Source organism: Narcine bancroftii, chromosome 8 (genome assembly GCF_036971445.1).
Source record: "Narcine bancroftii isolate sNarBan1 chromosome 8, sNarBan1.hap1, whole genome shotgun sequence".
Lineage (NCBI taxonomy): Eukaryota > Metazoa > Chordata > Chondrichthyes > Torpediniformes > Narcinidae > Narcine > Narcine bancroftii.
This window is the reverse complement of record NC_091476.1, coordinates 137,794,122-138,082,479: the sequence shown is the minus strand read 5'-3', so window position 1 is coordinate 138,082,479 and position 288,358 is coordinate 137,794,122. Positions and strand designations below refer to the sequence as shown.

General features: G+C 40.8%; 2 protein-coding genes, 2 long non-coding RNA genes and 1 other non-coding gene across 6 annotated transcripts; 2 read left to right on the top strand and 3 right to left on the bottom strand.

Annotated features, from left to right (window-relative positions):
• Nucleotides 1–133,991: 133,991 nt before the first annotated feature.
• Nucleotides 133,992–135,211, bottom strand: LOC138741857 (protein FAM200C-like). The gene has a single exon (XM_069896103.1). The coding sequence runs from the start codon at nucleotides 135,195–135,197 to the stop codon at nucleotides 134,172–134,174; it is 1,026 nt and encodes a 341-aa protein (XP_069752204.1). The 5' UTR covers nucleotides 135,198–135,211; the 3' UTR covers nucleotides 133,992–134,171.
• A 7,243-nt stretch (nucleotides 135,212–142,454) lies between these two features.
• LOC138741232 (NF-kappa-B inhibitor delta-like) lies at nucleotides 142,455–270,322 on the top strand. The gene is made up of 12 exons (XM_069894988.1): nucleotides 142,455–142,815; nucleotides 203,786–203,907; nucleotides 213,525–213,567; nucleotides 218,937–219,223; nucleotides 226,122–226,393; nucleotides 237,158–237,263; nucleotides 242,779–242,925; nucleotides 251,946–251,997; nucleotides 253,761–253,930; nucleotides 256,452–256,568; nucleotides 265,423–265,587; nucleotides 266,823–270,322. Exons 1-12 carry the CDS (start codon nucleotides 142,743–142,745, stop codon nucleotides 266,886–266,888), a joined length of 1,620 nt encoding a protein of 539 aa, XP_069751089.1. The 5' UTR covers nucleotides 142,455–142,742; the 3' UTR covers nucleotides 266,889–270,322.
• On the bottom strand, nucleotides 225,267–231,637 carry LOC138741234 (uncharacterized). Its single transcript, XR_011343418.1, has 2 exons — nucleotides 231,397–231,637; nucleotides 225,267–226,367 (listed from the first exon to the last, which is right to left on the bottom strand). It is a non-coding gene; the product is annotated as an uncharacterized lncRNA (long non-coding RNA).
• Nucleotides 229,874–229,947, top strand: trnat-ugu (transfer RNA threonine (anticodon UGU)). Its single transcript has one exon. It is a non-coding gene; the product is annotated as a tRNA-Thr (tRNA).
• On the bottom strand, nucleotides 248,172–271,116 carry LOC138741233 (uncharacterized). 2 transcript variants are annotated; one of them, XR_011343416.1, is made up of 5 exons: nucleotides 270,969–271,116; nucleotides 268,696–268,900; nucleotides 266,832–266,934; nucleotides 265,891–266,061; nucleotides 248,172–250,709 (listed from the first exon to the last, which is right to left on the bottom strand). It is a non-coding gene; the product is annotated as an uncharacterized lncRNA (long non-coding RNA). The 2 variants fall into 2 exon arrangements; XR_011343417.1 differs by having other exon boundaries at nucleotides 268,696–268,851.
• Between the last annotated feature and the right edge of the window lie 17,242 nt (nucleotides 271,117–288,358).

Sequence of the window (288,358 nt, the reverse complement as noted above, 5' to 3'; positions counted from 1 at the left end):
TCAACAAGGCACTAGTAAATCTTCCTGCACATGCACGAACATCCTCACTTTACCAGTGTACACTCATTCTAAATAAAAAAATTTATGTTGTTTACATTCCTAAAAGAAGTTGAGGGTACATGTTCACATCAGTCATGTTTGAGGACAAACACTGAACATGTTGATACTGAGATCTTCTCTACTTTTTTTCTTTAAGCTATCATTGTTAACCCATGAGGGAAGGTTGATGAGAAGTGAACAGCAATATATAAAGACAATATTTAATATGCATTATGAGTGTAACAATGGAAAATGAATTTCACTTTAGGTAACTGTGGTGACGTTCATATCAAAATCTATGCTAAGTTTGCAGAGAATGCTGTCGGAAAGATTAGAAATAGGAATGGAACAAGGAAATCTTCCCATTTCTTTATCTCTATCAGCAGCTCTTATTTTGAATAATATATTTTTAGCACATTCTCTGGAATCTTGGTGAATCATTTTATGTTTAATGGGAGTGGAGGAATGTTTAGGGGAGACATCAGGGTAAGTTTTTTACACAGAGAATGGTGTATGCCTGGTATGCCCCGCTGAGGTAGTGGTGGAGGCTGGTACAATATGGATATTCAAAAGACTCTTAGGCACACAGATATGAGAAACATAGAGGGTAATGGGTGTGAGGAGGGGAAAGGTTAGATTATTGTGGAGTAGGTTTATATAAGTTGGCATAACATTGTGGGCCACGGGGCCTGTACTGTGCTGTACTGTTCTATGCTTTATGTTTATTTTGGAGTCATTTACAATTCTGAAATCTGCAATTCTGCAATCTGCTTCTTCTAACTTTCACATGGTGTTTACAATTGTACTGCCAAAAAGTGACACTAGAGTAGGGGTCTCCTAAGTTGACCCTAGAGGTCCAAAGGGGGTTGATAACACTGGGGAGGGGGGTATGAGTCGATTTAAAATAGCACCTCCACACCCTACAGGGTGTACAGGTGGAGGAGGCTTTCCTTCCATGAACCTTCGTGCGCTACCGTCACGCTCCCCCCCATCGCGCATGCGGCAGCCAGCTGTGTATGGCCTGTGTATGACCCTAGGACGTTGTATTCAGCGGGTAAGTTCCCTTTCTGCCCTTAATGTGCACTCTATTTGGGGGTGTAGGGCCTATACCACCAAATGGAGGACAAATTAACATCTGGCTCGAGGTGGCACTGGACAAAGAACAAAGGGGTCATAAGCTGGACTGTCTGGCTTAAAACTGGATGTCTAGCCACCCTACTCAGCATTCCCCCCCGCCTCCCCCCCCCCCGCTTGCCAGGATTCTATGACTGGGGGTCAATGAGAGATAATGTAGTCCCTGAAGGGGTCGATGGCTTAAAAAGTTTGGAGACCCCTGCACTAGAGGGAATGCATATTTAATCAGAAAATTCTGATTTGATCATTCAGTGCAATAAAGTTCATATTCCCAGTGTAATTAAATATAAATGCAACAATGTCTACTTAATTTAAACAACTTTTTTACTGGAGAGAGAGGGCATCATCTTTCTTGCATTTATGTGCTTTTACCACAGTGTGACCTGTTGAGTTCCTCCAACATTTTTGTGTTTCTACTTTAAATGTTCTGAGATATTTCATTTGTGTGTTCATAGTTTCCTGCACATCCCCATCATTTCAGATAATTTCAACCTCTCCTCATGTTTCAGGCCATTTAAGTTAACTCTTTTTTGAATGTCAGACTGAGTCTTGTAATTTCTTTTTAAAACACAAACACATCTCCTATTCTGCTGGTTATATTTGAATATTTTATGGGTTCTCTTAAAAAATATGACACCACATATTTGATAGAGTACAACACAAGTAGCTTTGCTGATGAACCATATGGCTTTGAAATAACAAGCTTCAACTTGCAGTGAAATGCCATGGAGATGATAAGTGTCAACAATCATTTCATGTAAACCAAATACTTCCCATTAATGTTAGACCATTATACTTACATCCTTTTCACTTTTCCAACAGACAGTCATTCATTGTGTACTAATATTTCATTCTTTCTGGTTTGGGGGCACTGTCTTGGACATAGTTTGTCTTTGTAAGTTTTCATTAATAGAATTGTACTGCTCAGGAGGAAGCGATTTGGCCCTCCGCCAGTGAAAAGTCTTTGAAACAGAGCGTGTACAGATAGACCCCGACTTACAATGCTCTGACTTACAATATTAAAAAGTTATGATGGCTATGTTTTGAGTTTCAATGTATCTCCGCACTTTCGATGTTTTGGCCACCCGCACATACTAACTCCCAACACCATGGTTGCCCACACATCCAAGCTTCTGGCCGACCGCACATCCAAGCACCCGACACCCTGGCCACCAACGCATCTGTGTCCCCGACACCATGGCCACACCGGCTGCCTGCACATATTAACTCCCAATGCCCCAGCCATTTGCGAATCTGGGCTCCTGACACCATGGCCACCCATGCATAGGAGTTCCCAAAACCCTAGCCCCGCACATCCGAGGTCCTGAAGCCCTGGCTGCCCGGGCATCTGAGCTTCTGATGGCACGGTTTCAACATGAACATTTTGACTTACAATGTGAGTCCTGGAACTGAACCCCATCATAAGTCGGGATCTACCTGTATTAATTTCCAATTACAGCATTTGCAGACATTCTTGTTTCACTTTGATCCCAATGGTTCCATCCTTCTCTCCTTTATTGGCCTTCACTGCAAGTTGAAGCTTGTTATTTCAAAGCCATATGGTTCATCAGCAAAGCTGCTTGGTAATGGTCTACTTTCAAATGATAGAAATGGCAAGACCTATTCAGGTATGCCAACAGATGCTATTAACATGGACTTCTCCAGTTTCTGTTAGTGCCCCCACCCCCCAACCCACTTCTTTCAAAAGCCCTCTGTCTCCTTTCCTCTAGCTATGTATTCACAGAGCCACCTCCTCCCCCAACCTATTCTCACCTTTCCTCTCCTCTGACCCATGTCTGATTATCACCTTTTGTCTGTTGGTCTGTTCTCCTCCCCCTTCCCTTTCTTCCCTTCTCCCTAGCCTTTTAACTCAGGCGCCAGCCTGTTTTTAACTCATACCTTGAAGAAAAGCTCAGGCCCAAAATATTGGTGATATATCTTTACCTCATATGGATGCTGCAAGACCTCCAGCTCTTCATTGTTTTTACTAGGTATCACTGCTGCCAGATGAGGAGAGATTGACTGATTCTGTGATGTGCAACTATCAGCAGAAAGAGACTGTGAGGTTGAGATTGTGTATAACTCTGATCCTTTGATTATTGGAAGAGGGAAGGTTCTTCTATCTTAAGCCACACCTGTGCTTGATCTTCAATTCTCTACCACAGAGTTTCCTGTCTGTGACCTGGTTCCAATTGGTGTTCCTCACCAATTGCATTGCAGGAAATTCCACATTGAAAACACACTATAGGTGCTCCCTGGCATGTTCCTGTCTGTTCCATTCTGGATGACCAGTCGTATCTTGGTATGGACGTATGTCAGGGAATTGACCTACCTGTGATACTGAAGAGTAAAGCGATCGATTTCCTTTATCTTCAAATCTTCTCATTCTCTCTGTTGCTGTGGATGGTGAGCACTGTGCCGACTCTATTGACTTCTAAAATCTATCTGACTATCAGAATATTGAGCAACAGAATCAGAAGAAAACAGGACACAACGAGTTAAAATACAGTGAAATATCTCAAAGCAGCAGTCACCAAATCCAGCTCTCACAAGAGATTGGACACTAGACACATGGCAGCCACCATAGAGAGGTGCGATTTTCACTGTAATCACATAAGTTTCATATTTTTTTCTTTATTAAAAAAAAAATTGGTCACATGTGCAGATGGACACAAGTCGCATAGGTCACAAGTCAGGGAGTACCTGTCCAGCATTTCCCCGCATCAAGGTTCACTGCACACCTGAAATCCCTGCAAATGTTTCAAATATTTATCCACTTCCCTTTTGCAAGTTATTGCAAAAATTTGTTCCCATTGCCAAATGAGACAGTATATTCCAGATCCAAACTCCCATGCTCATTTCTAGTGAATATGATAGGTAAAGGACTCTAGAGAATCCTCATGATCTCAGCATTCTATTCCCACTCAGCACAGATTTTAATGTTTATCCTCATGGACATTGTCCGTAAATTAAGCTGTTTATAGATACAGCAAAAAACTTTGTTTTGTGTGCTATCCAGGTAAGTCAACGACAGTGGGCCATGCAATAATAAAACAAAAGTTCAGGGGATGACGTTTTACAGTAAGTCAAGAGTGCAGGATAGAGAAAAAAATACAGGTTAAAACAATGAAACTGCATCATCTTTTTTGCAATGGAAATTCATGTAAGGTTCTGATAACAGCAAGGACAGATACTGTCCTTGAATCTGGAATAGTGTTTTCAAGCTCGTGTATCTGCTGCCCAACAGCAGCAGGAGGTTCGGGGGTTATGAAAAGAGGCCAGGCTGGGATAAATTTTTTGATGTCTTGGCAACTTTCTTGAGTCAGTAGGGAGGTAGAGGTAATCACAAAATCACAAGATCAAAATATATAGGAGCAGAAGTAGGCCCATCAGTCCATCGAGTCTGCTCCACCATTCATCCTCCCATTCAGCTTCACTCCCTGGCCTTCTCCTTGTAACCATTGATGTCATGACTAATAAAATACCTGCCCAATCTCTGCCTTAAATACATCCAATGACCTCACTTCTAAAGCCACCTGTGGCAACAAATTCCACCGTCTCACGACCCTCTGGCTAAATAAATTTTTCTGCATCTCTGAATTTGTGTCCTCTTGTCCCAGACTCCCCTACCTTGGGAACAAATCTTACTAGATCAACAATCTTGCTACAGGTGGAGATGATGGAAGGCTTGGGTGCTTAAAATATGGTGTGGGCTGCGTTCACAAGTCTCTGCAGTTTTTTGTGGTCTTGGGTAAAACAGTTCCTGTACAATGTTGTAATGCATCTGAACAGGATACTTTCTGTAAAAATAGGTCTGAGACCTCAGGGACATGCTGAATCTTTCAGGTTTCAGAGAAAGTAGAACCCTTTGTGCACTTTTTTTGCTTGTAGCATCTACATGGTTGTACCAGGACAGGTCGCAGGTGATACTTCCTATTCAGAATCAAGCTGTCCATCACCTCCACCTCAGCCACATCGATGTACTGAGGGACATGCATAATGGCCACTTTGATGCTATTAGGGAGCTGCACTGCCATAGGACTATGGTCTAAGATAGGTATAATAGCCTGCAGATAGCCAATGGACTTCAGCTCAGTCAGGTCAATCAAATATAAATAGAAGGCCCAAAATGTTCTTTGAAATTCAACCAGAGTTTTTCTCAATTCACCTGAGGTGGGAGTTCACTTGAAGCCACAGAGGGCAGACACTCATATAATGGGAGTAAATAAAACTAGAGAGGCTGAATCGGACTCAGGATAGGGTCTGAATGATATCAAGACTACATCATTGTATATACACAAACATGCTGAGGAACTCAGCAGGTCATGCAATGTCCATAGAAGGTAAAGATAAATAACCAAAGTTTCAGGCCTGCATGACCTGCTGAGTTCTCCAGCATGTTTGTCCATTTACTACAATCACAGAACCTGACATGAGACTACATCAAATTTGGGAATGTTTTGATGGTCTGGAAAACAGGTGGGTATTTAGATCATGCAGGGAGTGGGTCCTGTTTATGGAGGGGAAACTCCCTGTGGCTTTGGAGAGGCTCCCAACATACAAAGAGAGTCCAATGGTGGTGGAAGAAATGGAGGTGGCAACCATTAGCTGTGCATTGTACATCCTGATCAACCAAGCAGCATTCTCCATCTCTCAGGGGAGGCAGGAGTGGGTGTTCCTCAAAAGCATATCCAGTGAAGACAGAGTGATCCAATCGTGGACATGGTGCAGAGTCAGTGGGAACTACATTGTGGTCTGGGAGTCATCTGGTATTTAGGTAAGGCCAGACAGACAGAATTTGAGTTTCAAGTTTGCTTTTGAGTAAAAAAGAGGAATTCTATCTTATTTGCCTTCAGTAGTTCCTGGTGAATCCAAGGGACTCTCTCTTGGTGTGGATGTTCCTCAGCATTTCCTGGTGTAATAACGCTGAAATGATTTTGATGCTGGAGGAATCGCCAGGGAATTCTGGGATTTACATCTTCAGCCTTCTATCTGCCTATTTTCCAGCCCCTACCTTTCACCAGTTACTCCAGTCTACAGGACAGGACTGAGGTCAGAGAGATGGAAGGACTCACTCTGTCCAGATGAGGAAGGGAACGGTTGTTTAATGCTCCTCAGCAGTCAGTTCCTCAGCTGATAATCAGAATCAGAATTTATTGCTATTAACATGTCACAAAATTCGTTGCTTTGCGGCTACATCAAGCAAATATTTATATAAACCACATGACAAAATAAATGAAAATAGTACAAGAAAAAGGAAAAGAGAAAATGTAATGCAGTTCATTGTTCATTCAGGAATCTGATGACAGAGGGAAAGAAGCTGTCCTTGTGCCGCTGAGTGCTCATCTTCAGACCCCAATACCTTTTTCCCGTTGGTAGCAGAGTGAAGGGGGTAATAGCCTGGGAGGTGAGCATCCTTGACGATAGGGTCTGCTTTCTTAAGACACTGCCTCTTGTAGATGTTATCGACGGAGTGAAGACTGATGCCTGTGATATTCCAATGTAAATTGGAATCAGGGATTTATCCATTCTGGTTCCAGCTTAAACTTCAATGGTGAGAAAACACGTATGACTGGCTTTGGCCATTTATTTTAAAAAAACCTATGTATTCTCAACAATGTGTATGTGAATGACATTTCAGCAGAAGCAATTTGAGACACAATACACTTCAAAAGCAAAAAACTCTTAAAGCCCTTAACAAAGAAGTACATTCTACAATTATTGTCTAAAAAGCTTAAGTCGATATCTCGCATTCTTCTGTTTTTTTTTTCTAAATATTATAGTATTTTTGCATATTTAAAATCTTTGTTTTGGACAGCTGCATGATGGAGGACATTTGTTTATGCACATAACCACATGAAATGACATGAGATGTTTAATCATCTGCTCCAACTATTAGAGGATGTGTGGCAACATTTTGCTGCACAAAGCACAATGGAGATCAAAGCAGAGTCGGTCATCTTTCTCCTGGCACTGTCTCCCTTACAAGTGTTCAGGAACAGACAAGTGTGTTTCAACAATGCAGGCTATAATTTAGTTTTTCAGACTTTATCTCTACCAAGAGTTATGCTTGTGTTCTAGTTTCTGTGGGATGACAGGCACATTCAGAGATTTCAAAATATCTCCCAAACTTGATAACAGCTCTGTTCCTTCATTTTAAGCACTTGATTGCAACTCTTGGTGTGTCTTGCAATACCACAGTGTTAAGCCATGGCATGGTCACTTCATATTGAGAGTGAAGCAATCAGATTCAAGATGAAGGCATGAGGTTGCAGGAACAAATGCGACTGCATTATTTATAGCCTTATTGCAGTAAACAACATTTGATACCACTGTGCACAAAGAGGTTGGGATTGCTAAAAGTAAGTGTTTAAGCTGTAGTTCAATGTATTCTGAAAGAAAAATATAGAGGTACATGGTCCAGACTGATTTAGTCCGAAAACCTTGCTTTTATTCTGTATTGTATTACTATTTTGTGGACTTTTGCTTTGTAATGTCATACTGTGGATTTCTGTTTAATTTTTGCACTTTCTGTTCCATGTCAATGTAACTTGACTTGCCTGGATAACACACAAATCAAAGTTTTTACTGGCATTCTGGCTACACATGACAATAAACAATTACATTTTGGGGAGGGGAGGGATGGGATGGTTTATTGTGAGACATGGATCAGTACCAACATGATCTGGCCTGTTAACTCTTTCTCTCTCAATAAGCTTCCTGCCTCTATCTGTGATTGTGTCAGGCTTCCAGGAATGATTTTGTTTTTAATTACAAAATGCTGCAGATGGCAACATTCCTTTGCAACTTCTTGAAATCATGAATTTGAGAGCTGATGCCAGCTTTTGATAGAGGGAATTCACTGCACCCACTGTTCACAAGTGATGGATAGGGCACCAGTAACTGGGTAGCTTGTCGACCCGCCATTCTCAACAGGGGCCATATATCCCCCTTGGGGACCACAGCACATTTAAAGGGGGCACAAACTGAAATCCTTAATAAGGGGACCCCAAGGTGTATCAGGGATAGAAGAGAATTTCAGAAAAAAACAACTAAACAACTGCATAACAGGGAAGGGGGCCAATAAACCTAAAGCAGAGTAAGGCCATAGCCAAAAAAAAGGTTGACAGATTTTGGCATTGCACTCATTTGGACAAGTGGGTACACATCCTGACTCTCATGGTTGAAGATCCTTTGGCTAAGATTGACCATGACATATGGAGTTTTGCTTTCAGTTTCCAAGAAGGAAATATAGGCTAAAACTAGTACCTTAGATCAGCCATTCTCAACTTTTTTTTGGCTATGACTATGGGCCTCTTAGGGCTCTACACAAAGTTTATTGGTCCCCTTCCCTGTGATGCAGTCAAGTTTAGTTGGTTTCTTCTCTACTCTTCTGCCGACTACATAAATAACATGAAAACATTTATGATTTCAGTCTATGCCTTAAATGTGCTGTGGCTTCGAGGTGGGAGTGGAGTGTGGTGGGGGTGGCATATGGCTCCTATTGTGAATGGCTAAATAAAAGGAATTACAATGGTATGAAAACAACATTGCCTAAAATGGATTGGGAAAAGAAATTAAAAGTTAAGACAACGGGTAAGTCATAGAAGATATTTAATGAAATATTTTATAATTCTCTTCAAAAGTATTGTCCATTGAGGAAATAAGGCCTGTCCAAGAAGAATTCATTCAACTAAGAATGGTAGGAAAAAAGATTTCTAATATTACAAAGGTTAGCAACAGACTAAATAATTGAAGGATATTAGAAACCCATCAAAAATAACTAAAAAGGTCAGCCAGCTGAAATAGATTGTGAGCATTGGCCAATAAAATGTATCATACAATTAGTATAACAATAGGTGTGTGACAGTCAGCATGTACATGGTGGGCCTGGGCTCTGCAGTGAAGTATGTGGTGAGATTTTCTATGTCTGTAAAAAGAGAGAAACTAATGTAAACATTGGTCTCCAGGATGAGGGGAGAGGAATTAGTAATAATAAATAAAGAAATGACAGTGACTTTAAACAAATATTTTTTTCGTGGTATAAAACATTGAAAGTATCCCACAAATTGAAATTGGGGTCAAAAGGGAGTGAGAAACAAAGCAATATTTCCAGTGTGACAGTCCAACAGTGGGGCAGCTAACAGAGTCTCAAAGCTCCAGACACCTTGGTTCATTCCTCAGCTTGGCTGCTGTCTGTGTTCCACTTACATCCTCCTCGTGACTGCTTGAGTTTCATATGTGGGTGCTCTGTTTTCTTCTCACCTTCCAAAGGTTAATTGATCTTCAATGCAAAGATGAACGGTGGAGTCTGCAGAGAGCAGGTTGGTAGGAATGTGGGGAGAACAAAATGGGTTAGGGTAGGATTAATCTAAAAATGGGTGTTTAATAGTTGGCATGTAGTTGGTGAACTTGAGTTCGGCACTGAAGGATGTACAACTAGCTTCAAAGATAATGGAAGCATTGATTGTGATTTTCCAAAAGGCCATGTATCCTGCAAAACACCCACCAGATTTGAAGGCCGCAAACATAAACCCCATTCGAGAAAGGTGGAGGGAAGGGGTGGGGTGAATCAGAAAGAAGATAAATACGGGATGGATCATTTAACATCTGTTAGCAAAAATCCATTGTTAAGGAAGTAACAGAAGGACATTTGGAAAATCATAACATGATAAAGAAGAGTCAATAGAGTGTATGAAAGGAATATCATGCTTAACCTATTTGTTAAAGTACTTTTGTGATGTTACAAGCAAAATAAACAAAAGGAAACTATGAGTGCATTTGGGTAGCCATTTGATCAGGTGCCACATAAAAGATTGCTACCGGAGGAAAATTTTAAGCCATGAGTGCAATATATAAGCACAAGCAAATAAATTGCTAGCAGATAAAACAAAGGAAGGCTAGACAGGTTATTTGAAGTTTGTCTGGCTGTAATTGTTAGGGTGCCAAATGCTTCAGTGTTTTGGTTCATTCATTTAGAATTTATATTAATGGGTTGGATGCAGCAACCAGGTGTGCTATAGCCAAATATGTTAACTTTTCTTTCATAGAATGTGAATGTCATTAATGTTACCGGCCCAGCGGACCCCAAAACCCAGCAGCAATAGAAATTCACCAAGACAAATGGTTACTTAAACAAAAGTTACTTTTAATTATCTTTAAACACGAAAACAGGATCAAACTTTAGCTTATTACTATTAACTTAAGCCCTTTTTCATTCTAAGTGCACATGTATGTAATGTGTATATAAGTTCAGAAAAGTTCTTCGATTCACAGTCCAATCTCATTTCTCACGCTTCCAAGTTCACTGGTATCAGACAATTCTCATACTGTGCACAGAACTTAACATTTATGAACCTTTGGTGATTGAAAGGTAAATGGTTACCGCTCAGGAAGGTTCTTGTTGATTTTCAGAGAGATTTGTTGCTCGTTGGGTACAAACTAATTCCGTCCAATCAGCCACTTCAGTGTCTTGCTGAAGAAACTTGTCCCATCAGGGTTCTCCAGATGATAACCTCTTTCTTTCAGGTCACCACAGAGTTCCTTTTCTGTTTCCCTTATTTCAAGTGAAACATTATACAGCCAGCCATCTCCTCTTGTATGGACCACAAGGGCATTGACCAGATGAAATTAAGAACTCACAACCCGTCTTCAAAATGTTTTTTTTACAAGCTTGTCCTGTTCCAGTCTCTCTCTCTCTCTCTCTCTCTCTCTCACACACTCGCATTCGTCAAAGTTTTTGCAAAGGGACTCAGAACCTGAACTGTCTGGCTTGAGCAGAGCTCCAGCATTTTAAATGAGATCTGTTTTGAAGTGTGTGTGTGTGTGTGTGTGTGTGTGTGTGTGTGTGTGTGTGTGTGTGTGTGTGTGTGTGTGTGTGTGTGTGTGTGTGTGTGTGTGTGTGTGTGTGTGTGTGTGTGTGTGTGTGTGTCCTAACTATAAACCCCACAATTTATCTTCCAAAAGCATATCTATATACAATATAAAATATAACATAATCTGTCACACTGACAATGTCTATCCCTTATCAATCCTGCATTGATGAAGCAATTAAGAATCAACCACATGGTAGTCACTGTAGACCACAACAATTGGGCAGAAAGATCTCCTTCTGCAGATGGCATTAGTGAATCCATGGATTTTTGCCACAATCTAATAGTTTGGGATTTTTTGTGGATATGGTGGGACTTGAGGCAATTTGAATTAAGTACCTTAAATATTTCTAGCTTTTTTTTTTATGTGTTGCAGCAAAATCACTGGTGTAAAAAGGAGGAATTTGAATGCCTTCGGTCTATTAAGTACCATAAACTAGTTTCTATTCCTTATGAACTTAACAAGTGAATTAATGGTCAAGCACAGAGAAAGACCAATAAATGTGACAAGATTTGTTATTCAGCTTTGAAAAATGTAAGGTTATAAATGATTAGTAATTAATTCTGAACTCAGGGGACACATCAATTGCTATTTGATCTATAATTCAGAAATTACCCAAGGGATTAATATGAACAGTTCCACCTAAAATGTGTCTGGGAATATTTCCAATTTCAAACAAAACCATGGATGGGGCAGGGCAGGTATACATATAAGAAAAATCATTAATTATACATAAACAAAGGGAAAGGAAGAGAAGAAATTGGACCTTTGAGCATTCATTGATATTGTGTCTTAGCCTCAATCTCAAATGGTGAAGTTGTTCCTCAACTTCTTCAAGTGAGCTTTGTGTCCCCACCTCCATGGCCAACATAATTTGGATTTAGATTTACATATTATTCCATCATGTTCTGAGACCCTTTTTCCAGCTGCCTGCTTTCCATCACTCACACCTTGACCTTAGGTCCTGACTCTGAAACCATTGGAATCCATGTGAACTTAGGGGAGGTCTAGTCTCCATTGATAATTTCTTAGCCAACCTATAGAAGTTTGTACGCAACAAGTTCCCACAAGTGACAGTTGAATGACAAGTAAGTTTTACCTTTGAAAGCTATCTTTTGCCGTCATGATCTTCAGAGATCACTTGCATCCACCTGAGAGGTTGATGGCTCCTCGGTTTAGCACTTCATCTGAAAGACACCAGGTAATTGTTGGCCAATCTTGCAAATAAGAGCAAAAGTGCATCTGTTTCTTGTATTTGTGTATATTACAATCATGAACGAGATATCGGCAGTCAAGGTTTCAGAGTGGAACTGAAACCCATGGTCTTTTTGCTATAGTAGTCCCTATTGGTATTAGGTCAAAGTCAATGTCCATACCTGCTCCTGGAGAATTGTATCTCATGTATGATTCCTTTTGTTGGAATACATCCAGGGTTTTTATTGCTGTCCTGACTATTATCATCTACATGTAGAGTCGAGTCATGGTCTAATCCAGTCTACCCCAACTGCACTGCTGTTTTTGGTGTGAGTTTTAACTAGGTAATCTCTTTTGGACTAATATACTATTCCAGATGAAACAAAACTAATTTTACAAAGCATGTGGTTGGGATTATAACTCACTGTCAGGAGAAATTGATTGAATTGGACTGCCTGACAGAAATCTGAAAGGAAAAGAAAGTGGTAAGTGCTTGGGAGAGGATGGGGGAAATAGGGAAATCTGAATCACTTCCATGCAAAGCTGAATGGTCCATTTTGTCAATCCATGTGTTCCATTCTCAGGCAGAGCTGCAAAGGATCAGAGGCACATTGCATCGAAGATATCCTTGATCCCAAGGAAGAGGTACCTGTTGTTGCCTCTCGTTGATAAGCTCCCCACTTCTTTTGGATCCACACACCTAGATGTTGCTCCCTGTATAGACAGGATATCATGTCCCATTGTTCAAGGAGATTACCTGAAGTGGTTCTAATGGAGGCTTAGTTGTCTTACATCTTCCAGTGAGGCTCCAGTTAACATATTTAAGGTCTCTTACTTTAACAGGTGATCAGCTGATAAGGTACATTGATTGCCCTTTCACCTGAATTATGTACCAAAGTCAAGACATTGTTTCAAATTGTAACTTCTGTTTCATGGGACCAATGAATATGCCTGAACCAAGTACAAACTACTCAAAGATATGGTGAGGGAGGTGGAGTCACCACCCAACGCAGTAGTTTGCCATTTTAAGGATCCTAAAAACCTGTAAAGATGTGGGGCTTTTGTGAAAGAGACATATGTAATTCTAACCAAAAATGCTCCTTATTTAAAGAGGATTCTTAAAATATCTTGATTCACATATAAATTTTATAAAGCTATTATATATGTTATCTTAATCCCCAGGACTGTAATGTTCTCAATACTTTATGCAAGGAACATCATAGGGTGCTACAGCATGGAAACAGGCCTATCTGCCCATCTTCTCTCTGCTGGACAAGCTAGTTCCATTTGCCTGCATTCAGCCCATATCCCTCCAAGCCTTTCCTACCCATGTACTTGTCTAAATGTCTTTTGAATGTCACAATTACATCTGCTCTCATCTTTCTCCTAACTCTATATACCCTCTACACTCTACGTGATGAACTGACCCTTAGATTCCTTTTAAATCTATTTGCTCTCACATTATCTATCCCCTTCTGATTTTATGTCTTTTAGTCTCCCCCTATGCTCCAGGAGAAATGTTGAAGTCTATCTAGTTTCTGTGTAGAATTCAACCCTACCAATCCAGGCATCATTCCCATGAATAATTTCTGCACCTTTTAAGCTTAATGAAAAATTTCCTATTGCTGGGTGACCAAAACTGAGCACAATTCTCCAGTGTCTTCTTCATCACTCGGTTGACCTGTGTCACCATTTTAATGGAACTACAACCAGATAAAACAAAAATGCAATATTACATAAAATTACCTTTAATCTGCCATAAAGCAGACAATTATTAGCCATTAGTATTGCCCAGCGCCCCTTACAGTCATAGAAAGAGAAGAAAATGAACGTCCCTTCAGAGTCACTTCATACATAAACTCTGAAGCATTCACATTCAATATTACAATGAGCTTAGTGGTTAGCTCTATACTATTATAGCACCAGCAGCCCAAGTTCAAACCCAGTGCTGTCTATAAGGAGTTTGTATGTTCTCCCGGTGTCTGCCTGGGTGCTCTGGACTCCTCTCACCAACCAAAATGTATAGAGTTGTAGGTTAATTAGGGTGAAATTGGGCAGCTTGTGCTTAGATGGTCAGAATCAGATTCTACTGTGCTACAAATAAAATTTAACAGCATTTAAGATATTTTTAGTGAGTTTAATTGAAAACCTATACATAATTGGTTCTTAAAGAACCAAGTACAAATTATATTTATATTGATTATCATATAGTACCTTGATGGTAGTACATGAAATCACAATCAAACCCATAATTATTTATTGCCCCAAGAAAAAAAAGAGAAAAAGAAAAAAAAAAAGACAAAAACGAACAGTTGGTTTAACCGCTCCTTCTAAACAAGGTTGAATTAATATTAGTAGCAGCCTTGGAATCGAGCAGCAACCTCTGGAGGTCCAGCAAATCATACCAATCTACCATATCCATGTACCTTAATTATTCAAATTGTGGTAATAAACCATAAATGGATCCTATATCTTATCAAAAATGACCTTAATTTTCCTGATATTATATGTAATTTTCTCTAGTTCAGAAAGGACATGGTATTCTGTAACTATTATAATCCATTTTGACAGGAGTTTTCTTCTGGTCAGCAATGAAGAAAATGCTCAAATTTGTCTTTGATTTGATGTTAAATTGATATTCTCATCCTTGGAGAAACCAAATATTGTTATTAACAGACAGGGTTCAAGATTGATCCTGAAGATAACTGAAAAGGTTTTAAAAATATCAGCCCAAAATTTATTTCCTTCGGGACATGACCAAAACATGTGTATCCAAGAGGCTTAAAATTTTTTACATTTATAACAGAATGGACTGATATTAGGATAAATTTGAGACAGTTGAACTTTAGAAAAGTGTTCTCTTTGTATAACTTTAAATTGAATCAAACTGTGTCGAGAACATAGAGAAAAATTATTGATAAGGCCTAGAATTGTGAACTTATCTTCCTCTGAAAAGGATAAATTAAGATCATTCTCCCATTCAGTTTTGATCTTAATTAAGGAAACTGTCTTTATATTCAATATTTCATAATATAAAGCAGATATTATACCTTTAGGTACAAAATGTAGTTCAAAAAGTTCATCAATAAAATTCAGAGTAGGAAGATGTGGAAATTCTGGAAGTTTAGATTGAATAAAATGCCTAATTTGATAATCGTCCTTATTCCAGAGGCCACCATCCTGCCTTCATGTTGCAAAATAGAACAAAAAAAAAAGAAATATTAATAGCAACTTTGTACCTGAATAACCCAAACAAAATCCTCCCTTCTAACCCTCCCATACTTGGTCACAAAACACATTTGTGATCAGCTGAATTAACATTCAAAATGTAATATTGTGTTACTAACATGCTTTTTATGATGATCTTTTATGTCAATGCCTGTTGTAACTCTAATGCCATTGTTTGTGAAAAATAGCCCCTACTATTTGTTGACTGGTCAAATATTACCAGTCTGTTTGACGTATAACCAAACTGTCAAGAAATGTTTGACTGTATCTGTCTGAGATGTGCATCACATTATGCTGATCGTATATTAGGTTAAATTGTCAACCAATTAATAAAGGCAAATTATATGCTAAGATTTCCCCCTTCTTCCCAATCTTAGGGAATGACACACAATCTTTGGTTTCCTCAGACAATAACATCATTATCCATGAAAGCAAAGAATGATTCTCCAAGCAACCAGTTGTGCATAGGGTAGAGATATCATTGAGTGAAATAGATTTGTAACCAGACAAACGAAAAGCAAGTTGAAATAAAAGCACTTTACAGCCAGTCAAATAACTTTTGAAGTGTTTTCATCATTTGGGAAACTTGGCAGTTAATTGGTGCATTGCAAAATTCTACAAGTAGTGAAATGAGAACAATGATACATTGATATTCACCAGGGCATGGGAATATCAACCCTCTCATTTCATTGTGGCTGTGAGATCTTTTGGTTCCTTCTGGTAGAGAAGAAATGGCATTGATTTGATTCCAGCATGATCCATGGCTATCATTCATGAAAATAGTATTAAAAATGAACAAACCTCATAAAAAACTGTTGGTGCCAATCACTTATCTCTTTAGCTCAGCTTTCTTTATTTTTTTACTCACTGGGCTAGTTTAACCCACAAAGTGTTGTTCCTAGCCAGCATCATTGTCTGAGGAATACAGCAACTTAGTTTGAAAGACAACATCTGTAAGAGTGTTGAACTCTGTCACCATAACCTCCTGTACATAAGGTCAGCCAGACATAAAGAATTACTAAGAGATACACAAAGATACACAAGCTCGTCACATTCCCAGATTATTTCTGTGCCTAGTGAGCAGATAAGTTTCTTACTTAATTTCTATGGCAAACTCTACAAGTTCTATGGGCGGCACTGTTAATGTAGTGGTTACCGCAGCACTGTTGCAGTGCCAGCGATTGGGGTTCAAATCCCATGCTGTCTGGATGGAATTTGTATGTTCTCCCCCTTTCTGTGTGTGTTTCCTCCAGGTGCTCTGGTTTCCTCACCCTCCAAAAAACATACAGAGTTGTAGAACAATTGGGTATAATTGGGCCACAAGTGCATGTGAGACAAAAGGCCTGTTCCTGTGCATCATGTCTAAATTAAAACAAAAATTAAAAATAATTATTTTGACCATTTAGGTTATATTTTGGAGGTTGCTGTCTGGTAATTAAATCTTCTTTTCAAGTTCTGCTGGTTTATAAGCAGCAGGCCACTGGCATTTTACATCATCAGGAAATACTAATGGGAAACAATCAAGTCAGAGCTGACAACAGAATTAGGTTTATTGTCATGAACGTATGTCAAGAAATTTGTGCAGATAAGGAGTGTCTGTGGTTTATTGTCCATTCAGAAATCTGATGGCAGAAGGGAAGAAGTTGTTTTTGTAACATTGGGTGTTTGTCTTCAGGCTCCTGTACCTCCTTCCTGATGGTCGCAGTGAGAACAGGGAATAGCCTGTGTGGTGAGGGTCTGTGATGACAGAAGCTACTTGCCTGCAACACCAGCTCTTATTGCCTGTCCTTGATGGAATGAAATCTGGTGCCATTGATGGCACTGGCTGAGTTCACAACTCTGTCGCCTTTTCCTGTCCTGTGCATGGGCACGTCCATTCCAGATGGTGAAACAACCAATCAGAATGTTCTCAATGTAGAAATTGCAAGAGTCTTTAGTGACAGACTAAATCTCCTCAAGCTCCTGACTAAATATAGCTGCTGGCGAGCCTTCTTCTTAACTGTTGACACCCAGGAATTTGATATTATTTACCCTCTCCATTTCTGACACCTTGATGAGGACTAGTTTGAGCAGTGGTTAGCCTGAAAAGTTTCCAAGCACTTTGGTTTGCGTTTTATACTCGCTGCTTATTGAACACTTTCAAAAGTGATCAAATAGAAATTCCTGCCTTTGATGTTGCCTTCGGTGCATCCCTGCTGACGGACAAAAAGAATTACATGACCATTATCCATTCTGTCATAATCAGTCCATGACAGCCTGAACAAATAATGAAGATCTAAGTTGAATTAATGTACAAGGTAGTTTCCAAATTTCAGCCACTTAAATATACAGCAGTGTTTTTCAAATTGCCCCCTAAACTCACATTCCACCTTAAACAATCCCTATGCCATCAGTGGTCTGTGAGGGATTGCTTAAGGTGATATGTGAGTGGAAAGGGAAGATTGAGAACCAATTTTTGGTTCTAGACCCAATTTTTGCTGAAATATTTTGCTTGAGAAAAATTGTCATTGGCCCATTTCCTTTGTAGTTATGAAACCATGCACATAATGAGTCAATTAGGTATGATTAAAACAATGGTTTTCAAACCTTTTTCTTTCTGCTCACATACCATCTTAAGCAATCCCTTACTAATTATAGAGCACTGATGGCATTGGAATTGCTTAAGGTGGAATGTGAGTTTAGGAATGTATGGCAACAAACCATAAAACAGAGAAGTTGGCAGCAAAATCAATTCCTCATTGCTGGTATATTTTGTCCTATTTCTTGTATGTAGTTCAGCAAAAAGGAATGATAGGAAACTCTTAGAATCCTTAAAACTTCATTCTTCATTTAATTTTAAAAAGTAATTTAACTCGGTATAATCTTTAAGATTCTTATTGAAACAAACAGTACTTGTGGCACAATTAATCTGCAGAGAATTTTTAAAAAGGAATAATTTTATTTTTTAACAGATCCTTCTGGCCCTTTAGCCCAGGCCACCCAACTACACCCAATTGACCTGAAACCCTGGTCTGTTTTGAAGGGTGAGAGGAAACAGGAGCACCCTGAGGAAACCCATGCCTACATGGGGAGAATGTACAAACTCCTTTCACACTGCACCGGATTAGAATTGGGTTGTCAATGTTGTAACAACATGGACCTCACCACTGCACTAACTCTGCCACCCTTCAGGGCCTTCTGTTTACCTTCGTGGCCAATGGCCAATTCTCCCTGAGATACAGAGAGGGAACACTGATTCAATTACAAACAATCTGCATTTTTGGATGATACGACCTCTCTTGCTAGGATGCTGACATGGTTGGATTGCAACACAAAATGCATGACTGAGTTAAAATAAAACTTTTACTTCGGTATTTGCACATCCTGATATTTGCACATCTGTCATCGTACATGTTATACACCTGAACTGGAGTGGAACCCATTTTTTGGCAGGGAGATTTAGTTGATTCATCCAGGAGCCTTTAAACTAGTCTGGCAGGGGATGTGGATCCAAGTTGGAGAGAGAGGGACTGAAAAGGTTAAGGAGAGCAAGGAAGGCAAAGGAAATGTGTTGAAACAAATCAAGATAATAGAAGACTTTGTGGTAACATAGCTAAACATTGTTGTGCTTATTGTCAAGCAAGAATCATGACTGGGAAATCAGATGAGCCTAGGGCGTAGAACAATGGGTTATTTTAGCAATAATGGAGATGTTGTGAAGGAGGACCTGGACTGTCAGCTCATTCTTCCAGAAAACCATATATACAGGTGTGATGGTAACTGTGGGAAGAGAGGTGGGTGGGGGAGGGGGGGTGAGGGGGGAGGGGGAGGGTTGCAATATTAGTCAAAGAAGATATCACAGTTATCAGTTCTTTTTTTGAGGGGATATTGCCAAAAAACTCTGATGTGAGGTAGTGTGGGTTGAAATCAGGAATCACAAAGGAGTAGTCACCTTGATGAGTGTGTACAATAGGCCACCAATAAGACATCAGGAACTGGAGGATCAAATATACAGTCACAATGTTGAGATCTGTAAAAATAGCAAGGCTCTTCATAAATGATTAATTGGGAATGCAAAGTGTGAAGGGTTTGGATGGAGTGAATTTTGTTAAGTGCACTCAGGAGAACATTCTACAGCAACTTGGGGAAAGGCTTTTGGGGAAGGGGCAATATTGGACCTTGTACTGGGGAAGAAAGATGGTCAGGTAAACGAGGTATCAGTAAGGGAACACTTTGGGATCAATGACCACAGTTCTATTAATTTTAAGATTGTTGTTGGAAAGGATAACACAGGCCATCAAGTTAGAATCCTAAAAAGTAAATTTCAACAACATTAGGCAGGAATTAACAATAGTTTTTTGGACACAGACGTTAGAGAGTAAGAACACGATAGTTAAATGGAAGGCATTTAAAAGGATGATAAGGTAGGCCCATGATGAACATTCCCTGTTGGGTCAAGGCCAGGAATGACAAAGTAAAGGAATTCCAGTTAATCAGAGATATAGAGATACATATCAAAAAGAAAGTACGATAGAGGATGATAGATTCAAAGCAATCCCTTGAGGGTCTAGGACATTTGGGGACCCACATTTTGGTGCTGGACATTTTGGCCCTCACAGATTGGTGTCCACAGTTTGGTGCTGGACATTTTGGCCCAACCGCCCTACTCACCGTCTGCTGGCTGACTCCGTCCCACCACACTGCTTGAACCCTCGGTGTTGCAATAACTCCCTCCCCTATGAGGACCTCTCCCCTGACAAACAAGGGCTTTTCATAGCTTATAGCAATATATTTAAATTATTAAAAACAGATGGGGAACAAGCAGAAATGAGGGCTTTTGGTAAATTATAATAAAATATATTTATTATATTTATTGGAATATATAATTAATTGAATATAAATTATAAAAAAATTTAAAACATTCATTAAAAACAATCCAGTTGTCTTAAAATTATTAATTAAATTATTAAAAATTGTTTATTTAAAAAACGAAGTCAACATTATGGTGCTCTGAGATGACTAAATTATGAATAAGCCCATTAATTTCACATATGTAACTGATTATTTGTATAATAGATGATCATTTGTAAAATAAGTGATTATTTATATAATAGGTTACTATTTGTATAATATGTATAGCTAAAATGTTTGCTGGGAGAGCAGTTTCCTGGGGGTGGGGGGGGGGAGGGAGTTTCTGAAATGCCAGGGGTGAGTGGGGTGGGGAGCTGGGCCAATGCCAAATTGTGGGTGCCAAAGTATTTTTGGGCCAAAATGTCCGTCACCAAAACGTGAGCATCAAAATATCTGGAGCCCAACTGCGGGCACCAAAATGTCCGATTCTCTTCCTTGAAGAGTATAAGGAATGTAGTTGTGAAGGGGGAAATAAGGAGGGTAAAAAAAAAAGGTTTAGAGATGGCTTTGGCAGAGAGTGTAAGGGAGAATCCAAAAATATTTTATATATTAAGAACAAAAGGGTCATGAGGGAAGGGATAGATCCAGTTTTTGGATGTGGGGGGCATCAATGTGTAGAGTCAGAGAAATGAAGACCTTAAATGAATATTTTATGAATGTGTTCACTGTGGAGCAGAATAAGCAGGAGTTGGACGTGAGGAAGGTAAATATAGATAGTCGGGGGATTGTCTGCATCAGTAGTGAAGAGGTGTTGGCAGTCTTAAATTGTATCAATATGGATAAATCTCCAGGTCTGGACCAGGTGGATCCAAGAAAATTGTGCATCTGAGGAAATTATTTAGGTCTTCACAACTCGATGTTGAAGACAGAAGTTCTTGAGGATTGGAAGATGCCAAATATGCTGTCGTTATTTAAGAATAATCTTGTAATTGCTGATCTGTTAGTCTGACACTAGTGTGAGAGAAATTTTGTTGGAGGGTATTCTGAGACATAGAATCTATCCACATTTGTATGGTCAGGGGAAAATTAAGGAGAACCAGCATAGATTTGTGTGTGGGAAGTCATGCCTCATGAATTTGATAAATTGTTTTGAAGAGGTTACAAAGAGAAAAGGTGAGACCAAGGCTGTTGATGTTATTAATATGTATTTTAATAAAGTGTTTGATCAGGTCCAAAATGATAGGTTTGTTTGGAAGTATGACAGGAAACATACTCGTGGGGCTAGAGCATTAGCTTATTGTCAGGAAACAGAGTCTGAATATAGGGATCATATTCTGGTTGGCTGGTATTCCGCAGGGGTCTGTATTTGGGCTGCTTATTTTTATGTTATATATTAATATTTTGATTATGGATTTATGGCCAAGTTTGCCGATGAAATGAAGGTAGATAGAGGAGCAGGTAGTGTTGTGGAAACATGGAGGGTGTAGAAGGATTTGGATAGATTATGAGAAAGGGCAGAGAAGTGGTAAATGAAATAAAATGTCGGAAAGTGTACAGTCACGCACTTTCATTGAAAGAATAACTGGGCAGACTATTTTTTAAATGGGGAGAAAATTGAAAATACCCAGATGCAAATGGACCTGGGAATCTCGTTCTTGTTGGAATTTAGGAGAATGAGGAGGGATCTCATTGAAACATTTTGAATGTTGAAAGACATGGACAGAGTAGATGTAGAAAGATTGTTCCCATGGTGGGAGAGACTACGACAAGAGGGCACAACTGCAAGATTAAAGGGTCTGGTAAATCTGTGGAATTTGTTGCCACAGGCGGTTGTAGAGGTCCGATCATTGGGTATCTATTTAAGGCAGAGATTAATAGGTTCTTAATTAGCCAGGACATAAAAGGTTATGGGGAGAGGTCTGGGCAGTGGGGCTGAGTGCAAAATATGGATCAGTTCATGATTAAATGGTGGGATAGACTTGATGGCTGAATAGCCTATTTCTGCTGATATCTTTTATAGTCTTATAAGGAAATGTGGTAGGAAGCCAACAGGAAAAAAAGATAGCTTAGTGATAGAAGTCAGAGAGTGGTTGTAAAAGGCAGTTTTTCTGTCTGGAGGACCTTAGGGTTTGGTGCTGGGATGATTTGAATAAGAATATTTGTGGCAAGGTAAGTTTGTGGATGATGCAAAATTATATGCTACAGTACAAAGTGAAGAAGGTTTACACCAGGATCTAGACCAGTTAGGGAACTGGGTTAAGGAATGGCAGATGCAATTCAGCTCAGAGAAGTGCAAGGTGCTGCTTTTGGTTAAATCAAACCAGGGCAGGATTTTCTCTGTTAACAACAGTGCCCTAAAGAGTATGTTTATAGGAAAGGGGCCACATTTTTTAACAAAACATCCCTTTTGGCAATATCAGATGCAAAAACTCACTGATCCACAGTGTTGAAGACAATTGAAATCAGACAGTTGTTGGGTATAAGTCCGCCCTCTGCTGCACATCATGACACCCACGTCATGATGTCACCCTTCCATATATATAACCCTGTGTGTCTAATAGGTTAGTCTAATAGAAGTAAAGGATGAGGAAGCATCACGTCTCCGAGTCTTAATTGTGTGAGTTGTAAGGTAAAACGTCATGAGATGGGAATGTGTAGGGAGTTACCCTGTACAGGGCAGTAACAAGAAGGGGAGGTGTCCTTGTACTCCTGTTAGGTAAAACATCATGAGATGGGACCGGAGAAGGAGTCACCCAGTACTAAGGAGTAACAGAATGCATCCTTGTACTTACAAGATAAGAGAGACATTGATGGATTGAGAGGCAGGAAGCTAGCAGGGAAAGGATAGCAACAGTTTTAGTCATTGGACAAGTAATGATATGATGATGTTCTAAGCATGTATCCAAGGGTATAAAAAATCACCATTTTGCTGATAACGGCAGAATGCATTCTCCGACTAACTTTGTTAGTCGCAAGTGTTACAATCCGGTAATAAAGAACAAAGAACCCTGATTTCGACTCAGCCTGGTGTTTGTCTCACTCATTCATGAACAAAGCAGACCTAACAGAGTGCATATACAACAGTGGCGACGAGGAACGAAACAAACCCTACACATACTCCATGCACTAACCGTGAAAATGTATACAACAAAAGGTAGAAAACAACAAACTAACAACCCTAACAAATTTTCGCAAAAAGATCAAGGTGAAAGTGCGGCAAGATGGCAGAGGGAAATTTTGGGGAATTCAACTAAGTAGAGAAAGTTGGGATAACTACGTAGAATATTTTAATTATAGCATAGCCCACAATATTGTGAACGGTCCAGTAAACTGCAGATGTGTCCTCTTCCTCAGTATACTGGGCAGCAAAACATTTGACTTCCTTAAGACCTTGCTGGACCTGGAGGATCCAGGGACAAAGACGTTCAACAAATTATGCACAGCTCTAAGGAACCATTTAAGTCCCAAACCTCCAGTTATGGCAGAAAGGCAACGATTCTATGAAAGGAGACAAGGACCAGGAGAAACAGTAAGTGAATACCTGGCATTGTTGCGCAAACTGGCAGAGCCCTGTCATTTTGAGCAGTTTCTAAATCAAGCTCTGTGAGATAGATTAGTGATGGGGCTGGCAAATCGCCAAGCAAGACAAAATTTATTAGGAATGGATGAAGACGTTACATTACAGATTGCATACAAAACTGCCTGCAGCTCTGAAATGGCAGATAAAAACTTGGATGTGGGCAACCAGACCTACTGGTCGAGGGGTCTTCCCACAAACAATGCTTCCGTTGTGGGAAATATAACAACCGACTAGAAAATTGTTTCTTCAAAAATTCTAAATGTAACCATTGCAAAACAGAAGGACATATCAAAGCTAAATATCCACTTCTAAAGTGCAGGTGGGCTGCAAATAAGCAGGCAGCTTAAGTCAACATAATTGCAGAGAGAGAAAGGAAACCTAGCAATGACGATGATAACAGCCCAACGGCTGACCTTCAAGCTCCTGAAATTTTGACTCCTGAGATATTACACATCCAAGGAATAAATGGAGGAAACTCAGCAATCTTTATACAACTAAAAATAAATGGACACCCCCTGAAGATGGAGTTAGACACGGGCAGAGGTCTCCCTAATGCCGTTACATGTAAAGGAACGCTTGCTACCACGCCTCCCGGTTCAAACCAACTGAAATAACTCTAAGATATGTTACAGGAGACAGAATCAAAGGGTCTAGAAAACGTACGGTCCAAGTACAATACAAATAACAGCGACCAAAAACACTTTCTCTCTCTACATCGTAGATACCCAGGGACCAGCACTCTTTGGAAGAAATTGGCTACAACACAGTCCCCTAGACTGGCTGGAAATCGGTTCAATACTAAATGTAAATGGACACTTCCCAGCCAGAACTCAACCAAATCCTCAACAACCACGCAGTGGTTTTCCAACAGGAATTGAGGAAAATCAAAGGTGTTCAAGCAAACTGCAATTAAAAGATAATGCAGGACCAAAATTCTTCAAAGCCAGAAGTGTCCCATTTGGTATGAAAGAAAAAATTGAGGCTGAATTAAACAGACTAAAACATGAAGGCATATTAGAACCAATACAATACCGCGATTTGGCAGCACCCATCGTACCCATACGAAAAGCAAATGGTGAAATTCCCATTCATGGTGATTACAAAATCACCATCAATCCATCACTCAAAATACCTGAACACCCCATGCCCAAGGCAGAAGAATTGTTCCAAGCACTAAACAAAGGGCAAAAATTCACAAAACTAGATTTGTCACAAGCATATTGACAAATAGAATTGGACAACAAATCAAGGAATTATTGACAATCAATACCCATCTAGGATTATTCACCTATACATGCACAGGCCTCACGGAGTTTCATCAGCACCTGCGACTTTTTTAAGCAACAATGGACAAATTACTACATGGACTCTCAGTTGGGTGTTACCTAAATGATATCATCACCATGGGCCGAAGCAACAGTGAACACTTACAAAACCTTGATTACAAAAGGACAAATGTGTCTTCATGCACCCCTCAGTAACATACCTTGGGTTTACAATTGACAATGAGGGGGTGCAAATGAATCCAGCAGGAACAGAAGCCGTTTGCAACCAACAAATCGGAATTACAGTCCTTCCTAGACTTGTTAATCACTACCGAAAAACATATCTCTAATATGTCTACACTATGCAGCTCACTGAACCAATTACTCAAGATCAAACATGATACTGGAACACAGAAACCAAAAACACAGTCGATCAACTAAAGAAAATACTAATGTCAACAAATAAGGTGCTGATCCACTACGACCCCAGTAAAGAAGTTACACTAGTCATAGATGCTTCACCAGTGGGACTAGGAGTGGTACTATCCCAAATCACAGAAAAAGATGAGCAACCAGTAGCGTATGCTTCACAAATATTAAACACAAGTGAACGCAATTACGCCAAACTAGAAAAAGAAGGATTGGCAAGAATTTTTGGTGTAAAAAATTCCACCCATATCTTTACAGAAAAAATTTCACCCTGATCACAGAAAACAATCCTCTTAGTTTAATCCTGGGGCCATACAAAGGTATACCAGTAATAACTGTGGCCAGAATTCAAAGATGGGCCATGCTTCTAGTGGTGTATAACTATGATATAAAACATAAACCAGGAACATGCAACAGCCATGCAGATGCCTTATCACGCATACCGAGACAGAGAACGAGAAGAAATTATTAAATGGACGGCAGAGGCAGCATCCATCGACCAAGAACAACTTCAACAACTGCCCATAACAACCCAGATGATCACAAAGGAAACCCAAAAAGAGGCAACATTAAGCAAGATCCTATACTTCACCCTTAATGGGTGGCCTGAATCTGGTCATCCCAGAAGATCTAAAACCTTACCACACACGCCGCCATGAACTATCAGTCAAAGAAGGATGTTTACTATGGGGTACCCTTACAATTATTCCAGCCAAATGGCAAACTACCATGTTATCAGAACTGCACCACAACCATCAGGGAATGGTACGAATGAAGGCACTGGCCCAAATGCATGTCTGGTCCCTCCATAGACAGAGCCATTGAAACAACAGTAAGAGAATGCAAAGTATGTCAGTCAATGCAGCCAAAAATGCCGCAAGCCATAGCTAACCCATGGAAATGGCCATCCAAACCCTGGCATCGTGTAGACTTCGCTGGTCCATTCATGGGTGAGACTTTCCAATTAGTGGATGCACACTCCAAATGGCCAGTAGTTTCACAGCTGAAAAACACCAAGGCAGATCCCATGATTGACAGTCTATGAGATATCTTTGCCACTTATGGATTGCCTCATGAATTAGTTATGAACAATTGGCCTCAATTTACATCAGAACATTTTTAAAAATGTATGAGCGTCAACTCATACAGAATTGGCTTTTTGCTAACATGGTTAGTGCTTCGTGTCCAACCCTATCTATGACTGAACTTACTTACTTGTCCTAAGTTCTCCAGCTGTTCAACCTACTGAGATTAATGATTAAAGGTTCAGAATTTTGACTGCTAGTTCAGTCATGCAATTAAGGGACTCTTATAGCCCAGTCATTGCCCAAGAGAGAGAAGTCTTGCTGAGGTCATGAGGTGTGTTTGCGAGACTACACCTGGAGAGCAATTTTGGTCTCCACATTAGTATATCAGGAACAATTCAATGCAGAATCACTCAATCTGGGGTATACAGTATATAGCCAGACCTCTTCAATGGGGGGAGAAAGGCATCCCACCCATTCTCATTGCCGACCCATCAAGTTCCTTCAATTGGGTCCTAATCAACAACAGTGGCTTTCTTATGATGTCACAGGGAGAATATACAAACTCCAAAAGAGGACAGGATTGAGCACGAATGAATGAATGAATGAAACAATTAATAAAGGAGGTAGATAGGTAGATAGAGAAAAAGCAACTCTGGACCATAACTTAGTTTGACTATCATTCAATTATGTAAAATACTGATCCATTCTTCAACTTCATTTATCATCCCTGATTCTTTCATTTGCTGAACAAAGTTCAATTGAATCAGATTCTCCAAAACACTTTATTAAAACTGATGCAAACTTTGGAGATTCACACTTCTTACACAACCCTCTCCTATGAAAATGAACAATTGTTTTATTCAGTGTTGCTATCATAACATATTGTTTAATTTTGAAGAAACAAGCACAGCCAGTTCCATACCAATGTATGAAATGGACCATGAAAGAACACGATGATCCTTTTCTGACATGGTGAAACTGTGTAATTGATGAAATTACAGGTTGATTTTAAAGACTTTCAACTAAAAATCATTCTTCTCTTTAAAAGAAGCTTTGGAAAATATAAATCAATTACTGGCATCCAGAAATGCCTCTGGAATGGAAGTAAGCCTGCCCAGTGTTAGTCAGACACCTTCTTTGTCTTTCAATTTGTTCTGTTTGGGACCCCCCCCCCCCCCCCCGGATTAGGTTAATGCACACTGCAGATCCATTCAGACCATCAAGTTCTATTGGAAGTTTTGAATGATCTAACAATCAAAGCCAAGGAAACAATTAACTCCAGATTTCTACCACATTTTATGATTATTCCAACCTTGAAATAAAGGCCAACTCTCCAAATGCCTTTGCAATTGCTTTTTTGTACCAATGATTTGCATACTAGAGTATTACATTCCCTTGTTTATCACCAATCCTCGTTCTTCACACTTAGAAACACATTTATTTGTCCACTATGTGCATAAATTCCATCAACCCATACAATTTGTCCACAACCTGTAAGTTTTCTGACTTCCATCTCCACTATTTATCATGATTCCTAAGCCATCATTTTCCATAAAGTTTCATCTATCCCTTTCCATAAGCCATTAATACATCTGGTAAAAAGTTGAAGTCCTTGTGCAAATCCCTGGGCCACATGGCATGTTACATCCCTCATTCAGAGACCCTTTGTTAAATCCCAGTTCTCTATCTCTAAGTTATGAACAATGTTACTAGTGATAATGAAGAAACAAGACCTTCAATGCTACTGAAGAAGCATTCCCCATTAAGGAAAGATTGTCATTGGTATAAATAGCCTCAAGACCCTCAAGAAATAAATTACACAGTATCAACACTGGCTTTTCAATTTTGCATTGCAGATCAGGGCAAGGTTCAACCTTTAAGAACATAAGAAATAGCAGTAGGAGTAGGCCATTCAGCCCATCAATCCTGCTCTGCCATTCAATAAGATTATGGCTGATCTGGTTAGGCTCATGTTCAGCAACTTGCCTTTTCCCCATATCTCTTAATTCCCCTTCTATGCAAAAATCTATTCAATCCTGTCTTAAGTATGTTTACTGAGGTAGCCTCCACTGCTTCCATGGGCAGAAAATTACTCTCTGAGAAAGCAGTTCATCCCCATCTCCATCTTAAATTTACTACCCTGCATCTTGAAGCTATGTCCCCAGTTCTCCTCTCACCTACCAGTGGAAAAAACATACCTACCTCAATCCTATCTATCCCTTCCATAATTTTATATGTTTCTATAAGTTCCCCTCTCCGTCTTCTGAATTCCAGCAAGTTCATTCCCAGATAATTCAATCTCTCCTCATAGACTAACCCCTTGATCTCTGGAATCAATCTATTGAACCTCCTCTGCATTACCTGCAAGGCCAGTATATCCTTCCTCAAGGAGGAATACCAGAACTGTACGCAGAACTCCAGATGGGGCCTCACAGTACAGTTGCAGCAAAACATCCTTGCTCCCAAACTCAATCCCTCAAGCAAAGTAAAGGACAACATTTACTTGCCTTCCTGGTAAGCTGCTGCACCAGCAAATTAAGCTTTTGTGATTCATGCACTTATTTAAGTTTTAAGGAAACACAAAATATAGGACTCAGTATAATAACAATAATACATTGAATATAAAATCATAGAAAAAGATTCATAGGGTCTGAAAAGAAATTAAAATGGAAGGAAGTCCCTCTTCTCCCATCGCCCTCTTCCCAGATTTGAAAGAAATGGGGACAGACAGTAGGGAATAGAGGGAGATAAAAATAAAGAAAATAGGAAAGAAAAAAACAACAGGAGCAAGGTTTGACATCTCAGAGTCACATTTTAAAAATATTAATTTCTAATAAGGTATATACTAATTGACAAATATCAAAATAAATTATAAAGTCTGGGCATTTAAGTAATCTAAATAAGGTTGCCAAATTTCAATGAACATACTATATCTATTTCTAAGACTATAAGTAATCTTCTCAAGGGGAAAACAACTTTGCACTTCCATGTTCCAACAATCAATGTGAAGTAAAAAACAGGTTTCCATGTTACTGCTATACATTTCTTGGCTATTAACAATGCAATTTTAATAAATGATTTATTTCTGGAGAAGTTAACTTTTATAACTGCCAAATTCTCCAGAAGAAACAATTCTGGGTCCAGAGGAAAGTTCACCTCCACAATTTTTGTCAACACTTCCCCCAATTCTATCCAAAAAGGTCTTAATTTCATGCATAACCAGGTGGAATGTAAAAAGGTACCTACATTAATACCACACCTAAAGCACTTATTAGAAAATTCTGGGTTTTTTTGTGTATCTTTTGAGGTATGAGATATAATTAGTGCAGAAAATTATAATGAATCAGTCTATATTTAGAATTAATTAAGTCATACTATCTACACATAGATCTGACCAACATTGGGGATTGATTACAATGCCCAAATCCAATTCCCATCTCCCAATCTATGTAGAGAAGCAATATCATTTTTTTATGTGCTCTATGATTTTGGAGGTGGTCATAATAATTGCACGTATGTGGTCCAAAGCTCACGCCAGGGTCAAATATGACACCAACATTGCAAACTGTCTGAATCAGGGATGGGTTCAATAGCATAGAAATAGACTCAGTGGTAGGGACTGAAGACAATGGCTTAAGTATTTAGATAAAAACTACATTCCACTCCTGTGGTGGTACACCACTGACCTACTGCAGGGGGAAACCTCTGTACCTGCAGGAGTGTAAGGGGACAGGACATCACCTGGCCGGCTGTCAATCAGTCGGCCTGAAGGGATCAAGCCCCACCCGGTCAGGTGTCAATCACCCTCCGGGATATAAGCCTGTGCTGGCCTCCCGAAGTCTCACTCATGGTTACTGCAGCTACAGCCAGCCTGGCTCTGTGGAAGTCTTTGTGGATTAAAGCCTGTTGTACAGTCTTTACCTTTATGTGTGTCTGATTCTGGCTAACAGCGCCCCACAGCTCCCCATGGATTTTGGTGCACAGCCAAGTGAGTAATTTTCCCTTGCAGCAGAACCAACAAGAAGTTTACTTAAAGCTTAAGAATCTGTTCAACATTACTTTGTACTTTGAAATGGCAAGTAGCAACTGATAGGAACTTGTTGAGAGCAATTAGCCATTTCAAAGCCAGAATTTTTTTAAAGCCGCATCACTCTGGATGTGTTGAATTGTTATGTGTACAGGCTCAATAAAAAGTTAGAATATTGCTATTAAGTAAATAGAAAAAAATGTTAACTTCCATCTGAGAAATAGTGAACATCTTTATCTGCTTTCTCTCCATACATCATACAGCTTAATTGACAGACACACACAGAGGACATTAACAATTTAAATGAGAATTTAGTTGGCACGGTCAATAAGTTTATAGATGACATTAAAACTGGTGGTCTGTGAAGAAAGTTATCAATGATTACTGCAGGATCTAACACAATTGGGAAAATGAGTCAAACAGCAGATAGAATTTAACTTGACCAAGTGTGGTGTTGCATTTTGGGAAGTTAAACTGTGGCAGAAGATACGCCGAAACTGACAGGGCCCTACGGAGCCCAGAGTGACTCAGGGGCACAAGTACATAGTCCCTTGAAAGTAGTAACGCAGATTGACAAGGTGAGCAAAAATGCATTTGGCATGTTTGCCTTCATTGGTCAGGGCAAGTATTAAGGGAGTAATTTTACAACAGTAAAATGTTATCGACTATGCGCTCCATCTCCTTCTGGAAAACAGAAGGTGACTTCAAAAGGGATGTGGAGGTAGTGTTAGAGGCAGCAGATTGCCTTGGAGGCAGTGTAAGGACTGTCCTCCAACTGGATTGGTAGCTGGTGGTAAGCTGACTTGAAGTCAATGATCGAGAAAACCCGGAACTAGGCGATCTCGTTTACCATGTCAGCAACGTGGCAAAGTGGGTAGGCATCTAGCAGGATGAAGCAGTTTATGGTCTGACTGTAGTCAATGACTGTAGAGCTCGTCGAAAGAACCAAAGACTTGTTGATCCAAACCAAGGCTTTTATTAGCAAAAGACCGGAGCTCTTCACAGGTGGCCGACCAGTCCGGAATGATCCGACCTGGCTAGGGACACAACCCTTTAAGGCCCAAACAATAGGTGTGGCTTAGCTCTCAGCCAATCGCTGTAAGCACAGTCTAGATACAGTAACTATATACACTATGTACATTGGTGATAGATCTGTACTATCACATTCACCCCTTCTTGGAGAATTGACCCGGGAAAAAAAAAAAAAACAAAAACGAGGGAGAGAATGAAAAGGAAGGGGTAGGTCAAGGACTGTAGCGGTCAGGGGGTCTGACCATCCGGCGTGACCGCCGTGGTGCCGGGATTGGGGTCGCTGGAGTGGTGTCACCAGCGGGCTCATCGGGTGCGACTGCTCCGTCACTCAATTCCCCAGTCGTTTTGTCGGCAGGGTGGCCCGAGTCATTGGGGTGCTGTTGGTCCTTCTGTTGCGGCACGGGGCCTGGAGCATAAGGAGTTGGGGGGTTTGCTGGGTCTACCGCGTCCTGAGCTAGGTCCCGCACCGAAACAGTGTCCTCCCGCCCGTCTGGGAACTCCACGTATGCGTAATGTGGGTTCGCGTGGAGTAGAGTCACTCGGTCGACCAAGGGGTCGTTCTTTGAGTGCCGGACGTGGCGTCGCAAAAGGACGGGGCCAGGGACGGTGAGCCATGCCGGTACAGTGGTTCCCGATTCGGATTTCCTCGGGAAAAGGAACATCCTTTCGTGGGGGGTGGCATTTGTTGCAGTACATAGGAGGGAGCGGATGGAGTGTAAGGCACTAGTGAGAACCTCCTGCCAGTGAGAGGTGGGGAGACCTTTAGACCGGAGAGCCAGTGTAACCGCTCTCCATATGGTGGCATTCTCCCTCTCGACCTGGCCATTACCGCGTGGGTTATAGCTCGTGGTCCTGCTTGAAGCAATACCACACTCCAGAAGGTACTGTTGCAGCTCTGCACTCATGAATGAGGACCCCCTATCACTGTGGATGGAATTGGGGTACCCGAAGATGGTGAAAATACTGTGAAGGGCCTGTATCACTGAGGTGGCAGTGGTGTCTGGGCAGGCCACAGCGAATGGGAAGCGGGAGTATTCGTCGATGGCCGTAAGGATGTAGGTATTACGGTTGGTCGACGGTAGGGGTCCCTTAAAGTCTACGCTAAGACGCTCGAAGGGGCGGGTGGCTTTGATGACGTGGGAGTTATCCGGACGGAAGAAGTGGGGCTTGCATTCGGCGCACACCGAACAGGCTCGGGTCATGGAGCGGATCTCCTCAACTGTGTAGGGTAAGTTGCGCGCCTTGACAAAGTGAGCAAACCTAGTGACCCCTGGATGACAGAGCGCCTCATGGAGTTTCCGTAGTCTGTCCATCTGTATGCTGGCGCACGTCCCCCTGGAGAGCGCGTCAGGCGGGTCATTGAGCTTACCAGGCCGGTACAGGATGTCATAGTTAAAGGTGGAGAGTTCGATTCTCCATCTGGCGATTTTGTCGTTTTTTATCTTACCACGCTGGGTGTTGCTGAACATGAAGGAGACCGCGCGTTGATCAGTCAACAGTGTAAAGCGCCTCCCAGCGAGGTAATGTCTCCAACGACGTACCGCTTCAACTATGGCCTGGGCCTCCTTCTCGATCGAGGAGTGTCTACTCTCCGGACCCTGGAGGGTTCTGGAGAAGAAGGCTACAGGCCGACCGGCCTGGTTCAAGGTGGCTGCCAGGGCGAAGTCGGATGCATCGCTCTCGACTTGAAACGGGACAGACTCATCGATCGCGTGCAGCGTCGCAGCAGCGATGTCAGATTTGATTCGATCGAAAGCCGCTGTGGCTTCGGTCGAGAGGGGAAAAGAGGTGGTCTTGATAAGAGGACGTGCCTTGTCGGCGTAGTTTGGAACCCATTGGGCGTAATAAGAGAAAAGGCCCAGGCAGCGTTTGAGAGCTTTCTGGGTATGTGGGGGGGGTAAGTCCATTAAGGGACGCATGCGGTCAGGATCTGGCATGACTATCCCGTTTTCCACCACACAACCTAGAATAGCGAGTCGTGTGGTCCGGAAAACACACTTGTCCAAATTGTAAGTCAGGTTTAGCTGACGGGCAGTTTGAAGAAATTTGTCTAGGTTGGCGTCATGGTCCTGCATGTCGTGGCCACAGATGGTGATATTGTCCAGATACGGGAAGGTAGCGGTTAGCCCGTTCTGGTCCACCATCCTGTCCATTTCCCGCTGGAAGACCGCGACACCATTTGTGACCCCGAATGGTACCCTGAGAAATTGATATAGCCGCCCATTCGCTTCAAAGGCCGTGAATGGTCGGTCCTCGCAGCGGATCGGGAGCTGGTGGTAGGCCGAACGTAGGTCAATAGTGGAGAAAATGCGGTACTGGGCGATCTGGTTCACCACATCCGTGATGCGTGGCAGGGGGTACGCATCCAGGAGTGTGAAGCGGTTAATGGTCTGGCTATAGTCGACCACCATCCGTAGTTTTTCCCCATTCTTGACAACCACCACCTGGGCTCTCCAGGGGCTTGAACTGGGTTCGATGATGCCCTCATCCAGCAATCTACGCACCTCACTCCTAATGAATTGCCTGTTTTCGTAACTATATTGCCTACTTTTGGTGGCCACAGGCTTCCAGCCAGGGGTGAGGTTTGCGAAGAGTGCTGGCGGGGCAATCCGGAGTGTGGAAAGGCCGCAGGATTGGCCCCGGGGCACGGGGGCGGGTTGCTCGGGTGCTTCGGGAGTGGGGCGATGGCAGACCGAGAGGGGGGCGTGGGGTCCCCCAAAGTGTAGGGACACCGTTTGGAACTGACACTGGAAGTCTAATCCCAGCAACACTGGGGCGCACAATTGGGGAAGGACGAATAATTTAAAGTGGGTGACCGTCACGCCCTGTACTTCCAGCGTGGCGATGCAATACCCCTTTATCCCAGTCGAGTGCGACCTCGTCGCTAATGAGATCCTCTGGGTAGTGGGGATAATGTCAAGTCCCCAACGGAGGGCCAGATCTGGCTGGATAAAACTGTCAGTTGACCCAGAGTCAAATAAGCAATTGGTGTAGTGTCCATGCACTTTAATCAGTTCCATTGCTCTGGTGAGGGGATGAGAGCATTGCTGGTTTAATGTTATTGAAGCAGTTGACAGGCGAGTTTTGCGCGATGACGTCACGCAACGGGATGACACCATAGACAGCAATGCTGTTAGACGCTGGTTATCCTCCTCTACCTGAATGAATCTCAGGAAGTTTTCAAAGTTCAGCAGCCAGAAGTTAAAGGCTTTGAAGGCTGTAGCTGACTGTGGGTCGATATCAAGTTTTTCTGGCCGAGTTAAACGCTCCATCCCTTTCAAAAAAAATTCTTTTTGCTAATAAAATTGTAGAGCTCGTCGAAAGAACCAAAGACTTGTTGATCCAAACCAAGGCTTTTATTAGCAAAAGACCGGAGCTCTTCACAGGTGGCCGACCAGTCCGGAATGATCCGACCTGGCTAGGGACACAACCCTTTAAGGCCCAAACAATAGGTGTGGCTTAGCTCTCAGCCAATCGCTGTAAGCACAGTCTAGATACAGTAACTATATACACTATGTACATTGGTGATAGATCTGTACTATCACAATGACCATGTGTTGTTTTTCTCTGCTCTATACCACCACTTCTTGGGCTCTCCATGGGCTGGTGCTGGGTTCTATGACTCCTTCCGTTAGGAGTCATTTGACCTCCATTTATTGAATGGTCTGTCCCCGGGGCTGTAACGTCTGCTCTTAGTGGCTACCAACTTGCAGTCGGGGGTAAGGTTCTTGAACTGGGGTAGTGGTGGGACCCGGAGAGTAGAGAGGCCACAGGTCATGTGCAGGGAGGTCAGCCCATTCATGTTGTAGACCGTGAGGGGCAGGTGGGAGCTGTTGAACTGCATGCAGATGCTCTGTAGCTGGCACTGGAAGTCCAGTCCTAGTATAACCAATGCACAGAGGTGTGGCATGATCAGGAGTTTAAAGTTCCTGTAGTCAGTACCCTGCACCGTCAGTGTCGTGGTCCAGCAGCTGCTGATCTCAGCCGCATGGGATTGGAAGGCCAAGGATACCTTACATTGTGTTACCAGGAGGGATATTGCTGTACAAATGGGGTTTCACCAGTGCCCCAGAGTGCCTCATTAACACCTCTCTACTCTTATACACTATTTCTCTTTGGCCAGTTGGTGAGGGCTGTCTTGGTTGAGGATGATAGAGGTAAATGTGTGGTCGCTGTCCGAGTCGCTACTGTGTTGGTTTGGGGATGTTCGCCAAGATAGCCACTCCTATGTTACTCATGCTGTTGTGTCCTGTGCCTCCAGAAGTGGAGCCGGAAGTGGTGCTGCCTGGCTTGTCGTCCTCAGGTCCCGTTGATCCATCCTTGGCCATCAGAAGTGAAGTCTGAGGTGGAGCCAAAAGAGGATGGTCCAAGATGGTGATGGCTGTTGACCGCATGCAGCACTACTGGGGAAAGGGTTGAAACCTACACACTTTCGCGTAGTACCCTTTCTTTCCGCAAGTGGAGCATGTGACACTTTGGAAAGGGCAGCTCTTCCAAGGGTACTACCCATGTCCACAGAAGTAGCTGTTCCAGTGCTCAATAGCAGCAGTGACGTAGGACTTTGAGTCTTAAGATGGCGAGTCCCGCGTCCCCATGCAGCGGCCACGTTACCTGAAGAGAATGCTTTGGTGCTTCATTGCGCTGTCTCCAGAGATTTAGCCAAGCCCACTACTTCCTGCAGACTCTGATCGCTCTTTTCTAGGAGCCTCTGTCTGATGTAGGCAGAACTAAACTCGGCCACACACGCATCCTGTATTAGGACTTCGAGGTGGGCAGCCACAGAGACTTCTGGGCAGTCGCACACTCGCCCAAGCTACCACAGTGCTCACAAATATACATCAATTGGCTCACCCATCGCTTGTTTTCAGCTGCCCAGGAGAAATCGTGTGTCTATGACATTTGTCGAGGCCTGGTACTGCTTCTGTAGGAACTCCATTGTTTCAGATTAAGTAGCAAATTCTCTTATTGCTTGGAAAACCCGGTGGCTGACTTGAACAAAGAGCACTTCCCTCTTGTCTTCTTCACTCCACACATCGTTGCGCCTCATGAATGTGTTGAGGCAGTGCACCCACTGGTCGAATTTAGTCAAGGCCTCTGGATCCTTGGGGTTGGTGCCTAATCTACCTACCTTGACCATGGATTAATATTAAGGTGATTAAATTGTACTACCAATCAACCATAATCAGACAGAGAATTGTGATTAATAGGCTTTAATCATCTTAAAGTTGCTGGCCTGGTTCAAAGGCAGGTACTGAGGGAGGGGTTTGGGCATAACAAGGGAGGTTCAGCGGGTGGGGAAGCTCATACAGTACATACATACATCTATATACATAATGGTAGCACCACAATCACTAAGCTGGAAAAGATTCACAAAATTGTTATAGCGATCAAAGGGCTTGGGTTAAAAGGAGAGATTTTATAGGCTGGATCAGAGGAGGCTGAAGGCTGACTTTACAGATTTTACATGTAAAATCATGTGGAGCAGAGATAAGGTGAATAATCACGGTTATTTTTCTAGGTGGAGTCTACAACTAGACGACATACTGTAGATTTAGAATGAGAGGGGAAAGATTTAAATTGGACCTGAGAGGCAAGATTTTCATGCAGAATGTGATGGGTATATGGAACAAGCTACTAGAGGATGTGGTAGAGTTTGGTACAAATGGGTAAATGTTTTGCCCCGATTACACGAGACAAAATTTTAAAGACATTTGGCCAGGAATTTTACATTTCATTTACATCACAGTAGAAGCCAATTCCACCCTTTTAGACTGGTGCTGCCCAATTACACCCAAATTAACGTATGTTTTTGGAGAGTGGGAGGAAACAGGAGCACAGGGGGAAAACCCATACAGATATACAAACTCCTTACAGACCAGCGCCGGATTTGAACCCGGGTCGTTGGTTCTGTAATAGCATGGTGCTAAGCGCTACCTATCTGAACCTCCCAACATGGATAGGAAAGGTTCAGAGGGATATGGGCCAAATGCAAACATTGCAAGTACGTTTGTTCAGTGATAGAGCTTACTGCACAGAAAATAACATTTATTCCAAGAGGATGCTTCTGGTCCCTGAACTCTCTACCCACATTATTTGTACTATCAGTTTTAAGTTTTATTCTTATCTCATAGGGCTTTACGGCATAGAAACATGTCCTTTCATCTAACTTGTCCATGCTGACATTTTTACCTGCATTCAGCGCATATCCAACTAAACATTTCCGACCCATGCATTGGTCTAAGTGACTTTCAAATGTTATATTTCCCCTTGAATTTAATTAAAGCTGCATAAGAGCGTAGTGCATGTGACTTAATTGCTAGTTAGTGGGATTTCTCAATGTATAATGCTGAGTCCTACTCTTGTACTTTATGTTACAATAATTTAATATGTTACATTATATTAGTTGTTGAGTGACTCAGTTTTAATAGACATTCAATAAGAATTATGTCTTTTTGCTGCATTTGAGGCTTGGCTGAGTTTAACTGACCTGGTTGTGTTCAGGTGATATGTATCAGGGAGGGCCACTAAAAGGAGCAAGAGGACATTTATTTACAGGCCTCTCACACCAATTATCTGTCCTTGGACATAACTGAAGGAATGTTGCATATTTTCATAACAAAAAATATCTCATGTGGGGAAGCAGCAGGTTAACAGGATCAAGAGTTTGGGAAGCAAGAAACCCCCAGGCCCAATAGCATGACTGCTCTATCCTCGGTAGTTTTCTTTCTCCCTCTCTTTCCCCTTCCCCTACAGGGAAGCAAAGTGTAGAAACAATACCTAAAGGCACACAATAATTGCACTGCTCCCTCTTTACAGATTGGAGGTTCAGATCAAGATCATGTATGGTGACACTTCTGAGTAATTGCAACCAAAACTACCATGCTATTTGCAACCACGTAAGATATTAAATTTTAAAAGAAAAGGCAGCCAAACCTGAAAAAATTCATCAAGCTGGTAGCTGTTGCAGAATAAGTTTCTTTTAAAAAAGGAGCATTACCAGTGAAAGTTTTCATATCAAATAGCAGTTGTTTATATTTAACACAAAAGTAATTTAATTATGTTGCATGTTCGGACTCAACGCGTTCCAGCATTCCCAGTCATGTTATCACCTGCTCCCCATGTGCCATCAAGGGTTGTAATTAAATACTTTGTATTGGATTCAGCAGATGCCTTTACTAATGTTTTCATCTTGGACGGAGATCCCAATTCTTTTGGGAGGCAGAGAGCATATAAATTACTACTGAACAATGAAGTATCAGGCTCCTGCTCAGGAACACCTTTCTTGCCCTAAGCCAACTTACCACCCGTGTAAACCCAAATGCGATGCGGCAATCAATGATCCTTCTTTCCAGAAGGAATTAAAATCAACAACTCCTTTGATGATGTCGGTCATAATCCAGTTTGCTTATTGCCAATTTCTTGATTGATCCAATAATGGATCCAGGCAGCAATTAAAATCCCCACCTACCATTATATTCTCATTTGACTGACTCAAATTTAAAAATGTATCAGTTACAAATTGTAGATCATCTTCATTCGGAGCATATAAATTCAATAAAGTCGATGTTTCAGAAAACAATTTACAATTCACCTTCAGAACTCTTCCAGCAATTTCAAAAACAGATTCCAACATAAAAACTATTCTCTTCTATATCAAAATCGCCACTCCTCTCGCTTTAGAATTAAAAGACGATGCCAATACACATCCAACACACTCTCTCTTCAATTTCAGATCTTCTTTTTCCGTCAAATGCTTCTCTTGCTAGAAAGCAATATCCACTTTCATCTTCTTAATGTAATCCAAAACTCGCTTCCTCTTTATTGAATGGTTCATCCCTTTAACATTAAAAGTTGCAAAATTCAATTCACTCATTTTATCTTAGAAAATAACTCTTAACAACCAACCCACTAACAGACTCAAGCTCCGGTTAAAAAAAAATACAAAAAAAAACCTCTCACCCCCCCCCCCCCCTTAAATCCCTCTAAAAATAAACCCTTCCCTCTAAAAAAACAAACAAAAGGAAAAAAACAACACACACAAGTGGTACCCTCTTTGATCAGGTGTGGTCTAAACCACTGGTGGAAGATGACTTCAGAAGTTTTAATGCCATCCACCCTCCCCAGCTGATATACATATCTCAGCTTTTCACTTTAACAATCAATCTCACTTCAATCTACCGCCCCTTCAACTCCACCACGTTGCTCCTGAGCATCAACCTTAGCAACAGATGAATCCTCCTCTGCCTTCCAATTCGAATGTTGATTCTGACCATTCTTCTTACTATTCCCGTTTGCAACACCATTACGTTTCAGAGAGACATTTACTTTTGATTTCTGTAACTCAGAACTCCAAGAATTTTTTGGCAAAGAACTAGCAAAAGATAAGGCATCAGCTTCATTATCAAAGAACTCAACTTGATAATCACCATGAAACACCTTCAACACAGTAGGATATCTGAAAGCAAACTGATAACCCTTCTTCCATAGCACAGCTTTTGCCAGATTGAATTTCTTCCAACAACGTATTACATCTTGTCTCAAATCTGGATAAAAAAGAACCCTACATCCCTGAACTATCATAGGTCCTTGATTCTGACGAGTTATGGATTGCCAGTCGCAAAATTAACTCATGGTCTTGATATCTTAAACAACGTATAAGAACTGCCCGTGGGGATTGATCAGGAAAAGGTTTTCTTCGTAACGCTCTATGTGCTCTATCCAATTCCAATCCCTCAGGAAAAGCATCTTTTCCCAGCACTTCCGGTATCCAATTCCGAAAAAACTTCACTGGATCCGTTCCTTCAATATCGTCTGGCAGGCCCACTATTTTAATATTGTTACGTCTGCTTTGATTTTCTAACGAGTCAATCTTCTACATAAACTCGCGCTTTTGAACCTTCCAGTCTGATAAACAATGTTCCAAATAATCAATTTGTTCAGTATATCGGTCAACAGAATCAGTGCAATCACGAAATGCTCGTTTAATATCCTTAAATTCTCCCTGAACCACATCCACTTCTCTTAAACATTTAACCACATCTTGCTTGATCGATGCCACTTCATCTCTTACTTTCTTGAAAACCTTGAGTAACCTGAACAACCATATTATCCATGCGTCGCATAAACTCTTCTGAAACAGAGAGGGTAGTATCCTCTTCCACCTGTACTATTTTAAAAGTCTGTAAAGTTGGAGCTTTACTTCTAGAAATTTTTTCAAATTTTTGAAGCATTTGAGGCCTACCTTTAATGAATCTAGCAGCTTTCAATATTAAATCTAACTCTTCCTCAGGAAAATCAGGGTAAACCTCCATCTCTTCCTCTTCTTCTTCCACCATTGATGAAACTGATGTCGATTTATATTGTGTTACCGCCACCACCCGGGCCAACCAACCCCGGGTTAACATCCCCTCCCACACTGACCCGACACGTTCGGGCCGTCGGGGGAGGGCCAATCCCACCGTCGGGGTTTGCTCCGGTACAGTGCACATGCGCGAATCCTCGCACATGCTCTGTCCCAACTGGGCCCCACAATTGAAGCCCGACAATTCCATCGCTAGGCTCGGCACGTCGAAAGTTAATCCGACGGGCTCGAGACCTCGGTCGGGCATCGGGCCCCCGCTCGCTGAGGCCTCCACGTCTCCAGGAGCGCACACTGGATCGTGAGCGGGCTTCTCATTGGATGAACGAGCAGCGGCAGCGCCATCTTGCATTGAAGGCGCTGGGGTCAACATTACCTTTGCCTGGGTAATCTTCGACGTCTTCAGGTGGTCCAAAAATCAATCTGTGGGGATCCTTCGACAAGGTAGGCCTCAGTTCTTCTGTATTTCCTACTCTTTTAAACCGTGCTTTTTTTGAAGTTTGAGATTTAATAACTCTCCTCATAACTGTCAGGACTCTTAAAAATCTTGTAAAGAGCACTTTTAATATTTTAACAGTTTAAAAAAAAAAAAAAAAAAAAAAAAAATCGGGTATTAAATACTCAACTGGGGAGATCTCACATCTACTCCCTACGCCATCTTGGCACGTGCCCCCCCCCCCCCCCCCCATTGCCAATTTATTTAAATAATTTAAGTCTTCTGTTTAACTTTTTGTTACATGGTGTCTATGGCTACATCAAACTTGATAGTTTAGTGAACAGAAATGATTCCTCAAAGGTAGCTCACTTGGTGATCATCAGTTTGTCGGTGCAATTGAGGCCCAATAGATATGTTTTCAAAAATTTAATTGTGAGATACAGCATGGTAACAGGCTCTTCCTGCCCATGAGCCCATGCTGCCAAAATACACCAATTAACCAATATACCCCAGGCATTTTTGGAGGGTGGGAGGAAACCCATGCAGACACAGGGAGAATGTACACAACCCATGCAGACACAGGGAGAATGTACACAACCCATGCAGACACAGGGATAATGTACACACTCCTAACAGAGAGCACCAGATTCAAACCCACTTTGCTGCAATATAAATTGTTGACATTACCTGTCATTTCACCTCTTCCCTATCCACTATCCATGGACCCAAACAATCTTTCCAAATGAAGCAGCAATACACTTCTACTTTCACATCCAATCTGGTGACCTGCGATTGATGTTCACAATGCACTTTCTGGACTTAATGTGGAATTCTTCAACTTCAGATAACTCATCTTTTCTTTCTTTCTGTATTGCAACTGGCCATTTCTGGCACAAGCAGTCTGAGATTTTGGCTCAGTTTTTCTCTCATCACCCAATCTTGCTAGATACCACAGCTCTGTATTCAGCAACATACCAAGACAAGAAACCAGAGCTCCCCCTAACTGGCTTTTTAAGCCATTTACCCCCAAAATAATTCTTTTCTGACATCCATTCACCTTTCAGTACCTTGTTTCCTTTCTTCCACAGAAGGATCTCAGACCTGAAAGTTTAACTCTTTTTCTCTCTCCACGGTGACACCTATTCTGCTGAATGTCTCCAGTATTTCAGATTTCTAGCCTCTTTAGCATTTTATTTATTCCATCTGCTAATGAAGCCACATGTAGCTGGCCTAACCAAACATCGTTTCATGGTATCATGGTTTTATTTGCTTCCCATCTTGACCCCTTGGTTCTGATAGACACGGCCCCCGAAGCCTGTTGCATACAGATTAATGTTCAGTCACAGAGTTTCTGTGGTAGCAAGATTTCTTGTGTCTCTTCAATGACAAAATATCGACCCCACCATCCTCAAAATTTCAGGCCACTCCCTTGAGTCAACACAACTATTTGCTGTTTAGGCTACTCACCACTGATAAAAATGGGCAGATAGTGGCTGGTCTGTCCACAAGCATACATGATAACTAAAGGTTGGGTATAGCATGGCTGCTGGAGATGTTCAGATACCTGCATCCAATTAGCAATAAGAATAACTTCACCAGCTTTAACAAGCTAAAAGATCACAAGGCATTTCATGGGGGTGTTGTAAACAAACATGCTGAAGAAACTCAGCAGGTCACACAACGTCCATTGGAAATAAAATGAAGTCGACATCTTGGACTAGGGCCCTTATTCAGGAATGCCAAAAATCAGACAGGTGCCTGACTAAAATGGTTGGGGGGGAACGACAAGTCTGAGGTTAACAAATAAGAGGTAGATACAGGTGGGAGGGTGGAAGAAGCTGAGAAATTATGTAGGTCAGAAGGATAAGAAAGATAGGACTCTGATAGGAGAAGGAAGGAAAGGGGGCGAGGAGATTGAGCAAGGGGAACAGAGGGATGAGGGAAAGAAAGTGACTGGGTGAGGGCAGTTAATGGAAATTGGAGAAGGTGAAGTTGTTGCTATCTGATTGGAGACTGCTGAGAGAGAATATAAGGTGTGTTCCTCTAATTTGTAGGTGGCCTCATTCAGCAGCGCAGGAGGCCATGGTCCCTGGGTGGTCTGAGCGAATGGGAATGGAATCACGCTGAGACACAGAAAGAGGTATTAGTTTGACCAAAGGGCTGGACATTGGATGGAGGGATCAAATTTCAGAGGCTGCCAAAGAAAATTAATTTGAACAAGAGACAATGAGTGCAGGGATCTCAGTGCATTGCAGATTGTCAACTCATATCTTGTAGAAGGGGTCAGACCAGAACTGTCGGCAACCTATCTTTTCTTCCTATGGGCGCTACAAGACCTGCTGAGTTCCTCCAGCATTTCAGAGCTTTCACTGCAATCACGGTGTCTGCAGACTTTTATGTGTCACTGCAGAGCAGATTGGAATGGGTTACAAAGAGGAAATATGGTAAAGTTGTGACAAAATTTCAAAACGAACAAGAATCTTAAATAGGAGCTGTCAGGGGACATCACAGATCAGAAAGCACAAAGCTGTTGTGAATAGGAGCCGGCTTAAATTTGCATCTGCACACCTCATTCAGAAGTTTCAAGTTTGCAAAGGCATGAAAAAGGAAGTCCTTTCAGGAGTGTGAATCTGGAGGAAATAAAGACTTGTCAGAAGTGAGCAGCGTCAGGTTAGCAGCAGATTTTACAGAGCTGGAAATACTCAGTCAGTAATAGCATGAATGCAGAGATCACAATCTCATTCCAGAGTCCAACAGAGCTACAAACCAGGTTTAACCTTAGAACGTTGTCAGGGGAGAGAGGAAGTCAGGACTAGGGAGCAAGTAGACAATGCCAGAATTTTTACATTTTTAGCTGTGATGATTACTTCCTCATCCAGTACTGCATGCAAAGATAGTTCAGAGTAGTGCAAGGGCTGAATGAAGTGGTATGAGCAAAAGCTTGGTCCTTTAACATTCCTGGGGAAACTCATACTGTGCCTTGTGTGAATGAGACCCAAGGGGCCAAGGATAAATCTTCAGAGAAATACCAGTGATAACTGTGCAGAAATAGGGATTTGAGGCAAATTTTACGTTCACAATGGATGACAATACCACCTGCAGTCTTCCAGCTAGATAATTAGAGGGATATTTGGGAGGAAAGTGAAATAACCATGCCAAAGACTGCAATGAGGTCGAGAAAGATGTAGGGCTAAGATAGCTTTTGTTACTCCAGATAATAATTGTAACTATGATAGCACTCCTTTTTCTGTAATGGCATGGATAGATAGAAAGGATTTAAAGAAGGATTTGGGGGAATGATGCGGGCATATTTGGAAGGACACAATGTATTCAAAGTGCAAAGGAAATATCTCTGATTGAAGTGACTTGTTCCTTTTCCCCCAGTGTTTGACTCATGCCAAAGACATCAGATTATAGTTTGTGTCTAACAAGAAAATAAGTGGTAGTTTCTTTAGGAAAAAATAACATTCAAAAAATAATTTCACACCATTGGCATTTCATGGAATTGCAGATTTATGGAATTATTCCAGCACAGGAGACCACCAGCCACTTAGTGCACGCTGCAATGTCAATTCAATTTCCTCATCTTTCACCGTCGTCCTGAATCCTTTCTCCCTCTAATACACTTCCAGCATTCTTTGGAAGACATTGGGTGAATCTGTTTCCACCATCCTATTTGACAATGACATTCAGATCAGAAAAATTAAACATTTCATTGGTATTCCCAGAGTACATTAAGAACAGGGTCAATAGGCATTGCACACCCTACAATTTCCAGAGGAGGTTCTTTAACTGCTGACTCGGTGTGGCAGTTCAGCCTCAATCAACTCACTAACATATCTTCATAGTACAGTACAACGTTCGATAAATATTGCTAAGTCATTGGAAGGAAGAAGAAGGAGGAATTAACGCTGAGGTCCAGGCACCATTTTCAAACAAAGTAATAGGTATAAAAACATAGCTCACAAAAATGCAAAAAAGGCATTGTGTCAAGGTATTACCGGGTTAAGTAAATTATGGTGTATGCAGCACCATGGTAAAATTCACTGCCTCCCAACTCAGAACAGGCAACAGAGCAAAAGCATGAAGTAACTCAATCCACCCTGGGGAAGCTATTGTTAAGTTGTTCAGAAGGGAAAGCTTAATAGAGATTATATCCAATATCACACAGATAAGATTTGCATGTAACACCAAAATAGGTCTGTCAGAGAACTGAGTAATAATAAGAGAAAAAACATATTAGCTTGTTTATGCACCATTTATACTTCTCTCTGGAGTTCAGCTGACCTCACTGAAGCATCAGGTTTTAAAGAAACTCAACAGCGAGAATGTGGAGAGGATAATCCCACTGGTGGAGATCTGGAAAGCGGGGACACAGACTCAGGTAAAGGGGCTAACTCATCCAAACCCTCAACGTCTCAATTATTTATTTATTTTCATAATTGGTATATACGTTTGTCTGTATATGTGTTAGCAGTGTTCTGCACTAAGGACGGAGAATGCTGTTTCATTGAGTGGCACTTGTACAAGCAGAAAATAAATAAACGTCAACTTGAACTTGGCTACTAGGATGAGACGAGAAGGAGCTGTTTTTCTTAGATGGTTAGGAATTCTTGGAATTCTCTTCTGCAGAGTGTTCCAGAGGTGGAGACATTGGCTTCTTAATCAAGTCAGACTTTTGGGCCTAAGAAGAGTCAAGGTCATGGATATCAGGAAGGAAACTAACTCAAAAGCTAAAAAATTATATCAGAAAGACCAAACAGGCTGAAAAGGTTGTATACATGAGAGAGTGCCCGGTGCTGGAACCTGGAGGAAAAAGCAACCTGATGGAAGAGCACAGTAGGGCAGGCATCATCAATGGGGGGAGAAAAGAATCGATGAAAGATTCCCACCCAAAATGTCAGCAATTATTTTTCTCCTGATGCTGCTTCACCCCTGAGCTCCTTCAATAGATTGTTGTTAGGCCCGATAGGCTGAATGGCTGACCCTTGTGCATGAATCTCAGGGTTGTAGGTGATGTCATGTATGTACTCTGAAAATAAATCTGAAATCTGTAATCTGTTCTTTCTTATAAAATAGTGTCAATTTCAAAATTTCTACCCAATTTTACAAATATATATTGGTCTTAACCATCCCGTTCTCCATGACCACTGCAGCCTCCACTGCACCCATCTCTAAAATGTGTGTTCTCTTCCACCACCCCCCCCCCCCCCCACCACCGGGAGCTCTAGTTCCTCCCACATTCCAAAGATGGTGTTGATAACAGTCTGCTATAAATCAGTGTAGGAGTGTGGCATAACAAATGATCTGGGGGATGGGATTGATAGGGTTGCTCTGAGAGCTGACATGGATTCAATGGACTGAATTATCTCTCTGTATGTTGTCAGATAACGTGAAATCTCTGTGCACTTTCACTCCGGGCCATGTGGTCATCCCAACTTTAATCTGCCAGTGCTGCTGGCTTTGCATTCCAATGCTGACACCTGAAACTTGGGAATTCCTCATCTCAACTGATCTGCCAGCTGCAATAAAATTTCCTCATCAACCAAGCATCTTGTCATTCCCTCACCTACCCCCAGTATGTCCTTACATGGCATTACTATGAAATATTTGGAGTGAATAACTACATTAAGAGTGCTCGATACATGCAAATTTTTGTTGATGTTGTCAATAGACCATTTAAAAATCTACTTGACATTTTGCAGGTGCCTCTAATTTCTGTTGATCCTGTGACAGCTGCGTAATTTGATATTTAATGCCTATTGACTTCTTGTGATGATTTGACATTTTATAAATGTCGACTATGCAGACCAGTGGTTTTCAAAACATTTTCTTTCCACTCACATACCACCTTAAGTAATCCCTATGCCATAGATGCTCTGTGATTAGTGATGGATTACTTAAGGTGGTATGTGAGTGGGAAAAAAAGACCCAAATGTTTCTAAAATATTTTGCTTGAGAAAAATTGTCATTGGCCCATTTCCTTTAGAGTTATGAAACCGTGCACATAACAAGTCAATTAGGTACAATTAAAACAGTAATTTTCAAACTTTTACTTTCCACTCACATACCAACTTAAATAATCCCTTACTAATAACAGAGCGCTTATGGCATAGGGAATACTTAAGGTGGTATGTGAGTGGAAAGAAAAGTTTTAAAACCACTGATCTAGAACCTAGACAAGCCGTTAAGGCTTTTATTGTCTTGAATTACACTCTCATGCGATTTTCTCCAATTAGTATTGTAATACTGAGTTCTTCCAAATTAAGTGATGACTTAAATATATGGCTAGGCCACTGCAATGCACCAAGAATGCGAGTCTTCACAGTAAAAACAAACAAGCTCCACTGATGAATTCAATTCACCCACTATTTCTTTTAAATGTCATGATGTACAATTTGTAGTGAACTTAACAAAAAACTGTTCGCGCAAAATTAAAATGTGGGATTTCATACCCTTACATTAGAAAAACAAAATTTTCAACTGCTAGTTTTATTTTTTGGCTCAAAAATATATTCCTGCTCTTTTGGCATTGTCTGTGGGAGCACTGAATGACAGTCACATTTGCTGAAATTGCAAATCTTATTTATGCAGTTTTCCAAACTGCAGGAAAGGTTCATTGATTGGTAAATCTGGGGGAATTATGGGATGGCATGATTCAGAGCTGGAAATAGAAAAGTCATTGGTCCTGATCATTCTTGTTTGCTGTTCACTGTTTCGCTTTCTTCGACCTGTAATTTGTGGTCAAACAGACTTCATAATAAAGGTCAGTTGGCAGTGAGACACATCTTGACTAACATTGCTGAACTCACTGTTGGATCCAACAGCGAGGCATTAGAGTTGAGGAGAAAGGATCTTGATTCACTGTGTCCAGCCTCACTGGAGAGGTCTGGACAACCTCCATACACTTAAAAGATATTTGTGGTTGATGCAGCTTCCATTGCTGGAAAACTACTGTTGTGGGATCAGTGTAAAATTTACACAGCATTATACTTTTATATTGCAGAACTTCTGCTGATCGAATTGTTCTGGACCTCATCTGACGATAATGTTATAGGTATTAGTTTACTAATATTAATATTTGCAATTTTAAACAATTTATATTTTTTTTAATATGATTGTTTTATGTATCTCTTGATTTTCCTTTAATTTATTTTACTTTCTATGTGCTTGTCTGATATTGTATCCAACAAATCTCTAATTGGAATAGAAACAGTGTGGTTGCATTCATATATGAGAATATTCATAACAAAGGATTAAACTGACAAAATGAAACTGGGTTATATCCTCCTTGGATGTGATATGTGAATGTCAAACGGCCTTGTAACTGGAGTTGCCCAAAAACCTGATGAACAGAGAGAAATGTATTTCAACATGTACAGTGCCTTAAGATTTCCTCAGGCTTTCTGAATCTCTTCCCAACTTATTAATTAACATCCAGTATGATAGATCCAAACACAAGATCTGATTTGCTTGCTGCACAATCCAACAAACTGAAAGTTAAGTGATTGACTAATTTATCTGTTTTACGCAGAGATGGTGATGCTGGAGGGACAAATGAGTGCCGAGCAAATTCTTGGTTCTTCCATTGTACACCAACACAGGATGATTGATCTGACTGCAGACAGACACATCTGAAAAGAACTGGGCAGATTGCTCAGAACAAGGCAGTGCCTCTCTCTCTGTACTCCCCCAGACACACTCAGCTCCTAGAGCAGATCCTTGTCAGCTCCATTTGAACCACTCAGAGTAAACTGTTGTCCAGTGACCCAACGTACTTTGTCAAAATGCCATCCAAAGCTCTTCAATACCCAGCCATAAATAGACCACTGGAAGAACTTAGGGGGTCAAGCTTCATCTGTGGGGCCAAATGAGTGCCGGGGCTTTTGGTTGAGGCCCTGCGTCAGGACTGAGAGTGTCGAGGGAAGATAGTCAATACATACTGTAGATGAGAGGGAAGGGTGAGATGGACTGGTAGTTAGTTAATGGGTGGAACCAGAGAAGGGAGAGATGATGCCCAATATCCTTTCCTTAACTGGTTCCACATATCACCTTGAAGAAGGGCTCAGGCCTGAAATGTCGATAATTTATCTTTACCTCCTATGAATGCTGCAAGACTGGCTGAGCTGCTCTTGGATCCCTGAGTTTAGATTACAATCACAGCATCTGCAGACTTCCATGTTTCTCTGGATATATCACCTACCAGCCCGTCTCACCTTCTCTCTCACATCTACATACCAACTACCTTCCCTGTCTTGATGCAAAGTCTCAGCCTAATACATTGATCATCCCTTTGCCTTCACAGATGCTGCTTGAATCACTGTAGTTTATGCTACAGATTCTAGCATTATCAGTCTCTTGTACATGCAGCAATGTACAGCATTGTGTTGTGGTCCTGAATTAGTAATCCAGAGACTTGGGGTAATAATCTGCAAAGACAGGTTCAAATCCACCAGATCATCAGGGGAATTTTATGGATATGGCCCCAATGTCATGTCATCAGTTGGATAATTGTTGAAATTCTTATGTCTGGATGCCAGTAGCAGAGCTACTGCCTCACTGCTCCAGAGCACCATTCAATCTTGACCTCAGTGTAACATTTTCCTGGGACCACCCTGGTTTTCTTCAGGTACACTGGTTTCTTAAAACTACAAAATAAAGCCATTTAGCTAATTGAGTCTGCCCTGCTATTCAGTCAGGGCTGATTTGTTTTCCCACTCAACCCCACTGCCTTTCCTTCTTCCCATAACCTTTGATGTCCTGGGTAATCAAGAACCTAATCAATATCTGTTTTAAATACACCCAAGGACTTGGCCTTCATAACCGCCTGTGGCAATAAATTCCACAAATTCCACAAATTCTACTCCAGTTAAAGAACTTCAAACACATCTCTGTTCTAAGTGGCACCCTTTAATCCTAAAATTGTGCCTTCATGTCCTAGACTCTCCCACTATGGCAAACAACCTTTCTATATCTACTATGTCCACACCTTTCAATGTTTGACATGTTTTAATAAGATCCCCCCTCATTCTCTGATATTCCCAAGAATACAAACCTTCCTCATACGATAACCTGTTCATTCACGGAATTATCCTTGTGAATCTCGAATAATCCAAAGATATGCAGTTAGTAGGTTAATTGAACTCTGTGCAGTGCCCTAAGTGGTAAGTGGAGTTGATGGGAATGTAAGAAGAACTCTGAGATGGCATGGAATTAATTGGGTGAATGGTCATCTTATGCCTAATGGTAATATGAAATGAATATTAACCATTTAGAAAGTTATTTATTGGGTGCAACATGATTCTAATTCCAAACAATGTCAAAAATAGTAATGATGTTTTAAAGCTGCAGGGATGAGAGAAAAAGAATGGCTGATTTAGCTGCGGACTCAGATTCACTTACCTGGTCTTTCCCCATTACAACTACTCCCAACTTGTAACCTATATGATTTACGTCCATCCACACAAGACCAAAATTTTTAAAAAGTAAAGAAAAAATATAAAACTTAGCGATTACTGTGAAAATCAATCCTATCTATGGTGGCCGCCATTTTGGATGGTAGTCATCCTTTCGCGAGAGCTGGTCTTGGTGGCCACCATTTTGGCTGGTGGCTAACCTTATGCGAGAACTGGTCTTGGGCACCATTTTAGCTGATGGCTAACCTTACATGAGAGCTGGCCTTGGAGGCTGCCATGTTAAGATTTTAAAAAATAATAATTTATTTAAAATCAACACATATGTAACAATTGACAAAAATCATGTATCACATTATTATAAAAATTAATTAATAAGGAAAAAGAAAAAAAGAGAAAAAAATGACAGAAAAAAAATCCCTATTTAAACCTCGATTAATCCCCTCCCTCCCAATCCACAACCCCTACTAAAAAACATCTAATTTACTAAAATACATAATAAACATCATTATATATTGAATTGGATTACTTCAGAAGATGCTCAAAGATCCAAAAAACATTTCACAAGACAACATTATTTATTTTCCAGGGAATATTTCTCCATTCCAGAGGATTCAAAGGAATTATTTATAATTTAAAACCCAATGTTCAAGCATACAGGCTCCAAATATTTACCTCTCAAATTATATGTAATTTTTTTCTAATGGAATGCAACTTTGAACCTCTGTTTGCCATCTTCCTAGTGCTAATGAAACATCTGATTTCCAAGTAACAGCAATACATTTCCTTGCTATCTCCAAAGCTAATATAACAAAGTTCAACTGTAAATCTGATAAAAGTAATTTAGGGGTTATATTTTCAAAATTTCCCATCAATAATAACTCAGGATTCAACAGAAAAATAACACCTGTAACTTGTAAAAACTTACCAATGGAAATAAAAAAAGATTTAACTTTTGAGCAAGAATAAAAGTTCCAATATCTTCACCACATCTAAAACATTGATCCAATATGTTCAATTTCCATCTATACAATTTCTGAGGGGTAAGGTAATATACAACTGATGTAAAAAATTATAATGAAATAATCTATCTTACATTAATGTATTAGACATAACCTCTTTACTTAAATTTTAACAAATTTGTTGGTCTATTGATATATTTAAATCTTGTTCCCATCTTTCTCTTGACTTAAATAAATCTAATTTAAGTGCTTTTTTCTTGTAACATCATATATGCTATTGAAATAAACTTTTTGACCATTCCATCAACAACTAACTGTTCTAAATCTGTAGGAACTTTAAAAACCATATCTGATCCTAATTTCACTCTTAATTGAAAATAATAAAAAAATATTATGTAGGATATTGTACATAATTGTTAACTAATCAAATTATATCAATCTACTATTTTCATAACTATCCCCCATTTTAGAAATTCCTTTAGTATACCAAATATTTAAAAAAGAATTATCTTTTGAAAAAGTTATGAAGATTAATTAATAGTGTTTTTAACAACAAAAGGCTTCCATCATCTTCTAACTTAACCTTATTCCAAACATTAATCAAATGTTTCAATAATGGAGCATCTCTGTCAGTAACCATTAACCTTGGTTCCCAATTATAAATAAATTCCTCAGGTATAGTTTTTCTAATCTTATTTAACTCAATGGTTTAATATTCCTAAATAAAGAAACCAAAAACCTTAATTGTGCTGCTTTATAACAAATCTTAAAATTAGGAAGCTGTAATCCACCTAATTAATATTTCCATGTTAATTTTTCTAGTGATATTCTTGCCATCTTACCTTTCCAAAGAAATTTCCTAATTTGTTTATTTAAATCCTGAATTTATTTTTGAGGTACAGATTGTAAAAAAATATTCATTTTAATACAATTAACCCTTCAAATTAAAGTTATAGGTAAATTCGTCTTTTTCTTTCAAATCTTCATTTATTTTCTTAAATAATGGAATATAATTTAATTATATATATATTTCAAATTATTGTCGATATGTATTCCTAAATATTTAATCCCAGTATCAGTCCACTTAAACTGAATATATTTTTGACATTGTGAATAATCACTCTGTACTAATTCCATTACCTCACTCTTATTCCAATTTATTTTATAACCTGAAACTCTTCCATAATCTATCAATTATTTATTATGTCTAGATAATGATAGAGTTAAGTATACCAATACATCATCTGCAAATAGACTAATCTTATGTTTGGTTTGATTTACCACAAAACCTTTCAATTGCTGAGCCATATGAATAATTTGTGCAAGAGGTTCTATAGCCAAAGCAAACAAAGCTGGAGATAAGGGGCATCCCTACCTACTTGATCTAGTCAAATTAAATGTTTGTGATATCTGTCCATTAGTTATTACCTTAGCTTTAGGATTTTTATAAAGAGCTCTAATCCAATTTACAAAATTAAGTCCAAAACCAAATTTACCAAAAACGTAACTAAAAAAAATCACACTCTAATCTAGCAAAAGCTTTTTCTGCATTCAATGCAATTGCAGCACTTAAATAATTTTTCTTTTGTGCTAATTACACTTAATAGCCTTATTACATTTTCAAACATTTGTCTATTTTTAATTCATTTGATCCATATTTATTAATTCAGGAAGACCATCATTAATTCTATTTGTAATATCTTTGTCACAATTTTATAATCAACATTTAACAATGAAATAGGTCTATATGAAACTGGTTTTTATGAGTCTCTATCTTTTTTAGGAATAACCGTAATTATCATTGTGGAAAATGTTTCTAAAAGAATACTCAATTTAAAATCTTGTTCTATTACCTGCATAAATAAAGGAATTATTAAATCTTTAAATTCTTTATAAAATTCAACTGGGAATCCATCCTCTCCAGGAGACTTATTATTTTGTAAACAATTAAGTGCTTCATAAACTACTTGCTCAGTGAAAGGTCTATCCAAATCATATTTATCTATCTCAGTTAATCTAGGTAATGTTATTTGTGGCAAATAATTATCTATGATAGTTTCATCCTGTAATGATTCTGATGTATATAATTTTTAATAAAATTCTCTAAAGGTTTCATTTATTTCTTGTGCTTTAAATGTCACTTTATTATTATCTTGTTGTATTACATTAATCATTCTTGAAGTCTGTTCCATTTTTAATTGCCAAGCTAAAACTTTATGGGATCTTTCTCCTAATTCATAATATTTCTGTTTAGAATCATTTTCCCTGTTCTATAAATTGACATTGTATTATATTGCAACTTATTATTAATTAAACACCTATGTTTATCCTCTGACAGTGATTTTTGAATATCTTTTTTCAATACTGTTATTTCTTTTTCTAATTTATCTACATCTTTCATATAGTCCTTTTTAATTTTTGAAGTAAAACTTATAATCTGTCCTCGTAAATAAGCTTTTAATGCATCCCAAATAATAAACTTATCCTCCATTGAATGTAAATAATTCAATATGTTGTCTTATAAAAATCTACTCTTTTTAATAACAAAGAATTTAATCTCCACCTATATACTGACTGCTGTTTTACAGTAAATTCCAATTCCATCAACAATGGAGAATGATCATATATTATTTTTGCTTTATAATCAATATTCAAAACTCTTGATTGATTTTGAGCTGAAGGTTAAAAAAATTTGATTCTAGAATATGTATCAAATCTGTTAGAATAAAAAAAGAATAATCTCTATCTCTAGGATGTTTCCTTCTCCATATAACGATTAAATTTAAATCCTTCATTTAATATAACATAGCTTTAACGGCCTTAGATTTAACTATTGTTCTTGATGATCTATCTAATAAAGGATCCAAACCAAAATTAAAATCACCTCCTACTAAAATATTTTAATAAGCATCTGCCAGAATCAAAAAAGTATAAGTTTTTCATTATCTCAATTCGGTGCATATATATCTAATAAAGTCCATTCCTCAGAAAATATTTGACAATTTACCATTATATATCTGCTGAATCCATAGTCACACTCTGAACTTTAATTGGTAATTTTTTCTTAAATAAAATCGCCACTCCCCTAGCTTTTTTTTTCAGTTAAATTAGTTTCTTGTAAAAAAGCAATATCTACTCCCAATTTCTTAATATAAGACAAAACTTTCTTTCTTTTTCTTTTCCCATTAATATTAAAATTCATAATCTTAATTGCTTTATTCATTTTCCCTATTTATAAAATCTTCTTTCCATCACTCTCATTCAGTATTTAGTAGGAGTTAATTTAGGTGTCTTTTTCTTAGGTGACATCTTCAATCTTCAGTTAGATAGTTTATATTAACTTTATAGTAATTTTTGTAAAAAATATATTTTCTAAATAAGTACTTTTTTTAAACTATTCCCACGGGAGTTGAAAGGTTGCGTGTTGCTCCTCATGGCATTACGTGACGTTCCCGCCCATGTTGAGATATTTCACCACTTTTTAACTCCTCGTGTCCCATTTTTTCTGATTCTGTTGCTCAATATTCTGACAGTCAGACAGATTTTAGAAGCCAGTAGAGTCCACAGGGCACTCAGGATCCACAACAACAGATAGAATGAGAAGGATTCAGAGATAGAGAATGCAAGGAAATTGATCTTTTTACTCTTCAGTATCACAGGTAGGGCAATTCTGACAAACATTCTATTCCGAGTTATGACCTGTTAACCAGAATGGAACACAGATGTATTTCGGGATGTACCTGTACCTTCACTTCCCCTCCTATGCAAAAATGTATCTCACTGTATCTTAAATGTATTACTGATACAACTCTATTGCTTTTCTGGGAAAAGAATTCCAGATTCACTAAACTACTGGACATACCATTCCTCCTCTTCTCTGACTTAAATCTACTCCCCGAATTTTGTCTCACATACCAGTAGATACAACTTTCCTGATTCTATTTTATCTATTGCTTTTAAAAGATTTCCTCTCTACAAAGTCCATTGCATATAGTCCCAGGTAACCTTTCCTCACCCTGTCATCTCCAGAATCTGTGAATCACTTCTGCACCATCTCCAAAGCTCGTACCATATATACTCATGTAATAGGTGAGGTTTTTGAATGAATTTCTTGGGTCAAATTTTGGGAGGTCAACTTTTACATGGGTCATACTCTGGAATGTGATGAAGTGGTTTCTATATGGGCTGATTCAGCATACTTCTCATTTCCTTGCCCTCATCCGTTGTCAAGACATGTCGTGATATCTGTTTTACCACCCGGTATCAGTGGGGGATGGGGTCCCAGTGGAAGTTCCTTTACATAGGAGTCCTCCCCCTTTACATCAGGGACCTAGACTGGAGAGTGCTGCACTAAGCCGTGCCGTGTAATTGCTTCCTGAGTCAATACCCAGGCTGCCTATCACTTCCGCAGCCGGGAGGAGATGCTTTGTCGAATGTGTGAGGTTGCAGCCCCTCTTCGCCTACCTGAAGGAGCTACTCCTCAAATTTGATTGGACTTTAACCCTTCACTCCTGATCTATGGCCGCCTGGTGTGGAAGGGGCGTTCAATGGATCTCCTTGTGGGGTTGCTGTTGGGGTTGGCAAAACTGGCCATTCATGGGTCGAGGTGGTGGGTGGTCAAGGGGGTGGGAAAGCTGATTGTCTCCCCATCTTTCAGGGTTACATCTGAGCCCATGTGGCATTGGAGCGGGAGCACACAGTGTCTGAGGGAATGGTGGCCGAGTTCAGGGAATGGTGGGCCTCCCAGGGGATTGTGTGTTTGGTTGATGATGAAAATTGTGTTTTCATTTGATGTGTAATGCTGTGTCACAATTACTGTTTCTCATGGTTTTGTTGCCACAAGTTATGGTGGTTTTTGGTTTTGGTTGCAGCTCTCTGTGTATTTTGTGTTTGTAATGTTGTAGTTTGAATAAAGTTTGTATGTATATTTAAAAAAATACCTGCGCCATTCAAGATGTTGGGAGCTCAGATAAGTGGATGGCTGGGGCCTAGAAAAGAGTCAGTGGTCATGGCACTGGGAGCTCTGGTGGGTGGGTGGCCAGGGTAAGGCTCCATAATCCAGATTTTGGGAACTCTGGCGGGTGGAAGGACATGGCGAGGATCTGCTTTCAGGGCGTGGTGAACTCTGGATGGTGGGCAGCTAGGGCGAGGATCAGCGGTTGGGTGTTTGGAGCTTGGATGGGCAGGTGATTGGAGCCAAAAATAGACAACCAACTTTTATATAGGTCATACAGAAACCACGCAATTTTTGGGCCAAAAAGGGGGGGGGGGTGGTTGTTGTCTATTATATGAGATACACAAGAATATACAGTATATCCTTTCTAAAGTTAGGAGAGCAGAACTGTACGCAATACTCCAAGTTTGGCCTCATCATTATCCTGCACAATTGCAGCAGAACTTCTTAAATTAAATTCCTCCACCAATAAAGGCCAACATCCCAATTGCCTCCTTGATTACCTGTTGCACCTTCAATCCAAACTTTAGTAATTAATGCACAAGCACACCAAGCCTCTCTGCACAACATCATGCTGTTCATCGACTATTTTTCTTTCCAAAGTGGATAATGTTACATTTGCCAATGTTGTACTCTTGTCAGACCTTCCCATGCACTTGACTATCTATATCTCTTTGCACTCAGTTTAGAACCATTAGTAAACTTACATAGGCTATCATCGATCCTTTCCTTCACATCATTTATGTAAACAGTTGCAGGCCCAACTCTTTACCATGAGCTGAGAGGTCCATTCAAGAGTCCGGTAAGAGCAAGAAAGAAACTGTCCCTGAATCTGGAGGTTTGTGTTTTCAAGCTTATGTATCTTCTACCTGGTGGAAGGAGGAGAGGGGAGGGGAGGGGAGGGGAGGAGAGAAAAGTGTGCGACCATGGTGGTTAGGTTCTTTAATATACTGGAAGCTTTCCTGAGGTAGTGGGAGTTGAAGTTAGAGTTGATGGAGGAGGAGGGCTTTGCAAAATAAATAGAGGGCTATTTATCCTAAGAAACAGAAACAGATATAGGCCTTCCAGACGCTTATTAAAAACTCCCAAAATATTTCACCTTGTATTTTTGAGAATTAAGTTCCATCTGCTTTTCTTACCAAATGTCCAATTTCATCCTGCAGATAAAACTCCCCTCCCCTCATCAGTAATTGATAAGAACATCTCCTCTACAATCTCCATCAGTACTGGAGCACCACAGAGCTGCATTCCTAGCCCCCTGCTCTACTCACTAGCATCTATGACCGTGTGATACGATACGACAATAACACTATCTAGAAATTTGCTGATGATGCGACGGTGGAGGGTTGTATAAAAATGGACACTGAGCCAGCATAGAGGAGGTAGAATGAAAACCTGGCTGAATAGTGCACCAACAACAACCTCACCCTCAACGTTACCAAAACCAAGGAACTGATTGTTGACTTACAGGAAGGGAAAAGCAGAGGTGTACAATCCAACGATCATTGGGGGATCAGAGGTGGAGAGGGTGAGCACATTTAAGTTCTTGGGGGTCATTATCTCGGAGGATCTTTCCTGGACCCAACACATAAATGGCATATGAAGAAAGCACCTCTACTTACTGAGGAGTCTGCAGAGGTTTAGTACGACATCGGAAACCCTAGCAAATTTCTACAGATGTGTGGTGGAAATAATGCTGACCAGCTGCATCACGGTCTGGTATGGGGAACACCAATACACCTGAGCGTAAAGCTCTGCAAAAGTAGTGGACCCAGCCCAGGACATCACGGGTAAACCACACCACCCCCACCATCAAGATTGCTGTCGTTGAAGAGCAAGAGGAATTATCAAGGATCCACACCACCCAGCACACACCGTGTTCCCTCTGCTACCATTAGGAAAGAGGTATACTGTAGGTGCCACAAGATTCGGACCACCAGGTTCAGGAACAGCTGCTGCCCACCCCCCCCCCCCCCCCAACCACCACCAGACTCCTCAACAACAAACTCAATCAGGGACTCTTACTTTTGCACTTTGATTTTTCTCTCTCTCTCTATATTGCACAGTTTGTTTACATTTATTTGTTTGTTTAGATATGTACATTGAGTCAGTTTTTTTTTTGCACTGCCAATGAGTGGTAATTATGCCTGGCCCGGAGGAAAAAGAATCTCATGGTTATATGTGATGTCATGTACTCTGACAATAAATCTGAAATCATCATTATTAATATTACCTGATCTCTTGCCTCAGTACCATTTTACTGCACTCATCTGTAACCCCTTCAATTGACAAAATTAACATCTGCTTTATATGTACCCAACCATTGAGCCTCTGTAGGCCACTAAAATAAAGAATGCCATTGATTCTTCACCCTCTGAGTCTTCTCATCTCTCTCCTGATTAGATTAACTATTTGAGAGTGTGACTGGAATGTAAAACATTCCAGTCCAGGAAAATATTATTGTAATTAAATTAGTTCAGAACCATTTATTTCTCTTGGTGCCATTAATCAATCCATATTTCAACTTTACTTACAATAGAGAACAAGGCCTTTTGGCTAATTTTCCATGTAATCTATTCTCTCCACATTCCCCTCAACTCTCCCCAATTTCTATCACTCACCTCATGCTGGGGACAATTTGCAGTGATCAATTAACTTTTCACCCTGCATGTTTTTGGATGCAGGACAGAAGAGTTCCCTGAGGAAGCGTACATATCAGAGGGAGAACGTGGCAACTCTATACACATGAGCACACATAGACACACGCGCACACTCATTCACACCCACCCGCACACGCACACGCACACACATATATGCAAGCAGGCATGCAGTCACGGACAATCACACACACACATCTTGAGGCGACAGCTTTACTTTCTGTGTCATTGTTCTACTCATTAAAAGACCTGATCAATTTTGATGAAGGAGTTTCAGTTTATTTTTCCCCCCTGCTCTGATTCTAATTGGAGTTATACTGTTCATTTAAATGAACCATCCCGGGCTGACAGAGTCTGATTAATAGACTCTGGCTTCCCAAACTCCTTCACCCAAAAGCTCCATAACTCGTGGGCATATTTTATGCAAATAGGAGCTGCTATCGTGTTCTCCCAATCACAAGCTTCAACATGTATAAGCAATTGACAGATGCAGTCCATGTTACAGTTTAGCCCACAGGTAAGAAAATACCTGTATTCATAAAGGTGAATTCCTGATGAACATTGAAAACTAAAATGAAAAACAGCAGCTGCTAGACAAACACAAATCTTCATCCTTATACTAATTGAAGCTCTGCATAGGTGCGTCACTTTGTTCTCTAGTTAACAATAACATAAATTCTATGCGCTGATAAGGGGCAGGGCATTATACAGCTAACGCATTTATTGTATGACAATCTTGAATCTTGTAAAGGCTCAATTCCTGACGACCCGGGATCTTTGCAGAGGTTTTAAGCTGAACGTTCAGAGTTTGATGGGGCTCTTTCCACTTGCTTGGTCAAATCAGCTGCAACAGAACCTCCATGAATCTCAAGACTGCCTTTCATGCAATAGGAATCCCAGTCATTACCCTAAACGCTGATTCCCTTCTCTGCTATGGTTGCACTCTGGCCATTGATGAGAGTCAGCTGATGAGAGAACTGAGAGAAGAAATAATGAAGTGGAAGGATTAGCAACAAGCAGAAAAGGAGGTTTTGTCAGCGTGAAGGTGAAGAGATGATGTGAAATCAGAAGACAGCTGATATTTGGAAAACTGCTTTGTGTCAGTGTGGGAAGGCAGCTACAGTATTAGGAGCTTTATAACTCTATGAATAATTTCACACAGTATCCCTGAACCTGAGGGAAAAAGTAGTTTTGAATACTGCGTAATAGTGTCAGTCTGACATCATGGTATGTCTAAGCTTTGCTAATTGCAGTACAGATAGCAAATGTAATTTTGAGAATTGTTAGGTCTGCTTTGTTCATGAATGAGTGAGACAAACACCAGGCTGAGTCGAAATCAGGGTTCTTTGTGGTGATTTTTTATACCCTTGGATATGTGCTTAGAACATCATCATATCATTACTTGTCCAATGACTAAAACTGTTGCTATCCTTTCCCTGCTAGCTTCCTGCCTCTCAATCCATCAATGTCTCTCTTATCTTGTAAGTACAAGGATGCATTCACATCTTGTTACAGCCCTGTACATTCCCATCTCATGATGTTTTACCTAACAGGAGTACAAGGACACCTCCCCTTCTTGTTACAGCCCTGTACAGGGTAACTCCCTACACATTCCCATCTCATGATGTTTTACCTTACAGATGTCATCAGAATTTTCCAAAAAAGAGCGATGTCTAATGCATGGCCATGTAGATAGCTGTAAAATTAAAGCAATATCCAAAAAATCTGAAGCAACTGTGTGAAAAGATGTTAAACAGGAAAATCTGCAGATGGTGGGGTTGTAGTGCAATAGACAAAAGTTCTGGAGAAACTCAGCCCATCTCATGGCATTTAAAAGAAATAAAGGGTAACCAATGTTTTGGGCCTGAGCCCTTTGTCAAGGTATGGACAAAAAAAACAGGCAGGTGCCTGAATAAAAAGGAGTGGGGTTGGGAGGTAGAGGAAGAGGGGAGAGTAGGGAGGAAGGGGCAGGGGAAGGAGCACAGCCTAACAGGTAAGAGGGAGAGGTGAATACGTTCCAGTTCAATTATTGTAGCAGCAGGTCTATGGCGGATGCCATCACACTGGATCTACACAAAACCCTGAAACACTTGAACAGAAAAGATGCATTCATCAGGATACTCTTTATTGACTACAGATCAGCATTTAACACCATCATCTCCTCAAAACTGAGCAGCAAACTCCAAGATCTGGGACTCAACTCATCACTGTGTAATTGGATCATGTACTTCTTCACCTTCAGACCACAATCAGTGAGGATTGGTAAGAAGTTCTCGGCAATGGCGGCATGGTTGGCGTAGGAGCTAGCGCAATGCCTTTACAGCTCTGTGATTGGCACTGGGGTTCGAATTCTGCGTTGTCTGCAAGGAATTTGTACGTTGTCCCCATGTCTGTAGGTTAATTTGGTGTAGATTGGGAACCATAGATTCATGGGCCAAAATGGCCTGTTACTGTGCTGTGTGCCTAAATTAAAAAAAAATTCCATCAGTACTGGAGCACCTGCTCTATTCACTCTACACCTATGACTGTGTGGCTTGGTATGACAATTACATGATCTACAAATTTGCCGATGATACCACAATAGTGGGTTGTATAAAGAAAAGTGATGAGTCAGCATACATATTGAAAACTTGCACCAACAACAACCTTGCACTCAATGGCACCAAAGCTAAGGAGCTGATTGTTGACTTTAGGAAAGGAAAGAGTGGCATACAATCCAGTGATCATTGGGGGATCGTTGGGGAGAAGGTGAGCAAATTTAAGTTCTTGGGAGTCACGGCCTCAGAGGATCTTTCCTGGACCCAACACAATAATGGCATCATGGAGAAAGCACGTCAGCCCCTCTTCTTCTTATGAGTTTGATATGACATCGCAAACCCCAGCAAGTTTCAACAGATGTATAGTGGAAAATGTGCTGAACAGATGCATCATGGTCTGGTATGGGGACACCAATGTCCTGGAGCATAAAGCCCTCCAAAAGTAGTGGACACAGCCCAGAACATCACAGGCAAAACCCTCCCCACTATCAAGAACATCTAAAGGGAACACTGCTGTCATAGAGCAACAACAATCATCAAGGATCCACAACACCCAGCATGCTCCGTTGTCACTGCTACCATCAGGAAAGAAGTATAAGTGCCAGAAGACTCACACCACCAGGTTCAGGAAGAGAGCTACCCCTCCACATCAGACTCCTCAACAACAAACTCAATCAAGGACTCATTTAAGGATTCTTAGTTGTGCTCTTTATTGAATTTTAAAAATTCTTTCTGTATTGCTCAGTCTGTTTACATTCGTTTACAGTTGATTTATTTGTTTACATGTATATGATGTGTACAGTCTTTTTTGCACTACCAATAAGTGGTCATTCTGCCACGACCGCAGAAAAAAGAATCTCAGGGTTGTATGTGATGTCATGTACGTACCCTGACCATAAATCTGAAATCTGAATTTGAAGTGGCAGGGGAGAAAGGAAAAAAAAGCTGAGAAGTGATTGGGGGAGAGAGTAGCTAACTGAATGGAAAAGGAAGAGGTGGGTGAGCTAGATGAAATAAGGCAGAGGGATTGGGGAAAATGTGCCTGATATGATAATCAAAGGTAATAACTTCAGAGAGCAAGTATGACGAAGAAGGCTTCAAGTCTTGCCTCAAAGACACTCGCTCCATTTGGACTTCGGGCTGGTTCAGCTGGAGCAGGTAATACCTAATTACAATAAATAGAATTTGGGGATTGTGAAACTAGGCAATTAAAGAGCCAAGCAATTTCTGTGTTAAAGAGTTTGTGCTATATATTATACCAATAAAGTGATATCATTAAAAGCCAAAGTTATTGTTTGATGTGGATTGTAGCGTGCTGCATCTAACTGGCATTTGAATTGGCAATGTGCCATCTGCATTTGTTGTAGGAACACTCCAAGAGCACTTCCTAAAGCACAACTGAACATGGGGAGAAAAAAATCAGCAGGAAACATGAAAATACTAGCCCCTGCAAATTCCCCTCACCGTCACACACCATCTCATCTTGGTGTTATGTCACGGTTCTTTGCTGCTTCACAATCATGGAACTCTCATCTAACTTTCTTCAAGGAAGGACCATAAGAAGAATGAAAATTCAAGGAAGTGACTTGTACAGGTACCAAAAAGTGGGTAATAAATATTGTGTGTGGCCTGAACATCAATATCCATATCACACTAATTAGTTCATATATTAAATGTTAAGGCTTAGGTAATGTAAATTATACAGTGTAGATCACTGAACAACAAAAACATTGACAGACCAAACAAATTATGCTCTAATACACAATGTCCACTCCTTAAACCTCGAGTATCAGGAACCCCTGCAGTTCTCGGTCAACTGGTGCCAGGGTCTGGTGTATTTTATTGCAAACTGCTCAAGGTTAGCATCACAAGGGGGAGCTCTTGGCCAATAGCTAGACAGAATGGCTGAGGAATAGTTGTTCATGATTCCAGATTTCTTTATTGACATATAATAATAGAGGATGTAATATTACATGAAATTTCCTACGCCTACTGTCCATGCAAACTGTGAATTGTTCAGAGTAATAGCGTAATAGCCAAGAATTCTGGATTAATTTTTTGAGTCAAATTTGGAGGGGGTCGACTTTTTCTTGTGATCACGGTAATTACCTGCATTGTTCATGGTGTTGGGAGCTTGGATGGCCAGGACCAGAAGGTAAGTCTGCCTTCGAGGCGTCGAGAGCTCAGATGGACAGGACTGAGTGGTAATTCCATGTTCAGGGCATTGGGAGCTTGGATGGGCAGGTGGCCTGGGCCTAGGACTGAGTCTGTGGCTGGGACATCGGGAGCTCTGGTAGACAGGAAGCTGTGGCAAAGTTCTGCATTAGGGTGTCGGGAGCTCCAGTGGGCAGGCAAGCAGATGGTGTGAGTGAGGATCCACAGTCGGGGTGTCGGGAGCTCCAGTGGGCGGGCGACTGGGGAGAGGATCTGCAGCCAGAAACTCTGGTGGGTAGGCAGGTGGCTGAGGTGAGGATCCGCTGTTGGGGAGTCGGGAGCTCAGATGGGCGGGTAGATGGCTGAGGTGAGGATCCACGGTCAGGACATTGGTACCTCTGATGAGCGGGTAGATGGCTGAGGTGAGGATCTATGGTCAGGACATTGGTACCTCTGATGGGCGGGTGATCAAGGTGCCGGGAGCTCAGATGGGTGGGCGGTTGTGGCCAAAATTAGGGTGAGGGATCATTGAAAAACACAGGTCCCATGGAAAACGTGATTTTGGGGCTAAAATTGGAGTGGTGGACTATAATGCTAGATTATCTATTACACGAGTATATATGGTAATGCCATTGATCTTCCATTGACTGGCCAGGTTGGTGTTCTTGATGGAAAAGGGTGGGGTTGCTGTGTGGAAAGGGTAGCTGGATACCGGCTCTTGGGAACCAGGTATCAGGAACAGGATCTATAAGAATGCCAATGTCAAGCAGAGCTCCAAAAGGGCCAAGGGTGTTGGCTCTTCCTGATCGTATCAGAGGTTTGGAACTGGGAGCTTAGGTTCTCTGCTGGAACAGACATGAGGCCACACAACTGCAGAGGATGTGGAAGTGCTGAAAAAGAATTCACGGACACTCGGTGTTTCGGAAGGGGCTCTCTTTTGCTTCTCTTTCCCTTATTGATGGGAGTGCTGAGCAAGGAAAAGTTGACAAATTTTGTGTACGATGTACATGACAATGAAGGAATCTTGTGAAACAGGAAAGTCTGCAAATGCTGTTATTGTAATGAAAATACAGAGATGCCCTACCCTCGTCAACCACATGCATACCTCCTCACAAAATTTAATCAACTTTGTAAGATTTGATCCTTCCCCCCTCCCCCCCCCCCCAACAAAGACATGCCGACTGTCTCTAGTAGGACCATGTCTTTCCAAATGTGTGTAAGTCCTATCCCTAAGTATTCCCCCAAATTGTTGACTAAGGAAAGTTGCCAAAAAATGAAAAGACATGTCCCACCCTAGACACACTCTCTTCTCCCCACTGCCGCCTGGCAGAGTTTGAAAACACAACCTTCCAGATTCATGGACACTTTATTTCCTGCTTTTGTTAGACTCTTGAATGAACTTCTAAAAGGACGATGCCCCTGCTCTGTGTAACTGTACTTTTCTCTATATCTTGCACTTTGTCTGAGTAACACCATACCCTGCACCTTTTGATTTGCATCACAATATCCTGCACTTTTTTTTATTATTGCAGTGTGTGCCCCACTTAAGTATGGGCTGATTTGCCTGGATAGCTCACCAACCAAAGATTTCACTGTATCTTGGTAGACATGACCGTGAACTATTCAATTCAATTATAATTTCGAATTGATGATCAGAAAAGAGGAGAGGAGAGATTGTAATCCTCCCCTTTGGCTGATTTTCCAATTTGCACACACGTGATCTGTTCAGATCAATGAAGAACACAGAAACACAAGGAAGTAGGAGTATCCCCCACCTCCCCAGACCTACTGTTTACAACTTACAGCTACTGGTCTATAGATTTGCTAAGCTCGGCCCACAGAAAAAGAATCTCAGGGTTGTATGCGATGTCATGTATGTACTCTGATAATAAATTTACCTTTGAACTCTGAACCTCTCAAACATGCCCCACCATTCAATATGATCACGCTTATCTCTTCTGGCCTCAACTCCTCTTCTGTGCCAGTTCCTTGATCTTTAAAAAAATTATCCTCCTCCACTTTAAATATATCAACAATCTCAGCTCCATGTCTTTTGGGGAGCAGAAACTTCCAGAGATTTACTGCCCTCTGAGAGAAGAAATTTCCAGGCACCTCACTTTTAAATAAACCAGCCCTGTTCCTCCATCCCATGAATACAAACATTTGTGAGTCTCTCCCTGCTGAAGGACCAATCTAAGTCAATGTGCTAGATCATCAAAAGCAAAAGAGAACGATAGAAGAGAAAAGAGTGCAATGAATTATAGTAAAGCATGAAACTCACTGCAACCAGGCAGCCAAAGAAATTAAAGATCAAAGTACATCACTGACAAAATAGCCATTTGCTTAATTCTACCATCAGTGTCTTGTGAACAGTGAAATATTGCTATCATAAAAGAAACCACAACCTGTGCTACTTGGAGATGACTCACAGGTGGTAATCTTTACCACCATACAAGTTAACTCTAACAATCTATCATCCTTTGGATATTTTGTGGCTTTATGTTCTAGAAGTAAAAGTGAGCGCCCAATATCCTCACCCAGCCATGTCAAATTTCTACTTTCTCTAAACATCAATTAGTCTGTCTGAAGTGAATTATACAGCTTGGAACAGTAATAGAAAAGCTATTTTACTCTCCAGTGCTCATAATAATCTAGGCTGGGCATAATTTCCTTTCAGGGCCTGCCCATTGCTGGAAAGGGCAGCATTAATTCCTCATTGCAAATTACCCTTTGAAAAGACAGTGAAGAGTTGTTCTTCACCTGCTCCAATCCCTCTGCTGGGTAGGTAGTTCCAGAAATCCAATCAAGCGACACTTAAGTACCAGCGATTCATTTTCAGCCAGGTCAATTTGACTTGGAGGAAGACTACAAATAATGGTGTTCTTGTCGATATACCATGCATGCAATCCACTGAAGAGGTACTGGGCTTCTCCTCCAGGAAAAACAAGGACTGGTTTGACGAAAACAGCCAGGAAATCCAGGAGCTGCTGGCAAAGAAGCGAGCTGCCCACCAGGCTCACCTTACAAAGCCGTCCTGTCCAGAGAAGAAACAAGCCTTCCGTCGCGCATGCAGCCATCTTCAGCGCAAACTCCGGGAGATCCAAAATGAGTGGTGGACTAGCCTCGCCAAACGAACACAGCTCAGCGCGGACATTGGCGACTTCAGGGGTTTCTACGAGGCTCTAAAGGCTGTGTACGGCCCCTCACCCCAAGTCCAAAGCCCGCTGCGCAGCTCAGACGGCAAAGTCCTCCTCAGCGACAAGATCTCCATCCTCAACCGATGGTCAGAACACTTTCAATCTCTTTTCAGTACCAACCGCTCAGTCCAAGATTCCGCCCTGCTCCAGCTCCCTCAACAGCCCCTAAGGCTAGAGCTGGATGAGGTTCCCACCCTGGATGAGACATATAAGGCAATCGAACAACTGAAAAGTGGCAAAGCAGCAGGTATGGATGGAATCCCCCCAGAAGTCTGGAAGGCTGGCGGCAAAACTCTGCATGCCAAACTGCATGAGTTTTTCAAGCTTTGTTGGGACCAAGGTAAACTGCCTCAGGATCTTCGTGATGCCACCATCATCACCCTGTACAAAAACAAAGGCGAGAAATCAGACTGCTCAAACTACAGGGGAATCACGTTGCTCTCCATTGCAGGCAAAATCTTCGCTAGGATTCTACTAAATAGAATAATACCTAGTGTCGCTGAGAATATTCTCCCAGAATCACAGTGCGGCTTTCGCGCTAACAGAGGAACCACTGACATGGTCTTTGCCCTCAGACAGCTCCAAGAAAAGTGTAGAGAACAAAACAAAGGACTCTACATCACCTTTGTTGACCTCACCAAAGCCTTCGACACCGTGAGCAGGAAAGGGCTTTGGCAAATACTAGAGCGCATCGGATGTCCCCCAAAGTTCCTCAACATGATTATCCAACTGCACGAAAACCAACAAGGTCGGGTCAGATACAGCAATGAGCTCTCTGAACCCTTCTCCATTAACAATGGCGTGAAGCAAGGCTGTGTTCTCGCACCAACCCTCTTTTCAATCTTCTTCAGCATGATGCTGAACCAAGCCATGAAAGACCCCAACAATGAAGACGCTGTTTACATCCGGTACCGCACGGATGGCAGTCTCTTCAATCTGAGGCGCCTGCAAGCTCACACCAAGACACAAGAGAAACTTGTCCGTGAACTACTCTTTGCAGATGATGCCGCTTTAGTTGCCCATTCAGAGCCAGCTCTTCAGCGCTTGACGTCCTGCTTTGCGGAAACTGCCAAAATGTTTGGCCTGGAAGTCAGCCTGAAGAAAACTGAGGTCCTCCATCAGCCAGCTCCCCACCATGACTACCAGCCCCCCCACATCTCCATCGGGCACACAAAACTCAAAACGGTCAACCAGTTTACCTATCTCGGCTGCACCATTTCATCAGATGCAAGGATCGACAATGAGATAGACAACAGACTCGCCAAGGCAAATAGCGCCTTTGGAAGACTACACAAAAGAGTCTGGAAAAACAACCAACTGAAAAACCTCACAAAGATAAGCGTATACAGAGCCGTTGTCATACCCACACTCCTGTTCGGCTCCGAATCATGGGTCCTCTACCGGCACCACCTACGGCTCCTAGAACGCTTCCACCAGCGTTGTCTCCGCTCCATCCTCAACATCCATTGGAGCGCTCACACCCCTAACGTCGAGGTACGCGAGATGGCAGAGGTCGACAGCATCGAGTCCACGCTGCTGAAGATCCAGCTGCGCTGGATGGGTCACGTCTCCAGAATGGAGGACCATCGCCTTCCCAAGATCGTATTATATGGCGAGCTCTCCACTGGCCACCGTGACAGAGGTGCACCAAAGAAAAGGTACAAGGACTGCCTAAAGAAATCTCTTGGTGCCTGCCACATTGACCACCGCCAGTGGGCTGATAACGCCTCAAACCGTGCATCTTGGCGCCTCACAGTTTGGCGGGCAGCAGCCTCCTTTGAAGAAGACCGCAGAGCCCACCTCACTGACAAAAGGCAAAGGAGGAAAAACCCAACACCCAACCCCAACCAACCAATTTTCCCTTGCAACCGCTGCAATCGTGTCTGCCTGTCCCGCATCGGACTGGTCAGCCACAAACGAGCCTGCAGCTGACGTGGACTTTTTACCCCCTCCATAAATCTTCGTCCGCGAAGCCAAGCCAAAGAGAAAGAGAAGACCATGCATGGTTGAAGTCATGGGTTTGAGAATTGCTGTTGAAGTCCACTTGAGTAGCGACCTATCATGGACGCACAACATCTTCTCCATTATCAAGAAGGCACAACGGCAACTGCACTTTCTGAGAAAATTGAGGCGGGCAAGGCACTAACCTATCAACTTTCTAAAGGAGCACTATCGAGAGTGTTCTGGCTGGCTATATCACAGTGTGGTCAATCCACATGACTATAATAGCGGCAGAGAGGATCACTGGGGTCACCCTTCCCACCCCTAACTCTCATCAACATGATCTACCAGGAACGTTGTCTGAAGAGGGCTCGCAAAATTGTTGAGGACCCCTATCACCCTGCACGCAGCATCTTCCTGCTAGTCCCATCAGGAAAGAGAAACAGAAGTATCAGAGCCAGAACCACCAGGCTGATAGCCGCTTTCAGGTGGAATTGCCTGGAGAATGCGGCTCCGGAGTGGCTGCGGGTGTCTGTGAAGGGACGTTCAGGTGGCAGCGCTGAAGGCGGTGTTCTGCCACCTGAAAGGTCTGAAGCGGGGAGAGGGGGTGCAGAGCAAATGCCGGATCCTGAGTCTGGGCAAGGGCAGCCTTCTGACAGCTCGTCTCCCCATTGCCTGACAGCTCACCTCCCTGCTGCCTGACAGCCCCCCGACACGGGACTGCAGGGCTGGGGTTGCCGGTGGGGGACTGCAGGGCTGGGACAGCCAGCAGGGGACTGCAGAGCTGGGGTGGCCGGTGGGGGACTGCAGGGCTGGGGTGGCCGGTGGGGGACTGCAGGGCTGGGGCGGCCAGTGTAGGACTACGGGGCTGGAGTGGCCGACGCGGGACTGCAGGACTGGAGCAGCTGACGTACGACTACGGGGCTGGGGTGGCCAGTGGGGACTATAGGGCTGGAGTGGCCGGCACAGGACTGCAGCCCCGTAGTCCCCTGCCAGCCGCTCCAGCCCCATAGTCTTGCTTTGGGGGACTGTCAGGCACCGGAGAGTTGGGTCGCCAGCTGATTGTCATCAGCCTGCCCCCTGCTAGGCACCTGAAAGCTGCTAGCAGCTTTGCCTGGTGCTGCTTTCAGGTGCAACGGGGGATTTGCAGGAGAAGGGTTAGGTAGGTAAACCACCTGGCCAGGTGGCCACCTGACAGCCGCATAGGAGTATAATAGGCGGCTTTACAGTCAGGTATTGTGGTCACCTGAAAGTGGCTATAGCTTATTTCCACAGGCTTTAACAGTGTTAAAGACTGATCATCCAAATCCTCTAAGACTCCACTGATCATTTAACAATATTTATTTATTTTTATATCTGTGGATATGTACTGCATATTGTTTGTCAGTATGTATGTCAAGCCTACATATTTGTTTGCAAGACTTTGCACTGAAGACTGAAAAGCACTCTTTTGTCAGGTTGTATTTGTGCAATTGAATGATGATATACTTGAACTGGAATGGAGTAGTCTGGGTTAGTAACTGCAGGTGGTACACAGTATATTGCTGCCACTCTGCACCATTAGTGGAGGGAATTAATGTTTAAGCTGGGTTTAAGTGGGCTCCTTTGTCCTGGATAGTGCGAAGCTTCTTGAAAATATCTGAGGTACATTTATGCAGACAAGTGGAGAATCTTCCTGCATGTTGTTGCTAATTCAAATGAGTTCTTCAAGGAAAATGAAAAAATATATTGATGGAGGCAGGGTAGTAGACATTGTTCACACAGACTTCAGAATGGTAATTGACAAGATCCTGCATGGTTAACTCGTCTAGAAAGTCAATACATATGCAATCCAAGGGAAGATGGCTAATTGGATCCAAACTGGATCCAGGAGGTAGAGGTTTGAGAGTGAAAGGATGCTTTTCTAATTGGAAGCTTATGACCAGATGTGCACAACAGGATCATTTCTGGCACCTTTATTGTTTATGATATATATTAATGATCTGGATGTGATTGGAGAAAGAATAATCAGTAAGTCTGAGACAATATAATGGTTGGCAGTGTTATGGGGCATGAGGATGGTTTTGTAAGGCTGTAGAAAGGATATAGATCAGATATAAACGGGCTGAACATTGGCAGATGTGAAATGATGCATTTTGGTAAATATACAGCGCTAGGAATATTGACCAAAAGAGGGAAGTTGAGGTACTAGTTTATAGTCTCCTGAAAGTGGTAATGTGGGAAAGTAGGGGAAAGAATGCTTGCCTTCATAGATCAATGTGGAGAATATAAAATTTGAGATGTGGCAACTTTACAAAATCTCGATTGTACTTCTCTTGGAGAGTTATGTGCTGTTCTGTTCACCACACCTTGGTGACACTGGAGAGAGTGCAGAGAAGATTCACTGAATGTCTCCTGGATTGGTGGACTTTAATTGTGAGGAGAAATTAGATAGGCTGGGTTTGTTTTTCCCTGCGTAAAGGAAGCTGAGGAGTTACTTGACAGAGGTGTACAAAATTATGAGGCACAGATAGGGTAGAGAGTCAAAACCATTTTCCCATTGTACAAGTTTCAATAACAAGAGGGCATCAGTTAACTATGAGTGGTAGAAGTTTTAAAGGAAAATCAAGTGGTTGTTATCTGGTGGATTCTGCCATAGGAGATGATGGTCAAAAAAAATCATTACTTTTAAGAGGCATTTATCTTCTTTGGCTTGGCTTCGCGGACGAAGATTTATGGAGGGGGTAAAAAGTCCACGACAGCTGCAGGCTCGTTTGTGGCTGACAAGTCCGATGCAGGACAGGCAGACACGGTTTCAGCGGCTGCAGGGGAAAATTGGTTGGTTGGGGTTGGATGTTGGGTTTTGCATTTATATAGGTTCATGAACTGACAAGGCATAAAAGACACAGTCCTAATGCAGGCAAATGGGATTACAGACACAGTAGTCAAAGAGCCCATTTCTGTGCTGCGTGACTCCATAACTAAGATTCCATGACTCTTCATTGAAAATATGATTCCTAAACTCCTTCTAATCCTTCTACAAATCACCTTAATCTTTTACACCTTGATCAAATGTGCCTTTATCCTTCTTTTATCCAAACAAAATAACCCCCACCCAGCTAATTCTTTTCATAACAAAGGCAGCTCGAGCGCTGTCAACAACCTCAGAATCCTTTCAGGTGCATTTGCATGTTTGATGTTAAGACATGGTAATTCTGCTGTCGTGCAGCTCCAGTGACCCTGGTTCAGAGTCTGCACATTCTCCCCGTAACTGCGCGGATTGCCTCTGGATTTTCCTCACAGATCCCAAAGACGTGAGGGTGGGTTAAGATATTGAGAAATTTTATCTCTAATGGCATAAGGATCCAATAGGAGTTGATATTTGCATGAGAGGGAGAATATGTGGCAGACTAGAAGGGCTGAAGGGAAAAGAGCAATGGGATTGAGGGAGTCATCACAGACCCCATGGCTTCTAGCTTCCTTTGCTGTTGTTTCAAATATAAGTATTCTGGGTTTGTGATGAACATGAAAAATATTTGTGTCTAGAAATATCACCAAGTCCTGAGGAAACAGTGACTGGAAAGTAAGGCATGGTGCTGTTGCATCTGAGTGGGAGACAGAAAGATGGAGGATGGGCTTGATCAGGCAGATCAAAGATTGGAGGAGGGGGAAGGGGAGGAATGGGAGGGAGGGGAGGGTGAGGGGTAGGAGGAAGCGGCGAGCCATCCCGTTGGCCACTATTGGTTTGTCCCTCTTGATTCTAATAGAACTCATCTACAACTCTATGGATGCAATGTGAAGTCTGGAGTCAGCCTTCAGAGATCAGAACATTTGGCCAAACATATTCATACTGACCAAAGATAGTATTCTGGTCTAGATCCATTTGCCTACATTTGGGCCATATTCTCCATAAATATGTCCATGTGTCTTTTAGAACCATAGAACATACAGCACAGAAACAGGCCCTTCAGTCTTTCTAGTCTGTGCCAAACCATTATTCTGTCTAGTTCCACTGATTTCCACCCAGTTTATATCCCTCTATACCACTCCCGTCCATGTTCCTGTTCAATTTTCAAAAAAATGTTAAAATTGAACCTGCATTCACCGCACTCCCATCACTCTGTGTGTGAGAAAAGTTCCCCCTAATGTTCCCCTTAAACTTTTCCCTTTTGTTATTGGGCCTACTTTTATAATTTCTTCTGGCAGCTTGTTCCAGAAATCGATCACCCATTCCCCATGAATTAATTCTTCCTACAAATCCCATTTCAGCACGAGAATGTAATGAAATGGTGTTTCTGTACTTGGAATGTCAACACAAAGGGTTGTGCTAACACTGTGAATACCTGAGCTTGAATGCAGCAACACAGTAACTGGAGAATTAAAAAGCTAGTGAATGTGGATACACAAGGAATGATAGGTACATTTGGAGGTGACATAAAGATCGGTGGAGTTGTTGACAGTGTGGAAGGTGGTCAGACTGCTGGGAGATATTGCAATTGACAAAGGTGCTGGAGAAACTCAGCAGATCAAATAACATCTATTGGAAGCAAAGTATAACCAACATTTCAGGCCTGAGCCCTTCGTCAAGGTATGGGTCAATGGTATTACACCTTGACGAAAGGCTCAGGCCTGAAACGTTGGTTATTCCTAACTTCCTACAGATGTGCATGACCTGCTAAGTTTCTCCAGCACTTTTGTTTATTGCATGACAACCACAGTGTCCTCTGACATTCCTGTTTAATTGCAGAGTGACATTGATGTTTTGGTGAACACCAAGTGGTGTTTAATCTGACACAAATGTGGCATGACGCGTTTTGGGAGCACCAATGAGATTAAGATATACACCATGAATATAGGCTCTGGGAAAAAGATAAGAGATTTGGTAGGAGTATGAGAGGGACTATGGAGTGGTAAGTACCTGGAATGTATAGCCTGTGAGAGAGGTTGATGTTGAACCACTGACACCATTTCAGAAGACTCTGGAGCTGCTATTCTCAAACTTTTTTACAGCTATGATCCCCCACCCCCCCCACAACATTGCTCAAAGTTTATGGGCCTCCTTCCCAGTGAAGCAGCCAAGTTTTGGTTTCTTCCATACCTCTCTCCTACAAACTACATTAAAAAATTGTTATGTGAGGTGAAAGGAAAACAGGCCTTTACTTAAATATGCTGTGAAACCCACTGGTAAATATCATCCAAAGAATAAGAGAACCCATTGATCTTCACAACCATTTTGGTGATCCTCTGTAATGACTTCTGGTTTGATGCTTTACAGCTACCACAGCACACCAAGATACAGCCAGCCAGGATATTGTCAATTGTGATCGTGTAAAAAATTCTCAAGGTGGCAGCCGTTAGCCTTGCCTTCCTCAGCGTCCTTAGGAAGTGTAGGTACTGCTGCGGCTTTCTGATAAATGGGAAACATTGTTGATCCATGATAGGTCGTCCTTTATATGCAGACCAAGGAAATTTGTCCTCGTGAAATCTTGAAGTAAGCAGAATGTAATTACCCCGAAGATAATGCAGAGCGATTTTCTGGGCTAGAACATTTTAGATATGGGGAGAAACCACATTTGCTTTCCTTGAAGTGGAAGGAGGCTGATAAAAGTATAAAAAGTGAAGTGATGCATAGATCCCCAAGACACCCCTAGCTATGGGCCAAGAGCTGATAAATGTGATTGATGTAGATAAGCACTTGATAGTAGGCTTGGGCATGATGGGCAGAAAGATCTGCTACATAGCATCATAATTCTGAATTAACATCCAGATGTTAGCTCCACGATAGGATGGAAGCCTGTGACTAGTGGTGTGCCTCAGGGACCAGTGCTGGGACCATTGATCTGGATGATAATGTGATAATGTGGTCAATTGGATCATCAATTGGATCATCAAGTTGCAGATGACACTAAGATTGGAGGCGTTGTGGACAGTGAGGAAGATTTTCAAAGCTTGCAGAGGGATCTGGACCAGTTAGAAAAATGGGATGAAAAATGGCAGATGGAATTTAATGCAGACAGTGTGAGGTGTTGCATTTTGGAAGGGCAAACCCAGAAAGGACATACATGATAAATAGTAGGGCACTGAGAAGTGTGGTAGAACAAAGAGATCTGGGAATACAGATACATAATTCCCTGAAAGTGAAATCACAGATGGACAGGGTTTTAAAGAGAACTTTTCGCATATTGGTCTTCATAAATCAAAGTATTGAGTATAGGGGTTGGGATGTCGTGGTAAAGTTGTGTAAGACCAAATTTGGTGAGGCCAAATTTGGAGTATTGTGTGTAGTTTTGGTCACCTAACTACAGGAAAGATATCAATAAGATAGAAAGAGTGCAGAGAAAATTTACAAGGATGTTGCCTAGATTTCAGGAACTGAGTTACAGGGAAAGGTTAAGCTAGTTAGCGCTTTATACCTTTGAGCACAGAAGAATGAGGGGAGGTTTGATAGAGATATTTAAAATTATGACGGGGATAGACAGATGAAATGTGGTTAGGCTTTTTCCACTGAAGGTAGGTGAGATACAAACCAGACGACAGGAGTTAAAAGTGAAAGGAGAAAACTTTAGGGGGAACATGAGGGGGATCTTCTTCACACAGAGAGTGGTGGGGGTGCGGAATTAGCTGCCAGCTAAAGTGGTGAATGTGGGCTCAATTTTAACATTTAAGAAAAATTTGGACAGGTACATGGATGAGGGGTATGGAGGGAAATGGACTAGGTACAGGCCAGCAAGTCTAGGCAAAAAAATGGTTCAGCATAGACGAGAAAGATTGAAGGGGCCTGTTTCTGTGCTGTAATATTCTACGGTTCTATATTACTAATAATGTATCTGATTTCTGAAATACTTGATCCACCTATTAATTACAATTAAGAATGGCTGTTAATTGCACATCCATTTAAGTATAGAGGAAATTAATTTTCAATTCATACTATGCAATTTGTTAAGAAACCTTGCTTTTAAAAACCATTGTTGATTAAAATAAAACCTATTCTAACCAATGGGTACTTGTGACCATCCTGTTGGTGATCTATTACTATGTGGGTTCCAAAAGCAATTACTTAAGCCTTAATTGTTTCGATATTGTAAATTACAAGTTTGATATCATTACGTGGGAGTATCTGAGAAACTACAGGCCTGTGCTGTCATTGCTCAAGTAGCAAGTGAGGCTGAAAGAGAAATTGTGAATGAGAAAAGCCCCATTAATTTAAAACAGAATATTTATGGGAAATGACGACATCTTGGCAATCTAAAAGTGAATAGGAGTTTTTTGTGTTTTAATACATATAAATTATGGGTCTTCATCTCAAAATTGGTACCAACATATACAAATATATCAGTCAGAAATGTGTATGCATTTCCAAGTTGGTGTCCAGTGCAGTGAATTAAAATGCTATGTTTGGAAAAAGATCCATTGGGCACCTACCATTAAGCAGCTACCTGCATTCATCCCAGTTTATTCTCCCCTTATTCACATCACCTCTGCAGATTTTGTGCCTGGTATATGTGTTCAGGGCAATTTAGAGGCCAAAAATCTACACATCTGAGATATGGGAGGAAATTGGAACACAAGAGGAAACCAGGTAGAACATTGACAATCCACATGGACAACATGTCCATTGTGGATTGAACCTAGTTGTGTGAGGCAGCTGTTCATCTTGCTATGCCACCGTCACATATGAGATAACAACTTTCTTCAAATGATCTTGCTCCAATCCTTCTATCAGAAAAGCATTGGTAGAAAAGCAAATATCAACCAAGCAGAAATTGATGCCAGTAATATTGCTAAGAGTTGTGGCCATTGTTTGAGTGAAATGTTCAGCAGGGACCATCTCTGCCTGTTCACATGGGTGTAAAAGATCTGCCATTGGCCATTGTTCTCTTGTGTCTTCTGAACACCTCATCCTCAATACCAGTAAAAAAATATACCTCATTTGTTACTTCTGGGACCTTGCTTATTTCAGACCTTATTTCCTTCAGGGCAGTAGTGTCTCCAAAAGCAATGACCCATATTGCACCAGTGGTTAGACAAAGGCTCTGTAGACGGCTGTTGAATAGTTCCAATGCTAGAATCATCACATTCCAAGCACCTCTGTCAGAGCATTTTAATTTGGACACCAGCACATTTGACCTCCTCTGTTCATGAAATTTCTACTAACCCCAGGGTGCTCTGTAAAACCTGCGCTGTCAGACCAGCTGCACTTTGTCCCACTTATTGTGGAATCACTATTCACTCGAATACTGTTGCTAACAGTGGAAAATGAAGGAGAGTATTTTTAATTTACTTTAATGTTTTAATTTGTATAAGTCAACTGCTTTTTAAAATTATTTCAACCGGTAACTGTAGTCATCAGGTGAGGCCTCCATGTGCACTGCATGAGGCCCAGATGCTGCTTGTGGAAGAGAAATCCAGGGCATGGGTTTAAAGTGAGAAGCAAGTGGTTCAGTGGGGTTCTAAGAAGGATTCTTCCAACAAGGGGGTGGTTGTTCAAGTTCAAGTTATTATTATCTTACAATTGTACAAGTCCAACTGGAGGAAACAGTGTTTTTTGGTCCTTGGTGTAAAAACATGCAAACACTTACCTAAACATAGCACACATATTTATAAGCGATTTATATGCAGTACATCTATAAAAATAAATAAATATTGTTAAATAAATAGAAGGGTCTCAGAGGGATTGTATGAGCAGTTCATCAGTTAGTTGTAAACTGCAGTGAATTCCCTGAGAAAGAGGTGAAGGCAGGTGCTCAAACATTTAAGAAGCATCTGGACAAGCAATGGAAAGCTGTTGACCTGGTATTGTAAATGCAATTAGTTCAAATGCATGGTTTGGGCATTGTGAGCTGAAGTCTGCTATGTCACTCTGACTAGGGTTGAATGTTTGTCTTTGCCTTAACTATAAGATGTTCCTTAAATTATTTTCATGTTTTTTACCCATTAGTTACAGCTACACTTTAGTTTTGCTACATGAACTGCCATAGATATTGAGAAGAGTTGGATGACAATATTAACTAGACTGCAGCCTGCATCATTGACCATTCTTTTTTTTCCCCACTGCTCAGCCCTTTGAATTTCTCCAGCTGATTGTGTTTCATCAGTGAGTTTACCATAGCCCATATATATTTAATTATTTTCAAATTTAGACATACAGTATGGTAATGGGTCCTTCTGGCCCATGAGTTTGTGCTGCCCAAAAAGCCCAATTAATGTACAAACCCCATAGGTTTTGAAAGGTGGAAGGAAACCAGAGCACCCATAGAAAACCCACACAGATTTGGGAAGAACATGCAAACTCCTTACAGACAGCTCTGGATTCAAACTTGTGTCACTGCTGCTATAATGGCATTACACTAACAACTATATTAACCATGCTGCCTTTGTATTTCAAGTTCAAAGTTGAGATTTATTGTTAGAGTACATATATGATTTTACAGGATATGTTAGAATAGTTATGGGTAAAATATGTCTTTAAAAAGAGATAGATTATGGGGGTTTAGTGTAGGTTATACTTCACAAACAGAGGAACACTTCACAAACAACATCTCATTTAAAATGCAAAAGCTTTGCTGAAGCTTGACGTTGAGGCTCTGATTGATTTGCAGAAGCAATGATGAATGCTGATATATTGTGTATGGGCAATAAAGTCCATGCTCAGAGATACTGAAAAGATCTTTCAACTATTGGGTTTGGAGCCCTGGAAGAGGTAATCTGGTTTTTACAAGCAGAGAGAGAATAAACGAACATCTCCATGAGATGTTTTTTGTGAAGTGTTACTCAGTTTGTGAGGAATAACCTACACTAAACCCCCCCACAATCTATCTCTTTTAAAGACATATTTTACCCATAACTATTCTAACATATCCCGTAACAATGACATCACATACAACCCTGAGATTCTTTTCCTGGCCGGCCTGGCAGAATTTCTACTTCTCAGTGGTGAAATAACTGTACTTAAAAAAGATATTTATACAAAAGAGAGAAATGTAAACAAACTGACTGTGCAAATACTGAAGAAAATATTCAGTAACAAATAATAAGTCTTTTAATAAGTCTTGGATTGAGTGTTGTTTAGAATTCTGATGGTGGAAGGGTAGCAGCTGTTCCTGAACCTGGTGGTATGAGTCTTGTGACATCTATACCTCTCTTCTGATGGCAGCAGTGAGAACAGAGCATGTCTTGGATGGTGTGGATCATTGTTGATTGCCGCTGCTCTCAGATGGCAATGTTCCATGCAGATTTTTCTCAATGGTGGGGAGAGTTTTGCCTGTGATGTACTGGACTGAGTCCACTACCTTTTTTCAGGGCTTTCCATTCAGAAGTATTGGTGCCTCCATACCAGGCCATGATGCAGCTGGTCAGCTTACTCAATAGCTCTAATTCTACCATTTAATTCTCCCCTAAGTAGCAAAATTGTGGAACAATGACTCATGCTTATGTCTCACAGATCCAATGACCTTGCAATGTTGAAGTTTGCCTGTTCTTCTGGTGACTATAGGAGTTTCCACCACGTGTTCTAGTTGACCCGCATCTCATCCTCTCCACACCTCAAAAATGTTGGTTGGTTAATGAACTCCTGTTAAATGCCTCTATTATAGTTGGGAGGGAGGAAAATCTGAGGGGACTTAGAAGAAAACAAGTTACATACAAATAAGAGGGGGAATAGAATAGATGGGACTCAGCAAAGATCATTTGGGCTGAATATCCATCATCTATGCTGTTTGAAAGATATAAAATACATAAAATACAAAAATATGAGAAAACAAGAAGAGTGTGAAATTAAACTTCTCCACAGGTGGTTTCTCGCATCACCAGGGACAGTTTAATTTTGGTGTAGGATCTAGCAAAGAAAATCCTCAGAGACAGACAATCAACTGCCATGTGTCAGAAATGGCAGGCAGGAAAAGCTGCCCCTCCTTTTCAAACCTCAAGGACACCGGTAGATACTCGTGAGGCCTCGCTGATACTCTTTCAACCAGTTGACACTTCCTTTCCTGCACAACGAGTGAATGGCAAACTGCGTGACAAATCAAAGGGAATTTTTTTTTGGTTTGATCACACGACTGTGTCTCGTGTGGTGTGATAGGATGCAGGCAGGCTGAGGTCATTTTTGGACATGAATGCCCTATATCCAGCTATCCACTACTGCTGACAGTGCCTTCCCAAGGCCCCAGCCTGGGTCCCAAGCAGTAGAATTCCTCACCGAAGTTTCACTCCCTTTATTAGGAAATCCAAGTTTCTCATTCAGCTTTCCCCTTGAGCATTTATGTAAACACACACACACACAAACACACACACCACCACCACCACCACCTCCATATGTGGGCATCACCATCAATAATTGTTTTAAAGTGTCCAGTAAGTTACAGCCTCCCTTCTGAAAGTGAAGACTTCACAGTGCGGTCACCTTCATATGATGAGGCTGATTGGTGCCAGAGGGCCAGTACATTAATGGGCACATCTGATTATATTACCAACGAGCAAATGGCTATGTTGAATATTTTTTATCTGTCAGGAAATGGCTATCTTGTAGCTTGCTACTTACATGAGACTGAAGAAGAGAAGGCATTAGGATTAGAAGGGTGTGAGAGGGACGCGAGCATCTTTCTCTTCAAAGAGTAGTGAATTCTCTGCCCAGTGAAGTAGAAGCTGCCTCAATAAATATACTTAATACTTTTTAAAATAGTAAGGGAACTAAAGATTATGGGGAACAGGTTCAACATGCTGATAGAATCAAGCACACCATTCGCCATCTTCATAATTTTGTCTCCTCTCAAGGATGTAGGTACTTGTACCAAGGAATCCTTGTTCAGTCACATTCCTTGGGATCCTTCTACAGTTTAACTTCTCAAAATGCATCCATATTCCCTTGCCCAGTTTCCCAGTTGATCTCTAAAAACACACCAAAATCCTTCAAGAACTCAGCCAATCTTTCAATGTCCATAGGAGACGACGATATATTGCCAGCATTTCAGGCCTGAGCCTGAGGAATAAGCAAAATGAGCAAAAAACAGGAAATCTCAGAATAGAGACAGTGCTATCTGGGGGAGGAGACCAGACCAACGAAAGCTGTTAATTGAATATGATGAGGGGAGAGGTGAAACCACAACGGTGCTCCCGTTGTGATCTCCTCTACATTGGACAGACTGGGGGCAGACTGGGAGATCACTTTGTTGAGCTCTATCTTGGCTCTGTCGCTGCAATAGCGTGGATCTCCCAGTAGCCATCCATTTCAAATTTCTATCCCATTCCCTTGCTGAGATGTCTGTCCATGGTCTCACGCTCTGCCAGACTGAGACCACCCACAAATTGGAGAAACATCACCCCATCTCCAACTCGGCACTGTCCAACCAGATGGCGTTAATATCGACTTTTCTGACTTTCATTAAACTCCGCCACCCCCGCTTCTTCCTCCATGGCCTTCCTCCAGCTTTCTCTCTCTCTCTCTTTTTCCTATCTCCTTTCACACAGACATCATTAATTCTCACCCCTCCCCTTATCCTATGATTCTGAAAGACCGGCTGAGTTCCTTCAGCATTTTGGTGTGCTTTCACTACAATCACGGCATCTGCAGACTTTTGTCTTTCTTCCAGTTGATCTCTGTCCTGTTGTAACCAATGTTCTTCACTATTCACCACACCACCAACATTGATGTCATCTTCAAACCTTGGCACCTGTCAGCATAGTGGTTACCACAATGTTAATATAGTGCCAGCAACTCAATTTTGAACTAGCATTGTCCACAAGGAGTTAATTATATTCATCCGGTGACCTGCGTGGGTTTCCTTCAGGTGCTCCAGTTTCCTTCCACTTTCCAAAGAGGTACGGGGTTAGTGTGCTAGTTGACCACATGGGTGTATTTGGGCAGCATGGAACAGAAGGGCCTGTTACCATGCCGTATATATAAATTAAATTTAAAATTTAAATGATCATTCCATTTACATTCTCATCTAGATTCTTCCTTCATCTTTGGCTTGGCTTCGCGGACGAAGATTTATGGAGGGGTAATGTCCACGTCAGCTGCAGGCTTGTTTGTGGCTGACAAGTCCGATGCGGGACAGGCAGACACGGTTGCAGCGGTTGCAAGGGAAATTATAAATATGACAAATAACAATGCCTGTTGTGTTACAATCTGTTACATATAGTACAGACCCTTCAGTCCATAATGTTATGCTCACCTAAATAAACCTATTCCACTATCAATCTAACCCTCACAGCCCATGACCTTCCATTTTTCTTACATCGTGTGTCTACCTAAGAGTTGTTTAGATGTCCCTATTGTACCAACCTCCACCACCACCCCTAGCAATTCATAGGTGGTGCAAAGAAAGCTGCAGAGGTACTTGAGGGACGAACAGTACAACAGATATTTCACCTCTGTCATCAGATTTCTGAATGGACAACGAACTACAGACACTTCCTCACTTTTTTCACTCATTTATTTAGTTTAAAAAATGTAATTTCTAACAACTTTTGCACCTCTAATGTCAACACAGAACGATGAATTTCATGACACATGTTCATTCTGATTCTGATTCTGAAGTTGTTTGTAGAGATGTGGTAGAGGAGTGGAGGAATGAGAATTGACAGGTTATCCAACAAAGAGCCAGGAAAGACTCAATGGGCAAATGGCCTTCTCCTGTGTATTACCAGCTCCTGGAATTAAAGGTGAGATTGGCTACACACATATGGATTTTCTTTAGACATACATACAGCACAGTAACAGGCCATTTCAGACCACAAGTGCGTGCCATCCAGTTTACACCCAATTAGCCTACACCTCTGGAACATTTCGAATGTTGGGATTGTGATAGTACAGATTCTATCACCAATGTGTATATGTACATATGTACAGATGGTAGGTAGTGTAGGATGACTGTGATGGTAGGTAGTGTAGGATGACTGTGACACCTACTGGCAGGTCTTAAAGGATTGCTCCTAGCCAGACCAGGTCATTCTGGACTGGTCGACCTACTTGTGATATGCTCCAGTACTTTAGTTAATAAAAGCCTTGGTTTGGATCAACAAGTCTTTGGTTCTTTCGACGCGCATTACAGGGATGAAACCAGATCCCCAGGGAAAACCTATGGAGACACGGAGAGAATGTACAAACAGACAGCACAGGATTCGAACCCCAGTCCCAATCACTATCGCTGTAAAGGCATTGTGCTAATTGCTATGCCAGCCATGCTATTCACTTGCTCTTCATAGAAGTAAAACTACTCAGTCACAGCAGGCCTTTGACCTGAAACATTAACTGTTTCTCCTATCACAGATGTTGCCTGACCTGCTGTTTTCCCAGATGTTCTGGTTTAATATCAGTCATATGCCTGATCGCTCTTCAAAACAAAAGTGCAGGGCTGTAATAAATTCACCTGATGTAAAGGATGAGCTGTGGTACCATAACATTCATCAAATGTTTGGTTTTGCTATATAGGGAAGGGAAACTTTTGATGGTGATGAACATAGGTTTGTCTTCCCTTTGAGACATTGACATTGGGATAGCATCACAAATCAGCACCTACAGAGGTATAATGGGGTCATGATACAGAACAGGTCATCCTCAAAGCTGGAGACAAGAGTTCAAATCCCATCACTTCTAACTTAAAATAAAGCCAGTGTTAGTAATGATCATAAATAAAAGCCAAAATTCTTGTCTGTGGGGAAGAAAGTCTGTCAATTATACACAGACTGACTAAGATGCGAGTCCAGACTTTCAGGTTGTTAATTCTTAAAAGTCCAAGCAAGTCATCAGACTCCTGGCTAAATAGGAAATGAGCAGGATGCCAGTGACCTCTGCAAGGTAAAACATCATGAGATGGGAATGTGTAAGGAGTTACCCTGTACAGGGCTGTAACAAGATGTGAATGCATCCTTGTACTTACAAGATAAGAGAGACATTGATGGATTGAGAGGCAGGAAGCTAGCAGGGAAAGGATAGCAACAGTTTTAGTCATTGGACAAGTAATGATATGATGATGTTCTAAGCATGTATCCAAGGGTATAAAAAAATCACCATTTTGCTGATAACGGCAGAATGCATTCTCCGACTAACATTGTTAGTCGCAAGTGTTACAATCCGGTAATAAAGAACAAAGAACCCTGATTTCGACTCAGTCTGGTGTTTGTCTCACTCATTCATGAACAAAGCAGACCTAACACCTCACAGCCAATGAAAGACTGAGACAAAATTGGGAAACGACAAGAAAAAACAACTGAGATCAGCCTTGAAGTTATTTGGTAATATTTGATTGATATTTAAATAATACCACTTCCTGTCAGTAGATTATGAGGAAACAAATACACATCACTTGATAAGATCATTAAGAACATTTTCAGTTGAATTAAGTCTGTAATGTTCTAAGAGAATAAACTTTGTACTTTCAGCTGAGAGGTGGTGACAACCTCCAGGGTTTGACGATGGAATTTTTTTCTGTATGAGTAGAGCTGTTTATCAGAATTCTTTATGTGTTACCAGTTACTTAATGTTACTTCACCTCACTATTGAGAAGGTAATTGGAGGAGAAGTAAAAATATAAGAAAACATTTTAAAATCAGAAATGACTTCAAAATATAAGCAATGTAATTCCAGCCTTGAAGTTACAAGGGCTTCTAAATGTGTGGCATTGTAATTACATTTGATTAATGCAGGCATAATTTGAGTGAACTTCACTTTAAACGCCTCAAGATGACTTAAACATGGTAATTTAGTGAGGTGGGAAATCCTGGCAGACTGATTTGAGAATGGACTCATTTTCAATGGTTGTGTGGTAAATCTGGGAGTCCCTCATTCAAGTGTCAGTGAGTGCTACACAGTAGAACATGACACTGTTTCTCCCTTTCTGCGTAGGTGCGGATGAAGAAAATTATAAACAGATATGATTCATAATGACTCAAGATGAAAGTAGAGTAATCGTGTTAAATAAAAGGTGAATGAGGGGAAGAAAGCTTTATGCGGAGGTCATTCAAAGATAACAGCAACATTTCTGCTTATTACTGATTTCCTCTTTCATAATCTCCGATTTGATCTTATTAAACATAAATGTACAGCAAAATTAGCCTGAAATTTTAGTGCCACTTTTTTATATTTAAATTTTATTGAGTTCTTTTAAAAAAAGTTTCCCCAATCCCTTGAATCAATTAATGTCAGTCATAAGTTACAAAACATAAACGTATCCATGAAATAGAAACAAACATGGCAGCAAAAATATCAATATAATAACCATGTCTCTATTTAGACCTCTAATATCAGAAAAAAACTGTTCATTAATATGATTCACTACTATATCCACTACTATCCCCCCCCCACCCCCATGAAACCTAGATATCTGTCCCAATTTTGTGTATCAATATCCAATTTATCAAACTGTTTGTAAGACATGCGTTCAAACACTCCCACTAGGGCCATTTTTGAGGCCTACTTCTGAAATGACAGTTCGCCCCAAATTCTTCCTACCATTGTATTTGTCTGAATCCAGTTTTGAGAGTATTTATCCCCAAATAATCCAAGTGTGTCTCCCAAGACAAAGAGTCTGGGCAAAAAGGAATTTGAATACCTGAAACTTCACCAATATACTTATGTGTCATAATCCAAAATTCTTTAATTCTGAACCAAGACAAAAGCACATGTACTAAGTCTCCTTTATCCACCGCACAGTGTCAACATTCAAGGGTATTTTTCAACCTTAATCTATATAACCTTGCTGGAGTCTAATAAAAATGATGCAGAATCTTAAACTGAATTAGGCGCACTCTCAGGTCTCTTGACATTATTTTGATAATTTTTTACAAATTTTGTCTTACTCTACCACCTCAAAACCCACACTCAGCTCTATTCCCATGAACTTTTAAAACCCAACAGAAGTTTATCCCCTGAGATTTGTGTTAAGACTGAATAATAAAATGAGGCTTCATGACCTTTACCATATGCAGCCAGTTCAGTAGCATCTGTGGAGATTGCTGTGCAGAACCAAAAGTTGTGTGAAGTACATGAAGCAGTTGAAGATATCTCCAAAATTGTGACTTAGAGAGATCATACTGAAAATATCATACTAAAAGTGCCACTTATAGCTGTTTATATTTTCCAATTAAAATCATTAAATTGTGAGCTTTATCTAAATCAGTGTTGTTGTTTTATCAAAGTTCATAAAACAGCACTGTTAGTGCAACACTGTTGTAGGTCATTTGTGTATAATTGGGCTGTATAGTTGGATTGGGAAAGGTTGTGGCTGTCCTGCAGCAGCACTGCCCCTGACTAAATTGGAGGACACACCAGCTGCCAATCAAGGTTTGGCTCTGCCCCACCCATTAGTGCAACACTGTGGTAGGTCATTTGTGTATAATTGGGCTGTATAGTTGGATTGGGAAAGGTTGTGGCTGTCCTGCAGCAGCACTGCCCCCGACTAAATTGGAGGACACACCAGCTGCCAATCAAGGTTTGGCTCTGCCCCACCCATTGGTGCACATCTTATCAGTTTCGAGCATGGAAACAGGCCATCTTAGCCCTACAAGTCCACACCGGTTCACTCAAACAACTCCACAAGCTCCCCCTGCCTTTTCTCCACCCATAACACTCCAACCCCCTCTTATCCATGTATATATCCAGCCTCTTCTCAGATGAAAGAATTGACCCAGCCTCAACTATTTCCTCTGGAAGATTATTCCATTCAGACACCACTCTCTGAGTGAAGAAGCATCCTCTAATGTTTCTCCTAAAATTTTGCCCCCTTACCCTCAACTTGTATCCTCTTGTTTCAACCTCCCCTGCTCTCGGGGGAAGAGTCTACTTGCATCTAGTCTATCTATTCCCTTCATAATTTTAAACACCTGTATCAAATCCCCTCTCAACTGTCTATGTTCCAATGAATAGAGTCCTAATCTCTTCAACTTTCTCTTTACTCTAGGTATTTTAAGCCAGGCAACATCCTTGTAAATCTTCTCTGCACCCTGTTGGAGCCTTGTAACTTACCTGGCCTGCACCGTCCAGCCTGCCTGTATTTGGCCTTGGGCCGTTGGCTGTTGTAACCCTCCTGCCACTGAGCCATTGGCCCCTGGTAAATGATGTGGGCTTGTCCCTCCAGCACTATAAAGGTACTACATGCTGTTTGTTCTCTCTTTTGTCAGCTTGGGACCATTCTGCTTCACTCCAGGTCTAGAAATGTGTAAGGGTGCTGGAGAAACTGTTGGTAAGATGTGTAATGTTAAAAGGGTTGGGAGTGCTTAATTAGTATCCCTTGTAGCATAGAGTCGTGCCTGCACTGAGTCAAGGGGTGGCGGGGCATTTTAGTGATTTTTCCCTGATCATTGTATGTACCAGTTCATTGTGTGTGTGTGTGTGTGTTGCATCAGTTACCATTTTCCCACACTTCTGTAAATAAAATCCTTCCCATCATCAAAACTGTGTTCAGAGTCCTTGCCTTTGAGACCTACCAAACCTGTTTCCTCACTCACAACAATGATCTTGTGTGCCAAAAGGGCCTTTTACCATGCTGTATGTCTAAATTCAAAATTTAAATTAAAGCACATTTTAACCTAGCTTCCTGTTAATGGCCAACAATGTTGACTTCCTAGATGATACCAATCAAATGGCATGGAATTTTAACTTGCTCTCAGAAAACAGAAGGAATATCCACATAAAGGGAACCATCAGTGCAGAATGATACCTGATAGTGTGAGGAATTGGCGCCTTAAATGGTGAGGCTACTGTAGTTTCTCACCAAGATGGCCAAATGAAGACGGTTTCTCCCTCCTTGTGGGAAGGAAGTGCAGGAGTGCTGCTTTGTGCCTCAGGGAAAAAAATTATTGCCTGTCCTCCCATATGATGCTTTGTCCAAAAAGGCTGGAATGGTCTTTCAGCTCTGGACAAAGCTGCCCAAATTTCCTCCAACCTCCAGCTACCCAAACTGCTTTGGAATCGGCAACTGACTGTATGAAAACAGTGAGACATTGGAGTGAAAATGACATTTTTTTTGTTAGAAATATTTGGTCTTCTTTCCTCTGCTCACTCAGGAAATTCAAGTCTCTCTGGCAATGTCTAGATTAGTTTGATATCCCTGAGGTGATTTGCATTCATCTAGATGGAGAGTAGTCCATCAAACATCCAACCAAGTAGTGTTGTTGTTAATTTAAAAACGAACTTACCGATCATGTTGTCTTCCTATTGTACTAATTTCCCACCTACACCAATGCAGAAGAATTGCGCTGGTCCCCAGCTCTTTGTAAAGTCTATTGCCCAAGTCACAGTTAGTGCACTTCCAGCACCGGCGACCCTGGTTCAAAACCGACACTGTCTGTAAGGAGTTTGTATGTTCACCCTGTGTCTGCATGGGTTTCCTCCAGGTGCTCTGGTTTCCTCCCACTCCAAAACATATAGGGGTTGGAGGTGAATTCGAGTATTTGGGTTAATTGGGTGTCATTGAGAGGCTTGCGTTCGTGGGCTGGAAAGGCCTATTACTGTACTGTAAGTTTAAGTTTAAAACATTTAAAGTCACTACACCAGATGAAGACAGTCTTTGAAGGGTAAACTGCCAGAGTTTGTGAGAACCAGCCACACAAGGTAAATTTTATAGAGAATTTCAATGAAAGCTCAATCACCATACAACCATGTAACAATTACAGCACAGAAACGGGCCATTTTGGCCCTTCTAATCTGCACTCTCCTCTATTCCTACCTACCTGCACCTTGACCATAACCCTCCACTCCCCTCCCATCCATATACCTATCCAATTTTTCCTTAATGACAAAATGGACCCTGCTACCACTACTTCTCCCAGAAGCTCATTCCACTTAGCCACCACTGAGTGAAGAAGTACCCCCTTGTATTACTTCCAAACTTTTGCCTCTTGTTTCAATCTCTCCTACCCTCAAGGGAAAAAGCCTATCTACACCATCTCTCTCTATCCCCCACATAATCTTAAATACCTCTCAAATGCCCCCTCAACCTTCTACACTCCAAGGAATAAAGACCTAATCTGCTCAATCTTTCTTTGTAATCTAGATTCTGAAACCTAGATAACATTTTTGTAAATCTTCTCTGCACTCTCTCTACCTTGTTGATATCCTTCCTATAATTTGGTGACCAGAACTGCACACAGTATTCCAAATTTGCCTTGGACAGTCTAAACATCACCTCCCAACTCCTGTATTCTATGCTTTGATTTATAAAGGCCAGCATACTAAAAGCCTTCTTCACCATCCTATCTACATGAGATTCTACCTTCAGGGAAAAATAAACTGTTATTCCTTGATCTTTCTGCTGTACTGCATTCCCAAGTCCCCTCCCATTTACTATGTATGCCCTGTTTTGATTATTCCTATCAAAATGAAGCACTTCATACTTCTCAGCATTGAACTCCATCTGCCATCTTCCAGCCCACTCTTCCAAACAGTCCAAATCCTTTTGCAATCTTTGAAAACCCTCTTCAGTATCCACAATTCCACTTATTTTAGTATCATCTGAATATTTACTTATCCCATTTGCCACCCCATCATCCAGATCATTAATGTAAATGACAATCAGCATGGGAGCCAATACAGATCCCTGAGGCACACTGCTTGTTACCAGCCTCCAGCCTGACCACCAGTTATCCACTATGACATTCTGGCATCTCCCTTCCAGCCATTGTTGAATCCATTTGACTATCTCAAAGTTAATACCAGCGCTTGAACGTTCCTAACTAACCTTCCATGCAGAACTTTATCGAAGGCCTTACTGGTCCATATAGACAGCATCCACTGCTTTTCCTTCATCAGCATTCCTTGTCATCCCTTCAAAAAATTAAACAAGATTGGTCAAGCATGACCTTCCACACAAACCAGTGTTGAGTGTACCTGATCAGACCTTGTCTCTCCAGATACTTGCATATATTATCTCTAAGAATGATTTCTATTAACTTGCCTGTGAGGATCAAATCATGAAGGTTAGGCAAACTGGTTACATCTTGTGTAAGTTGACCACACTGGTCTCATTCACCACATAACAGCCATGCAACTGACTTGATAGACATTTACAGTCAGCCTTATTTTCATATTACTTCTGCCCTCATTATATCTGCTAATGTTTCCTCTTGGATACGTTGGTGTATGACTCTTTGTGAATACCTTCATTCACTGGTTGACAAACTAACCAAGTGGATGAAATGTTCACTGACAATAGGAGATGAATCATGTTACCACAAAATAACTTGTGTGGGCCAAATTGGGTAAATTTGTGGGCCAAATTGGGTAAATTTGTTGGCCAATGTTGCCATGGTATGTTCTGCTAGAATCTTCCCTGGCATTCCTTGACACATTCAGTTCAAGCATTCAGGTGACTGAACCATTTGGGCTGAAAACTGGGAAACTATCACATTTTCTGGGCACATTAATGACTTGTCTGAAATATTTCTACTTTTCAAATGATATTTATTCCTTTTTAATTTTTTTATCCTTAGTCTTGGCATTAATGGCAATGTGTCTTCATCACAAACATTTCAGTTCCTTTTCTGATCTAAAAAGCATGGCAATTAAAAGTTGTCTAGATGGAAATCCAATGAAAGTAGTCTCATATTCTTGGAATTACACAAGATGGCCATCCCTTGTGGAGCTCCATATCAATTAATGATTAAAGATTATTTTATTGTCATGTAATAAAACACAAAATGTAATATTACATGATATTTCCTTCAGACTACCGTAAGGCAGACAAAGATTCGCTATCAGCAGAAATTGCCCAATGCCTCTTACAGACAGAGAAAGAGAAAGAAAAGAGAGTACCCACCACCCCCCCACCCCACCCCAGGTCACTGACTTCAACTACAATACTCCACAGCTACACAGACTTCATTGCAAACCATCAGCAACCCGAGCTCCAGATGCACACCTGTGACATGATCAAGAACCCTCCAGCACTCCGTTTCGAATACCTGGTACTCTTTCATCCAGACTGCAGCCTGGTGTGAGTCCTTTGACTTCAGTCACCAGCAGCCCTCATCCAACGTAGGTACCTTACCTCGAATCACCAATATCCCACTGCTTGTGTGTTCTTCAGCCTCAGAACCCCTCACTGGGCTGCCGCCACGGTCACAATCCCTTGGGTTGACCAGAGACTGCAACCTTTCATGGCCACTGCTGATTATAGGTGCTGCCATCTTGGTCCAGACCCCTTCTGTTGTGAGATTTTAAAATAAACTACCATCGGCTTTTTACACAGCCCATTAAGATCCTGTACAGAGCCAACGGCAGTGACTTGACACATCCAGCAGTTCATAAAAGACTGCACACATCAGACAATTTAACCAGTCACTATGTTTGTTCATTTCCTCTGTTTTTTCTGAATCATTCCTCCACACTTGTCCACTTGTCTCTCTTCAGATATAATCTCCAGCCTCTGGCTCTATGACTGAAATCATTCTTGACGCCTGCAGTAGAGTACAAACATGCAAGGGACCATGCTTACATCCCCTTTCCCAATTACAGTCCCATAGGGTGATGAAGGAACAACTGTACTTTATTTTATTGCAATATTTTGAACTGTGAAAAGGTTAATGTGACTTTAATGTAATGAGGGATGATCTTCTAGAATTATCTGACAAACAGATGGCCAAGCACTAAGTGTACTGAGCTGCAACGTTGTGACTGGCAGCTAAATATTCTGGGATTTCGCTACTTTAGACGTGACAGAATTGACAGGGTATGAGGGGGAGGTGTGGCGTTGCTTGTCAGGGAAGATAGTACAGCGGTGCTGAGGCAAGATAGACTGGAGGACTCATCGCGCGAGGCTCTGTGGGTTGAACTAAAAAATAAGAAAGGTGAGGCTACAAATATAAGGGTATATTATAGGCCGCCAAAAGAGGATAGGGAACTGGAAGAGCCAATGTGCAGGGAAATAGCTGAGATGTGTAATAGAAATAGGGTTGTGATAGTTGGGGATTTCAGGGACCTTGAGCTGAAGCTCGATGACCTCGCTTTGGTCAGGGAGAGCGAGGCCATCATAGATAGTCAGGTGGTAACACCTGGCCCACGGGAGGAAGGGCAGTGGGTTACTGTTAGGAGGATGAAAGAGAAAGGTTGGGCTCCAGAGAGAGCATATGAGCCTGAAATCTTCAGAAATCAGTACTCCTCCTTGAATATTGAGGAAGGGGATAGTCAGGCAGAGGTGTAGGGTCAGCCTCTGTAGCCCAGAAAGGCTACAGAAAGCCCAGAAAGGAAGTAATAGGAAGAATAGGGCGATAGTTATAGGGACTCACTGGTGAGGAGGACAGTCAGAGGATTTTGTGGACGAGATAAAGAAAACCGGATTGTGGTTTTCCTCCCTGGTGCCAGGGATTGGGATGTAGCTACATGAGTCCAGAAAAACCTGCAGAGGGAAGGGAAATGGCCTGAGGTCATGGTTCATGTTGGTACCATCGACATTGGTAGGAAGGAAGAAGTGGTCCTGCAAAATGAATATAAGGAGTTAGGCAGGGAGTTCAGAAGAAGAATCACTAAGGGTGTCATCTCTGGATTACTTCCTGTGCCACACGATAGTGAGGGCAAAAATAGAGTCAGGTGGAGACTAAATGTGTGGCTGAAGGGGTGGAGTAAAAGAGAGGGTTTCAAGTTTTTGGACCACTGGGACCGTTTCTGGGGGAGATGGGACCTATACTGTAAGGATGGATTACATCTAAATCCCAGAAGTACGAGTCTCCTGGCAGGGACATTTGCAAGGGCTTTGAACTAGTATAATTGGGAACAAGGGTTCATGTCAGGGAGGATAACAAGGACAGAGTCTTTAGGCAAAGAAAAAAGGCATTTTCACACAATCTGGAGGTGGAACAGCAGCAGGTAATAAATAGTGGCCATAGTAACAATTGTAGAGAGGGTGAGAGGCAGAAAGCTAAATGTGGAAGATCTCTGAGATGCACTTATTTCAATGCAAGGAGGGTGCTAAACAAGGTGGATGAACTAATGATGTGGATTGACACGTGGCGTTATGATGTGATAGCAATTTGTGAGACATGGTTGAAGGAAGATTGTGACTGGCAGCTAAATATTCCAGGATTTCACTGCTTTAGACGTGACAGAATTGGCGGGGTACGAGGGGGAGGTGTGGCGTTGCTTGTCAGGGAAGATATTACAGCAGTGCTGAGGCAAGATAGAGTCATCGCGCGAGGCTCTGTGGGTTGATCGAAAAAATAAGAAAGGTGAGGCTACAAATATAGGGGTAAATTATAGGCCGCTTAAAGAGGATAGGGAACTGGAAGAGCAAATGTTCAGGGAAATAGCTGAGATGTGTAGCAGAAATAGTGTTGTGATAGTTGGGGATTTCAATTTTCCTAACATTGATTGGGAAACACAATCAGTGTGAGGGCAGGATGGCTTTGTCTTTGTACAATGTGTTCAGGATTGCTTTTTACAGCAGTATGTTGAAGTGCCTACTAGGGAACGGAATAGGGCAGGTGACGGAAGTGTGCGTTGGTGAGAACTTTGGGTCTAGTGATCCTGGGTCCATTAGCTTCAACTTAACTATGGAAAGGGATAGGTCAGGTCCGAGGTTGAAGGTCTTCGAGTGGGTGAAAGCTAGATTTGAAGAAATGAGAAAGGATTTGCAGAAAATTATATGGGCTGATCTTTTGCCTGGAAAGGATGTAGAGGAGATTTGGAGGGTATTTAAAGAAGAGGTATTGAGAGTACAGGATCTTTACGTACCAGTCAGATCAAAAGGCAAGGGCAAAAGCTTAAGGAACCGTGGTTTTCTGGAAAAATAAGGAAGTTGGTTTGGGATAGAGGGAGGCATTTACAAAATTTAAGAAGCAAAAAATGGATAAGATATATAATTATTACATAGATTGCAGAAAAAACCTGAAGAAGGAAATTAGAAAGGCAAAAAGAAGGTATGAGGTGTCAATAGCTGATAAGGTAAAAGTGAATCCTAAGGGTTTTTACAGATATGTGAATAGTAAAAGGAGGGTTAAGGATAGAATAGGACTGCTGGAAAATGAGAGCGGTGAACTGTGCGAGGAACTGTATCAGATGGGAGAGATATTAAACAATTTTTTCTCACCTGTGTTCACGAGGAATAGGACATTGGACTATGTGAGATAAGTGAGGCAAATGGCATAGTTATGGAAAAGATAGGGATTAGTAAAGAGAGGGTTTTGGAGCTTCTAAGGTCAGTAAAAGTGGATACGTCTCCTGGTCCTGATGGGATTTTCCCCAGGACGTTAAGGAAGGTCAGGGAGCAAATAGTGAAGGCACTGTCAGTGATTTTTCAACGATCACTGGAGGAGGATGTGGTGCCGTGGGATTGGTAGGTTGCTAATATAGTTCCGTGGTTTAAAAAAGGTACGAGGTGTCGGCCAAGTAATTATAGGCCTGTCAGCTTGACTTCAGTGGTAGAGAAAGTTACGGAGGGTATTCTTAGAGGTGGTGTGTATAAATATCTAGATAAGCAGGGATTGATCAGGAGCACCCAACATGGGTTTGTGAAGGGGAAATCATGCTTGATGAACCTTGTTGAGTTTTTCGAAGAAGTGACAAGAAAGGTTGATGAAGGTAGGGCAGTTGATGTTGTCTATCTGGATTTTAGCAAAACTTTTGATAAGGTTCCACATGAAGGGTTAGTAAGGAAGTTTCAGTCACTAGGGATTAATAGAGAAATAGTAAGATGGGTTCATTGGAGGAGAGACAGCAGAGGGTCATGAAGGACAACTGTCTGTCAGGATGGAAGCCTGTGATGAGCGGAGTACCTCAAGGATCGGTGCTAGGTCCCCTGTTGTTCAAAATTTATATTAATGATTTGGATGATGGGGTGGTTAACTGGGTAAGTAAATACGTGGACGATATGAAAATAGGGGGAGTGGTGGATAACGAGGAAGATTTTCAGGGATTACAGAGGAATTTGGTTTGTCTGGAGAGTTCGGCTGAAAGATGGCAGATGGAATTTTGCGTAGAGAAGTGTGAGGTGCTTCATTTTGGTAAAAATAATCAAAATAGGACATATGTAGTAAAGGGGAGGACATTGGGGAATGCACAAGAACAAAGAGATCTTGGAGTTAGGGTGCAGCATTCTTTGAAGGTGGATTCCCATGTTGACAGGGTGGTTAAGAAGGCATTTGGTATGCTAGCCTTCATAAATCATAGCATAGAGTATAGGAGCTGGGAAGTGATGCTGCGACTGTTTAAGGCGTTGGTGAGGCCAGGTTTGGAGTATTGTGTTCAGTTCTGGTCTCCAAATTATAGGAAGGATATAGATAAGGTGGAGATGTTGCCTGGCTTAAGATACCTAGAGTACAGAGAAAGATTGAAGATGTTAGGACTTTATTCATTGGAACACAGATGGTTGAGATGAGATTTGATAGAGGTGTTTAAAATTATGAAGGGAGTAGGTAGACTAGATGCAAGTAGACTCTTCCCCCTGAGAGCAGGGGAGGTTGAAACAAGAGGACACAAGTTGAGAGTAAGGGGGCAAAATCTTAGGAGAAACATTAGATCTTCACTCAGAGAGTGGTGGCTGAATGGAATAATCTTCCAGAGGAAATAGTTGAGGCAGTCATTGTCTTTTATTTAAGAAGAGGCTGGATATATACATGGATAAGAGAGGGTTAGAAGGTTATGGTCAGAGAATAGGCAGGGGGAGCTAGCGGAGGTGTTTGAGTGAACCTGCGTGGACTTGTAGGGCTGAGATGGCCTGTTTCCATGCCATAACCGTGATGGTTATATAAGCAGGGTCCAGTAGCAGATCACTAATAGGGGACATAGACTCAAATTTTGGAGGAGTAGATTTAAGGTGGTTCTTAACCTCCCAAGGATGTTGTCAGACCTGCTGAGTTCCTCCAGCATTTTTGTGCTTACTACAATAATAACATCTGTAAACTTTCATGTTTCACTTGAGACAGAAAGAACTGCTTCTCCGCAAGAGAGCAGTGAATCTGTGGAATTCTCTGCTTAATAAAGCAGCAGAAGCTGGCTCATAGAATGTATTTAAGACATAAATTATTGAATAATAGGAAAATGAAGAGTTATGGAGAGCAGGCTGCAAGTAGAGTTGGGTTTGGATCAGCCATGATCCCAGTGAATAGGGCAGCAAGTTCAACCATTCATTAGATGTCCTACTCTTGCTCCTGTTTCTGTGCTCGTCTCACTTTAAATGTATTTTACTTTTTTAAAATTTATTTTATGACTTACAGGCAGCACAGAACAAAGCTAATGGACCTGTTGCCTCAGTGCCAGTGATCTTGGTTCAATCCCTCCGATTTCATGGGAATCAGAATTCGGTTTATTGTCACGAAAATGTGTCACAAAATTCCTTCTTTTGCAAAATTGCTATAAATTACAATTCTGTAAACACACGATTTAAAAAATAAATAATTAGCACAAAAGTGAGGTAGTGTCTATAGGTTCAATGTCCATTCAGAAATCTGATGGCAGAGAGGAAGAAGCTTTTTTTGTCATGTTGGGTGTTCGTCTTCAGGCTCCTGCACCTCCTTCCTGATGGCAGCAGGGCGATGAGGGCATGGCCTTGGTGGTGAGAGTCCTTGGTGAGAGAGGCTGCTTTCTTGAGACACCACCTCTTAATGATGCCTTTAATGGTGTGAAGACGTATGCCCGTGATGGCCGCGTTTACAACCCTCTGTCGCCTTTTTATGTCCCCTGCATTGGCATCTCCATGTCAGATGTGATGCAACCAATCAAAATGCTCTCCACGGAACACCTGTAGACATTTGCAAGAGTCTTTGGTAACAAACCAAATATCCTCAATCTTCTAACCAAATATAGCTGTTGCTGTCTCCATGATTGCACCGATTCCTCTGGCCTGCTCCCAAAGAATTTTTTTTTAATGTAGACATACAGCAGGGCAACAGGCCCTTTTGGACCATGAGCTCGTGCTGCCCAATTACACCCAATTGACTTACAACTCAGATACGTTTTGGAGGAAACTGGAGCACCCAGAGGAAACCGATGCAGACATGGGGAAAACATAAACTCTTTCCAAACAAAACAGGATTTGAATGCCAGTCCCAGTCGCTGGCACTGTTAGTGTCTTGTGCTGATTGCTATGCTCACCATGTGATGTACAAGTTGCTTGTCAGGGGTGGGAGGTGATGGAATATATGGAGAATGAAATCGGTGTTGGTGTGTACTCAGCTGCTGAACGGCCTGTTAACTGACTGATTCTATGACCATAGCTTTTTACAATTATTTATTTGAACATTTATGAAATGTCGCTGGTTACCATTCAATCCCTCACTTCAGCAGGGTAAGGCTTCCACTGTTGGGTTCAACAATGTTCCCAAAGACGGATCAATTATATGTGCCAACTGGTGTCCTTCAACTTGTGCCCGACTTTGTGTATTTCAACAGAGCATGCCCAAGAAGTACTGAAGACTGAGAGCTGGTAACCTGTGTTGTACTCAATTAGCAATATACCACCTGAGGTATGGTTGTCACTGAATCCTCACCACACCTCATCTCCAGGATTGCAGAGCCCACTCTTGCAGGACCATATGTTGCTATAGGTCAAGCAATGCTATTGGAAGAGAGCAAGGGTGAGCCAGTGTTGGAATCAGAATTTGTTATCATGTACAAGTCACAAAATTCATTTTGTGGCAGCATCACAGTGTAAACATTCATATAAACTACCTTACAAAACTAAATAAAAATAGTGCACGAAAAATCAAAGTTCAATGATCATTCAAGAAGCTGACGGCAGCGGGGAAAAGGCTGTCCTTCTGTCCTTCTCGTAGCCTCGGTTATTTCTGGGCAATCTGATCCATTAAAATTACTAGCACAATCTCTCCGCAGACTCATGTGCCTGAAACCCTTGGTGAATATGGAATGGTTAGGTGCAGTGGTTGTATTTGTCATACTGTCATCAGTTTGTGTTAATTGTGGTGTGTGAAAGTGGGTATGATATCTGTATGTGATGAGCTGCAGGAGGAACTCGGCGAGACGGGCAGTATCCATGGGTAGAAATGGACAGCAGCATCTGCAGCTTTTGTACCTCAGACAGGGGAGTGTCTGGATTAAAAAAAAATTGGGACATACAGCAAGGCAACATGCCTTCCAGCCCATGAGCCCGTGCTACCCAAATACCTCAATTAACCTATGACCACCGTGCATTTAGAAGGATGGAAGGAAACCAGAGGACCCAGGAAAAACAATGTAAACATGGGGAGAATATACAACCTCCTTACAGACAGCACCTGATTCGAACCCAGGTCACTGGGGGCTACTATAGCCTGTGCTGACCATGACGCTAACTGCTGCTTAAATAAGAATGCGACTGTCTTTCTCTAAAGATTTGTGCAAATGATAAATTGGTTCTCATCCTTCATTATTTGGCTGTCTGTATGTAGCAATGCTTCTGGGTCTAAACCAGCCATTCTCAGCCTTTTATCGGCTATGGCCCCCTTGGGGCTCTGCTCAATGCTTATGAGGTCCCTTCCCTGTGAAGTCAATCAAGTTTTGGTTTCTTCCATATTTCTCTCCTACTGACTACATTAAAAAAATTACAAATCTTTACGTTACATCAGGTGAAAAGAAAACAAAGTTTTTACATAAATGTGCTGTGGCCCCCCGGGGTGGAGGGGGAGTTGTAGGTCCCCTGTTGAGAATGGCTGGCCTAAATATTAGCATTAACATGACTCAGAGAAAGGTTCACAGAAACAAGATTGCTATAAAATATGCTGTGCTAAATTTTGGGAAAAGGAGTAATTCCCAGAACACAAGCAAGATGGGTTGAGCTCTCAGTCTATTCATTTTATGATGAATACTAAAGTGGGATAATTTCCCAAGGTGAGTCAGACAAACTATTTTACTGTATTGTAAAACATTGAAATGCACTTTATTATTTTTGGCTGTTCTCTCTGCCATTGTGCTTCATTCAAGATCCTGTATTGAATCATTTCAGCAATAAATACACCCACTGTCAAAACTCTATTCATGTGTCATTGTTTGATATTAATTAAAGCCCTGACTAAAGAGTCCTTCAGTCTCAATCTTAAGATATCCAAATGGCTACAGGGTTGGGGGAATGAGCCAAAGAATTCACTTACCTTTGTGCAAATAATCTTTGTTTCTTAAAGTGTCTCCCTCTAACTTTTAATAACATAAACCCTTGATTTCAGTTTCTGCGTCAAAGGAATAGAATTTCTGGTAGCTGCTTATCAAGGCTCTCATAATTTTGGTGGGCATTAAGCTCAGGGGTATTTGTGTCCCCATATCAGACCATGATAGCGCTCTTTCCTTAACCATCTAAATGACATAAAATATGCACAAATTTTGCTTATATTAAATGTTTAAGATTCAAGATTTCATGTAATAAAATAGATGTACTATTACATAAAATTTCCTTTTGTCTCTCTTCATCTGCAGAAATTTTCCAGTGCCCCTGACAAGGGAATCATTGCAAAATAAATTCAGGTAAGCTAAGCAAAAAGTTAAAACCCTGACTTTCTTCCCAGCATTCATGGCCTTTGCCACAACTAAGTGATTCTTCTGTTAAGAATATTACTCTGGAGATTCAATCAGAGAAGCAGCCAAGGCACAAATGCTGAACCTCTAGAGCATTGCTTAAAATACACTGTAACTAAAATGAAGTGTTTATTTTACTTGTGTGCTTTTTATATGTGAAGATCAAACTGCCATCTGAAAATGTGTTGATGCATCTTTCAGGTTTTATTTCAACTTCATTCTGTTTTACAGGGCATTTAAAATGCAAAGTTGCAGTCAGGTCTGTGACAATTCCCCAGTCTTGTAGCATTCCATTTATTTATTGATTTCAGCTCTCGTGTTTCCATCTGTGGGATTTGCCATGTGATGCCATGACATTTCCCTACTTTGTAGGTCACTGTAAAAATGCACAGCATTAATTTAATAAAGCACTGGTTGAGAGAAGGTAGAATTTCTATAAAATTCTGTTTGTCATTTATGATTTGAGATGCAGGAATTGAATCAGACCTTGTGTCCCATGAATGTGCTCTAGCTATTAAGTAGATCACAGCTGAACATTCACATAAATTAATGTTCTCGCCCAGTCCACATACCCCATAATTACCTTTGGGTGATAAACAATCAAGCTCAGCGATTTAAAAAGTCAAATCTGAGTACAACCATTTAGGAAAAAAAATCAAATCAACTTTCCAAATCACATTTGATTGAGATTCTGATTTCTTCTTTTCTTTGGCTTGGCTTCGCGGACGAAGATTTATGAAGGGGGTAAAAAGTCCACGTCAGCTGCAGACTCGTTTGTGGCTGACAAGTCCGATGCGGGACAGGCAGACACGATTGCAGCGGTTGCAGGGGAAAATTGGTTGGTTGGGGATGGGTGTTGGGTTTTTCCTCCTTTGCCTTTTGTCAGTGAGGTAGGCTCTGCGGTCCTCCTCAAAGGAGGTTGCTGCCCGCCAAACTGTGAGGCGCCAAGATGCACGGCCTGAGGCGATATCAGCCCACTGGCGGTGGTCAATGTGGCAGGCACCAAGAGATTTCCTTAGGCAGTCCTTGTACCTTTTCTTTGGTGCACCTCTGTCACGGTGGCCAGTGGAGAGCTCGCCATATAACACGATCTTGGGAAGGCGATGGTCCTCCATTCTGGAGACGTGACCCATCCAGCGCAGCTGGATCTTCAGCAGCGTGGACTCGATGCTGTCGACCTCTGCCATCTCGAGTACTTCGACGTTAGGGATGTAAGCGCTCCAATGGATGTTGAGGATGGAGCGGAGACAACGCTGGTGGAAGCGTTCTAGGAGCCGTAGGTGGTGCCGGTAGAGGACCCATGACTCGGAGCCGAACAGGAGTGTGGGTATGACAACGGCTCTGTATACGCTTATCTTTGTGAGGCTTTTCAGCCGGTCGCTTCTCCAGACTCTTTTGTGTAGTCTTCCAAAGGCGCTATTTGCCTTGGCGAGTCTGTTGTCTATCTCATTCTCGATCCTTGCATCTGATGAAATGGTGCAGCCGAGATAGGTAAACTGGTTGACCGCTTTGAGTTTTGTGTGCCCGATGGAGATGTGGGGGGGCTGGTAATCATGGTGGGGAGCTGGCTGATGGAGGAACTCAGTTTTCTTCAGGCTGACTTCCAGGCCAAACATTTTGGCAGTTTCCGCAAAGCAGGACGTCAAGCGCTGAAGAGCTGGCTCTGAATGGGCAACTAAAGCGGCATCGTCTGCTGCACCAAAGGAAAACACAGGCACAATGTTGTTTGGGGCAACACAGCTTTATTCCACTCACATAAATATCTAGTTGGCTCCTAGCTGTGCTCACAGTGTGATCCCGGGGAGACAGAGAACACACGGTCAGGACCTCGGCTTTATACCATGGGCCCTCTGGGCCCACCTGGTGGTCGGATGTCATTAGGCCAGGTGCCGTGTCTCTAGGCCACCTGTTGGGTGAGTGATGTACTGCACCTTATCATCACATTACAATTCTTTTTTCCTGTGGGCAAGGCAGAATTAATACTGGTAGTGCAAAATGACTGTACACAACGTTTACATGTAAACAAATAAAGAGCTGTAAACATAACGAGTGTAAACAAATTGTTGAAGTGAACTGGGATTCACTTGTAGTGTGTTGTGCTGATGGCTGGCTCTGTCCCCATCTGCTCACTTATAAGCCTGGTTTCCCACCTAAACCCAGAACCCTTCTGAAGACTATTGTGAAACCCTACCCATAGTTATAAGCTAATAAAAGCATTTGCTTTCCCTCCAGTCACGAGAGCTTTTATTTGTGCTACAATTATACAACACAGAATTTTAAAAATCAATAAAGTGCACAACTAAGAGTCCTTAAATGAGTCCCTGATTGATTTGTTGCTGAGGAATCTGAGAGTGGAGGGGTAACAGCTGTTCCTGAACCTGGTCATGCAAATCTTGGGGCCCCTATACCTCTTTCCTTATGGTAGCACTGAGAACAGAGTGTGTGCTGTGTGGCGTGGATGGTTGGTGATTGCTGCTGCTCTCTGATGGCAACATTCCCTGTAGACGTCCTCGATTTGCCTGTGATGTCCTGGGCTCTTTCCACTTCCTTTTGGAGGGCTTTAAGCTCAGGGGTATTTGTGTCCCCCAGACCATGATGCAGCTGGTCAGCACAATTGCCACCACACATCTGTAGAAATATGCCAGGGTTTCTGGTGTCATACCAAATCAAAATGATGGCCGATGATTGATTAACCATCAATCACTGAGTAAAGCTAGACTCTCATCAAATGCTGAATGTAATACCCTTGCCATTTGGTTGTGCTTGACCTATGCCATGCTACCTCGATGGCTGAGTCATGGCAGATGACAAGGCTTCCAACCAGTGTTTCCTCTAAGTTTTAGGAGTCAGTGTGGGCAAAAATCTTGTGTGCAATTTTTTTTTCCTGTGACAGCAGTATGTGTGCACTGAATGCTTGTGCAAATGTAAATTTTACGACATGAATACTGTCCACCAAACATGGGCTGCAGCTGTACAAATTGGAACAGGAAAGGTGAGGTGACAGAAATTAAGTGATGAGCAAATGTGGCATATGAAAAATCAACTAACTAGATAACAGAAACAGTTCACGAAGAGATTATGCTCAATAAGTATAATTATTAATTGCTACATTAGTTTAGGTAACTAACCTTTTGTGCACACATTATAATTCCTTTGTGTGCTGAGTGTAAACCATATGTGTGCGCGTACATGTGCAGCTTCGAGGGAACAGTGCTATAAACCCCCATTTTGACAACATTTCACAGGAGCACAATTGAGAGTGTCTGGCTGCATCATTGTGTGATATGGTAGATGTAAAGCATCAGACCAGTAGTCTATACAGAGGTTAATTAAAATAGCCAAGAAGATCACTGGGATCTCCCTTTCCTCTATGGATGGCATCTACTGGGAGGGCTGCCTAAATAGGCCTTGAGGAGTTGTAGAAGACCCTTTCCATCCAGAACCCAGTATATTTAACCTTCTACCACCAAGAAGAAGGTACAGGAACATCAAAATCAGAGCTGCCAGGTTGGGGAATAGCTTCTTCCCACAGGTTGTGAGACTGATAAACAGTCTCATGTAACAGTGACAATAATCCATGATATATAAATATTTATTTTGATTATTTATGTGATCTTTATGTCCTGTGTATTATGTGTGCACCATGGTCTTCTGGAGAGACGCTGTTTCATCGGGTTGTATATGTACAGTCAGATGATAATAAACTTGAATCAGAAGCTAAATGGCTCATCAACATATGGCTCCAGTACACTCCACTTCAGACCTGTGTGCTGCCACTCCTTCAATAGCTGCAATGACTTCTAGCACTCTTGGCAATAGGCCTCACCTTTACAATGTATAATAAGCTCGTTTTACACAGGACAAGGAATCTTGACCTTGTAATGCATGGGAGTCCATAGATATTAGAATCTCGAACAACAAACTGCTTGTATTTTTTTTCCCTCCTCTCCGGTGGATTCTTCTCTCTTCCCCCGCACCCCCACCTCAGTTCCATCTGTTTTTTTTCTTAATCACTGTTCTTATCTTCTCTTATCAAATTCCAGTACTGGCAGTTTTTATCTTCTAATCAGCCTCACAACCCTCCATAACTTGCCACTTACTTCTGCCACCTAGCCTCTTTTTCTTTCCTCTCACTCCCTTTTGTTTGGCATCTGTCAATCGACTACCTCTGTCTGGTTTACTAATCCCACATGGGGTCCTCCCAACCTCTCCTCTTTACACTGGCTTCTTTAATTAGTCTCAACAAATTATTTAAATTCTGTAATGGTATGGATTGTATATGCTAATTGGCTCAGGCTGGCCCACCCCCTGATGGCACTCTTACCTGGACTCCTCCCCTGGGACCCAGGCCATTAAGGTTGGGCCAGTTTTCCCTTCCCTGCACCTCCCTAGTTTGGATCCAGGCCAGCTCAAGTCTTCTGTGCAATAAAGCCTATCATTCCTCTCAAGTCTTTGTCATTGCAATTATTGGGATAACTGATAGTGCCCAACAAATTCAAAATGGTGACCATTCTTTTCTTCACTGAGCTTGCTCCTGCAAATTGTTTACAAGTTCAAGTTTATTATTGTTATTCAATTGTATAAGTACAACTGGATGAAACGACGTTTGTCGGTCCTTGGTGTAAAAACATGCAAACCCATATATAGACAGCACACATATTTACAAGTGATTTATATGCAGTAAATTTATAAAAATAAATAAATATTGTAGAGTTTCGGAGTAATGGGGTGAGCAGTTCATCAGTCATTCAGCAGTCTCATCGCCCATGGGAAGAAGCTGCTTCTCATCCTGATGGTGCTGGCACTGATACTCATGTACCTCTTTCTCAAAGGGAGTAGCTGAAAGATGCTCAGTGCATGGTGGTAGGGATCCTTAATGATTTTGTGCACCTTCTTCAGACAATGATCCCATTTGATCACATCGATGGATAGGAGGGAGACCCCAGTGATCCTCTCTGCCACTCTCATGGTCCTGTGGTTTGATATGAGTTTGGCTTCAGGATTCAACAACTGCAATCTTCTGTGTGCCTGCTGGATGAACTCAGTGGGTTGAGCCTGGAGTCTTAATGAAGAGTTTGACCAGAAACTAGGATGGCCAAACGTCTAGATACAAGCCGGACAGTCCGGCTTTTGTGGACTCTGTCCTCTGACAAGTGCCACCTTGAGCCGGATGTTAATTTGTCCTCCATTTGCGGGTGTAGGCCATGCACCCCAAAATGGAGGACAAATTAAGGGGAGAATCCACAAAAAGGGAAGGAACACACAAATTTTGCGGCGTCCTGGGTCCAAAGGCTGTGGACGGCCATGTTTCTTGTATGCATGTGCCAGCCGGCACTCGCACGTGCAATGGATTTGAGTACTGGGGCAAGCAGCCACATGCGTTGTGGGCCCGCATGCAGACAGGGGGAATTCGGGATGGGAAAATTCAGCACAGGGTTCAGGTGTGTACATGAGGCATGAATGATCTTTGACGACGATGTCGGGTGGAGTGGGTGGACTGTGATTTTTGAAGGAGGGTGAGTAACTGTTTTTATTCCATTTTTAAAAATTGAAAAAATTTAAACTTTAGAAATGCTTAAAAAGAAATACTTAAAAAAAAAACTTTGACTTTTGCCTATAATATTAAGCAGCAGTTTCCAGAATTTTCTATATTTCTTGCTGACTTTTTCCTGCATCAAAAGGATGATACACTCTGTGACTTTGTGGAAGTAAGGGTTTGCCTGGTGTGGACTGATCAATGTTAATTAATGTCTAAGTCTGCCTTGTTGCTCCATGAAAGAAAGGTGTAGGGGTTGTAAATATTCAGAGGAGTGAGGAGCCCCAGACATGTGTCACCAGGCAACCCCAGCCAAGCCAATAAATTTCCAGAAGCCTGGAGTTCCCCAGATCAGATGACTCACAAGAGCAATGCTTGAGGAAAGGGGGAACCAGGTTCATGATTGGTTCACAAAATGACACAATTTCAGATGAATAGTGTGTATCTTAATGCTGATAGGGTAATATTTGTCACATGGGAGAAAAATGTTTTGAGATTGGTTAAGTCAGATTGCAGCGGGGTATGCAAACCCATGCATTTGATCCTTGATCCCCTTCAGGAGTGATGGACCTCCCACGAAGCTTGTGTGGAATAAAGGAGTACCGGGAAACTAAAGTGTCTGAGTTCTCCATTTTTTATGGTACATTTACTGAAGAATAGAACACCACTCTTGAGCTGGTTGAAGGGGGTCAAAAAGTAACCATTCCACAACTTCTGGAAGACACCAATTACTTCCACCATCGCCATCAACATTGCAAGTCCTGGTTTTGTGATGCATGGCAGCAATATACGCTCTATTTGCACATTCATATTGCTTTCAATAATTATTGGGTGCCTTGGCTTTGTCTCTACTCAACCCCCCACCTCTGCACAACTCTCAATGGAAGGATTAAACCTTGCGGATGCCAGATTTGGTGGTATACGTGTTTAAATGGGCTGGAGAAGATTACAGAGACTGGGGTGGGGTGGTAGGGATGGGGATCAATTTCATGGAGGGCTCAGCAAACTATTATGAGAAATTTAAGCTGGAGAAGCTCAGCAAGTCACGCAGCATTCTTTAGGTAGCAAAGATAAAGATAGATAACCAACATTTAGGGCTTCAGCCCTTCATCAATGTATGAGCAAAATGCAGGCAAGCACCAGAATAAAATGGGTCAGAGGTCGGAGCACAGGCCCGCGGAGAAGAGGTCATAGGTGGGTATGACCAAAGCTGAGGAGTGACCGACGGATGGGATAGCTCTCTGAATGGAAAGGAAGGAAGGCAGAGAGCTGGAGGAAAACAGAGAGATGAGGAAGGGAGGGAGACAGGGGAGTGTGGCCAAGTGGAAACAGGAGAATGTAATGTTAATGCCCTCCGGTTGGAGAGTGCCCCGATAGAATATTAGGTGTTGATTCTTCAATTTACGGGTGGCCTTGGTTTGATGGTGCATGAGACTAAGGACAATCATGTCAACACAGGAGTGAGGCACAGAATTGAAATGTTGGCCACTGGGAGATCCCTGGCATTGCTGCGGACAGAGTGAAGCTGCTCAGAAACAAAGTCTCCCCTATGTAGAGGAATCCACAATAGGTGCACCTGATGCAGTACAGTCGCAAGTGAAGTATTGCTCATCTTGGAAGAACTGTTTGGGGCCCCAAATGGTGGTGAGGGAGGAGTATGGGCACATGCACTTCCTGCGATCACAGGGGTAGTTGCCAATGGGTGGATTAGTGGGAAGGGATGAATGGGCAAGGGAGTCATGAAGGGAGCAGTCCCTGCATAAGGCAGAGAGGGAAGAAGAGGGGAAGATGTGTATGGTGGTGGGATCATGTAGTAGATGACTGAAATAGTCGAGGCTAGTAGGAGAGATCAAGGGAAATCTGTACTTGTTGCATCTAGGGCCAGAGGGAGCCAGGGAAGATTTGCAGGATTGGAGGAGATACGGGTAAAGACTGAGTTGATGGTGGTAGAGCAGAAGCCATGTCTTTTGAAGAAGGAGGGTATCTGAGATGAAAGACCACATCCTGGGAGCAGATGCAAGAGAGATGGAGGAATTGAGAGAAAGGAACAGAATCTTTACAGGGGACAGTGGGTTGTAGAAAATGTCTTTACACAAAAATGCTGGAGAAACTCAGCAAGTCAAGCAATGTTTTTTATGTAGCAAAGATAAAGATACATAACCAATGTTTTGGGCCTCAACCCTTCATTAATGTATGAGCTAAATTCAGACAGGCACATAAAAATTGAAAGATTTTAAGTGAATGCACAGGGATTTTTAATAAGTGACCATTTAAAAAAAGACTCAATTATGAAATATTTATTTTTTGTTTCCCTGTCTATCTATTTTTGCCATTTAACCATTTTATTCTGAAAATTTTTCACATTCTTTCCTTGTTCATAAGTGTGGTGTTTTCATCATTTGATATTTGTGTTAAGGAACTTGCCTGACTGTTTTGGAGCCACTCAAAACAATTGGGTTTTTTTTAGTTGACAAAGTGTCAATACTGTGAGATGTTACATGATAGCTGATGACTAGACCAGCTTTTGATGTGATTAGAAGCATCAAATAGGGTCATGCAACCACATGACAGCTTGCTTTATATGGAGCTTTAAAGGTACAGTATAGGAAAGGTTCAAAATGCTATTTGCCAGTGGGGCTGGAAAATCATTGTGTCGGAGTCTGTGAGTATATTATTAGGCAGTACCACACCTCACACGTGCCTGTTGGAAACTTCATTCTTCTTGTCCCTTGATGCAATATTTTCTGACTGTCATTATTTTTAATGCTCAGTAAAACTTTTTATTGCTTGCTGTGGAAAACTATACATTGCAGCTGAATGACAACTTGATAGTATGGCATCATTTCAACATAGAAAGAAGCCATTCAGCCCATCAACTTTGTCTCAGCCCTCAGAGCAACCCCATCTCACATATTCCCATGAATAGTTTCCTGATTCTTTTGTAAGCCACCTGCACTAGGGGAAAATTACAGTAGCTATTAACCAAAAGTTTAAAAAATTCTAGCAACCAGCACAATGTTGGGATTATAGAGACTAGATAGGGGCTGGGTTATTTTCCTTGTAACAGACGAGTCCAAGGTAAGATCTGATGGTGGTAACTGAGGGGTGTAGATATGATAAATAGTTGGAAAATTTCCTCATGGCAGAGATATCTAAAAGTAGAGGGCATTGGTTTGGAGTAAAAGGTTTAAAGGGGATGTGAGGAAGCATAATTTAACCCTGAAATGTTACAATCCAGAATCTTCTGCTTGAGTGGTTGGTAGAGGTAGGCATTATCACAACATTCAAGAACCATTGGGACCAAGTCACCTTGATCTACTAGGTTTTCAGATTTATTGTTAGAGGACATACATGACATCACATGCAACACTGAGATGCTTTTTCCTGTGGGTGAGGCAAAATTACCACTTATTGGTTGTGGAAAAAAAACTGTACACAACATACACATATTAACAAATAAAGAAATGTAAACAAATTGACTGTCCAATACAGGGAGAAAAATAATTCAAGGAAGTACAAAAGTAAGAAACCTTAAATGAGCCCCTGATCGAGTTTGTTGTTGAGGAGTCCGATGGTGCAGGGGTAGCAGCTGTGGTGTGAGTTTCATGTCACCTATGCATCTTTCCTTATGGTAGCAGCGAGAACAGAGTGTGTGCTGGGTGGTGTGGGTCCTTGATGATTGCTGTTGCTCTCATCATGGTAGAGTTCCCTGTGGATGTTCTCTGTGGTGGAGAGAGTTCTTTCTGTGATGTTCTGGACTGTGTACACTACATTTTGTAAGGCTTTACAATCAGGGTATTGGTGTCCCCATACAAGACCATGATGCAGCTGATCAACACACTTTCCACCACACATCAGTAGAAATTTGCCAGAGTTTCTTTGTTATACCAAACCTCCACAAACTCCTGAGGACATATAGATTAGCCATTCTCAATCTTTTTTTTTGTGCTATGGCCCCCATAGCTCAAAGTTTATGAGTCCCCTTCCCTGTGAAGCACTCAAGTTTTAAGTTTCTTCTGTACTTCTCTCCTATCAACTACATAAACAAATCATTAAAAATATCATATTAGCTGAGGTGAAAAGAAAACAAGACATTTCCTTAAGTGAGCTGTTCCTCCCCCCACCGCCCCCCACCCCCACCTCCCTGTTGGGAATATCTGCTATAGTTAATACTTGCAAGTAAATGTGGACAAAATTGATCTGTTTTTGCTGTGACTATTAATGCTATGGCTCTATAAACTGACATGTAAAAGATAGTTGCTGTGTTTACTGTATTGATAGTAAATTATTAAGTGGCTCACCCTTGATCTTATCTGAGTAGGAATAACCCTTGACTGGAGGTGTGCTGTGCCTTTAACTTGTGTTCCTATCAAGAGTGCCAAGGCAGGAAAACAATTAAATAAATGAAATCCAGTGTATTAACAATGCAAAGGTTCTTTCATACATAACATAACATAACAATTTACAGCACGGAAACAGGCCATTAGGCCCTTCTAGTCCACACCGAACCAAACACCCCACTCTAGTCCCACCTCCCTGCACAATGCCCATAACCCTCCATCTTCTTCTCATCCATATACCTGTCCAACCTTTTCTTAAATAATACAATTGACTCCGCCGCCACTATTTCTCCCCTTGTACGATTTTCTACAATTGCCAATTACTTTCCTAAGTATTTTTCCCAAGGCATTCCTACAGTAAGGTTGAATGAGGAAACATCCTTATGTAATAACCTTGGTAACTAAGAACCATAGAACATTACAGCACAGAAACTGCCCCCTTTGGCCCTTTTAGTCTGTGCCAAACCATTTTTTCTGCCTTGTACCATTAACCTGCACCCAATCTATAGTCCTCCATACCTTCCCATCCATTCTTTTTAAATGTTAAAATTGAGTTTGCATTCAGTATTTCAGCTGGCAGCTCATTCCACACTCCCACTACTCTCTGTGTGAAGAAGTTCTGAATCAGAATCAAAAACGGACTTTATTGTCATTAACACATCATGGATTCGATGCTTTGCAGTGACATCATCGTGCAAACATTCATATAGACCACCTTACAAAAATATATAAAAATAGTGTATGAAAAGTCAAAGTGATACTTTGGTTCATTAATCATTCAGGAACCTGATGGCAACGGGGAAGGAACTGTCCTTGTGCTATTGAGTACTCATCTTTAGGCTTCTATATCTTTTTCCCGATGGTAGCAGAGTGAAGAGGGCATGGCCTGGGTGGTGGGGGGTCCTCAAGGATAGAGGCTGCTTTCTTCTGATACTGCCTCTTGTAGATGTTCTCGATGGAGTGAAGTCCAAATCTTTTTTTAGGTGCGTGTTAATTCCGGTCATAACCAGCCTCTCCAAGCATTTAATCACAGTAGATATTCGTGCTACTGGGTGAGAGTCGTTGAGGCCACTCACTCTGCTTTTCTTGGGCACTGGGATGATTGATGTCCTTTTGAAGCAGATGGGAACCTCTGAATGCATCCATGAGAGGTTGAAAATGGCATTTACACTCCAGCTAGTTGATTGGCATAGATTTTCAATATCCTACCAGCTGCACCGTCAGGACCTGTTGCCTTGCGAGGGTTCACCCTCTTCAATGATGTTCTGATGCCCCCTTAAACTTTTCCCCTTTCACCCTTAACCCATGTCCTCTGGTTTGTATCTCACCTACCCTCAGTGGAAAAAGCCTACATACATCTATTCTGTCTTTTCCCCTCAGAGTTTTAAATACTTCTATCAAATCTCCCCTCATTCATTTCTGTGTCATTTTGCTGTCGTGTGGATAAATCTCGCAAAGTAATATTTATTACTTGTTCTTCACGTTGTCTAAAAGAAGTCTAGACAGGAAACAATAGTTTTCCTTCCCTGAGGGATATTAGTAAACCTGTTACATTTTTAATGGCATTTATGATCATATTTATTATGTGGTGAACACCAATGACAATATTTATAAGACTTTGCTGCATAATTACCGAGAGAGATGGAATTCTAAAACCGTGAGCCCAATGAAAACTTTAATACATTTTTACAGTAGTCATTACATTCTTCTGGATTTGGAGATGAAGAGGTGGGAATATTCAGAGGGAGGGGAAATATTGGCTGTATTTTATAATTAGTTAGAGGTTGCAAATATTTCAAATTGATAATGTGTTACCCAGAGTTTCACATCACTTCAAACTGAACTGTATCACATATTTCTCCCCTGGGGGGGTGGGGGGGTGGTTTGGGTTGGGAAGGGGGTGGCATATTGTCCAATTGAAATTGTTCACTTGTCCTTTTAATGCATTTGAATCCTATGATGTGTCTTTGGTGTGAACATGCATGTGTGGGTCAAATTTTCCTGAAAGCCTTGTGAACAAGTGAGATAGAATAGGAGGGAGGGAACCAAGGATGTTAATTGATGTGCCACACTCTTACTGGACATCAGCACAGCCACTTTTAATCTCAACAACATTTGTTGGCCTCTTCTATCACGTAACTGACACACATCCAAAAATAGGACATGCATATTGTCAATGTTATCTAAATGGATTATGCACAGATTTTTTTTAAATCCTGCAGCTGCAGGGTCATTGCCTAAGATGAAAGTATCTATGGTGGGTAGTGTACAGCAAAGGTTGCATACACCAGGGGAGCAGTGGGCTGCCATAGGGTACCAGAAATGGCAGAACATTCCCCCCACCCCTGTTGAGAAGGAGAAGCATAGGCACAGCTGGTGCCAAAAGGGGTATTCATGGGCGTCATTAGTCTCCACATGATATAAGCAATACGTTTATCTGTTATATCGGAGGGAAGGTGAAATGTGATAGCATCACACGGATGAGGTTCATGGCATGTAGGCCCCCCCCGCCAGCTGAGTAAGTTTTCAAATGTCAGATTGTGCCACCCCCACCCCCCCTGCAGTTACCTTAATGCCCCCGGATTAGATTTGTTCTGACGCCGACCCTGAAGATAGGAGACAACCCTACAGGAAGGTGACCATGGCAGTGGACCAGAGAGGGGGCAAGCAATTCTGTGGTGATAGATCCACGCAGGCTGCAGGCTTCTGGAGACTGGTTCATGTGAACTAGGTATCAGAACTGGGATTCTAGAAGGTGCTGAGGGCAAGAAGGGCTCCCAAAGGGCTTTGGGTGCTGAAGACTTCCTGATTGTATCAGAGGTTTGGAGCTCTGGTTGCTGATGGTTTGATCTGGACTATGTGCACCCGCAGAGACTGTGGGAGCACTGGAGGTGAATCCATGGGCATTCAGTGTCTCTGAATGGACTCTCTTTTGTGTCCCTTTCTCCTATTATTAGGGGTGACGGAGAATTTTTATGAATTATTACATGATAATGAAAGGAACCTTTGAACCTGCAGCATAATGATGCTTTTTACCTGTTGAAAGATTCTCTAGAAGTTTAGTGCTTCCTTTAGTCATTTCAAGTTGAGAAGCAGCTTTGTAAGTGACTGCTCAGTTTTGAAGGCATCAATTGCTCACAGGCAGAAATCTGTTCATAAGGATTCCCCTTGGATTGAAATGTGGCCTGAAGATTGGCCAATATTATCAAGAAAAAAGGAGTGATATTACATATATAAAGAGGGAAAGAACCTGAGGGAATGGCCAAGAAGGCTTAGGGTACAGGACAAAAGGTGTGGGTGTCAGGTGCAGCCCCTTTTCTCTTTATTCTCCTATAAAGAGTTCAGACCTGAAATGGTGACTGACCTTTTCTAACCATGGATGTTGGCTGACCTGCTGAATTCCTTCATTAATTATGTTTACTTACATTTTTATGAAAGCTGCCGCTTGTTACGGACATCATCACATTGTCAGCATTTATCTTGGCGATTGGAGGGTATTTAAAGGGGTATTAGGTGTATTTTTGAACAATCTAAAAATTAAGAACTGCAGTGAATGGCACAAAGGAGATGAGGCCTGAGTCAGATCAACCTTGAAATGTGAGGAGGAACGGTCCATACCTCCTCTTTTATGATGCATTTATATTCTACAAGGCTAAAACAGTAATCTCCAGCATTTCACAGATTGTCATCGACTGTTGTGTTTAGAATGTCAACGTCCAATTTACATACCACACTCTCTCTGTTAACCAACAGATGAAACAAGTACATGGAATGAATGATTTTATTGCCGTATTGACAGAAAGCTATGTTTTGTGTGCTAGTCAGGCAATCTAACTGATACGGCAGGATTTAGTTTAGCCATCAAATATGGGGTAGGTTCTGCTTGTGAAGCATTAATCAGCTGAGAAGCAGAGTCTACTGTGCTGACATTCCCATGTGGGAGATGATTACACCACATCTCTTTCCAAAGCCTGTGGGAAGTGGTTTCATACAGGAGTTCTTGAAGACTATGAAATTCACTGCATATTCATTGGAGCTCTTCTGCAGTCTACCCCATCAAAATCCATAAAGGAATACCTGGAAAAACTCATACCATCTTGCTTCTTGGCGATCCATGCATCTGTGTCATGGATTTGGTTAGCTTGGGTGCTAGCCCACGTCCAGTGGCACACCTCCATGCTCTCCTTCAACACTGTTTCAGATGATGGCGCCTGGGAGTGCAAAATGAATGTCAGTGTGTCTTGGTTATTGCTTCCTCTGGTGTTGGAAAGAACATAAGAGCATAAGAAATAGGAGCATGAGGAGGCTATCTGGCTTGTCGAGACTGCTCAGCCATTCAATGAGATCATGGCTGATCTGATGATAGGCTCATCTCAACCTACCTGCCTTTTCCCTATATGCTTGATTCCCATACTTTGTAAAGGTCTATCCAACATTGTCTTAAATATATTTACTGAGATAGCCTAATGGGCATTGGATGTTTTAGGCCTGAAACCCATCATCAGGAATGCCAAAAGTCAAGCATTCACCCAGGCATTCCTGATAAAGGGCACAGGTTCAGAACATCCCCAGATGCACAGAGTTCTGAGCTCCCAACACCTTCGCAGCTAACTTCGATCACAGTCACCCATGTGCTGAAGCTGTCATCAGCTCCACCAGTGATCCCACTGCCAAAATACCATAGTCCTCAACATCTCTGTCGCTACAGGTACTCACCCTGATCCTGACCAACTCCATTCTGCCATCCACGCTGACTGGATTGCCAGTTCCCACACCAACCTCAGCCTCTGCAAGGCTGACACCTTAGATTCCTCTACTGCTGCATCCTACTGCTTCATTCGTCTCATCCTTACCCTTCTCTATCCCCTCACACCTCTCTCTACTCATCCCCCATCTTCTACTTTGAGCTCCTCCTTTCTTCTCACACCACCCCACCCCCCAACCTCAGACCCTCTCATCTCTCCCCAACTCTCCTCTGGCCCCACTACTAGTTATCTCTCTCCTACAGTTCACCTCCCTCCTCTGACCTCCCCTACCTGCCACCTCCACTCTCTAACCTCCCCAATCTTCCACCTTCTCCCTCTGACTTCCCCAACCCTCCATTTCCCCTCTGGTCCACCCCCACTCCATGCAGAGAGCTATCCCCCTTCCCCTATAACTTCTCAGCTTTTTTCTCTTGTGCCCTCCCACGTCTATCCATCTATAACCTCTTGACTTCGGCCCTGTGCTCCTCCCCCTGCCCTTCCCCCACCACCATTTTATTGAGGCGCCTGCCTGCTTTTAGCTCTCACCTTGAGAAAGGGCTCAGAGCCAAAACATCGGCTATATATCGTTATCTTTGCTACATAAAGGACTCTGCATGACTCGCTGAGTGTCTCCAACATTTTTGTGTAAACTTCAGTCACAGCATTTGCAGATTTTCGTGTTTAACACTTTCAGTCTCCATGCTGCCAGTTGTTCCAACAGTGGACAGGACTTTCTCAATGGCGGGAGGACTCGTGGGATTTGGTTAAATTTCCCTGAATCTCATGTACAGGGGGATCTTGTGGTGCAAGTCCAGAGCTCTCTGAAAGTGGTAAGGGGGAAGGAAAGTACAGGGCACACTTGCCTTCATCACAACAGTGTAAAATATTTGGTTAGGCTGCAGCTGGAGTCCGTGTGCCATTCTGGAATGATGTGGAGGATGCAGAAGATGTTCACTAGGACATTGTGAAAGAAGAAAGTCTGCATTTATTGTGATTGTAGTAAATGCACAAAAATACTGGAGGAACTCAGCAGAACATGCAGGTAAATGTTTTGGTCCTGAGCCCTTCTTCAAATTATGAGCAAAATGCAAACAGGCATCTGAATGAAAAAAAAGATTTGTTGAGGTAGAAGAGCTCAGGCCTTAAATGTTGGTTATATATCTTTACAATCAGGATGTTACCTGGAAAACAGAATATTAGACATAGAGGAAAAAGTTAGAAAAAATTGGGTTGTTTACCCTGCATCATCCAAGTCTGAGGGACACCTGATGGAAGTATAAAAATTGTGAGAAGCAAAGATAGACGGGTCCCTTTGCCAGGGAGGAAGTGTTAAACACTATGAGGCATAGCTTTCAGGTGAAAGAAGGAAAGTTTAACAGAGGCATGTTTGTCAATTGATATGATAGTAATGTTTAAGACGAATTTACACATGCATATGGACAAGAAGAGGATAGAGGGGGTAAAGCACAAACTCCTGCAGACGCAGTGATTGAAGTAAAAACACACAGCTGGAGAAACTCAACAAGTCAAACAGCATACTTTATATAGTATAAATAAAGGTACATAACCAATGTTTTGGGCTTGAGTGCTTCATCAAGGAATGAGCCAAATGTGAATAAAATGGGAGGGGGGGAGGAGTACAGGCCAACAGGGAATAAGGAGGGAATAACAGAAAACGGGGAGAAGGGTAGCTCAGTGAATGGAGAGGAAAGGGGGTGGAGAGCTGGAAGAAAGGAGACAGAGGGATAGGGGAGAGAGAAAACGGAGAGTGGTCTAGCAAAATCCAGAGAACGCGATGTTAATGCCATCCGATTAGAGAGGGCCCAGACAGATATTATGCGTTGCTCCTCCAATTTACAAGAGGCCTTGATTTGGCAGGGAATAAATGGTCATGGAGCATGTGCAGGCAAATAGTTTAAATCAGTATCATGGCTGGCAGACATTGTGGCCTGAAGGGCCTGCTCCTGTGTCATACTGTTCTATGTAAGGCAACCTGCCCTTCAAACAACAGCATGAAATTCCAAATGCCTATTGTTACAAGTCCAGAGGACCCCAAAACCCAGCACCAATAAATATGCACCATGACAAAGGGTTACTGAAACAAAAGTTGCTTTTAATTATCTTTGAACCTGAAAACAGAATCAAACTTTAACTTATTTCTATTGACTTACTTAACCTACTTAACCCCTCTCTGATTCTAAGCACATGTGTGTGTAATGTATATATAAGTTTAGAATAGTTCTTCGGTTCACAGTCCAATCTCACTGGTTGCAGGCAATTCTTCTACTGTGCACAGAAGTTAGCATTAATAAAGTTCACCAGGTTTTGGTGCTTAACAGGTAAATGGTTGCCACTCAGGAGGGTTCTTGTTAGTTTTCAAAGAGAGAGAGTTTTCATGATCCAGGACAGTCACTCCAGTGTCTTGCTAATGAAACTTGCCCACTTCAGGGTTCTCCAGATCATAACCTCTTTCTTTCAGGTCACCACAGAGTTCCTTTCTGTTTCACCTATTCCAAAAGAAAACACCAGACAGCCAGTCCTCTCCTTTGACCAGACTGTCTTCCAAAGCTTGCCAGCTTGTCCCTTTGGAATCGAAGTCTGTGTCTCTCCTCTCTCTCACTTCCTCCCACACTGAGAGTAAAGCTGTTCTGCCTCTGCCTGCAAAGATCACCTGTTCTTCCAGACAGCAAACTGTTTTTCAGACAAAGATGCCCGGCAGGTTGCTACATTGTTGCCTTTTGCAAATAGCAGTTCATCATGAGTCTCTAAGCACTCTGCAAAACTCCTGCAAAAATTCTGTGTTTTAAAGTGTTTGTGGGTGACCTTGTCTAACAAATCTTTCCCAATTTCTCTCCCAATCACCTCTATATACTCTGTCACACTATACCCTAATGAGGAGAATGTTGACTGGAAAACAATGTGCGTCCTTCAAAATTTGTGGTGTGATTTAAAAAAGGTGACAATCCTCTTCCACTTACTGGAAAACAGATACATGGCCAATGAGTAATCGTCAGATTCCATTCCTCACAGCCCCCACTTCTACTCTCTGCTGACCATATTGTAGTAGGCCACAGAGATGAAAATCAACCCTCAGAAACTGTGAGGAGGTGGTGGGGTTTTCCTCTGTGGGCGGTGTCTTGGGTAAACTTATACCTCTCATTTTGTTCATTTTAGATTGGTCACAGTGTTTGAGCTACCGAAAGAAAATAGACACACACACCGAGAGCAGTTCAGTTTATACAAATGTTTATTACTAATTCAAAAGCTGATTTCACACTACAATATGCAAGCCCTTCCCAACTATACTTATCAACGCTTGGACTGGTCCCAACTGCCGAAGCGAGGCAACGACTGCACACTTGTAGTAGGTTGTCAGGGCGCTGGTAGCAGCTTCTCCACCTCCCCCGACCGGGACGTTGCTTGGACTCTGGCTGTTCTTCCTTCTTGACAAGGGATGTTCCCACCCCTCGGAGAATCTAAACTTCAGCAGCAGGACCACAGGCTTATATACCCCAAAAACAATTAATCATGCGCCTACTCCTTCTAATATTTGTCAGTCAAAATCAAAACTGAACATTACATTCTACAATTTAGAAGATTAATTATTATGGAACCAGGATGTTATAATTTCCTGGTTTATCTCGTAGATACAAAGACTTATTAAAACTTCTCGAGCAAGACAGGTTGTGACCAATTCGTCAATTTCAGAGTGTTGCATTTGACAACTGCTTTCCCTGGGCCTCACAGTGGAATTCCATTTTAAAGTGTATCTTCAGATAAGTCCCCATGACTGAGTTTAATTACATCTGCTAGTTCTGAAAGTAAGGTGACCTGCGTGTGGACCCAGTGTCGTCAGTTCCACATAAGCAAAAAGCATCTGGGTACATGGTTTTAATCCTCCATTACATCCCACCCCTTGGACACAATCTGTCATTTGCGAGGCCTAACCAGTATTTGAGTACAGAGGGAGCGAAAAAAGAGAAATCAAAACAACAATTACAAAGATAAGCAATGACGCGAGCCACCAACGGAGGATAGTGTGGCCCACCCCCCCAAATGTAGCAGTTAGCCATGAGAAAGGATTCCAACCAAGGCTCAAATTATCCTTGTTGGCCACAATACCCAGGTACTGGAGCTCACGAACAGATTTTGAAACATGCTGAACAATAACATATTTATATAAGCTGCACTTGAGGCTGGTGACCGAGGACTTCCTTGGTGTAATGCATCGGACCGTGTTTCCCACGGGTAACTCCCTTGGAACGTCCTCGACATTACAAATCCAATTGCTGGCATCAAAGCAGCTGTTAAGCCAGATCACCAGGAGTGTAAAATGGAGAACCTGGAACAAAGAAGCCTGACACATGTCACTCACGATACCATAAGCGTTCAGTGTTTAAACAGACTAAATCATCCTGTCCCTCAATAGCTACCCACTGAGTGTTACCCTGGGCAGGTGTCACTATTTCCCCTTTTACAGGAGGGCCACTACCTGGTGGTGCCACCCATACCTTTTGTCCAACATTCTCTAGTTCGGGAATGGGGGGCAATGACTGTTATTCCTCTGGAATAGGCTGTAATTCAGGAGCGTGAAGAAGTCGGTGGAAAGGTGTACCTCCTTTTAAAGGGCGATGATTCAAATTGTCGACTGCCTGCTGCAGCACATGGCACCATCCCTTCTGGGTCCCCAGTGATGTTTCCAAACGAATTTGTTCCTTCAGTAAGCTGTTCATTTGTTCAACTAACCCGGCAGCCTGCGGGTAATAAGGAATATGGTGGACCCATAAAATACCGTTGTCATTTGCCCAATCACAGATTGCTTTCCTGGAGAAGTGCGAGCCATTATCAGAGTGAATCTCCTCTGGAGCATCATAACGATAAATCAAATGGTTTAGTCCTTGGATAGTGCTAGCTTGGTCAGCCGTCTTGGTGGGAAAAGTAAAAACCAGGCCCGAAAAGGTGTCAACCATTACTAGGATGTAATATTTACCCATACAGTCTAGCATGGGGCCTATGTAATCAATTTGCCAGACCGCAGCTGAGTGAGCACCCCGTTTTATTCGGCCATGTGGACCAGGTGGAATGGTATGGAACTTCACAAGCTGACATTCTGGGCATGTACGTACGACCATGCGGACATCATCCTGATGGACGGATAAAGCATGTGTACGGGACCACATAGCTGATCCCTTCTCCCCCAAATGACCACTCTGTTCATGTGCCCATCGAGCCAGGGGGACGGTATCAGCACAGCTGATAGTGGCAAGCTGATCTGCTACTGCATTATGTTGAGCCATGTTAGTCGCCATATTGGTATGGGCATCAACGTGATAAACGGTTATCTCACGATGGTGGGAAGCATCCCACAACAGCTGCCACAACTCTTTGCCCCATACTGGGCGGTCATGTATCATCCAGTTGTTCTCTTGCAAATCAGGCATCCATACCACAAGTCCATTAGCCAAAGCCCAGGAATCAGTAAACAGGTGAAGAGGGTGATCATGGGGATCTAGTGGTAAAGTGACTGCCTTCAACTCAGCATACTGACTGGAGCCACTATCCCCCTCCTCCGATAAGTGAGTTCCTGACCTGGGATGGTAAGCCACCTGTTCGTGTACGCGGCCCACCCCTTCAGGCCCTCTGGTCGCACGACTCTGAATATACCACTTCCATTTAACAATAGAAGACTGCTGAGCCCGCCTGATCTTTAGATTAGCGTCATTAGCCAGGACCCAGTTCATTATTGGAAGTGTAGGTCTCAATTGAACATCTGCATCGCCTGTCATTCTTTCAGTCTCTAGCAGGGCCCAGTAACAGGCTAGTAACTGTTGTTCAAAAACAGAATAACGAGTGGCAGCCTCGGGCATGGTACGTGACCAGAATCCCAGTGGGACTCGGCGACCCTCTTGTTTCTGCCAGAGGCTCCAGGAGGCCACATCATCAATATAATGGTGAATTGAGAGGGAAGGCGATACTGGAAGGTGGGTGAAGGTATACTGGCGCCCCTTCCAGGTAAAGGCGAACTGATCCTGTGAATCCTCAGCTATAAGAATACTGAAGAAGGCGTTAGCGAGATCAATGACAGCATACCATGTTCCTGAGTTCCCAGTAGCAATGTTTTCAATAAGGGTGACAATGTCCGGAACTGCTGAAGCAAGTGGTGGGGCATGTTTGTTCAAAAAACGATAATCAACTGTCATTCTCCAGGAGCCATCTGGCTTCTGGACCGGCCAAACAGGGCTATTAAAGGGCGACATTGCGGGCCTCACTACCCCTTCTTCTTGCAGAGCATCGATGGTGGCAGTAATCTCTTCCTGCCCCCCAGGGAGACGATATTGTGGAATGCACACTGGTTTCATGGGGGCTGGCACCATCACAGGATCCCACTTAACCTGACCCACTACTAGTTTTTTTGTAATAGTTCGAATTCCGAATTCAAATCCCCCTTGGCTAGTATTAAGGGCCATACCGGCCAACATATTAATACCCAGGATACACTCGTCAGTAGCAGCCACCAGGGCATGTAACCAGACAGGGGAAGGGCTATCACCCACCATGGCACAGACTTTTATTTCCTTTGCCAGGGTGACCGCTCCTCCCAACCCCTCTATTTGAAAGGCCGGTCCAGTCCAGAGGTCGGGATTACCAGGAATCACCGAGTGCTCTGCACCGGTGTCGACCAAAGCCAAGTATTGGCGATCATTACCCCCACCCCAGTGGATTGTTAACGGTATGTAGGGCCGCGGATCCCCGTGTGTGCGCCGTGTCTCGATGGAGTAGACACGGGAATCCTGCCCACACCTTGAGGCTTCAGAAGGGTTCGGGGGCTTCCAGGACCACATGCTATTGTTATCTTTAAGAGCCTGTTTAACCCATTGTTTTACCTCATCATGAGTAACTGGAGCAGGAGAAGCCAGCTCGATAGAAGCAGCAGTGGGAGCAGAAAGCACAGCTGGGCCAGGAGGACTCAGCAGCTGGGGATGATGCTCCCCTGCTTTTTGCCTAAATCGATCTCCAATGGCAGCCAGCTCTTTTACAGAGAAATCACGGATCATTGACTCCTTCTGACCCCTGTTCCCACTTTGACTCACAGGGTCCTCCACCCAGTCTAGGGGAGGAGGTGGAGGCCATCCAACAGAGGGAGTAGGCCATAGAGCACAAGCAGGGGTTTGGGTATTTTCCCCTGGGTCCACATGGGAAACCGGGGTATCTATCCCTTCCATCTCTACCCTTACATCATCCCCCCTTCTGTCTGTTTGGGAAATCTGCTGCCTTATAGGGCGGGTGTGAACAGCAGATGGAGAGGGTAGTATGTTAGACACATGCTGAGGAGTATCTGCATTATTACCATTGTCATTCCAGATATTCCCATCCCAATCCTCAATTACATCAGGATCATTACCATTCCTTATCATGGCATGAATACGATATGGATCGGGTTCTACTCCATGCCTTTCCTTATCTGCACAGAGCTGCTGCCGGAGTTTAATATTACGGCAAATCATTTGGACATGCTTATCTTCCCATTCTTTGGCTCTGTCCTGACTGGTGCGAACAATCTCGCTCATCATGGAACAGCATTGTCGCAGGACTTCTAGCTCCTCCTCTAATTGCTTTCTTTTGCACTGAGATTCTACTTCTCTTTGAATTAATTCTGCTTCACGCTGAACGGAGTGGCGTAATGCTGTGGCCAGCAACCAAAAACCATTCGTCAGCGTTCCCTTTTTATCAGGAAATTTACTTTCTCGAAGGAGAGTGGCAACCCGCTCTCCCAGAGGTGCACTTGATGAGACTAACTTCTCATCCCAACTAATGGGTGGTCCCAACAAAGACAGGGTATTGGCCAACATGCCAAACCCATCGTCTTTGGAAGTCCATACAGGAATCAAGAACTGCTCAGGGCTCACCTCTTTCTTTCGGCGAAACATCTTGAGACCAATCCTGCTCGCAGCGCCAATTGTCTTGGGTAAACTTATACCTCTCATTTTGTTCATTTTAGATTGGTCACAGTGTTTGAGCTACCGAAAGAAAATAGACACACACACCGAGAGCAGTTCAGTTTATACAAATGTTTATTACTAATTCAAAAGCTGATTTCACACTACAATATGCAAGCCCTTCCCAACTATACTTATCAACGCTTGGACTGGTCCCAACTGCCGAAGCGAGGCAACGACTGCACACTTGTAGTAGGTTGTCAGGGCGCTGGTAGCAGCTTCTCCACCTCCCCCGACCGGGACGTTGCTTGGACTCTGGCTGTTCTTCCTTCTTGACAAGGGATGTTCCCACCCCTCGGAGAATCTAAACTTCAGCAGCAGGACCACAGGCTTATATACCCCAAAAACAATTAATCATGCGCCTACTCCTTCTAATATTTGTCAGTCAAAATCAAAACTGAACATTACATTCTACAATTTAGAAGATTAATTATTATGGAACCAGGATGTTATAATTTCCTGGTTTATCTCGTAGATACAAAGACTTATTAAAACTTCTCGAGCAAGACAGGTTGTGACCAATTCGTCAATTTCAGAGTGTTGCATTTGACAACTGCTTTCCCTGGGCCTCACAGTGGAATTCCATTTTAAAGTGTATCTTCAGATAAGTCCCCATGGCTGAGTTTAATTACATCTGCTAGTTCTGAAAGTAAGGTGACCTGCGTGTGGACCCAGTGTCGTCAGTTCCACATAAGCAAAAAGCATCTGGGTACATGGTTTTAATCCTCCATTACAGGCGGTTATACAATGGTCACAAGTGCATCGGCTTTCGGGTGCTTTACTGAAATGGGAAAGTGTTTTATCAAGGCATCCTCTGCAGCACTACATGATTGAACCAGTGCCTTTTTGATTTAGATTTTGTCTGTTCTGGGTCAGACATTGACCCTGTCCTTTGAATTGTTATTTAACTTGAATGTTTGTACTGTAAAAAGCAGAGCTACTTCAACTAAAAAATATCTTAATATTACCAGTGATGACTGGCATTCTTTTCCTCTAAAGTAGCACATTTCCTCTTCCTCCACCACGACTTAATTTTTTTAAAACAAAAGTAGAAATGCATATATAAATGCATGGAACCTATTTGTTCCGATATTATCAGGAGAATAACCTAAAAAAGTGCTTATCTTTTTGTATTCAGTGAAACACAGCAGAAGTGGTAGACCACAGTGGACTGAAATATGTAACTGGCAGGATTTTTTTTCAATGTTTTGAATCTTTTCATGTTCCTGGTTTCCTCATTTAATGCCTTTTATATGGAATAGAAAGTTGAAGAGAAATCAAAGAAGGTTAGCACTTTCATCAACCTTTAGGTAGAGAAGAGAAAATGAAAAGGGAGGATCAAAAGCTTGCTCTAGTGGGAGGGCAAGAAAAAGATTACATTTTCCTTTGACGTCACAAGCAGTTCAGAAGAACGCATCTGGTTGCAAAATGGTTGAGCTGTTGAAGTAGAATGCTGAGACTTGCTTTCCCAAAGACTGGAGTGCTAATATTTGAAAAGGATGCATGCAGGACATCTATAGGGAGCATGAAATCTTGGAGCAAAGTCATTTGCCCATTATCTGTGCTGGCTGTTTGAAAGAATTATCCAAATAATCCCACTTCCCTCCTCCTTTCCTTGGATTAGCAACTAACTCTCTATCATAGAACATAGAATATTATAGCACAGTACAAGCCCTTTTGCCCATGATGTTGTGCCAGCCCATCTACTGTATACCTACCAAACAAATGAACCCTCCCTACCTCATAATCCTCTATTTTCCTTTCATCCATGTGCTTGTTTAAGTGTCTTTTAAATGCCACTATTGTTCCAGCCTCTCCCACCACCCCTGGCAATGCATTCCAGGCACCCACCTCTGCGTTTAAAAAAAAACCTACCCCTGATGTCTCCCCTAAACCTTCCTCCCTTCAGTTTGTAGAGATGTCGTCTGATGTTTGCTACTCCCACCCTGTGAAAAAGGTGCTGACTGTCTATCCTATCAATGCCTCTCATGATCTTGTAGACCCCAATTAAGTCACCTCTTATCCTTCTTCACTCCAATAAGAAAAGCTCTGGCTCTGCTAACCTTACCTCATAAGATAAATTTTCCAATCCAGGGAACATTCTGGTAAATCTCTACACCCTCTCCATAGCTTCCATATCTTTCCTGTAATGATGTGTCCCGAACTGCTGATTGCATTTGTTTTTCAAGTTATTACGACTCTACCTCCTGCTATTAATTCAGGGAATCCTTTCTTTAACTTTTTTTTTAAAAACTAAAGGACCAATCTCCTTTATTCAGTCAAAACTCATCTTGATTTAGAATGGCACAATTAAATATCCCTTCGAATTCTGCTCCAAAGAGAGAAATTTAAGTTGCTTTAAATAACCACAAGAAAGAATGTGGACCACAAAGATTACACAAAGAAGCACAATTTTCTTAGATCTACTCATGACGTAGAGGGGCTCAACCTTTCCCATGGAGTTTAGGCCAGGTGTCAGAACAATCCTATCAATTCAATTACTTCACTGATTTCTCCAAAATTTATTTGCTCATACATGGACATTAATACATCCTTAATTCTTACACCAAACACTTGGATGAGCAGCCAATTAACCCTGCCACATTGTACATCTTTTACGATATGGGAATGAAGTGGAGTATCCAGCTGAAACTCCTGTCAAGTCATAGAGAGCATACAAACTTCACATAGCACCAGAAGTCGGAATTGAACCTGATTCGCTGGAGATCTTAGACGATTAGATGATAGCTTTAATTGGGGTGGCATGGTTAGTGTAGTGACTCGCACAATGCTATTACCAGGCCAGCAACTCGGGTTCAAATTTGGCGCTGTCTGTAAGGAGTTTTTACGTTCTCCCCATGACTGTGGGTTTACCCTGGGTGCTCTGGTTTTCTCCCTCTCTCCAAAATGTATGAGGTTGTAGGTTAATTTGGGTGTGATTGGACAGCATGGGTTTAAATGGTTGGAAACAGCTTATAATTTAAAAAAAAATTTAGGGCAGAACAACTTAAAGGCAAATTGAAGAATGATCTCCATAATAGGGGAACAAGAGCAATATCAAGATTATAACAGCAAAAGTAGACCTTTGGCAATGGTAGGTTTTACTGTGATGTATTTGTTCTAGTTTGCATGTTTCCCAAGAATAAAAGACGGCAAGCAGAAAGAAGCATCTTGGTTTCAACTTGTCTTCTATACTGAGCTAATTGATCTCTGCCTGATGAGAATGATGGTGGGACTCAGCAATTCTGGGGCATTCCCTGCTCTTAAGAACTATCCTGTGATTCCAACACAACTAACTCAGGCTGAGTCTCTGTTGCAATGACCCGTGTAATAGATCACTCCCTGGGCTTGTTTAGTAGTCCATCTCTGAGAGACATAGTCACTTGTTGGTTGAACCCCAGGTGCAACTAACATTGGAGAGGAAATAAATTCTATAGATTGCTTAAAATTATCCAAATCATAACTTTTTTTGTTGCTCAAATTAAAGATTCAAAGCAAGATTCATTTCCATACCTCCAGCTTGACATCATAAATACTGGTGACACGGTAGCATTTACATCTCTTCAATCCAAAGACTTAGATGATCTACTTGGATCATTGTCTAAAGAAAGCACACAAAATCATTGAGGACCCCTTCCACCCTACGCAGCATCTTTCTGCTGCTCCCATCAGGAAAGAGATATGGGAGTATCAGAGCCTGCACCACCAGGCTGAGGAACAGCTTCTTCCAATGGGTAGTGAGAATGTTGAACGACCAAAGGAACTGCTCACACTGACCATCCAAGACTTTCATATTTATAAAACTTAATCTGTTTATCTATTAATTTATTTATCTATCTATTATTTATTTATTTGTATAATGAATACTTATTCTGCATAAGTATTGTGTGCTTTGTCTGGTTGTGTGCCTCCGTGTTTTGCACCGAGGACCAGGGAATGTTGTCTCCTTGGGTTGTTCTTGTGCAATCAAATGACAATAAACATGACTTGACTAACCTTAAAATGACTGCAAGGCATGGCCACGATGACACCTAAACTTGAGCCCATCTGCTCTCCAGTTTGACACGCCAGATCCTGGTCAACATTTACAATCAAATCAATATCTTCCTGTTTTGGGGCACATGATGGATGAAGATTGAAAGTTTTATAATTATAGGGCAGCATAATGCTGATTAAGTGCCAGCAACCCAAGTTTGAATCCAGTGCTGTGTGTAAGGAGTTCATATGTTCTCCCCATGTATGTGTGGGTTTCCTCTGGGTGCTCTGGTTTCCTCCCACCCTTCAAAATGTATGAGAGTTGTAGGTTAATTGAGTGTCAATGGGCGGCATGGGCTTGTTGACCAGAAGAGGTTGTTACTGAGCTGTACATCTAATTTAAAATTTTAAATTTCAGGGTGGAACAAACACCAAAATAGTTGTTTTGTTTTCTTCACATGGATTGGTATGGTGGTGGCTTGAGTAGAACTCCGATCGCCAATGCATTTTTTTTCCAATTTTCTTTTAAATTTTATTTCCAACACAGTAGAAGCCATTTCTGGTCATTGAAACCCATGCTGCCCAATTTTACTCAATTAACCTGCAACCCCATACATTTTGGAGGGTGGGAGGGAACCAGAGGACTCAGAGGAAACCCACACAGGTCATGGGGAGAACGTACAAACTCCTTACAGACAGCGTTGGATTCAAACCCGAGTTGCTGGCACTGTAATTGAGTCATACTAACTGTGACACCCTTATTGCCAACTTCTAGCTCTGTCTGAGAGTTTGTATATTCTCCCTGTGACAATGTGAGTTTCCCCGGAGGCTCCAACTTTGCCTCAAAACCCAAATATGTGTAATTTGCTGAGTTAAATGGATACTGAAATTATCACAAGTATGTAGATGGTGACAATGTTTGGGAGGAATTGCTAGGAAGGTGAGGAGAATTAAAACAGACTAGGGTTGATGTAAATGGGTGCAATATGCTGATGAATCCATGTCCGTACTGTATCACACTTTATGATGTAAGTGTGATCAGAGATACTTTTCAGTCACTTTACACATAGATTTTTTTTTTTATCCTGAAGAACTCAAGGATGAAATTGCAGGCTGGAAATAGTGATGTATCTCAATCTATCACAAGATTCTAGACAAGAATCCAGATTGAGACCTTGGTGAAAATAAAGCTGTTTCAGAGCTATTCTGCACTGCAGTCAACTTGGAGGTGGGATATGCTACCGTTCTGTCCTTGCGTAACAAAATTATGCTCTATGTTGGAGTGTTGATCTGAGAAAAGAACAGATCTTCGGCTGAAATATATAGATTTACTTTCAATTTTAAATTTAAATTTAGACATACAACACGGTAACAGGCCATTCCGTCCACAAGCCCGCGGTGCCCAATTAACCTATAACCCCTGTACTTTTTGAATGGTGGGAGAAAACCAGAGACCCTGGGGAAAACCTACACAGATACAGGGAGCATGTTAAAACTCCTTAAAGACAGTGAGGGATTCGAACTCTGGTCCCGATGGCTGGCACTGTAAAGGCATTGCACTAACTGCTAAGCCAACCAGCTCCCGTTCATTGTATGTGCAGATGGTACACCAAAAAAACCTCTTGAGTCTTCGTGATTGGCATTAGTACAAAACTCCAACTTAACACTGCTGTACATAAAATGTCACGGATGACAATGTTTTATTCCTCATCAGAAAACCAGTCAGTACGAATTGGAAACAATATCTCCTCCTCACTGATTATCCACACAGGTGCACCCCAAGGATCCGTGCTTAGCCCACTGCTCTACTCGTTATACACCCATGACTGTGTGGCCCAGCACAATTTCAATGCCATCTACAATACCAATGACACCACAGTTGTCAGCAGAATCACAAATGAAAATGAGAAAGCGTAGAGGAGGGAGACAAATCAGCTCGTTGAATGGTATCACATCAACGACAAACTTGCACTCAACATTAGCAAAACCGAGGAGGTGATTGTGGACTTCAGGAGGAAGTCAGGGGAACATGACCCAGTCCTCATCGAGGGCTCAGTAGTGGAGAGGGTCAAGAACTTCAAATTCGTGTGCCATCATCTCCGAGGATCTGTCCTGGAGCATCTACATTGATTCAATCACAAAGAAGGTTTGCTATCAGCTATACTTTTTGAGGTGTCTGAGGAGATTTGGTATGTCACCAAAGACTCTCATAAACTTCTACAGGTGTGCCGTGGAGAGCATTCTGCCTGATTGCATCACTGCCTGGTATGGAGACGCCAACTCTCAGAACAAGAATAAACTCCAGAGGGTCGTTACTCAGCCTGCAACATCACAGGCACCAGACTTCACTCCATCGAGGACGTCTGCATGAGGCGGTATCTTAAAAAAGCAGCTTCTATCCTCAAAGACCCCCACCACCCAGGCTATGCCTCTTCACTCAGCTACCATCGAGAAAAAGGTATAGGAGCCTAAAGACAAGCACAAGGACAGCTTCTTCCCTGCTGCCATCAGATTCCTGAATAATCATAGGAACATAGGAAGTAGGAACAGGAGTAGGCCAAAAATGGCCCATCGAGCCTGCTCCGCCATTCAATAAGATCATGGCCGATCTAATTTATGACCTAACTCCACCTACCTGTCTTCTCCCCATATCCCCTAATTCCTCTATCATGTAAAAATTTATCTAACCGAATTTTAAATATGTTTAATGAAGCAGCCTCAACCACTTCCCTGGATAGAGAATTCCAAACATTCACTACTCTCTGGAAAAAACTATTTTTCCTCATCTCTGTCCTAAATCTACTCCCCCGAATCTTGAGACTGTGTCCTCTCATTTTAGTTTCCCTGGCCAGCTCAAAAAACCTTTCTACATCTATCCTATCCATACCCTTCATAATTCTATATGTTTCTATAAGATCTCCTTTCATTCTTCTGAACTTGAGCGAATACAATCCTAGACAATTTAGTCTTTCATCATAAGTCAACCCCTTCATCCCAGGGATCAACCTAGTAAACCTCCTCTGGATCATCTCCGAAGCCAGTATATCCTTCCTCAAACATGGAGACCAGAACTGGACACAGTACTCCAGGTGCGGTCTCACCAGTACCTTATACAGTTGCAACATTACCTCCCTACTCCTGAATTCAATTCCTCTAGCGATGAAGGCCAACATTCTATTTGCCTTCTTAATAACCTGCTGCACCTGCAACCTAACTTTTTGCGATTCATGCACAAGCACTCCCAAGTCCCTCTGCACAACAGCATGCTGTAGTTTTTCACCCTTTAAATAATATTCAGCTCTTTTATTTTTGCCAAAGTGGATAACCTCACACTTACTAACATTGTACTCCATCTGCCAGACCTTTGCCCACTCATCCAGCTTAACTATATCCCTCTGCAGATGAACCAAAGACATTGCCTCACTTTTCGTGCACTATTATTTTTTTATATAGTAATATCATAAGATGGTTATATAATATGAATGTTTGCACCATGATGCTTCCGCAAAACACCAAATTTTGTGACTTGTTCATGACAATAAATTCTGAGTTTGATGTACAAATTGCGTACTCTTTGTTGCATCAGTAAGTTTGTTTCATTGTCAAATGGCTCAAAGATGGTGATAAAGTTGTTGGTGTTTGCAGTCAATGTCCATTAATTTATAACTGGGCTTGGGGTCAGGAAGCTTGCTAAAGGTCAGAAAAGTTTGATGCAGCGAAGAGGGGGCCAGTGGTTACCCAATGGCAGGCTATCTCTCCAGCTACTTGGTGGTTTGTCCTTGGAATTCCTAATGTCCACTGTTACACTTCAGTACTCCTAAAAGAATGCTGTGCAGGAAATGATATAATTCCAAACTGTCCCTGAAATAGAAACCACATTGGAATCACAGATGGCTCTTGGACTATACTCAGAGTACAGAAGGATGGTGGGGTGGGGGTGGGGGGGAAACCTCAAAGAGGCATTTCAGATACTGAAAGGCCTGGACACAGTAGATGTAGCATGGATGTTTCCCATAATAGGGTAGTCAAGGACAAGAGGGCATAAATTCAGGATAAAAGGACATTAATTTAAAATAGAGATGTGGAAAAGTTTGTTTCGTCAGTGTCATGAGTCTGTACAACTTTTTTGCCACAGGTGGTTATAGAAACAAGGTTATTAAATGTATTTAAGGCAGAGATTGACAGGTTTGATTAGTCAGGGCATCAAGGGTTATGGGGAGAAGGCTGGAATGATGGATCAACTCATGATTAGAATGGCGGGGCAGACTCGATTGGCCAATAGGCCTACTTCTGCTCCTATTCAGAGGAACCCTGATTTAACGTAACTTGATTTAACGCAAACCTGGATAAAATACGATCAGCCAGTGGACCCCATTTTTTCCCCTCTTTCTGGAAGTGAAATTGTTTTCAAATCAAAATGGAACGCATCGTTAGAAGACGAAAATCTTTTTTCAGTGAAAGATAAGCTTCACGCACTTGATGTGATCAAGAATAAATGTTAAACCCAAGTTGCATACCTGAATCAGCACTCAGGAAGATAAGTTATGTGTATTGCTTTGGAACGTTGAGGAAGATATAAAGGCCAAATCCATGAAATCAGCCAAAGATGTCAGTCTTGATGACTCCCTGCACTAGGGGTTTGTTCAAATGAGGTCAGAAGGTCTTCCATTTTTTCAAGTCTATTCTCAAAGCTCAAGCTGAGAAGTTTGACCAGCTGATCAATGGAGAAACCTCATAGTTCAAAGCTAGCAATGGATGGCTAGACCATTTTAAACACCGTCATGGGATTTCTCAAGTGTTAGTGTCTGGAGAAGTCACTCAGCCGACAGTGCTGCCACTGGCAAATACCTGACAGAAGTAAAAACTCTCTTAGAAGAAGGTGGCTACATCAAAGAATATGTACAACTGTAATAAAACAGGCCTCTGCTACAAGATGATTCCGGACTACACACTGTCTAGAAAAGATGACGTCCATTGACGTGAGGGGTTCAAACAACGTAAAGATCACGTGACATTGAAGTTTTGTGTTAACAAGACTAGAACACACTAGTTAAAACCACTCACGTTTGGGAAATTTTGCTCATCCTGCTGTTTCCAAAGCTCTTCTTTTGCTTGACAACTGTCCTGTCCACTCTCCAACTGCCACCCTATTAAGCCATTATGGAAAGATCTGAGTTTCTTACCTCCCAAGAATACTAAATCAAGAGGTCATCTCCGTGTTCAAGCAGATTTACAGGAGTGAATTAATTCTTAGAATTGTGGACGAATCTACAACGCTGGAAGACTATCTGAAAAGCATGAATGTTAAAGAAGTCTTCCACTTAGGAGGGAAGGACTGGGCAGCTGTCAGCTCCTCATGTGTGGAAAAGTTCTGGGTCCATCCTTTTCATCATGAAAATCCAAAAAGGAAGATGAAGATGAATTCTACAGCTTCACAGATGAAGAGGTAGGTGAGGAGCAGAGGTTGTTTCAAATTAGCAAAGAGGATTTTCACCAGTGGAACTTTGCTGATGACGAATGCTCGACATATGAGCATCTGACGGACTCCGAGATAATCCATAACGTACTAAGGCACCGGTACCTGAACCACAGGAGGATGACAATGAGGAGCCTCCACCCCCACCCATGAAAGTGTCTGAAGCCATTGAGTATCTCGAGGCTATCCTACATTGGCTGGAGACTCAGGATGTGGACCAGAAGCATTGGATTTCTCTGGCAGCCAGCAACATGCGGCGTTCAGGCAACAAATGCTCAATTGTTTTTTTTAAGAAATAAAATTATGATTGCAAATACAGGTATTGTACACGTGTTCTTTATTTTTTTGAAAAAGTTGTTTTCGTGACCTCGATTTAGCACGGCCCTGCCTTTCTTGCAATCCGATTTTATTTTGGACCCGAATCATAGTGTTATAACGGGGTTCCACTGTATCTTGTGATCTTGATCTTGGGTTCTTGGGTGCTTTGTCACAGCAACTCTCCATTTGAATTTTCCAGTTAGCAAATATGCATGTGTGGAGAAATGTGGAAGAATTGGTTTCAATGGCTCCTTGCTCCTTCAAAGGGAGTAGTATTTTGCAGTTTCTCTAATGTAATCTTGGTCCATGATCTGACAAGTACTTCAGATGTCAATTAAATATTCTCATTATAAAAGAACCTTGAAGTGTCATTTATTGCAGAGAGTGAGTTTTTAATTGAACTGCCACTTGCAAGGCTCCCAGTCAATTGCATGAACTTAGATAAGAAATGATAATGCAAAATCTACAATATAACTGCCTGTGATTTGTATTTTATTTATCCATTCCATGACCATTCACATGTGAATTTTGGGAGTCAGTTCAAATCCAACACTGTCTGTAAGGGATTTGTATGTTCTCCTGTGTCTACGCGGATTTCCTCTGGTGCAATGGTTTCCTCCCATTGTTCAAAGGTGTTGGTCAATTGGGTATAATTGGGCGGCACAGGCTCATGGGCTGAAAGGGCCTGTCCCCGTGTTTCATATCCCAATAAACGATATGGTTTATGTCAACAACAAAGGACAAACTTTATATCCAGGATCTTTATCGATTGCTGTTCTTTTCACTAATTTTTAATTCTTAAAACAGAAAAAAAATGAACAAGAACAGCTGAATGAATTGGAAAAGGATCTAATTTTTCCTAATGGAGAATTGTTGAAAGTAAATCCTAATCTGAGGAGATAGAAAGCAAATAAATTGCGAATGCTGGAAATCTAAAATCAAATGAGAAACTGATGGGATGCTTGAAGTCATGCAGTGCCTGAAGAGAGGGAAACGTTTATATTTGCACAGATGCTGCCTTACTTGAGTGTCCATGTATCTTTTTTATTTTTGATTTCAGAAGAGATCATGAGGTAGAGCAGTGGTTCCCAACCTTTTTTATGCCCCGCTCCCCTAAAAAAATGTAATATGTTCTCGCACCACTTAAAGTAATAATTTATTTAAGAATAAAGGTGAAGACGACCAAAACAAATTTGTATAATCAATTTTGAATAATATATAAACAAAAATGAAACATATGGAAAAGAAAAAATATTACAACAAATTAAAAGTTGCATAAACCCTACAAAAAATTAAATTTTCATCCATGCATGAAATTTCTTTAAACTAATTAAAGAACTAATGTTCAAATGTTCATAAGCCGATTTAAATTTAATGACTCTTTTGTTCCTGTTTATTGCTTAAGAGTTTTTCAAAACATGGCACTTTGTTGCTGATAGCGATCCGCATGTCTACCCGTGCACCCAAGCAATTTCTAGACTTTGTCTTGATTGACAAAAGGGCACTAAATCCAGACTCCCATAAGTATGTCGTCGCAAATGGGATGAGCACAGTTAGTGCTTTTTCACAGTCTTGGAAACATGTCCATTGCCGAACATCAATATTGTTCCAAAATTTTGCTTTCAAACTGCATTTCAAGAACACGATTTTTGCGCAGTGCAATAAGATCTTCCTTCAGCTCTTCATCATCCAACATATTGTCCAAATTGAAGGAGTATGGATTTATAATCCATTCTTCAGAAGTTTCCAGTTCTCCACCTCCAAAATATCCATCAAATGACTTTGATAGTATTTCAAAATGATCCACAATTTCTTCACGCACCCTTGGAATTAAGGACTAATAGTCATCAACCATTTCTTCGAGTGATGGAAAATTTGAAAGATTCCCTCTTTTAACTCGTCGACACCAAAGATGCAACTTTTCCTTGAAACCATTTAACTTTTTGCAGCATTTCAATATGTTTATATTTTTCCCTTGAATAGATACACTCAGGTCATTCATATGAGTGAAAATATCACTCAAATAGGCCAGCATTTGGTTGATTTCTTGTGATTCCATTTCTCTGGGCAGATCGTAGTCACGTTCCTTCAGAAAAGCTTTGACTTCTTCTCACAGTTCAAAGAAGCGTGTTAAAGCTCTCCCACGTGACAGCCGGCGGACTTCTGTGTGGAAAACCAAAACTGAATGCTCACTTCCAAAATCTTCACAAAGCGACTTGAAGAGGCGGTGGTTCAGAGCACGACTCCTAATCCAGTTGATGGTCTTCACAGAAGTGTCAAGGACCTTTTTCAACTTTGGAAGCAATGTTTTTGATGCAAAAGCACGTTGAGGAAGAAAATAGTGGGTACCTTGCAAGTGCGGAATCTCTTGTTTCATCAGTGCAAAAAATCCTGATTTATTTCCTAGTATAGCTGGGGCAATGTCGGTACACACAGAACCAATAATTTGCATATCTAAGTCATATTTAGCAAAGAAGTCCTTCAGACACTGGAAGACATCTTTTCCTTTTGTGATTGTTTTCAGATTTTCACAGAACAGGAAATCTTCCATTATGACCCCATCATGGACATACCTCACTAATGCGACGAGTTGACTGCAATTTGCAACATCAGTTGTTTCGTCCAACTGGAGAGAGATTTTCAAGGGACTAGCCCAGATATCTGTGATAACTTGGTCCAAAATGTCCAAACTCAAATCACCAATTTGGCTCTGAATAACATTATTTTTTAACGGCACTAATTTAAGCTTGTTTGAGGCTTCTTTTCCTAGAACAATTGTTGCCATTTCTAATGCACACGGTTTTATCACCTCTTCTGCAATTGTATGGGGCTTCTTGGATTTGGCTACTTTATATGCCACGTGATATGAAGCCATCAGCAGTGGTTTGTCAGCAGATATAAAACCTAATTTTGGAAGGGTTGTTTGAGAATCAAAGTGGGCCCTTTTAGCTTTCAATAATTCAACATCATGGCCTGCAAGATCTGCTCCACCAAGCCGGTTGTTGAAGTGCTCCTGCAGCTTAGATGGCTTCAAATTTGCATTTGAAAAGATAGCGTCACAAAAGCATGCACTGGGGTTTTTGCAGATCCTCAGTTGTTCCGGTGCAAGTGAAACCAAACTGCACATCATCATCATCCCATTTCATTTTCTTTGACATAATGAAAGGTTAATTAATAATTTACGTAACACAAATAAATAATAAGAAATAAAAATCGAATGTAATTCACTGCAAAACACGAAACAACAAGTTTGGCCCCTATTTTAAATGACCCGATTAAAAAAAAAAAAAAGTTATAGGGCGATGCCATTTAAAAGGAAACAGCATGTCAAAATATACTAAAATTCATAGAGAATCTCATTCTATTGAATAGAGAAAAAAGAGGACATCCCCATCTTTAATTTGGACTTTAAAAAAATCAATATTTTTATCTTGAATATATAAGACAGCACCCTTAATATAAACAAAAAAACTGAAAAGTTATCTTGTGAGCACCCCTGGTTTCCCCTGGTTGGGAAACCCTGAGGTAGAGCTTTAACTAGAAGATTATGCAGAAGAAAATAAAAATAAACCCTTGCATTTCATTTACTAATAAGTGAAGATGTACATCGAGGTATTTGTCTGCAGGGCAAGTTGGCAAATAGGATCCAAACTTGCCTTGGTATTAGGAGACAGGTGATATTTGCCTGTTTCCAGTACTATCCCACCAGGATCAGCACTGAGGCTCTTGCTGTTTGTAATATACTTGAATGGTATGGATGTAGGAGGCATGATAAGGAGATGTGTATATTATGTAAAGATTGGTGGAGTTGTTCATGTAGAGGGGAGCCTTAGGTTGCAGGGGTATATTGATGTGTTAGTGAAATGGGCTGAGGAATGACAGATGGAGTATAATCCTGGAAAATGCATTTTGAGAGCGTGGATGAGTCTAGGACATACATGAACGGAGACTGGGAGATCGCTTTGCTGAGCACCTTCTCTCTACCTGCATCAGGGTCAGGGATTTCCCACAGGAAAGAGGTAATAGGTGGATAAGGGATAGAAGCCATACCAGCAAACAAGGGGAGGAAGGATAGCTTTGTGAATGGAGAGGGAAGGGGAGGGAAGAGCTTGGGGTAAGAAGACAGAGGGATGGGGGAGAGAGAACAGGGAGTGGCCTTGCAGAAACCAGAGAAGTCGATGTTAATATCATCCTGTTGGAGAGTGTCCAGATGGAAAATTAGGTGTTGCTCCGCCAATTTACAGGTAATCTTGGTTTGATAGCTCATGAGACCCTGCACAGACATGTAAGCGCAGGAGTGGGGTACAGCATAGAAAGTGTTGGCCACAGGGAAATCCTTGTCACTGATGTGGACAGAGCAATGGTGCTCAGCAAAGCAATCTCCTAGTCTTTGTGGAGTCTCTCCAAGATTGGGGAGTATGGCTCTGCTTTCCCTGGAACAGAGGGGACTTAAAAAGGGACATAAATGACTATTGATAGGGTAGAATGCAGGAGGTGAACAAAACTAGAGGACAGATTTAAAGAGAAGAGATTTAGAGGGAATCACAGATTCAATTGGTGCTATGTGGTAAGTGAGGGATTATTTCATGTGGTATTGAGTGGAAAGAAAATGATTGAGAACCACTAGCTCTAGAGAGTCCACTGGCCTGCTCCATGCTATATGATCGCATGACTCTGAGATTCCCCATTCAGCAGATTTTTCTCTCTCTCTCTTTCTTATTAGTCTCCCTCAATATCTTGAAAACTGCAACTAATTCAGATCTTAATTTTGTGAATTCCAAGCAACATAGTTTGTTTCTGTTTGGAGCTTGGTGCTCTCTTCTCACTTTCACAGAGAAAGAAAATTTCCAAGAGTGAGAGTTATTATTGCATCAGTTTTAAAATCAAACCCTCATGTAAGCTTTGTCTAATTGATATATGTTGAATCATGAGGTCAAATAAAGTCAACACTTTGAGGTTGAGTTCAAATATACTCAATTTCTGTTCCTCCGCAACTGTTTTTTACTCCCTTGTGGTCCTGTGTAACATGCCAGTCATTATAGTCAATAACCAATCTATATTATCTATTGCTATGATATCCCTCCCTTATCAAATAAAAGGATTATCAAATAAATGAAAAATGCTTAAACTACTTTTAAAACAGTCAAATTTCAATACTGATTATTTTCAATATCAATTTCAATTTCCAAATCACATATTTTCCTGGATGATTTACAAAACACAGATTTCCAAACCATAAAATACAAAGTTCTCCACACTAATATATCATGAAGTATTGAAATCTCCTGGGTGGTTGTCGCTGACGTTGCAGTCTCTCTCCTGGTATTGTCTGGCCTATTTCTGGAATGCTCACCGCGATATCCTGCTCAGTTTGTCTACCACCTTGATGCTGGTTTCCAGTAGTTTCTCTTTCCAGCTGGTCCATTCCAGGTCCATCAAGCTAGTCATCTCGGCTCTGTTCTCTCACAGTTTCGTCTGGTGTCGACATCACTGGAGCACTGCAACGATAATACTTTTTCACCTGTGATGTGTTTCTGTCATAAGTAAGACCTTCTGGTGACTGGACCATCACTTGATTTCATTCTCTGGACACCACAATATATGGTTGGGGAATAAATGGTGTTTCTGACTTTCTTTCCTCACCAGTACCTCATCCCTTGGTATTACATCTGAAGGTCTGGCATTCCTTTTCATGTCCACATACAGTTTTGTTGCCCCTTTTCTTTTAGCATTGTGGTCTTCCACTTCCTGGTCATTCACTATGTCAACAACCAGTGGTATTTTGGTTCTGACCTTTCTTATGAACAAGAGTTCTGCTGGACTTTTTCCTGTGGTATTATGTGGTGTTGCTCTGTATGCTACTACATAGGTCAAAAGAGCTTCTTTCCAGTCTTTACCTTCTGCTTAAACAATTCTCATTTTTTTCTCAATTGACTGATTCTGATGTTCAACTCCATTGGCCTGTGGCCATTTTGGTGTAACCTTGTGGTGGTGTACATCAATTGTTCTCATGAATTCTCAGAATATCTCTGATATGAATTGAGGTCCATTGTCTGAATGCAAAGTCACTGGTAAGCCATGTATGGCAAAGATCTCCCTCAGTGCTGCGATCGTCTTTTCTGCTGTTGTTGATTTCATTATGACATACTCATAATATCTGCTGTAATAGCCGACAACCACCATAGTCGACTCTCCAGTTGGGAATGGGTGCAAGAAGTCTACTGCAATATCCTCCCATTGTCCTGCTGGTAGCACTGTGCTTCGTAATGGTTCAGGTGGAATAGGTCTGCTTGGCACCTGACACCCATAATATGATCTCATATATTTTTCCACATCTTTTTCCATTCCTGGCCACAAAACTTTTGTATGGAGGTTTTGTTTTGTCCCAACAACTCTCAAAAGTTCCTCGTGAGCCAGTGCAACCATCTTCCCTCTTAATTTCTGTAGAATGACAAATCGGTTTCCCCGAGTACACATCTTCCAATTATGCACAGTTCATCTCTGTAGGCCACATAGACTTTGTTTTGACAGCTGTTCCAGCCACCGCTTTTGATCTGTTCCCTAATGCCCATCAGTTCTGAGTCCATGCATGATTCCTCCTCAATCTCCCTGGTTTGTACTGCCTGTGGTATTGCATTCACTGCAATGAATCTCACAAATGATTCAGCCTCCATCTCAAGCATTGAGTGCTTTATCCCATTGTCTTTTAGCAACCTTGATAGTGAATTGGTAATATTGCTTTTCCATGCTATGTAAATCACCCTGTAGCGATATTGTTGTAGTCTCAGGATCCATCTTTCAATTCTAGCACATGACTTTGATCTCGGAGAATAAATGGCTTCCATTGGTCTGTGATCAGTTAAGAGCTGGAACTCTATGCCACATAGTTAAGCATGGAAATGTTTTCAGGCCCATACGAGTCCCAGGGCCTCCTTCTCTGTCTGTGAATAACATCTTTCAACATCAGTAAGTGACTTGTTCGCACATGCAATCACCCTCCATTGTATCCCTTACTTCTGCACTAGGATGGCTCCTAGTCCCATTGGGACTTGTGTCTAAGCTTTTGGATCAATATATCCCAATGTATGTGCACTCATCAGGCTTCTCTTCAATTTCTGAAATGCCTTTCTTTGGTCGGGGCCGAACACAAAGTGAGCATTTTTCCTTGTTAGCCTCCACAGTGGTTTTGCAATAGTTGCTAGATTTAGTATGAACCTTGCACAAAAGTTCACTAGACCCAGGAAGCTCCTCACTTCCATTGCAATCCTTGGTTGTTAAACCTCTGCAACTGCCTTGATTTTACCTTCGGTTGGATTGATACCTTCACTAGTCAGCTTGTGGCTCATGAACGCCATCTTGGATACACCCAGCAAGCATTTGTCTGCATTCACTGTCAATCCAGCATCTCTCAACCGGACTAAGGTCTGTTTAAGTCTCTCATCATGTTCCTCACGTGTGGCACCATGGACAATGATATCATACCTTGGATCACTTTGTGGATTTCGTGTTGATAGATCTCTTGAGCAGCATTTACACCAAATAGTAACCTCTTGTATCTAAACAATCCACAATGTGTGACAATTGTAATGATTTTCCTTGACTGGCTCTAGTTCTAGCTGGTGGAATCCCCATTTCAAATCCAACTTTGAGAAGACTTTGCTTGTCAATAGTTCCTGTAGGAGTTCATCCACTGTAGGAATCAGGTGCCTTTCCCTCACTACTGCTTAGTTTGCTCTCCCCATGTCAATACATAATCTGGTCGCTCCCTTGGGTTTTGGGACTACAACGACTGGGCTGACCCAAGGTGAACCTCCACTGATTCAATTATGTCTTGTTGGATGTTCATGTATTTTTGCTTCTACTTTCTCCCTCAGCCCAAATGGTGTCCTTCTCATGGGTTGTACTACTGGCCTGACCTCTGGATCCATTTCAGTTTGATCTGCCTGTTACTTAGTTTTCCAAATCCTTCAAAAGCTGACTGGAATTCCTCCTTCAGATCAATATAGGATTGCACTGAGTTCACATTCAGGCCTATACATAATGCACCCATCTTCCTACTCAGTAGATGTTCCCTTCATTCATCTGTGGCAACAAACTCTGCCATCGTGGTAGGATTATTCTGGACATCCACCTGCATCTCTGCTGTAAAGCATCTAATAGTTTGAAGTGGCTTTGATGAGGTGTATGGAAGCAACTTTTTCTCATATCTTCTGGTTGTACATGTTATCTTTTTAATTTTCAGTTCCTCCCACAATACTCTGATTATAATGTTGGTGTCACTCCCACTGTCCACCATGATGTCAACCTTCACACCTCCAATCACTACTGGCACCTTTGAATTTGCATGTTTATTGTTAATGGAAAAAGCATATCTTGTCTCAGTTTGTTTTTCCTGATCGTCATCATGTGTACGTTCACATTCACGTGAGCCCTTTTCAACATGACGAACATTTTGTTCGCCCCCTCGGCCTACGTCCACCTCTCATCCCCCTTCTTCCTCCACAATTATTTGTCTGTCTGGGTTCACCCCTTACCTGGGGTGGGGCTCTGCATGTCTTGTCAAAATGGCCCTTTCTACCATAGCTTCTGCATACTTAACCCCTGGCTGGAGAGCACAAACCCTTGCCAAAATGTCCAATAATGCCATATTGATAACATTCACGACCATGTTCCGACTAACTAGTGTGCTTACCATATTCCTGTCCATTGCTTGTGGTGGTAAATATCTTATGAACTTAACCAGAAACTGTGCCATCAAGTCCAGCTGGGGGACCATCCAATTTCATAGTCTGAAACTGAGTTTCCACCGCTTCAAATGATGCTGCTATTGTCAATGTTTCTGCCAGTGCGAGTGTTGCACCTTTCTCCAACAACTTGCATCTCAAGTGGTTTGATGTACAAACCAAATCTGGTTTTCCAAATCTCCTCCATAATTGCAACCTTCAGCCGCCTTCCTGAGTCGTGTGACCAATTGAGCAATGGTTTCCATGTTCCTCCATTTGATCTGTGAAAAGATATGGCTTGGATGTGGCATTTGATTCCACAGCAAAATGCTTTTTCCAAGGCGTCAACAGGTCTGTTATAATTAGCTTCGATCCCCGTGTCGGCCAGCGTCTTGAAAATCTCCTGCACTGCAGCCCCAGCAGTATACAAGAATAGAGCCCTCCTCCGTGTGAGCTCCGCCTGTGTCGCCCCGTTGACAAACTGTCCCAAGCTTTTGACATTTGAATCGAAATCCTCGTACCAATCCACGCATTGATTATTTGACATCCATTCAAAGAATTTTAGAATAATGAAAACCAAAACTGAAATTGATGGAAATATTCGGCTGTTAAGACAGCACCTGTGGAAAGAGAAAGGGTGTTAACATTTCAGATTAAGTAGGTGAAGGCAGAAACTGGTTTAATGTTGTGGTTGTAGTGTTTGCGCTACGTGAATGTGGAGAACAACATGCACACCAAAGCCTTGAAGTCGAGACTGCTTTATTGCACTGGCCATCCTGCTTATATGGGCCCTAGGCATTCCTGCCACAGTTCCCTGTCTTCCTGTTGTGTGGAAGGTCATCTGGGACAATGACAGGTGACATCCCCAGGTCCACGTGGTTGCCATATTCATCGGCCATTTTGTGAGCCAGTCTGCTTCTCCGTGTGCAGGCTGCGGCATGTCACAAGCATAAACGGCGCAAGTTCTTCATCAAACAGGTGTAGGGCTTTGTTTGCAGCCCATTTTGATGCACGTTTCAAGCAGGGATGAAGTTAAAGGTCCATGTTTTGAATTATTCTTATGTAAAATGTCAAATTACAACTGAATAAATATAAATCACCAAACCTAATTTTATGGAATTATTCTGCTTCATTGATTCTGTTCCACATATAACTTGTGTGTATGGGATGTGAATAAGAAAATAGCGCAGGTTTAAAATTTTCACTATAATTTTGTGAATGGGGTAGATGATGGAATGGGACAAATACATTCATAATATCGTAACAGCTGATAGAAAGTAGACTATAAAGCAAGGTTGTGCAGAAGGTTCCAACATATGCATGACAGCAGAGCAGCACAGCAGCACAGCAGATATTTGCCACTGATGAGGAAAGGATTGCAATAGCAGTCAAACTGATGACTTAAATTAGATCACACTTTTTTAAAAGAAAGAAATATCATATTAAACTATCTGTAGTCAAAGAGAAATCTAAAGGTAATAAAATATGGCAATAATTCAGAAACAAGACACTCTTTAATTCTTACATAGTTGCTGTCCCTTTTCTTTCCAATTCAAGGACAGGAAAATGTCTTTAGAACAGGATGTACTGTTTCAAAAAGACTTCACAGGTGCTTCCTTTAAGTATGTCTTTAACTTGCCACTGGAAGCCTTCATTCGTCTGCCAAATCACTAAACGAGAAGCAAATCTCTGTTTAAAGCACAAGCTAGTCATTAAACCCATCATATGAGATTCTTCTCGCTGCATAAAATCTTCCAGAAGCCGCCGTGAGTGACATGTGCCATTCAGCTTCTATCTGTGGTTACGTCGCGCCGAGGAAAAACAATGGTGGCCGCAAGAGGAGAGATTGGAGCGTAGTATGATGACATCAGCCACAGAGCGGGACTTCAAGGCTTGCTACGCTGCTTTTCAGTAGTTTGTACACAACTTCCACTGAAGCACTTTGTAAGAACTTAGAAATGTCAACTCTGTCTGCATCAGAAATACTTGAGAGAGACTACAACATGGCGCAGAAAGTGCACTGGCAAAAATGTGAGTACAATTTTACTTTCTTCACAATACAGAGCAATTTACAAATTTATACTTAATCCTTGTCCACATATCAGAGATTTAAGAGTTAACTTCAGGTCCACTTGTTAAAACCCACAAAATATATCAAATAAAATAAGGATATTAATACCTGTTTGCCAGGTTATGTATTTTTTAAATTGTGTGTTTTGGCAATTATTAAATAATTATTCCCTGCTATAATAAAAATCTTGAAATGTTGTATCATAATATGAATACACTGGAACAATGACCTTATTGAACAAATTTAATAATTGAGATTTATAAAATTGTGAAACCATGCTCTAATCTCATCAAATAAAAAAAAACAATGTCAATGAGATAATGATTTAACCATCCTTCTTGTATGCTATCCACAGATTTATTCTGAAATTAAATCTATTAAATTTAAATTTAGACACACAGCACGGGAACAGGTCATTTCGGGCCTCGAGTTCATGTCACCCAATTTACACCCAATTAACCTACACCCCCCAGTACATTTCGAATAGTGGGAGGAAACTGGAGCCCCCCCCGGGGAAAACCCACACAAAAACACGGGGAGAATGTACAGGCAGCGTGGGATTTGAACCCCAGTGCTGTAAAGTCGTTGGGCAAACCACTACACTATCCGTACTGCTCTGTTGATTCCAACTCATCTTTAATCAAGAAAGATACTTCAAGAAAGTACTAAGTACTTTTTAACATGCTTTGATAAAATGCCAGTAAGCTCCAGCAGTTATTGTAGAGCTAACAGAATTATTATGGATCCCAGACCAGCAAGGAACAAATGAATTTTGCTAAATATTGATGAGACAGAAGTCTGCAGGTTAGCAACCACCTTAAGTAGGCAGTCTGATTAAGATGTTGGTTAAGAGTTTTGAAAGTAACAGGTGAAGCCTCAGAGTATTCTCTTTTGGAACTCCCATTCAGATAAAGGGTTCTGTAAAAATAAAACCAGGATCCTATTTCTCTTTCATCTTCTGAATAACCTTGTGTGCAATCACCATTATTTAAAGCTTTAATTACAAGCAAATGTTCTGTCACCCTTATAACATCAGCTTAAAAATATCATCAGTTACTGAACTCACTAAATGGTTTTATCTTTCATCTAGCCTGGAAATTATACATTTTAATATTAGCTGAAAGGTGCTTTAATGCACTTGCATGAAATAACAAAGGTATTTAATCTATAGTCATTGGAGTAAATTTCCCAGTTGAAATACACAGTGCATTTTAATATGAAAGAGGTAAGTTTGCACAGGGTGCAGTGTTTCAGTTCATTGTTTTGAATTATGCAATATTCTATATCTATTTTTATAATATAATGTTTTGTTACATATCTCCATAAAATATGTAAGTGTGTGTATTTTATAGTTTTGAGGCTTTTGGAAGATTATTTATTTTCAGGAAGGATGCATGTTGGAAAATTCCACCACTAAAGACATTTAAGTTACTATTGCCTTACATTTGCTTATTAATTTTCAAAATTTCTGCCAGATTTGGAACCAAGTATATAAATACTGATTCTCTGGAACACCTCGAGGGAAATTTGAGAATTAAATATACCGAGAAAATGTGGGTTTGAATCATAGAGTCTTTAGGGTATTCCAATGTAAAAGCTTAGAAATTAACCATTGATTTTCTCTGAAACACCTTTATTATATCAAACATTTACCAGTTATGTTCAAATAGTGATGCTTCTTTGCACTTCTACAGTTTTCATTATTTGATATTTTATTGACTAAGATGTATCTTTTGACCATGCACACTCACTGAACAAATACAGGAAGCTTTGAGCTATCTCCATTAATGGACATGGCCTGTCTAAACTGTTGTTTAATACATAAAAACATCATCTGGAATTAAATCTAACTAGCCAAGTAATCAAAAATTTAACCAAATTAAGAACAATCCACATGTCAGCAGTCTTCCACAAACATTCAAGGGCCATTGAATCTTAAAAGTAGAATTAGTAAAATAACATTTTATGCATATAATGGTCAGATGTGTTATCTTTAGTTGAAATTTTTAAAAAAAGCATATTCTTAACTGTCAATTGAGTTCCATTATGGGGTGATAATACTTTATTTTCCCCTTGGTTTTTGAGATATGATTTGTGTTAACTCCATTCTTTAATATTGATGATTAAATAACACCTGCATTTCTTAACTTCAGGCTTTCCATTCTTCTCTCTTTCCAATCTGCTTTAAAATAAATTTCCGAGGCAGAATGTTTCTTTCAAATACTGTTGCTTGATTTGTTTTTTTTTCACTAAAGACTAGTGGTAAATTAAAGCATAGTTGTTTACATAAATTCTGTCCACCTTTATAGAGTTTTTACCAACTTCCTACAGAGATCCAAAAAACAATTTTGTATTGCCTTTCCAAATTCACCTGTTTCTTACTGGTGAACTATTTCAACATTCAGATATTTTTATCAAGACTAGAAACTTGTGGAAACAAGCTCATCCATTTTACACAACTCCATGCAACATTATATGTATCTGCCTTGGGGTAAGAAGTCTGCAGATTAGCGGAACAAAAATACAAATCTAAGGTGGCTGGTTGTAACACACTTGGGAAATTTAGAATGTTCATCTGTTCTGATCCATTGAGCTTTGATCATTTTTCCCCTTGAAGGGGCATCATCGTGGTCCAACTACTGTCTGATTGCTTCTGCCACCAAGTTTCAATCCCGATCTCCTATGCTTTATTTGTTTTCCCTGTGTCTGCATGGCTGATCTGGCATCCCCTGAGATCCCTAAGAAAGTGGAGGGTGCTAGGATTCATGGGCCACTGTAAATTGATCCTAACATGTCAGTAAATGGGAAGTTCATGGGAATCAGCAGAGAATAAAATGGGACTAGTGTAGGAATTGTGTAAATCTGGTTGCTTTGGACTTGTTTGCCAGAAGAGCTTTTCTGTGTTGTATGATTCCAATGTGATGAACTGCAACAAATGGCATTCTAACATTGCTCGTGAAATCACTTGTCCAATTTCAAAATCTAAAGTACACAACTTTGAAAACCTCAGATCAAGACTGAACAAAAGATAACGGGAGGAAATTTAAGCTTTCTGTCTGAATTCCAGTTTCTTTATTGTGAGGAAAGGGGAAGGAGTAAGAGAAATACGCTTTACATTCTAGCCTCAGAGTATTAAACCCCCAAATCTTAGGATCTGAAATTGATAAAGGAAGAGCTTACTATGCTATAGAAGAGCATGTGGATAGTTCCTGCTTCAAAATTATTTTTAGAAGCCAGGAATCAAAGTATCTATTTGCTCTCATGAATTGGGATTGTGCCTAATTCATCAAACTGGAGGTGAAGATTCTAAGAACAATCCAGCAGAAATGTCTTATTTGTCTTTTACTATAAAAATGTTTCAAATGTTAGTCAAAAAATTTATCTTGAAGTGAATAGAATACATTTAATTTAAGTGACTTTATTAACAGTTGCCAAATTAGTCATGGCCATTATCTATTTGGTGCATCAAATTATTCAATGATTGAAAATTATTTCCAATTATTTCTTTGTAATAGTTGATGGACTTAGCTGCTCCAACATATACTCACTTCTCCATCTCATCAAAATGAGGGGCCTCAACTGAAACATCAGCTATGTATTTCCCTCCACAGATACTAACTGATCTGTTGAGTTTCTCCAGCAGTTTGTTCTTTGCTCCCAATTCTGGCATCTGCAGTGTCTTGGGTGTCCTTATCACCTTTTCCTTTTCACACATTGTCCCCAACATCCCACAATCCAACAATATTTGTGCAGTCTGTCGGCCCTCTAATTCTCAGATGGACTTGGAACTTAAAACATTATTCTTGTTCGTTGTTAAACAAGAAAATCTGCAGATGCAGTGATTAATACAGAAAAGGGCTGGAGAAACTCAGCAGGTCACACAGAGTTCTTTTTTGGCAAAGATACATAACCAATGTTTTGGGCCTGAGCCCCTTCAAGTTCAAGTTCAAATTTATTGTCAGAGCATATACATGATATCACATCCAAACCTGCGATTCTTTTTTTCCTGTCAAAGTATCTTGTTTTTACACAATGAGCTGGATGATTTGAGTATCCTGCATGCAAGTTACAGGTGTAAGTTTACTTCATAGTTACCTATTTTGAGGTATCAGATAGAATCATAGAGGGCCATCAGGTTTGATTCATCCATTTGAAGCAGCCATTAATTTATTCCACTTCCTTCTCTTTCAACAGAAGCAAAAATAGCTGATATATATGTTAGTTACAACTTAGGACCAGTTAATATACTGTCAATACGGAACACAGCTGACTCACCATCAAATTATCCAGGGCAATTAGAGATTGGCATAAACTGCTGGTCTTACCAACAACATCCTCTTTCCATAATTGAATAAAAATAAACATTCAGTACATTTGTACCTGGTATAGAAAAATAATTCAGCCCAGATGGTTTATCAAGGTTCTATCCACATCAGTTAGCAGCTTTTATATCATGTTTCAGTGGATACACCTGAGCAAATCCATCAACCAACACTGATTAAGACATTTCTCTCCAAATCTTGGCTCCAGCTCTTACAAAAATATTTTTGACTTGGTGTACGACCTGAAAGTAAATAATACTGACATTTTCTACATGCAGCAAAAACTTGGGTTTGATTGCAAATGAAGTGAAATGCTTGCAATCTGATAATCACTTCCATTGGAATCATACAACACAGGAATCTGCTAACTGTCCATAATGTCTTGACAGGGCCCACAAAGAGAACCTGGCCCATAATATCAGAGGAATTACAGTGCATTGACCAATCCCACATTCAGGCTTTCAGAATTTATTGTCATGAACTTGTCAAGAAATTTATTGTTCTGCAGCAGCGACACAGATTAAATAAATTACATTTTAAAAAAAATTAGTGCAAAAGAAGAGAATAAGTGAGGTAGTGTCTGTGGTTCATTGTCCTTTCAGAAATCTGATGGCAAAGGGGAAGAAGCAGTTTTTATATGGTTGGGTGCTTGCTTTCAGGGTCCTCCTGATGGTAACGGTAAGAGAAGGGCATGGTCTGGGTGTTGAGGGTCCTTCATGATCGAGGCCTCTTTCTTGAGGTTCTGTCTCTTGACCTTAGTGGAGTGAAGACTGATCCAAACGTTCACGCCTCTCTGTAGCCTTTTCCTGTCCTGTGCATTGACACCTCCATACCAGTCAGTGAGAATCCTCTCCACTGTACACCTGTAGAAATTTGCAAGATTTTTTGGTGACATGCCAAATCTCCTTCAGCTACAAACGAAGTATAGTTGCTGGTGAGCCTTCTTCTTGCATCAAATGGAATCCCCAGGATAGATCTTCAGACATGTTGACACCCAGATATTTGAAGCCACAAACACATCAGTGTTACATTTGTTTTTATAAGATATATATTGCACGTGTTATTCAGAGCAATGCCATAGTTCGGCTCTTGCAGGGTTTTAACTACTGACGATAAACTATACATATGTGCAGTCTGAGCCTGGTTTCTTTGCACGTTCCAGTGGTCAGGATTACAGTTGAACATGCTTCATGCTGCGTATAAGACTCCCCCTTGGGAAATCAATTGATGACACCTGCATTGCTGGGCACTTACTTCTGTTTATTCATCTGTAAGCCCTTCCTCTTTCAGCCTAACTCAAGAATTCATTCGAATATACTGGACTTGGGGGCGGGTTACATTTGAGGGAAGTACATTTAAAAACTCCATGTACTAATGAAAATAATAAAGTTTCTTATCTAACAGCATTTTTAAACTTTAGTTTTTGTTAGGTTTCATTTTCTTAAAGAGTTAATTAAAAATAAATTCTATGCTTGAATGCTTGAGGCAAAATGGTCCCTGCAAGTATAAGTCATAACTTCACATCTTTCTTCTCAATTTGATGTATGGGTCATGCTTCTTCACCTACCACAACCTAGATGTGTTTAAATTGCTTTTTATCACATAATAAAAGATAGTTAAGTGAGTGGGCAGATAGAGTACAATGTTGGTAAATGTGAGGTTTGGAAGGAAAAATGGAAGATCACATTATTATTTAAATGGAAGCGATTGCCACACGCCTCTACACATCCATGAATCACAAAAAAGGCTAGTTTGCAGGTGCAGCAGGCAATCAAGTAGGCAAATGAAATGTTGGCCTTCACTGCTAGAGGGATTAAATTTAGGAGCACGAAGGTTATGTTGTAACTGAACAAGATGCTGGTGAAGTTGCATCTAGAGTACTGCATGTACTGGATTGGAGACAGTGCAGGGGAGGTTCACCAGGTTGATTCAAGAGATGAGGGGGTTAGCCTTTAAGGAGAGATTGAGTCATCTGCGACTGTACTTGATGGAATTTAGAAGAATGAGAGAGGATCTTATAGAAGTGCATAAAATTATGAAAGGCATAGATAAGATAGAGGTAGGTAAGCTGTTTCCATTGGTGGGGGAGAAGAGAAATAGGGAACATAGCCTTCAGATTAAGAGTAGGAGATTTAGAGGAAGAGATGAAGAGGAACTGCTTTGCCCAAAGGGTGGTGAATCTATGGAGTTCACTGTCCATTGAAGTAGTGGAGGCTACCTTGATAAATGTATTTAAGACAAGGGTAGATAGATTTTTACATAGTAGAGGAATTAAGGACATGGGGAAAAGCAGGCCGGTGGAGATGAGCTTAACATCAGATCAGCCATAATCACATTGAATAGTGGAGCAAGCTCGACGGGCCGAATGACCTATTTCTGCTCGTATTCCTGATATTCCTGCATTCTTATGATGTGAAGCAGAAGATGGCATTTTATTAGAAGCAATCAAAGGACAATGTTAACGAGAAAGATTGATTTGTTGCGGTTGCTTACCCTTGTCAACTTTAATTCAATTTCTAAGCAAACTGAATTGTTAACAGAATAAATGCAGCTTGATTTTAGCATCAGGACCCAGCAACGCATTGGAGTGCAACAGAAAAACTGTCCTAGTTTTATTATGCAGTTTGGGAACTGATTGTATTCGGCATGTTGTTTCAGACCTAAACTCAGTGGAATGTGAGTCTGTTCTTTTTATCATATTGTTTGATTCAGAGGTAATGGCAATTCAGATGCTTAGTCTTTCATGTGCTCTCTGATCTAATCCACATGTGAAAATAGCCATAAAGTTGATTAGCTTTTCCAAGCATCCTGCAATGTGAATTGCAGTTGAGGTTTAAAGAAGTGACATCAATCAGTATCCAATCTATGTTTGATATTTCTACCACATCATTTGCAATAATGATATAAAGTAGGCCAGAAGCAGTTAAAGGGACAATCCTCACCTGAGGTGCTGCCTGGGAATCCAATGGAGAAGATGAGCATTAATTCCTTTATAAAGGAACAAATCTTCCTGAATTCTCCAGTTCAGGTCCCACATTATGGTGAGGGGCAGGAGAAAGGGAAATCTCGACAGAGAGGCAAGGTGTTCAATTCATGAGGCCAAGTGAATCAGTACAACTACTTTCAACAATGGTTCTTGTTGAGAACCACTGGAAGTGCTCCCATGATGGCAGACATTGGCCAAGGCTAGTTGCTGCACACATCGAAATGCTGGAGGAACTCAGCAGGTCTCTCAGCATCTATGGGTGGTAAAGATATATTACTGACATTTCGGATGATGCGAGACCTGCTGAGATCCTCCAGCATTTCTGTGTTTTTACTACAATCTCAGCCTCTACATACTTTCATGTTTCACTCAAGGCTTGTTGCTGCCTTACACACCACCCTTGAAATGATGTATGGTTAGTGTGCACTGAACATGCTAAAGGCATGAGTATCAACACACATGATGTCTTGCACCGTTGTGCCTGACAAATTGCCTCCCTTGCATCCTCAAGAAATGAATACTAGCATTTTAATGTGCATTTTCAGGCCAAAGTGCCTGTGCCACCAACATGTCCCAATTGTTTTTGAAAGGTGGAAGGAAACCAAAGTTCCCAGAGGAAACCCATGCAAACATAGGGAAAACATGCAAACTCCTTACAGACAGCATTGGATTTGAACCCAGATTGCTGATTCTTTAACACTGTTGCACTAATTGCTACGCTAACTGTGCCACCCAACTTGTTGCAATCAGCTTGACAATAAACTCTCAGAATCAGAATGAGAATCAATTGTCATGAACAAGACATAAAATTTGAGGTTTTGTGGGAGCATCACAGTGAAAACATTCATATTATAAACCATCTTACAACATTGCTATTAAAAAATATAAAAATAATAATGCACGAAAAGTAAGACAATGTCTTTGGTTCAATTATTATTCAGGAATCTGATGGCAGCCGGGAAGAAGCTGTCCTTGTGCCATTGAATGCTCATCTTTAGGCTCCTGTACCTTTTCCATGATGGTAGCAGAGTGAAGAGGGCATGGCCTGGGTGGTGGGGGTCTTTGAGGATAGAGGCTGCTTCTTTAAGGCACCGCCTCATGCAGACGTCCTCGATGGAGTGAAGTCTGGTGCCTGTGATGTTGCAGGTTGAGTTAATGACCCTCTGGAGTTTATTCTTGTTCTGAGAGTTGGTGCCTCCATACCAGGCAGTGATGCAACCAGCCAGAATGCTCTCAACGACACACCTGTAGACGTTTACAAGAGTCCTCGGTGACATACCAAATCTCTTCAGACACTTCACAAAGTATAGCCATTGGTGAGCCTCCTTGGTGATTGCATCAAACATGGAGGCTCCAGGACAGATCCTCGAAGATGTTGATCCTCCAGGAATTTGACGTTTTAGACCCTCTACACTACTTAGTCCTCAATGAAGACTGGGTTGTGTTCCCCTGACTTCCTCCTGAAGTCCACAATCATCTCCTTGGTTTTGCTGACGTTGAGCACAAGGTTGTTGTCATTACACCATTCAATGAGCTGATCATCTCCCTCCTGTATGCTTCCTCACTTCTTTGTAGATTCACTCATCAGCCAGTTTACTTTAATATTAGTTAGATGTTGGCTGCAATTCAATCAACTTTCAACCCTCTTGGAACACGAGTTACCTGTTTGTTACCCTGATTTTCAGCATATGCCACATTGTAGAATGAAAATTTGACAGAACCAGTATTGGGACAATATAGCAGTGCAGGTTGTCTGCTTCAACATCTCAGATTCGAGACTCTCATTTATACGAAACAATATTTATTAATTTATTTATGTGTTTGTGTAGCTAAAGTTCTTGTCTTGCATAAGTATTGTTTGTATGTGTGTTTTGTCTGGTTGTGTGTCTGCATGTTTTCCCCCAAGGATCGGAGAATGCTGCTTCTTTGGGTTGTACTTGTACAATCAGTTGACAATAAATTTGACTTGACTAGAGGTGAGTGATAGTATTTGTGGGATGTGGATGGAATTGTGGGGACAATGAAGTGGCATTTGTGTGAGAAGTATGTATATGAGTGCTTGATGTTCAGTGTAGAGTCAACGTATTGTAGAGCCCAATTCCATGCCATATAACCCAAGGCTAATAAAATTTATTTAGTAGAATTTTACTTCAAAAACAAGCAGGGTTCTGAGGAGTTGATGGAAATGAAAGTTTGCTCTACTGTAGTGGAAAAAAATAACCTGTACTTGAACAGACGATTTATGTATCAAAACACCTAATTCTTTAAAGAGGATTGGTACCAAGACACATATGGAAATATACATATTGATTCACTCAGGATTCAAGAGGATGTTGAGGACAAGAAAGGGTATTTAAAGGGCCTCTGCCACAAAAAGTTTGCTAATGGTTTGACCTCAGGTTGCTAATGGTTTGAAGTGGAGTCTATGTAGCTGCAGAACCTGTGGTGGGGGAGGAGGGTCTGGAGATGAATCTATGGACTCTTAGTGTGTCTGAAAGGACTCTCTTTTGCTTCTCTTTCTCCCATTGTTGGGGTGTGGGGCAATGCTCAGGGCAACTCTTTGTTTGCTTTACAGGAGACAACAGTTGAAGGATATCATGTATATTACATTTTCAATGTATTATTATTTGACAATTAAAGGAACATTGGTCAAAGAAAAATAGACAAAGGAATAACAGAACTTAATGTCTAAAAGCTGAATCCATTATTTAAATTTTAGAGCACAGCACAGAGAGTCTGAGAAGAGCCAAAGGTAGAGTTGTAACTGGCTTATCAAATTAGAACACAAATTCAAATTAAGGAGTTGCTACACCAGGAATTGATATGAACCAGCTGGATACTGTTAGGTCTGCTTTGTTCATGAATGAGTGAGACAAACACCAGGCTGAGTCGAAATCAGGGTTCTTTGTTCTTTATTACCAGATTGTAACACTTGCGACTAACCATGTTAGTCGGAGAATGCATTCTGCCGTTATCAGCAAAATGGTGATTTTTTATACCCTTGGATACATGCTTAGAACATCATCATATCATTACTTGTCCAATGACTAAAACTGTTGCTATCCTTTCCCTGCTAGCTTCCTGCCTCTCAATCCATCAATGTCTCTCTTATCTTGTAAGTACAAGGATGCATTCACATCTTGTTACAGCCCTGTACATTCCCATCTCATGATGTTTTACCTAACAGGAGTACAAGGACACCTCCCCTTCTTGTTACAGCCCTGTACAGGGTAACTCCTTACACATTCCCATCTCATGATGTTTTACCTTACAACACATGGAGAAATGGAATGGTGCAAGTCAGAAAAAAGCAGCAGACCTCAGGGTTATAAAAGTTCACGCCCAGATAGTGGCCATCCAGGAAATAATATTGCTTATTTTTTGGACTGTAATCTACCATTCCTCAACTCTACTTATTTTGGGTGTGTAGATTAAGATGTTGTTATGAAAGAAATCCTTAACTGAATGAAATCATTAAGTTAGATGCAATCTAATTTTAGAAGTAGAGTGCAATGTAATTCCACTGCCAAACCACAATGAACAGGATGATTTGAAAGGCATTAAATAACTTTTGGCTATTTATGCCATTTATTATACTTATCATGTCTTCCCTGCATTCTAACTTATTTTAAAAAAACTCCATTGCATTTTCAACTGCAATTTTGGCACTGTGGTAAATTGAAGAGGTAAAGAAAAGAATAGCAACTGTGAAGTGAACCAGGTTTGAATCGTTACTATACCAAAGAGTTATATTTCACAATGAAGCAAACCTTAACAAGGTTTCTTCTCTTTCTATAGAGACAGATATAGAAGTCCTTCTAAAGGTCCTGTTTCCAAGCCAAGACAAGTCAAGTTTATTGCCTTTTGATTGTACAAGTACAACCCGAAAAAACAGCATTGTAGAACCAGAGAATAATTGCAGCACGGAAACAGGCCACATCGGCCCCTCTAGAGTGTGCCGAAACACTTTTTCTTGCCTGGTACCACTGACCTGCACTGTCCATAGCCCTCCATACCTCTCCCATCCATATACATGTCCAAATTTCCCTTAAATGCGAAAATCAAGCCCACATCTACCACTTCAGCTGGAAGCTCATTCCACACTCCCACCACTCTCTGAGAGAAGAAGTTCCCCTTCATGTTCCCCCTAAACTTTTCTCCTTTCACCCTTAACACTTGTCCTTTTGTTTGAATTTCACCCACCCTCAATGGAAAAAAGCCTACTCTACCTCTTAATTTGAAATACCTCTATCAAATCACTCCTCATTCTTCTACACTCTAGGGAATAGTCCTAACCTGAGTAATCTTTCCCTGTAACTCAGTCCCTGAAGTCCAGACAACATCTTAGTAAATCTTCTCTGCATTCTTTCTATTTTATTGATATTTTTCCTGTAGTTAGGTGACCAAAACTATGTCTTGTACAACTTTACCATAACACCCCAACTCCTGTACTCAATACTATGATTTCAGAAGGCCAATATGCCAAAAGCTTTCTTTACACATGTGATGCAACCTTCAGGGAATTATGCATCTATATTCCTAGATCCCACTGTTCCTACCTCACTCCTCAGTGCTGTACCATTCTAGGTTTGTCCAAAATGCATCACCTAACACTTGTCTGCATTAAATTCCATCTGCCATTTTTCAGCCTACTTTACCAGCTGGTTCTCTGCAAGCTTTGAAAATCTTCTTCGCTGTCCACAACACCTCCAAACATGGTGTCATCTGCAAATTTACTTATCCATTTTACCACATTATCATCCAGATCATTGATAGAGATAACAAACAACAATGGTCCCAGTACAGATCACTGAAGCACACCACTAGTCTCCAATAGGATAAGCAATTATCCACACTACTCTCTGGCTTCTCCTGTCCAGCTGTTGTCAAATCCCATTCATTACTTCACCATGAATACCTAGCATTTGAACCTTCCTGACTAACCTCCCATGTGGGACCTTGTCAAAGGTCTTACCAAAATCCACATAGATATTGTCCATAGCCTTTCCTTCATTAACTTTCCAGGTAACCTCCTCTAAAAACTTTAAGATTGGTTAAACATGACCTACCACACATAAATCCATATTGACTATCCCTAATCAGCCCCTGGCTATCCAAGTAATTGTATATCTGATCTCTTAGAACACCTTCCAATAATTTACCTACTGCTGACCTATAATTTCCAGGTTTACTTTTGGAGCCTTTTTTAAACAGTGAAATAAGGTAAGCTATGCTCTAGTCCTCCAGGACCACACCTGTAGCTAAGGACATTTTAAATATTTCTGTCAGAACCCCTGCAATTTCTACATTAGCCTCTCTCAACATCCGGGGAATATCTTGTCACGCCCTGGGGATTTATCTACCCTTATTTGCTTTAAGACAGTAAGAACGTCCTCCTCTTTAATCTGTATATGTTCCATGACCTCACTGCTTGTTTTCCTTACTTCCCACGACTCTATGCCCATTTCCTTATTAAAAATGCTTAAGATCTTCCCCCATCTCTTTTGGCTCCAAACAAAGCCAACCACTCTGATCTTTAAGGGGAACAATTTTGTCCCTTACTCTCCTTTTGCTCTTAATATACTTGTAGAAACCCTTAGGAATTTACTTTGCATTGTCTGCCAAAGCCACTTCATGTCTTCGTTTAGCCTTCCTGGTTTCCTTGAGATTTTTCTTGCATTTTCTCCATGCTGACTATACCTGTTATACACCTCTCTCTTCTTCCGAATCAGACCCCCAATATTCCTTGAAAACCAAGGTTCCTTATAACTTCTTTGATCCTGACAGGAACATATAGACTCTGTACTCCCAAAATTTCACCTTTGGAGATCCTCCACTTACCTCACACATCCTTGCAGAAAAGAAATTTATTCCAATCCAAGCATTCTAGATCCTTTCTCATTTCCTCAAATTTAGCCTTTCTCCAATTTAGAATTTCAGTCTGAGGCCCAGACCTATCCTTTTCCATAATTAACTTGAAACTAATGGCAGCATGATTACTGAACCCAAAATGTTCCCCTACACATACTTCTGTCACCTGTCCTGTCTCGTTCCCTAATAGGAGATCCAGGAATGCACTCTCTCTAGTTGGTACCTCTATATATTGGTTTAGAAAGCTTTCCTGAACACATTTGACAAAGTCATAGCCATCCAGCCCTTTTACGGTATAGGAGTCCCAGTCAATATGTGGAAAGTTAAAATCTCCTACTATCATAACTTTGTTTTCTGCAACTATCTGCTATCTCTCTACAAATTTGCTCCTCCTGTTGACTATTGGGTGGACTATAATATAACCCCATGAGTATGAGTGCTGTCATACTTTTCCCATTCCTCAACTCCACCCATATAGCCTCAGTAGACTAGCCCTCTGGTCTTATCTACTGAGAACCATTGCAATATGTTCCCTGATGAACAATGCCATTCCTTCCCCTTTCATTTCCCCTCCCCCCAACACCACACCATTCTGTCATGCCTAAGGCAACAGAAGCCTAGAACATTGAGCTGCTAGTCCTGCCTCTCTTGCAACCAAGTTTCATTAATGGCGACAGTGTCATAATTCCACGCATCAACCACCCTCTAAGCTCGTCTGACTTTCCTACAATACTCCTTGCATTGAAATAGATGCACCTAAGAGCATTTCCACCACATTCAACCTGTTGACCTCTAATGGTGCATGCAATTTTAACATAATCTTTTCCCTCCTCCACTCCTCCTTCTGGCACTCTGGTTTCCCTCCCCATGAAAATCTAGTTTAAATCCACTGGAGCAGCACTAAAAAACCTGCCCACAAGGATATTTGTCCCTCTCCAGTTCATATGCAAAGTGTCCCATTGGATTAGGTCCCACCTTTCCTGGAAGAGGTCCCAACGATCTAGAAACCTGAAGCCCTCACTCCTACACCATATCTTTAGCCACGAGTTAAGATGCATTATCCTCCTACTTCTAACCTCACCAGTATGTGGCATGGGTAGCAATCCTGAGATTGCTACCCTGGAGGTCTTATCCTTCAACCTAGCACCTAACTCCCTGAACTATCTTTGCAGGACTTCCTCATCCACATCATTGGTCTCTACATGGACCACAACCTCTGGCTTCTCACCCTCCCTCCTAAGAATGCTGTGAACTCGATCTGAGACATCTTGGACCCTAGCACCAGGGATACTCAATCTCCACAGAACATCTTATCTGTCCCCCTAACTATGGAATCTCCTATCACCACAGCTCGCCTCTTCTCCTCCCTTCCCTTCTTGGCCACAGGATGACACTCCATGCCAGAGACCTGATTGCCGAGGCTTGAGCCTGATAGGTCATTCCCTTCAAGAATATCCAAACTGGTATACTTGTTATTCAGGGGAATGTGTTCTCTGGTCCTTGGTGCAAAGCACACAAACAAACAACCAGTCATAACTTACATATAGACAAACAATACATATGCAGGACAAGTATTCCAACTATACAAATAAATAAGTAAATAAATAAACATCGTTTCATGAATATGAGAGTCTTGGATGGTTAGTGTAAACAATTCCTTTGTTCGTTCAGCCATCTCATTACCCATGGGAAGAAGCTGTTCCTCAGTCTGGTTTTGCTGGCTCTCATATTCCTGTATCTCTTCCCTTATGGGAGCAGCTGATTGAGCTTAACATTTCCCATTGCCACTAAATTCATCACCAATCTCAACTTTTTCCAGACTACAGAACATGATGTCCTATTACACCTAAATTTTGCATATCCCTCTATTCTCTGCCTACATGTCTTTCTATCTAAAAGACTCTTAAATACTTCTATTAAATGCTACTCTTGGCAGTCTGTTCCAGGTACATCAGCTGAAGAATCTCTTCCATTGCCAATTCGATCCAGAATTTCTTCTAGGTCTTTAGACTGGCAATAAGTATTTATCTCTGGAGGCAGAAGAACATAATATGATACTTTATGAATAAATTATATGCTCAAAGTTCAAAATCATTTGATTTTTTTACAGTTGTATTTTTTTTTTCAAAGCCTAATATTAGATGTTAAGAGCTGATCGCTGTGTCTGGATATTTTGAAAATGCTTCTGATCAGCACCAAATACGTCATGTCTTATGGAGTCATGTAATGCTGTGGCAGCAGATATAAGGAGGAAATGAAAGGACTATATAGGAGATCTTTCCTGAAGAGATTTCACCTCAACTAGCTTCAGGAAATATGGACTTATTTGCATCTTACATGTATTATACAAATGAGTATATTTAGCTGCAAGGCTAAGACCATAATGTCTAGGATAGAAACAGGGCATTCAACCTGTTGAGTCCACCCTGCCATTCCATCATGAGCTGATCCATTCTCCCACTCAGCCCCACTCCCCTGCCTTTGCTCAGTAACCTTTTATACCCTTACTATTGAGATACATATCAATCTCTTTTTAAAAATATTTTATTTAAATTCTTTTCATATATGCAGTAAATCAAAATTCATATAATTATACAGGTTCTATAGGAAACATATTAAAATTCTATACATGATGGTATTCAAAGCCCCCCCCCCCCCCACCAACCCTCATACATATCAATCTCTGTCTTAAAATCAGTCAACAACCTGGCCTCTACATCAGCCCAGGGCAGCAAATTCCAAAGGTTCACCACTCACTGAATAAAGAAATTCCTCTGTATCTCTGTTTCAAATGGACATCCTTCATTCCTGAAATTATGCCCACTTGTCCTAGACTCCCCTTTGTTGGGAACTTGCCATGCTAAGTGATCCAATGGATTTAATAAGCTCTAACAATTGTATAATATACTTAGTGTTGACTATAATATGCCTAACACTATGCATAGACAGTAAATTATCAATAAGACCGTCTGTAAGTTGAATGACATATTATAAATGGCCCAAACTAATAAAATTACATGGACTGAAATGCTGCTTGAAACTATTTGAGGGTCCTTAACCACTGAGCTTAATATACTGTACATGACCTAAAACTGAAAACAGCATTGACTGCAATATATGTGACTAAAATAATTATTTGTGTTTTTTTAACATTATATACAGACTTCCTCACATCTAATGTAAGAGTTGTGTGCTATCAAAACACATTTTAGAACAAGTCCCTGTTCAGCTAATATCAGAATGGCTGAAGTAAAGGTGAGGTGGTAGAAAGATGATGTCATCAATGACAACTGCTCACACAGACACACTGTGCAAAGTAAGGCTGAGCTTCCTGTGTTGCCCCAGTTCCATTGTTACCTCTCCCTCTGTATTCATTAGTGTTTGCTTTATACCTATTCCAACTGCCCTTCTATCTGTGTCCTATTATTTTACCTCTTGCAGTGACAGGAAATTAAAAGTGGAGAAAGGGATAGGGGGGAAAGAGAGAGAAAAATTTGTATACCAATACACTGCAACAATAAAGTAACCAAACATAGTTACCCAAATGTCATTCATCAGCCAAGGCCATTTCGTAGAATTTCTAATAAGATTTGGTATAAATTAATGTGTTGGAATATTCAATGTTACTGATCCTTGCTCATACCAACCACTTAGAAAGACCAAGCAAGACCACAGCAAATGACTCACGATTGTATACACAGCCATTATCACTTGAAGTTGGAAACAGTAACTTTCATCACTTTTACTGTGTGCTTATCCTTTACTCGACATGTGACAATTACCATTGGAGGCGACTGACCATTATTTTCCTTCGAGCCCATGAATCACCATAGTATTGATTGCCTCGTGAAAGCGGATAATTCCGATGGTGAACGAGCGTGGTGGAATGGATCATTCCGACAGCTAAACTGTGCACACACCTTTTCTTCCACGAGTCGGCACCTTTGATATTGTTCTGAGGGTGTACCACAATATTGCTCAAAGCAATGACCTCCCACTTCCTGCTTCATGAGGGGATCCTGTGCCATATATAGTTCGTGGTTATATATTTCTCAGAATCATCTACACTCATTTCCTATAATCATTGTTAACTGAATCTTGCTGCTGGTTTGACTTAAGACAAACACTGACAGGGCCCAGTCAGTGTTTGACTTAAGACAAACACTGACAGGGCCCAGTCAGCAATCATTGCAACTTTGCAATATTATCAGAACATTTGGTGGGTGATAAGGTATTTTGATAACTTCAATGGAAGACTGGAATCCATGACCTTGACTGTCTTCACCAACATCTGCCGGCTTTTAATAGTAAAATACACAAACATATTTTAAATTGGGAGCATCAAAGAAAACGGAGCTTTCAGGGAGTGCCAAATGATCAGAAAGATGCAGAGTGTTTTAAGGAGAGAGTGCTATAGTTTAAAGTTTAATGGCTGCATTGATGTGTTGGGTTTTGAGCGATGCACAATTAACAAGAAGTGGAGGGATGCAGAGATCCCAGATGGTTGTAGTGCTAGAGAAATAGAAACAGGTAAGTTTGTGGACAGATTTGAACTTGATCGTAAAAATTTTGAAATGAAGGAGGAATATGTTAGTCTCCCTCAGAGAACCTTAAAATAGATCCTGCTCTCTTTTTGCTGCTATCTTTAGGCAAAAATCCAGTTCAAGAGCTTTTTTTTACCAACAGCTATCAGAGTCTTCAACCTCCCTGTACTACCATAATCATAACATTACATCAAGACGACCAAATCTGTCTGCACTACTGCCATAGCATATTTTTTGCAACACTGAGCAACTGTAAATATTTTCATTCTACTTCATTTATACTTATTGTCTTTAAAAAAAAATTCTTAGTGTTAATTAAATTTAAATTGTTGTCAGTGTGTTTAATGATGCTGGGAAGTTCCAGCAAGTAAAACTTTCATTGTATTTTGCATCATGCATAAGATCACAAAGTTCATTAGCAGAATTAACTACGGCAGAATTAACTACGGCGGAATTAACTTCTTTTTCTTTGGCTTGGCTTCGCGGACGAAGATTTATGGAGGGGTATGTCCACATCTGCTGCAGGCTCGTTGGTGACTGACAAGTCCGATGCGGGACAGGCAGGCACGGTTGCAGCGGTTGCAAGGGAAAATTGGTTGGTTGGGGTTGGGTGTTGGGTTTTTCCACCTTTGTCTTTTGTCAGTGAGGTGGGCTCTGCGGTCTTCTTCCATGGAGGTTGCTGCCCGCCGAACTGTGAGGCGCCAAGATGCACGGTTGGAGGCGAGATCAGCTCACTGGCGGTGGTCAATGGGGCAGGCACCGAGATTTCTTTAAGCAGTCCTTGTACCTCTTCTTTGGTGCACCTCTGTCTTGGTGGCCAGTGGAGAGCTCGCCATAGAACACGATCTTGGGAAGGCGATGGTCCTCCATTCTGGAGACGTGACCCACCCAGCGCAGTTGGATCTTCAGCAGCATGAATTCGATGCTTGCGGACTCTGCCATCTCGAGTACTTCGATGTTGGTGATGAAGTCATTCTATGGTGGAGTTAACCACGGCGGAATTAACTACGGTGGAATTAACTACGGCGGAGTTAACTACAGCGGAGTTAACTACGGCGGAGTTAACTACGGTGATGCAGAGTGATTTGAGGGGAAACAGTGCTGGTTCAAAGATTTAGGTTTTCAGAGAAATGATCTCAACAGAAAAGCAAGAAGTTATAAGACATTGTGAGGTAGAAAGATTCTGGTTCTGTCTGAGAGAGCAACCAGGGGAGAAATCAGAAACATTTTCAAGCCAGCTTCCTCATATTGGTCTTGCCAAGCAAAGCAATCAAACACAATTCCTTTCAAGTGCTGCTAATGCTTGCCTAGAACTCGTCATTCAGCCAGTGATATCATTACCTGCACAATGGGCTTTTCCACACTACATTGGTGCCTAAAGATGGAAGTAATCCTTCTGCAATGGACGATCGACAAAGTGACATGAATTAGAGGTAATGATATCAATGTTCTACTTGCAGCTTCTGTCAGAGGCAGTTTTATGTGTTCAATATGTACAGTGACCACCTGCTGAGTTCAGCACCTCTCTGTTATAGATCTCATTGCATGAGTTCTGCATGCTGCTGTATCTGCCAGACTTGGCTTGAATCTAGACCAGGGTGTCGGTTTACACGGCCAGGTGGCCCCACACTCTGTCCCTTGCTGCTTCACTCCCTCTCGCATTTTCACTCACCACCATAATGTAGCCGCAGGTAAGTTTTAAAATTCTTTCCCAGGGACAAGCACAAGCTTAGCAGCTGCAATGAGCAACAGCATGTTTTGCGTTTACTAAACGTTAACAACCTTTTCACAGCTCATATTTCAAGCCTGAATAAAGAGCAAAATCCAATTTCTCAGTAAGATTTTTGTTACCATAGTCTAACATGGAGCTGTCTGAGGGCAAAGACCATGTCAGTGGTTCCTCTGTTTGCGCGAAAGCCGCACTGTGATTCTGGGAGAATATTCTCGGCGACACTAGGTATTATTCTATTTAGTAGAATCCTAGCGAAGATTTTGCCTGCAATGGAGAGCAGCGTGATTCCCCTGTAGTTTGAGCAGTCTGATTTCTCGCCTTTGTTTTTGTACAGGGTGATGATGGTGGCATCACGAAGATCCTGAGGCAGTTTTCCTTGGTCCCAACAAAGCTTGAAAAACTCATGCAGTTTGGCATGCAGAGTTTTGCCGCCAGCCTTCCAGACCTCTGGGGGGATTCCATCCATACCTGCTGCTTTGCCACTTTTCAGTTGTTCAATTGCCTTATATGTCTCATCCAGGGTGAGGACCTCATCCAGCTCTAGCCTTAGGGGCTGTTGAGGGAGCTGGAGAAGGGCGGAATCTTGGACTGAGCGGTTGGCACTGAAAAGAGATTGGAAGTGTTCTGACCATCGGTTGAGGATGGAGATCTTGTCGCTGAGGAGGACTTTGCCGTCTGAGCTGCACAGCGGGCTTTGGACTTGGGGTGAGGGGCCGTACACAGCCTTTAGAGCCTCGTAGAAACCCCTGAAGTCGCCAATGTCCGCGCTGAGCTGGGTTCGTTTGGCGAGGCTAGTCCACCACTCATTTTGGTTCTCCCGGAGTTTGCGCTGAAGATGGCTCACCAAAGCCTTCGACACCATGAGCAGGAAAGTGCTTTGGCAAATACTAGAGCGCATCGGCTGTCCCCCAAAGTTCCTCAACATGATTATCCAACTGCACGAAAACCAACAAGGTCGGGTCAGATACAGCAATGAGCTCTCTGAACCCTTCTCCATTAACAATGGCGTGAAGCAAGGCTGTGTTCTCGCACCAACCCTCTTTTCAATCTTCTTCAGCATGATGCTGAACCAAGCCATGAAAGACCCCAACAATGAAGATGCTGTTTACATCCGGTACCGCACGGATGGCAGTCTCTTCAATCTGAGGCGCCTGCAAGCTCACACCAAGACACAAGAGAAACTTGTCCGTGAACTACTCTTTGCAGACGATGCCACTTTAGTTGCCCATTCAGAGCCAGCTCTTCAGCGCTTGACGTCCTGCTTTGCGGAAACTGCCAAAATGTTTGGCCTGGAAGTCAGCCTGAAGAAAACTGAGGTCCTCCATCAGCCAGCTCCCCACCATGACTACCAGCCCCCCCACATCTCCATCGGGCACACAAAACTCAAAACGGTCAACCAGTTTACCTATCTCGGCTGCACCATTTCATCAGATGCAAGGATCAACAATGAGATAGACAACAGACTCGCCAAGGCAAATAGCGCCTTTGGAAGACTACACAAAAGAGTCTGGAAAAACAACCAACTGAAAAACCTCACAAAGATAAGCGTATACAGAGCCGTTGTCATACCCACACTCCTGTTCGGCTCCGAATCATGAGTCCTCTACCGGCATCACCTACGGCTCCTAGAACGCTTCCACCAGCGTTGTCTCCGCTCCATCCTCAACATTCATTGGAGCGCTTTCATCCCTAACGTCGAAATACTCGAGATGGCAGAGGTCGACAGCATCGAGTCCACGCTGCTGAAGATCCAGCTGTGCTGGGTGGGTCACGTCTCCAGAATGGAGGACCATCGCCTTCCCAAGATCGTGTTATATGGCGAGCTCTCCACTGGCCACCGTGACAGAGGTGCACCAAAGAAAAGGTACAAGGACTGCCTAAAGAAATCTCTTGGTGCCTGCCACATTGACCACCGCCAGTGGGCTGATATCGCCTCAAACTGTGCATCTTGGCGCCTCACAGTTTGGCGGGCAGCAACCTCCTTTGAAGAAGACCGCAGAGCCCACTTCACTGACAAAAGGCAAAGGAGGAAAAACCCAACACCCAACCCCAACCAACCAATTTTCCCCTGCAGCCGCTGCAACCGTGTCTGCCTGTCCCGCATCGGACTTGTCAGCCACAAACGAGCCTGCAGCTGACGTGGACTTTTACCCCCTCCATAAATCTTCGTCCGTGAAGCCAAGCCAAAGAAAGAAGAAGTCTAACATGAATGGTTGATGAATGAGTAGATTTTCTTGATATCAGAATTTGTTGGGAAGTGAAGGAACGTTTACAAAAGAATAGAAAGAAAACTAATTCTGTGATTCTGTGTTCTGTTGAATTGTTAATGTTTCTTTTGCCTACCATAGACTATAATGTATCAAAATCTGATAGGCTCCTTAACCAATTTGTGTTAGGAAACCTTCCAAGGAGGGCAATAAAAAGTTCAATCTTCTTTTAATCTAATACAAGTTCCAGGGAGTAATTACTGGTGTAATTACTGGCACAAGGGTGAAAACAGGTGAATGCTCAGCCAATAAATGTGTCTATTTGAAAGACTGTTCTTGGCCACATTTTGGTGCTAGTTGATTATTTCTGAGAAATGATTGTTTTAATGGAATCATTAACCCAGTAAACACATTTGCATAGCCATTCCTATTGAGGACATGGAATGCACAGGGTGATTCAGTTGGACAGTGAGAAAAAGGAACATTGATGGAAGAGATCCAAAGACAAATGTCCTGCATTTGTCATGGGGGAAACCTCCTCTCTTCTCTCTCTCCAGCCCCAATTAGCAGTGGGTGCTGCTGGGCCAATGTTGTCCCTCTTATTTCATCTCCAGAGAAAGGCAAACTCCCAAAAACATTCCCTTGAACCTTTCTCCTGCTGATTAAAAAAAAATTGTGTTCTTAATTCCAGCCATTTAAACTCCTTCTGCCCAATTACACCCAAATTAACCTGCAACCCTGTACGATTTGGAATGTTGGAAGAAATCAGAGCACCCAGGAAAAACCCATGCAGACACGGGGAAAATGTAAAAACTCCTTACAGCCAGCACCGGATTTGATCTAGGGTCATTGGGACTGCAATAATGTCAAGCTAACCATGTCTCCCTCTTTTATGATTTTATTAGGTAAAATCATTGGTTAGAAGAGTGATGGGATGTAGAAAGACTCACATGTTTTCTAGAATAACCACAGTTTCTTCAGAGTGATATTAATCTAAAGTCTACCTAAATTTGGCATGAACACTTTCGGCTAGATAGAATCTCTCTCTGCTTCTATAATTCTCTGGAGTAACATAGCACTCACTCTTCTCAATTGAAGTACACAGAAAACCAATGGGCAGCATCAGAAAATAAATCTTCTGATAGGTTCCACAGTGGTTTTCCAGAATAAAGGCGATGCATTGCTTTCAATAGGAATTGAAATCCTCAGTAAAAACTGTCAATGCTTTGTTACAGGAGACCAGGGAAATGTTCCAGATGAATGATGATTAGTAATAAGTTATTTTTAATACTCTCTTGGGATATGAGCATTGCTGACAAGGTCAGTATTTTACACCCTTGAGAATGTGGGGTCAGAAATTTAATTTCATTGCACGTTTTTTGTGAACTTGAGAATACACATGGGTGGAGTGAAATGCACTAAGCACATCCACATAATCTTGAGATATTCTGAAAATTCAATCAAGAACTTCCCAATGTGACTCACAATGTCAAGTCTGACTTGATTTTAAAATTAGATTCAGGTGCAGCAAAGAAATTCCCTTTTGGAATTAAAAATGGTTCCATGAGCTCACAAGAGTGACCATTGTTGACCATGTTTGCTAGCTCTGCAATGGATCTCCATCCCTCCAGCACAGTAGCCACCATTCACTTTCCAGCCTTTTAATGCCCATGACTCACATGTTTTCTAGAAGAACCACAGTTTCTTCAGAGAGATATTAATCTAACGTCTACCTAAATTTGGGATGAACACTTTCAGCTAGATAGACTCTTTCCAACACTTTGAAACTATCGATGAAGGTCTTTGTTCCTCCTCCCCACCTCAGGTGCTACTGTTTTCACAAGAGAGGATACAAATAACCTCCCAAGGATGTTGGGAAACATAGAGACTCATGCAAGGGAGGAACTGAAAGAAATCAGTATCTCTAAGGACATGGTCTTGGGGAAATTGAAGGGATTGAAGGCCGATAAATCCCAAGGGCTTGATAATCTACATCCTAGGGTACTTAAAGAAGTGGACATTCAGATAGCAGATGCTTTAAGAATTATTTTCCAGAACTCGATAGACTCAGGACCAGTACCTGTGGATTGGAGGGTAGCTAATGTAACCCCACTATTTAAAAAGGGGGGTAGGGAAAGGGGGAAATAATAGGCTGGTGAGCAAAATGATGGAATCCATTATTAAGGATGTAATAGCGGAGCATATGACTAGCAGAGAATGGATCGGGCAGAGTCAACATGGATTTACAAAAGGTAAATCGTGCTTGACAAATCTATTGGAATTCTTTGAGATGGTGACAGGTAAAATAGATGGGGGAGAGCCAGTGGATGTGGTGTACCTGGATTTCCAAAAGGCCTTCTATAAGGTTCCACATAAACGACTGGCATGCAAAATCAAGGCTCATGGGATTGGGGGCAAGGTATTGATGGATTGAGAACTGGCTGGCAGATAGAAGACAGAGAGTTGGGATAAACGCTCATTTTCTGAGTGGCAGGCGGTGACCAGTGGGCTGCCACAGGGATCTGTACTGGGAACTCAGCTGTTCACAATTTACATTAATGATCTAGATGAGGGGATTGGATGTAATATCTCCAAATTTACAGATGACACTAAGCTAGGAGGGGTTGTGTGCACTGAAGAGGGGGTCAGGAAGCTCCAGTGTGATTTAGATAAATTGGGGGACTGGGCAGATACATGGCAAATGCACTACAATGTGGATAAATGTGAGGTTATCCACTTTGGTAATACAAACCGGAGGGCAGATTACTATTTGAATGGCAATAGATTGTGAGATGGGGAAGTGCAGAGAGACCTAGGGGTTCTTGTGCACCAGTCACTGAAGGTGAGCATGCAGGTACAGCAGGTGGTTAAAAAGGCAAATGGCCTTCATATCAAGAGGGTTTGAGTATAGGAATAAGGATACCTTACTGCAGCTGTTCAGATCCTTGGTGAGACCACACCTGGAGTATTGTGTGCAGTTTTGGTCACCTTATCTGAGGAAGGATGTTCTTGCAATCGAGGGAGTGCAGAGGCGATTCACCAGGCTGATACCTGGAATGGCAAGAATAACTTATGAGGAAATATTGCGCAATTTGGGATTGTACTCGCTGGAGTTTAGAAGATTGAGAGGGGATATCACAGAGACATATAAAATTCTGGCAGGACTGGACAGAATGGATGCAGAAGGGATGTTTCCAATGGTGGGGGAGTCCAGAACCCGGGGCCATGGTTCGAGGATAATAGGCAAACCATTTAGAACCGAGATGAGGAGGAATTTCTTTACCCAGAGGGTGGTGAATCTGTGGAATTCATTGCCACAGTGAGCAGTAGAGTCAGGTTCATTGAATATATTTAAGAGGGAATTAGATCTATTTCTTCAGTATAAGGGAATTAGGGGTTACGGAGAGAAGGCGGGGACAGGGTACTGAACTTTAAGATCAGCCATGATCTCATTGAATGGCGGAGCAGGCTCGAAGGGCCGAATGACCTACTCCTGCTCCTGTCTTCTATGCTTCTATGTTTCTATTGCAGTGATTTCACGTCCAAAATGGCAAGTAGCACACGTAACAAGGCCAGCATTTATTTTCTAGTTCCAATTGCCTTCAGAAGTCCTCCCAAAGTGCTGTTGGGGGGAGAGTTCCAACATTTAGACCCAATAATGATGAAGGAATTGGGATACGTTTCTAGGACGGGATGGATTGTGGGTAACCTCTCTCACGCTTTTGAAGTCCTTGCCTTTGCTGATGATATTGTAGTTTTGGTGTCGCTGGAGTCACTGAAAGGCATTTAAAAGATAGTACATGATATCAATGATCGAACATTTAGCGTGGTGAATGGTGAAGCAAACAATTGTCCCAGAGAAGGAGAAGCTTTTTGAGAGTTGTTGGAGCTACACTCACCCATACAAGTGGAAAGTATTCCGTCGCACTCCTGACGTGTTTCTTGCAGTTGGTGGAAAGACTTTGGGGTGTCAAGAGGTGAGTCACTTTTGGCAGGATACCCACCTACTGACTCACACACTTCAATTTTCTAAATTCATAAACAAGATAAATATTTAACACCCAGTCCTATCAACTGTATTTATATGAATAATCCAATCAAAATGTTGGTCAATAATGATTGGCAAGACTTTGATGGTGGAGGACATGGACCATGACACCAGAACCCCTGGTAAATTTATACAGAGGTGTGATGATTGGCTGCATCATGGTCTGGTATGGGGACACCAATACCCCTGAGCATAAAGCCCTTCAAAAGGTAGTGGACACAGCCCAGAACATCACAAGCAAAACCCTCCCCACTATTGACAACATCTACAGGGATCAATGCCATCGGAGAGCAACAGTGATCATCAAGAATCCACATCACTCAGAACGTGCTCTGTTCTCACTGTGGCCATCAGGAAAGACGTATCGGTGCCACAAGACTTGCACCACCATGTTCAGGAACAGCTGCTACCCTCCACCATTAGACTCCTCAATAACAAACTCAATCAGGGACTCATTTAAGAACTCTTACTTGTGCACTTTATTGATTTTTTAAAAATTCTCTTTGTATTGCACAGTAAGTTTGTTTAATTTGTTATCCATTTACATTTCTTTATTTATTACATGTGTATGCTGTGTACATTTTTTTTGCACTACAGTAAGTGGTAATTCTGTCTCACCTACAGTAAAAAGAATCTCAGGGTTGTATGTGATGGCATGTACATACTCTGACAATAAATCTTAAATCTAAATCTAAATGCAGTTCCATTGAATGTCAAAAGAAGATGGTTCAACTCTCCTTTGTTGGAGATCATTTATAATAGAGGTGGGTAGCTTAAGGCCCACGGGCCGGATGTGCCCCATGATCCATTTATCTGGCCCTCAACTCAATGCAAATTACGTGCACCCAGCCTGCCAATACAAATTGTGCAAAAAAAAGCCTGAAAAAAATTGCAAAATGGAAAAATTTTGTTAAATGCAGAAAAATAGATATATTTCCAGCAGTGACAATTGAAAATTTCAATTACATAATGTCTGTGTTTCAGTATTTATTTCATTTATGGTAGCATCGGTGAGGCCTGCTGCTCAGAATTAAAAGTTTAGGTCAATGATCTTACATCAAATAATGCCTGTCATTAATTCCTTTGAGTTCTGACGCAAGTTCATTAACAAAAAATGGCACCGGCAATCAATGGCAATCTACTGCAGGCTGTAGAAACACTTGGTACTTTTGAACTTTGAACCAAAGTGAAGCATCTCATTTAAACAGGGTCCAGATCAGTTGGGGAGGTGGGCCAAGGAGTGGAAAACAGAATAGTTGCACTTAGGTAATTGAAACTAGGGCAATTTTTTTTTTTTGCTTTTACACGGTGAATGGCAGGGTATCAGAGAACAGAGAGACATAGGGGTATAGGTGCATAGTTCTTTGAACAAGACCACTCAGGTGGATGCAATTATGACATTTAAAAACACAAAAAAAATATGGAGGAGAAGGGAATCGAAGGATATACACAAAATACAGGCAAATTGGAATAGCCCAGAATGCCAATTGGATTGGCATGGATGAGTTGGGCAGACGGGTCTGTTCCATGTTGTGTGACTACATGACTCTATCTACTATGGAAATTTACCCTTTCTCATTGGGGATTTGGTATGAAAGGTGGTAGAACATTCCTGCAAGACATTTTTTTTTAAACAGAATCACAGAGCCTTGTAACTTTTCTACTCAGTGGGAGTCCATGATTCAGGTGTACACTGAGTGTGAGAGATTGTTATGCATGTTTTGCTATCTGGTGGAGCAGTTTCTTGATTACTGCCTGTCCTCTTGGCTCTTCTGTCTGATTTTGGTCCACTTAGTGCAGGTAATGATGAGAAACTCAGAGGATGTCATCATGTGTCTAGTTCTAGCTAAAACAGTCATTTGGATGTCATTAATAGCCACAAAAAACACTTTGCTCTGCCTCCATCACCCTGGCTTGAGGGCCAGGTTAGAATGACACCAAAGCCTCTCCTCAGCTCTGTCAACTGTCATCATTATTCAGTGTATTCTTTTCATAGTCTAAAGAAACTGAATGCTGGCCTTCAAAAGCCGATTCCAATGCAATAAGTCCTGGTTATGAATAATAAGTACACAAAAAGTGCCGGAGAAACTAAGCAGGTCCTGTGGCATTAGAGCCAAAGATATATAACCAAATTTTTCAAGCCTAAGTCCTTCATCAAGGTATGGCCAGCTAAAATCACAGCGTCTGCAGACTTGCATGTTTCACTGGCTCTGAATAACACTCCTCCCTTTTTGTGACATAGCCAAATGGCTTAACTTGAGCACTGAGTTAAATTTGTAGACCTTTTCATGGGGACAGAGCTTTCCTGTTGAGTATTTCTTCCTAAGATTCTATGCATCACAAGAACTAATGACATTGGAATCGATTCTTTCTCAATGCTAAATACAATTTAAATTGATAGCTGTTATAGTATAGTTAAATTTGTTGAATGAGATCTGGCCAAACTAATTCTTAAACTGGCCTTCAGAGGAGATGATCTGTTACCACTGTATCAATGTGGTTTCCCTCTTAAACCAGTAGGAAAATGTATTCAGGGGATGAAAGTTAAGGCCACAGTCTAATCCTGACTCGGCTTTGTGTGAATGCTTTAATTAGGTTCCAGTATTATAATCTTTTCCAAGAAACCCTTAGTGACTCTTTATCTCAATAGAAAGCCAAAATACCAAGCATGACTAACTCCTAAAACACATTCTGATTATTCAAAATCAAGATTCAATTTATTGTCATAGTAGTAAAACATTGTCATATTACATGAAATTTCTTTTTGCCTGCTGCAAGGCAGACACATTCACCATTGGCAAGAATTCCCTAAGCACCTCTTAGAGTCTTACAATCAGAGAGAGAGAGAGAGAGAGAGAAAGATATTTTCCTTTATTTTCCCTATGCTCCTCAGTTTTAAATTTATAATCAAACAATTCACATGTAATTAAAGTGCACAATGCAGATTGTATTCAAGGCAATTTGTATACATTTTGCTTTGACCATGTAGAAATTGCAACACTTTTCATACACAGTCCCTTAATTTCATGGCACCATAATGTTTGGGCTTCATAGGTGTTTGTGAGGATGCTTTACTTGCTTCATTGGTGCAGGTATAAGAGAGCTTCACTTGCTTCTAATCTTTTGATCACCATCAGAGTCTGCAGTTGCTATTTTTCAACATGTGGACCAGAATTGTGCCCAATGAAAGTCAAAGAAGCCATTAAGAGGCTGAAAAGCAAGAATTAAACAGTAAGAGATATCACCCAAACCTTAGGATTATCAAAATCAACAGTTTGGAATATAATTAAGAAGAAAGAGCCTACTGGTTATGGAAGTGAACAGAATATGTATCAACAGTGGAGGTCTTCTTTGGAAAAAGTGTCACAAACATTATGGAGGGAACTCTATAAATAAATAAATATTGTTGAATAAATTGTAGTGTCTCAGAGGGTTAGTATGAGTAATTCATTTAGTCTTCCAGCAGGTTCATTGACCGTGTGATCAGGCCAAACTAATCCTTAAACAGGCCTTCAGAGGAGATGATCTGTTACCACTGTATCAATGTGGTTACCCTCTTAAACCAGTAGGAAAATGTATTCAGGAGAATCAGATCCACACGTGATATAACCAGCCAAACTCAGAAGGAGCACAGCAGCTGGACGATACTGCAGTTACTTACCTCTACTACTCTGACAGCACCTCTCCAACCTGCAACCACTATCACCAAAAAGAGTGAGGACAACAGCATTCTGGCTTGGAAATATATTGTTGGTCCTTCATCAGTGCTGAGCCCAAATTCTAGATTCATGATTCAAGATTCCTTTTTTGACAAGTAATAATAGTCTTCTGCTTGCCGGAAGGCAGATAAAGAGTCGCCAATAGTGTCGCCTGGCAGCCCCTTACAACAAAAGATAGAAAAGCACAAGTGATTCCCTTCAGAGTTATTGAGTGTCCCTGGATTCACCTCCAGCACTCCCACAGCCTCTGCGGCTGCACAGTCTCCTGTTAGATCTATTGGCAACCCAAGCTCCAAATCCAGACCTTCAATACTATCAGAAAGCCTTCAGTGTCCAAGGCCCTTCTTGGAACTCCCTCTCCATCTGCACCTTCAACAGAGCGACTGCAAAGAAGGCAGTTGATCTCCACTTTCTGAATGAGTAGGATGGCTTTGTCTGTGATTCCCATGTGCAAGAAAATGAACAAATTAAATAAAAATGCATCTCAAGATAATTATTAAAATAATAACATAAAATAGCAAGATCTGAGAATTCAATCGATATTATTTTTGTGAATATTTAATGTGAGAAGAAGACACTTTTCCTGACATGCAAAGGAATCTGCAGGTTTGCAGTTTGAGTCAAACATCGGAAAGCTTTCTTCTGAAAGATTTGGAATGGATCAAGATGTAGATTTAACAAGTTTAAATGTGGACTCTAATTAACATGATTAGGGCTGAACTACTGTCACTCTGACACTATTTCTGTGAGAAAGAGGATGTCTGGGTTCAAATGAAGGGAACTGAAATATTGATGGTAGGTATTTTTAATAATTTTCAAGTTTTGGTTGCTGTTCAATCTAAAATAAGAAATTAATTTTGGTCATAGATATCAGGCCAAGTTTACGGGAAGGACTGAATTTGTCCTTCTTAGAATTCACTATTGGTTCTGTTACCACAAGTAAATTTGGTTTCAAGCAAGAAAACTTTAAAGAAATCAAATTGTTGATTACTGAGTTCAAAATAAAAGAAAGCTCAATTCCAATTATGTAAAAGCTGATTTAACGTAATCATCCATTGTGGGTCATTGGAAAGGACTGTATGGATGTAGGTTGCATCTCTCAATGAAAAAGACTCATTGGATAAGCGTAAATTGGTGTTTGACAGCCAGCAAAGACGCATTGGCCTGAAGGGCCTGTTTCCATGTTGCATCGCTCTAAGAATTAATCTAATCACCTACTTTGGCAATTTCCCCACTCTTAACACCCAGGGGTGACTGCTGATCAGAAATTCTCCCTGCTCAATCACGGTGGTTTAAGAGTGGATCAGAGACTGCATATTAAGAGGCAACCGATGTCAAGAGCAGCACTCTCAGGGGAACTCCATCATCTGCAGATTCCTTCCAAATTGCTCACTGGTTATCACCCACCATTCAACATCTCCCCATTCTTTTATTGCAACTGAGTCAAAGTCCTGGAACTCACTACCCCAAAGCACCATGGCAACACCTTCACCACAAAGACTGCAGAATTCAAGGAGGTGGTGCGTCACAGCCTTCTTGAGGACATTTAGAGATGGACGATGATGCTCCGTTGCTAAATAAAGCATTCTAAAACTTGAATAAATAAAGAGCAAAATTATCGGCATTTCTGATGGAGAGAAATGTAGCATTTCTTACCATCCAGTCAACATTAAATTGTCCAGTAAACAGCCTTAAAACTTTTATTGCTTGTGACAGTCTTGTAATCTACTTAATAAAGCCGTCCAAAGGGAGGGTCATGTAATTCCATCTTGCACTGCAATATAAATGTGTGTGTGTGTGTGTGTGTGTGTGTGTGTGTGTGTGTGTGTGTGTGTGTGTGTCTGTGTGTGCATATGTGCGTGTGTGCGTGTGTCTGTGTGCGTGTGTGTGTGCGTGTGTGCGTGCACGTGTGTGTGCGTGTGTGCGTGTGCGCGCGTATGTGTGCGTGTGTGTGTGTGCGCGCGCGTGTGTGTGTGTGCGCGTGTGCGTGTGTGTGTGTGTGCACGTGTGTGTGCGTGTGTGTGTGCGTGCACGTGTTTGTGTGTGTGTGTGTGTGTGTGTGTGTGTGTGTGTGTGTGTGTGTGTGTGTGTGTGTGTGTGTGTGTGTGTGTGCCTGCAGGTGTGCAGGCACACTCCATCACCCTTATTCACTGACAAGTACTATGTCAGAACTGTCAGGTAAAGGAAAATGTAACAATGATTCTTTATCACAATTTACAGATTATAAGCCTGATTCAGCAAGCTGGTGGAATGGACTTGGTTTTAAATTCTTATTTATAGATCCCTTCATGGTGTCACTCATTTTAAAAATTCTTGCTATAGTCTTTGAAAGAGACAGAAATACAGGAAAGCTGTCCTATTAATTTCCAGTAGATTTTATTTTTGTTAGTATGTCTCTATTTCACTATGAGTATTGCATCAAGTTCAAGTTTATAATCACGTACCAAAGATACAGCGGAAGAACTTGTTTAGCAAACAGACCAGTTAGACATCTTGTACGTGGTACAACAAAATAAAACACAATACAAAGGTGCAGAAATACATAGAGAGAGAGAGATATTAGTTGGTGCAATTTTCAACCTTTGCCTTTTCTTTCTGTCTTATGAATGTTTTATGCTTTCTTCACGTCTCATCCTAACTCGCTTCTCATGTTTTTTTATCTATGGTCTCTTTCCATTCCCAGGAAACAGTTATGTCTTGAATCCCAACAGATGTTCCTGGCCCTGATACTAGTCTCCAACATGTTATTTCTTTACTTCATGTTTTGAATGTGTGGCTGGTTCAAGGGTTTGCAAAGATCAGGGCAAGTTTCAGCAGTATTCCACGAGACCCAAGCACCACACTCAAGTTGGGGCAGATAGCATGAAATTGTTCCCCAGGGCAGAGGTGTTTAAGATCAGAGGTTTAGAGAGAGAAGCGAAAGGTTTAGAGGAGATTGAGGAAGAAATGTTTACATTCAGAAGGTGATTGAAATCTGGAGTCACTGCCTGAGAAGATGTTGCAGGTATCACAACACTTAAAAAAAACCATCTGTTCATGCACTTGATTTACTCAATCATAATCGGCTAGAGAACAAGTGTTGGTAAATAAAATAGGTAAGAGTAGGTAATTGATGATTGACAGTGGAATAATGAGCCGATGGACCTGTTCCTGTGCTTTAAGACAATGACTCTGTGACTCAAAGAATGAGTAAGAACTTCAAGTTGCAGGGACAATGGCACAGGGCCGGGGTTGAGAGATTTGGGGTTTTAGACAATTTACATCTCTAACTGATAATAACAGAAGTATTAAACAAGAATGTCTACAGATGCTGGGGCTGAGTACAAAACACAAACATTTTGGAGAAACTCAGCAGGTCACACAGCATCCATAGGAAACAAAGGGTAACCAATGTTTTGGAATGAAACACAAAAATCTGCATATCTTGAAGTAAGGCTCAGGCCTGAAATGTTGGTTATATATCTTTACCTTATTGGACACTGTCAGACCTGCTGAATTGCTCCATCATTTCTGTGTTTTTAACCCATGTTTTGGACCTGGGCCCTTTGTCAGGTACAAATCATCTTATTTATAAAGCTCTAAATGTCCATGATTCTATATCTGACAGTGTTTAATACTGCTGCAAAGTCAATACGATAGGAATTGCTCACTGTTTAGTTAAAATTCATATGGCTGTGGCATAGTTTAAGGTGTTCTAGAAAGCGGTGATAATACTTTTTAATGAAGAATTCACTTTTTTAACTTTTTCATCATCTTCAAAATTTAAAAAAAAAATGATCTGGATACTTTATGCAAAAACCACAGTTCATCATTCTTTCAGTTAGAAAAATGCCTGCAAGCACTGCAGAGGAATAACCACCAACTGAGCTTTATAATGAGAGAGGCTGAGGGGGGATCAAACTCTTGGCATCTAAAAGAATGGCTCTCAGTGATGAAGCAATTACATTTAGGAGAGAATAACAGGCCAGAATTAAAAGAAATGGAGACATCTTGGAAAGTCAAGGGGCCAGATGAGGTTTCAAAGCAAGATGGAAAATGAAATAGTGGTTGTGGGTAATGGAATAGCTATGAATTTCTTTTGAAGATATTTATGTTCAGTTGATGAATATCAATGTGATCTAATATAAAATATAATAAAATGAAGGAAGTGACTGCTTTACAACACCTGCCACTGGCCACAGCCTGTATCTGCACTGTATAGTTTACACACAGGATTTCCATTTTAAGCTTTGTATGGAATTGTGTGAATTAATGACATAAAAACATTTGACAAGAAGTATTCTGATACACCTTTCAATGTATATAAAGATTCCTTAGTATAGCAACAATGGGATATCAACACATTTACAAGTGATATGATTGAGCAGATTTGCTGTGGATTCATAAATGGAAAATAATATTTCTCTAATCCATTGGAGATTTCATGGATATACTGTAACTCCTTGATGCATCATAGTGTGGCACGGTTGTTGTAGAAAAATGGATCAGAGATCAATTCATAGTTCCATAAGAATTGAGAGAGGCTCACTGGAGTCTCCCTCCCACCCATCGATGTGATCTATTGGGATTGTTGTCTGAAGAGGGGACACAAAATCATTGAGGACCCCTTCCCTGTACATAGCATCTTTCAGTTGCTCCCGCAGGGGAAGGGATGCAGGAATACCTGAGCCAACGCCACCAGGGCGAGGGACAGCTTCTTCCCACAGGCAGTGAGAATGCTGAACGATCAAAGGAATTGCTCACACTAACTATCTGAGACTCTCATATGTACAAAATAATATTTATTTATTTATATAGAGAAACTCCTTGGCCGGCATATATATTGTTTGTCTGTATGTACCCCTCCAAAAATCTTCGTCCGCAAAGCCAAGCCAAAGAAAGATGTGTGTTATGTCTGGTTGTGAGTCTGCGTGTTTTGCACCGAGGACCAGAGAAGACTGTTTCGTAGGGTTGTACTGGTGCAATCAGATGACAATAAATTTGACTTGATTTAATTGAGTGCATGAGGGAGAAACTATGGATGGTTATATATTTGGGTTTTGAGAAAGCTTTTGATGAGGTCCCTCACAGGAAGTTGGTGAACAAGTTTAGAGCACAAACAATCAGCCAAGTGTAGATTCAGGGTTGGTTAACAAAAGAAAGAAAGATGGGATAAATAGGTCATTTGTTGGCTGGCAGTTTGTACCTGGTGAGAAACCACAGGGTTCTATGTTTGGGCTCCAAATATTGACATTCTATGACACTAATTTGATTGAGGAAACCAAATTTAATGTTTCTACTGAGTAGGTGAGTGGTGATGAGCATCCAAAAATGTTTCAAGGAGATATGGGCAAATTGACTGAGAGGGCAGCCACATAGACATCTTGTGCTAGGCGTATGAGGGTACCACTGAAAGGGTACCAAAGTTGAGTCATTTTTCATTGATGAGGGACCGAGAATGTTGATGCTCAAAGGAATGCAAGTGGCCATGCACACAAATCACACTGGATTTCAGGTCTTTATTGCTGAAGGATTTAAGCATGATATCACTCCAATTATGAGGATCCTGATAAGATCACACATGGAATATTATGTATGTATTTTGTCTTATCTAAAAAAGAAATATTTCCTAAAAGGGGAGAGCAGCAAATAATCACTAGTTCTTGTAATGTTGGATCTGACATAAGGGGAGATAATGGGGGTAGATTAGACTTCTTCTGAGTTTAGTAGAATGAGAGGTGACCTCAATGTAATGTAGATGATAGGATATTTGCAGGAGGATATTTTCCACAGAGGAGGATTTTGGAACCAAAATGAATGGTAAACCATTGATGGGCAAGATGAGGAGAACATTCTTCCCTCAAATATTGTAATATTTTGGAATTTTCTGCTCTGGGAGATTTAGATTCAAAATAGATACTTAAGGAATCAAGGAATATGGAGTTAGTGCAGGAGAGTCCTTGAAGGTAGCATTTTTGTAGAAGATTTAACTGAATGTTGAATGATGGCACAGACACAAGGGAACAAATTATTTTTTTCTTGTTCCTTTACCTTATGTACGTACATGCGTATTAAAATAAACTTTTTTGGGTTGTGTAATCCCTTGGAATATTTCAACAATATCAAGAGTTTGTTAATTATTTTGTGTGAATTATTTCCATTGGCAACAAGGATTTTTATAATCCTGTGGTAGAATCTACTACAAATACCCTTTCTGAAATTACATAGAATTTTAGTTCACATTCAAAGGTCAGACAGAGAAGTATAATGTACATATGCATGAACAATGAGCTACCTTTTAAACTGAATTGTAAATTAGACAATCAAATAATAAATTAACTTAAGCAAAGATGTCATATTGCTTTGTATTTGGAACTTGGGACTTGGGATTGATTTTCTTTGCGCTCCCTGCATTGCACAGTTTGTTTGTTTGCATTTGTTATCTGTTTACAGTTCTTTTGATTGTTTACATGTTAACGCTGTGTATAGTTAATTCTTCCGCGCTGAAGGTAAAAGGAATCTCAGTTGTATGTTATGTCATGTATGTACTCTGACAATAAATCTGAAATCTGAACCATGGGATTGGGGGGAGCAATATTCTGGTGTGGAGATTGCATGGTTTCCAATATCAACGATTCAAAAGGCAAACTACATGCTGTAATTAGTGGAACATGAGGGGATGGTGACTCCAAACTTTTAAGAGGCTGAGGAGTGGGCGACCTTATAGAAGTGTATCAGGTTCTGAGAAGCATGGGTATGGTGGATAGTCAAGATCATTTTTCAGATGGTTGGGGCATCAAAAACTACAGGGTTTAAGATGAGAGGAAAATGTTTTAAAAGGGATCTGTGAAGCAAGTTTTTTTTTAATAGCAGTTCATATTTGAAACTAGAGGAAGTGGTGGAATCAGATGTAACGACTATGAGAAGCATTGAGATAGGCACTTGAATAGGAACAGGAGGATATGCAGGCAAATGGGATTAGTACAGATGGGCAAAAAGGTCCCCGTGGATGTACTGGGCCAACTCCATGACTATAAAGCCTGATCTGGATCAGGTTAAAATTAGATGTTGTTGAACTAAAATGGAATCAAATTGTTCTCGTATCATTTATTCCAAACATACTTTCAGTTTTTTTTAAATTTACCCTAACCCTATTCCTATTATTGATCTTGTGATTTGATGGAATGTATTTTTGAGTAATCTTAATGAGTTTCAACCAATATGTAAACCATAGTGTGAGTGGGTTCCCAAGTAATGATAATCATATGGAAAAAGTACATTCTTTATGGGCTATCCCCTTGAATTTACATTTAAATTTCAACTTGTCAAAATGAAATTGCAATAGAGAAGCTATTCCTACCCTTAATTGCAAAGAGGCAAACTTGCTGAGTCACAATATTTTACTGCTAATGTAGAACTGATTTTTTTATTACAATTGTCCATGAAAAGTTCATGGTTTTTCTAGTGTGATATCATTTTTTAGGTTTAGTTTCTGAATGAAATGTACCTAACCTGGCTTTATCAAACAAGTAGACCATAGTTGTTGGCAACAAGCACAGGAATGATTATATAATTTTATGAATTGGATCAGATTCGGAGGCAGGTGTAAGAAAGGGGAATTATCATTGAAATGTTAATTCATGGTTAATTCTTTATATCAATGAAAGTAAAAGGTATTGATTAATTTTTCTTGTGTTGAATGTGACACATGTATTGTTAAGCATTTAAAAATACTTAAAGGCAGATTTGGGGGAAGATAGAAGAAACAGGTTATTGCTTTGGCTAAAAGAGCACTCAGGGGAATTCATGTGTGTAATATTTTTCTGCCTGTATTATCAGCAATCAGTTCCAGATAGAATAGAGCAACCAAGGGTGTGGCTTCTAACTCAACGGCAGTGCTCCCACCACATAAACAGCAGGGTCTCAGGGCAGCTGCTCTCTACCTCCTTCTCAAGGATATTTGGAAATGGCAGAAAATGCTCACTTTGCTAACAATGCCCACTTCGCAGAAACAAATTCAAGAAAAAAGATAATTAAGGTTGTAAGTTCTTGCTCAACCGCAGAAACAGAGGCATGAATTGCTCTGGCACTTCAATGCAACTTTGAGGGAGTGCTACATTATTTGTTCAGAAGAAATGTCATGTGGAGGTCCCACCTCCCCTTTCAGATGTTAAGAAAAGATCCAATGTCATTAGTTTCAAGAGTAGGCCCAATGTTTATCCTGAAAAAAATCCACAGTAAAATCAAACTACTACGACTTTGTAGTCAGTGGGAGTTTGCTGTTTTCAAATTGGCTGATGCCTTTCTACATCTCAGCGCTGCCTACACTTCCAAGTACCTCACTGGCTTAAAAATGCTCGAGAGCATCCTAAGGTTGTGAAACATGATGTGTAAGCCTTTCTTCTTTCTAGGTGTGGATGCATCTGCATGTAAATAAAGATGTAGACCAGTGGTTCTCAACCTTTTTCTTTCCACTTACATCCCACTTTAAGCAATCCCTATGCCATCAGTGCTCTGTGATTAGTAAGGGATTACTTAAGGTGGGATGTGAGTGGGAAGGGAAGGTTGAGAACCACTGCTCTAGATTCAATTGTTATTGAAATATTTTGCTTGAGAAAAATTGTCATTGGCCCCATTTCCTTTGGAGTTATGAAACTGTGCACATAACAAGTCAATTAGGTGCCATTAGAACAGTGGTTTTCAAACTTTTTCTTTCCACCCACATACCACCTTATGCAATCTCTTACTAATCACAGAACATCTATGCTATAGGTAATACTTAAAGTGGTATGTGAGTGGAGAGAAAAAGGTTGAGAACCACTGATGTGGACCCTCACATTAGTTTTAAGGAGGAATAGCCCATTTCAAGTTCAAGTTTATAATCATTTGACTGTACATAGTCAACCAGTCTCTGGGCTACGGTGCAAACGCAATACACAGCACAAAATAATCATGCATGTGCAAAGAAATAATATAAAATAAATGTTTATAAATATTTCAGAATAATTGAGGCTAAATAGCAATATTCCATATTACTCTCAGGAGTAAAGAAATGAAATGACCTGCGAATATATTAATTCAACTTCACCACGCTTTGGGTAGTTGGGCCATGTTCTCCTTTGAGTGGAAACCCCACTACTGGAATGGAAACCCAGCTCAACGGATTCCCTCATTCTTTGCTATTTAGAGGGATTTAATAGGGGAAATACTTTACCTCTCCCCACCTCCAGAAACCTGATTATAGCAGGGTGCCAACAGTACTGAGCGAGTTCCTACTCCAATTATTACATGAGGTTCTACAAAATGTCCATGCTACAGAGGTTTAAGTAGCATGTTCTGTCAGATAAAACAAAACATTTGAATTCTCCAACTTAATGAAACGGTTCATGATATCAGAACTAATTATCGGAGCACATATGAAAGTGAAGCTTAATAAGTAATGAAGGAGTAATGGGAAAGGGAGGAACTGATCTAGTTCCATGATCCATCCTCAATAACCCTCGCCCTAATATACTGTATTTAAAGACCTGCATTTTTTTCTTGTAACTTGGTACTTCAGTCTGATGGGGATCCAACTTGTGAGATTTTTATTCATGGAAGCTGAGACTTCATGGTAAGAAAACTAAAGTATCACTTTACATTTACAATCCATGAGAACTAATTATTGTTACTTCAACGTAATAGTTCAGAATGGAATTTATTTTGTTTTCAAGGGAAATGTGTTTTTCTTCAAGGTTTTGCTGTCCTGCGAATTGTAAATGCTGAGGACTCGGCAGGGTAACAGTGTTAAAACTAAGCTATTTAAGCAGGCTGTGATTCATCTTGCACATGTGAGTTTATGAGAAACGGACCTGCTGTTTCGATTCACACTTCCTACAGCCAGGGTCGTGAGTTCAGAGAGGACTGAATAAACAACACTCCTAAAAATGATGGCTCTCAACTTTGTATCCTGTGGTTTATACGTGTTTGGGAACTTGTATTTTACTAGTAACAAAAAAATTGACTGCTATTTGTTTCCTCTTATTTTGCCTCTTCTGATGTCTACTGTATGGACAATCTTGCAATTGAAAAATGATCTGGGAAGATGCAGAGTATTTCATTTTCAAATGACATCATGGAAAATAGCCCCATACTTCCATGTCCCTGAATGAAAATCACGAAAACAAATTATCTGGTCAATATCACATTGCATTTTGTTGGATCTTGCTGTGCACACTCTGACAACCATGTTTCCTATGTTACAGCAGTAGCCACCCTTCAAAACATACCTTCAAGGAGCTTTAAAAAAAATCTATGAGAAATCTTAGCTTTATTTTTAAAGTTCCTACTTTGTTTTTAAGCAGTAAAAATATCTGAGCGGCAGCATACTAAAACCAGCTGAAGAGCTGCAGAAAGTTGAATGGAAATCCAGAAGGAGGATAGGTTAATATTAGTCGCGTGTCTGAACAAAACAATGCATGGAGTAATTCATACTGATGACTGGTAGCTTTGTGGAAGAACCATCATTGGAAGGACTACCACATTTTGGCAAGGTCCTCCACCATGGTCTCTAGGCAAAGAGCGTTGAATGGGAGATGTATTGCTCACATCCAGAGAACAACAGATCTATGAGGTGGAACATAGAACCCTACAGTACAGTACAGTCCCATCAGCCCACGATGTTGTACCAACCTCTATATTCCTACCAAAAAAAATAAATTCTCCCTACCTCATAAACCTTTATTTTTCTTTCATCCATGTGCCCGTCCAGGAGTCTCTTAAATGATCCTAATGCTTCAGCCTCCACCACCATCCCTGATAATGCAGTCCAGGCACCCACAAATCTATAAAAAAACTTAACCCTGATGTCTCCCCTAAACTTTCCTCATTTCACTTTGTACAAATGACTTCTTGTGTTTGCTTCTCCCTCCCTAGGAAAAAGGCACTGGCTGTCTACCTTATCTATGCCTCTCAGAATCTTGTAGACCTCTCATCCTTCTATGCGCCAAAGAGAAAAATTCCTTGCTCTGCTAACCTTACCTTATAAGATTTATTTTCCAATTCAGGCAACATTCTGGCAAATCTCCTCTGAACCCTCTCCATAGCTTCCACATCCTTCCTGTAATGATGTGACCAGAACGGAACACAATACTCTAAGCGTGGTCTCTCCAGAGAGCCTTCCATTGAGAAGCTGGAGAGTTGCTTTACTTTTCCCAAATGCCAAACCACCCTTCTTGCAGTTTGAGAAGATATTATTGTACTCCTTCTCTGCAGCATTTCTTTTTCTCCTCATGGTCACCTCCCTCTGACCTTTCCTTCTCTTGATTTGTTCTGAACACCCATGATCTTTTCACTGTGTGATCTCCTCACCTAGATTTCCAACTGTCCTGATCACTTCCTCCTTGTGATCTTCTCCACTCACATAAACATCATCACAATAGTCCCTCCTGTGATCTTCTTCTTTTCTTCACGTTATTGTTTCCTCCTTCCCCTTGTCCTCGAAGGTCAAATCACTGTCAAGTCAAATTTATTGTCATCTGATTGTACAAGCACAACCTGACAAAACAGTATTCATTGGTCCTCGGTGCAAAAAAGAAGCAAACAACCAGAAATTACACACCTACTGACAAACAATACATATGCAGGACAAGTATTTCATCAATACAAATAGATATTGTTTTATGAGTATGACAATCTTGGATGGTTCGTGTGAGCATTTCTTTTGGTCGTTCAGCATTCTCACTGCCAGTGGGAAAATGCTGTCCCTCAGCCTGGTAGATGAGAGCAGCTGAAAGGTGTTGTGTGCGGGGTGGAAGAGGTCCTCAATGATTTTGCCTGCCTGCTTAAGACAACAATCCTAGTAGATCACATCGATGGGGGAGAGGATGGAGGGTCTAGTGATCCCCTCTACCACTCATGGTTCAGTGGATTGACCTCAGATCTGCAACAACGTTACAACACTGATGCAGCTGGGCAGGATGGTCTCGATGGAGCTCATGTAGAAGGTTGACATAATGGTGGCCAGTAGCCTTGGCTGCTTCAGTCTTCTCAGGAAGTGCAGTCGCTGTTGTGCCTTACTGATAAATGAGAAGATGTTGAGTGTCCATGACAGGTAGTGACCTAAGTTAAGTAAACTCCAAGGAATTATGTGCTTTCCACTCTCTCTACTACAGAGTTATTGATGTGTAGTGGAGGGTAGTCGTTCCTGGTCCTCCTAAAGTTCATGACCATCTCCCTCATCTTGTCCACATTGAGGCCCATACCATTTCCTGAGATTTATATTCTGTGGTGCAACTCATTGTTACTTGTGATGATGTTATAGGAAGGATATCCTAAAGCGAGAAAGGGTGTGGAAAAGATTTGTTCAGCTGATTCTGGGTTTGGAGGGCAAGGAGAGGTTTAATAGGCTTGGAGTTTTCTCCCTGGAATATAGGAGGCCAAGATAGAGGTAGTGATTACCTTATAGAGGTTTTAAAAACCATGAGGGGCATGGATAAGGCAAATAGTGAAGAGCTCTTTCCCAGTATAATGGATTCTAAAGGGGATAGATTTAAGGTGAAGGGTTAAAGATTTCAAAGGGACCTAAGTAGCATGTTTTTCACACAAAGAGAGATGGGTATGTGGAATGAGTTGCCAGAGGTGAGTACTATTGAAACATTCAAACGATATTCAGACTGGTATATGGAGAGGAAAGATTGGAGGGATATGGAACAATGCAGGTAAATGGGACTGGCTTCCGTGTACAATGCTAATCACTCTAACTAGTTGGGCTGAAGGACCTGCTTCTGTGCTGTAAAACTCTCTGACATGGGAGGAAACTCGTTCACCCAGAGTAAACCCACACAGTTACTGGAGGAAGGTGTGAACTCCACACAAGACAGCATCAGGGTCAGAATCAAACCTGACTCATTGAAGTTGCTTAACAGCACTGCTACACAACTCTGACACCCTAAAGAGCAGCGAATGGAATGGGAAACCTGAATCAATTATTAATTCCACAGGAAATAATCCTCCTGCCATCCTCATTGCCACTAGTAAATGTCAGGGCCAACATTTCAGGTCAGTAACTTTTTATCACATAGATGTAACTATAAATGACCTTTCAGTAATGATCTTTGAGGTTGGTGAGGATTAGACACCTATTCTGCATCGTTGAATAAGTGTGCACATGGGTTTCCTTTGATATGTATAACTGTGAAGCTTCAATATGGGAAGGAGTGAAGGCAACCATGCTGTAAAAAAAGGGGAGGAGCCATTGTTCACAGGTCATTGCCAAGATTTAACAAACCTCATTAAAAACAGTCACCAGCTTATTTACAGGTTGTTCTGGGTACCCTCTAGCCAGATGGCATTAACATTAATGTCTCCACTTTCCATTAACCACCCCCCCTCCCCGTGCCTTTCCCCCAGCTCTGTCCCTCTCTCTTTTCCCTTTTCCCTCTGTCTCCTATCAGAGAGCCAAAATCAATACTCATATCACCTCTTATCATATCCAATTAACACCTTCTGTTTGTTGGTCTGGACTCATCCTTTGACCAGTATTCAGTGTTTATTCTGTTCCCTTACTGTTCTTTGCTTAGTCCTTGAAGAAAGCCTCAGGCCCCAAAATATCAGTAATATATTTTGACCTCCTATGGACGCTGTGAGACCAGCTGAGCTCCTCTGGCATTTCTTGGTGCTTTTACGTGTAATTTCTAAACAACCTGTTGCTTCCTAAAGCAGTCCTCCCACATCCACATGAGTGGTGATCGTTAGGACCGTGTGCAACATTTTAAGCACTTTGTCCACCTTAAGCCATCAATACTTTAATAATTTCTGCTTAGTCTTGAAATAATAGTTTAAAATACAACTACATAAATTAGCATCAGTTTTGCAGAAATTGGGGCAGTTGCCTAAAGTGATCAAGACTTGAGATCTTTCAAACGTGGCAATAAAGCTCAGCTTGCAACTGAGGGTTTTACATGTGAGGACTGCAACCAACAGGAGTGAATCACTTGAAGTGTGGCTGTGTGTGGTGGTTTCTCACTTAGTCAGGTGAGTGCAACGTGGGGAAATCCTACACTGCATAACCTGAGAAGGCTCAGGGACGATGAGGTCGATGTGACTCACAGGAAATCCTGGAAATATTTAAGCAGCATTAATGGACAAAGGAATAACATTTCAGTTCAACGCCATTTATCAGAAATGGGTCAAATTGTAATTTCAAAGTCACGAGAGAATGTGTGGAAGAGAGTAGACTACAAAAAGGAACGCCTGTGGTGGGAAGCTGGCAACAATGACTGACATAAGGTTAAATTTCAGGATTTGACCAACTGCAGTTTTTTGATTTTGGATTAGAAATGGTTTATTCATTTTAACTAATGAAAGAGCTAATTCATCTTGAATCAAACACAAGGGTTTTTCAGCGTGAAACACAGTTTAAATGGAATGCTAGACTACTTGACGCCATTTCACATTTTTAACTCTGGAAAGTACTGCTGCATAGAAGATCATTTTGAAATTTTGACATACCCGTCCGGCCCACGAGTCCATTGCCACCCAATGACACCCAATTGATGTACAACAACCCCCATTCATTTTGAAGGGTGGGAGGAAATCAAGCACCTGGAGGAAACACACACAGACATAGGGAAAACATACAAACTCCTTATAGACAGCGCCAGATTCTAACCTGAGCAGCTAGTGCTGTGGAAAATGTTGTATAATATAATAATGTTGGAAGTTTGGAGCAGTCACCAATTAGGTATTTTGTATCACAGTGAGAAAGATATTCCCAACTACAGTCATTTGATATAAATGTTTAAAAAAACAAGATAGAATGGAATCAGTTAACAGGAAAAGCAGTTGAAAGGACTCACATTTAATTGGCTTTTCAAGGCAGGGGAAGGAGGGGTAAATGGACTCTTGGTAGATTAGGTTAGCGTGGGAAGCAGCAGAATCATAGCAAAATAGCTAGAAAACTGATTCATGTCAGGGAAGCAAGAAGTCCATTCAACAATATCAGAGTTAACAAGTTTGCAGAGATAAAATGGCCCCAGATAACAGTAGCCTTTGGTTGATGAGGGTAATGACACTGACATTGCCTGAGAACAGGGACCCCTGTGAGGAACATAATAACTGAAGAAAATTAATTTACGCAGGTTAGGACATGATCTGCTCCAAAATGCTTTAAGTGAACTCCAACTTGTGTGACCAGAATGCCACCCAATGATTGTGGTGGAGAGGAGACAGTCAGCCTCTTCTTTGTTGAATGCAGATTTGCTAAAAGTGTGTGGAGAAAGAGGCAAGAGTCTTTGCCATGGTTCATCCCAAGCAACAGCATGACTGAGGATTCTCTGATTTTTTTAGCTGTTCCCGGGGACACATGCAGAGTCAGAATCCAGAAATGCTGGAAGATCATCAACTCGGTAAAAGATGCACTTTAGTCTGCCTAAAACCTGTTGATCTTTCAACACCTGGAGATGTCAGTGCAGGAATGCTGGTGACTGGAATATTTCAGGCTGAAGGAGACCACGATGAGGAATGCAGTAAGGCTTGGCGCTGACAATGCAAGGGTGCTGTGGGGAAGGACTACAGTCTAGAGCTCTCCCATTACTAGGCTTTGAGGGCCTGTGTCAGAGGGGAAGTCCTTCAAACAGCAGAGAGGGAGAAATGACAATGAACCACAGTGCCAGTAGTGTTGTGACTATAAATGAATGTAACAATGTTCAGTGATGGAAAGGCAGTATCATAGTGCAAACATACATATTATAACCATCTTATATACATTACTATGAATAAAAACAATAATACTGCATGAAAAGTAAGACAGTGTCTTTGGTTCATTGATTATACAGGAATATGATGGCAGCGGGGAAGAAGCTGTCCTTGTGCTGCTGAGTGTTCATCCTTAAGCTCCTGTACCTTTTCCCTGATGGTAACAGAGTGAAGAGAGCATGGCCTGGGTGGTGGGGGACTTTGAGGATAGAGGTTACTTTTTTAAGACATTGCCTCATGTAGATGTCCTCGATGCAATGAAGTCTGGTGCCTGTGATGTCACAGGCCAAGTTAACAACCCTCTGGAGTTTATTCTTGTCCTGAGAGTTGGCGCCTCCATACCAGGCAGTGGTGCAACCAGCCAGAAAGCTCTCCATGGTGCACCTGAAGAAGTTTATGAGCGTCTTCAGTGACATTCCAAATCTCCTAAAATACCTCACAAAGTATAGCCTTTGATGAGCTTTCTTCATGATTGCATCAATATGGAGGTTCCAGGACAGATCCTTGAGGATATAAAACTAAGGATGGGAAGAGACTTTGAAGGGATTTCTATTTGTAAATAATTTATTGTGAATAATGTATGTCTTTGTATCAAAAATATGTAGCCTGTGGAGGCTGGGACTCAGAAAATTGGGCAAGAAAATATTTGAAAGTAGGACCCTTGATAAGGACATGTGTACAAATTTTCAATCACAATATCCAGGCTAGTTCCAATGTTTGTTTTAAACTGACCACCAACAGCCAAGATGGTAAAGTTCAGATGTTTTTATTTTAAAAAAATTATTTAATTATTTGTCCATACATGAAATCATAGCCTGATGCAAAATGCACAAGTCAAGTATGAGTATCAAATCCATTATACATGATGGTAATAAATCCCAACCACCAATCTCCTCCCCTAAACAAAACCTCAAGAAAAGAAAAAAAAAACATAGAAAAGGAAAAATAAGAAAACAAGAATGGAAACCTGGTTGCCAGAGGACACTCCTCACCACAAGCTCTGACTATTTGTGTCTTTTAATACTTCCAAGGAGGTTAACGAGGTTCGAAGTTTAGGGAAAACATCTATAAATTAATTCTTGCTATTTGTAAATGCAGGTGCCAAATTTTCAAAAATGCATCATATTTATTTCTCAGATTATAAGAAATCTTCTCAAGAGGAATACAACTATGGATTTCTGCATTCCATCGCTCTATATTGAAATGGGTGTCCAAATTCCATGTTACTGCTATACATTTTCTTGCTACTGCCAAGGCAATCTTTACAAATTCTTTTTGATATATAGATAATTTCATTTGCAGTTTTATCCCATCAATATTACCTAATAAAAATATCATTGAGTTTTGTGGGAATTTAATTTCTATAACATGTTCTAAAAAAATTGCCAAATATCTCCAAAAGGGTCGAAAAAAAAACCTATTCCTGACCACATCTAAAACAGTGGTCTGATAAATCTGATTTCAATCTATTTGACATGTGGTGTGAGACATAAATGATGTATATTGAACTAATTTGTATCTATCATTTATAGTGTTTGCCATACTATCTCAACATAACTGACCAATTTTGGTCATCAATGTTAATATTTAAATCTGTCTCCCATCGCTGTCTGGACCTATGTACCCCCTGTTTGGGAGTCCCTTTCTGCAATAAAGTGTACATGGCTGAAATAAATGTCTTTATATGTCCATTTCATATAAATATTTCCAAATCATCACATTTCAGTAATAATATTGTTAGACCCAATTTATCTCTTAAATAAGCCCTTAATTCATAATGACAAAAAGTGAATTATTTTGTATCTCATATTTATGTTTTAATTGTTCAAATGACATTAAATTTCTTCCTTCATAACATCTATATATCTAATTCCTTTCCAAGACCACATATTTAAAAATTGATTATCCATTGAAAATGGAACAAGCTGATTTTGTATCAAAGGCATTTTATGCACCCTCATTCCAATTTTGTTGTTTACCTTATTCCAAATATTAATCAAATGTTTCAACAAAGGTGCTTCCCTCTCCCCAGATATTAATTTCAATTCCTATTTAGATATAAAGTCTTCCAATATTCTCTCTCCTATTTTATCAATTTCTATTTTAGTCCATGCTGGCTTTTCTCCCTCATCAAAAAATGAAGCAATGAACCTCATTTGAGCTCCCTTATAATAATTTTTAAAATTTGATAACTGTAAACCTCCTAACTCAAACTTCCATGTCAGTTTATCTCAAGAAACTCTCGACATCTTACCCTTCCAAAGAAAGTTTCTTATATATTTATTTAATTCTTGAAAGAATTTTGAGGTATCATTATTGGTAATGTTTGAAATAAGTATTATACTCTAGGAAATATATTCATTTTAACCCAATTAACCCTACAAATAATGTTATTGGTAATATCTTCCACTTGTTCAAATCTTCTCCAATTTTCTTAAGTAAAGGTAAGTAATTCAATTTATATAAAGTGTCTAATTTATAATCTGCCTGTATCCCTAAATATTTTATTCTATTTGTTACAGGTAATATATTTTATATTTTATATATAAATATGTTTTTAAAAGAGATAGTGTAGGTCACCACAAACAGAGTTACACTTCACATCTCATTTTAAAATGCAAGAGCTTGGCTGAAGCCAGTCATGCAGGCACTAGTGGCTTTGCAAAAGACAATGGGACTGTTTTGAAAGGAATTTTCAAAAACAGGTGCAAATAGATGAGTCCGGGTTCAAATGCTGATAAGATATTTCAAAAATTGTGTTTGAAGCCCTGCAAGAGATTCTGTTTTTACAAGCAGCAAGAGAGAGAGAGAGAGAGAGAGAGAGAGGAAAGGAAAAGACCAAACAGGATTTCTCTTAGAGAGAGAGAGAGAAAATTCAGTTGGAGTTCTGCAATGGCTTTTGGAGGCTGTAGCATGGCAAACTGGCTGGCTTGTTAAAACCCCATTTTGAAGACAGGATGTGAGTTCTTGAGTTCAGCCTGTTGAAAACCCTAGTAGTCCTTACAAGAGGAAATGGCTGGCTAGAGTCTTTCTCCTGAAACAAGGGGAAAAAAAGAGGATCTCTGTGGTGAACTGGAAGAAGAGGCTATCATTTGGAAAACCCTTGATGGGGCAAGTTACTTCGGCAAGATACTTAAGTGACTGATCAGAGGGCATAAGTTGAGTGTCCAACGAGCAACTAATTTCTCTCTTTGAAACCAACAAGAACCTTGTTACCTGAGTGGTAACCAATGACCTTCAAGTCCCAAAGCTTGGTGAAAATTCATAAATGTTAAATTCTGTGCACAGTATAAGAATTGCCTGATGCCGGTGAACTTCGAGGAGTGAGAAGTGAGATTGGAAATCAAAGAACTTTCCTGAACATATACACATTACATATATGTGCGCTTAGAATTAGAAGGGGGTTAAGTTAATAGTAATAAGTTAAAGTTTGATCCTGTTTTTATGTTTAAAGAAAATTAAAAGCAACGTTTGTTTAAGTAACCATTTGTCTTGGTGAATTTCTATTGCTGCTGGGTTTTGGGGTCTTCTGGACTCATAATGCATTCATTGGCCATTTGCATTGGGCATCTCATTGACACTATAGTAAGGGACATAATTTCACTTTCATCCCAGTTTACTTTATAATCCAATATTTTCCCATATTCCTCCAAACTTAAGTATAATTTACATAACAAACCTATTGGTTCTGTCAAGTAGATAAAAACATCATCAGCAAATAAATTAATTTTATATTAATAAATTAACTTTAAATACTTTTATATCAGGATCAGATAGAATCAATTCTGCAAGTGGTTCTATCGCTAAAATAGAGCAGGTGATCATGGACATCCTTGTCTACTGGATCTGGTAAACAGAAATGGCTGAAACCTTCCCATTTGTTATGATTTTAGTCTTAGGTTCATTATATAATGCTCTAATCTGATTTGCAAATACCTGTCTCATCCCAAATCTTTCAAACACCTTAAACAAAAAGTTCCATTCTAATCTATCAAATGTTTTTTCTGCTTCTAAATCCACTGCTGCACTTGGATATCCCCTCTTTTGTGTTAGATGTATCAAACTAAGTAATCTAGTTACATTATCCGCAGATTGTCTCTTTTATACAAACACTGTCTGATCTATATTTATCAACTTTGGAAAAAAATTCATCAATCTTTTGGCTAAAATTTTTGCAATTATCTTATAATCTACATTTAACAATGAAATAGGTCCATATAACAATGGTTTTAAAGGAATTCTGTCTTTTTTTTGGTGTTATCATTATTATCACAGTATAAAAAGATTCCGGGGAGAGTGTGTGTACCACCAACTGATCTAATACTTCCATAAAAGGAGAAATCAGAAAATCTTTAAACTCTTTATAGAATTCAGGAAGGAAGTCATCTTCACCTGGAGATTTATTACTTTGTAATGAGCTCAATGTTTCCCTCACCTCTATTGGAGTGAAAGGGGCGTCCAGCTCTGCTTGATCTTATAAAATTATCCTTGGTAGCCTTACTTGTGACAAAATGTTTTCTATCTTATATAGTTTAGACTAAAATTGCTTAAAAGCTTCATTGATTTCTTGGGGTTTATAGATAGTCGCATCTGATTCTAATTTAATTGCATTTCTCTTTCTTGGAATTTGTTCTGTTTTCAACTGCTAAACAAGGACCTTATGGGGCCATTCGCCTAACTCAAAATATCTCTGCTGAGTTCTCATTATTGCTTTCTCTGTTCTATATGTCTGTAATGTATTATGTTGAAGTTTCTTTTTTATGACTCCTACATTTTTTTCTCGGAGGTCCATCTTTGCAGATCTTTTTTACTAAACATGTTATCTCTTTTTCCAATTGGTCTAGTTCTTCCATATAGTCCTTCTTAATTTTAGAAGTATAACTTATAATTTGTCCTCTTAAATATGCTTTAATCGCATCCCATAAAATAAATGTATTATTAACTGAATTAGAATTAGTCTTGAAAAATAATTGAAATTGTCTTCTAACACAATCACAAAAATCTGGCTTTAATAACATTGATTAAATCTCCTGTAAATTGATTTTTCTTTATCTAATATTATAAGTTGCATTAATAAAGGTGAACGATCTGTCAAAACTCTTGCTTTGTAATCAACTTGATTAATTCTACCTTGGAGATGTGCCAATATTAAATAAATGTAATAAATTAATAAATTCAATATTAAATATTGAATAAGAATCATGTCTATTTGAATAAAAATAATAATCTCTTTCCCTTGGGTGAATTCTTCTCCATATATCTATTAAATTCAGGTCCTTCATTAATGTCAATGTGGTTTTTACTGCCTTTGCGCTTGTTACTGCTCTAAACTGGATCTAAACAAAAATTGAAATCCCCAGCTATTAAAATATTCTGATATGCTCCTGCCAGAAAGAAAATTTCTTGTATAAATTTTTCATCATCTACATATTCAGAAAAGTCCAGAATTCTGAAAAAAATTGACAATGTACTATAACATATCTTCCTTCAGGATCAATCTTCCTTATCAAGATTGCCACTCCCCTTGCTTTTGAATTTCACCAGTCTCTTCTTAATTTCTGATGTTCTGTTTCAATTAAATGAGACTCTTGTGAAAAGGTTACACCTACATTCATATTTTTAAATGTATGTCAGGATTATTTTCCTTTTCAAAGGTCCATTTATCCCATTACATTAACACTTAAAAAGCTCAATATATTACATGTTGATATTTAATTTAGCCAAATCCAACAACATTTTCCCTTCACCTCTCACCTCACACCTCCTTGACAATTCAGGTATTTATTGTCTACCGTGTTAAAGGACATCCTTCTCGGCAATCCAAATAAGTAAAAGAGAAAATAATTTAACATAGTCAATTTATATTTATAACAACTATAATATTCAAAAAAAGAGAAAAAAATAACCCCCAACTAATGTTTAAATAATGCACATCATTATTCCTCCCCCTCCATTTTACAGTTTGCAACACCTGCCACAAATGCACATGAGTTGATGGTAGTCAGTCCATAACTCCTCTGTCACCTCCCCCTGGATGTTTACCATGTATCAATCTCACATATGCAGAAAATTAAAAATTTAAAACCGCTCTATATTAATCAAAACATTTTTAAACTCCATCTTGCTGATTAACTGGCAGTGTTTGAACAAATTCTTCTGCATGGAAATGATCCATAAAGATCTTGTTCTGTCCTGCTTTCAAGAAAATCTTCAGAATGGCAGGATGGTGCAAAACAAAAATGCCATAAAGCATGCTTCACTGTATTAAATTTTTTCCTTCTCTTCAACAATTCCAGACATATCAGGATAGAAAAATATTTTGGTTCCATGAAATTCCATTGCACCTTGTGCTGCTGGAGCCAATATTTTCTCTCTGTCTTGATAACAAAGGCATTTTATCAGTGTAGACTGTGGCTCCTGATCTGGCGGAGGCTGGGGTCTCAAAGCTCTATGTGCCCTTTCAATTTCAATGATATTTTCAAATTTATCTGGTCTCCCAGAACCTCTGGAATTCATCATTGAAAAAAATCTTAGCGGATCATCACCTTTTTTAAGATCAACAATTTTAATATTATTTCTTCCATTAAAGTTCTCTAGTAAATCAATTTTTCCCCAAAGTTGCTTCTCATCAATGGCCCATGCATCAGACTCATTTTCCATTTTCACCATTCCATCCTGTACCTCCTCCATACCAACCTCTACAGTTTTTAACTCTTTCATCTACATTGTTCAATTTACTTTGCAATTTATGTACAATAGCAAAGTATTTCTTCATCCGTTTATCTGAATTTTTCATGTCTCCTCTCATCTTCCTCAGTTCTTTTAATAAATGAGCATTTGTACAGTCTTCTTCCTATAGCATTTTAAGTTTGCTACCTTTACCTTTGGAAACTTTGATCTGCTTCGTTACTTCCTTGATCTTCTTCCTCTTCATCACTGGCCTGTAAGTCAGATTAAAAAAAAATCTCTTCTTGATTTTGGAGTAACAATTGGTATGTATTTGAGCCGGCAAAAACACTGCTGGCTCCAGCTACATCTTGGAGCTCTTCTGGTCTGTGCATGCACATCTTTCTGCACATGCGCAGTTTGGCATCTTCCTCTTCGACACCATCACCCCATAACAGATTATAAATATGTTTTTGGGAGATAAATTTGGGCAGGATTTTTAGAGTAGGTCACATACAAACACTTTAAAACCGATCTTATTTAAAATACTGGAGTTCTGCTCATGCAAAAGCTTTGGAGATTGCCCAAGGGACTTCACTAATGGATTGTTGTTTACAAAAAGGCAACAGATGAAAGAATTGGTCAGAGCTGCAGGCTGTTTGGAGTGGAACATGCTGTTCTAAGAGGGTCATGTGGTTTTGCAAGCAGAGGGAGCAAAGCAGGTTTTTTTCTCTGAGAGAGAGAGGATTCAGTTCTGCAGTTTTACAGTTCAGCAGCAGCTGGGACTGGAACAGGACAAGCTGGCAAGCTTGTTGAAAGACGGGTTGTGAGTGTTTAATTCAGCCTGGTCAAAGAAGAGAGGACTGGCTGCTTAATGTTTCACTTGAAATAAGAGAAACAAAAAGTAACTCTGTGGTGACCTGAAAGAAAAAGGTTATCAGCTGGAGAATCGTGATGGGGCAAGTTTCTTCAGCAATACACTGAAATGGCTGGTTACAAAGAATCAGTTGTGGGTGTCCAGTGAACAACAAATCTCTTTCTGAAAACTGACAATAACCCTTCTGAGCGGTAACCATTTGCCTTTCAAGCACCAAAGCCTGGTGAACTTCATAAATGTTAAATTCTGTGTACAGTATAAGAATTTCCTGCAACCAGTAAACTTAGAGGAATGAGAAGTGAGATTGGACCGTAAATCAAAGAACTTTTCTGAACATTACATACATGTGCACTTAGAATTAGAAGGGAGTTAGGTTAGTTAAGTTAATAGTAATAAATTAAAGTTTGATCCTGCTTTCATGTTTAAAGATAATGAAAAGCAACTTTTGTTTAAGTAACTATTTGTCTTGGTGAATATCTATTGCTGCTGGGTTTTGGGGTCCTCTGGGCTTTAACACCATGAAGAAGTGGCTGTAATGGTGCTGTGGAGCGTCAGACAGCCCCATAGGGGTTTGGCTTGTCCAGGGATGAGCTCTCACCTCAACTCTCGGATCCAGCGAGACAGTAGTTCTTGTTTCTTTGTCTTCTTGGTGTTCTGTCAGTGTTCACATCAGGCCAGTGACATTCTTCCCTCTTTTAGGTGACATGCTTAGATCATTGTAAAGTAATTCTGAAGCTGTTTTTAACAGTTTTGGTTAAATGTTGTTTGCTTATTTAGCACTTTTTTAACTAATTCCCAGGAGAGTCAGATTTCCACTTTCTGACTCTAATGCATCATGTGACATCCCCTCATTTATTTATTTCTAGAGTGCATACATGATATCACATACTACCCTGAGATTCATTTTCTTGTGGGCAAGGCAGAATTACCACTTATTGGTAGTGCAAAAAGCTGTACTCAAGAAAATACGTATACATGTAAACAAATAAAGAAATGTAAACAATCTGTGCAATACAGAAAGAGAAAAACAATCAATAAAGTCCTTAAATGAGTTCCTGATTGAGTTTGTTGTTGAAGAGTCTGATGGTGGAGGGGTAGCAGCTGTTCCTCAACCTTGTGGTGCAAATCTTGTGGCACCTATACCTTTTTACTGATGGCAGTAGCGAGAACAGAGCATGTGCTGGGTGATGTGGATCCTTAATAATTGCTGTTGCTCTCCAATGGCAGAATTCTCTTCAGATGTTGTCAATAATGGGGAGGGTTTTGCCTGTGATATCCCGTCGCAGCTGGTCACCACACTTTCCACCACTCATCTGTAGAAATGTATCTGGGATTCCAGTGTTATATTGCTGATGTGATTTTCTCATGATCCCTTTAGTGAGTTGGTCCCTGAAAAGATCCTTCGAGATAGTGACTCCCAAGAACTTAAATTTTCTCACCCTCTCTAGCTCTGTACCTCCAATGATCACTAGATCTTGTATCTCTGGTTTTCCCTTCCTGAAGACAATAATTTTGGTGACATTGAGTGCAAGGTTGTTGTTGGTGCACCATTATGCCAGGTTTTCAATCTCCCTCCTGTATGTTGACTTATCTGCCCCCACCTTTTTAAACAACCCCCTACCGTGGTATTGTCAGCAAATTTGTAAATAGTCTCATTGTCATACCGAGCCACAAAGAGATAGGAGCTGGCAATTTGAAGGAGGACTACAAGGAGTGTAGAAGGAATCTTAAGAAAGAAATTAGAAAGGCCAAAAAAAGGCATGAAGAGGCTTTGGCAGACAGAGTAAAAATAAATCCAAAGGGTTTCTATAAGTTCATTAAAAGTAAAAGATTAGTGAGGGATAAAATTGGACCCCTTGTAGATAGCGAGGGTAGGCTAAGTGAGAAGTCAGAGGAAATGGGGGAAATTTTGAATGATTTCTTTGCCTCGGTATTCACTAGGGAAAAAAATATTGAACCAGTTGAGGGAAAGAAAAATAGTGGGGAGGTAATGAAGCATATAAGGATAACTGAGGAGGTAGTGATGGCTATGTTGAAAAATATAAAGGTGGATAAATCTCCGGGACTGGACAAAATATTCCCAAGGACAGGGAGGCTAGTGGACAGATAATGGGGCCATTAACAGAGATATTTAGGATGTCACTGGCCATGGGGGTAGTGCCAAAGGATTGGAGGGTGGCGCATGCGGTTCCGCTGTTTAAGAAAGGGTCCAAATGTAAACCTGGGAATTATAGGCCCGTGAGTCTGACGTCTGTGGTGGGTAAGTTGATGGAAAGTGTTCTGAGGGATGGTATTTACAAATATTTGGAGGTACAGGGATTGATAGGGAGTAATCAGCATGGTTTTGTCAGGGGTAGATCATGTTTGACAAACCTGATTGAGTTTTTCGAGGGGGTTACAAAAAAGGTTGATGAAGGGAAAGCTGTGGATGTTGTCTATTTAGACTTTAGTAAAGCTTTTGACAAAGTTCCCCACAGGAGGATAGGAAAAAAGGTGAAGGCATTAGGTATAAATGAGGAGGTAGTGAAATGGATTCATCAATGGTTGGATGGGAGGTGTCAGAGAGTAGTGGTAGAAAATTGTTTGTCCAATTGGAGGCCGGTGACTAGTGGAGTTCCTCAGGGATCGGTCCTCAGTCCACTATTGTTTGTATATATATATATATATTAACGATCTGGAAGCAGGGGTGGAGAATTGGATAAGCAAGTTTGCGGATGATACAAAGATTGGTGGTGTTGTGGACAGTAAGGAAGATTACCGTAGATTAAAAGGTGATTTAGGAAGGCTGGAGGTGTGGGCTGAGAAATGGCTGATGGAATTTAATACAGATAAGTGTGAGGTGTTACATTTTGGAAAGGCAAATCTAAATAGGTCATATGCATTAAATGGTAGGCTATTGAGATGTGCGGAGCAACAAAGGGATTTAGGAGTTGTGGTAAATAGTACCCTCAAGGCTGATACTCAGGTAGATGGTGTGGTGAAGAAGGCATTTGGAATGTTGGCCTTCATAAATCGGAGTATTGAATTCAAGAGTAGGGAGGTTATGATGAAATTGTACAAGGCATTGGTGAGGCCAAATTTGGAGTACTGTGTACGGTTTTGGTCACCAAATTATAGGAAAGATATAAACAAAATAGAGAGAGTGCAGAGAAGGTTCACGAGAATGTTAGCAGGATTTCAAGGTTTGAGTTACAGGGAAAGGTTGTGCAGACTGGGGCTTTTTTCTCTGGAGCGTAGAAGATTGAGAGGGGACTTGATAGAGGTGTTTAAGATTTTAAAAGGGACAGACAGAGTAAACGTGGATAGACTTTTTCAATTAAGAGTGGGGGAGATTCAAACGAGAGGACATGGTTTAAGATTGAAGAGGGAAAATTATAAGGGGAACATGAGGGGAAATTTCTTTACGCAAAGGGTGGTAGGGATGTGGAATGAGCTTCCGACAGACATGGTCGAGGCGGGATCATTGGTTACATTTAAGGAAAGACTGGATAGTTACATGGATAGGAGAGGACTGGAGGGGTATTGCCCGGGTGCTGGTCAGTGGGACTAGGAGGATGGGGATTTGTTACGGCATGGACTAGTAGGACCGAACTGGCCTGTTCTGTGCTGTACGTGGTTACATGGTTATATGGTTATAGGTGTATCGCGAAGAGAGCTGATGGCTAAGAATGCAGCCCTGTCTTTGGTGCTCCGGTACTGATGGAGATATTCTTACCCATCCTCATTGATTTTGGACTGGAGGTGAGGAAGTCCAGGATCCAATTAATAAAGGTGTGATGAATCCAAGGTCCTGTACTTTGCTAATCAGTTTTAAGGGGATGATGTTTTTGAAAAGGATACTTGTCTGATATTTTAAACTCCTTCTAAGGAGACAATTGTAGAATCTAGCAGTTAGGGCAATGCTATTACAGAGCCAGCGACTCAGGTTCAAATCCAGTGCTGTCTTTGAGGACTTTGCATGTTCTTCTTTTAACCTGTGTGGGTTTTCTTAGGTACCCTCCAAAAAAGCATACGTTTGGTCGGTAAATTGGGTGTAATTGGGAGATAAAGGTTTCATGGACTGGAAGGCCTTTTCAGTGCTGTGTTGTTAAAATTAAGCATTAAAAAAAGTATCTTATAACTCAGAGGAGACTATTTGTCCCTGAGATAGTTCTCTGAAACCTGAATTAGTCCCATTTGTAGGAAATGTAAAACAAATTCCCAGCTCTTCCTCCATAGCCCAAAAAACAATGTTGACTTTGGATGCATATTCTTCAAGAGTTACTGTCAAATCTACTTTCACCTTCCTTCAGGCAATGTATTCCAGATGATTACAACTAACTGATTAAAAGAGTTTCTCACTTCTGATCACCACAAATGATCTTTACTGCCAACTATTTTTTCCCTGTCAAGGCCTCATAATTTCAATCCTTATTGATAAAGAAGGGATGGCGAGAGGAAAGTCTTTTCATTTTTTTTGAGTATTTTATATTTGATTTTATCAACAATCAAGACCAAATTATCATCACAGATAAGTAATTAAATGCAAATCATTAATATGTTCCAAATATGACCCCTATCCTCCCCTCCCTCAAACAAAACCTCTAATGAAGAATAAAAAAGTGAAAAAGAAAAAAATGTAAAAGAAAGAGAAGGAAACAGGAGAAAGGAAAAAAAGAGAAGAAAAAGAAGAGAGAAAAATAATAAATGAAAAAGAGAAAGTGCGATCTAGATCTGATATCCAATTAAACAAAGAGGGCCAATTATTTTTATCTAAATTTCAATAAAAAGAAGAAAAATAAATAGAATAAGTATCTTATTTATTGTATTCAACCTTACATTTTGTATGTAAGGTTCCCATACCTGCAACAACATGTTGTATTTATTCCTTAAGTTGTAAGTAATTTTCTCCAGTGGAACACAACCATGTATTTCAGTTTTCCAATGGGCTACTTCCATGAGAGAATCAGACTTGCAGGTAACTGCAATACATTTCCTGCCCGCTGCCGATGCAATTTTAAGAAACTCTAATCGATATTTGAACCACCTCATTTTAGGTCTTATGTCCATAATAATTCCTAAAAGAAACAATTCCTGACTTAGAGGCAGTTGTTTCCCAATAATTAAATTTAATAAAGCTCTTATGTTTGCCCAAAAGGCAAACATAGATTTTTTTTTGATCTATGTAACTCCCGTTTAGGAGTACCCAATTGGATTAAAGAATACATAACTGATATGAACTTCTTTGCGGTCCCCTTTCAAATTAGAATCTCCATTTTACTACATTTTGGTAATGTCATAGTCAGACCTAATTCTTCTCTAAGAAAAGCTCTTAATTGAAAGTAACAAAAAATTGTACTGTTATAAATATTGTATTTATTTTTTTAATTGTTCAAATGACATTAATTCCCCTGTACATAACAATCTTCTACATATCTGATCTCTTTATGAACCATGTATTTAGAATTAAAGTATGCATAGTTAGAGGATTTAGTCTATTCTGAATCAATGGCATTTTTGGAGTAATTTATTTTCTTGTACCAATTAAACTATTCATTTTATACCAGATACTTAAAATATGTTTTATTATTGGCATTTCTTTTCCAGCTATAATAAAATTAACAGCCCATTTATATATAAAATCCTCTGCCACTCTTTCCCCGACTTTGGGCAGTTCAGTTTCTACTCATGAAGGCTTGTCTCTTCCGTCAAAAAGGGAAGTGACAAATTTCATCTGTGCCGCCCAATAAAAATATTTAAAGTTATGAAGTTGTAATCCTCCCTTATCGTTTGCCAAGTTAATTTTTCCATGGAGGTTCTAGCTAACTTACTTTTCCATGAAAATTTCCTAATTAGTTTATTCAAATTTTGAAAGAGTTTCTGTGGTAGCGGTGTTGGGAGAATCTGAAAGAGGTACTGTATACATGGGAATATATTCACTTTAATAAAATTCACTCAGGAAAGCCTTTTCATTAAGTGTGATTGTGATCTAAAACTCTGCCTGCAGGACTGATGGGAGAAGTCGATGGAACTTTCAAATGGAGTTGGTTAGGCATTACACAGAAAATAATTCATAGGAAAAGAGAGGTAAAGTGGAACTGACTAGGTTGCTACACAAGGAGCTGACATAGACTTGATGGGCTAAATGGTCTCCTTCCATGTGAAAGCAATTCAATAATTACATGGTTAAACTCCCCTTAACTTTGAGGTGGAGGTAAGTGCAGGACAGGGTACCGCAAATCTTTCTGCAGCTTTCAGCTCTACTGAAGAGCAGTGGGCAGGTCATCTCTTGATGCAATTTCCATTCTGCTTCAGGCTTAAAAAGGAATTTCCATCCAGAGATTTCACCATTGGGGTCTGTGCAACCAAATTCTGTCGGCAGAATACGCTACTTCTGAGCAAGAATAATTTTTTTAAAGCTTTTGTATCTTAATGCTGCTAACTGTTGAAAACGTTAATGTCATCCATAAGGTTGAACTATGACTGACCAAAGGAGCTTTGAATAAAGGATTTGTTTATGGATAATTATTTATTGCACAAAAAAGATAATGAATGTTTTTGAGATAAGCCATGTCCAACTGCTACATAAAGATCCCACTGTAGTTAATATTTAAAATCAATAAAAATGATAAGTGCTGGTGTGGGAACAATAGTAATCTGTAGGTAAAATAAAATCATAAATAATAGAAACTTTGAAGAGAATTTTACTGATAAACTAAAGTAATGATTAGGAATAAAGCAAAATAAATTCACAGTGTATTAGTTAATTTATTACTAGAGTTCATAGAGAAATAAAAAGTACAAAAACTTTCTAAAGTTCCAAAGAATGCAATGAAAAAAAATCAGAAATGGAACCTCTGTGTGACCACACCAGGTGTCTATCTGTTGCAAAGGATTGCTGTAAACCCCAGCAGGTCTGACAGCATCCAAGGTCAGTTCATACTTCAGGGCTAAACCTTCAAAACAAGTCTATCCATTGAAAACAGCAGACACATCTCTGTGACTATGAGATCTGACAATTTGCATCCTTCCCTTTCTGAATAGGAGACGCTGAGTGATATTTCTTGAATAAAAGAGTGTATGCATATTCAGTGTCCCGATGTCAGCATCTTGAACCAAATTTGATTGGTAATTAATGAACAAAAGCATTAATTTCTTGAAACTCATTAGAAGGAGGTGGAAGGCCTATAGCATTGATCACACAATAATAAGTTCAATAAAGTCCAAAAATCAACGAAAATGTAGATTAACAAAAAATTTTCTCAGACCCTGAATGTACAGATCAGGCACAGGGTTACAACACACAGGGATTCAATACTTTCACTGTTCATTTGATCCCAACTTTATTGTAACTGTTACTCCAAGGCTGCAGCAAACTGCAGAGGGTTAAGAACATAAGAAATAGGAGCAGAAGTAGGCCTGTCAAGCCTACTCTGCTATTCAATGAGATCATGGATGATCTGATGATAGCCTTATCTCCACTTACCTGCCATACCCCATATCTCTTAATTCCCTTACTATGTCAAAAAACACTATCCAACTTTGTCTTAAATATATTAACTGAGGTCACCTTCAATGGGCAGTGAATTCTTTAGATTCACCACCCTCTGGGAAAAGCATTTCCTCCTCATCTCCATCCTAAATTTACTACCCTGAATCTTGAGGCTTGTCCCCTCATTCTAGTCTCCCCTACCAATGGAAACAACTTATCTACCTCTATCTTATCTATGGCTTTCATAATTTTATATGTTTTATATAATTCTATAAGATTCTCTTTCATTCTTCTAAATTCTAGACGACTCAATATCTCCTCATAGGCTAACCCTTTTATCCCTGGAATCAATCGGGTGAACCTTTTTAGCCCCACCTCCAAAGCCAGTTATGACTCAGGGCATCACATGTACTCCACTTCCATCCCCAGCACTCCATTCCATCAACCACATCTATACCTCCTGCTGTCCTATAAAAGCAGCAAACACATTAAAAGACTCATCACACACTAGCCTTCACCTTCCTCCCATTGGGAAGAAGATTAAAGAGTATGAGATTAAGCACCAGCAGATTCAAGGACAGTTTCTTTCCTGCCATTATCAGTACCTGAAAGAACCTCACAATGGTAAAATTATTTTGCCTTTGCTCTGTACCAGCAGACCTCTCTATAACTATGCACTTCAGTACTGTCTTGCAGTATTTTGTGTGAGATGTCCAGCTGGACTGTTAACAGAACAATCTTTATCAAAGGACTTTCTTTTTCTGCATTTCCAGCTTCTTCTGACCAGTCGCAACAGCGACCTTATTTGGGTGTTCGTGTGAAAGATCCTGTAAAGGAACTGCTTAAAAGGAAGAGAAAGAACGTTGAGAACACTAATACATCTTCAAGCAACGCAGTAAGTACCTTCTGTGATTATTGCACAGATTGGTGAATAAGGTCAGTAAGCTTGTGTATAACATTTAACAGTGATAACACAGGTGAATATAAGAAAAGAGGTGTTGACTTTGCAGAGGAGGTTCATTAGGATGAATTCGGGAATGAATACAGACTCGGCCTGTATTCGTTGGAATTTAGGGGAATGAAGGGGGATATCACTGAAATATTTTGAATGTTGAAGGTCATGGACAGAGTAGATGTAGATGTGGTGGGAGAGTCTAGGGCAAGAGGGCACAACTTCAGGAATGAAGGGTGTCCACTTGGAACAGAGATGCGGAGGAATTTCTTCAGCCAGAGGGTGATCAATCTGTAGAATTCGTTACCACAAATGGTTATTGGGTGTATTAAGACAGAGATTGATAGGTTCTTGATTAGCCAGAGCATAAAAGGCAGTGGGGTTGAGTGGGAAAATGGATCAGCTCATGATTGAATGGTGGGACATGCTCGATGGAGTGAATAACCTATTTCTGCACCTATGTCTTAAGGTCTTATGAGATTAGCAATCTTCACTCTGTTTATTTTGGCTCACGTTTATTATGTTCCCCTTTCAGTGCCCATTTAGTATCCTTAACACATGTTGCTGAATGGGTTTATCAGGTGCATGGTGTCCAACCATGATGATCATATGAAATCTCGTTAATGATATTGCATCACTTGACAGCTGGGACCATCCATATCATTTGGAGGTAGATGACAATAGCCCTAGGTACAGACTGGCCTTTCCACTGTGTGATTCATGTCTCCTGCACCTTATAACCCATGAGAAATGTCTGCAGTGCACTGAATGTTGGAAAGCAAATTGTGCACCACTGGACTCGACCCTGTGATGTAATCATCACCAGACAATCTGTCCAGCTGGTGTTGGTTGCCGGGTTCATTACTGGGGATGAGAACCCACTCTCATTTTCTTCAGAAAGAATTCCACACTCCTTTATGGCTGCTTGTCAGCTCTTCGGTTGTTGACTGAAGCAGCCCACCTTCCTTGAGCACGGCCATCTCCCAGTGACTCAAATCCTTGGTGGGAAAGTAATGCTCGAGCACAGAATAGTAGTGTGGTACAGAAGGAAATCATTGACCTGCCAGTTTATGCCAGCTCTCAGTGGACCAATCTCCTCAACCCCATGCTCTACATCTACCATTCTCAATCTTTTTTAAGCTATGGCAACCCCCACCCCCACCCAACCCAGGACTCTGCCTATGTTATGTAAGGTTGAAAGAAATCAAGTCTTTTACTTAAATGTACTGTGGTCCACAGGCATCTGACATGGCCCCGTTGAGAAAGGCTGCAAAATTATCTCCTGTCTACTGCCTTTCCAACTGCCTGGTAAAAGCATCGATTGATCTGGTTTCTGCCACACTTATATGCAATGAGTTCCAGATCAGAACTATCATTTGGGTAAAAGCTTTTCCTCACCTTGTACTTTGCTTCACATTTGTGTCCCAGCATCTTCATCCCCTATCCCTTGGAGCACCCACATCAGATACAAGGACAGTTTCTTTCCTGCCTTCATCAAGACGACTGAATGAACCTCACAATGATAAAATGATGTTGCCTTTGCTTTGTACCAACTGATCTCTCTTTCTCTTACTCTATATCTTAATTGTTATACTATGTTTGAAATGTATAGCTGGTCTGCTCACAAGACAAATGTTGACACTGCATCTTGCTTCATGTGATAATAAATTTGAACTTGAGCTCGAATCAATGGGAGCAACTTCTCTCCATGTACTCGCAATCTCAATCTCTGCTGTCAGTTCCCTTCTCAATTTTCAGCCATTTAAAGAAAACAATCCCAGCTTCTCCAATATAACCTCACAGCTGAAATTCCTCTCCATAGAATTATTCTAGTCAAACTCTTCTGCACCCTCTCAGAACCATATCTTCCAAAAGCATCACCAGATTTAGACAAAATCTAAGATTCCTTTAATGGCATGTAATAGTACAGAACATAAAATATTACATGAAATTGCCTTCTGCCTGCTGTAAGACAGACAAAAACAGATATTGGAGTCACCCTTAACAGTAATAGAGAAAGAGAATCAGAATCAGGATTTATTGTCATGAACAATATCACAGAGCAAACATTTATATTATAAGCATCTTACAACATTACTATAAAAAATAAAATAAAATAAAAATAACAATAATAGAGCTTGAAAGTAAGGCAGTGTCTTTGGTCCATTGATTTTTCAGGAATCTGATAGCAGCAGGGAAGAAACTGTTCTTGTGTCACTGAGTGCTGGGTGGTGGGGGTCTTTGAGGAGAGAGGCTGCTTTTTTTAAGACACCGCCTCATGTAGATGTCCTTGATGAAGTGAAATCTGGTGCCTAAGACGTCTCAGGCCGAGTTAACAACTCTCTGGAGTTTATTCTTTTCCTGAGTGTTGACATCTCCATACCAGGCAGTGATGCAACCAGCCAGAATGCTCTCCACGGTACACCTGTAGAATTTTACAAGAGTCTTTGATGACATACCAAATTTTTTCAAACACCTCACAAAGTATAGCCGCTGGCGAGCCTTCTTTGTGATTGCATCCAGTTTGGAGGCAATGTGGAAGCAAGAGAGTCCATTCAGAGACACAACAACCTCTGACACTGTGGCACAGTCCCAACATTCCAACTGATTAAACATGCCAAAAGTAGCAGATGGGTTGGGTTACATAACATTGCAGCTTTATTTCACACACAGTTTTATATTCGTAAAAAATGACAATGTCATCTGTCTCTTCAATTCTCAGCTAAACCACTAGATGGAGCATCTGGCTCTGCTGAAATGGCTTTTGTTGAGGGGAATGAGCTCTCCCATTTTGATTCCATTGGCAACTTTTGGACCTAGGGCCATTACTTAGCCCTTTTCACACTGCCAACCCTCCAAGAAAGCAGAAAAACATACTGGGCAAGCTGCACTTGGGAGCCCTTCCCACTGTACCATGATTTACCGGGTTAATTGGCAACCTAGCATTTTAAGGAGGGGGGGGTCCCACCTCCAACAGTAACAATGCGAGCACACGTTGTGCTTTCACACCACCAAAAGGCAATTAGTGAGTTAATTCTGTCAGGCTCTGATACTTGCCTTCACCAAGTATCAGAGCCTGGTTGAATTTAACTCACCCGACCAGGTTGGAATGTTTCACACCGCATGATTACCGGGAACAGACTCCTTGAATTAGCCAGTAACCCACACAGAATTGGCAGTGTGAAAGGAGCTAAGAGGATAGTAATGTTCTGAAGTTTCCAGCCAATCTTTGTAGCATTTAAAGGCCAAGTCTCATCGATAAAAAAGCACTTAGGTCTCAAGAACAAAAGCGTCATAGAATCAGTGCTAAGAGGGATTATACAGTATTACATATATTAAGAAATGCATTACTGACACGACTGCAGTGGGGTTGGGGTGGGAGGGCGGGGGGGTGGGGGGAAATGGTATAAACTTCCATCCTTCCCACAGCTGAGGAATCCAGTTGAGGGCTCAACCTTCTGCATGTGCTCCCACAACAGTGAAACAGTTAAAGTGGCTCCGTGTGGAATGAGAATCCAAGACGAGTTGCAATGGGTGCCTTTGAGGGCTGGTGGTGGGTGAGCTGGGCAGGCACTCTTGTCAGCACGGTGACCATCATCCATTGCCTGGAACAGGCAGACAGTGCTCTGTACAGCCCTCATTGCCTCCTGTTGGCCATATTGGAAGCTGCTGTCTCTCTTTTTAAAACTGCAGCTCTTCCCAGCCCAAAGATTCTATGGCAACAAATCCAATGACCGATTTGGTAGCACCATCACTGATTAAGCTGGGAGGGCACTGAAAGAACTTGGTTGCAACCCCATGTCTTCATTGAGCACCTTGGCTCTCTCTTCCCTGCAATTGCGTGGATCTCCCAGTGGCCATCCACTTCAATTTGCCACTCCATTCCCTTGCTGGCATGTCTGTCCATGGTCTCGTTCACTGCCAGACTGAGGCTACCTGCAATTTGTCAGAACAACAGTTCATCTTCCACGGGCACCTTCCAACCAGATGGCTTTTGTTAGACTCTGCCCCCACCACTAATCTTTCCCTATAACTTATTTCCTCTGTCTTTGTGTCTCTCTCTCTTCCCTTTTCCCTCTGTCCTTTCACAGAGCTAAAAGCTACTCCTCTCCCCAATCAATTCTCACCTTTCCTCTCTCATGACCTCTTATAATATCCAATTAACACCTTTCGTCTGTGGGTCTGGACCCCTCCCCCTCCCATACTTTCTTTTTCCCTAGCCTTTTAACACAGACATCTTATTTTGCTCAAACCTTACCTCCTATGGACGTTGTGATACCTGTTGGAGTTCCTCCAGCACTTCTGTGTTTTTACTCATTCACAACATCTGCAGACTTTCGTGTTTTACTGCCATCCTATGTCTGACAACCTGAAGGATAAATCAATGATCTCTCCTCACTTAACTACCAACAGCAGATGTCTATGTCCTTGCTAACATTGGTGGTAGTGTCCAGAATATACTCCTCGTAGATCAAGTTCCCCACAATCAATATCTAGTAACGCACTATTGATCAAAACTTCAACTGAACTGGCCACATAAATATCATGGGTTTAGTGGCTGGGTTACCTGTGGCATGACTTAACTTCTGAAACCCCAAGGACAGTACACAATCCACAATGAATCTGTCAAGAATACTCTCCACTTGTCTTGATGAGTACAGCTCCCACAACTTTCAAGATTGACATCATCCAGGACAAAGCACCCATTCAACCTTCCTCTGACAAGCTACAGTGCATAGGGGAGTTACTCACCCAGGCTTCTCCCACAGCAGCTTTAAAAACCACAAACTCTACCATCAAAAAGGACAAGGGCATCAGGCAAACTGGAAGACGATCACCTGCAAGTGCTCCAAATGACGCATTTGAAAATACACCTTTCTTCATTCATAGTCACTGCGTCTAAATCCTGAATTCCCTTCCCATAACTGATGTGAAAGAATTCTCATCAGTAGAGTGCCAGATTTCAAGAAGGCAATTCCCCACCACTGTCTCATGACAATTCAGATGAACAAATGGGTGGAATGGTTAGTGTAGTGGTTAGTGCAACTAACTGGTTCAAATCCGGTGCTGTCTGTAAGGAGTTTGTATATTCTCCTCGTGTCTACATGGATTTTCTCTGGACATTCTGGTTTCCTCACAACTTTCAAAAGTTGTATGTGGGTTGTAGGTTAATTGGGATATTAGGGCAGCTAGCCTCATGAGCTAGAAGGGCCTGTTAGCATGTTTTATGTCTAAATTAAAATAGAAATTAATAAATGGTAGCATTTTGTAAGCAATGACCAGATCCTGAAAATGACAACATTCACTGGGAGCATCGCTTCGATAATGTTTAAAAATTATTGAGGATCCCTACCATCCATCACACAGTATCTTTGAACCACTAGCATCAGGAAGAAGGCACAACAGCATTAAAATCAGAACTGCCAAGCTAGGCAATAGCTTCTTCCTGCAGGCTGTAAGATTGATGAATGGAATCCTGTAAACTTGGCTCTCTTATTAATGAAATGGAGTATATTACTCCAGAATATTTATACATATTTACTTCATATTATATTTTTATGTTTGTTTATGATTATTATGGGCTGTGTGAGAAATGTTATTATGCATGCATTTGTGTGTGCCACAGTCTGGAGAAACGCTGTCTTGTCTGGTTGTATATGTACAGTCAGGTGTCAATAAACTTAAACTTGAATGACCTGACTTACAAAAATGTCACTTTATGCAAATACTCTCATACACTTTGTAGGCATTTTTCAAGCTAGTCGTGATAATAATACAATTCTCCTTGGGATTTATAAATGTTGGGATACAGAAAAAAATCTTTAATTTGATTATGGGTAGGGTTAGGGTGAATGAAATGGAAAAAAAATGGCAAGTGTACATGGAATGATATGATACAGAAAGTGACAAGAAGGGGGCATTTCTGTCTTTTGGAGAAATCGGCTTACAGGCAGTTCTGAGGAATGAGACCCTTACAGAACATGAGGCTGTACACAAATGTGCCAAATTGCTCAGAATTTCTTATAATCATAGACAAACTTAAATACTAATGTGTTATGAGAAACAAGGAAAGGAAGGAAACTTAGACAGTAGGTCACATGGTAGAGCCCCAAATTAAGGCAAGAGAAATGTTGGCATTTATTGTAAAGGGAAGAAATATTAACATGGGATATTTTGTGCATAAGCTGTGGCCTCATCTCGGATACTGACTATTGTTTTGGCCTCCTTAGTAAAGGAGGGGTATACTGTCAAATGAAGCAGCTCAGAGGTGGTTCAGTAGGTTAACTAAAAGAATGAAGGGCATGTCGTATTAGGTAAGGTTGTGAATTTTGATCTCATTGCATTTGTTTAAAAGAATAAGAGATGTTATGACTGCAATGTTTAAGATTTTGGATGGATGCTGAAGTGAAATGTACTCCATGGAAGAGGGGGGCATCATTCCAGAATAAGGAATTACTTATTTCTTCTCAGACAGCTGTGGACTGTTGGCATCCTCGACCTCAGAAGCAGTGTAGACAGAGTTACAAAATGTATCCAATGGTGAGCTGTTGGGGTTTAGGAGTCAAGAAATAAGCAAAAAAGAGGAGCTGGGGTCCAGAAAACAAAATGGCTTTTCTGAATGGCAGAAAGGTCCAAATGGCCAAGTTCTGCTCCCATTCCTTGTGATCTTATAAATTAATTTAATGACAATTTAGTGATGGCTCCAAGTGCAGATATCAAGTAGTTCATTGGCCTGTGGTAGAAGGAAGGAAAATTCTGGTTGCCATGTTCATTAATCATGAGCTTGCAATGTGATCACTCAGTCAATGGTGCATTGGCAGTCTGCACCTGAAACCCACCCAGTGGCAAACAGTAAACAAGGCCAACAATTAATTTTCTGCTCTTTAGATGTCAATTTTTTTTTCCAAAATTAAACATTATTCATAATAAATTTGCAAAGATAAACCATTCAAAGTCATTTTACGTCTTTAGCATCACAGCCATACATTTCCATCATCAATGTACATTGTTACATTTATTCTCTGAATCATTTCCACAACTGTGGCACCTTGTTGTTATTTCCCCCTCAGCTGATTGAGGGACTTTTCCCTTGGTGTCAGGCCATCAGTGCCCAGTAACGGGAGGACTCGAGACTGTAATCCTTCCCTCAGCACATACTCCTGCAGCCTGCAATGTGCCAGTCAGCCGCATTCTCTCACCAGCTTCTCAGTGTTCCGAGAGACCGTCAAGTTGCATCAAGTAAACCCACCCACTGAGCGATTGTGGAATGAGGTTTTTGAGTTCATAAAATGTTACGGTAGAGAGTATTTCACTGAGGTATTTTGAGCAGAGGCAGTGAGTATCAAGGATGCTTTAAGATATAATTTCAGTTACAAAACCACAAGGTGTGTCTGCTGGAATGCAAATAAAAAAAAATTCATCCTTGTCACTGGCTGGCTATGGAATGCAAAAGCTTAAATATTTCTATCAAGGGCAGCATTAAAATACAGAACAGATAAATATTCCCAAGAACTTTCCTGGCCCTATTTAGACATACACAGTGGAGTTGTCTATGTTATTTCAACCATATGTAATGTGGAGACATTGGCCACACGCCCTCTGAATTTGTTTACCATGCATTAGTGAAAAGTAAATATAGGTTTCCTCTAAAATGTCAAATTAGAGGTGGAAAAATTCCAGAAGGTGGACAATGGTTGGATTATGGGGAAAAAGGGGCAGGGCTTCAATGCTTTCAGTTATATCAATTACTTAAATCACCTGGGGTTTGTTTAAACTATGGTGTGGAATTTCCCAAGAAATTCCCCCCAAAGCCATCAAGAAAACAAAAAAAGGTGAAGTCACAGTGAAAAGCACAAAGAAAATCTGCAGATGCCGTGATTATAGTAAACACACAAAAGTGCTGGAGAAGCTCTGGTTGCGACATTGGTTATATATCTTTACCTCCTATGAATGCTGAGTTTTTCCAGCACTTCTGGGTATTCAGTAAAGTCATAGAGTTTTTTGGTCCTAATTGAAGTTTTAATTCTTGCAGTGTACTGGAATTCACTGTCCATTGTTTAGATGGTTGACTCCTCCCCTGGCTCCACCCTCACCTTCCCCCTGGTTTTCCTGCCTTACCTCAGATTCACCTGAGGACTATTGTCTCTACTGACCATTGATTGTAAGCTATTAAAAGTATGTTTGTACTCCTCACTTGTCTCTGAGCGCAATCAGTCGCGTTACAACTCTTTTATTAAATGGTCATTCCTTGAGTGATTTGGCAGGGGAAAGGGGGAGTCATGAATTGATGGCGTATGGAGGCTAATTTTTATCTGGGCAGCTATATCCCTCACTTTGTTTTAGGGAAGAATATATCTCACTGACAGAGCTTTCAATGGTATAACATTTCTAGTATGAGAAAAGATGCTAAGATATGTGGCTAGAGTATAATGGTACTTGTTAAAGGAATAGGGATTGAGAAAGGCAACTAACAAAAGTAAGGTTTAAAATGGATCAAGAAATCATTTCCATTGCTCATATGATTCAGGGCACAAATCAAAATGAAGAGAGAAAATACCAGAGATGATTAAATGGATTAAGATTGGATGTGCTGCGGAAACCATGCAGGATTGGAACCTCAGCTCAAGTTCATGTCGGACTTCAATCTCGGGCAGTAGCCAGGGAGTGGGATGGAATCAGTGACAATAGAATGAAGTTTGTCTCAAAAACCATTCAGCAGAATGTTTTCAGTCCAGCTCAAACTGAATATATTCAAGACTGAAATCTAGTAATAGAGTGGAAGGGTCAAGGGGAGTGATAGCAAGATAGAAGTGGATATTGACACTGGGGACCTGGAGCTCACAGAATTGATAATATTGCACATCCAACTCCAGATTTACATTGCCAGATTTAGACCTGGAGTATACCACAGAAATAGTGGCATATCAGTGCACTTACAGTCAACAGGGAATATTCAATGAGTGCAGGTCAATATATGATCGCATTACTGTATTTTTCTAAAGAATCATGATTCGAATTTGCCTTAATGAATACCTTTTTTTTTGGATCTCTTTCTCAAGTTTGAGTTGGCATCCAACCAATATGCCCATAGAAAATGGAATGAAAGCTTCCTGGTTGATAAGCATTCATAATTTGCTCACAATTGGTTGGCGTAGCAGTTAGCACAACGCCTTTACAGTGCCAGCGATCAGGAGTGGACTGGAGTTCGAAACCCATGCTGTCTGTAAGGAGTTTGTGCATTCTCCCCGTGGCTGTGTGGGTTTTCTCCAGGAGCTCCAGTTTCCTCCCACCATCCAAAAACATACCAGGTGGTAGGTTAATGGGGTGTAAATTGAGCAGCACAGACTCATAGGCCAAAATGGCCTGTTACTGTGTTGTATGTCTAAATTTAAATTTAGAGACATGCTGCTTGTTCTGATATCATTCTTACCATCCCATTGTTTTAAATATATTGCAGTTGAAAATACATACTAACCACATACCTTAAATCAAAATATATTTTATTTACAGCAACAATATATGTTAAAATTTATCTAATTTTGTATATTTTTGTCAAGCAGATGGTTTTGCCACATCTCTCAATGACATGCTATTCGCAAATAGGTAAGATCCAAGGTACATATTTATTGCATAAATAATGTAATACTGACAGAAAGAAACTCTAAGTAGTTCATTTACTGATTGATAATAATTCATTGTTTTGTCCATTTAAAATTGGCATTGCTTTAATCATCAAATTTTCTCATCTAGCTGCTGTTATTTTAGTTCAATTGTGTTTATATCATGTGTGCCCAATATTATGACACAAAATGGTAACTTTGGTTCATAATCATTTGACTGTGAAGACAGTCAGCAAATAGAATTTCTTTTAGGTAATTTTTATCATCAGCGCTGTGTTAAATCAAATCACACTTGATGCTCTCTCCATCACAGCCATCAGCTCCTAAATGAATCTCATAATACCGATCACATACTGCCCTTGAATGTCTAAAACTAGTGTATTATGTTCAAACAAGGGATATTACAAGGGGATGAGGAAGGAGTTGACCAGGGTAGACTGGGAACCCAAGCTATATGGAGGGACGGTTGAGGAACAGTGCAAGACTTTCAAAGAAATTTTTCACCATGCTCAACAAAAGTATATTCCAGTTAAAAGCAAGAACAGTAGGGTAGGGACAGCCGGCCTTGAATAACTAAGGAAATAAAGGAAGGCATCAAACTAAAAGCTCGTACATACAAAGTCACCAAGAGTAGTGGGAAACTAAAAGATTGGGAAAACTTTAAAAAGCAACAAGGAACCACAAAATGAGCAATAAAGAGAGGGAAGGTAGACTATGGAAAAAAGATTAGCACAAAATATAAAGATAGACTAATTTTTTTTATAATTAGTGTTCTGAAGCGCAAAAGGGTGGCTAAAGTGAAGGTTGGTCCCTTGGAAGATGGGAAGGGGGAATTCATATTGGATAATGAAATGACTGAGGTTTTGAATGCCCATTTTGTGTCCGTCTTCATGGTTTACCATGCATTAGTGAGAAAACTAATGAGAAAACTTGGTCTAAAGATAAATAAGTCCCCTGGTCCTAATGGAATGCATTCCAGGGTACTGAAAGAAATGGCCGAAGTTATAGTTGAGGCTTTGACCAAATTTCTCTGGAATCTGGGCAGGTCCTGGCAGATTAGAAGACTATTCAAAAAAGGATATAGGCAAAAGGCAGGGAACTATAGGCCAGTTAGTTTAACATGTGTAGTTTGGGAAATGCTTGAAGCTATCATTAAAGAAGAAAAAGTGAGCCATCTGAAGTAAAATGAATCCATAAGACATGGATTCAGCAAAGGTAGGCCCTGTTTGACAAACTTCCTGGAGTTCTTTGAGGATCTAATGAGCACACTAGAGGGGAGCAAACAGATGATGTTAACCTGGATTTCCAGAAGGCATTTGATAAGGTTCTGCATAAAAAATGTATACATAAGATAAGGATGCAAAGAATTGGGAGTGTTATATATATTAGCATGGCTAGAAGATTGGTTAACCAATAGAAAACAGACAGTTGAGATACAGGGGTTTTTTTTTTGGTTGACAATCAGTAGTGAACGGTGTGCCGCAGCGGTTAGTGCTGGGCAACTGTTCATGATATACATTAACATTTTGGAAGACAGGACAGTATGTAGTGTATCTAAGTTTGCTGATGACCCTAAATTGAGTGAAAAAGCAAATTATGCAGAGGATACAGAGAATCTGCAGAGAGGTATAGATAAGTGACGTGAGTGGCAAGGGTTTGGCAGATGGAGTACAATGTGAGGTTATCCTCTTTGGATTGGAATATTATTTCAAAGGCCAACAATTGCAGAATGCTGCTGTGTAAAAGGACTTGGGAGTGCTTGTGCATGAAATCACAAAAGGTTAGTTTGCAGGTGCAGCAGATTGATAGAAGGACTGAATTTAGTAGCAGGGAGATTATGTGCAACTATACAAGGTACTGGTGAGTGCTGCGTGCAGTTCTGGTCTCCTTACTTGAGGAAGGATGTCTTTGGAGGTGTTGCAGAGGTGGTTCGCCAGGTTGATTTCTAGAGATGAGGAGAGATTGAGTCATCTAGGATTGTATTCACTGGAATTTAGATGAATGAGAGGGGAACTGATAGAAACCTATAAAATTATAAAAGGCATAGATAAGATGGAGGTATGTAAATTGTTTCCATTCATGGGGAAGACTAGAACTAAGGGACATAGCCTCAAGATTCAAGGTAGTAGATTTAGGATGGAGACAAGGAGGAACTGCTTTTCCCAGAGGGGGGTGAATCTGTGAAATTCACTGCTCATTGAAGCAGTGGAGGCGACCTCAGTAAATATATTTAAGACAAGGTTGGATAGATTTTTACAAAGTTGGAAAATTAAGGGAAATAGAGAAAATGCAGGTAGGCAGAAATGAACCTATCATCAGATCAGCCATAATCTCATTAAATGGCGGAAAAGGCTCAATGGGCTGGATGGCCGAATCTTGCTCTTATTTCTTATGTTCTATTTCATACAGCTGTATGCATGTTTTAGTTAACTTAGTAAAGTGCTCACAAAACAAACCCTTCTCACTGTACCAGGTACAATTGACAATGATCTTGAATGTGTCTCTATTCTGAGTGATGGACTTCTGAGTGGGAAGTAACTGCATGTAGACCCGACATTCTCAACGGGGGCCCTACGGCCCTCACATTTAATTAAATAAAACCCTTGTTTTCTTTTCACCTCGCGTAACATTTTTAATGTAGTCAGTAGAAGTATGGAAAAAAACAAAACTTGACTATTTCACAGGGAAGGGGGCCCAGAAACCATGAGCCGAGACCTGGGGGAGTGGGGTGCATAGCTGAAAAAAAGTCGAGAATGACAGATCTAGATTATTGCCCATTGCCTTAACCAAGTTCTTTCAGAGCTCTTGTAACTTACAAAGTGAGGAATATTTCAGGCACAGATTGATCGATCATCGGCCAACATTATCCGAGAGCAGTGGTTCTCAACCGTTTTCTTTCCACTCACATAGCACTTTAAGTAATCCCTAAGCCATCAGTGCTCTGTGATTAGTAAGGGATTGCTTAAGGTGGTATGTGAGTGGGAAGGGAAGGTTGAGAATCACTGCTCTAGACCCAATTGTTACTGAAATATTTTGCTTGAAAAAAATTGTCCTTTGGAGCTATGAAATTGTGTACATTATGAGTCAATTAGATATGATTAAAACAGTGGTCTTCAACTTTTTCTTTCCACTCACATACCACCTTATGCATTCCCTTATTAATTACAGAGCACCTATGGCATAGGGAACATTTAAAGTGGTATGTGAGTGGAAAGAAAAAGGTTGAGAACCACTGGGATAGAGTCATAGAGGATCATCAGCCCAACTCATCCATGCTGACCAAGTTATCTCTCAGAGCTCATCCCATTTGCCTTTTAAAGGTAGTCACTGTCCCTGCCTCTACTTCTTCCTCTGGCAGTTCATTCCATCTAATCTCTGCGTGGAAAAATTTGCACCTCGGGCCCCCTTTCAATTTTTCCCCTCTCACCTTAAACCTATGCCATCTAGTTTTAGATTCCTCTACTCTGGGGAAAAGACTCACCATTCACCTTATCTATGCCCCTCAGAATTTTATAACCCTCAGTAAGCTTGAAATGGAAGGTAGGAATTTCATGGCCGTTAAGTGCATCTAAGAGAGCAATGGCACGGCAGGAAGAACCAATCGTACATCACTCTAATGGCTCTCTCAGTGGTGAGATCAGATGTACAGTTGAAGTACCAATGGAGATGGTACAGAAGATTCAAGAGAGAAATAATAAGATAAGGAGCTTGTTATTGTAAGGGAGGCAAGTATACAATAGAAAAGTATTGTTAGAGTAGTTTCATCTCTAGTGAGAAGAGGTGGTTTCAGGTCTGGTAGTGTACTTAATATGAGACACACAGTATCAACAGTTACCAATTATTATGCTCTGTTCTTGAAGCAGAATACAAATACTGACACTAGTTTGAACTAAAACTAACGATGAAAATTTATTCCATTTGAAAATTAAAGAGTGAGCTTACATTAGACTAAGCCTTTTTTAATATATTTTTGTGCCTTTCATTAAAAAAATTATTCATTGTGTACATAAAGATTTTTACATTCTGCCTATGATAGAAACTTCTGACCTATTGCAAAATATGTGCAGGGATATGAGAGTGTTGTGGTTAAATATACAGAGGCCTTGCGGATTCATCTTGAGACACATTCAAATCTTGTAATGATGATTATTATATTTTTTAGAATTACTAAATAGTATTTGTAATGGTGACCATGAAACAGTAGGATGGACAGTTTGATGGATGCCCTTCAGGGATAGGATTGTGCCACCCTTCTCCAGCTCTGACCCCTAACCAGAACTGCCATCATCTTCTGGGCTGACACATTATAACAGTCTGACTTACAAAACTGAGGGTGAAAATAAATTAAAATAGAAGAAAGAACTATTTTAACCTGAGAAATCACGTTGAAGTATTTGTCATCAGCACTTATAATTAAACAGTAGGATTATACTGTGGATGGGGGCCTTCAGCACATCACTTTCAAGCCAGTTCTTAGCACAGTATTCTACTTCTTGCCTATTCCCCCAGGAGCCCTGCAAGTTATTCTCCTCCAAGAGCCATGCCCTGAATGACTATTTCAACCTTCCTTGCATGTAGCAAATTCCAGTTCCTACCCAATCTCTGCAGATCCACGTGTTTGTACGTTCTCCCTGTGTTTGTGTGGGTTTTATCTGGGGGCTCCAGTTTCCTCCCATTATTCAAAAAGTTCCGGGGTTGTAGGTTAATGGAGTGTGAAATGGGCGGCACAGACTCGTGGACCGAAATGTCCTGTTACCGTGCTGTATAAATTTAAATTTACAAATTTAAAGTCTTCAGTGCATATCAGAAGATAATAATAATCCCAGCCCTGACTCCTCCAGTTTACCACCCCTCCCCCCAGTCTGATTCTAGAAATTGGAGAACAAAACTTTCAGGAAATACTCAACATGTCAGGCAGAAACTATGAAGAGAGAAAGTGAACATCACCTTGACCTTTCATGTAAGCTGTGTGAATTTCTGGATAAAACGTGTATGCTACAAAGAAAGAGGTAAGAGGGAGATAACAAACATGGTGATCTATAACCAACCCCTCCCTCCTTCCTCGGTTACCAGACATACCCTGTTGTTCCCTTTCCTTGCTGCGTAAAACATGGTTTATATTTAACATTTTCAATTCTCATGAAACGTAATTGACCTGAAATGTTAATTGCCTTTTCACTCCCCAAAAATACTGCTTGTTTTTTTATGGTTTTGATATGGGTTCAGCCCTGTAATAATTCTGTTATGGAATTATGATATTGAATCTATAACATTTTGCAAATTTATTGTCATCACTGTTCTCTTCTAGTCAACGCAGATGTTTAAAATATTTTTAAATGTCCCTATCTTTAGGACATCCTGCGTTCCATGAGACAGAAGTTGCTTCGTCATCAGTACAACATAACGAAGAGGAAACCTTCCACACTACATGGCTGCCCCAGCCGTCCTCTGCTCACCTACAGCCGATTCCACAGTGGTCATCCTTCCCCAATTATGCGTCACATGATGCAGTCAACTCATCCTATATGCAAGATATGTCCATGCCACCTGCCTGCCCCAGCTACACGATGATGGGACCCCCCTCACTGATGACTTACGGCTCGCAGCCCTTGCTGAGCAACTTCGGAGTGAATTGTCAGGTAGGATGTGTCTGGGATTTTCATGTGCTCACACCAAAGGTTCTTTGCCAAAATGAGAGGCATAAAGTCGTAGAGCACAGAAACAGGCCCTTTGACCCTTCATGTCCATTGCACCCATTAACCCTATCCACACTAATCACACTGAACCACATCACCTTCAAACCTTCTATACTTTGTGCTTTGGTGATTCAAGTTCTTGTTTATCTGTCACATTATAACTAGTACAGTGAGAAGGGTTCTTCTGAGAGCAGTCTAACAGATTATCTCTAACTTCTATACAGATGTGCCAAGAGAACAATGAAAAGAAAGATGTGGCTTCCGTTAGGCCCCACTCCCAATCTTTTCCAATGACTCTTCTTCTCTCTCTCTTTCTCTCTCTTTTCCCTTTAGTCTGTCTCCCTTCGCAGAGCCAAAAACTACCCTCATTATCAATTCTCACCTTTCCTCTCTCCTGTCCTCTTATCACATCCGATTAACACCTTTTATCTGTTGGTCTGTACACCTCCCCTTCCCATTCTTCCCTTTTCATCAGCATTTTAATATAGGCCCCTTGCTGACTTTTTGCTCTCACCTTGAGGAAGATCTCAGGCGCGAAATGTCTTCACCTCCTATGGGTGTTGCAAGACCTGCTGAATTCCTCCAGCATTATTATGTTTTTACTTGAAAGAAAGATCAATCAGCATCAAGAAAGGGCACCATTGTGGGGTTCAATCAGGAGCCTGACGACTGCGGGGAGGATGTCTGTTGGTGGGTACTTTCACATTCTTGAGTCTTCTCTCCAACAGGAGGAGGGAGAACTGTGTCTGAAGTTTGGACATTCCTGCAGTAGTTTGCCTGCCTTTCCTAGGAAAGGGGAGATGAAGATGGAGCCCATGGAGGGAAGGGAAGTTTTTTGTAATGTTCTGAGCTGCATTTACTACCTTCTGTTACTTCTTCTAATCTTGAACAGGGCAACATTTGTACCATGCTGTGATGCATCCAGCAAGTACACTTTCGATCGTGTATCGGTAGAAGTTGTTGTGCGACACGAGGCATGCCAATCTTCCTTGGTCTTCTAAGATGGCAGAGGCACTGGTGTGCATTCCTGACTATCGTGTCAGATGCTTGTCATAGGCCAGAACACAGGAGATGTTTATTTCTAAGATCTCTGTTCTTTTCACTTCAGTGCCCATGATGGAGTGTGGTCTTTTACCCAAATGGATAGAGAACTTGTTATCTTGGCAGCATGCCGCCAGACTTGTCCAGATACTTAAATGCTGTAAGAGCCTTTGCCTCCACCAATCCTTCAAGCAGTGAATTCAGGGCTCCAACCACTCCATATGAAAAAAAAAACTCCCCCTCAGGTTTGCTCTAAGCCTCCAGCCTTCCATCTTAAACCTTTGCCCAGCCTCATTTGGGGAACCAATTCTCTGTACTAAAATGACCAATGTCACCTTCAGGATCAGGAGAACAGGAGAACATCTATTGAGCCTGATACACAATCTCCTCAGTCACTAATATTATCTATTATCATAACACTTCCACTTTAGCAGGGTGAATAATGGAGAAAGATATCTTGTGGTTTCCCACTTGCCTCTGTTCTTCTATTTTTGTGACATCTTCTGACCACCAGAGGGCAGTAACAATTCAATCAGAAAATTTTGCAAGGCCACCATGTCTTTAAAATAATGACCTCTTCTCCTTGAGTATACACGAGAGGTGTACAAAACATCAGCATAAAAAGTAAAGTCGTTAAACAAAGCTATATACCAAGCACTTTGAAAAGTTTATCTGTTGCTTTTTGTGAACAATACACCTCAATATGTGCTGGAGTACCATCAATAGGTTAGATAGGTGTGTCTTCCTGCAATATATCAGAATCAGTTTCAGAGAACATTGTAGGTTCAAGTAATCCCCATCTACTTTATTTGAAGTCTTGAGGATGTTCATCGAATAGCTGTCATCACAATGGTCTACAAATGAAACTGGTTCAGTTCAAATGATGTCATGTTCTAATCATCAGCTCAATATGTCACTTCTTGTGACATTCAAAATTCAAGATTCAAGATTCCATTATGGTAATGTACAGTACAAACCCCCGGTATCTGGCACCTATGGGGATTGGTAGATGCCGGATAAATGAATTGGGCAGTTGCTTGAGTTTGTGTGTTTTTGTGTGATTGGTGAACTGACTGCTAGGTGGCACCAATTTCAAACTTTTGAATTTTTTTACCCATTTATATTCCACAATTTTTTTGCCGGTTACTTGAAGCTGCCGTTTGTATTCCGGATAATGGGGATTTTACTGTAATAGTACAGAACATATAATATTACACAAAATTGCCTCCTGCCTGACCTAAGACAGATAAAAGGACGTCATTAGTGTCACTCTAAGAGAAAGAGAAGCAAAAGAGAGTCCCTTTACAGTCATTGAGTGTCTGTGGATTTGCCTCCATCGCTCCTGCAGCCTCTGCAGTCACATAAAGTTGTGTTCAATCCATTGGCAACCTGAGGTCCAGATCCAAACCTCCGACACAATCAGGAAACCGTCAGCGCCCTTCAAGTACATAGAACATAGAACACTACAGGACAGTACAGGCCCTTTAGCCCTCGATGTTGTGCCAACCCATATATTCCTTTTAAAAAAGTACTAAACCCTCCTGACCCTGGAACCCTTTATTTTTCTTCCATCCATGTGCCTGCCTAGAAGTCTCTTAAATGTCCCTAATGTATCAGTCTTCACCACCATCTCTTGCAATGCATTCCAGGCATCCGTAACTCTCTGCTTAAAAATACTTACCCCTGAGGTTTCCCCTAAACTTCCCTCTCTTCACTTTGTACTCACATTTTACCTCTGACTCTAAAGAATTAGTTGTTTTACCCATGTCCTATGGTGTTTGTTATTCCTGCTCTGGGAAACAGACACTGGCTGTCCACCCTATCTGTGCCTCTCATAATTTTGTAGACTTCTATTAAGTCTCCTCTCATCCTTTTTTCGCTCCAAAGAAAAAAGTCCCAGCTCTGCTAACCTTGCCTCATAAGACTTATTTTCCAATCCAAGCAACATCCTGGTAAATGTTGTCTATACCCTTTCTACAGCTTCCACGTCTTTCCTGTAATGAGGAGACCAGACTGAGCACAATACTCTAAGTGTAATCTCACCAGAGATTTATAGAGCTGCAACATGACCTCTCTGCTCTTGAACTCAATCTTCCAGCATCACATAGACCTTCCTAATTTACCTATCAACCTGGACGATGACCTTGAGGGATGTATGGATTTGAACGCCAAGGTCCCTCTGTTCATCCACACTCTTAAGTAACCAACCATTAACCCTGTACTCACCCTGACAAACTAGTTTAAACCCTCCCCATCAGCTCTAGCAAACCTGGCCATCAGGATATTGGTCCCTCTCCACTTCAGACATTCCCCAGAAGAGATCCCAATGATCCACAAATCTGAACCCCTGGTCCTCAGATCCATTTAAAATCTATCCTCTCACCTTAAATCTCAGCTGTCTAGTTTTAGACCCCTTACCCTAGTAAAAATATCATGACTATTTACCTTATCTATGCCCCTCATGATTTTATAAACCTCTGAAATGTTACTCTCCCCAGTCTCCAGAGAGAAAAGTTCCTGTCAATCCAGCCTCTCCTTATAACTCAACCTGCCAGCCCCAATCTTTTCTGCATCCTTTCCAGTTCATGATATATCTCCTGATACCAAGCAACCAAAACTGCACGCAACACTCTGTGGGTTCTCAGCAACGACTTGTACAGTTATAGCATAATGTCTCAGCTTCTCCTGACCAATGAAGGGAAGCGGGTCAAACACCTTCTTTACCATCCTGTCGTATTCTGATCCCAGTTTCTTGGAACTACGTAGCGTACCCCTAGGTCTCTCTGTTCACTAACACTGACTGGGCTGCTGCCATTTTCTGTGTAACTCCTGCCCTGGTTCAACCTACCAAAATGCAAAATCTTACATTTGGATCAGTCCAATTCTACCTGCCATTCCGTAGCCCACTTTCCCAGTTCACACCGCTGTAATCTTGTGTGGTGGTGAACATTGTCTCTCTGCTTTGGAAAGAAACTTTTGATCCAAAACCAAATGGATGCTCATCTCCATTCAACATACAATGTGATGAAACCAGCACCAGAACTATGACCTGAGCACCAGAGGACAGCAGGAACAGCCACCACTGCAATGTTTTGGAAGGTTGATAATATTCTTCATAGTATTTTTCTTTCATTCCTTAGCTTCTAGATGTAATTTTTAAAGAAGTAAGATTAATTGGAGTAGTGCAGGCAATCAGTCTTAGTGACACATTTTTCCAGATTTGTTCTTCAGAGGGCAAAGGAGAAATCTGCAACTAGATGTCCACATTTTCAACTGGTTAAACTTCCTATAAGATCTCCAAAACATGCTCTTGGTCTGCACTTATACAAAAATATTGAGATCCCCTTTGTGGAAAGGCACAGTAACATTGACTGACAAAGTGATTAGGTGAAAATATTTTCTGGACAGAGCAGGAAAATTATTCCCAGAAACAAAAAGGTGAACTATGAACAATTCAAAATAAATAAATGGTGGTGCTGCTGGAACTCCTGTAATGGCAGCGCAGCTGCTGCTGTGGACCCGGGAGAATGGGGAGTGGTGACACAGGGCTACTCCATGGAGTCCTACTGCCTGATCTGATGCCGGTGGATCCATAAGTCTTTAAACGGCCAGTTCAAGAAGCTGAAGGTGATTTTTATAAAATCCTGTAACCACAGGACCTGTGCCTGAGATGACGGCGCTTGTGCTGGGCAGTGTACCATTAGAGGTTACAGTTTCCAGGGGGCCAGCAGATCAGCACAGGGCACCGGATACAGGGAGGACCTCCCATATTGAGAAGGACAAGTATAGGAGATGACCCTACAGGATGGTGACCATGGTGGCAGATCAGCAAGTGGTTCTGCAGCCACTGGTGGCTTGTGGTCAGTTAAAGGAGATGACAGTAATTTTTATAAAATCCTGCAACCATGGAATCTGTGCCCAAGGACCCACACAAGTTACAGGCTGCTGGAGACTGCCTCTCGGGAACCAGGTATTGGAACCAGAATTCAAGATGGTGCTGAGTGCAAAAGGACTCCTGAAGGGCCTCAGGCGCTGAAGGCTTGCTGACCAATTCAGAGGTTTGGATCTGGAGTTCGGGTGCTGATGGCTTGAAATGGAGTCTGTGTGGCTGCAGAGGCTGCGGAAACACTGGAGGCAAATCCACGGACTCTCGGTGTCTCTGAATGGACTCTCTTTTGCTTCTCTTTTTCTATTGTTAGGGATGCTGGGCAATGCACATGGCGACTCTTTTTTGCCTTACATCAGACAAAAATTGAGATATATAATTTATGCTACAATTTTAATGTATTATTACATGACAATAAAAGGATCCTTTGAAGCTTTGAAGCATCCTTCAATATCTTGTTACAATATTATTTCCAACATAAATGAATGTTTAGGAAACAGAGTTAGAAAAGAACATCTCCTCAGTAAACTGCTAACATGTTATACTTTCAAACTCCCAAGGTAATTCAGTGAAATGATCAAACATATTTAGTAACTAAAATGCAAAAGGAGGTAGCAGAGTGGTTGACCAAAAGCTTTGTCAAAATGGTATTGCTATATAGTCAGGATAATGTGAACTATTTTGTACTGTGTAAGAACACACCCTTCTCATTGTAGTAACTAATGCACCACTGTGGGGTGTATGTATATGTAAATGAGTGTATGTGAACAATTTCCTGAGATGGTGGAAGGCATCAGTAAGTAAAAATCTCTTCAGTTATTTGAATCTTGCACCTCTTAAATTATTTAAGAAGCCTCCTAAGTAACACAGAGACATAACAGGTATGTTCTACGGAATGAAAAACAGTCTCCTGGAGGAACTCAGCAGGTCGAGCAGTATCAGTGGGAGAAAAAGAATGGTCAATGTTACAGGCCGGAACCCTTCAGCAGGAGAGTGCAGATAAGAGATAACCAGTGTTAGGTCTGCTTTGTTCGAGAATGAGTGAGTCAGACACCAGACTGAGTCGAAATCAAGGTTCTTTATTACCGGATTGTAACACTTACAACTAACAGTGTTAGTTGGAGAAGGCGCATTCAGCAAGTGGTGTTTTTTTTATACCCCAGGACACGCACTTAGTAAATTATCATACCATTACACTGTCCAATGAATAAGCTGTTGCTACCCTTCACTGTTAGTCTGCTGCTCATCAGCTTGTTAGTGCCAAACTTATCTTGAGCGTACAAGGTCACACCATCCTGTTACTCCTTAGTACTAGGTGACTCCTTCTCCAGTCCCATCTCATGATGTTTTTACCTTACACCAGCCACATTTTCTGGCTGCCTTGTTTAGGAAATCCTCACTGCATTTAAAAAGTAATTTGATTTGATGGACCTTAGCACACAAAAACACACAAAAGATATGAGCAGGACTTGGCCATCTGGATCCTCAAAACTGTTCCAACGCTCAACAATATGGCTGATTTATTCCAGACCACAACTGGAAAGAGGGATTAGCTCCTTTTCAAACAGCATGACACAATGGGCCAAATTCCAGTGTGTCCTCTTAATCTTTGTCATTCCAGATTTCAGAACAAATTTATGATACATATGCACCACAATGCTGCACATTCAGATAAAGGATTAATATATATATTTTACAATTAAAAATATTTTAATACATATAAGTAATGACAACATAATAGAAGCTACAGGTAGAAAAGTTGAGATTTGCATTTACTCAGCATTAATCACAGAATGTCCAGAGTTTTGCAGCTCAACAAAGTGTCTCTGAAATGCCATCCCTGTCATAATGTTGGAATAACTGCACCTGCAGTTTTCTGTTTCTCAGGTTGATTAAAGTTTTGTCTCTCCACAGTCAAGGCCGCCGACACCAGTTGGTGTTCCGCCAATGGATCTTTCAGATCAGCAGCCAGCACTCCATCCCTCTTCTTGGAGCCAGACGCTATCAGCTCTACCAATGTCAGGGGCACCATGTCAGACAAACACCCTGCAACCTCTGACAAACCAATTTGTGTCTCTAAACATTCCCATCCCTGAGCCCGGTGTTCTGGAGCTGGAGGATGCTAGACGAACCATTGCAAACATGGCCATTGAGAAACTGCTGCAACAAGATGAAGACAATGACACGTATGTTAATTTACAATAGCAGTGGAAAACAAAAAGATCTAGCTTGAGTAAAAATGAACTAAAATACAGAGAACCATAGCTGCAACACTCTTTATAAGGGAGTGTTTGCAGGATGTAACTCCCATTGATAACATGAGTTCGTGTCACATTGCTTCTCAGATAAAAATTTATATTCATTAGATTAAATGTAAAGATTTGAGACAAGGTTGATGAACATTTTGGTATTTGCTACTAAATATAAGGCCTAGGTGCCTAACTTCCTGCTTTATAAATTGGATCAGTGGTGCTGCTTAAGAGTTATCCATGTTCATTTTGATCTATGGTCAACACAGACATGTTAACAGTGACTAGGCCTACTCAGTGTCTGTCGAGCATATTTTTACCAAAAGATCGCTTCCTGCTGTACATGCAGCAATGTGTCATCAGCATTGAAAAGCATTTGCTAATCCTTCACAGTTTACATTCAGCACAAAGAAGTCAATTTAAAACACCTAAAGGTACACTTGCATGAACACAGATCATGATTGGTGGAAGGTGCGTGTTTCATTCTGGCCATGTTCCAAATTTATTGCTGTGCGACCCTTTGAATTCAACAGAAAGCATCTCTTTGCTGCAAATGATCATCTTTCCAGGGTGACTTACATATTAGAACGCAACTTTTTTTTTCAAATTAAAAACCTTTATTCCAGATTAAACCTCTGTCAAACTCCAGCCACATTGTAAGTTATTGCGATCACATAATATTTGTTTATACATTTCTTTTAATAGTACAATAAAATAACTTGAAACATTATTTTTTAAATATCTCAAAGGCATTTGATGCAAATATGTTAAGAGGTTATAGCTAAAATCACAATTCTTGCTTTGTATTCCTCCTTGATAGCCTTAAAACCAATGGTATGAACATTGAATTTTCTAATTTTACATTAACCTTTATTTGGTTCTACTGTTTCCATCTCTTTACCCACTGCTGTTCTTTTCTCTCTAATCTTCCTTCCACCCCACCCACTCCCCCTCCCACCGAGGTTTCTCCCTCTACCTGTCTCTTCATCGCCCCTCCTTCTGTCCAATACCCAGTCACCTCTTAGCCCTCCCAGCTGCTTCCTCCCTCCATTTTTTTCTAATTTCCCTCCCCCTCCCCCTTGATATACTGATATAATCTCTTCTTACTTTAGTCTCAATAAAGCATGGACTGACAATTTCTTCCCAAGGATGTTGCCATTCAACATTTATAGGAGATTCTATGAAGAGCAATTTTTCCCATTAACGTTTTCAGAAATATTTCACTAAGGTGTTTTTGGAATGAAATGGAAATAGTGACATTCTTCATATCCTTATCTTTATAAAAAATAAATTTCTGCTCTGCAGGATGAAATGTTATTCAATCCTCATTTAATTGGTTAGAACATTGCCACCCTGATTAATGCCAGCCATTTTTCACTTGGTACATTCAAAAGTGTTTAGATTCTATTATGACTTATCATGAAACAGTAGCTGAATTTTCTATTTTGCTTTCAAAACTGAGTTCTATTGACATTGTTAGGTCCAAATTGAGGAAGCAAAGTGGAACATGTAATCTTGGCTATTTAGTGCAACCTATCCAGTTGAAATTCGAGCTATCCTCATGCTTGTGACAAGAAGAAAGATTATGAGGGAAAGAGAAGTAATTGCTATAATAGATAAAGGAGTTCACATGATGCATAAATACCAGCATTGATCAGGTGGCTAAATAACCTTGTTTTGTGCTGCATATCTTTTTGTAATGGTATTAACCTAGCAATGATTTATTATCTTATATTTCTTTGAAAATCCAGAATTAACTTGATTTGGAACTGTTTATAGGATTTACTTTGGAACGCTGTATGTTCATTAAAATGGTAGGGCTAAAGGAGAAAAATGTTCCTATCCATATTGTAACTCATCTTCATGAAGTTCTGTGTGCGCATTTGATTGCTGACACAGTGTGATGAACTTTCAACAGCTCAGGGGTAGATTGGTTGCCACTGCATTTAAGAATACCTTGTTGCCTGAAATAAGAAATAGACCTCAAAAAGTATCCACTTTATTGGCTTTTTCAAGTCTGTGTCATCCATCCAGTGCTGAATTATTTGCCACACGTCTGCTTTCAAGTACATTTTATGTGTTTATGATTGAAGTCATATCCTCTATTTTGAAAGTCATTCTAATGAAATCAGTAGCATGAACATACTGGTATGAAGATTGACTTTGTACTTCAGGAAGTTAATTTTTACAGTATGCAGAATATTGTGACTGTCTTGAGATAAGGATTCATGTTCAGACAAAGTCAATTCTCTTGCTCTTTATTTTAACACATCTGAACTTTTTAAAAAAAATCCAAGCTGTTATTTTTCTCTCTAATTGGGAAGGGATGGGGATCCACAGCCATTATCACAAAATGCATTACATTAGTGGACCACAAACAAAATTTGATCCAGGACCGATTTCTCGCATTACAATATCCTTTTTGAGCAGATGTTTTTTGAAAAATTTAGACATTCTGCCCCTTTGGATCATGAGACCTTGCTGCACGATTACATCCAATTTAACTACACACCACCAGTAGGTTTTAAAAGCTGTGAGGAAACCAGAACACACAGAGGAAACCCAGGCATACGCCTTACAGACAGCACCAGATTTAAACACCGGTCATTGGAGCTGTAATGGCATTGCGCTAACTGCTACTCTATCCGCTAACCGCTACTCTAACCTCTACTCTAACCGCTACTCTAACCTCTACTCTAACCTCTACCCTAACCTCTACCCTAACCTCTACTCTAACCTCTACTCTAACCTCTACTCTAACCGCTAACCGCTACTCTAACCTCTACTCTAACCGCTACTCTAACCTCTACTCTAACCTCTATTCTAACCTCTACTCTAACCTCTACTCTAACCGCTACTCTAACCTCTTCTCTAACCTCTACTCTAACCTCTACTCTAACCTCTACTCTAACCGCTACTCTAACCTCTACTCTAACCATGCCGCTCCATGTGTTGGCCAATATCTGAAACATAACATATTGTTATCATTGATGTGAAATAACTCTTGTAACTTTACACTAATGATCTCACAGTCATCAACAATAGGCTAGACTGCTTTACCCTGAAAGTAAATATTTCCTCATGCCTTAAATCAACATGTATCTGTATTTAAAATGCAAATGCCCTTTTCCTTTGAAAAATCAAATAAAAGCTGCAGATGCAGGGTAGCTCATGTTGTTTCATTGTTTAAAAAAGACTCCAAAGTAAACCTGGAAATTATAAGCCAGTGAGCCTGATGTCAGCAGTAGTAAATTATTGGAGAGTGTTCTGAGAGATCAGATATAGAAATATTTGGACAGCCAAGGGCTGATTAAGAATAGTCAGCATGGCTTTGTTCATGGTAAGTAGTGTTTAATGAATCTTATAGTTTTCAAGGAGGTTACCTAGAAAGTAGAAGAAGGAAAGGCTGTGGATGTTGGCTCTAATAGCTCAGTGGTGAGAGCACTGGTCTTGTAAACCAGAGCTCGTGAGTTTGTTCCTCACTGGGGCCTCATCTCTGTGAGGGGCACTGGACAAAGTGATAGACAAAGTTAAAGAATTTCATGTATGTTACATTATGTGACAATAATGGAATTTTGACCTATGTTATCTACACGGACTTTAGTAAGACCTTTGACAAGATCCCAAATGAGAGGTTAGTTCCATGGAGAGGTTATAAACTGGATTCGAAATTGGTTAAATGGGAGAAGACAGAGATTGATAGTGGATGACTGCTTCTCAGACTGGAGGCCTGTGATTAGTGGTGTGCCTGCTAATGAGACTAAGAGTGGAGGCATTGTGAACAGTGCAGAAGGCTTTCATAGCTTGCAGAGGGATCTGGACCAACTGGAAAAATTGGCCAGAAAATGGCAGATGGAATTTAATGCAGACAAGTTGAGATGTTGTAGTTTGGAAGGACAAACCAAGGTAGGACGTACACAGTAAAAGGTAGGACACTGAGGAGTGCAGAGAAACAAAGGGATCTGGGAAAACATACATAATTCCCTGAAAGTGGCATCACAGGTAGACAGGGTTGTGAAAAAGGTTTTGGCAACTTTGCCTTCATAAATCAAAGTATTGGATACAGGAGTTGAGATGTTATGGTGAAGTTGTACAAGACATTGGTGAGGCCAAATTTGGAGCATTGGGTGCAGTTCTGATCGCCAAACTACAGAAAGGATATCAGTAAGATTGAAAGTGTGAAGAGAAGATTTACTAGGGTGTTGCAGGGTCTTCAAGAGTTAAGTTACAGGGAAAGATTAATCAGGTTAGGACTTTATTCCCTGGACCATAGAAGAATGAGGGAGATTTGATAGAGGTTTACAAAATTATGAGAGGCATAGACAGAGTAATTGCAAGTAGGCTCTTTCCCTTAGATTAGGAGAGATAAATACAAGAGGACATGGATTCAGAGTGAAAGGGGAAAGGTTTAGGGGGAACATTAGGAGTAACTTCTTCACAGAGAGTAATGGAAGTGTGGAATGAGCTGCCACCTGATATGGTAAATGTGGGATTACTTAAGTTTTAAGAATAAATTGGATAGATACGTGGATGGGAGTGGTTTGGAGGTTTATGGAATGGATGCAGGTCAGTGGGACTAGTGGAATGATGTTTCAGCCCAGACTAGATGGGCCAAATGGCCTGTTTTCTGTGCTGGAGTGTTCTATGGTTCTACTAATGAGTCCATAGTCATTATAGGGCCAGCACGGTTAGCTCAAGGCTTTTATAGAACCCTTGTTCAAATGCGGCACTGACTTTAAGGAGTTTGTATGTTCTCCCAGTATTTGCATGGATTTTCCTCCTACTCTCCAAAACATATATGGTTGTAGTTTAATATGGCACAGCACAGGTTTAAATGGCTGGAATTGGCTTTTACCATTATGTAAATAAATTTTGCATTTTAAATTTACATAGATTAAAGACCAAATAAGTAATTATTTAGAAAAGTTTAAAAATCAAACCTCGTCAACATGGTTTTATGAAAATTAAATTTTCTCGAATTCTCTGAGAATGTGAGGAGAGGTGATAGAGGGCTATCTGTACATTTTGTGTACAGTAAAAGCCGAGTTATCCAGAATTCAATCAACTGGCACCCACAAGCAACTGAAAAGAAAAAATTGCAGAAAATAAATAGATAAAAAAACCCAGAATTTTATAATTGGCACACCGAGATGTTAGTTCACCAATCGCAACATGCAATCTCAAGCCACCGGAAAATTCATTTACCTGGCATCCACCAATCCCCATAGGTACAGGATATCAGGGGTTTTACTGTATTTGGATTTCAAAAAGGCATTTGACGGGATGCCACATAAGAGGCTGATGCATAAATTGAGAACCCATGGTATTGAACGAAGTATGTTAGCGTGGATTGAAAATTGTCAAGTAGATAACAAAGACTTTATGCCAAATTGGTCATTTCCCATCTGGAAGGATGTAACAAGTCGAGTATGCCAAGAATTGGTTATTACCCCTCATTTGTTTATTAATTATATCAATCACCTGTAGGAGAGAACAAAATGTAAGGTTCATAAAAGTGAAACCCAAAAGTCTGCAGATGGAGGACCATCGCCTTCCCAAGATCGTGTTATATGGCGAGCTCTCCACTGGCCACCGTGACAGAGGTGCACCAAAGAAAAGGTACAAGGACTGCCTAAAGAAATCTCTTGGTGCCTGCCACATTGACCACCGCCAGTGGGCTGATAACGCCTCAAACCGTGCATCTTGGCGCCTCACAGTTTGGCGGGCAGCAACCTCCTTTGAAGAAGACCGCAGAGCCCACCTCACTGACAAAAGGCAAAGGAGGAAAAACCCAACACCCAACCCCAACCAACCAATTTTGCCCTGCAACCGCTGCAACCGTGTCTGCCTGTCCCGCATCGGACTTGTCAGCCACAAACGAGCCTGCAGCTGACATGGACTTTTTACCCCCTCCATAAATCTTCGTCCGCGAAGCCAAGCCAAAGAAATATCAATCACCTGTAGGAGAGAACAAAATGTAAGGTTCATAAAAGTGAAACCCAAAAGTCTGCAGATGCTGTGTTTGTAGTAAAAACAGAAAAATGGCTGCAGGAACTCAGCAGGTCTCACAGCATCCATGGGCGATAAAGATATACAACCAACATTTTGGACCTGAGGCCTTCCTCGAAAAGCAGGCAGACAGCTGAATAACAAGCCTGGGAGAGAAGGGGAAGAAAGGGCGGGGGGAGGAGCACAGGCCCATCAGGCTCATGAATGCAGAGCTGGGGGAAAGGAGGCAAAGGGAAAGGGAATAGAGAGAGAGAGAGAGAGAGCTAGGAGACATAGGGAAAGGGAAAGAGAGAGAAAGACAGCTAGAAGAAAGGAGACATAAGGATTTGGAGAAGTGGAGAGGTGGGGGGGGATTGACTAAAGGTAACCAGAGATGTTGATGTTAATGCCATCTGATTGAAGGGTGCCCAGAAGGTTTACAAGTTTGGCAATGATACAAAATTAGATGGAAGGGCATGTGGTGATCAGAACATTATGATTCTGCACTATCAATAGGTTGGGTGATTGGGTGAAAATCTGGCAAATGGGGGTTCAATGTGGGGAAGTTTGAGGTCATGTGCATCAGTAGAAGTCAAAAGGTGGATTGTTCCATAAATGGAAAGGGACTGGAAGTGCATGAAGTTCAGAAGGATCCAGATGTTGTTGTACCTCAATCACAAAAATTTAACAGACAGACCTGACAAGCAGTCAGGAAGGAAAATTGCATGATAAGGTCATTATTGCAAAGGAGTTGGAGATTTCAAAATTAAGAGGGTTGCCTACAGGTGTTGGTGAGGCCACTCCTAGAACACTGTTCTTCAGCAAGAACTATAATTATAACCCATCCCTAATTTTATTTATTGAGTGACTTGCAGAGCCATTCAAAGGGCACTTAAGATTATATGGCCTAGAGTCAATTTTCAGACTAGGTTAGGATGGTGAGTTCCCTTCAACAAATGGATTTTATAATGAAGTTCTGAGGTCAATGCAGAATCCATAATTAATTCTAAGATTGATTGCATTAAGTAATCAGGAGAATTAAAAGATACAGAATTAAGGGATCACTAACCAGCCATGCTTTCTTTGAATGCAGTCTCTAGGCGAATGGATATTTTAACACAGCCCCATGTCTGATATTATTCACACTTTTTCTTACATACATTCCAAGTTTACTTCATTGGAGAAGAGTTTTCCAGCAACTACAAATCAGTAGTTAGAAGACCGCAGAGCCCACCTCACTGACAAAAGGCAAAGGAGGAAAAACCCAACACCCAACCCCAACCAACCAATTTTCCCTTGCAACCGCTGCAATCGTGTCTGCCTGTCCCGCATCGGACTGGTCAGCCACAAACGAGCCTGCAGCTGACGTGGACTTTTTACCCCCTCCATAAATCTTCGTCCGCGAAGCCAAGCCAAAGAAGAAAAGAAATCAGTACTCTAATTCACTCATCCAACTCTGCATGTTTTTTTTTGGTGAACAATGAGAGATCTTACTCTAAATTTTATTCTGAGTAATTGGAAATACAACAAAATCAAAAGAGTATATGGCTTTAATTTATCTGATCATATACTTTCGAAGTATTTATAATTGTACTTGTGCTCCATGTAAGATTACTCTTGGTCATGCAGACCTCATGTAAAAGCCAATAAATGGTGTGTTATCATGCAGAATATGTAAAGAGAGACCAAAATAAACAAACATTTGCACACAGTTTTCCTCCAGTCTCATGAATTGTTGACCTGGTGAAGAGGTAAATCAAGCTAATTCCATTCAATGGTAATCGGTAATTCCATTTCAATATCAATAAATCTATAGACCTTTGCTAAGCAGTTGTATTCAGAGGTCAGCAGAAGCAAAAACAGCCAAGGAATTTAAATTGAAGTAATTACCTTATATATTTGTGTAGAAGTTGATGCTGTGTAAAAGTTGACCCCCTATTTTTGGCCAAAAAAATCTGGAATTTTCCATATCTCGTTTAAAGCTTGACCCTAGTCCCTTATCTCGGCCCCGTGCGCCTGCAGGCCAGAGCTCCCAACGTCTCCATTGCAAACTCACGCCTCGGCCCTGGCCACCCGCCTATCAGAGCTCCTGACGCCCCTAATGCTGATTTCTTACCAAGCCCTGGCCGTCACCCATCGGATCTCCTCAACTCCTCAAATGCAGACTTGCAACCCGGCCCCAGCTGTCTGCCCATCAGAACTCCTGAAGCCTCCAACGATGCAGGTACTTACAGCAGTCAAAAGAGGTATCCATGTCATAGTCAACCTCATAAATTTAACTTTTAAAAAATTGACTTTTACATGAGTATATATGGTAAATATAGCAATGGCATTGGATAATAATAAAACTACCATTTTATGGTAAAAACATGTTTGGTTTGCTAATGTCCATCAGAGAAGGAATCTGCCCTTAATAAAATACAAATCTTCAAGGATAATGTTTGAATGATTGTTACTTGAGCCATCAATAAATTGCACTGGGTTCAAAAAGTTCTGAAGGTTGAATACCATGACTCAGTGAGTGACAGGAGAGATAAGCGCATCAGTTTATGGGTCATTGACAAACGATCTGACATGAGCTCCACTTAAACTGGTTGGGAAGTTGTGCCCTGGAAAAGCCTTAACTCAGATCATAGTGAAGGCCATACAATTTTGTGATGAAGGAAAGGCTATAGATATTAATGAAAATACAAGGTAATATCAAGAGTTCATTGCTATTAAGCCAAGCATGAGAGGAAGCAATGGAATTTATTGATAAAAAGGCAGCAGTGAACAACTGCTAAATTATAGAGGGGTCAGAGAGGGTTCACTGGAATGATACCTGAAATGAAGGAAATTAGTACATGAGGAATATTCAACATCTCCTGGACTGTACTCCTTGGAGTTCAGAAGAATAAGGTAGGACCTCAAAGAAGCATTTTGATTGTTGAAAGTCCTGCTCAGATTACATGTAAACAAAGTTGTTTCCCACAGAAGGACAATTGGGCACAATTTCAGGATTGAAGGGTGTCAATTTAAAACAGCATTGTGGAGGAATTTCTTTAGCCAGAGACTGGTGAACCTCTGGAATTTGCTAGCAGGGGTGGCTGTGGAGGTTAGGTTGTTGGGTGTGTTTAAGGCAGAGATTGAAAGGTATCCGAATAGTCAAGGTTATGGGGAGAAGGCAGGGGAGTGGGAAAATGGATCTGTTCATGATGGAATGGCAGGGTGGACTGAATAGGATGAATAGCCTATTTCTGCTCCTATATCTTCTGGTCTTATATGAACAATATGAAAAAAATACACACAAGTGCACGAGAAAATAGGAACAGGTGAATCACACTTGCCTTTCAATGTGTTCAAGGCTGAAATCTCCCTGGCTCCATCTCCTATCTAGCCATCAATTCCCTAATATTTCACTAATTTAGCTGTCTTTTTTTAAATACTTCAAGTGATCCAGCTTCCACAAACTTCCAGAGTAGAGAATTCTAGAGGATTCACCAGATTCTGAAAGAAAGATTTTCCCACGTGCTTCAGTCTTAAAAAGCCACCCCCTTATCTTGCAATTATTCTGTCCACCATTCCAAACCCTTTCACTTTTGGGAACACCTTAACACTTACTTTGCGATTCCCCCTGGCATCTGATATGTTTCAATAAAATCATCATTCATTCTTCTAAACTTTTGGAATCTAACTTTTTTTTTGCATTTATGATGGAGAAAACTCACCCTAGGAATGAGTTCTGTGAATCTCAGTACCATACCCAGTGCTGGTACATTTTCTGTTAAATGAACTATACACAGTACCCCAGAATAGCCTTACCAACACAGCCTTAACAAAACTTCTCAATTTCTAGACTTACCAAAAATAAGAGATAAATTAAAATTAATTCATTTATGAACTTCAGCTAGTTTAAAATCATTTCCCGATATAATCTGTTGAGTGTTTTACGTGACTGTTTTCTTATTATGCACCTGTGGACTCATGGGTGTGAATGGGAGAAAAATAAATATATATTTTAATTATGTAATGTCACTTAAAGTGTTATATATCAGCACATTTACCTCATGCATTTATAGAAAATAATTATTATTGTGCAAGTTCAATTTTATGTTCCTTCAGCACATATTGGGAAGATTCATGTGTGTCTCTGCTCCAAGCAGGTACATTGGAGCTGAGTCATCAGCTCACTTCAGCTGGGCCTTCATCATGTGAAACATCCATTCTTCACCCATTCCTCTCGTAACACAGTGGAGACAGCAACTTAGTGAATATAAAAAAACATTTTGACTTACTCTTTAATGTTGCATGCTGAACTACATTTATTCCCCGACATACGTCCAAGTTCTGTTCTAACCCACCGGTGGTATGTTAGAAAAATATGTAGAAGTTGTAAATCAAGACATTTAACAAATTTTTCCATTCCAAATCGACCATCTTCCTTGGCTTCTTGCCAGATCTATCAGCAGGGGATGGGTTTTTCCTCTTGCTCAGCCATCTTATTTGGTGAGCTTACTGAATGGCACTTACTGAGAGATGGTCACAACCGTACGTACAAAGCCATTATATATGGATGGTCATAAGTTGCATAAGTCACAAGTTGGGGAGAGGCTGTATCTAGGCATCGCACGTGGAAACTTTTTAAAAGCGTGGTTGCCCCTCCTTCAGTCTAGCAAAGGAGGAAAATACTTAGCAATCATTCTAACCTGCAAATGTATGACTAATTCTTTTCAGGATCCTCCACATCTATGCAGCAAAAGGTATGCGGGAGCACGCCTATGCAGCTGCCGAGAGAATGCATGACCTCAGAAGACTTGATACAAAAGAACATAGAGGAAAGGTATTAATCTTTTCACTCACTCTCCTTCGTTAACCTGTTTGATGTGGAATTGTTTTCAATTTATAGAAAATACACATCAGCAGGATGAAGGCCATTTGGAGATGTAGGCAGAGAAATGGGAGATGGAGTTTAATATGAACAACCATGAGCTGTTGTACTTTGAGAGTTCAAATGTGAGGAGAAAGACAGAAACCTCAAGAGCATTGATATTCTGAGGAAGTGAATCACTCCCTGAAAGAAGCCACACAAATAGTAAAATGATAAGGAGAGTGTATGACAGCATCAGTGGTTCTCAACCTTTTTCTTTCCACTCACATACCACTTTAAATATTCCCTATGCCATAGGTGCTCCGTGATTAATAAGGGATTGCTTACGTTGGTAAGTGAGTGGAAAGAAAAAGTTTGAAAACCACTATTTTAATCGTACCTAAATGGCTCGTTATGTGCACAGTTTCATAACTCCAAAGGAAATGGGCCAATGACAAATTTTATCAAAAATATTTTAATAACAATTCGGTCTAGAGCAGTGTTTCTCAACCTTCCCTTCCCACTCACAAACCACCTTAAGCAATTCCTTACTATTCACAGAGCACCGCTGGCATAGGGATTGCTTAAAGTGGTATGTGAGTGGAAAGAAAAAGGTTGAGAACCATTGAGTTAGGGCATTGATTACAAATATTGAGAAGGCAAGTTGCAGCCATACAAAACTTTGGTTAGCTACGTTTGGAGTATTGTGTGCTGTTCAGGATGCCAAATTATAGGAAAGATGTGGAGGATTTGGAGAGGGTGCAGAAGCATTTTACTGGGATGTTGCCTGGATTAGAGAGTATTAGTTCGAACAAATTAGAGAAACTTGGATTGTTTTTTGTGGAGAATTGGATGCTGAGGGTTGTCCTGATAGAAATAAATTGAGAGTCTTGGATGGGGCAGCCAGTCAAAATCTTTTTTTGAGGGCAGAGGTCTGAGGTAAAAGTTTAAAGGATAGGTGTCTGGAATGTGATAACAATGTTTAATAGGCATTTATATAGCAAATAAACATGCAAGGAACGTACAGGCAGATGTTCAATTCATATCTTACTATTGCTTAACTTAAGAGATGGGAAAACTGCCCATAAAATAAGGTGGGAAGGGTTTAGTGATTTTTTTTTTAAGAAATACATAGGTCAGCACAACATCAAGACCTAAAGGGAATGTACTGTGCTGTAATGTTCTATGTTCTAAAATATGGTCTGGGTTAAACATGACAAATGAAAGGAAGAAATTAGCTACTAAGCATTGAATACTTTAGTTGTAATATGTTTTTTAACGAGCAAGAGATTTTTGTGCATTAAAATTTGTTTAAAACAATGAATATTTGAACACTATTTTTAAACAATGCTTAAGTGTTAATAAATGTTTGAAACAAGCAGTATGGAGAGAAGTATCTAGAAAATTCAGGGAATGGAAAATTTGTTCATTCATTTCTTCCTCTTGTGTTTATCCATTTTTCCCTGAAATGCCTCTGCATTATTGATTTTAACAGGTCCCAATGGGAACAATTTTCAATATCTCTGCACTTTAGGAAGGATTATTTGTAATTCTGTATTTGATTTTTTTCATGAGTGTCTGTGGAGTTTGTCTACCCTACAACTGGCACTTTTTGAGCTGAAGAAACTCACTGTCATGACTTGAAACATTTACTTATCCTTCCTTCCCTCAGTTGCAGCCTACGCTGCAGAATATTTCCAGCATTTTCTGGATTTTATTTTAGATTTCCAACATCTTCCAACATTGTCCTCATTAGTCTTTTCCTTTTCATTTAGTTGCAAAAGCTCTTTTTTTTTGTATTCAGCAATCCACTTCACATTCCTCCTCGCTTTTCTTTATCATTTCCTTGTCATCCTTTGCTGGGTTAAATTTGAATTTAAATTTTAAATTTAGATGTACAGCATGGTAACAGGCCCTTCCAGGAAAAGAGCCTGTGTCACTCAGATACTCTAATTAACCTACAACCCTGGTATATTTTGAAGGGTGGGAGGAAATTGAAGTGTCCAGAGGAAACCCATGCAGACATGGAGAGAATGTGTAAACTCCTTGCAGACAGCTCTGGATTCAAACCTGGGTCATTGGTGCTGTAACAGCATTGCATGCTAAGTGTTCTGCCCACCCTCCAAAGTGTTGGGGGTTTACTAAAACATTGACAATTCTTTGGGCTTCTACTATTCTGGTGGATTGACAAGACTTTCTTTTCAATTACTGCTATCTTTCATTACTCTTGTCAGCCATGGATGAACTAGTCATTGGGTCAAGCAGCACAGAATTGGCTCTTTAGCCTAACTAGTCCATGCTGATGAATTTAACCTGTTGAACTAATCCCACTTTCATGCATTTGGTCCATCTTCCACCAAGGCCTTTCTATTCATAATCTGTTCAGATATCTTCTGAATGTTGTCATTGTGCCTGGTCCTACAGTTTCCTCTGCCAGCTCATTCCAAACGTGGACCACGCTCCGAGTGAAAAGAAGATCTCTTGGGTCCCTCCTAAATCTTTGTATTCTCCCAATCAACCACTATCAACTTTCCTCTCATGTCTTCATTGTTACTTTGGTTCAGAATGAGGAGCCTAGAATCACAATGAACCATATCACTTTAAACTCCCAAACCTCCTGTAGTCTGATGATAGAATTGAATTTATATTTTACAACAGAACCATAGAACATTACAGCAGAGAAACAGCCCTTCTAGTCTGTGCCGAACCATTTTTTTTTTGCCTAGTCCCACAGACCTGCACCCAGTCCACAGCCCTCCATATCTCTCTATCCATGTACCTGTCCAAATTCTTCTTGTTAAAATTGAGCCCACATTCACCACCTCAAATGGCATCTCGTTCCACACTCCCATCACTCTCTGTATGAAGAAGTTCCCCCTTACGTTCCCCCTAAACTTTTCCCCTTTCACTCTTAACCCATGTCCTCTGGTTTATCTCACCTACCCTCAGTGGAAAAAGTATTTCTACATTTACTCTGTCTATCCCCCTCATAATTTTAAATCCTTCTATCAAATCTCTCCTCATTTTTCTTCGCTCCAGAGAATAAAGCTCCAACCTGTTTAATATTTCCCTGTAATTTAGTTCCTGAAGTCTGAGCAACATCCTAGTAAAGGGTGGCACATTGGGTGTAGTGGGGCAGCATGGTTGGCGTAGCGGTTAGTGCAACACCTTTACAACGCCAGTGATCGGGACCAGGGTTTGAATCCCCCCCCCCCCCACTATCTATAAGGAGTTTGTACTTTCTCCCCGTGTCTGCATGGGTTTTCCCCGGGGGCTCTGGTTTCCTCCCACCATTTGAAACATACCAGGGATGAAGATTAAATATATGTAAATTGGGCAGCATGGCCAAAATGGCCTGTTATTGTGCTGTATTTCAAAATTAAATCTTCTCTGCACTCTTTCTATCTTATTGATGTCTTTCCTGTAGTTAGGTGTCCAAAAATTCACAAAATACTCCAAATTTTGCCTCATCAATGTCTTCTACAGGTAAACCCCTACTTACGATGGGATTCCGTTCTGGGACTAGCAGCTTAAAATGAAATTATCATAAGTTGAAATTAAGCAAAATAGCATGAGATTTCACTGAAAACACACAAGATTTGACCAAAAAATGAGATTTCACTAAAATCAGATGAAGATTTGCTAAAGAAAAGTGAGATTTCACTGAAAAAAATGAGACTTTGCTGAAGAGACATGAGAACAGATCCATCTTAACTTTGAAATATTGCATGTTGTGACATCGTAAGTAGGGGTCTTTCTGTACAACTTTACCATAACATCTGAGTTCCTATACTCAATGCTTTGATTTATGGCCAATATGCCAAAAGCTCTCTTTACAGTCATATCCACCTGTGATGCCACTTTCAGTGAATTAAGTATCAGTATTCTTATTCTAGGGGATGGTGACTTACCCAGCTCATAATCTGTTGATGATGTCACCATCACTTAGGTCATTTCTTAAGCAGACAAATGAGTGGATCTGGTCACTTGAGTAAAAAGTGTTCTTCCAGGCATTCAAAACAGTCCTAACAGAAGAGTATGTACTAAAATTTTATGATCTGGATAGGTGCACCAGGATCTTAGCTGATGCATCCCGACATGGCCTTGGAGCAGTTCTACTGTAGCAGCAGGAGGACAAATGGTAACCTGTGACCTATGCATCAAGGGCTTTAACAAGTGTAGAAGCCAACTGTGCACAGATAGAGAGAGAGCTTCTTGCCAGCACTTATGCATGGGAAAGGTTCCATCAGTATATTTATGGACAAGCTCTTGAATGTGGAGACAGACCATAAACCATTGGTCTCAATTATGTCCAAACCAGTGAATGACTGTCCCATGAGAGTACAGCGCATGTTGATCATTCAATGTGAAAATTATCTATATGCCAGGAAAAGACATGTTTGCAGCTGATGCACAGTCTCAAGCAGTTGACAGGAAAGAAAAGAGCGACCAAGAAGTTAATGGGGAGATATAGGTCTATGTTGACATGATTATCGCCTCATTTCCAATATCCTGGGATAGAACAAAACATATCAGGAAAGAACTCAAAGAGCTCAGCATCTAAGAATGATTGTCCAGTGGGTATTCGGGATTATTGGATATGCACAGATGAACTGTCAGCTGTGAAAAAAATGGTCTTCAAAGGGAACAGGTTCATGATTCCAGTGTTGCTACAGAAGGAAATGCTCCAGAAGATACACGAGGACATCTTGGTGAGGAAAAAATGCAAACATAGAACTCGAGATGTGATGTACTGGCCAAGAATGAACCAAGACATGAGCCAGACCACTACTTCATGCAAAATCTGCCTTACCAAGAGACCAAAGCAGCAAGTAGAACCCCTTACACCACATCCTGTACCAGACAGACCGTACTTCAAAGTTGGAGTAGATTTGTTTGACTGTAATGGGAAGAGTTGTATAGTAGTAACAGACTATTTTTCCAATTACCCAGAAGTAGCAACACTGTGGTCAACATCCAGCAAAGCAGTTCTCACTTTCATGAAAAATGTGTTTGTGAGGCATGGAGTTCCTTGTGAAGTAGTTTCAGACGATGGTCCACAATTTTCGAGCAGTGAATTTGAGACCTTTGCCAATACTTGGGGGTTTCAACATATGACTTTAAGCCCACATCACCCAGACTTTTGTGTTTTATTTTTGGAGTTAATGAAGAGGTTATTTCTTCAAAAGGGGTATTCTGTTTAGGGGCTAAACAAACGTAGACAAATACTGAGCAGGGACTGTATCAGGGAATGGTTCTGCAAACAAAAGACAAGGAAAATCTATAGTTTTCCCTCCAAAATGCTGAGGGCAGGTTCAGTGAAAATTTCACAAATATTCCAGGAAAAGGAACTCCAAGCCACATAAACGAGATAAAGATGCAGTCAGCTATGAAGGAGCTGAATGACTCACGAAACATTTCTCCGGTTTCCTGCTCATGTTCATGTACCCACTGGTAGTTCCAACCATGCTTTTTATGATGTTCCTAGACACCCCTATTGGTCGCTGTGGTAGCTAATCAGCCTCTGATTGTTCGGGATCTGATTATGCTTGGCGCTGACCTGAATGCTGTTGATGACAAAGGGTTAACCTTTCTCCATCTGGCTGCAACTTACGGCCACCTGAGCATCATTCAGGTAAGCATATCTATGTGCTCAATCTTCTTTAATAAGATAGGCTATTGTTCATTGCTAATGCTATACACTTCAGTAACTAATGCTTTTAAATAATGCATTTACCCAGTGTTCCAATTGATTCCAACAGAGTTCTTTCATTAGGCGATAAAGCCACTTAAAATCGTGGAAGTCTGCAAATTGCATTAGCTGTGTGCATTTTCTATAAAATAACCCAATTTATTCTAGAATGGGGTGTTGATCCCCTTCAATGGAATTTGTTGGCTCCATAAACAGGAATCTTTGTATCAGTATAGATTTATATCAAGATGCTGTAATGGCACTGAACTTAATACAGGTGAGTAAATGATGCACACCAGACCACAGGAAATCCAGGATCACTGAGGAGAGCAACAGCGATGGTAACGTAGAGAGAGCCTGCTGCACAAAGGGAAGAGCCATATATTAAAGGACAAAAAGGCTGGAGGAACTCAGCAGGGCCTTGCTCAGGCCCGTAATATTGTTTATATACGTTTACCTCCTATGGATGTTGCGTGACGTACTAAAGTCCTCCAGCATTTTTGTGTTTTTACTGTAGACTTTTTTGTTTCACAATAACAATGTGTATTCCTTTCAGCCTTCTCAAGATTCAATTGAAGATGAGGAGGAAAAGCCTTAAGGAATAGTCATTTTTTTTATTGACAATACGTCATGGTAGAAGCTCAATCTGGCCTTTGAAACACATCCTGCCCAATTGACCTACTACCCCTATGTTTTAGAGCATGGGAGAAAACTGGAGCACCTGGGGCAAAAGCCACACAGGTCATGGGAAGAACAAACTGCGCCAGATTTAAACCCAGATTGCTGGTGCCATAATAGGATTATGCTAACCATACTAAAATGTTAACTAATGCTAAAACACAAGAGAATAGGCCATGAGTTTGCCACTCAACTCTTCATGTAAAAACACAGAAATGCTGGAGGAACTCAGCAAGTCTCACAGTGTCAATAAGAGGTGAAGATATATTGCCCATGTTTTGAGTCTGAGCCCTTCCTCAAGTTAGCTCAGCTCTTCAAGCCTGTCCCACCATTCACTAAGGTCAAGAATGGCCTGCCTCAGATGTTAAAACATGAGAGAGTGAGAAGTATGGTCAACTAAATCATCTGTATGTACGCTTTCATTCAAGTTAGATAGATACTGAGCAGTAACAGGCCCTTCCAGTCCATTAATCTGCACTGCCCTAACATACTCATGTGACCCAATTAATCAACAGACAGGCAGGAGACTTTTTTTTGTATTTGTTGGTAAAACACAGGATTCTGTTGACACCATGTTTAAGTGAAAAAGCACACAAATGCTGGAGAAACTCAGCAGATCAAACAGTGCCTTTATGTAGCAAAGGTAAAGATACATCACCAACGTTTCAAGCTTGAGCCCTTCATCAAGGGGTGGGGGAACATGAGAGATGTCCAAACAAAAGGGGGAAGGAGGGAGGGGGGTGGTGAGGGTGGGAGATGATAGGGGGTGGGGGGGGGGAGGACCACAGGATGGGCGGGAAGAGTCTAGGCTAGGTGGACAGAGAAAGGAAGTAGGATCTGGAATGACTAGTTAAGGGGGGGCAGGGAAGGAGGGGGAGAAAGCCAAGCTGATTAGTGGAATTCAGTGAATCAATGTTCATGCCCTGGGGTTGGAGAGTGCCCAGACAAAAAATGAGGTGTTGTTCCTCCAATCTGCAGGTGGTCAGGGTGGAGTAGCGTGAAAGGCCATGGACAGACATGTGAGCTTGAGTGTGACTCAGAATTGAAATGGTTGGCTACGGGGAGGTCGCTTTTGTTGCAGATGGAGAGGAGCTGCTGTATTTGTTCCTTTACCACATGTGGATCTTGGTGACAAAGTCAGTGTTTTTGACCACCATAGTTATCCCTCAGCAGAGGAAGTTATTTGAGAAGGACTTTTCAATGAACAACCAAAACAAGGCAAGTGTGCGCTTATAATACACCAAAGTACATTGGAAAGTTTCTTGATCCAGGAACTTTGCTGCTACCTATTTTAAAACCTCATGGTAAGAATGACCAGAATTCTTTTGTACTGCAATCAGATAATTAGGTTATTTGCATATTGACTGATTGAAATGTACAACACTGTAAATAACCCAAAGAGACACCTGGGTTTCTATAAGCAACAGACATTCATGCAGTGGCTGCCAAGAGATAACTAACACTCCCATCAAAAAATTGGATTGTCAAGTACATATTTTAATAGTTGAATGGTTTTATTCTTGATTATTTTGCCAACATTTACCAGCATGTCGTGTAAAAGCGAACTTACAAAATGCAATAATAATATGAGAGGAGATGGCTTGTCTATTTTAAAATAATCTTCCCTCTGAGTGCTAGCTGTTCTGGATGGCTGAATGGTTAAAGCTCTAGTGTGATCTGAAATGGTTTTGAAGCACTCAAAATTTGGGATGGATGGAGAGCTAGAATGCAGAGCAATGCAACATGTCCTTCATCACCAGTGCTCACAGCATTTTCCTCCTACGTCGATGAAGGGCTCAAGCCCAAAACATTGGTTATGTATCTTTATCTTCGCAATATAAAGTACATTGTTTGACCTTCTGAGTTTCCCCAGTTTTGTGTTTTTATTGTTTGGCTAATTTGATAAAGAATGTAATGCAATGAAATGTTATTTACAGGAATATGAACTTCATGTCGAATAATTAAGTCAAGTTACACTTGTTTTTGTAAATTGAAACCCATAGAACAAGTGACTGTATTTAAGGAGTTAATTAACTCAACATCAGAAAGTGGGGAATCATAACAAACAGTTACTATTAAGAAATCTGAAGATATTCCACATAGACTGATATTGGTCTCAGTGCTCCTTTTAAATACATTAACGGCCTTGATATGGGCATTCGCTTCCTAATTTAAAGTGCGTAGATGCCATGAAATAGGGAAATGCAGTTGACAGTAGAGGGTAGAAAGAGGCTGCAGAAGGGTGTAATCAGTCTTTTAGTATGTTCAGTCATGCAGTGGATGCAATTGAATATAGGAATGAGTGAAATAATAACATTTGGCAGGGAGATTTAGGGTAGGGAATGTGCACAAAATTAACCAATCTGAGAAGATGGCAGGACAAGCTGTGAAAGCTGTTTCAAAAGCATTTGGAATCCTTAGTTATATTAAGGGCAGCACGATGAGTTCAGCAGTGAGCGCAATGCGGTTACAGTGCAAACAACTTGGGTGCGGATCCAGCGCTGTCTGTAGGGAGTTTGTACGTTCTCCCCATGACTGTATGGGTTTCTTGGGGGGCTCTGGATTCCTTCCCATCTTTCAAAACATACAGGGATTATATGAAGAAACCATTCCACAGACAATGCTATAGCCTTGTTGCTTCATTCCATTCTGGCCCACTTGGAGAACGATGCTGTTCATTGACTCTTTGGAGTTCACTTAACTAGTGACCTATCATTGACACTCAACATCTCCTCACTTGTCAGGAAGGTGCAATAGTGCCTGCACTTCCTGAGAAGACTGAAGAGGGCAAGGCTACCAGCCACCATTATGCAACCTTCTATAGGAGCTCTGGAGAGTGCATCATAGTGTGGTACGGTTACTGCAGAGAAATGGATCGGAGGTGAATCCACAGAACTAGAAGAGTGGCAAAGTGGATCACTGGAAGCTCCCTCCCCCCCCATCGACATGAAAAATTATTGAGGACTCCTTCCACCTTGCACATAGCATCTATCAGCTGCTCCCATCAGGGAAAAGAGACAGGAGGATCAGAGCCAGCACCACCAGCTTGAGGAACAGCTTCTTCCCACAGGCAGTGAGAATGTGGAACAACCAAAGGAACAGCTCACACTAACCATCCAAGACTGTCATTTGAGGAAAACAATATTTATTTATTTATTGTTATAGCCATAATACTTGTTCTGCATACATCTTAATTTTTTGTATGCGTGTTATGTCTGGTTGTGTGTCTACATGTTTTTGCATCAAGGTCTGGAGAAGCCTGTTTTGTCGGGTTGTATTTGTACAATCAGATGATAATAAACTTGACTTGACTTGACTTATTTGGGGTATTTCGGTGGCATGGGCTTGTGATCCAGAAGGGCTTGTTTTTAATTTTTAAAATTTTAACAAAATAACAATATACAAAAGCGATCTTAAATGTTTATAAAGCTTTGGTTTGATCTTGATTGGGATATTTCAATACATCAATTTTCCCAATGGACCTCAAGTATCAGTTTTTGCAAATGGTTGCTGCAGGGAAAGTATCATGGAAATTTAATCAAATAATACCAAGGGCTTATGTACAATGTGAGAGGAGGCAAATTGGTGATTTTTCTACTCAGAGGAGAGAAGGTTAAGATTTAAGATCCTCAACACTACCTTCCACTTCCATTTTTGTATCATCTGTAAACCTGGCAAAGCCATAAATTCTGCCCACCAGATCATTGATTTAGAATGTGAAAAGAAGCAATCCTAGCACCAAGCCCCATAAAACACCACTGGTTACCAGAAAAGGACCCTTTTATCACCATGCTCTGCCTCCTGTCAATTAGCCAATCTTCTATCCAGGCTAATATCTTTCCTATAATACCATGACCTCTTGTCTTGCTTAACAGCTTCATGTGTGGCACCTTGTCAAAGGCCTAGTGATGAAATTCACTAAGAATTTTAAAAAGGGAAACAAAGGAAAATTACTTACACTGACAGAATACACAAAACAGCAGAGATTTAAGCTAGTTTTCAAAGAATCAGAGACTAAACAAAGAGAAGTTGCAGAGGGAATTGCTCTGATCTCAAATGTGCTGCCTGGAGGGTGCAGACAAAAAGAAGGAAAGAAGAATTTTTTTTCACCCTCCTTTGCTTTTCATGAGAACTAATTACCTGTGTTGGCTTTTTTGAGCTGTAGGGCAGTTCTGGGTTTTAGTGCAGGTTCTGCACTTGCACCATCCAAATCTGCCTCATTGTTTATGAATGCAATCACTAGAAGATCATCAGGTAGTAAAGGACTATGCATTCCATGTGTTTGAGTTTGATTGACTGATTTAAGCTGCAAAACATTTTAAAAAATGGCTATTGAACAGGCTTGTTTGATACATTTCATGGGAAATTAATGCAAGCATGGGCTGATTTTTTTGCTTCTAACCATTTGGTTTTGCAAAACCTTACTTTACAGTTGTTATCTGTATGAACAATTGTGTACTGATAGATTTTATACTTTTAATTTTTTTTTCTCAGATTTACTTCACTCTTTCCTTATTTTATTCATTTTCACACAGGCCAGGAGTACAGAGCAATAAGTTTACCATAATAGTAGATACACATTATGCAAAAGTCAACCCCATATTTTTGACCCAAAAACTGGCATTTTCCACACATTGTGTGTAAAAGTTGAATCCCCTATTTTTGGCCCTGGCTGCCCACTTTCTGAGGCTCTGATCACGGATCCTTGCCTCAGCCGCCTGCCTACTGGAGCTGCCAATGCCCCGACCACAAACCCTCGCCTTGGCCACCCACCCATTCAAGCTCCCGACGCCCCAACCGCGGATCCTCACCTTGGCCACCTGCCCTACGAAGCTCACAACCATGGATCCTCGTCTCAGCCACCCACCCACCAGAGGTCCTGACATCCTAACCGCAGATCCTCACCACAGCTACCCACACAACCAAGCTGCCCGCCCAACTAAGCTCCAGATGCCCCATCTGCGGATCCTCACCTCAGCCACCAGCCCATGTAGAGTCCAGATGCCTCAACCACGGACCTTCGCCTAGGCCACCTACCTATCTGGTCTCCCGATGTCCCAACAACAGATCCTTGCCTCAACCGCCTGCCTACTAGATCTCCCAATATCCTAACCGCAGATCCTCGGCTCAGCCGCCCACTCATCTGAGCTCCCAATGCCCCAGTCGTAGATCCTTGCCTTGGTCACCCACCCAATGGAGCTCCCGACGCCCTGACCATGAACCCTCACCCACCCATCCAAGCTCCCGATGCCCCGACCATGGACACCATCCGGTCCTGCCCACCTGAGCTCCCAACACCACAAAATGTGCAGGTACTTATGCGGTTAAAAGAGGTATGCATGTAATCTTCAACCCATAAATGTTACCCTAAAAATTGGTCCCCAAAACTCGATTATTATTTGGTAAGTTCTTCCTCTAACTCCCAACAGATGGTTCTTTTAGAAATTTGACAGGAGTCAGATTTTAACCCCATTTAATATTATCATGATTGATGTTCAAACAATTCTATTTTTCTCCTTTTCCCCCCCATTTCTTTTCATTCCCTTACTGTCCAGAAATCTATTTTATACAGCATCTGAACCTTCAAAGGTCTGAAATTCTCAAACTTCACCAGCTTCTTGGTAAAGATATGTCCCACCATTTTAGACCTAAATGGCTTATCATCTATCCCTTCTTAAATTTAAATTTAGACTTACAGCATGGTAACAGGCCATTTTGGCCCACGAGTTTCTCCTTCTACACCCTATTAACCTATACCGCTGGTAGAAGGAAACCAGACCTCTTGGGGTAAACCCACACAAACATGGGGAAAACGTACAAACCCTGGTCCCAATTCCTGGTGCTGTAAATGTGTTGCATTAACCACTACACCAACCATGCCACCCAAACCTAGACTCTTTAACCAAAGGAAACATTTTCTCTGAATTTAGCATCAAGTAGTTTATAAGTTTTGATAAGCTTTCCTCTTCTGGACTCAAGAAGGTACAGTCACAGTCTCCTCATTTGATAAATCCCATATCACTGGAGCCAGTGCACTGAATCTTTGCTCCACTCCCTGCATCCCAAGTATATCTTTTCTTTGTAACGATAATGTGCTCTTACTATGTCCTCAAGTTCAAGTATATCGTCATCTGACTGTACATCCACAACCTGATGAAATAGCGTATCACCAAATCACAGTACACCTGTGGGAAGAAGCTGCTTCCCAGCCTGGCAGTCCTGTTTGTGTATGCTCCTGTCCATCTTCCTTCAAGGTAATGTCTCAAAGATACTGGATGGTAAGGGACCTCAATGATTCTCTGAGCCCTTTTTAAGCACTGTTCCCTGTAGATATCATTGATAAACAGAAACCCCAGATACCTTCTCAGCAATTTTAATCACCTTCCATATTGACCTCCAGTCTGATGCTTTCCAGCTTCCATACCACACCATGATATAGCCAGCCAGGACATTCTCTATTGTGCACCTATAAAAATTTGTTAGGATGGAGGCTGATAGCCTTGCCCACCTCAGCCTCCTAAGGAAGTGTAGGCACTGCTGAGCCTTCCTGACTAATGAGGAGGTGTTGTGGGTCCAGGATAGGTCTCATACAATATTTACATTTGCCTTTTAATTACTTCAAAATAAAAGTTAACACACCATTTTATCTCTTAATCACATGCTACACCTTCATATTGACATCATTGACGTGTGGACAAATATATTCAGGACTCTTTCAACATCAACACAACCTAATCTCTCACCATGTAAGAAATACTTTGCTTTTCTTTTATCTGCACCACAGAGGTTAACTTCACTTTTCTACATTATGTTCACCTGCCATGTTCTTGCCCATTCAGAGACTTTGTCAAGGTTTCCTTGAAGCTTCTTTACATTCCTTCACACTCACAATCCACTGAGTTTAACATCATCGGCCAACTTAGAAAAATGATGATGAGCTGCAGGAGGAACTCAGCGAGATAGGTAACATCATGAGAAGAAACGATCAATCAACGTTTCACACTGGGACCTTTGGTCTTGATGTCTCCAGATCTCAAAGATTGCAGCTTCTGAGGGGAAAAAACAGGATTTACTCTCCTCAGTCAAATGTTAAATACAGAACTGTTTTTATAGACATAATCTAGTGATCTACCAGCAGTGCATTCAGGATGAAAGTGACATGCACTAAATAACAATATATCAAAATCAAGACAAGCCCTCAAGCATCATTGGTTAATCTCTGTACATTGACATAACTCTGCTTTGACTATTTAATCAATAACAAAAACTACAGCCAAGCACAGTATTTGTAATAACAAGTGGTTCCAGCTAATCAGTCCATTTTGTAACAGATCCCCATTGTGGATATTGGTGATGTTGGTATATTCCAGTCAAGAGAAAAATAGTTTGCTTGACTGGTTGGTAACACTCCACATTCTATTCAGAGACATCAAGTCAATGACAGGAACTATGAGCCATTGGGACAAGTTACCTGCATTGAAATATACACTGAAATTGGCACCTGTTTGGATTGTATGCAGACACAGAGACCAACCTTGACAACTAGCCCAAAAAAAGTTGAGGAAAATGGAGAAAATAGGTGATGATGAAGAAGTTGGCAGGTCATTCCACATGGGATTTGCAGGAGACAACATCAATATTTCAATTCCTTTCCCCATCTCTTAATTTTATTCTACTCTTCCTCAATCTTTTCCATTTTTTTTGTATTTTTTTTCCTTTTGCCCTGTAGAATACAAATCTTTTCCTTTTCCCTCAGCCAAAAACCTATATTGGATGTAGAGCTTATAATAGCCATGGTAAATCAAAGTCATCGCCTTACAATTGAGACAATTTCATTTATCACCAACAAAAGTCTTTCTTGTGCCAAGTTAAAAGCTCTCCGAAATCATTGGATTGCTGAATGATAGAGTTCATGACACAGAAAGTGGCTGTTCAGCCCATCTTTGATACGCAAGCCAAAAACCTACTTTCCCAGCTCTCATGCATTCCAACTGTTCTTCTTCAGATGGTCTTCAAGAGAAAATGATCAGCATATCCAATAGCATTTTCTATTGTGGATTGAAGAAATTGATTTTTTTTTCCTGACTTGTGTATGATAAATGGAAACAGATTTCTGGGCCAGGAGAGATGTTGGATTAAATTCCTGGGATCAGAAAAATAAGTGGAATTACATCCCTGGTACAAGAGAATGCCAGATCATATTCCTGTGGCATGCATAAAATGTACAAGAAAATTCCTTTTGACCTACCATTTGTGTTCACTGTCAAACTTGTCTGCTTTTACAGATGGTCATAGCAGCTGGAACATTGGTGGACTTGGAGGCACGAGACTTTGAAGGTATGTAATTACTACTCAACCATTTATGATTTGGCATCATAAGTTGCATAGAACCCATGTTGCCAACCTAGGAGGTGTTATCCTGATTAGAACTGTGCCAATGAAATAAATGTCCCTCTGTAATGAACTGGTTCCGTTTACACAGATGTCTGTAAATTACTGTAACTTTGTACATAACTAAGTCAGATACCCAAAAACCACATGATATGATAACTATAACTCCAGGGTATTGTAATGAATGGCATCCGAAGCCTTTGACCGTCAAGAATGAACAATTAATAAAAATAGATTGAGGGGGGGAGGAAGAGAGGAAGCAAGATGGTAGGAATTAACATGTTTGGTCTTTTGAATTTAATATTAAATGGGGATCTTGTTCATTTGTGGGGTTCTGGCTAAGCTGAACATTCATTACCCAGGGATAACCTGCACTGGAGTTTACAGAGGAAGTTTGATTAGCTTTTATTCACAACAGTGGCACCCTTAGCTATTATGTTGTGTTGTAGTTCTTAATTCCTTTGTGTTTTCTCTCTCAATACATTGCTTATAGTTAATAATATGTTATTGCAGTTCAGAGCTTTTATAAGCCTTTGTTTGTTTTCTATCTCTGTTACTACTTTGGTTAAACTATCAACTAGATCAATAACTTCATCTGCTTTGTCACTCCCCTATTCTCTCTGTAGTTTTAACTTGTTTTCTCTTTGGGTCTCAGACCCAAATATTCACTTCTCTTTCCATAGGTGCTATCAGACCCTACTGGATGTTTCCAACATTTTAAAAAATTTTATGTCATATTCCCAGCATCAGTACTTTTTGGATGTGATCAGGGTGTTTCTTCTGGTGAAGAAGACCAGAACTTGGGGTGGTGGGGGGTAGGGGGGGGTCAATCATTAAAAATAATGGCATCTTCATTTAAGACAGAGATGAGGCAAAATATTTTCCTTTAGAGAGAAGTAAATGTTTAGAACTCTGACTGAAAAAGGCAATAGTGTATAGTCTTTGAATATGTCCAATTCTGCTGCATGAACTAATTTTTAAATTATTTTAATATCTGTCTGTCACCCCTCACCCCTCCCTAGTTCACCGATTGTCCCTGTCTCTGCTTCTTGTATTGGGGTTCTCTCCTCTCCACAATCAGTCTTGATGGAAGGTTTTGACTCAAAACATTTACATTTCCTTCCCTCTCCCTGCCTGTACAGATGCCGCTCACCTCCCCGTGTTAATCCAGCACAATGTTTCTTTCGCTGCAGTTTCCAGTTTTAAAATACTTTCAAGTTATCCTTACTCCCAAACACTTCCAGAAATCTCTCCCTAAACTTGCAGTCTTTGTCTTAACCTAACATCATCTGTGCTGTTATCTTATGTGAGATAGTAAGCAGTTGGCTGGCATCCCAGATTACCATAAACAATACTGTAAAACATAATGCTTCTTTAAACCGAATTCAAGGTTCTGCAGAGAAGTGATAATGATTGGTAATGCAATATTTATATAAAAGATATTAATGGAAACCTGCAACCTCCTCCAGGAAAGCAAATGGAAAATAAGCACAACCAAATATCAAGCTGATTTTAATTCACCATCTTTATCAAAATCATTTTGTTGCCAAGAACTCAACCACCTCCTTCTAATATCAATTTTGCAGTCAATCTTTTGGTTTGATACAATTCCTCCGTGATTTTTTTTGCCATGTCAAAGATTTTATACAAATGCACAGTTGTAGTTTGTCTGCCATGGGACTAACTGTCAGTTCTCCTTGTGTTTTTAGGGCTCACTCCTTTGCATTGTGCAGTCATTTCTCATAACTCTGTATTTCGAGAGCTCTTTTATGACCATGATCTGATGCCACACAGACAGAACGAGCTACAGTACAAAGCTGAACAATTGCAGTCCTGTATCTGGTTACTGATAGAAATGGGAGCTTTAATAACCAGCCAGGTAACTTGTTTGCCAAAACTGCATAACTATTAAAAAAAATTGACCAACTCTTTCACAGACTAATCTATCAGTATATATTTGTAATGCTGCTATTTACTGATAATTCCAAGAATATACTGCTCTATTGCTTTAATTACACCAGAATGCTAAAATTTAGCCATACATCAGGGTAACAAGCCTTTTTGGCTCATGAGCCTATGCCGCCTAATTGCACACAAATGATCTACAACCCTGGAACGTTTTGAATGGTGGGAGGAAACTGGAGCACCCAGAGGAAATCCACACAAACACGGGGAGAACATACAAACTCTGACAAGACAATGTGGGATTCAAACCCTGGTCCCAGTCGCTGGCACTGTAACAGCATTGTGCTAACCACTCCACTAACCATGCGATCCAAAACTGTTTCCACTTGCCATAGACTTGTGAAAAACCATCACACATACTTTGACCAGCAGCTGCCAGAAATTTTAAGACTTCCACATTTACATACAAATACCTGGATTTTCCAACACTTGCTGTTACTTGCAAGGGAAATTTTCTGGAAAATCATGCCTTATTAATTTGTTTACACACTCACCAGTCTTGAAATAAAGTTTTCTTCATGGTTTCCTAACTTTTAATATTTTTTAAATGATTCTCACAACATGGTCAAATGCAGATTTATACATGTAATTCTGACTATTGCATGACAGAGTCCCTAGTTCCATGGCCTCGTGCACTGCCAAGCCAGGGCCACCTGTAAATTGGAGGAGCAACAGCTAATATTCCATAAGGGCACTTTCCAACTGGATGGCATTAATATTGACCTCCAGTTTCTGCTAGACTACTCCCTTCTCTTCCCTATCCCTCTGTCTCCTTTCCTCCACCTCTCCATCCCCTTCCCTCTCCATTCATAGAGCCATCCCTGCTCCTCCATTTGTTGTTGTGCCCTTCCTCCCTTATCCACCTATGACCTCTTGCCTGTGGGTCAATGCTACTCCCCCTGCCTCTCCTCACCCCACAATTTTATTCAGGCACCTGCCTACATTTTGCTCATGCATTGATGAAGGGCTCAGGCCCGAAATGTTGATTATGTACCTTTATATTTGCTATATAAAGTATGCTGTTTGACCTGCTGAGTTTCTACAGCATTGTATTTTTGCAGTGGCCCGAGCACCTTGTCACTAGGATTTTTTTTTTGTTCAAACTGTGTAAAATGTACTGACTATCCCTCAGACAAGAAAGACTTGCATGCATCGGCATTCCATTCTCAGTCAATATTTTGGAAACGAGAGATCCTCCAAATTTTTAGTTCAGAAGCATTAAGGTTCAATTCCCAATTAACATTCAGTTAATTAATAGAGATTAAGTCAACACACGTGTCTGCCCAAGCAAATTGTCAAATTTGAATGATTCTCAGCAATTTTATATGAGAATGTGCATTTGTGCAGAAACCACTTTTCAGAAATTCTGATATTTTTAACTGAGAATTCCAAAACAGTTAATGGAATATTTGCATTTTAACAAAACAGTGTCAATAGTATTTATCATAAAACTGTAGATGTTATCAAAAAATCCATCTTGTATATTGATGTCCTCAAATTCAGGAAATATACTTTCTTGCCCAGAATCGATTGCTAAGATGACTAAGCTAATCACTTCTTTCTTACTTATTAATTTATGTAAAGAGGCTGCTACTGGGGCACTCTTGCATTTATTATCCATTCCATAAAGCTGAAGAAGCAGTTAAGAGTCAACTATATCGGTGAGTTTAGTGTTATACATCGACTAGACTAGGTAAAAATGGCACGGTTGGCATAGTACCTTCAACCAGAATTTGAATCTGGCGCTGTTTGTGAGGAGTTTATACATTCTCCCCATGTCTGCATGGGTCTCTCCTACATGTACACCAAGTTGTAGGTCAATTGGGTGGCAAGGGCCATATGGCTACATTTTAAAAATGTTTTAAAATTTTAAATTTAGAAATTTAATTTATTTTTTAAAGTTCCCTTCCCAAATGACATCAGTGAACCAAGTGAGTTTCTACAACAATCCAGTAGGTTCAACTCAATTCCCCAACTGCTGTTGAGGGATTTGAACTTGTTTCTCTGGATTACTGTTCCAAATCGCTGGATGTCATATTTCTGAGTGCTCTAGAGGAGTAGGTTGAGGGTAATTAAGGATGCACAATAAATGCTGGTCTTCCCAAATCCTGGGAACCATTTTTTTAAATGACCAATTCATTCATCTTTAATTGTAATGGTTGAAACAAGAACGTAATGAGGAGAATTTTAATTGTCCCTCTTTGACTGTTGTTACGAATCTGCTCCATCCACCATTGTATAATCATTGTTTGGCACTGAACAGGGTTTGTACTCCATCTGGAACCTGAAAAAAACAACCTCTCTGAATCAAGAATCTTACCATCTGAGCCTCGGTGCGCAGGCATCTTGAGCTTAGCTCTTAACTCAGGAAGAGCCACGCGGAGAGGCTTCTGAACACAAATCCAAATTCCAACTGTTTGCCTTTCTTCAAACAGGATGTGAAGAGCAATAAGACAGTGGTGCACTTTGCAGTACAGGAAGGAAACATTTTACTGCTGGACTATTTCCTGAAACTTAGTGGCATCCGGTCACCTGAATTTGTCAACATGAAGGTTTGTGAAGTCAAATAAGTGCTTTTGTAAACTGATGTAACAAATAGTGATAAAAATGTATTGGCTGTAGGGAAAAGTTAATTGGTAAAGACTTTATTCCCTGGAGTGTAGAAGAATGAGGAGAGATTTGATAGAGGTATATAAAATTATGAGGTATAAAGTAAATGCAAGCAGGCTTTTTTCTACTGAGGTTAGGTGAGATTAAAAACTAGCGGGCAAGTGTTAAGAGTGAAAGGGGAAAAAATTTAAAGTGAACTTTGGGAGAACATCTTCGTGCAGAGAGTGGTGTGGGTGTGCTACAAGCTGACAGTTGAATTGGTAAATGCAGTCTCAGATTTGACATTTAAGAACAATTTAGTCAGGTCCATGGATGGGAGAGGTATAGAGGAATATGGCCTGGGTTCTGGTCAGTAGGACTGGTAGAAGGGCCAAATGTCATGTTTCTGGGCTGTGGTGTTCTATGGATCTATGGTTTTATGGTTAGATTCATTGATAATTTCAGTTTAATCGATTCTATTTTAATTTAGCAAGTTTTGATGCTGTTGAAGATTATTAAACACTCAAGAATATTTTCTGCTATGATCTAGAACCCATTTCACCAACAGACTACTTTAAGTGTTCTTTTACTTATTGAGGACCACCTATAACAAGATCAAGGACCACCACTGAGGTCATGGGTCAGGGTGCTGGTGACCTCAAACCCCCTCCTAGACCACCAACAAGAATTTGGTTTTATTTTGTTGGCAAAATATTTTGAGAAATTTCATTTTTCTTATCATCGAAGTGACAACCTCATTTTACTTATCACTTGTTTATTATACAGTAACATTTGTCATTTGTTCATTTCCATCATCTCTGTTCTGAAAATGAAACTTTCTCCCACAGTGCTTTTGAATTGTCTTACTTCTTCCTTAATTCCAGCTTCCCCTCAACCATAGTTGATAAGGATCTCAAATGCCTCACCACCATTCCCCTCACTTTGACTTTTACCCACATTTTTCCCAGCCAGAATGACAAGGTTTCCCCTTATGTTCATTTCTAATCCCACCTACCCCCACAAGCAATGAATGGGACTTCAGCTGCCTTCCACAAATGTCTGCTGCCAAACTCATCTTCCCTTCCACTCCCCTTCCCTTTCACCACTTTAAAGTGATTATTTTTCTACAACTCCCCAAACACCTCTTCCATCTCCAAGAAGAGCTCCCCTCTTCCCATCCCCACCTTCCCATGCAATGCCAGGTTATGCTGCACCTTCCCTTTAACCTCATTTTCTTCATACCAATTCATTTGCACTTCTTCCCATTCAGTGTTTTCCATTCTGTGCTGATGACATTGAAGAAATCAATTCCTGCATATTTTTCTCTCTAACTTATGTCCTAATTCATCTTCTCCCATGTACACATAATGGACAGAGTAGTTGTGAATATAATTCTTTTTTCTTTCAACAGCACTCTGTTATCTGATTTGGTCTCCATGCTATTAAATGATAATGATAATGAGATAATTGTCATATGCATTTAAACCAATCTATGTATGTAGCAAAACAGGTAATTTTGTGGAAAGATAAATAACAGCAATAGAGTACATTAAATTACATTTAAAATTTTAAGCACCTCTATTTGTTAACCCCTCCTATCACCCTCAGGATGATTTTGATTAAAAACTGCCATGTTATCTGAGGCTCATTTGAAACCATTCTACTCACTTGAGATAGAGCATTCTTGGTTCAAGTCCCCTCTAGAGACATGATCAGCAACTTCTTAAATTTTTTAAAACTTTGACATACATCATGGAAATTTGTCCTTCCGGCCCATGAGCTGGTGCTTTTCAAAAATCCAAATTAACCTACAAGCCCCATACTCTTTTGAAAGGTGGGAGCAACTGGAGCACCTGGAGGAAACCCAGGCAAACACAGGGAGAACGTACAAACTCCTTTCAGACATTGGCGCTGTAATAGCGTTGCACTAACCGCTATGTTAACCATGCCACCCAGTAATTTCTAGGTTATTTAATTCAGTGAATTGCTAAGGGAGTCCTATAGAGTTTAAGGTGACATCTCCTGAATAAGATATTAAATCTTCGGAGGACTATTCTGAAAAGCAAGTCATTCTCTTCAGTGTTCTGGTTCCATTTACTCATAGTCAAGTCATTCTTTTGGGGAGATTGCAATAATAAAATTGGCAATATTACAATAGTAACAACACATGAAAAAGATTAATTGACTGTAAAGAGTTTTGGAACAAATGGAGTAGAGAATGTAAAGATGACCAGACGTCTAATACACATAATCACATAACCTAGCTTCTTCCAGCGCTGATACTTAATTCCAATCTTGAAAGTGTTCTCAATATAAACCTCATTTTCTTTCGTGACAAAAAAGGCTCTAATTGCTATAACCCAGTGGTTTTCGAACTGCCCTCCTAAACTCACATTCCACTTTAAGCAATCTTTATGCCATAAGTGTTATAAGTGTCCTGTGATTAGTAGGGAATTGCTTAAGGTAGTATGTGAGTGGGAAGGGAAGGTTGAGAACCACTGCTCTAGACCCAATTGTTACTGAAATATTTTGCTTGAGAAAAATTGTCATTGGCCCATTTCCTTTGAAGTTATGAAACCTTGCACATAACGAGTCAATTAGGTATGATTAAAACAGTGGTTTTCAAACTTTTTCTTTCCACCCACAAGCAATCCCTTACTAATTGCAGAGCACCTATGGCATAGGGAATACTTGAGGTGGTATGTGTTTAGGGGGAAAATTTGAAAACCCCTGCTATAACCTGAAATAAAAATGGAACTCCTGATGCAGGGTGTTAACCCAAAATTTAACAATCCCTCTGCCTGCACAGATATTACCTGGGTAATCCACTAAATGAGAGTGATGTTGAACTATATGCTCATATCTCTAGAGGGGGATGAGCCAAGAATGCTCTTGTGGGATAAATGGTGCCAAATGAGCCTCCAAAAACACAGCAAGTATTTATAGTTTTATTACATCCAAGAATGAATTGAGAAGTTGAGGGAGTGCTGCGTTATCAGATATACTTATCTTTTAGATATCATTTTACAGCAAAGCCCCACTTGTTCTTAAGATGTTATGCTCAATTTCCTGGTTGATTTTTAACCCAGAAATAAATTATCTTGCCATTATTATGAAAGCTTTTGGAACAGTGCCCAGACATCAGGAAGTAGTTCCCCCCAACACTTAAAGCTGTAAAGTTTGAAAGATGCCCTGAGATTTTGAAATCTACAATATAACTTCAGGAAGAAGATGGAAAAAATAATTGAGGACACCCACCACCCTGATCACAGGATCTATTAACTATTCCCATGGGCAAACAGATACCAGAGTATCAAAGCCAGCACCACCAGACTGAGAAACGGCTTCTTCCTGTGGGCAGTGAGATGCTGAATGGCCAAAGGAACTGCTCACAGTAGCCTTCCCACAATCTAATATTTACAAAACAATAGTTATTTATTTATGTCTATTTGTCCTGTATATATATTGTTTGCCTGTATGTGTGTAATGTCTGGTTGTGTGTCTGCATGTTTTTGCACCGAGGATTGGAAAATGCTATTTCATCAGGTTGTACTTGTGCAATCGGATAATAATAAACTTGAACTTAAAGGAACATTTACAAACTTCTAAAAACCTTCCCAGGGTTGGAGCAATCTTGGAGCATCAGCCTAACCAACAAGCTTAAAGTATAGCAAGAGATTAAAACTTATGAATATTGAGAGGCATGTTCAGACTCCTGCACTATTTGCTAATAGTTCTTTCCTGAACAATTGCAGTGCAGATATTCACTCAAGTTCGCTCTTGCAAGAGCAATGCTGGCTGACATTATGTAATCTCTTGTGGCAACAGGGTAGTAATCCTTGGAGTACATAAAGTCATTTTTTTTAAGCTAGTGGAGGAAGGACTTGGTTGGTCTCCCACTTGTCCTAACTAGCTGCATCTTCCCCCTTCCTCCCATCACTGTCACTTAGGCTTTTTTTTCTTTTTATAATCATAATAAATCATAGAATAAAAATACAGACAAATAATTTTAACCCTTTATAGCCTCCCACCGTCTCAACCCCCCTTCTAACTACCCCAAAAAAAGAAAAGAAGAAAGCGAAAGGAGGAGATCAATTAACATAACATCCATTAATTATTTGCCATGGTTTGGGGCACCACCACCAATGCGTGGGAGAAAAAAAAATGATTCAGCTGTATATATTCCATATACGGGCTCCAGGTTTTAACAAAGAAAAGAATGATTATTACATAAATTATATATCTTTTCCAATGGAATGGAAAATCTCATTTCTGCATCCCATCTTTTTAGTCTCATTTTTCCAAGTAATTGCCAAACATTTTATCGCCACAGCTAAAGCCAATCTCAAAAAAACAACTTGAAATTTATTCAGTTTTAACTCCAAGCTCAATTTCTTAATATAGCCCAATAAAAATAGCAAGGATCAAATGGTTTTTAAATTTGAAAATAGCTTCTAAATGTTTCTTAATTCTATACCAAAGAGGTCTCACCATCTCACATAACCAATTAGAATGTAAAAAAGAACTAATTTCTTTGTGAAATATAAAACATAAATCAGAAGAAATAAACTTGTATTTCCTTAATTTCTCCAGAGTTAAGTATAACTGATGAAGAAAATTATAATGAACCAATCTGTACCTTACATTTACAATTTTAGTCATACTATCCTCACATAAAGTCATCCAATCTTCTTGAGAAATAGATATGGACAAATCTTTTTCCCATTTTAATTTAGATTCATAAACATCTGGCTTAAGCATTTTATTCTGCAATAAAGCATAAATCTCAGATATAAATCCTTTCATACCACCATCAGTAAGTAGAATTTCAAATTTAGACCACCTGGGTAGCCATAATTATCCAATAATAATGCTTTAACTTGTAATAAGAAAAAAGAGTATTCAAAGATATTTCATATTTCTTTCATTCTTTGAAATGAAATAAAATATCCTGCTTCATAACAATCTTCTACCAATTTATTTATTTTCTTGTTCCCACAACTTCAGAAGTTGATTATTAAATGTAAAAGGAAAAAGCTTATTTTGAAACAAAGGGATTTTAGCCAAAACTTTACCTTGACTACCTATAATTTCATTCTTCTTAGTCCATAATTCCATTAAATGTTTCAACACTGGCAAATTATAATTATATAACTGAGAATTCCATCTATAAATAAACTGATCTATCCTCTTCTCACCAATCTGAGATAATTCAATATTACTCCATATCAAAGGTTTATCCACTTCGAACATCCTATTAATAAATTTCAACTGTGTTGATTCATAATAATTCTGAAAAGTAGGAAGTTGCAAACCTCCTAATACAAACTTCCAAGTTAATTTCTGTAATGACACCCTTCCCATTTTACCTTTCCACAAAACCTCCTCACCAAATCATTTAGGTCTTTAAAAAAGTTTTGAGGAATCTTGCAAGGAATAGATTGAAAAAAATATTGAATTCTTGGAAAGATGTTCATTTTAATACAATTAGCACATCCTATTAATGCTATAAGTAAATCTTTCCACCGATTTAAATCATATTTAATTTTACACTGTAAAGGTAAATAATTCAGTTCATATTAATGATTATAATTACTATCTATTATAATACCTAAATATTTAATCTGGTCAGACCACTTAAATTTCACAATATGCTTGCAAAGCGAATAATCTACATCAGCCAAAGGCATAATTTCATTCTTTTCCCAATTAATTTTATATCCCAACACTTCACCGTAAAGCTCCAACCTGTCATGCAGACTTCCCAAAGACAACAAAGGTTGTGTTAAATATATCAAAACATCATCTGCAAACAAATTTATTTTATACTCACCTGCTTTCACTTTCATACCCTTAATATTACTATCTTGTCTAATCATCTGAGCCAAAAGTTCAATAACCAATGCAACTAGAGCTGGTGGCAAAGGACAGCCGTGTCTAGACAATCTATATAACACAAAAGGTGAAGATAACTGCCTATTTGTCACAACTCTAGTGGTAGGATTTTTATACAACGCCTTAATCCAACCAATAAAAAGAGGCCAAAAATTAAACCTCTCCAAAACTTTAAACAAAAAAACTCCACTCCACTCCACTCTATCAAAGGCCTTTTCTGCATCCAGATCAATTACCATTGGTTGGTCAGATTGATCCTGGGAAGTATTAATTAAAGAAATCAGCTTTAAAATATTATCTGCTGAATACCGATTTTTAATAAAGCCTGCCTGATATACATGAATCAAATCTGGTAAGTATTTAGCTAATCTGTTAGCCAAAACCTTGGCAACAATTTTATAATCTACAGTCGATAAAGAAATAGGTCTATTAGATCCTGCTGGTGGTAGGCTGTCGGGAGTGGGGGGGTGGGGGGGGAGCAGGGCAGTGGGCTTCAAACTGAGGACAAACCCACAGACCAGCTTGTTCACAGCACAATGTGACTAGAGACATCAAAGGACAGCTGAGAGGGGGCTGGTCTTTTATCACACCACTCTATAACACTAATCTCCTCTCGCTTAATATCTGAAGGTCTGCCAGTGACTGTCGTGAATACATTTAGTAACTGAGTATTCACACCCTCCTTGTGTAGAGTTCCAGACTCAGTACCCTTTGATACATACTTTCTATCTTATTCATGAATGATCAAGCCCTATTTTGAAAAACCAACAGCCACTTCACATCTGTCCTGTCAAAACTATGAATTATGTACTTATGAATTAAATCATTTCTCATTCTCCTCCCAGCAATACATCAGTGCTTCACCCATCTAATGAAATGATGAGTCTAGTGGAGGATGCATCACTATTTTACCATCAGCTCCAGGCATCTGGGAACATTTGGGAGCAGGGGGGTGGGATTAGTGTGGGAGCTGGCGGTGGGCCACCAGGACACTCTCGGTGGCCCACTGTCGGTCCCCACACTGGCCTCACTGCCCCCTCTCCCCCGGGAGAGAGCAGGTAGCAGGTCACCAGGAGAGAGCAGGCAGCAGGCCATTGAGAGAAAGTGGGACAACAGTATTATTATTAAAAAGATTTTTCTTGTTGTCCTACTTGAATGCTTTGTTTAAGTTTTAAATGTTTACCCGTAAATACACTAAAAAAATAATATGGTGCACATAAACATCCTTTCCCATTATGGTCGCAAAACGCCAGATCGGCCCTTTTACACAAATGATAAACCAGCACTGTTACTTCCTCTGCTGCCAGGAAAAAAGCTGGGACTGGAATGACCCCCCCCCCCCCTTCCCACCCAATTCTGTGTCCATGCCTTTTGCACAGAAGGTGTAGTGTAATAAAGCCACAAATATCCCAGAACAAAGTATAAAAGGCCCAATTGACTATATAATTGAACCATTTTTATGATGCCCTCTCATTGTATGAAACTCATTGCATTCACAACTCAATGTTGTTCGTGATGTGATTGTGCTGGAGAGATTGGAGAGGAGATTCACCAGGATGCTGCGTGGATTGGACAACTTTAGTTATGAGGAGAGGTTGAATCAGCAGGACTTATTTTGCATTGAATAAGGTGGCTGTTTGGTCTAAATTGAAATATTTGGAAGGCAAAGCTGAAACTCTTTGTGAACTTTTGACATGCAATTCTATGTCAATAGCGCTGATGTGGAAAGAGAAGATAACTTAGTTCTAAGGAATAAATATCTACAATGACCAAACCTGGGACAAGCATATTGAGGCAACATTCAAGAAAGCAACAATACCTCTACTTTCTCGGAAGTTAGGCATGCTTTCTTTGTCCCTCAACAACATCTACAGGAGCACCATTGAAAACACATTTGCTGGCTGCATCTCAACGTAGGATGGGAGCTCCTCTGCTCATGATTAGGGAAGCTTCAGAAGGTGTTGAATGCATCTCAGAACATAATGCAACCATCTCGCTCCTTTATGGACTTCATTTACATCTGCTGACTAGGAAAGGCAGCCAAAATGCTGAAGGACCGATCATACCCTGAACACACCTTCTCCCTCCTAGTGTGGAAAAGGCATGATTTATCAAAGCACACACAGAAACAGATCAAAGACAGTTTCTACCCCTCAGCCATCAGGCTCTTGAATAGACCCCACTACAGTGTAATCATCCTGCCCTTGCTTCGTACTTTATTACTTCATTATTTATTTATTTCATATATAAATAATTTTTTGTAACTCTATACTCTGTAAATTGGTGCTCTTCACATATTTGCATGAAAGTTGGAAATACAAAAAAGGGCAGCACAGTTAGTGCAATGCTATTACAGCACCAGTGACCTGGGTTCAAATCCAGCGCTGTCTGTAAGGTGTTTGTACATCCTTCCCTGTGTCTGTGTGGGCTTCCTCCAGGTGCTCTGGTCTCCTCCCACCATTCAAAACAATTGAGGTTGTAGGTCAATTGGGTGTAATTGGGTGGCTTGGGCTCATGGGCAGAAAAGGGCCTGTTACCTTGCTGTATGTATAAATTAAATAATTAAATTGAAATTAAATCCTTAGGTTGCTCACAAAAGAACCTGTCTTACTGTACAAAGTTCCAAATGACAAATAAACTTAAAACTTGTAGTGATAACAATGTAGAATTGGTCACCCATTGATCACCTCTTTAATTATCAATATAGAAGTGTTAACATGCAACCAACTTGACACTGTTCATCTGACGTTGTTCAGTACAGTGAGTTAATGCTGCAATTACAACCATTTTCTAGTTTAAAAGGATAAGCATTCATCCTGGACATCCATTGGCAAAAGGAGAAAATTGCTTTTAAGAAATGAGGAACAGCAATCCAAAAGACCAAGACAAAATACAAAATCTTTTTTTTTTGCTTTCTTCTAGGCTCATGGTAACACAGCATTACATATGGCTGCTGGTCTTCATAATGAGAGAAATCAGGAGAAAATAATTAAACTGCTTTTATACCATGGGGCAGACCCCAGCATTCGAAACCTGGAGAATGACCAACCCATTCATCTGGTGCAACCAGGAGAACAAGGAGATCAGGTAAGGAAGATCTCTGTGGTTAATAATCTATTTCTTGCAATGATCACAGCTATTCCATGTGGCCACCCGACATCCATCCTTGACCAGGTGCATCTCAATGCAATGCCCATGAGGGGTAACTTTCCTTGAGGCAATGTCCAATGCTCAAATATGTTGCTTCAGCAGTAGAGCCACAGGGAACAGATCATTTTCCCACGGTTCCAGGACTCTGTAAGATTTCCCTGTTAGATATCACACTCACTTTTTGCTGCCATAGGGAGGTTAACCTAGCAGTTAGTGCAAAGCTAGTGCAGCAACACTGACCTGGGTTTGATTCCACCACTGTAAGGAGTTTGTACATTCTCCTCGTGTCTGCGTGTGTTTTACCTGAGTCCTCCAGTTTCCTTCCACCCTTCCAAACGTAGAGAGTTGTCAATTAATTTGGGTGTAATTGGGAGGCACAGGCTTAAATGGCCAGAATTGGTTTCTACCGTGCTGTAAATAAAAGTTTTAAACAGTTAAACATTTAAAAATGAATTCTACATTGATGCTGTTAATTAGAGGTAATAAAACGCTCAGTCAAAGATGAAAGCATAACATGTGCATGGTTTCCCCACCCTGCTTCATCATTACTGAACTTCCATTTGCCCACCTGAACCCCATATTCAGATCTGTTTAAAGACTTCCAGAATGGAATTTGGTTTTGTCTTGAATTCTAGGTGCCTAAATTAGCAGCCTGGAAACAGCACTGGGATCCTGCTAGCATTAATGGCCTGAATAACCCTCCCACTTCTATTCTACATCTACTGCATCAATGTATCTGCAATCCAGATTTTCTTACAATCCATTGAAAATGATGCCCTGAAAAAGTTGACAGCTCTAAATTTTCTAGTTACTTATCTCTGACAATTCAGATTGCAGCTGTCCTGACACACAAGGGCACTCTTTTGTTGCGCTGTGAAGAGCTGTATCTATTGTCGACCATATTTCCTCTATCCTAGCCAAACATGCTCTCACCATACCTGTTTCTCGTGCACTGAAACCTATTAAATTCTCCAAAGAAAAAATCCTAACCTTGCCAAACTCAAGGCTGTGGCTGCAGCTGACAGGCTAACACAGGCCTTCTGTTGAAAACAGCTGCTCACTTAGTTATTGATTTACTTGTTATCTTGCCTGCCACTAAATTCTGTACTTAAGCACAAAAATAAGTTTAATTTATGATAAATCTTATTGTGAACATGTTTGTGACTTAACAGATCAGGCACCTCTTGAAGAAAGGACGAATTGGCCCAGGATCAAACCAGCGAAATGCTACATCCTAGGAATGTAGTTCTATCTGGACTCAAACCAGCCCCACCCTCTTCACTCCTGCGGAATGAATGTGTACCTTATATTAGGAATGTTTTACAGGCACTCATTTGCAAAACTCAATATTTTCTTTTCCAATATAATTTATCACATCCAACCATTGATGTGTAACAAACTTATGAATACTTCTTCCAGCAAACATTTCTTTCTCATGTAATATTCCAAGTGATTTGTAATTCATAGTGTAGTCATAAAGCTTGTCATTTCTTTCAGAAAAAAAGTCTCAAAGTTACAGCACGAGCAACCAGATTTCTAATCTGACGCTGTCTGTAAGGAGTCTGCATGTTCTCCCCGTGTCTGCGTGGGTTTTCGCCAGGTGCTCCAGTTTCTTCCTGCCATTCAAAAGTACACACCAGGGTTGTAGGTAATTTGGGTGTATTTCGATGGCACAGGCTTGTGGGCAATAGGGCCTGTTACTGTGCTGAATGTCTAAATTAAAAATTAAATATCTTACAGTTGAATTGGCCTGTTCGAATAAAGGGGTAATTTTCTAATTTTGTAGCTCCCTTTATGTTTTTACCTTTATTTATATTGGCCAAATTAAATCACAAAGTAATTTTAATCTCCAATTTTGAATTAATAATAGGCCATCATGGAATTATTCAACAAAGAAAGAATTAATTATTAGTCAACAGATTTGTAAAAAAATCTGCATTAATTTAAATCAGTTTTGTATTTTATGATCATTTTGACTGCATTAGAATCTAATAAAAATGAACACATTGCAACATAAATGTCAACCAATGGCAACACAAAAAGGCCAAATTCAGCTTGTTGCCTATGTTCAACACTCAGAGTAAAACACAAAAGTCTGCAGGCGCTGTGATTGTAGTAAAAACATGAAGTTGCTGGTGGAGCTCAACAGGTCATTCAGTGTCCATAGGGAATTAAAGATATATTACTGACATTTCAGGCTTGAGCCTTTCCTCAAAGTATGAGTAAGAAAAGAAAGGGAATGGGAGGAGAGGAGAGGAGTACAAACTGATTTTAGCTCTGTGAAAGGAGACAGAGGGGGAGAGAGAGACAGAGCTAGAGGAAAGGAGACATGATGAAAGATGGGGGAGGGGTATCTAACGGAAACCAAAAGACACGCACCACTTCCCCATTTTAATCCCCATGCTGATGAGCAGCAACTCCATAACACCCTGGTAGACTCCACAATGTGCTCCTTTGGGAGACGATGAATAACAGCTGGATCTCAGGAGGCAGATCCACACTGCTAAAGGGGTTTTTCCATATTTAGTCCCTACATTTATAATATTTAAATTCATTTAAATTGCTATTTTTAATTACAAGTGGCAGTTTTAAAACAAAATTTTATAATGAATCTAATTAAAAGACATTAAACCACTCTAAATTAATTAAGAAAAATACAGAGAATGAAAATCTTAGCATGCATTTACCCTTTTAAGGAAAGGTGGCACACCTATTTCTCGTCCCTCACCTCATTGCAATCCAGAGCTCCCACTGAATTCAATCTCTTCATTGTCAGTGTGCCTCTGACTTCCATTTTGCACACTTACTGATCATCCAAGCAATTTGGAGACAAGGAATCTGTTAATTCCTTGTCTCCAAAGACTTAGTTATTTATAGAACCATCCAAGTATAGTTTTGCAATTTCAAATAGTTCAGGGGACCATAATATAAGCCAAAGAGACATTGGGAGAATCTGGATTTCTTCATCCAATACAAATTGAAAATTGAATTTCAATTTAAGACATCAGACCTTAAACAGGAAAGGATCATCTCACAGCTATTTACCTTGTATTAGATTTTCAATTTGTCTACCTTGCTCAATATTTATACACAAGATCATATTTTCTTGAACTTGACCAGTTGTCCTCGCATTATATTTTCTGCTTCAGCAATGTATTTGAAGAAGTAATGCTGGTGGCAGCAATTCCCTTTTCTGCAGATCTGTGACAGATGTATAGGTCAGGTTACAGCAGAACCTTTATTGTTATTTCTGTGAAATAAATTGTTGATTGTCATACAATCTGAGATATATATATATATATAATATATATATATGTTATATTTTTGTATAGATCGGATTTGATTACACTGGATCAGTGTGGCAGGGCTATTTTGCTTGCCTGCATTTTGCTTAAAGGTGTCATAAAATTCAGGGTTGACAACATACAAGTCTGATGTCCTTTATCCCACTTTTGAATTGCATAATGATAAGCAACGAACAATCTTTCATGGCAATATTGTTACAATTTTGCAACAAAAGCTAAACAATAGTTAAAATTGGGAACCAGCTCACAAATCTCTGGACTAAAACAAATTGGAAAGTAGATTAGATTTGATTATTCTTGGACATAATTGGCTTTGTGAACTCCTTCTGTTTTAGAGCTATAGGATTTCTGACATTTTAATATTCTCTGATAATTCCTGTTGACAAAAATTAACCTTTTGGAAGGCAATCCTCTACTCCATGCATTCCTCTCTGCTCCAAATTTTTTCATGAAGATATATTCTATAGACCTGTCCATCTTTAAGAAGCTTGAGATTGCCAGAAATAATTCATGAATATTCCTAACCGTAGCTTTAGGAGAGTGGCCAAGCATTTGCTCCATCCTTTCGTGTGGTTTTCTCTCTACTCCAACATAGAGAGATAAGGTGCTTGTTACTCGAAAGCAATTGATTTTTATTTTTATACTCAACAGAGTGAATGAACCCTGTGGTGAAATAAGTTTGTCAGAGGGCAAAGTTAATAATGCTTAAATCCTGCATTTATGTTTGAAATATAAATGCCATTATTAGCAAATAGAGCAACATAAATCTGGCATTTCCCTAATAATGAGAGGAGCTCTGCATCACATTCATGTAGTAGTTGTACACTTGTTAGGTTACCACTGGGGTACATAGATGATGTATAATAGAAGGAGTTTTGCTCCATTTTTATCCTTTGATCTATCTAATCTGCGAATGCTGAATTTTGATGCCTGATCTCAGAATTCCTGCAGTAGCTATTTTATAAGAGCACAATTTACCCCAAAATTCCAGTCAACTCTAACTCTTTCTACAGTCTCTAATCTCGTGTTGCTCTAGTAGAGTTTGAACCTGCTGTTTACCTCAGATGAATACGTTTCCATAATATATTTACCATGATGACGCAAACTAAATCTGACGTTGTTCTTGAATTTGGAATATCGCACATTTTTTTTTGTATTTATTCTTGATTCCTGATAATTATTTCTGTCACAGCGAGCTTTCCTATTTTTGTGGTTATGGGAAATAGTTTAAACTTGACTTTATTATTCTTTATTAGAATATTTTTTATTGTGAATCCACAATGTAACTGTTTGCTGGTTTAACTGGCTCTTTCATCCAAATGCATATTGATCTCAATGCATAATAAATTTTGGCATTCTTGAAAGAATTCCTGGGTATTGTCTCATGCTGTTATATCTACACATATAATGTTTTGTTCCTGAACATCAGTTGGCAAGTAAAGTTATTGCTAGCCCATAGGCAGGGGTAGCCAAACATTTTTGGTGGTGGACCACATACCAAAAAATATAAGGGGTCATGGGCCAAACAATATTAAGCCTGACAGTTTTCAACCAGTTACACTGCCGGTAAAAATGGCATTTTTAGACAGAAAATCCCTGTGGCATTGAAAATTCAGTTTCTAGCAAAATAACGGTACGACACTACTGAACAGTTTAACTGTTGACATTACAATAGTGTATTGATGTCCTCACATATTACAGTAGGCATTCCTGTATCTGCTGGTCTTAAATTTAATTTCAATGATACAATAAAACTTTTAAAAATTCTCATTCAAAAAGAAGTACAAAATAAAAGGCTGGGTGCAAAATAAGAACAGGAGAAAAGATCAACAAAAGAACAAGGCAGTCTCCCACATTCCTCCACAACTCTCAATGAGTACAGTTCATGGCCCAAGTGTCCACCTTAATGATTATGATACAATGTGTAGATAAGCTATTAAAGTTAATATATTCCTTGCAAATCACACAAACACACTTCTCCTTGAATTATGCAAAAAGAATCCATTTACCTACCATGTCTGAAATTTTCGGTACACTTGCTATTTTCCATTTTTTTGGTTCCATCATGCTTAATCAACGGAAAAATGTTTTTTTTTAACTGACACAAATGTTTTCATCGATGAATAACATTTCAACAGTTGGTCTTAGTAGATGTTCAAAATGGCAGCGACATCTAGGGTTGAAAATAAGAAGTGCAATGTAACAATTTATTGTTAGAAACTATGTTTTAATGGGACATATTCCATTTTATTTTTAAAATTCACCCTGGGCCACTTAAAATGGGCAATGGGCCACAGCTGGCTCAGGGACCACAATTTGGCCCCCCCTCCCTTAAGTTCACCATAGTAAACTTGGTAGTTTTATTTGAAGGAGCTTCCCTAGCCACAATTTGCCCCCCCGCCTTAAGTTCACTGTAGTAAACTTGGTAGTTTTATTTGAAGGAGCTTCCCTAGCCAGTACTTTCCATAAAATGTACCTGCTGCAGTGAAGATGATGGACCTTATGGTCATGTGTTAAGTCTAATCAAACCAAGTCTTGGCCTGCTATCAGTAATATGCAAGATTGTCCAAACTCTAAATTTCCATTTTTTCCTAATTGGACAGAACACTATAAACTGTGTCTAATTCAAAGATTTGTAGCTTTGATTTAAAATACTTCCTATATGATGTGAACTGACTTGTCTCACTCCATAGGGATTGCAATCTTATCTGAGTTTCTAATTCATGGCTCATTTTCAATTGCTGCTCTCTGGGCTATTTACTGGCTCTAATCCAAACATCCCTTCATTTTGTACAGAAATGTGTCTTTGATTTTTATATTTTAAATTTAGACCTATAGCATGGTATCAGGCCCTTGCTGCCCAAATACCCCAATTAACCAACCCCTGTAAGTTTTGAAAGGTGGGAGGAAACCAGAGCACCTAGAGGAAACTCACACATGCACAGGAAAAATGTACAAACTCCTTAAAGACAGCGCCGGACTCGAACCTGATTCACTAGCACCATAATAGCATTGCACTGACCGCTACACTAACAATGCCACTCCAAAGTTTACACAGACTCGGGACCATTGTGGCACATTCAGGCTGTTACTCATTCAAGGACTCTCTGAACATAACATCTCAGTGAAAATGTTCTATTGAAAGTTCTCTGAACCATATTTGCATTCGAAGCATCCACAACTCTCTGTGTAAATTCTTACTCCTGATGTCTTCCCTAAACCTCCCTCACTTCACTTTGTACAGATGTCCTCTGGTGTTTTCTACCCCTGCCCCGGGGAAAAATGTGTTGGCTGACTACCTCTCATAATCTTGTAGACTTCTATTAATCCATCTCTCATCCTTCTTCACTCCAAAGAGAAAAGCCCAAGCTCTGCTAACCTTTCCTTATAAATTATATTTTCCAATCCAGGCAACATCTTGGTAAATCTCCTCTGTACACTCTCCATAGCTTCCATTGTCTTCCTGTAATGAGGTAACCAGAAATTAACACAATATTTGAAGTATGGTCTCACCAGGGATTATATAGAGCTGCAACATCACCTCACGACTCCTTGAAATCAATCCTCTGACTACGCCTTCTTAACCTGTGCGGCAACCTTGAGAGGTGTATGGATTTGGACCCAAGGTCCCTCTGTTCTTCCACATTGTTAAGTAACCTATCATTAACCATGTACTCTGCCTTAGGTTTAACCTTCCAAAATTCATCATCTCACATTTATTCAGTTTGAACACCAGTCATTTATTTGTAAACCAAAAGTAATTTCTGCTCTTATTTACAATTCATTGTCATGGCCAATCATACCCTTGTGGCAGAACACTGCCACGGCATTCGAGATGGCGCTGCAGGCAGCGAGTGCAACCAAAGGCCAGCAGAATGCGCAGCAGCACTGGCTTCAACAAGTGAACTGGCAGGTGAACGGCAAGGACAGCTTAAATGCCAGTGACCCCATAATGGTGCTGGCCTTGCTGAGCAGCCAACAGACAGGGACAGCACACGGGGAAGAAGGGCATTGTTAGGCAGGAATGTACCTGCGTGCGTGAAACCCATTTTTGTTATGCATGTTGTGACATCAGCCAAGGGGGGCCATGGCAGGAACAGTGCAAGTATAAAAGTTGGGCCTTAGCTCTAATAAAACTCAGATCTTAACCTGACTACATTATGTGTGTGTGTCTTATTTCAAGTACCGCACGGTGACATTTGGTGACCCCGACAGTTTAGACAGCACCTAAACCCAGCGATGAGTGAACAGGCAACATTCAGCGCAGTTGCTGTCAATTTTATGACCTTCTGGACAAATCAACCACGTGTGTGGTTTGACCAGGCTGAGGCACAGTTCCAGATCTAGCAGATCACAGCAGAATCCACTCAGTACTACCATGTGGTGAGTGGCCTGGACAAGGACACAGCAGGCCAGGTGACCAAATTTATCCAGGAGCCCCCCTCTGAAGGCGTGTACACTGCCTTCAAGGACTTGTTGATTGAGACTTTCGGGCTCTCATGGCGTGAGAGAGGGAAAGTCTGCTCCACCTGGATGGGCTAGGGTACAGGCCCCTGTCAGCCCTCATGAACGAGACGCTGGCCCTCCTGGGCAAACACGAGCCCTGCATCATTTTTGAGCAGGCATTTCTGGAGCAACTGCCCGAGGACATCCAACTGTTCCTGGCTGACATGGATTTCAGCGACCCCCAGAAAGTCGCAGCCTGACCGGATGTTCTGTGGAAACAGAGTGCTCTGTATCCGTGACGTTTGTCACTACACCCCACAGCCAGACCAGTGCAGAGCTGCCGAGAGAACAGCAGTGGCCCAGAGGAAGTAATCCAGATGACCAGTGGTATTTCTACTATCAGAGATGGGGAGCCAGAGCCTGCTGGTGCAGGTCACCATGCACATTTCAAGGAAACGCCGGGGCCAGCTATTGCTAATGGCAATGACGGCTGGCCACCAAGACAGCCTCCTTTACGTTTGGGGCCGCCAGTCTGGTTGACACTTCCTCATGAACACAGGAGCAGAGGTCAGCATCCTGCCCCCCTTTGGGACAGGACACCAGGAACAGGTAGTCGGACACCATGCTGAGGGCTGCCAACAACAGCATGATTCAGGCCTATGATACCCGCAAGGTCCAAATGCAGTTGGGAGGCAGCCTCTTCTCATGGGTGTTCACGCTGGCCGCAGTGGAACAGCGGCTCCTCAGGCCAGACATCCTGTGTGCCCACAACCTGCTCGTGGACCTCAAGGGAAGGAGATTGGTCCATGACAAGACTTTTCAAACCTTCCCCCTCAAAGGTGCCAGGCTCACAGCATTCGACCTGGACTCCATACAGAGATCAGACAATGAGTACGCCAGGGTCCTGTCCAAGTTCCCTGCAGTGGTCTCCCCCCCATTTCACCACGGTCATGCCCCAACATGGAGTACAATACCACATCCTGACCCAGGGCCTGCTGCTCCATGCAAGGGCAAGACGCCTTTCTCTGGAGAAGCTCCAGCTGGCAAAGGAGGAATTCAAGAAGCTGGAGGAGCTCAACATTGTATGGCGGTCGGACAGCCCCCATGGGCTTCTCCCCTGCTCATGGTACCTAAAGCAACTGGTGGCTGGAGACCGTGTGACAACTACTGCGGCTCAACGAGGCCACTACACTGGATCTGTACCTCATGATGCACATCCCAGATTTTGCGGCTAACCTGCATGGTGAAAGGATCTTCTCCAAGGTGGACCTTGTATGGGGATATCATCAGATCCTGGTACACCCTGATAATATCCTCAAGACTGCCATTATCACCCTGTTCAGCCTCTTCAAATTTCTCTGAATGCTGTTTGGGCTAAAGAACGTCGCGACTCATGGACGCAGTGGGTTGAGAACTGGACGGCACCTTCGTGTACCTAGACGACATCCTGGTGGTGAGCAGGAACCAACAGGAGCAAATGGCACACCTCTGCAACCTCTACACCCAACTGAGTGAGTTCGGCCTGAAGATCAACCCAGCCAAATGGAAGGTGATGAACTTCCAGGGCCACAGGATAACCAGGGAGAGAGCCACATCGCTACCCAGTAAAGTGGAGGCCATCCAAAGATTCCCAAGGCCAAAATCAAGGTACTACAGCAGCTCGTGGGGATAATCAATTTTTATCAAAGGATCATCCCCTCAGCTGCCCAGATCATGCGGCTCTTGTTCGCTTGGATGGCAGGTAAGGCAAAGAATATCACCTGGGGAAAGGAGTCAGCGCAAGCCTTCATGAAGGCCAAGGAAGCCCTGGTGGATGCCACTCCCCTGGCACAACCCAGGTCAGACACTCCAATGGCCCTTATGGTGTATCCATCAGGAACAGCAATCGGCGGAGTTCTGGAGCAGCAAATCAAAGGAAGTTAATGGTCGCTGGCTTCCTTCACAAACATCTGTGGCCTCCAGAACTGAAGTATAGTGCTTTTGACAGAAAGCTACTTGCGCTTACTTAACCATTGGCCACTTCAGCTACTTCCTAGAGGGTAGGTCCTTCATGGCTTTTACAGATCACAAGCCCCCGACTTTTGCCTTGGCTAAGATCTTGGACCTCTGGTTGGCCCACCAGCAATGACATCTAACCTACATCTCAGAGTACACCACAGATGTAAGGCACGTCTCGGCAAGGACAACATGGTGGCCGACGCACTGTCCAGGCAAAGTATCCACACACTATCGAGGGGAGTGGACTTCGTGGCACTGGCAGAGGCACAACAAAGATGAGGAGATGCCCCAATACAGGACTGCTATATCGGAACTGGAGCTCCAGGACATCTCAGTCGGTGCAGGTAACACCACGCTCCTGTGTGCCACCAGTCAGGTCAGACCCATCGTCCCGGTGGCTTGGATATGACAGGTTTTCAACCCCATTCACGGACTGGCTCACCCATCCATCAGGACCACGGTCCAGCTGGTGGCCAGCAAGTACGTGTGACATGGATTGAAGAAACAGGTCAGCAGATGGGCGAAGGCATGCACACAGTGCCAAACAATCAAGGTATCAAGACCACCAAGACCTCACCTCAGCCCTTCAAGTTCACAGAACAAAGGTTCGACCACATCCATGTGGACATAGTAGGACCCTTGCCAGTAACCTATGGTTTCCAATATCCAGCTACCTTCCTATCTCCCGCTATACTTCTGAACTATCTCATCCAATTCTCCCCAATCTATTCCCCTATCCAGCCCTGTAGTTCTGAAAGTGCACATGATACCACTTTGATGTGCTTTTAACTTGTCAATTTCATGTTGGAACTTTACATGATCAGCAGGCCACTACTTGTCCTCTCTACTCACTTTGTGGTGGACCTTCATTGCCGCCTGTGGGTTTACACATTTCTTTGCCTCCACTGCAGTCCCCCGTTCCCTGACTGTGTTCAATTTTCCAGATAGGCCTGAATAATATAGTAGTCTTTTGTGTTTTCTCATTCAATTTCCAAGTATATGCTGATCTTAAACAGGATATAGCTTCTCAAATTTCATAATATTTGTGTAAAGCTTCTGCTTCATTTTGTCCACCTTCTCCAACAAGTTGAACTAGTTTCATCTTGCCTTGACTCTATCTTTTCTCCTCTATTCTAATTCCTCCCCAACTACATCTATGACACCTCACTTGACCTCCAACTCCTCAATGACTTGAAATTCCCCAAACTGGACTCCCTCATCATCACACTGGATGTCCAATTCCTTTATACCTCCATCTTCCACACAGAAGATCTGAAAGCATTTCACTTCTTCCAGGACCAAATACCTGATCAGTCACCCTCTACCACCACCCTCCTCCACCTGGCAGAACTTGTCCTCACTCAAAATAATTTCTCCTTTAACTCATCTCACTTCCTCCAAATTAAAGGTGTAGTCATGGGTACCCGCACGTTTTCCAGCTATATCTTCCTGTTTGTGGGCCTTGTGGACCAATCCATGCTACAACCCTCACAGGCAAGACCCCTCAACTCTTCCTCCAGTATATCAACAACTACATCGGGGTTTCCTCATGCACCCTGATGAGCTTGTCAACTTCATTCACTTTGTGGCCAAGTTCCACCCCAATCTCAAACTCACCAAGTCCATCTCCGATAGCACTCTCCCTTCCTAGATCTCTCTGTCTCCATCTCAGGATACAGGCTTTCCACTGTTACAGAGTTCTGTGTTGTGTTTTGGCCTATGTGTTGTGTGGTTTTATGTTAAAAAGTGACAGTTTGCCTTAGAGAGCCAAGGTGAAGGTGGACTCCTGAGAGAGTGGGAGACGGACTGGGCATGTGCAGAAAATGATCTAAATATTTCTAGACTTGGACGATAGACCACCCTTGAGTGGTGCTATGGAGTGGAAGAAGTCCCAGAGCATGAGTCATTGTCTGGAGGAGAGTTTAGAATGTTGGGATTTTAAAAAGGAATGAACATTCCAAAGGTAGCCAGAAGGATCCGGACCAAGCTATTGTTCCTCTCTCTGCAAGCAACACAAGAAGACAACTTTGAATTTTGTGCGCTCTCTCTCTCTCTCTCTCTCTCTCTCTCTCTCTCTCTCTCTCTCTCTCTCTCTCAAAGATCTTTTGGCTTCAGTTTACCAAACAAACTGAATTTTGTTTATGATCTTTGCTTCAGTTGAGATTGAAGTTTTGTGAGTCTTGTGTGTTTTGTGTTTGTTTTGTGTCTAAGTATTTCTGTGAGCTGGTTGGAAATATAACTTAGACTTTAATTGCATATGTTATATTTAGGCTGGAGAATTTATTAATTTTACACTGTTATAGAAATTTGCTTAGTTATTAGTGGGCATTGTTATAAAAGGGGGGATTTTGAATTAAAGTTTGAAGGTGAATTTTTGTTAATAAAGTAATTGTTCATCTTTACCCCTGTGTGATATGCTTTATTTTTGGTTGCTGGTTTGATCTTGTAACATAATTTCGGGGTATCATCTGGGATCAAACCAATTTGGAAATTTTAGGGGCAATTGACTTGTGTTTAGTTATCAGTCATCTGAGTTTGACTCAACCTCCAGCTTGAAATTAAAAATAAATGGTGAGTGTATGAATCACCAGCAGAAAAACCAGCAACTATGAATATTGACCAGTTCATTGACCTTCAGTGGTTAATTTAAAAATGGCTAAAATGTCAGAACTGATAGTTATAGTTGGCAGGTTAAAACTTCTTACAGTAAGGACTGGGATGGAAAAAAAGGAAATTACCCAAAAGATTGTTAAGCACTATGTAGGAAAAGGGGTATTTGAAGAAGCTGCATTAGAACTGTTTCCAAAGGAGAAAACTTCAGAGGAAGTAAAGTTGACTTTGAGAAAACTAGAGTTGGAGGAAAGAGAGAAAGAATGAAAGAATGAGCTAGAACTAGCTAAATTAAAGCTGAAATGTAGAGAGGGAGAAGCCCAAAACCCACATGCAAGTCAGGAGGAGAGGTTTCTGGTCAGTAGAGGTTAGTTCCTCCATTTGAGGAAGCTGAAATAGACCAGTATTTTCAGCATTTTGAGAAAGTAGCTGTAAACTTAAAATGGCCACCAGACCAGTGGTCACTCCTGCTACAAAGTGTTCTTAAAGGGAAAGCCCAACAGATGTATTTGTGTCTCACGGTACAACAAGCAGCTGATTACGAATTTGTAAAGCAGGCTATACTCCGATCTTATGAACTAGTCCCAGAGGCTTATAGACAAAAGTTCAAGAGTTTTAAAAAAGCAGCAACCCAATCTTACCTGGATTTTGCTTATAGGAACGTTGTGTGTTTTGATCGGTGGTGTGCCTCAATGAAAGTAGAAAATGACTTTGATTTATTGAGGGAAATTATTCTGATTGAGAAGATTAAAAATTGTGTTCCTGACAATATTCAAGTGTACTTGGCAGAGAAAAATATAAAAACTTGCAGAGGAATATGCTTTAACCCACATCTAAGTGGACGCTAGGGAAAACCTTTCAAAGGAATACTGCTGATAATCCAAGTAGAGTAGAAAGAAAATCTAGGTGAGGTTAAAGGAAGAGAGGAAGAGAAATGTGTGAAGGAAAACTTTTCAAGTGTTATTTGCCACTATTGTAAGAAGCCAGGGCACAAAATAGCAAATTGTTCTGTACTGAAAAGGAAGAAAGAGAAAATGGTGGTACCAACTGCCTGTGTTCAGAGTGAGAAAGTTAGAGATATTTTTAAACCATTTATGACTGAAGGTTTCATTTCGGTTAAAGAAGGATCCAGTCAAGAGCCAGTTAAAATCCTGCAGGATACTGGAGCAGCCCAATCACTTATAGTAAGCAACGTTTCGAATTTTGGTGAGGAGACCCATACTGGAGATGTAAATTTAATTAAAGGCATTGGTGGTGAAGCAGAGCCTACACCAGGGGTGTCAAACTCAAATTCACGGAGGGCCAAAATTAAAAACTTGGACTAAGTCGAGGGCCAAACTAAATATTTATTGAAAATTTTCAACAACATCTGCATGTTTTCTCTTCTTTCAACATATGTAATGTTAAACTTTTTCTTATTAAAATAAATGTTTAATAATAGTTTTGGATAAACTCTTTCATTGTCATTGTCATTGGCCCATTTCCTTTAACGTTCTGAAACCGTGCACATGACGAGTCAATGAGGGATGATTAAAGCAGTGGTCTTCAAACTTTTTCTTTCCACCCACAGACCACCTTAAGCAATCCCTTACTAATCACAGAGCACCAATGGCATAGGGACGCGAGTGGAAAGAAAAAGGTTGAGAACTGTTGTATTGTGGTAACTCCACATCTGATTAGGTTAATTGTTAGGCAAGTGGTCAGAGAAGGACCCCCCCCCCAACCCAAGAAAGGCTTAAATCACAGGAACAAAATAAGCTTCCATCTCACTGCTCCCAATCTTACACAAGTCCTGATGTGGAATGTGGGGTCGCAGCTCCACGTTTACCCGAGTTCAGGTGCTGTCTGTGTGGAGTTTGTACGCTCTCCCCTTGTCTTGGACCAACAGGTCGGTTGCCTGACAAAGGCACCCGAACCCCCCGTTGAAACGCCGGCGTCCGGGGCGGTGGAGGAATTGGCTGAGAAGAGCGCGTTGCTCCCACCCCCCTCCCATGGTTGGAGAGGGATTAAACTGCGATCTCACGGCACCGGGCTCGTCTCCAACAAAAGGAGCGGGAGGCAGGGTCCACCGCGCACGGAGCGAGAGGGAAGGCATCGCCAACGAGACATTCGGTCCGGTGTCACTGCTGAAGCGCAGACCTAGTGAGGATGGTCCCCAACTCCAGCTGCGTCTGTGTGTCCGGGAGCCTGGCGGGCTGAATGCGGCGCTCCGATCCTCGGGATTCGGGACTCTGAGATCCCTCCACACCTCCGGCGTCTTCATTTTCACCTTCAGTGTGCATGCGCTATACTGGCGCAGCGGCCAGCGGGCCAACTTTAATATTTATTTAATATGATCTTGCGGGCCAAATATAATTATATCGCGGGCCACGAGGGCCAGAGTTTGACATGTGTGGCCTATACCTTTGCATAGAATAGTGATGAAATCAGACTTAGTTAATGGCCCGATTATGATATGGATAAGATCAAATCTACCAGTGGATGGAGTTTCTCTTTTGTTAGGAAATGATTTAGCAGAGGGTAAAGTCATACCTGCAGTGAAACTCATAAGTAAGCCATTGGTTTATGAGTCCGAAAAGGATTTGGAAATCTACCCTGTGTGTGCCATTACTAGAGCCATATCTAGAAAAAAGGTAGAGGTAGAGAAAGTCTGTGATGATCCTGTAGTGGAGGCAAGTATTGATGACAAACCTAAGGATCCAGCTTTGCTGTTGTCAAAAGAAGAATTAATAGCCAGACAAAAGCATGATCCTGATCTTGCTGGGATAAGAGATAAGATTCTGTCTAACCAGGAAAATGAAACTGTGCCAGTAGGTTACTTTGTTCAAGATGGAATATTGATGAGAAAGTGGAGACCACATGATACTTTCCAGTGAAAACTGGGAGGTAATAAGGCAAGTTGTAATTCCCAAAACTTACAGGAATTAAATATTAAAGTTGGCTCATAGTACACCTTTTGGAGGTCATCTTGAAGTGAAGAAGACGGTAGAAAAGATAAGGAAACAGTTTTATTGGCCAAAATTAAGAAAGGATGTTGTGAACTTTTGTAGGACCTGTCACACTTGTCAAGTCGTGGGCAAGCCTAATCAAGGAACGCCAGTGGCACTTTTACAACCCATCCCTGCTTTCAGGAAGCCCTTCTCAAAAGTGATAGTGGATTGTGTTGGCACATTGCCAAAAACCAAAGCAGGAAATGAATTTTTGTTAACACTCATGTGCACAGTTTCAAGGTTTCCAGAAGCTATTCCCCTGAGAAACATTAAAGCGAATATGATTGTGAAGGCTGTGCTAAAAAATTTTCACACTGTTTGGCCTACCAAGGGAAATTCAATCAGACCAAGGGAGTAATTTTATGTCTCGAATATTTCAACAGATGGTGTATGAATTGGGAGCCCATCAATTTGTGTCGTCTGCCTATCATCCTGAAAGTCAAGGGGCCTTGGAAAGGTTCCATTTAACTATGAAAAATATGATGAGGGCTTATTGCGTGGAAAATAAAAAGAATTGGGATGAAGTAATCCATTTGTTATTGTTTGCTTTTAGAGAGGCAACTCAGGAGTCTCTTGGCTTTAGTCCATTTGAGTTGATGTTTGGTCATGAAGTCTATTGTTGAAGGAACAGTGGATACATAATGATATACAATCAAATCTGTTGGATTATGTTTTCAAATTTAAAAACAGATTGCATTAGGCTTGCAAAATGGCAAGGAAAAATTTTAAAACTGCTCAGGGAAAAATTAAAATGCGCTATGATCAATAAGCAAAAATTAGGGACATTAATCCTGGCGACAAAGTATTGGTTTTGTTTCCAATGCAGTCAAACCCTTTGAGAGCTCAATTTTCAGGACCATATAAGGTGAAATCAAAAATTAACCCGGTCACCTATGTCATTGAGATGCCTGATCATCGAAGAAAGACACAGGTCTGTCACGTGAATATGCTTCAACCTTACTTTGAGAAAATGACTGACAAGGAGACTAGGATTCCAACCAAGGTGCTAGTTATAGAGGAAAGTAAGGAGGAGATAAGTTTCGTGGAAGGTCATGGAGCACAGAAAGTGATAAGACCCAGGTTGGAAAATTCTATAGTTTTGCAAAACTTAGACATCAAGTTAATACATTTGACTAAATCAGAAAGGGAAGAAATGAAGACATTACTTATGAAATTTAAGGATTTATTCCCAGATGTTCCAAGAACTATTGTGGCTTGTCATGATGTGGAGATCAGTGATGCTAAGCCTATTAAGCAGCATCCTTACCAAGTTAATCAGGAAAAGAGCAGATTGTTGGATCAAAGAGGTGGATTATATGCTCAAAAATGACATCATCTGAAAATCAAGTTCAAATTGGAGTTTACCCTGTGTTCTGGTGCCTAAGCCAGATGACTCAATTAGGTTTTGTACAGATTATCGAAAGGTAAACATGGTGACAAACACTGGTGCATTCCCTATTTCCAGAATAGATGATTATATAGATAAGGTGGGGAAGGTTAAGTTTCTTACAAAGATTGATCTCTTAAAAGTATACTGGTGTGTTACTTTGACAGAGAAAGGCAAGGAGATTTCTGCATTTGTTATACCTTTGGGATTGTAAATGCACCTGGCAAACTTCAGAGAATGATTAATGCAGTAATTCAGGGTTTAGAGCACACAGGAGCCTATATCGATGATTTAGTAATTAGTACAGATACATGGGAAAAACAGATGCTTGAATTTGAGCAGTTATTTCAGAGACTGGTGGAAGCACACCTCAGTGAATTTGCACAAGATTGAGTTTAGACATGCTACTGTAATTTATCTGGGTATGTGGTAGAACAGGGTCAGGTGGCACTGGTTGGAGCAAAAGTATTGGCTGTCACTGCATTCCCTATCCCCGGTAGTAAGAAAGCTCTTCGGAGATTTCTAGGTATGATTGGCTACTATCGTAGATTTTGTAAAAACTTTGCAGAAATTGTACTCCCGTTAACAAAACTACTTGGAAAGAAAGAAAAATTTATCTGGTCAGATGCATGCCAGAAAGAGTTTCTGAAGTTAAAAGCCATTTTATGCCATCAGCCTGTACTTGTGTCCCCTAACTTTGAAAAGCCATTCTCTTTAGCCGTGGACGCCAGTGATGAAGTGGTTGGTGCTGTACTGTTACAGAAGAAGGATGGTGATGGAGTAGAACATTCTATTTCATACTTCTTGAAAAGGTTTAACGACCATCAATGAAATTATTCAACCATTGAGAAGGAGTTATTAGCGCTTGTTTTAGTGTTGCAACATTTTAATGTGTATATTTGTACTGCTCAAAAAACATTAATAATAAATACTGATCATAATCCATTAGTTTTTCTGTCTAAAATAAAAAATAAGAACAGACAGTTATTGAACTGTAGTTTACTATTACAAGAGTATGATTCAATTATTACACACATAAAGGGGATGGATAACATAATAACAGATTGTTTGTCAAGATGTTAATCTGGGTAGATATGAATCTAATCACATACTTACTGTAAACAAAATAGAGTGTTTATTTTATTTTATTTATGTAATACTTCCATTATTTGTTAAAAATGTCTTGTGGACCAAAATTTTTTTTTAGCAGGCAAGATGTTGGAGTTCTGTGCGGTGTATTGACCTATGTGTTGTGTGATTTTATGTTAAAAAGTGATAGTTTGCCTTAGAGATCAAGGGTAAAGTTGGACTGCTGAGAGAGTGGGAAACAGACTGGGCATGTGCAGAAAGTGATCTAAAAATTTCTGGACGTGGATGATAAACCACCCCTGGGTGGTGCTGTGGAGTGGAAGAAGCCCCAGAGCATGAGTCATTGTCTGGAGGACAGTTTAGAATGTTGGGATTTCAAAAGGGGATGAACATTCCAAAGGCAGCCAGAAGGATCCGGACCAAGCTATTGTTCCTCTCTCTGCAAACAACACAAGAAGACAAGTTTGAATTTTGCTCTCTCTCTCTCTCTCTCTCTCTCTCTCTCTCTCTCTCTCTCTCTCTCTCTCTCTCTCTCTCTCTCTCTCTCTCTCTCTCTCTCTCAAAGATCTTTTGGCTTCAGTTTACCAAACAAACTGAATTTTGTTTATGATCTTTGCTTCAGTTGAGATTGAAGTTTTGTGAGTCTTGTGTGTTTTGTGTTTGTTTTGTGTCTAAGTTTTTCTGTGGGCTAGTTGGAAATATAACAGACTTTAATTGCATATGTTATATTTAGACTGGAGAATTTATTAATTTTACACTGTTATAAAATTTGCATAGTAACCAGTGGGCATTGTTATAAAAGGGGGGATTTTGAATTAAAGTTTGAAGGTGAATTTTTGTTAATAAAGTAATTGTTCATCTTTACCCCTGTGTGATATGCTGGTTTGATCTTATAACACCACTGACATATTCTACAAACCATCTAACTCCCACAGCTACCTGGACTACACTTACTCACACCCTGTCCTCTGCATGGATTCCATCTTCTCTCAATTTCTCTATCTCCGCCACATCTGTCCTCAATTTGAGGTCTTGTCGTCCGGATCTCTGAAATGTCTGCCTTTTTCTACAAAAGTGGCTTCTCCTCATCCACCACCACCTAACTACCTCAGCCCTCTATTTTCTCTATATCTCACTCATCTGCCCTGCCACCCTCTGCCCACAGATGCAACAAAAAAATAGAATACCCCTTCATCATCACCTCCCACCAGCCCCAGCATCCAACATATTATCTGCTGAAATTTCCAGCACATACTACAGGATGCCACCACCAGACACATTTTTCTTTACCCTCCCCTCTCAGCCTTCCATAGGAACTATTCCCTTGGTGATTCACTCATGCACTCATATCTCCACTCCTATCACCCCCCACCCCACCAGCACCTTTCCCTGTGCCTGAAGGAAATGCAACCCTTGCACCCACACCTCCTCCCTCACCACTGTCCGGTGCCCCAAAAAGGCCTTTCAAGTGAAGCAACACTTCACATATATCCACAGGACTTATTTACTGCACCCGGTGTGCTCCCTTTGTGGCCTTCTCTACATTAACGACACCAGTTTCAGATTGGAAGATCACTTCACTTAGTACCTCCTCTCCTTCCACAACAACAGCAACTCCCAGTAGCCAACCATCTCAATTCTGAGTCACTCCTCCATGTCTGTACATGGACTTTTACACTATCTCACCCTGGCCACCTGCAGATTGGAGGAACAACACCTTATATTCCATCTGGGCACTCTCCAGCCAAATGGCTTTAACATTGATTTCTTTGCTTTTTGCTAAACTTGCTCATCTTTTCTTTCCCCTCTCCCTTTCCTGTCTTTCCAGTTCTCCCCTCCCTTCCCCCTTACCCACCTAGCCATCCCTCCTCCCTCTCTTTGCTGCTGTACTCTCCCTCCCCTATCATCTTCTGCTTTGCCACCCCTCTCCCGCCCACCCTTTTGTTTGTACGCCTGCCGGGGCATTCTCTCATACCTTGATGAAGGACTTAATACTGAAACATTTATATACCTTTGCTACGTAAAGGACACTATTTGACCTGCTGAGCTTCTCCAGTATTTTGTGTGTTTGTTTTACTTCAACCATCGTGTCTACAGATTTTAGTGATTTACTTTCATTCTCCTTCAGTCACCCTTCTTCCTTTATTTAATTTAAACTTTACTATATATCATTTTAGCCTTGGGGCTGTTCTCTCCCACCATCTTCCAATGTTCCCAATAAGCAGTTTACACATCGACGCATTCCTCTTCAAGTTGTTGAAAAATTACCATTCATGTGTTCGCTGAATTGATTGCTCAAAACAAGGAAAAAAATCAGCCAGTAAAAAGCATTTGTTATTTTTTTTAAAGTGAAGAATTCTACCCCAGAATTTCTTAAATATATTCAAGATATTCAGAAATGCATCCCTTTGAATCTCCAATTCTGAAAACCCCCAACTCATCACATTCACAGTGCAGGGGTTCATTTGTTCTTGACGTTCATTTCTCTCTTTGTCTGGAGGTAGCTGTGCTGTAGTTGGATTGTAAGAGCAAACAACCATACACCTGGTCTGAATATTAAATAATAACTGCCAGGGTGTAAAAATCTATGCAGGTACATGCAGGAGATAAACAGAAGCTGGAGATTGAGGAAGGTATTGCACTTTGTCAGTTGGTTGTCTTATCTTTTCTAATAATTGCAACTTTCTTGGAACTGTGGATTCAGATCAAGCTTCAATTGTTATTCTAAAAACGAAAACTAATTCAGCTCTGTTGTCACAACACTGCAGAGCATTACTGAGGCAGGGTCAATTCCGTTGGCCATTGACGTATCGGATTGTGAGGTGCAGTGACACAAATAGTAAAGCACAGAGCTAAAACATTGAACTACTGCTCCTTGCTCGTACTCAATATTATACAGACACATTAGTTTTGTCCCTCCACAGATGTTCTGACCTCCTGAACTTTTCCAGCATTTTCTGTTTATTTTGCATACTTGCAAGATCAGGATCCATCATTTAAAAGCAGAGATGAGAATTCATGGAATTCTCTGCCCGAGAGAGTTGTGGAAAATTTACAAGACAGTGTCCTATACTGACGAATGGTCCCGCCTCCCGGCTCCTCCTCCAGGAGCCTGTATATAACCCTAGTTTCCCGCCTAAACCCTGAATCTCTCTGAAGTCTGTTCATGAATCCTACTTGTGTTGTAAACTAATAAAAGCATTAGTTCTCCCTCCAGTCAAGTGTGAGCTTTTATCTACTCTACAGACAGCAGATCCATTTTTTGGAAGATTGGGGAATTAAGCTATGGAGAACAGACATAGGAGATGAAATCAGGCCTGGGGCAGATCAGCCAAAGTCAAATTGATTGGTGGTCAACTTTGAGGGGCTGAATGGACCACTCCTGCTGGTATGCTCTTATTATCTTATTCCACCTGCTCAGATATTCTGCACTTGTACAGACAAGCACATCTGTCAGCTACAAATGATAGACTGCTTAAAATTAATCCAATCATCAACTTTAGCTCAATTCTATTCTGACATGGATGATGCTGTCAGCATCAACTGACATTCCATTTCAGACCTACACTTTGCTATCCATTGCAGAATAGAGATTGTGATGGGAAATCTAAGAATAATGCTTTCCACACCACCACATCTAGTGACAAGTCAACCAACATCCAACTGGATCAATAAGGTGATAAAGTCTTGTCTGGGCTATTTTTGTCCAAAATATTTAGCTCAGCAGAGAGCTGAGATTAAAACGCACCTATTAAACCTGCATCATTAATCGAGGCAAGTACAGTGAACCTATTCAAAAAACAAGGGATAACAGCTGCTGGAAAAAGTAAATAAAGTTTTTCTTTGAATGCTCCAGTTTAAATGTCTTAAATAATTATGCACATGTATGTACTTATGTGTCTGTGAGTGTGTGTCTGCATCTTTGAATACTCCTTGGGAAAATCCTGGAAGAAACAATTGAGTCCAATAGCAATTGACCAACGATCACTTGGTAATAGAAGACACAACCATTGTGTCAAGAAATGTTAAAATACAAGTAAAAAGCTATCATCCTGTCCCTGCCTATTTCAATCATGAGGTGATTAATTTTCCCATTCAACCAGCCTTCTCCCCATAATCTTTGATGCCCTGGCTAATCAAGAACCTATCATCTCTGTCTTAAATGCATCCAATGACCTGACCTCCACAACTACCTGTAACAAAAAATTCCACAGATTTACTTCACCCTTGTCAAGGAAATTCCTCCACATCTCTGTTCTAAGAGGATGCCCTTCAATCTTGAAGTTGTGTCCTCTTGTGCAAGTGGGAAAAAACCCATTTTATATCTACTCCGTCCATGCCTTTCAATATTCAAAATGTTTCAATGACATCCCCCTTCATTCTCCTATATTCAAATGAGTAAAGGCCAAAATTTCAGACCACATTCCAAATTTGATAACCCTTTCATTGCCGGAATTATCCTTGAGAACTTCCTCAAACCCTCTCTAAAATCAGCACATCTTTTCTTAAATGAGGAGCCCAAAACTGCTCACAATGCTCCAAGAGAGGTTTCATCAGTGCCTTATAAAGCATTACCATCACATCCCTGCTCTTATATTTTATTCCTCTTGAAATAAATGCCAGCATTGCATTTGCCTTCTTGACCACTGACTCAACCTGCAAATTTATCTTCAGGGTATCCTGCACAAGGACTCCCAGGTTTCTATGCATCTGGGAATTTTCAATTTTCTCCTCATTTAGAAAATAGTGTGCCCATTTATTTCTTCTACTTTTTAAAATAACAATGGTTTAGGGATTAATTTAGGGATAAACTAAATGTAAAATACAGCAACAAAAAAAATAATCAAATGAACAACTCCATCACATAAAGTGTCAAATCTTCA

Coding starts and splice junctions, on each gene's coding strand:
- LOC138741857 (XM_069896103.1), bottom strand. CDS start 135,197: ATGATGATGATGTGCAGTTTGGTTTCACTTGCACCGGAACAACTGAGG.
- LOC138741232 (XM_069894988.1), top strand. CDS start 142,743: ATGTCAACTCTGTCTGCATCAGAAATACTTGAGAGAGACTACAACATG. Junction 213,568..218,936: donor GACATGCTATTCGCAAATAG/GTAAGATCCAAG, acceptor CCCTATCTTTAG/GACATCCTGCGTTCCATGAG. Junction 265,588..266,822: donor CAGGAGAACAAGGAGATCAG/GTAAGGAAGATC, acceptor GTGACTTAACAG/ATCAGGCACCTCTTGAAGAA.